The 255,436-nt window shown below is 43.2% G+C and overlaps 1 protein-coding gene across 2 annotated transcripts; it reads left to right on the top strand.

Annotated features, from left to right (window-relative positions):
* The first annotated feature begins 41,959 nt into the window (after window positions 1–41,959).
* On the top strand, window positions 41,960–179,797 carry LOC135504678 (metabotropic glutamate receptor 7-like). Of its 2 annotated transcripts, none has more exons than XM_064923454.1 (10): window positions 41,960–43,485; window positions 120,910–121,126; window positions 131,775–131,910; window positions 135,852–136,006; window positions 138,503–138,640; window positions 140,524–140,724; window positions 156,063–156,202; window positions 160,951–161,886; window positions 175,238–175,490; window positions 178,437–179,797. In XM_064923454.1, exons 1-10 carry the CDS (start codon window positions 42,976–42,978, stop codon window positions 178,484–178,486), a joined length of 2,736 nt encoding a protein of 911 aa, XP_064779526.1. In that variant the 5' UTR covers window positions 41,960–42,975; the 3' UTR covers window positions 178,487–179,797. The 2 variants fall into 2 exon arrangements, with proteins under 2 accessions (XP_064779526.1, XP_064779527.1); XM_064923455.1 differs by having other exon boundaries at window positions 175,250–175,490.
* Window positions 179,798–255,436: the final 75,639 nt, after the last annotated feature.

Genomic DNA, 255,436 nt, shown 5'->3' on the forward strand with positions numbered 1-255,436 from the left:
ATAAGACAGCTTTCACTGTTCATCTCACACTCTCCCCGCCCCTCCTCTGTCGGACAGGGAATAGATCTGAACAGGTCCTGGAGAAAACCGGGATCACCAGCTGAAAATAACACTGCTTGCGTAAATAAACAAAAACCAATGGAATGGATTGCTACTGTGGATGCCGGTGCTGCGTATGCATAATTGGCTCCGGGCTCCAATGTTTTCATCTGTGAAATTCAAATAGTCACGACTTCCTACAAGTTTTTTGCATCATGTATAGAGGAGAAATACAGTATACGTTGGCTAGCATGGCCTTCCCTCTTAGCAGGTATCACACTTTCACTACGAATATGGGATTTATGTCACGTGCTGTAAAATCACAGGTTTTGTAAAGGGAATATGGTATTTCTATTGAAAATATTCCAACTGTTATAGGAATACAAAACCTGCAGTGGGTCTTGATGTGCAAGAGGATACGTTGTGAAATAACATTGCACATTGCACATGCCCGAGAGATGGAATTGCTGCTGACTTCATGTTAGATGAGCTATATAAAAAGCTTTGAAAAATAGCTGCAAAACATTCTACATCAACAACATGAATGGTGAAAAATCTGTGACCCTGAACGAAGCTTTAATATTTGCCTTTTGTCTCAAAACAGTGTGTAATTATGGAAACATATCCCTGCAGTAATGTCATGATTGCTGTCTTAATTGGCCAATATTTTCTTTTAGTGCTCTTTTTAAGTTACTTTTATCACCTTCTGAACTTCAGCTGCAATAGAAAGCACAACACATACTTCTAAAAGCATTCAGAAAACGACTTGGTTAGATTGGCCTGATCTCTCTGTTGTTTGTGTCCTGCTATATTTTAAAGTATCTATCAATCATGTCTACAGGGCTGTCTGCCAGCTTATTTCCACCCTGAGTGGAATAGTGTCTAATGTAGCCATTCATACTGCTCCTCCACCCTGATGGAGGTCTGCAGTCTGAGGATGGCCTCTATGTTTAATCCTTTCCTGGACTTAAGTCTTCAGCGTGAATGTAAACGGGCTCAACTGGCCACACTATTCATTTTATTGTTTCATCTCGTTTCCTGCTTGTTGCATTAGTTTGTCCTCTGAGACTTCTTTTGGCACATTTGAAGAGATTTGGGTTAATAATTGATGGTGCGATTTATGGACTGTAGTGCCTGAGGTTCATCGGCTTAAAAGGAAAGCATTATTTTCACCCACTGTGTTTTTCCATATAGAGACACTGCCTTGATTTATAGCTTCACTTTGATGGCCTTCAAACTATCATTAAAGATTCTTCAAGAGGAAAGTGAAGAACAGAAATGTAATACTCTCAATACCATTTCTGAAACAATTCCCATCTTTAAAGATATTATCTATGCTGAATGTATTCAGCATTAAAAATGGAAAGTAATGCAAGATATTGATCAATAGGCTATTATATGGGCAGTACGCCTACACTGTGTGTAAGGACCAATGAGCACCAAGTCCATAAAAGCATATTCAAATTGGGTGTCGATTTAAAGCGTTTATATTTAAAGAGTTTATATTTTGGGGAAACTAAGGCACAGATTTGAAGAAAAAAAATGCTGTCTCAAAAATGACACATAGGAAAGGATAATCAAGGATGATATTTCTTTATCACCTTTGTCTCCTTGACAAAACTGAGAAAAAGAGAGGCAGAGTATTTTCTCAAATATCTAAAATGTTGCTCCTGAGAAATAACCATGTATTGCTCTCACATTGATCAATGTATGAGTTCTCTAAATTATCCTAAATGTGTCTTATTTCAACTACCTTCATTCATGCAAAAAATAAAATAATAACAAGAGCTCAGTGAAATTTATATCTGATTCAAAATAATTAGAATCCATCTCAAACGTGCTTCACTTGTCACAGACAATTATCACCATACATAATCTAGGATCTATCTCAGTATGATCGAAATATAAGCTCTCTAAATTGCTTTAGAGCAAGTAGCCTGGCGACTAGGAGCATTGGGCCAGTATCTGAAAGGTTGCTAGATCGAACCCAGAATGTTGTTCTCTCCTCGAGCAAGGCAGTTAACCCCCAACAACAACTGCTCCCTGGGCGCAGATTATGTCCATTAAGGAAGCCACCAGCACCTCTCTGATTCAGAGGTTGGGTAAAATGTGAAAGACACATTTCTGTTGAAATTATTAGTATGAATCTCAATTGTTTATCCTATTGTGCTGATTTAGCTCTTGAAGATATAGTAATAAGATCTCCTTTAATTCTCTATGCATCTCAAATACACATTAAATTTACATTCTAAATATAAGAACATATGCCTCAAACAATAGCTTCTCTTTTAAATATTTGCATTACTCCTAAGTGGCCTTTAGACAAAAGAAGTCAGACATGAAGAGGCACTACATGATTAAAAATTGAGAAGATCCAATTTGTCACGTTGGCATGAAGGATTGGCAGACAGGCGCAGGAATGCGCAATAGTTTTTTATCATACCCCGAATTACGGTGTGCCGTGTAAGGTCATGGGGACAAAGACCAAACAAACATGTAACAAAAACACACAATTGAAACACAAACAAAAGAGCGAGGAGTTCCTAGAAAAAATTAACACTAGCGCACAATGAGTATCACACGAGACGAGACCCGCAATCATCTGCGCAATCCACAAGGTCACGAAAGCCCAAAACACACAGCACAGGTACTCACACGCATCAACGGACATAGTAACAATAATCGACAGCACCATGGTGAACAAAAGGCACATGCAATCAGTGTGAATAGGGGCCAGGTGTGCGCAATGAAAGTTCCAGAGGGATCCGTGACAGTACACCTCCTCTGACACACTGTATAAGCAGCGCAACGACACCAGCCTCGAGGACGAACACAGGAAGGCAGTGTGGGTCGATCAAGACCTGAAGCTGCCAAAGTTGTGTCGTCGTCGGACGGGCCAGTTGCCGCTGCCAAAGTTGCGGCGGCGTCAGACGGACCAATGGCGTCGGACGGACTGGTTGTGGCAGCGTCGGACGGGCCAGTTGTAGCTGCTGAAGTTGCGTCATCGGACAGACCCGCTGTGGCAACGTCAGATGACCCAGTTGCAGCTGCCGAAGTTGCGGCAGTGCCGGACGCACCAGTCTCAGCGTCGTCGGACTGGCCATTCCTGCTGTCTCCCTTAATGGTTGATTACGTTGGCATGAAGGATTGGGAGACAGGCCCAGGAATGCGTAATATTTTTTTTTATTATACCCCAAATTACGGCGTGATGTGTAAGGGCACGGGGACGAAGACCAAACAAATACATAACAAAAACACAGGGTTGAAACCCTAACAAAAGAGCGAGGAGTACCTCGAATAAATTACACAAGCTCACAATGATTATCCCACGGGACGAGACCCGTAATCATCATCTGCACAATCCACAAGGGCACGAAGGCCCAAAACACATCACAGGTACTCGCACGCACAAATGGACATTGTAACAATAATTGACAGCACCGTAGTAAACAAAGGGCACATACAGTGGGGAGAACAATTATTTGATACACTGGCGATTTTGCAGGTTTTCCTACTTAGAAAGCATGTAGAGGTCTATAATTTTTTATCATAGGTACACTTCAACTGTGAGAGACGGAATCTAAAACAAAAATGCAGAAAATCACATTGTATGATTTTTAAGTAATTCATTTCACTTCACTTACTGTTGTTCAATAACCAAAAGAGATTATTTCAAATTCAAGATGTCCTGTCATAGCTGATACCCCATTCTTTCTGCAGACATCTTTGAATCTTGATACGGAGCATATATTTAACAGGTTTTTGGAAAACGTGGTCACATAAACTGTAGAGGGTTGTTGTTTTTTTTTACCAAACTTTGCATCCGAACAGTTATTCCAGTAAATGAGTTTTGACATTTTCTGTGTAAATTGTTCAAGGTAGTCCTTGTGCTTAGAGCTGTGTGGTTTATTAAACTTTGAAATCAATGGTTTTTGTTGTTTGCATACATTTAAAGTGAAAATACTGAGTCTCATCATAATCCCGTTACAGTGGAATTCCCCCTCCCCTACCATTAGCATCTTGAAGAGAGAGAAGGTCTGTGGTTTGTCTAACATTTTGAACATCTGAACATTTTTCATTTATGCTTTTATGCTCATAGAATCACTCATTGTCTGTATGATCAAGACTCCTTGAATCAACCCCTTGATTTGATTATCTTAGATGCAAGCGGCAGGGTTCTTATTATAATCAAGTGCACTTAAGATTGTCTCGTTGATTAAGGGCTCTACTCAATCTGTAAAGCTGAAGCATTACAGAAATGTAAAGGTAATTTCTGAATATATAGCCATTTCTTTAATACGGCTTCCAGCTGAGCCTTTTGGTGCCTACTTTTGTAAATACTAGTTGAACGTTTTTTTTTTTGTAGCTTAAAATCCTGTATTGTTCATTGGTTTTCTTGACTTTTGGTATTCCTCAACATCTGTCAAAAATAAACTCAAGCCTCTAAATATTCCCTCGGTCTCAAGGAATTATAACTGAATGAAAGCCATTCTAAGCACTTCGCATTTCTGCCACTTCCCAGTGAAACTAATAAGAGATAATAGAATCCATTCCAAATAGAATATAAAGAGGGAATCAGCAGTAAGAAAGGCACTTGCCTGCAATCTTCTGAAAGGAACCTGCATTATGTCTCCTTGGTTATACATGCTATTTTAATTTCCTGTTTATTTCACCCTCTGAAGCTGTGGAAACTTGGAGCGGATTTAAATTTCCTTCAGTCCTCGTCTCTTTCTCCCATTGCCTTTGATTCATAGATTTTATTTTCAGCTTGAAAGCAAAAAAGGGTGAGATTCTAAAATGAGAAAAAACTGCCATAAGACACGGAGGAGCTTAAAGCGAGGTGAAAGGTGGAGAAGATAGGCAGGATATGAAACTCCCATTCGGGTCCACTGAATATGAAAATATGAAGGATTGTCTGAAACCATGTCACAAAATGTGATATTTAGCTAATGAACTGGGCTTTAATCAAACCCAGAGCAACCCTACAAGTCCCCGTCCATACTGTGCCCTGTGTATAGAAAGCAGTTTAATTCTCTTACACACAGTCAGACAGGCATAAAATTCTACAGTCTACAATCATTTGCCTTGCTCAGATTTCTCTGGCAACTTTGTAAACATAAATGACTGCATTTTCCAGCGTGTCCCTGCATCTCTATGCATCTTTCTGTGTTTCCTTGCCTGTGTTGTGGTATGAGTCAATGAGACATGATAATATAAGGCTGTGTGAGTATTCATGAGAAATCACCAGGGAATCACAAACCCTGACCTTACCATGACCTCTCTCATCTCTCTGATATCACCTCTAAAGGGAAATGTGCATATTTTAATCCGCAGGGAGTTGGATAATGAACACGTAGTGCCACCCTCTGCCTCATATTTCTCTCATGAGGGACGATCATCTGGAATGGCTCAGATACCCATTGTGTGTGCAGGCAGTGGAACTGGAATGTCGCTGGGGAATATTATGCCTGTGCACTCATGGGACATACTGAGCAAAGGGAGAGGGGAGACAAGGGGATAAGGGGAGATGGGGAACACTGAAGCGTTGCGCTTATTGAACAGACAGACCCTCGGAATAATTCAGCCTCAGACCAGACCTGTCCCCTGCTGGCCTGAACAGCTCCGCTCTGTTGAAGCGTGGAACAACTTGGGTCTCTGTAATGGTGTGATGCATCAATGCAGATTCTTATTGGTCACTCACAGGAGTGCATGTTTTTGTTCTCGCTCAGCACTAACACACTCAATTCATAATAATTAACCAATCCTCAACCCCTTGATTATTTCCAACCTTGATTAGTTACATCAGGTGGGATAGAAGAAAAACGTGAAACCTTGTGGATCTACTCGCCAGGTGTAGGAGTAGAAAATCCTGCACTAAGGTATCAGCTGTGACGTATAGTATATACAGTTGAAGTCGGAAATGTACATACACTTAGGTTGGAATCATTAAAACTAGTTTTTCAACCACTCCACAAATATCTTGTTAACAAACTATAGTTTGGTTAGGACATCTGCTTTGTGCATGGCATGACACAAGTAACTTTTCCAACAATTGTTTACAGACAGATTATTTCCCTTATAACTCACTGTACCACAATTACAGTGGGTCAGAAGTTTACATACACTAAGTTGACTGTGCCTTTAAACAGCTTGGAAAATTCCAGAAAAGTATGTCATAGATTTAGAAGCTTCTGATAGGCTAATTGACATAATTTGACATAATTTGAGTCAATTGGAGGTGTACCTGTGGATGTATGTCAAGGCCTACCTTCAAACTCAGTGCTTCTTTGTGTAACAGATGTTAATCGAACTCTCCTTGCGTTGTGTTTTGTCCAAATAAATCACCCCTGCCAGTGGTCTCAGTTGAGCATTATTTATTATCTGTTGTTAAATAGGAAACAGCACATTGGTTGTGCAGGGCTTAATGATGTTGATGGCTGTCAATGGTAAAATCTGTAGCATGAAAACAACTGTGTTAGCAGTGAGCTTATTACATCGGTGCTTGCTCGCTAACACACTTATATACAGCAATCATATACCAAAGCACATCCCAGAAAGCCCCTCAATCCCTAACAGGTACCATATACCCACACATGTATAAATCAGCAATGTACAGCAAAGTTGTACACACTAAAATAGAAAAATAGAAAATAGTATTCAGAACGTGACCTACCCTTTGCATCACATTTTCATACGGAGACCTGATGTTCGCGATCTCCCCCTTTCTGCAAGCTGGGCCAATAACAACACACCTTATTGTCATCAGAATTGAACCAACAAATAAGAATGCTAGATCATTAAATACACCTTTCTTTAGAGGCAAGTGGAAACATAACCAACCCGGTTACATTTGCTTGACATCATGGGAAAATTGTAGACCTTGTAGACCTCCACAAGTCTGGCTCATGATTGGGAGCAATTTCCAAATGCCTGAAGGTACCACATTCATCTGTACAAACAATAGTACGCAAGTATAAACACCATGGGACCATGCAGCCATCATACCGCTCAGGAAGGAGACGCGCTCTGTCTCCTAGAGATAAACGTACTTTGGTGTGAAAAGTGCAAATCAATCCCAGAACAACAGCAAAGCAACTTGTGAAAATGCTGGAGGAAACAGGTACAAAAGTATCTATATCCACAGTAAAATGAGTCCTGTGTCGACATAACCTGAAAGGCCACTCAGCAAGGGAGAAGCCACTGCTCCAAAACCACCATAAAAAAGCCTACAGTTTGCAACTGCACATGGGGACAAAGATCGTAGTCAGGAAGTTAAAGCTTGGTGGCAAATGGGTCTTCCAAGTGGACAATGATGCCAAGCATACTTCCAAAGAAAAAATGGCTTAAGGACAACAAAGTCAAGGTATTTGAGTGGCCATCACAAATCCCAGACCTCATTCCTATAGAAAATGTGTGGGCAGAACTGAAACATCTTGTGCGAGCAATGAGGCCTACTAACCTGATTCAGTTACACCAGATCTGTCAGGTGGAATAGGCCAAAATTCCTCCAACTTATTGTGGGAATCTTGTGGAAGGCTACCCGAAACGTTTGACCCAAGTTAAACAATTTAAAGGCAATGCTACCAAATACTAATTGAGTGTATGTAAACTTCTGACCCACTGGGAATGTGATGAAATAAATAAAAGCTGAAATAAACAATTCTCTCTACTGTTATTCTGACATTTCATATTTAAAAAAAAAAGTGGTGATCTAGGATTAAATGTCAGGAATTGTGGAAAAACTGGTTTTTAATGTATTTGGCTAAGGTGTATCTAAACTTCCGACCTCAACTGTAAGGCAGTCGCCATAATTGCAGATTTTAGTGGACGGTACTCATCCATACATTATTACTATTTATGTTTTGTAGTTTAATATTTATTTTACTAGGCAAGCCACTTAAGAACATATTCTTGTTTACAATGACAGCCTATGCAAATTTTCCTTTAGATGTGGGACTTCCAATCATGGCCAGATGTGATGCAGCCTGGATTTGAACCGGGGATTGTAGTGTCACCTCATGCACTAAATTGCAGTGCCTTAGATTGCTGCGCCACTCGGGAGCACAAATATGGTGATTTATTTTCCAACCTTATGCAATATCTCAGTGAGATAATTTGTAGTTCATTTCCTTCTCATGAGTATGACCGATTAGTTCATGTGCATGATTAATGGTTCATCAGCAAGATGCCAACCAAAGCAAAGTGATGTCTGTGGGGAAAGACTACACCAGAGGCTCTTTGCTGGAATAAGTAGGTCTGCCCTCAACCATGGTCTTCACTTCCACCCTCTGTATGTTAATGAGCAGTTTGAGAAAGATATGCTATTTAACACACACAAAACTACCTACATTTAAAAAAAAAACAATACTGCCTGGTTTAGCAATGATCAACAGCCAATTTGACAGAGGTTGAATTATTTAAAAGAAATAATGAGCAAATGTTGCACAATCCAGGTGTGGAGGGCACTTAGACATAGCCATAAAGACTCAAAGCTGTAATCACTGTCAAAGGTGTTTCTACAATGTATTGATTCAGGGGTGTGAAAACTTATGCAAATGAGGTATTTCTGTATTTCAATTTCAATTAATTTGCTAACATTTCTAAAAACATGTTTTCACTTTGTTATTATGGTATATTCTGTGTATATGTGATGCATGAGAAAAATATATATATTTAATCCATTTTGAAATCAGGCTGTATCACAACAAAATGTGAAATAAGTCAAGGCGTATTAATAATTTCTGAAGGCACTGTATCTTTGGATTCAGTGATTTTCAAGGCGGTAACATCAATTACATAAAACTGAGGCACACATTATCCCTAAAAATTGATATTTTAATAGCGTTATTTTTGTTTTTATTGATCAATACAATATATTAAATCATTTTGTTCACTGTCTAGCATTCAAAATAATAGATAGATCTCTACGTCCCCCCAAAATGTTACTAAACCTCAACACATTACCAGTGGGACAATCCCATTTGCCAACACCCAGTAGTTTCTACAACACTTACAAATATATATTTTGCAGAATAAAGGACTTACATATGTTTTCTTATGAAATAACATTTATGTAAAATGGAAAATGTATTATTTGTCATCTTTTTGTAATTTAAAAATATTTTACATGGTGCCAAAATCATGGGACAGCATTTGCCACCGCAATTCAATAATTAATCATTGCATTAGAATAATATATATATATATTGAATGCAGATATATTCACAGGCTGAAAATGTGACTATTCTGCACACTCACTCTTTCTCATACAAATGTGTTTTAAGCAATGTAAAATGTTGAGTAATGCAGATTCACAAGTCAATGTGAAAATGTGCATATTCTGCACAGTCATTTATACTCACACACACACATTCTAGCTTGTAGCAAAACATGAGTTGTGTAAGAGAGGATGATTTCACATAAAAAATAAGAGGATATAGAACAGACCATTTTATTGGAAACCTGCCTTTGTTAAATGCATAGAGCTGCTTCAAACCTATCCATTGTGGAATGACAATAACAATTATCTCAGAGAAGAAAAGACAAGGAAAATATTTTCAATTACAGACACTAAAGTGAACGATGAATGTCCTTGTCTGTACCGTTTTTATTATCTTTAGATACATAGCTCACTCTCACTAATACACTAATAATACTTATGCTTATACTTCAAAACAACATTACAATAGCACCATTAGAGTTAAGGCGTCCGCATACATACTGTAGGTTCTATTTTCACCGAGCAGAACTCGGCTAAGCGAAGCGAGCAGCTGTACTGGTATACTCTCTAAAGAACTTTGTTTGAAAAATGAGAAAATAGTACCATTTTTTTTGTTTGACCTTCTTGAGCCACTTTAGCATCAACATAGACTACTTAAGGAAGATTTTTGGCTATTTATAAACATTTCTACATTAATGTGGATGCTATCATGATTACGGATAATCCTGAATGAATTGTGAATCATGATGAATGAGAAATTTACAGACCCAACTCAATATAAGGAAAGTGTTCCTAATGTTTGGTATACTCAGTGTATAAGTCAATTTATCCCAATACTTTTGGTCCCTAAAATGGGGGTACTATCTACAAAAAGTGCTGTAATTCCTAAATGGTTCTCTCAATATAGATAAAAAATACCCTCAAATTAAAGCTGACAGTCTGCACTTAAACCCCACAGTCATTGCATCATTTCATATCCAAAGTGCTGGAGTACAGAGTCAAAACAACGACAAGAAATGTCCCAATACTTTGAGCTCACTGTATATGCGCAAACTCTTTAGACTGAAGCATGCGTCAGTCTTAACACGGTCATATTATTAGACAGAATAATTGAATAAGTGGATCTTAAAATATGTTCTCCTTTATATAGGTAACAACAGTTGTGCCACAACCTCTACTAACACACCCCCCCCCACACACACACAGACACACACACACAGACACACAACATTATACGAAATAAAGGGATGATTATGAATTATTCAATATTATCCTCAATTATAATATTCTATAAACAGGTCCTTATAAAATAACTCACTCAGGACCACAGCTACTTAGAAGGGCAAGTAATTAACCAGGGGCGTTCGCTATCGTAATAAAATGTGTGGCTACGTCCCTCTCACTAAAAAACATGGCAGACACAGCTTACCATTGAGCCCGCTGTGCTGGGTCACGTAGGTTAGTCATAGTAACAAAGGCCCAGTCACTCACTAATAGAACCCCCGGAAGATTACAGAACTGAATCGGCTGAAAGGTCAGAACCTCCAGGTTGTTCTACTGTCAATCATTATACGTTGCTGGTTGTTAACACAACAATACACTCTCCCTTTCCCTATTCAGGACAGACTGGAAATGCCATGGCAATAATGAAAGGAAACAGCTGAGATTTTGTTTCTATGTATTTTCAGTGGCATGCTGTACTGTGCATATAATGTACCAATCACCAGCCATTTTTACATTGGTTTCTATAGCTTCATACACCTCAGTCCATCTAAACACATAGGCTATTAGGTATACAATTAGCTGCTATACAACTCAGCATCGGATTAAAATCTATAATTTAATACATACTGTGTGATCTGTAGGCAGAAAACTTATTTTATTAACAACTGGTAAACAAGTAAGTTTGCTTACAGAACCATCGTTTTTTTGTTGTTGCAGTTTTACAGCATATTTTGTGCAGTACTACATATTTTGACATAGGGTGGGGAGAGATTTTTGCCGTTTCAAAGCTACAGTAATTTCCTGCAATTCTATACATTTTTGCCATGACTTATGCCAGGTTATTATGATCTCTGAGTGAGAGGGACTAACAAAATCAATGAGGCCCCCCTGTATGTCAGGGGCACTTTTCCTGCGGGTCCGGCCAGTAATTTGCCATGATTAAAACAAGTTTAGTTTTGAACCAAATCTTGTGGGGAATTAATTTATTGTAGCCAGTACATGGAGAGTGATATAGCTTAAAAAGTAATTTCCTAACGAAGCAAACCAATTTGAAGAAGACAATGCTCTTATAATAGGCTGATAGCTTCCAACCCATAGGAATCCCCACCTAGTTGACTTCTTTAAAATGGTGGAAGCCCTCAATGACAATGTCCATGAAAAAAAAACAGGTTTTTCACGAGTAATGATCTCTATACATTTCTATCGTTGAATCCAACATTTGAATGTCACGTTGTGAGGCTATAGCTGGGCACACACCAGCAGACTACAGAGACATCATTGGAGAGGAGCAGGTATGACAGATGGATTACTAGGATTATTGAGAGTGTAGAACATCTCGATTATCATTCCTGCAGAGCATCTGCTATGCTCCAGGTATAAACAATGTGAAAAGCTAGGAGTCTGGTCTTCACAGCCAAACCTTACTCTGACAGAAATGCAATAGTTAAAAAATAGGTTTCAAACACAGTTGTGAGGATTATGATTTTCATTTTTACAGCACTTTCCTCAAACTCAAAGTTATTTACATTGTGTGGGGGTGACTCATAGTCCGGAAGCAGATCTGTCGTAACTACTGTCATACAGGAGGGGCGGCAGTGTAGCCTAGTGGTTAGAGTGTTGGACTTGTAACCAAAAGGTTGCAAGATTGAATCCCTGAGCTGAGAAGGTACAAATCTGTCGTTCTGCCACTGAACAAGGCAGTTAACCCACTATTCCTAGGCAGTCATTGAAAATAAGAATTTGTTCTTAACTGACTTGCTTAGTTAAATCAGGGTAAAATAAATAAAACAAACAAGGCATAATCAATTGCACCACTGACATTTTTTCGGGGGGTGGGCAATAACAATACTTTTCGGAAACACGGGTTTGATTGAATACCAGCTGAATTCCTTGCATGTTACAGGCAAAGACAATATGGGATATATTGTTTGAAAGGGTAGAAAATGACCTATAACTGGTCTTACTGCAGGTATTCCCTCTCTGACCTGCACTGTGCTACTATCATCCATACTAAACGATGTCTTGCAGTAGGCTAGACACAGTCCCCTATGGTTCCTGTGATGATAATGTGGAGTGGTCATTTATAACACCTCCACTGCCACTGCCTGGGTGGGGGCACCCCACCAGTTAGGTACAAGGTCGTCAAGGTTCTCATTAGCAGCTTTAAGAATTTTCTTGTATTGTATGCTCTCCCTTTAGGGGGCTTTGTATTTGCAGGACCAACCCTGTCAAGCAGGCTCAGAATCTTGAGGGGGCAGTGCTGCTCTAGGTCTCTGACCACATTTTCGCTGCATACAGACTGCTTACTGCAGGCCAATAAAAGAGTTAGGGACTTCTTCTTAGTATCTGGGTCATTCAGGTGGGTGTCTAAGGTATAGGGTTATGGACCTTTCCATCAATATAGGATCATAAATAAATAAATTAGATGTATAATTTATTTTAAAACACTGTTCCACCATGACAGGACAATAAATAAATAAAATAAAGGCGTATAATTCATTATAAAAAGTATATCCATCATCTGAACAATAATGAAAGCTCTGTCACACCCCCGCTCACAGCAATACATTGGTTCTGGGATATGCAACCATTTCCTCTCTCACTCAACGCCACACTTTACCAAGCATAAAAAAACACACACACACCACCCCATCCATACATACTGTGCCTTCTGTTTATTGAGTTTTCATCGTCACCATGTTGATTTAGTGCTTTTGTATTCCAATTAGTTATATTTGAAAATATATAGAAAATCTATATTTTTTATTGTATTATTACAATCCATAACCGGGCTACAATTGTGTTTCATTATTTGCCTCGTCTATAAGAACTTTAACATTTTTAAAATAGCCATGGAGTAGTCTTTGTGTCTCTGAACAACTGGTTATCAATATATAGTTTATCGACAACGAGAGCTACTCGTTTCCCTTTTAATCTATTTTCCTTAAATTGGATACAGAACATTACGACGTTCTACAATTTCCTTTGGGAACTGGTCATTCATGACAATTTTGGTCCCAGCAAGTCTTTTAATCATTATTTTATCTTTAGATGAAAATTTGGCAGCGATTGGGCGTTCATACCTCTGCCCTCTCTGTCCGATTGAGGTGTACACGTTCGAGTTGGATTTTGTTGATAGCTTCGCGTGGAAACCGAAGTTCTGTAAGGAGGAACTCTTTTACCACGGATTCAGGAACTTCTCCTTCTTTCTCTTGGATACCTGTAAGTACCTGTAAGTATCAGATTCTCTCTCATGGATCTAGTCTGTATGTCAAGTAAGGCTTCTCTCAGAACAATGTTCTCCTTTTTAAGTTCATTCACTTCGGTTTCAGTTCTTTGACTGTCACTTTTAGCTTGTTTGTTTCCTTTCCCAACGTCGCAGCTTTTTCCATCACACATCGAGGCTTGCCGTCAACTCTTTTATATTCTTATTTAGTTTGTCATTTATTGATTGTCACAGAACATACGTTTTTATCATGAGGTGCTCGACATAACTACGTTCAGTCCGCCATTACCTATCTCAGTCCCGCCCCTACCGGCCTCAGTCCCGCCCCTACCGGCCTCAGTCCCGCCCCTACCGGCCTCAGTCCCGCCCTCCTCCTGAAGGTCTACCTTCAAACTCAGTGCCGGCTTGACATCATGGGAAAATCAAAAGAAATCAGCCAAGACCTCAGAAAAAAATTGTAGAACTCCACAAGTCTGGCTCATCCTTGGTAGCAATTTCCAAACACCTGAAGGTACCACGTTCATCTTAACAAACAGTATAAACACCATGGGACCATGCAGCCATCAACCCCTCAGGAAGGAGACGCATTCTGTCTCCTAGAGATGAAAGTACTTTGGTGTGAAAAGTGCAACTCAATCCCAGAAAAACAGCAAAAGACCTGTGAAGATGCTGGAGGAAACAGGTACAAAAGTATCTACATCCACAGTAAAGCGAGTCCTATATCGACATAACCTGAAAGGCCGCTCAGCACGGAAGAAGACACTGCTCAAAAACAACCATAAAAAAGCCAGACTACGGTTTGCAACTGCAAAACATTGTACTTTTTGGAGACATGTCCTCTGGTCTGATGAAACAAAAATAGAACTGTTTGGCCACCCCTGTGCAGCATCATGTTGTGGGGGTGCTTTGCTGCAGGAGGGACTGGTGCACTTCACAAAATAGATGGCATCATGAGTTAGGAAAATTATATGGATATATTGAAGCAACATCTCAAGACATCAGTCAGGAAGTTAAAGCTTGATCGCAAATAGGTCTTCCAAATGGACAATAACCCCAAGCACACTACACAAAGTTGTGGCAAAAAGGCTTAAGGACAACAAAGTCAAGATATTGGAGTGGCCATCACAAAGGCCTGACATCAATCATATTTAAAATTTGTGGCTAGAACTGAAAAAGCGTGTGCAAGCAAGGAGGCCTACAAACCTAACTCAGTTACACCATCTCTGTTAGGAGGAATGGGCCAAAATGCACCCAACTTATTGTGGGAAGCTTGTGGAAGGCTTAACGAAACGTTTGACCCAAGTTAAACAATTTAAAGGCAATGCTACTAAATACTAATTGAGTGAATGTAAACTTCTCGAGGATATAGGGAGAAGGGGGAGAGGGATGAAGTGAAGGAGAGAGACTTATTGTGTGTTTGTGTGGTCTCACCTGGTGTCCACACTAAGTGACGGCAGAGTACTTTGTGCTGAAAAACAGACACACAAGGACAAACAATAGAATATAATTTCATTATTAGACATAAATACCACTTTAAGCTTGATGACTTGATCATTTAAATCAGCTGTGTAGTGCTAAGGCAAGAACAAAAATGTGCACAGGTGTTTGGAGCATTCCGATATATCACAGCTGATGAGGTTTCAGGTTTTCCTCTGTACTTTAAAGTGTGATTATTCCAACCCTCTGTGAAATGCTGCAGATCTGCCGCAGACGAGGTAGGAACACATATCCCACACAGAAGAGGTGGATAGAAGTTTAGAGGTTAAGGCATCCTTCTTCCTCCAAACTGTGCATGGGGAGACAGGTTCCATGTACAACAAGACAGGCAGCGAGGAAGAGAGAAAAACAACACAGAACAGTTTAATTACTTCTGGTTATGGACACTTTAGTCAGCAATAAAGCTTCCACGGCCTGTTCTTCGGACAGTGAATATCTGGCAATATCTACATTGTTGACCGCTTGATCAGCTCACACTCTGAAAGTAAAGAAAATAGCTTATTTCTTGTAGATATGAAAACAATAACTGAGATTTGACCGTTCAATCTAAAGCAGCAGATTACGTCATTACAGCACAGAAGGCTTAATACCAGACTGGTATTGTGGTTGCTCATTAGGAATTGGGAAATACGCAATACATATACAAAATAATATACTTACCTTCCTTGAAAATCCATCTCTAACTTCAAAGATGATAATGCTGTATCTTGAAAAAAGCATTGGAATTAAAAGTGAAATGTTTAACCTATTAAGCTGCTTCATTATTTATTATATTTAATCACATGAATCAATTATCTGGCTTGCATGCAACTAGGTCACACCTGTGACACTCACCCACTTAAGGAGTACATCCTCATACTTGATAGCGCATAAACACACATGCCATAATAGATTTCACAGTTAGAAAAAGTAAATGTGTCACAACCAGCATATACTCAAATATACAAACAGGTGCCCTTGCAAATACAGTGCTCCAATACCTTTTTACAGCGCTCCCACATAGTGTCCTGGAGCGGCCAAGGCCATTTTGGCTTTTGGCACCCCCTGCCTCTTCACCTGGTTCAGGTTTGTGGTAGCCCCAGACTGCCACTGCCCGGTATACTGACTGTCAGGTAACGATGGGTGTGACATCCAGCACCTGCCCATCCAGGTCACCTCAGCCCCTTCGCTCACCCACTTTGAGTGGACTACTCTGTTCAGGTGTTGGCAGCCCCCACATCAGTGTTGACCTGTCCACCTGGCTGACGCATCCCTCAACCTCACCAGGCTACACCTTCAGCCACGTCCTTAGAGCTGCTCAGCCTTCACCCAAAGGGCACCTTAACACACCCCAGGCCAGTTAGGTCAGTCTCATGACTGCAGGGGATGGCTTCCTCTTCTGCCCTGGCTACCACCAGAACCACCCACAGGAGACACTGCAGAACAAATAAACAAGACAGTCAAAGGAAAACTGGTCCCTGCTCCACAACTGCACACTCAATGTCCCAGATCTTGGCTGAGAGGGGCTGTACGAAACACAGTTCGGTACCATAGTGCCAACTACACAACCCTAGGTTTAGAGGGAGCTCTGAATAGCACTATCATTGCATACACATTTTCTTCCAGTTGCAGGTTGAGTGGAAGAACATGAATTGAGGATCAGAGGCATGTCACAATTCACAGTTTTGTAAGTTCAGTTTCCATACCCACTTTAGCACAAACAACAGGTTTCAGTGCAGGGACATTATCTTTAACTTAAACATTTTTAATCAAGGCAGTACATCACTCCTTCTCACTTGCACCTTCCAGTGGGCAGCCACAACTCAAAAAATAGTTATAAACAGAGCCAATCACATTGCTCCATGAATCAATGAATTAGGAACACTCAGTTAGAGCTAAAGCATACACAATAGTTAAAGGCATTTGTCACACCTGTTACAAGTGTGTGTGTGTGCTTTTATGTCAGTGCTTGTCTGTCTATGTGGTTGTGTGATCAAGTATACATTATACATACCCTCTTCCCCTGGCAGATACATTACCTCATCACTTGGCACCTTGTACTTCACCCCCTGTTCCTGGTGAAATTGAAATGAAGCATGAGTGTATGTGGGTCTGTGTGTGTCGGTGAGAGAGAGGGAGGGAAGGAGAGAGGATCCAAACTGAAGTGTAATCCCAGTCTAAATCACAGCGCGTCCCCATGGGAAGGGGCTCCTCTTCCTGGGGTTAGTCAGTGAATTAAATCACAGTGTGGGACCCATTTTTCAAAAGTAACCTTTCCGTTGACAGCGTAAGTGTGAGTCAGGCTCCTTCCACATGGTCTGAGCAGTGGAATTAGTGTTGTGCGTAGATGGCAGGTTCCCAGTGTGTCATTTGTACAGGCTGTTGCTGCTTTTCTCACAGTCCTGCCTTTCGCAGTGTGTTCATAGTGGAAGAGACCATCTGCCTTTCTTCTCTCTTCCCTCTAGCCTCCTCCCTCTATTCCTTCCTCTCCTCTCCCCAGCAATGTGTCCTTAGCAGCTCTTACACTCTGGTCTCTGGGCTAAATGGTGATGCTTTCGACTTCAGTAGTTCTCACAGTTTCATGTCAGAATTAGACATTCATTCATGTTTCTCAAATGTAATTTCGAAGTTGTTGCAAACTTTACATTTTGAAGTGTTTAAGGTGAAGTTTAGGTATTAGCTCCGAAATCTTAAGGTTAAGCATGAACTCTGAATGGTTCAGGTTTGGGATAGGCTTGACACAAAAATATAAAAAAGGGGCAGATGTTTACGTCCAGCTGCCATCCCCGTCTACAACGCCCTAGCAAGGCTTTACACCCTCTGCTATAATGTGAATAAAGAGTTACTTGTCTAACAGAACACAGAGAGTGTTGTTTAATGGAAGCCTCTCAAAGATAATCCAGGTAGAATCAGGAATTCCACAGGGTAGCTGTTTAGGCCCCTTGCTTTTTTCAATCTTTACTAATGACATGCCACTGACTTTGAGTAAAGCCAGGGTGCCTATGTATGCGGATGACTCAACACTATACACATCAGCTACTACTGCGATTGAATTGACTGCAACACTTAACAAAGAGCTGCAGTTAGTTTCAGAGTGGGTGGCAAGGACAAAGTTAGCGCTAAATATTACCAAAACTAAAACATTGTATATGAGACAGATCATTCACTAAACCCTGAATCTAAACATAATCTTGTAATAAATCATGTGGCAATTGAGCAAGTTGACTTGACAAAACATATTGATACAACAGTAACTAAGATGGGGAGAAGTACGTCCATAATAAAGTGCTGCTTTGCCTTCTTAACAACACTATCAACAAGGCAGGTCCTACAGGCCCTAGTTTTGTCACACCTTGACTGCTGTTCAGTCAAGTGGTCAGGTGCCACAAAGAAGGACATAGGAAAATTGCAATTGGCTCAGAACATGGCAGCACAGCTGGCCCTTGGATGTACACAGAGCTAATATGAATAATATGCAGGTCAATTTCAAAGTGGCTCAAAGTGGAGTAGAAACTTGACTTCTTAACTACTTGTATTTATGTGAGGTATTGACATTTTGAATGGATATGGATGGATATTGTCACGTCCGTCGAAGGAAATAGACCAAAGCGTAGCGTGGTGAAAGTACATTTTCCTCTTTATTTTGGAATGACACCAACAAAACAAGAAACAAAATGAACAACCATGAAGCTTACAGGGCTTTAATGCCACAATAAAAGTTAACTACCCACAAAGACAGGTGGGAAAGGGCTGCTTAAGTACATAGAATGCTCACCCCACATCACACCCTGACCTAACCAAATAGAGAAATAAAACAGCTCTCTAAGGTCAGGGCGTGACAGTACCGCCCCCCCCCCCCGGCCGCAAAACCTGAACCTATAGGGGAGGGCCCGGGTGGGCATCTATCCACGGTTGCATCTCTGGTGCGGGGACCCTCGTTGCGGGCCCCGGACTGGGGACCCTTGCTGCGGGCCCCGGACTGGGCATCGTCGCTGGAGGCTCCGGAGACGGCACCCTCGTCGCTGGAGGCTCCGGACTGGAGGACGTCACTGGAGGCTTTGTGCCATGGATCACCACTGGAGGCTTTGTGCCATGGATCACCACTGGAGGCTTCGTGCCATGGATCACCACTGGAGGCTTTGTGCCATGGATCACCACTGGAGGCTTCGTGCCATGGATCACCACTGGAGGCTTTGTGCCATGGATCACCACTGGAGGCTTTGTGCCATGGATCACCACTGGAGGCTTCGTGCCATGGATCACCACTGGAGGCTTCGTGCCATGGATCACCACTGGAGGCCTCATGCCATGGATCATCACTGGAGGCCTCGTGCCATGGATCTGTAGTAAAACGCCAAATGGATCTACCTCCTGGTCCTCTTCCCCTGTCTTACCCACCAAGGGTAGTGACAGATGACCTCGCCTACTGAAATACCGGATTGGGCAAAGCCACCAGAAGACGACTCAAGCCAACCAACTATTGAACCTGACTGGTGTCAGGTAGAATCACCCTCTGCCTCAAGTGACACCTCTGAATGGGAACAGCTGATAGACTCATTGCTGATAGAGTAAGGACACTGTCATAAACAGAGGCCCATATGCGCACTGTAAGAAAAGTGTTTCCTCATTGTTGCTAGAATAATAGGCTCTGTCATAACCAGAGGCCCATATATGCACTGTAAGAAAAGTATTTCCTGTTGTAAGATATGTCACCACCCTCTCTGCTCTGGGGGAATAGGAGGAGCAGCTGATCGGGTGCAGAGAATCAAAAGGTATATAAAGAGACATTTGCCATTACTTTGGCGCTGACTTCTTGAATTCTGAATTCATAGAGACAACCATTTGAACCAGGTATTGGTGCCTGGCTCATCTCTAGAGTCTAACTCTATTGAATTTGGACTAGATTCTTGTGCTGAGACTCCTCGTGTTCCTATCTATTCCAAACCATTACTACTGGCAGTGTGTGGTTCTTGAGGCTTTGTCCACTATATGACAGTCCCTGCTTTGTGATCTCCTGACCAAGGTCTAATCACCGGCATTACTGGAAATAGTTTGGCATCCCGAGACAGGACTTAAACACTGAACCCAGGGGGTTTTCGTTGGAGGATAGTGAAACATCAGTAGACGATCAGTTGACCAAGAACGACTCTAGTTTCCTCATTCAATATAACTTGAATCCAATTTAGTTAAAATAACGACTCCAATTCAACCTCTCGGCAGTTAGAGGGGAGTTGCTACACTAAACTAAATTTCTCAAATTCTGACCGATTGAAACACCGCTCCTGATCTCGTGGGTCTCCCTGTCATCTTTTAAAGGTAACTAAGTTGAAGCATTATATTTTATTAGAAATAAGTGTTATCATTGTACCAGGCATTTAGAGCATTAAGGCATTTGCATGTTTTTGATTAACGCTGTGTGTAACCGAGTAACAAATTGTGTATTTTGAAGTGTGTTTGATTGTAAAAGACAAAAAACAGAGTGTTTTCAAAAATAAACGGTAGTCTTATTTTGTCTCGAGTAGAACGCCCTCCCAAGACAGTTAACGGCAATGGAGATAACAACTCTGACACTCCCCGCTACCGGGACACTGGAAATGGAGATCAATACTCTATGACAAAATGAGTTGCCATTAAAAGACAAAGAGGAAGGTGTGTCGAGTAGTGATTCATTAATTGTCTTATCGATCTATCTAAGTTTTATTTTCCAAGCGATACATAGCCGACGGGCAGAGTAGTGAGACTAAGTTGACTAAAGGTCTTCACACTTTAAACTAGATACATCACAGAAGGGAAATACTCAACCACAGGGAAATCATATAGAGACTGGTAGGACTAGTGCTTAATAACAACTCAATGATCAATTAGTGGTGAAACAAAGAGTCTAGAGGATAAACGTGGGGTTCACACATCCCAGCTAGAGCTAGACCGTTGAGAGTGACAAGGCAAAAGACCTCTCTACGCGGACAACGTATCGACATAGAAGGAGAGGCAGGGCTACGCGAGCGGTCCTGGTTATACCGAGATAACCTGAAGTATCTATAGTGCCCTGTCCAATCCAGGGAACGGGACGCTAACTACATCTAGCACCCCGCTGCCGGCCAAGGGGCAGGGCTGAAGGTTTCGTATCACGACATCATCACTGGAGGCCTCGTGCCATGGATCATCACTGGAGGCCTCGTGCCATGGATCATCACTGGAGGCCTCGTGCCATGGATCATCACTGGAGGCTTCGTGCCATGGATCATCACTGGAGGCTTCGTGCCATGGATCATCACTGGAGGCTTCGTGCCATGGATCATCACTGGAGGCTTCTTGCCATGGATCATCACTGGAGGCTTCGTGCCATCATCACTGGAGTGGAGAGACACACAGGAGGCCTGGCTCTAGGAGCAGGCACAGGACTCACCAGGCTGGGGAGACATACAGGATGCTTTATCCTTGGCAGAGGCACCGGAAACACTGGGCCGTGGAGGCGCACTGGAGGTCTCGATTTTAGAGCCTGCACAACCCGTCCTGGCTGGGTGCTTATCTTCGCCCTGCAAATGCGGGCGCTGGCACAGGATGCACTGGGCTGTGCAGACGTACCGGAGATACAGTGCGCAGAACCGGTGCAGGATATCCTGGGTCGAAGAGACGCAGTGGAGACCAAGTGCGCTGAGCCGGCACCAACTGTCCTGGCTGGATGCTCACCCTAGCCAGGCAGATGGGCTGTGAACGCGCACTGGAGACACCGTGCGCTCCACCGCATAACACGGTGCCTGACCAGTACGACGCTCGCCACAGTAAGCACGGAGAGTTGGCTCAGGTCTCCAACCTGACTCAGCTAAACAATGTTTTGGGGAGGGGCTGCCTCTCTGGCTTCCTTGCTAGCCGTGTTCCCTCATAACGCTGGGCCCATTTACCAGCTTTTTTCGCCTTCCTCTCTGCTTCTACCTGCTACTACGGCAGACAATCCTTTCCGGCCAGGATCTCCCACGTCCAGGATCCCTTGCTGTCCAAGATGTCATCCCATGTCCAGTCCTCCTTCTTAACATGCTGCTTGGTCCTTTGGTTGTGGGTAGTTCTGTCACGACCATCGAAGGAAGTAGACAAAAGGGCAGCGTGGTGAGCGTACATATTCCCCTTCATTTTGGAATGACGCCAACAAAACAAGAAACAAAATGAACAATCGTGAAGCTTACAGGGCTTTAGTGCCATAAACAAAGTAAACTACCCACAAAGACAGGTGGGAAAAAGGCATGCCTAAGTATGATTCCTAATCAGAGATAACGATAGACAGCTGTCCCTGATTGAGAACCATACCCGGCCAAAACAAAGAAATACAAAACATAGAAAATAGAACATAGAATTCCCACCCCACATCACACCCTGACCTAACCAAATAGAGAAATAAAACTTCTCTCTAAGGTCAGGGTGTGACAGTTATACATTTTAAAATAAATTATACATCTATTTTATTTATTTGTTGTCCTATCATGATGAAACGCTCCCCAACCCTATACCCTAGACACCCACCTGAGCGACCCATACACTAAAGAGAAGTCCTTATCTGTTTTATGGGCCTGCTGTAATATGGATCATCATTATTTGGATCATCATTATTTGGTCCATAAAGGTGAATGAGCCATATCTGTTTATTGTTCAATAACATATTTAAAATCATCCATTTAACTTGCAGATCTGTTTGGACAATTTGCACATTCGGATCAAAATTACTGTTAATTAATATACACACCCCTTTTGAGTTTCTTTGGAGGGCCCCCCAGTCCTTTTTCCACACAACTTCATCTGAAACTGTTGAATGAGTTTCCTGTAAACAATAGATATTATATTCTCTCTCTTTGAGCCAGGAAAAATATTGATATTATTTTCTTATTATCAGCTAAGCCATTAAAATTATAGCTGGCTTTTACTTATTTCATCATTTACTATAATGAGATAAAAGTTTCAAATCAATGTTTGGAATGTACCATTGATATAGCTGTATAGCTGTTCCATGATAGCTGAACAGTATAGCTGTTCCATGATATTTGAATTGCTACTAAGTAACCCTCCAATTGTTCTCCATTATTACATCTGCTAAAGCCCCTCCCCATCCCTAGTTTGGTTGTCATCCAAGTAGCCAGCAGACCACCCCCATCCCCCCAGATCCCTAGGCCCCCGAGAGGCCAGGACTCATTCTCCGAAAAGAGCACACAGTGCCACCCACGGAACAGAAGAAGATCAATCGCTAAAAGTATTTCCAATGTTCTCAACCCATTTTGCTTTATATATAGCTATTAAAAATATATATACAGTACCAGTCAAAAGTTTGGAAAAACCTACTCATTCAAGGGTTTTTATTTATTTTTGTTGTAGAATATTAGTGAATACATCACAACTATTAAATAACACATATGGAATCATGTAGTAACAAAAAAAAGTGTTCAATCAAAATATATATTTTATATTTGAGATTGTTTAAAGTAGCCACCCTTTGCCGTGATGACAGCTTTGCACACTTTTGGCATTCTTTCAACCTGTCACAACCTGATCTGTTTCACCTGTCTTTGTGCTTGTCTCCACCCCCCTCCAGGTGTTGCCCATCTTCCCCATTGTCCCCTGTGTATTTCTACCTGTGTTCTCTGTTTATCTGCCAGTTCATTTTGTTCATAGAACCTACCAGCATTTTTGTTTCCTTACTCCTGTTTTCTAGTTTCCCGGTTCTGACCGTTCTGCCTGCCTGTCGTCCTGTACCTTTGCCCCAATACTCTGGATTACCGACCTCTGCCTGACCTGACCCTGAGCCCGCCTGCTGTTCTTGTGACTTACACCCTCGCTGGATTATTGACCCCTGACCCTGAGCCCGCCTGCTGTTCTTGTGCCTTACACTCTCTCTGGATTATTGACCCCTGACCCTGAGCCCGCCTGCCGCCTGCTGGCTTACACCCTCTCTGCCTGCCTTGACTTGTCATTTGCCTGCCCATTTAATTAAAGAATAAACTTGAGTATTTTCTACACTGTCTGCACCTGGGTCATAACTTAAAATGTGATACAACCAGATTCATGAGGTAGTCACCTGGAATGCATTTCAATTAACGGGTGTGCCTTGTTGAAAGTTCATTTGTGAAATGTCTTTCCATCTTAATGCATTTAAGCTAATCAGATGTGTTGTGACAAGGTAGGGGTGGTATACACCAAGTACATATTATGGTAAGAACAGCTCAAAAAAGCAAAAAGAAATGACAGTCCATCATTACTTTAAGACATGAAGGTCAGCCAATCCAGAACATTTCAAGAACTTTGAATGTTTATTCAAGTGCAGTCGCAAAAACCATCAAGCGCTATGATGAAGCTAGATCTTATGAGGACCACCACAGGGAAGAAAGACCCAGAGTTACCTCTGCTGCAGAGGACAAGTTCAGAGTTAACTGCACCTCAGATTGCAGCCCAAATAAATGCTTCATAGAGTTCAGGTACAACAGAGATCTCAACAATAACTGTTCAGAGGAGACTGCATGAATCAGGCCTTCATGGTCGAATTTCTGCAAAGAAACCACTACTAAAGGTGACCAATAATAAGAAGAGACTTGCTTGGGCCAAGAAACATGAGCAATGGACATTAGACTGGTGTAGATCAGTCCTTTGGAGTCCAAATGTGAGATTTTTGGTGCCAACACTTGTCTCTTTGTGAGACGCAGAGTAGGTAAATGGATAATCTGTTATTTAAATAAAAACAATCTCTATTTCAAGATAATTCATTAGAAATGTGTCTGTTCATGCCTGTAATGTCAATAGGCCATGTTTCAATTACAGCGACATGATGCGGCCATCTAACCTCTTAATTGACCAGAAGTGATTTGTGGTCAACATGGACACACAATGTTACTCTGAATCTAACCATTACATTCAACAACCCCGAGAACTGTAATGCATTCATAGCTGAAAGGTTAAATGTTTTTCAGTAGGTACAGTTGAGGTCGGAAGTTTACATACACCTTACCCAACTACAATTGAACTCAGTTTTCACAATTCCTGACATTTCATCAGGCTTCTTCCTTGCTGAGCGGCCTTTCAGGTTATGACAATATAGGACTCATTTTACTGTGAATATAGATACTTTTGTACCTGTTTCCTCCAGCATCATCACAGGGTCCTTTGATGTTGTTCTAAGATTGATTTGCACTTTTCGCACCAAAGTACATTCATCTCTAGGAGACAGAAGGCATTTCCTTCCTGAGCGGTATGATGGCTCCGTGGTCCCATGGTGTTTATACTTGCGTACTATTGTTTGTACAAATGAATGTAGTACGGATGAAGGATGAACAAGACTTGTGGAGGTCTCCAATTATTTTTATGAGGTCTTGGCTGATTTATTTTGATTTTCCCATGATGTCAAGCAAAGAGGCACTGAGTTTGAAGGTAGGCCTTGAAATACATCCACAGGTACACCTACAATTGACTCAAATTATGTCAATTAGCCTATCAGAAGCTTCTAAAGCTATGACATCATTTTCTGGAATTTTCCAAGCTGTTTAAAGGCACAGTAAAGTTAGTGTATGTAAACTTCTGACCAACTGGAATTGTGATACAGTGAATTATAAGTGAAACAATCTGTCTGTAAACAATTGTTGGAAAAATGACTTCTGTCATGCTCAAAGTAGATGTCCTAACCGACTTGCCAAAATTATAGTTTGTTAACAAGACATTTGTGGAGTGGTTGAAAAACGAGTTTTAATGACTCCAACCTAAGTGTATGTAAACTTCCGAATAAGCTGTAGATGTTCCTTTTGTCCAGGTGGGAAAAGCAGTGTGGAGTGCAATAGAGATTGCATCATCTGTGGATCTTTTGGGCCGATATACAATTTGGAGTGGGTCTAGGGTTTCTGGGATAATGGTGTTGATGTGAGCCATGACCAGCCTTTAAAAGCACTTCACGGCTACAGACGTGAGTGCTACAAGTTGGTTTTCATTTAGGCAGGTTCCCTTAATGTTCTTGGGCACAGAATGAATGTGGTCTGCTTGAAACATTTTGGTATTACAGACTCATACAGGGATTGGTTGAAAATGTCAGTGAAGACACTTGCCAGTTGGTCAGTGTATGCTCGGAATCCTGGTAATCAATCTGGCCCTGCAGCCTTGTGACTGTTGACCTGTTTAAAGGTCTTACTCACATCAGCTGTGGAGAGTGTGATCACACAGTCTCCAGATTAGCTGATGCTCTCATGCATGTTTCGGTGATACTTGCCTCGAAGCGAGCATAGAAGTAATTTAGCTCATCTGGTAAGCTTGTGTCACTGGGCAGGTCTCGGCTGTAGTCTGTAATAGTTTGCAAGCCCTGCCAAATCCGACGCGTGTCAGAGCCAGTGTAGTACTATTCAATCTTGGTCCTGTATTGATGCTTTGCCGGATTTCTTATAAGCTTCCGGGTTAGAGTCCCACTCTTTGAAAGTGGCAGCTCTACCCTTTAGCTCAGTATGTATGTTGCCTGTAATCCATAGCTTCTGGTTGGGTTATGTACGTACAGTCACTGTGGGGATGACGTCATCGATGCACTTATTGATGAAGCCAGTGACAGATGTGGTTTACTCCTCAATGCCATGGGAGGAATCCCGGAACATGTTCCAGTCTGTTCTGCAAAACAGTCCTGTAGCTTAGCATTTGCTTCATCTGACCACTTTTTTATTCAACGAGTTACTGGTGCTTCCTGCTTTAATTTTTGCTTGTCGGCAGGAGTCAGGGGGATAAATTATGGTCAGATTTGCAAAATGGAGGGCGAGGGAAAGCTTTGTACGAGTCTATGTTTGTGAAGTAAAGGTGGTCTAGAGTTTTTTTCCCCCCGCAGGTTGTACATTTAAAAACTCTTAGGGATCCCTTAATGCTCAAATCCCGTTACCGGGATAGATTTGACAACATCCAGTAAATTGCAGAGCGCGAAAGATAAACTTCTTGTTAATCCAGCCGCTTTGTCAGATTTCAAAAAGGCTTTATGGCGAAAGCATACAATACGATTATCTGAGGACAGCGCCCCGCATACAAAAGCATGAAATCCATTTTCCAACCAAACAGATGCATAACGAAAGTCAGAAATAGCAATAAAATAAATTGCTTACCTTTGATGTCACACAATGAATGGTCGTTTTGTTTGATAAGTTCTGTAACAATCCGGGTGTCGTGTGTGTGGAGTCAAAGGCAGGAGACAGAGAGTACAATGCTGTGCTCTTTAATGGCACTAACGCACCACAGGGTGCTAACAATGATCACGGCGCCAAAACAAAGGGAATGACAAAATGACGAATTGAAAAATGCACGACTAGGAACTAACACGTTCCTCTGATACAGAGCCGAAGGTGACAAAGAATCATCCCGCACAACAACCAGGCGGGCCGGCTGTCTAATAAAGACAAACTAATCATACACACAGGTGCTACCAATAAACATACAAGGAGGGGGAGGAAAGACAATCAGTGGCAGCTAATAGGCCGGTGACGACGACCGCCGAGCGCCACCCGACCGGGAAGGGAAACCACCCTCAGTCGGACTCGTGACAAGTTCCTTCTTTATATCCCCAAAATGTCAATTTATTTGGCGCCTTTGATTCAGAAATACACTGGTTCCAACTCGCCCAACATGACTACAAAGTATCTAATAAGTTACCTGTAAACTTGGTCCAAACATTTCAAATAATATTTCTAATATAACCTCAGGTACACTAAAATGTTTCTAATACCGGAGAAAAACAGTCGTTCACGTGCACCAAAAGACTAGAGTCCACCTGAGTGACACTTACAAAGAATATGATTACTTCTTCATCTAAAAAAACATCAAACAACTTCTAAAAACTGTTGACCTCTAGTGGAAGCCATAGGAACTGCAATATGGGCCCTAATAAATCAGGTTTCCCATAGAAAAGCATTGGAAAATACAATGACCTCAAAAAAAAAATTCCCTGGATGGTTTGTCCTCGGGGTTTCGCCTGCCAAATCAGTTCTGTTTTACTCACAGACATTAATTTAACAGTTTTAGAAACGATTGAGTGTTTTCTATCCAAATCTACCAATTATATGCATATCCTAGCTTCTGGGCCTGAGTAACAGGTAGTTTATTTTGGGCAAGCTTTTCATCCGGATGTCAAAATACTGCCCCCTAGCCTTATAACCTGCTTCATTATTTATGTGTTACCAGTTGATGAGAAACAACGCCAATTTCATAAATCACTGAAAATCTGTCCACGAATAGTAAGAATAAAAAAGTTTAAATAACTTCTTAGATTTGATGGAGACATTATATATCTTAGTACCTTATTAATTTATGATTTGTATCATTGTGGATGGGAGACTGAGCAGGAACAGAATATTTTTGCCGAGCAAAGCAACAAAGCTGGATCATTCTGGCAATGATACCTGCCCAATCTACACGTTGCAATGACTCCCTTAAACTCTTTGCTGCAAAGACTCCCTAACTCTTCGTACACTATGGCCCATTGTTAGGAGACTTCCTTTGACCATTCTAAAGACTGCATGGGGCATCCTTGCCTTAACGCACTCTGAAAGTAAAGAAAATAGCTTATATATTTTTTTATATTAAGACAATAACTGAGATATGACCGTTCAATCTAAAGCAGCCAGATGTCATTTTCAGGATATGTCAATACAGTACATAAAGCTTAACACTAGACTGGTATTGTAGTTGTTCATTAGGTGATGGGAAATATGTAATATATATACAAAATAATATACTTACCTGTAGTATCTTGAAAAAAGCATTGGAATTAAAAGTGAAATCCTATTATCCTATTAAAAGTTATCCTATTAATTTGCTTCATTATTTATGCATTACCAGTTGATGAAGAACAACTCCGATTTCATATGTCATTGAACATTTGTCTTGGAATAAGTAAGAATACAAAAGTTAAAATAACTACTTAGATTTGATAGAGACATTATACATCTTAGTACCTTATCAATTTATGATTTTTATCAATGTGGACGAGAGACAGGGGTGCAGGAACGTTTTTGCAGAGCAATGCAACGAAGCTGGGTCATTCTAGCAATGATAATTGCACCAACTACACGCTGCAAAGACTCTTCGCCATTGTACTTGATGACCCATTGCTCTGAGACTTCCTTTGACCATTCTCAAGCCGGCATGAGGGCATCCTCGCCTTAATGGCCCTGACTTTCTGGACTAACTCATCTGACTTATCAGAATAGCATTCACTGACAGACATATTGTGTTCTTTCATTCTTCTGTAAAAAAAGCTAACCGTTACACTGTCACGATTATATATCGATTATGAAACAAATAGGACATGGCCTGCTTATGAGTTGCCATGACAGAAAGTTAGATTCATTCAACTGAAAATGGTGAGCACAGGCGTTCGTAGCTAAATGCTTTTGATTAACTTGAGAATAATAATTGCATGATTTATCATTCTATACTATGTACAGTGAGGCAAAAAAGTATTTAGTCAGCCACCAATTGTGCAAGTTCTCCCACTTAAAAAGACGAGAGAGGTCTGTAATTTTCATCATAGGTACACTTCAACTATGACAGACAAAATGGAAAATAAAATCCAGAAAATCACATTGTAGGATTTTTAATGAATTTATTTGCAAATTATGGTGGAAAATAAGTATTTGGTCACCTACAAACAAGCAAGATTTCTGGCTCTCACAGACCTGTAACTTCTTCTTTAAGAGGCTCCTCTGTCCTCCACTCGTTAACTGTATTAATGGCACCTGTTTGAACTTGTTATCAGTATAAAAGACACCTGTCCACAACCTCAAACAGTCACACTCCAACCTCCACTATGGCCAAGACCAAATAGATGTCAAAGGAAACCAGAAACAACATTGTAGACCTGCACCAGGCTGGGAAGACTGAATCTGCAATAGGTAAGCAGCTTGGTTTGAAGAAATCAACTGTGGGAGCAATTTTTAGGAAATGGAAGACATACAAGACCACTGATAATCTCCCTCGATCTGGGGCTCCACGCAAGATCTGGGGTCAAAATGATCACAAGAACGGTGAGCAAAAATCCCAGAACCACAAGGGGGGACCTAGTGAATGACCTGCAGAGAGCTGGGACCAAAGTAACAAAGCCTACCATCAGTAACACACTACGCCGCCAGGGACTCAAATACTGCAGTGCCAGACATGTCTCCCTGCTTAAGCCAGTACATGTCCAGGCCCGTCTGAAGTTTGCTAGAGAGCATTTGGATGATCCAGAAGAAGATGGGGAGAATGTCATATGGTCAGATGAAACCAAAATATAACTTTTTGGTAAAAACTCAACTCGTCGTGTTTGGAGGACAAAGAATGCTGAGTTGCATCCAAAGAACACCATACCTACTGTGAAGCATGGGGGTGGAAACATCATGCTTTGGGGCTGTTTTTCTGCAAAGGGACCAGGACGACTGATCAGTGTAAAGGAAAGAATGAATGGGGCCATGTATCGTGAGATTTTGAGTGAAAACCTCCTTCCATCAGCAAGGGCATTGAAGATGAAACATGGCTGGGTCTTTCAGCATGACAATGATCCCAAACACACCGCCCGGGCAATGAAGGCGTGGCTCCGTAAGAAGCATTTCAAGGTCCTGGAGTGGCCGAGCCAGTCTCCAGATCTCAACCCCATAGAAAATCTTAGGAGGGAGTTGAAAGTCCGTGTTGCCCAGCAACAGCCCCAAAACATCACTGCTCTAGAGGAGATCTGCATGGAGGAATGGGCCAAAATATCATCAACAGTGTGTGAAAACCTTGTGAAGACTTACAGGAAACGTTTGACCTCTGTCATTGCCAAGAAAGGGTATATAACAAAGTATTGAGATAAACTTCTGTTATTGACCAAATACTTATTTTCCACCAAAATTTGCAAATAAATTCATTAAAAAATCCAACAATGTGATTTTCTGGATTTTTTTTCTCATTTTGTCTGTCATAGTTGAAGTGTACCTATGATGACAATTACAGGCCTCTCTCATCATTTTAAGTGGGAGAACTTGCACAATTGGTGGCTGACTAAATACTTTTTTGCCCCACTGTATGTATGAATGTATGTATGTAATATAGTACAATGTTATGAACCGACACTGAATCGTAGGCGCTAACTACTAGCTATGTAAAAGTTGGACGAAAGAATGCCCAGTGCTGCTTACCTGAGGTGCCTTCATCACACAATCCTTCTTCATAGATGTCCGCTATGACTTCCTTTGTGTCGGAAAGAAAGGCTGATCTGTATTGGTTGTAGCCAAATTGACAATCAAAGAATAGCCAAAATGGAGGGTGGTTTATAGCGAAATTAAATTGGAGTTTTGATTTCAAATACATTTTTGTTCTCTAAATATTTTTATGGAATAAAATGCATAAAGTTTTGCGCTCTATTACAAAGTATTTGATTGCAAAATTTGTTTTAACTTTGAAGCCTCGTTTTTGCTTTCAGAACAATTATATTTGATTAAAAATCTAAAAGTTTGCCCTTGACAAAAAGACATCCATTTGTTGCAAGTTGGGGAGGGGGGCTAATAACTGAACAATAGACTATTCAACCTTTACTAAAAAATAGTCTAATAGCCGAGCTCGTTGTGAAAAAAAAGTCCTATCACAGACCAGATTTCCCCTAACTACAAATGGGGAGTCAGAGCACTGATTATGCTTTTGGGTCACAATGCGCTAGTGTGTCTCTAACTGACAATGAATGGGCAATATAAACCAAATAATAAACGGATAACGTGCATGACTTCAAATGAAACAAGCATGCAGCAGGTTTCAAACCCTCAACCTTCTTCCCTGAAGTCCTGTGTGCTATCGACTGTGTACCAAAAGCATGCGCAAGCCGCAGAGTTGATAGAGCGCGTTCTCGCAGTAGCTTGCTACTCATTGGAATAAAGTACTGACTTTTCAAATAAGTTACCTTACACATTATGTTGGCTGACAATTTGTTAGCTACCCTGTCCTTACAAACCACATAGCGTATCATTAAAGCAGTATGTGCCAGTATGTTAGCCGTCTCCCTGACGTTAGTAGTTATACATCAAACTTGACAGTATATTAACTATAGGCTAACTACCCAACATTTATTGACTTGATTATTTCCGTCATTCTTAGCTTAGCTAAATGGTATAGTCGTTGTTCGTTCTAAAATGGACATTTTGGTGCTTTCGTAAATTCACTCTGGCTATCTACTCCGATTTCAGAGCACTCTCGTCTGAGTACAAGAGCAAAGAATAATGAATTTACGAGCGCTCAACACCCATTTAATATGGCCGGTGTCAGTAAATGTTAGCGGAATACAATTGTTTCCAGCAGCAGTTACAGTCACCAACACTCTGGTTAACACAAAAACAGCATGACCAGCTCTGCTAGGGCGAGTAAAAAGGTCAGAGTGGTCTCATTTGTGTCTGGAAGTAGCTAGCAAACTAGCCAATGTTTGCTTGGATGTTTGACTGCCGTTGTAAGGCCAGACGCTCAAATCAACCCAACAACGTGAGAGCGAAACGGTCTGAATTTACAAACTGACAATTTGACAACACTCTGAATTTATGAGGGTCACCTTGTACAGTGCTATATTTTCCATTCCATCCTAACAGAAACCCAGAGGGTTTTTTCGTTTTTCATGGAATAGAAACACCATAATATTAATCTAATTAATTAATCAAGTTCCAGTCAAACGTTTGGACACACCTACTAATTCCAGGATTTTTCTTTATTTTTACTATTTTCTACAATGTAGAATAATAGTGAATACATCACAAATATGAAATAACACATTTGGAATCAGTTAAGGACAAATTCTTATTTACAACTACAGCCTACTCATTCCTCTCCGTTGGGGACTTGAACCCCGGTCTACCGTGCGCCCTACCTGGCTGGTAATGCCAATATGGAAGACTATCAAATGCTTCTCAAAGATGCCCTCTGATGGTAAACTAGCAATAACTTGCAGTAACAGAAAAAATGGCTGACAATCAAATGACATGCCACAGAATGCGTGTGCTCAATCTCCTCTCCCTGTTCCCAGATGCCATAAGACCTGGCGTCATGCTGCTAGCACTCAGCCTGTCCTCTGAGAGGGAGCCTTCCAACACGCAAGATGTGCCACAGTATGACACAACTTTTAAAGGAGGAACCACTGTACAAACAACTGCTTTTAAATAGTGATATTGTCACGCCCTGACCATAGAGAGCCTTTTTATTCTCTATTTTGGTTTGGTCGGGATGTGACTAGGGTGGGTAATCTAGGTTGTTTTATTTCTATGTTGGCCTGGTATGCTTCCCAATCAGAGGCAGCTGTTTAGCGTTGTCTCTGATTGGGGATCATATTTAGGCAGCCATTTCCCCCACTGTTTTTTTGTGGGATCTTGTTTATGTGTAGTTGCCCCAAGCACTCCATAGCTTCACGTAACGTTTGCTTTTTTTATTGTTTTGTGCGTTTGACGTCAATAAATATGTGGAACCGATATCACGCTCTGCTTTGGTCCGAATGTTCTTACGACGATCGTGACAGAAGATCCCACCACACCAAGACCAAGCAGCGTGCCCAGGAGGAGAAGGTACCCTGGGCTTGGGAAGAGATCAAGGAGAAGATATTCTGGACTTGGGAGGAAATAATGGCAGGACACGAAAGCCTTCCTTGGAAGCAAATGCAAGGAGAGAACGGAAGACAGCAACCATTTTTGGGGGTGGCACACGGGGTTGTCGGCAGAGCCGAGGAGTGAACCAGAGCAAATCTGGGAGAAGAGGGAGAAATTGGAGGAGAGTGAACGGAGAGAGTCAGAGACCGTCGATGAGTTGATGGAGAAATTGGAGGAGAGAGAAATGAGAGAGTTGTTATGTTGGTGTATGATGCATGACATTCGCCCTAAGGAGCGTGTCATCAGTTTGATGCCACCTGAGTCAGCTCTCCGTACTCGTCCTGAGGAGCGTGCTAGCAGTCTGGTAGAAACTGTGCCGGCTCCACACACCAGGTCTCCAGTATGCCTCCACAGCCCAGTACGTCCTGTGCCAGCTCTCCACACTTGCCTTGAGGAGTGTGTCATCTGTCCGGTACCATGTGTGCCGGCTCTACACACCAAGTCCCCAGTACGTCTTCCCAGCCCAGTACATCCTGTGCCAGCTCCCCGCACCACTCGCCGTGCAGAGTATGTCATCTGTCCGGGACAATTTGTGCCGGCTCAACACACCATACCTCCAGTATGCATCCACAGCCCAGTATGTCCTGTGCCAGCTCCATGCACTAGGCCCCCAGTGCGCCTTCCCAGTCCGGTACGTCCTGTGTCTCCTCCTCGCACTTGCCCTGAAGTGTGTGTCACTTGTCCTGTACCACCTGTGCCGGCTCCAAGCACTAGGCCTCCAGTGCGCCTCCCCAGTCCGGGATGTCCTGTGCCTGCTCCTCGCACTCGCCCTGAACTGCATGTCACCAATCTGGTGCCACCTGTGCCGGCTCCACACAATAAGCTTACAGTGCGCCTTCCCAGTCCTGTGCGTCCTGTGTCTGCTCCTCGTGCTCGCCCTGAGGTGTGTGTCACCAGTCCGGTGCCACCTGTGCTGGCACCATGCAACAGGCTTCCTGCGACTGTCCCCAGTCCAGAGCTTCCGGCGACGGTCCCCAGTCCAGAGCTTCCGGCGATGGTCCCCACTCCAGAGCTTCTGGCGACAGTCCCCAGTCCAGAGCTTCTGGCGACGGTCCCCAGTCCAGAGCTTCTGGTGCCGGTTCACAGTCCAGAGCTTCCGGCGATGGCTCACAGTCCGGAACTTCCTTCGACGGTCCACAGTCAGGAGCCTCCTGCGACGGTCCACAGTCTGGAACCTCCTGCCACGGTCAACATTCCGGAACCTCCAGCGAGGGTCAACGGTCCGGAACCTCCTGCGACAGTCCACAGTCAGGAAGCTCCTGCGACGGCCCACAGTCAGGAACCTTCTGCGACGGCCCACAGTCCGGAACCTCCTGCGACGGCCCACAGTCCGGAACCTCCTGCGACGGTCCACAGTCCGGAACCTCCTGCGAGGGTCCACGGTCCGGAACCTCCCGCGACGGACAACGTTCCAGAACCTCCAGTGAGGGTCAACGGTCAGGAGCTTCCAGGCAGGCATCCAGTCCAGCTCTAGGTCATGAGCCTTCCTCTGCAATGGGGCCCATTCCAAGCACGGCGTCCAGTCCTGCTCCATGGCCAGAGCCTTCCTCTGCGCCGGTGCCCAGTCCAGGCACGGCGTCCAGTCCAGCTCCAGGACAGAAGCCTTCTCCTACGCCGGTGTCAAGTCCAGGCACGATGTCCAGTCCCGCTAAATGGCAGGAGCCTTCCTCTGCGTCGATGTCCAGTCCAGGCATGGCGTTCAGTCCTGCTCCATGGCCGGAACCTTCTTCTGCGCCGGGGCCCAGTCCAGACACGGCGTCTAGTCCCGCTCCTTGGCAGGAGCCTCCCTCTGTGCCGGGGCCCAGTCCAGGCATGGCGTCCAGTCCCGCTCCAGAGCAGGAGCCTCCCTCTGTGCCGGAGCCCGGTCCAGGTCAGGTCCGGTGTCCAGTCCCGCTCCATGGCAGGAGCCTTCCTCTGCGCCGATGTCCAGTCCAGGCAAGGCGTCCAGTCCTGCTCCATGGCCGGAGCCTTCTTCCGTGCCGATGTCCAGTCCAAGCATGACGTCCAGTCTCACTCCATGGCAGGAGCCTTCCTCTGCGCCGAAGTCCAGTCCAGGCATGGCATTCAGTCCTGCTCCATGGCCGGAGCCTTCTTCTGCGCCGGGGCCCAGTCCAGGCACAGCGTCTAGTCCCGCTCCTTGGCAGGAGCCTCCCTCTGTGCCGGGGCCCAGTCCAGGCACGGTGTCCAGTCCCGCTCCATGGCGGGAGCCTTCCCCAGCTCCATGGCCGGAGCCTACTTCTGCGCCGGGGCCCAGTCCAGGCACAGCGTCTAGTCCCGCTCCTTGGCAGGAGCCTCCCTCTGTGCCGGGGCCCAGTCCAGGCAAGGCGTCCAGTCCTGCTCCATGGCCGGAGCCTTTTTCCATGCCGATGTCCAGTCCAGACATGACGTCAAGTCTCACTCCATGGCTGGAGCCTTCCTCTGCGCCGAGGCCCAGTCCAGGCATGGCGTTCTACCTGACTCCATGGTCGGACCCGTGGTCTGGGCGGGGGCAAAGTTCCGCACCAGAGCTGCCACCGATGCTGGATCCACAGGATGAGCGAGTTCGTCGTCCCGCACCAGAGCCGCCACCGATGCTGGTCAATCTGCGAGCGGAGTGGGCACTTCCCTATAGAGTCAGGTTTTGCGGCCAGAGTCCGCACCTTTGGGGGGAGGGGGGGGGGGTACTGTCACACCCTGACTATAGAGAGCCTTTTTATTCTCTATTTTGGTTAGGTCGGGGTGTGACTAGGGTGGATAATCTAGGTTGTTTTATTTCTATGTTGGCCTGGTATGGTTCCCAATCAGAGGCAGCTGTTTGTCGTTGTCTCTGATTGGGGATCATATTTAGGAAGCCATTTCCCCACTGTGAGTTGTGGGATCTTGTTTATGTGTAGTTGCCTGTGAGCACTCCATAGCTTCACGTATCAGTTGCTTTTTATTGCTTTTTTACGTTCCACGTCAATAAATATGTGGAACTCATATCACGCTGCGCTTTGGTCCGAATGTTCTTACAACGATCGAGACAGGTATGCAGATGCTATTATTACTATCTGACAGATAACTAGATGCTAGAGCTGACCTGGCTGTGGTAGCTATTCACTAGCGTAGCTTATTCATTCACCTCAGTCTAGAGGGGATGAAACATTAGCTAATGTTACATGTCATTTACATTACTAGCTCAGCACTGCAAATTAACACTTGTTTAGTTTTTTTCTTTGAAATTCAACAGCAGTTACCTTGCCAGCTACACCAGTCAACTGAAGACTGTCCCGTTTCTGTTCCTTGATGACTTGATGAAAGACGTCTACACTGAACTATGCTCAACTCTCACTTGCTGGTCTAGCCATTCTTCCAGAAGCTTTGATTTCACACAGCCTGTCAGCCCACTCAGTGGTGTCCACATGGTCTTAAAATCAGTCACTCCAAACAGCCTACCCGACCCCTCGGAGACGCCCCTGGTAGAATTTGTGTACAGTACCAGTCAAACGTTTGGACAAACCTACTCATTCGAGAGTTTTCTTTATTTTTACTATTTACTACATTGTAGAAAAATAGTGAAGAAATCAAAACTATTAAATAACACATTTGGAATCATTTAGTAACCTAAAAAGTGTTAAACAAATGAAAATATAATATATTAGAGTTTCTTCAAAGTAGTCACCCTTTACCTTGATGACAACTTTGCACACTCCTGATTTTTTTCACCTTTATTTAACTAGACAAGACAATTAAGAAAAAATATTATTTTACCCCAGCCAAACCCTAACCCAGACAATGCTGGGTCAATTGTGCACCGCCCTATGGACTCCCAATCATGGCCAGTTGTTATACAGCCTGGAATTGAACCAGGGTCTGTAGTGACGGCCCTAACACTGAGATCCAGTGCCTTAGTCCGCTGCGACACTCAGGAGCCCAAATTCTTGGCAATCTCTCAACCATCTTCACGAGGACGTCACCTGGAATGCATTTCAATAAACAGATGTGTCTTGTTAAAAGTTCATTTTTGGAATTTCTTCCCTTAATGCATTTCAGCCAATCAGTTGTGTTGTGACAAGTCTAGTGGTGGTAAACAGAAGATGGCCCTATTTGGTAAATGACCAAGTCCATATTATGGCAATAACAGCTCAAATAAGCAAAGAGAAACGACGGTCCATCATTACTTTAAGACACGATGGTCAGTCAATCCAGAAAATGTCAAGAATTTGAACGTTTCTTCAAGTGCATTCGCAAAAACCATCCAGTGCTATGATGAAACTGGCTCTCATGAGGATCGCTACGGGAGAGGAAGACCCAAAGTTACCTCTGCTGCAGAGGATAGGTTCATTAAAGATAACTGCACCTCAGATTGCAGCCAAATAAATGCATTCTGCAGAAATTCGCCATCCCATCTTGTTTGTGCTTAGTGGAATTATAATTTGTTTTTCAACAGGATAATGACCCAAAACACACCTGCAGGCTGCGTAAGGGTTATTTGACCAAGAATCCCAGAGTTGCCTCTTCACTGTTTACTTTGAGACTTGTGTTTTGTGGGTATTATTTAATGAAGCTGCCGGTTGAGGACCTGATGAGGTATCTGTTACTCAAACTAGACACTCTAATGTACTTGTCCTCTTGCTCAGTTGTGCACCGGGGCCTCCCACTCCTTTTTCTATTCTTGATAGAGCCAGTTTGTGCTGTTCTGTGAACGGAGTAGTACACAGGGTTGTTTGAGATCTTCAGTTTCTTGGCAATTTCTCACATGGTAAACTTGGATTAGCTAACACAATGTGTCATTGGAACACAGGAGTGATGGTTGCTGATAATTGGCCTCTGTATGCCTATGTAGGTATTCCATAAAAAAAATCTGCCATTTCCACCTACAAGTCATTTTTACAACATTAACAATGTCTACACTGTACTTCCTAATCAATTTGATGTTATTTTAATGGACAAAAAATGTGGTCTTTCAAAAACAAGGACATTTCTAAGTGACCCCAAACTTTTTAATGGTAGTGTACATGTAAGTGTACATGTAAGGTAGAGTTATTAAAGTGACTATTCAAAAATGAGGGAGGGGGGGCCATGCAAACAGTCTGAGTTGCCATTTGATTAGATGTTCAGAAGTCTTATGGGGTAGTAATAAGTGATTGTATACAAATGTAAGCAAGGTTTGAAATGATATGTTTGGGATTATTGCGGTAAAATTGTCTACAAATAATTTTTAATTACACTGAACAGAAATATAAATGCAACATGCAAGAATTTCTACGGTTTTACTGAGTTACAGTTCATATAAGAAAATCAGTAATTTGAAATAAATTCCTTATGCCCTAATCTATGGAGTTGACATGACTGGGAAATCAAATATGCAACTGTTGCTCACATATACCTTCAAGAGAAAGGTAGGGGCATGGATCAGAAAACCAGTCTGTATCTGTTGTAACCACCATTTGCCTTATGCAGCGAGACACATTTCCTTCACATAGCGTTGATCAGGCTGTTGATTGTAGCCTGTGGAATGTTGTCCCACTCCTCTTCAATGGCTGTGCAAAGCTGCTGAGTATTGTCGGGAACTGGAACACCCTGTTGTTCTCGTCGATCCACAGCATCCCAAACGTGCTCAATGGGTGACATGTCTGGTGAGTATGCAGGCCATGGGAGATCTGAGACATTTTCAGCTTCCAGGAATTGTGTACAGATCCTTGCGGTATGGGGCCATGCACTATCAGGCTGAAACATGAGGTGATGGCGGCGGATGATTGGTAGGACAATGGCCCTAAGGATCTCGTCATGGTATCTCTGTGCATTCAAATTGCTATCGATAAAATGTGATTGTGTTTGTTGTCCGTAGCTTATGCCTGCCCATACCACAACCCCATCGACACTATGGGGCACTCTGTTCACAACGTCGACATCAGCAAACTGTTCGCCCACACAACGCGCTGTACAGGCTGTCTGCCATCTGCCTAGTACAGATGAAATCGGGATTCATCCGTGAAGAGCACTTGTGAGCATTTGCACACTGAAGTCTGTTACGACGCCGAACTGCAGTCAGGTCAAGACCTTGTGGAGAACGACAAGCTAGCAGATTTGCTTACCTGAGACGGTTTGTGACAGTTGCTACAGAAATTCTTCGGTTGTGCAAAAACCACAGTTTCATCAGCTGTCCGGATGGCTGGTCTCAGAATATTCTGCAGGTGAAAAAGGCGGATGTGGATGTCCTGGGCTGGTAAGGTTACAAGTGACATGCAGTTCTGAGGCCGGTTGGACGTATTTCCAAAATCTCTAAAACAACGTTGGATGCGGCTTATGGTAGAGAAATAACCTTAAATTCTCTGGCAAAAGCTGTGGTGGACATTCCCTCGGTCAGCATACAAATTACACGCTCCCTCCAAACTTGAGAAATTTCTTGCATTGTGTTGTGTGACACATTTTTGTGTGACCTTTTATTGTCCCCAGCACAAAGTGCACCTGTGTGGTGATCATGCTGTTTAATCACCTTCTTGATATGCCACACCTGTCAGGTGGATGGATTGTCTTGGCAAAGGAGAAATGCTCACTAACAGGGATGTAAACAAATTTGTGCAAAAACTTGAGAGAAATAAGCTTTTTGTGTGTATAGAACATTTCTGAGATTTTTTATTTTAGCTCATGAAACATGGGACCAACACTTTACATGTTGTGTTTTATATTTTTGTTCAGTGTATGTTACACGCCGCCGACCATCTGCTCAAGAAAGAATCGGCCCGTGGCTGAATCAAGTTGATTTTAACTGGAGTATGGGGTCGTATGCGCGAGCAGTTTGCTGATGTCAACATTGTGAGCAGAGTTCCCCATGGTGGTGGTGGAGTTATGCTATGAGCAGGCACAAGCTACCAACAACAAACACAATTGCATTTTATCAACAGATATACCGTGACGAGATCCTGAGGCCCATTGTCATGCCATTCATCCGCCATCACCCCATGTTTCAGCATGATAGTGCACACCCCCATGTCGCAATTACTGGAAGCTAAAAATGTCCCAGTTCTCCCATGGCCAGCATACTCACCAGACATGTCACCCATTGAGCATGTTTGGGATACTCTGGATCAACGCGTACACAGCGTGTTCCAGTTCCCACCACTATCCAGCAACTTCGCACAGCCATTGAAGAGGAGTAGGACAACATTCCACAGGCCACAATCAACAGCCGGATTAACTCCATGTGAAGGAGATGTGTTGCACCAGATACTGACTGGTTTTCTGGTTGACACCCCTACCTTTTTTTAAGGTATCTGTGTCCAACATAATTCCCAGTAATCCATAGATTAGGGCCTAAGTGTCACGCCCTGATCTTAGTTATCTATGTTTTCTTCATTATTTTGGTTAGGTCAGTTTGTGACAAGGGTGGGTATGTGTTTACTTGTCTATGGGTTTTTCTATATCTATGGGGTTTTCTATATCTATGGGGTTTATGTATGTCTAGGTATTTATAGGTCTATGGTGGCCTGAATTGGTTCCCAATCAGAGACAGCTGTTTGTCGTTGTCTCTGATTTGGGGATCCTATTTAGGTTGCCATTTTGGTTTCGTGGGTTATTGTCTGTGTAGTTGCCTGACAGCACGCTCGTTTTGTTAGTCTGTTTAGCGTTTTTCCTTCATTAAAGAATGTATGCTTATCACGCTGCGCCTTGGTCTCATTAATATGACGAACGTGACACTAAGGAATAATTAATTTGTTTCAGTTGATGGATTTCCTTATATGAACTGTAACTCAGTAAAGTTATTGACATTTTTGCATGTTGCTTTTATATTTTTATTCAGTGTATAGAAGAACTAAAGGTTCTGAGCAGGCACAAAATACATTATTTTTACCAATTAACTTCAGAGAAATTGGGCCTATAATACTGTGTACTATTTTATGAAAGTGATATACAATCCACAACTAAGGATCATTGTAAAATATTCTTATCTCTCTTGGAGTTGAAGAAGTAGGCAGTATTCTCAACACAGGTGGACTGTATTGTACTCGTGAAACGTCTACATAATCAGCACTGTCAAATTATATTTTTTTTTATCCCACATGAGCTGACTATTATGGTAGCCATTTCTGATATTTGTTTCCACAAATGTATAATTAGGTGGGTGAGTGCGAGAGAGAGATTTGGGATTTCAACGGACCCCCAGACGACTGCGTGAGGCAAAAGGCTCAGTGCGCGCCGACGTCGATAATGTGAAGGCAGGAATGGATTAAACTTGTGGTCTACAATGTTTTGCCTTGACTGAGTAATGTAGCCTAAAGACGACGCACTGACAGAGGATTTAAACACTTGCCCAAACCTCCTAAAGAGGACTTTCTACAGGTAGAATATTTGGAACCCATTTTGAAGTAGGTTAATTCACCTCGGGGTTTTTCAAGCAGATTGAATGACGCCTCTCAATGATAGCGGGTGAAAACTAATCGCGGGTGGTGAGTGTTCATTAATTTGTTTTAGGAATATACGTTTTTTTGCGGAGTAGAAGACGATAAAGAAAGAAGGATCGCGTGTTTGCGTTTTTGTTCACTTCTATATGTCGATCTAACGATCGTAGTTTTATTCGTGGAGATTTTTAGTGATGTTATAGACTCCTGGTCGACCGAGACGCAGCACGCAGATCATAGCGGAAACGCCAGATCCGTCACTGCGCTCATGTGAAGTTGGCCTCGGCAAAAAGAATGTCACCCAGTTCTGCTGGACCTAAGATCAAATAGCATTTTTTTAAAGGCTGTTCGATCTTGTCGATCTATTAGTTCTGTGAAATACATTTTACCGTATGCCTTTTCCTCAGATTGTTATGATCAGACCCCTTTTACTTTTAATGTGATAGGTGTTGCTTTGGTTAGCCTACGGTAATAAATAGTTTTGTGACAGTGGAACCCTTGAGTAAAGTCTATATTATTGATGTTTTCTCAGACATATGATGTCAATTGCCTCGTTAACCTGAGCAATTTTGAATCCTCGTCAAAGGGTGTTTTTCGATTCAACAAGCTACGCCAAGCGCTCCTGGCAGTCAAGTGATGGGCGCAGTTTGCCTTAGTTGGAACCGAAGGCGTCTCGATTTTTTTTCATCCAGTTTGTTTAATCTCCTCCTTGGTAATAGGAATTGGCTCGTATTAACTCACTTTACTGCCATTTAGGTAGTAATATAGGCGGATTGCAGCCTCCCCTTTCGCTAGAACTAACTCAACCGTCGGAGCATCATGGCTCGTTACGCTCTCGGAACAAAGCAACACCCTCGCTTTCTATGGCGAGTGTTTTGGTTGACGAGAACGTTGGTGGATTTTGCGCTGTCGCAAGAGGTTTACGCACCCCATTCTATCCGGATTGAGGGACATTTGACCCTCGGTGGCCTCTTCCCTGTGCACACCAGAGGGACCGAAAGCACGCCTTGTGGAGATATCAAAAAGGAGAACGGGATCCATCGGCTGGAGGCCATGCTGTATGCTCTGGATCAAATTAACCTCGACGATCAACTTTTACCCAACATCACCCTAGGCGCCCGGGTGCTAGACACTTGTTCGAGGGATACATATGCGCTTGAACAATCATTAAATTTCGTTCAGGCATTGATACAGAAGGACACTTCAGATGTGAGGTGCACCAATGGAGAACCGCCCGTGTTCGTCAAGCCCGAGAAAGTGGTTGGAGTCGTTGGAGCCTCGGCAAGTTCCGTATCGATTATGGTCGCCAACATTTTGCGCCTCTTTCAGGTGAGTTCACCTCTGGGCCTATCTGTGGATTAAATGTAGTTTTAAGTTTAGCTTAATGTGTTTGAAACAACATGTGCAAACTAGTCCTATTTTATTATGTTATTTGTCTAGCCTACTTTTATTTGACAATCTATAGCCTACTTGTTGCATTACGTTATATTTTGATCCCCTATTTTCTCTAAAAGAAAAGAACGAGAGAGTCCTGCCTCTACAAATCCAACCAAATCCTTGGTCTACATACTTCTCAAGTGCTCTCTTATTTACATTGAGGAGAATAAGAAAAGGCTGAGAGTTTGAGTGGTGGTGCTGAAAGAAAAGCCCCCGCTTCCCGGCTGCCTCCCTATCCCTCCCTCTCCCCCAGTCTGCCTTTCCATTTCTCCATGGTGGGTTAAATGCTATGTGAAGGGGATTCGACACACTCACACCCATGCACTAGTAAAAACAACACTATTGTAATTGAATGAAGGCTATACAGGTATCACCATCAGTTGTTAAGTTATTTTAGGCATTTTTGACAACTGTTGTGGTTCTAACATTGTTGCACAGGATAGCTATTTGATGTTAAAATGTATTCAATTTCTTGAGCGAAAATGAGGTCTCCCCAAGCTGTCTTTTTTTAAGTAGCTTAACGGTTATTTTGTGCCCCGTGATTATGTTGACTTGGCTAATTCCAGAATCTGTAATGTTTTAGTTTATAATGAGACACAGTGACCTCAGAATGTTTAAGTACTCCCTGTTTTCTTCACACAGGCCTACATACCTGTCCTTTAGCCTTGTTGAGAGTCAGAAGAGCACAGACATACAGTCTGCCCACGGTTAGTACTGAAGTGGAATGAGGCACCTAGCAGAGCTCCAATACAGCAAATTAATTATTAAAAACACACATTTAGAGCAAAATATGCAATTACTTGAAAGTGTGCATTAATTTGCCACTGTACAAGCTAACATCTAAGCAAGTTCTCTTGTCTGAAGATATAAGATGTGCTGTTCAGAAGGCCAAGAACTTGAGAGTTAGTGTTTGCGGTAGTGTCTTGTGGTAACAGATTGTGACTTACAGTCAACGCCATAATTGTGTTTTCCCAGATCAATTAAACCAAGCACAGCACAGGACTAAGTAGCTGTTTAAAAGAGGCTGAAGCCATCAAGGTACTTGACATCCTTTCAGGTGCTTTATGGAAGACACAGACACACACTATTACCCTCTCTCTCTTAATTCCAATCTTTACCAGACCAATCCAGTCATGCTGGTCTCAAGTGTCTTTCCTAAATGCAAGTGATTAGGTCTAAAATATGTTCCTTGAGTATAGCATTAGAACTTGTCCACATCATAGAAAAGTTATGGGGGTGTCAGGGGACTTGGAGATCATATAAGATTCCTTGGGGGGGAGGAGGAAGGATACTAAGCCTCTAATCCTGTCGTCTCCAGGTGCTCCAGTGTCTGTCTGTGTGTCAGGCTGCAGCAGTAGCGTAGGTGGGGTGTTTGCAGTGGCACCGAAGCGTCGGCGTAGTAATCAGGCTCGGGGAATCAGTGGGTTGACAGGCGCTGTCACAAAGCTCCTTCCTGCATTTGCTCAGGCAGTCACTCTGCATTTATGTTAATTTCCACCACTGCTCTCGCTGCTGTCGTATAGCTGTCACTGGCTATGTTGATCCACACAGTCAAACTCTACACAAATCCCGGGGAGGATACAGTAGATTTGATTAAAAGTCTCGATTTTCAACAGATTTCAATATTGAGACAATATGGTCTCCTTTAAGTTTTTTGCTCTTTCTCTCCCTCTCATGTTCTAGTCATGATGATCATATTGATAGTAAACATTGATCAAGAGGAATTGGCTATGAGTCCCAGTGGTAATCAATATAATCTGGGAATGACAGCTCCCTGCCCATTTACTCTCATCATTCTCACTGCAACTGATTCATGTGTGATCGCAATTAAAGTTTCACAGATTGTTTTCAACTCCAATCCATCAAGTTGAGAATACATTTTCTCGAAAAGCAGAATGAAACACCTGTTCAAGCCTGACTGAAAAAGCAAGTGCAATTTCTCCTTTTAAAATTGGGAGAAAAAGCCCTCTACTTCATAAATTACTTCTTGTTCTATCAGACAAGCTGTGCCTGATGTCATTTTCTGTACATTGTCAGTGATAAAGAATATGAAGTACTAGTTGTGCAATGTAAACTAAGTAAACAATACTTACCAACAAAGTCAAATACTCATATAAATATATTCATATAAAAGTACAATTATTTATTTAGATGAAGGTTAAAATATTTGGATGTGTCTGTCAACCATGATCGTTGTCATAATCTCTTCAAATCCAGTCAGTGCACAATCCCATAAATCATGGAATGTGGTGGAATATTCTCTTTGTCTGCAGTGAAACTGTATGGACAGAGTCCCAGGGGGGTTGATCATCTTCGTGGAGCAGTGGATCAGTGTTGTGATCCTTCAGTGAGGATTTCAGTGAAAGTCACCATATAACCCAGCCATTGTGTTAATCTCCCCCCCTGTGATAAATGGAACATCCGGGAAGTTAAATACAGATTAGTTTTTACTGCCAGACACTAAATATCGCTGTTGTCTATTTAAGGTGTGAGTGGCCGCTGAACTGTTAATGCTGGGAAATTGACGAGGGATAGATTTTTTCTGAGGACACAGGATAGTTGATCAATGCTGTTGCCATGGTGAGGCCGATTTGCTCTGAAGATGTTTTTATTTTCCTGTTCTTTCACAGAGCCCCGGAAATGAGAAACAACAATTCCACCAAAATACAAAAAATAAAAATAATTGAATAAAACTTTTGAATTATGACGCGATTTTCAAACAAAGGACTTGTTATTCTCAACCTTTGAGAGATGATCTTAATTGTTTTTCATCGCTCTCTGTTTTCAAGACATTCTCCCACGCTATGAGAAAAGCCTCTGCCTCAGGCCAAAATCCATAGTGTCAGTGTCCATTTGCAACTCTTGGCCCGTGGAATGCAGGTGAACTAGTTTTTTTTTCATCCGGCTGACATTTTATATCAGAGGGCAGCCTGCTATTTTCTTCCTCTCTTTCCCAAAGAGCGAGGCGTTACTTGTTTTGAATGCAGGTGAAATCTTTCTTGTCCTTCTGTCAGGGGACTGGGCCCCTGCGGACTAGCTGTCTAGGTGAAGCATTTGACGTCCTCTCATAGCCTGACAGGCTAGGTACTGTTTTTATCTCTCGCCCTTTCCCAAAGAATAATCAATACAATCGAGGCGAGGTAGATTGAAGCCTGACAGACTGATCTATTCAGCTGACAGCCGGAAGCTCTGACAGACATGTATGCGAGATGGGTTGCGTAACTGGCACACAAAGCTGTCACCAAATTCCTTAGGTTAAATGTGTCTGCTTGTTCAAACACAGCATGCCATTTGCACATTCAGGTTTGTGACAGCACAGGTCAATTAGTCCCATCTAGGGCACCTTTATTTATGCCTCCAGCGAGTACATGTCAACTGTCAAGCATATGGTCAGACAAACAACCCTATATATATATATATATATGTCACACACACACACAGTTAAAGTAGGACGTTTACATACACTTAGGTTGGAGTCATTAAAACTCATTTTTCAACCACTCCACAAATTTCTTGTTAACAAACTATAGTTTTGGCAAGTCGGCTAGGACATCTACTTTGTGCATGACACAAGTAATTCTTCCAACAATTATTTACAGACAGATTATTTCACTTACAATTCACTGTATCCCAATTCCAGTGGGTCAGAAGTTTACATACACTAAGTTGACTGTGCCTTTAAACAGCTTGGTAAATTCCAGAAAATTATGTTATGCATTTAGAAGCTTCTGAGAGGCTAATTGACATAGTTTGAGTCAATTGGAGGTGTACCTGTGGATGTATTTCAGAGCGGCATAGGCAAGATGCAGTAGATGGTATCGAATACAGTATATACATATGAGATGAGTATGTAAACAAAGTGGCATAGTTTAAAGTGGCTAGTGATATATTTTACATCAATTCCCATCAATTCCCATTATTAGAGTGGCTGGAGTTGAGTCAGTGTGTTGGCAGCAGCCACTCAATGTTAGCGGTGGCTGTTTAACAGTCTGATGGCCTTGAGATAGAAGCTGTTTTTCAGTCTCTCGGTCCCAGCTTTGATGCACCTGTACTGACCTCGCCTTCTGGATGATAGCGGGGTGAACAGGCAGTGGCTCGGTGGTTGTTGTCCTTGATGATCTTTATGGCCTTCCTGTGACATCGAGTGGTGTAGGTGTCCTGGAGGGCAGGTAGTTTGCCCCCGGTGATGCGTTGTGCAGACCTCACTACCCTCTGGAGAGCCTTACGGTTGTGGGCGGAGCAGTTGCCGTACCAGGCAGTGATACAGCCCGACAGGATGCTCTCGATTGTGCATCTGTAGAAGTTTGAGTGCTTTTGGTGACAAGCCGAATTTCTTCAGCCTCCTTAGGTTGAAGAGGCTCTGCTGCGCCTTCTTTACAATGCTGTCTGTGTGGGTGGACCAAATCAGTTTGTCTGTGATGTGTACGCCGAGGAACTTTAAAACTTACTACCCTCTCCACTACTGTTCCATTGATGTGGATAGGGGGGTGTTCCCTCTGCTGTTTCCTGAAGTCCACAATCATCTCCTTTATTTTGTTGAGTGTGAGATTATTTTCCTGACACCACACTCCGAGGGCCCTCACCTCCTCCCTGTAGGCCGTCTCGTCGTTGTTGGTAATCAAGCCTACCACTGTTGTGTCGTCCGCAAACTTGATGATTGAGTTGGAGGCGTGCGTGGCCACGCAGTCGTGGGTGAACAGGGAGTACAGGAGAGGGCTCAGAAAGCACCCTTGCGGGGCCCCAGTGTTGAGGATCAGCTGGGTGGAGATGTTGTTACCTACCCTCACCACCTGGGGGCGGCCCGTCAGGAAGTCCAGTACCCAGTTGCACAGGGCGGGGTCGAGACCCAGGGTCTCAAGCTTGATGACGAGTTTGGAGGGTACTATGGTGTTAAATGCTGAACTGTAGTCGATGAACAGCATTCTCGCATAGGTATTCCTCTTGTCCAGATGGGTTAGGGCAATGTGCAGTGTGGTTGAGATTGCATCGTCTGTGGACCTATTTGGGCGGTTTGCAAATTGGAGTGGGTCTAGGATGTCAGGTAGGGTGGAGGTGATATGGTCCTTGACTAGTCTCTCAAAGCACTTCATGGTGACGGAAGTGAGTGCTACGGGGCGGTAGTCGTTTAGCTCAGTTACCTTAGCTTTCTTGGGAACAGGAACAATGGTGGCCCTCTTGAAGCATGAGGGAACAGCAGACTGGGATAGGGATTGATTGAATATGTCCGTAAACACACCAGCCAGCTGGTCTGCGCATGCTCTGAGGGCGCGGCTGGGGATGCCGTCTGGACCTGCAGCCTTGCGAGGGTTAACACGTTTAAATGTTTTACTCACCTCGGCTGCAGTGAAGGAGAGTCCGCATGTTTTGGTTGCGGGCCGTGTCAGTGGCACTGTATTGTCATCAAAGCGGGCAAAAAGCTATTTAGTCTGCATGGGAGCAAGGCATCCTGGTCCGTGACTGGGCTGGTTTTCTTTTTGTAATACGTGATTGACTGTAGACCCTGCCACATACCTCTTGTGTCTGAGCCGTTGAATTGCGTTTCTACTTTGTGAAGAGGTGAATGTACCTTGGTGCGAAAAGTGCAACTCAATCCCAGAACAACAGCAAAGGACCTTGTGAAGATGCTGGAGGAAACAGGTACAAAAGTATCTATATCCACAGTAAAATGAGTCCTATATCAACATAACCTGAAAGGCCACACAGCTCGGAAAAAGCCACAGTTCTAAAACCACTATAAAACAGCCAGACTACGGTTTGCAACTGCACATGGGGACAAAGATCATACTTTTTGGAGAAATGTCCTCTCGTCTGATGAAACAAAAATAGAACGGTTTGGCCATAATGACCATCGTTATGTGAAGAGGAAAATGGGGGAGGCTTGCAAGTCGAAGAACCCCATCCCATCCACGAAGCACAGAGGTGGCAGCATCATGTTTTGGGGGTGCTTTGCAGCAGGAGGGACTAGTGCACTTCACAAAATAGATAGCATGATGAGGAGGAAAAATGTGTGGATATATTGAAGCAACATCTCAAGACATCAGTCAGGAAGTTCAAGCTTGGTCGCAAATGGGTCTTCCAAATGGACCATAACCCCAAGCGTACTTTCAAAGTTGTGGAAAAATAGCTTAAGGACAACAAAGTCAAGGTATTGGAGTGGCCATCACAAAGCCCTGACCTCATTCCTATAGAAAGTTTGTGGGCAGAACTGAAAAAGTGTGTGTGAGCAAAGAGGCCTATAAACCTGACTCAGTTACACCAGCTCTGTCAGGAGGAATGGGCCAAAATTCACCCAACTTATTGTGGGAAGCTTGTGGAAGGCTACCAGAAATGTTTGACCCAAGTTAAACAATTTAAAGGCAATGCTACCAAATGCTAATTGAGTGTATGTAAACCTCTGACCCACTGGACATGTGATGAAAGAAATAAAAGCTGAAATAAAGCATTCTCTCTATTATGACATTTTACTTTCTTAAAATAAAGTGGTGATCCTTTTACATGAATTAAATGTGAGGAATTGTGAAGAAATACGTTTAAATGTATTTGGCTAAGGTGGCGGTAAACATCCGACTTCAACTGTTTATATACACTGCTCCAAAAAATAAAGGGAACACTAAAATAACACATCCTAGATCTGAATGAATTAAATATTATTATGAAATACTTTTTTCTTTACATAGTTGAATGTGCTGGCAACAAAATCACACAAATTATCAACGGAAATCAAATTTATCAACCCATGAAGGTCTGGATTTGGAGTCACACTCATAAAGTGGAAAACCACACTACAGGCTGGTCCAACTTTGATGTAATGTCCTTAAAACAAGTCAAAATGAAGCTCAGTAGTGTGTGTGGCCTCCACGTGCCTGTATGACCTCTCTATAATGCCTGGGCATGCTCCTGATGAGGTGGCAGATGGTCTCCTGAGGGATCTCCTCCCAGACCTGGACTAAAGCATCCGCCAACTCCTGGACAGTCTGTGGTGCAACGTGGCGTTGGTAGATGGAGCGAGACATGATGTCCCAGATGTGCTCAATTGGATTCAGGTCTGGGGAACGGGTGGGCCAGTCCATATCATCAATGCTTTCCTTTTGCAGGAACTGCTGACACACTCCAGCCACATGAGGTCTAGTATTGTCTTGCATGAGGAGGAACCCAGGGCCAACCGCACCAGCCCATGGTCTCACAAGGGGTCTGAGGATCTCATCTCGGTACCTAATGGCAGTCAAGCTACCTCTGGCGAGCACATGGAGGGCTGTGCGGCCCCCCCAAAGAAATGCCACCCCACACCATGACTGACCCACCTCCAAACCGGTCATGCTGGAGGATGTTGCAGGCAGCAGAACATTCTCCACGGCGTCTCCAGACTCTGTCACGTGCTCAGTGTGAACCTACTTTCATCTGTGAAGAGCACAGGGCGCCAGTAGCGAATTTGCCAATCTTGGTGTTCTCTGGCAAATGCCAAACGTCCTGCACGGTGTTGGGCTGTAAGCACAACCCCCACCTGTGGATGTCGGGCCCTCATACCACCCTCATGGAGTCTGTTTCTGACCGTTTGAGCAGACACATGCACATTTGCGGCCTGCTGGAGGTCATTTTGCAGGGCTCTGGCAGTGCTTCTCCTGCTCCTCCTTGCACAAAGGCGGAGGTAACGGTCCTGCTGCTGGGTTGTTGCCCTCCTACGGCCTCCTCCACGTCTCCTGATGTACTGGCCTGACTCTTGGTAGCGCCTCCATGCTCTGGACACTACGCTGACAGACACAGCAAACCTTTTTGCCACAGCTCGCATTGATGTGCCATCCTGGATGAGCTGCACTACCTGAGCCACTTGTGTGGGTTGTAGACTCCGTCTCATGCTACCACTAGAGTGAAAGCACCGCCAGCATTCAAAAGTGACCAAAACATCAGCCAGGAAGCATAGGAACTGAGAAGTGGTCTGTGTCTTGATAATTGCCTATAATTTTCACCTGTTTTCTATTCCATTTGCACAACAGCACGTGACATTTATTGTCAATCAGTGTTGCTTCCTAAGTGGACAGTTTGATTTCACAGAAGTGTGATTGACTTGGAGTTACATTGACCTGGAGTTAAGTGTTCCCTTCATTTTTTTGAGCAGTGTATATACAGTTGAAGTCGGAAATTTACCTCCACCTTAGCCAAATACATTTAATCTCAGTTTTTCACAATTCCTGACATTTAATCCTAGTGTAAATTCACCATTTTAGGTCCGTTAGGATCACCACTTTATTTTAAGAATGTGAAATGCCAGAATAATGGTAGAGAGTGATTTATTTCAGCTTTATTTCTTTCATTTCACTCTGAGTGAGTTTCTTTCTCCCAGATGCAGGAAAACGCTGATTAGTATGATAATTTATTCAGACTCACAGGAGCAGTTATTATGCTGTAAATGGAGCCCTATTAGTGTACAAAAAGGTGAAGAGTGATTGGCATGATTAAGAAAAAAGGCCATTGAGGGGCCAAGCCTGTTCGAGCCCCAGCTTTGTAAACAAACCCTGTTTTATACTCATGCTCAGCCCATCGGACATTTATGCACCAGAGGAGGCTGCTGGGAGGAGATATAGGAGGACGGGCTCATTTTAATGGCTGGAATGTGATACATGGAATGGTACCAAACACATATAAACAAAGTGTTTCACTCTGTTCCATTGATTCGATTCAGTCATTACAATGAGCCCATCCTCCTATAGATCGTCACACCAGCCTCCTTGTGTATGCACATACAGTGCCTTGCAAAAGTATTCACCTTTTTGGCGTTTTTCCTATTTTATTGCATTACAAATTCATTTAAATAGATTTTTATTTGGATTTCATGTAATGGAAATACACAAATGACTCCATATTGGTGAAGTGAAATGAATAAAAATTTTAAAAAATGGGAAAAGTGGTGCGTGCTTATGTATGTATTCACTCCCTTTGCTATGAAGCCCCTAAATAAGATCTGGTGCAACCAATTACCTTAAATCACATAATTAGTTTGATTGCACAAAGGTGGACTTTATTTAAGTGTCACATGATCTGTTGTCACCAGATCTCAGTATATGTACACCTGTTCTGAAAGGCCCCAGAGTCTACAACACCACTAAACAAGGGGCACCACCAAGCAAGCGGCACTATGAAGACCAATGAGCTCTCCAAACAGGTCAGGGACAAAGTTGAGAAGTACAGATCAGCTCTGGGTTATGAAAAAATATCCAAAACGTTGAACATTCCACGGAGCACCATTTAAAAAAAATCAATTATCTAAAAAAACAAGAATAGGGCACCACAACAATCGTTCCAAGAGATGGCCGCCCACCAAAACTCATGGACCAGGCAAGGAGGGCATTAATCAGAGGCACCAAAGAGACCAAAGATAACCCTGAAGGAGCTGCAAAGCTCCACAGTGGAGATTGGAGTATCTATCCATAAGACCAATTTAAGCCATACACTCCACAGAGCTGGGCTTTACGGAAGAGTGTCCAGAAAAAAAGCCATTGCTTAAAGAAAATAGTAAGCAAACACTTTTGGTGTTTGCCAAAAGGCATGTGGGAGACTCCCAAACATATGGAAGAAGGTACTCTGGCTAGATGAGAATAAAATGTTGCTTTTTGGCCATCAAGGAAAAGCTATGTCTGGCGCAAACCCAACACCTCTCATCACCTCGAACACCATCCCCACAGTGAAGCATGCTGGTGGCAGCATCATGCTGCGGGGATGTTTTCTATCGGGAGGGACTAAGAAACTGGTCAGAATTGAAGGAATGATGGATGGCGCTAAATACAGGGAAATTCTTGATGGAAACCTGTTTGTCTTCCCAGAGACTGGGATGAAGGTTCACTTTCCAGCAGGTCAATGACCCTGAGCATACTGCTAAAGTGACACTCTAGTGGTTTAAGAGGAAACATTTAATTTCTTGGAATGGCCTAGTCAAAGCCCAGACCTCAATCCAATTCAGAATCTGTGGTATAACTTAAAGATTGCTGTACACCTGTCACGCCCTGACCATGGAGATCCTTTATTCTCTATTTTGGTTAGGTCGGGGTGTGACTAGGGTGGGCATTCTAGGTTCTTTATTTCTAGGTTGGCTTGGTATGGTTCCCAATCAGATGCAGCTGTCTATCGTTGTCTCTGATTGGGTATCATATTTAGGTAGCCTTTTCCCACCTGTTGTTTGTGGGATCTTGTTTATGTATTGTTGCTTGTGAGCCCTACTAGGCTGTACGTTAGTTTCATTCTTCTGTATTGTTTCGGTGAGTTTCATAAATTTAAACGTGGAACTCTACGCACGTTGCGCCTTTGTCCGTTTATTCTACAGATGACCGTGACAGCACCAGCAGAACCCATCCAACTTGAAGGAGTTGGAGCAGTTTTACCTTGAAGAATGGGCAAAAATCCCAGTGACTCGATGTGCCAGGCTTATAGAGACATACTCCAAGAGACTTGCAGCTGTAATTGCTGCAAAAGGTGGCTCTGCAAAGTATTGACTTTGGGGGGGGGGTCAATAGTTATGCACGCTCAAGTTTTCATTTTTTTGTGTCTTATTTCTTGTTTCAGAATAAAAATTATTCTGCATCTTCAAAGTGGTAGGCATGTTGTGTAAATCAAATGATACAACCCCCCCCCCCCAAAAAAAATTATATAAAACCAGCTGTCATGCTGGCTTACATGGGGGTTCCTGAGGTCAGAGATGTCATGTCAGGGAGAGATTGGAAATCTTTGTTTGCCCATTAGTTGGTCCTGGATATGGATGGGGGATGGGGGAAATTGACTCTTATTCACCTTACATCAGAATGTATGTGGAGTCATGTATGTTACATGTATAGTTCCACCCGAATACCGGTACACATCATGTACGTCCACACATAAAGACATCTCCAGCTGATCCTATAAACATTTTCATTGCATCCCTCAGGCATGGCTTAACTACATTTCCCCCATGTTTCTCTGTATAACACGACATCTCAGACTTCAACAACCTCAAATACCTCGTTCCTCGCCCAGCCCCTAGGAACCAATCCAAGGTAATAAGGAGAGAATGAAATGGTCTTTTCCAGGCTGCAGAGAGTGGAGGGCAGGCCAGTGTTGAATCTTCCAGCCAGCCAGCCAGGAATTACAACCCAGCCTCTCTCAACTCTGGAGAGAACAGGGGACCTACTTAACTGCTTAAATCCCCTCACTTTGGGGGGGAAAAAGTGCTTTGACCCCAAAATGTATTGTCAGGTTGACTGTAAAATGTGACTGAGGATGGAGTTCAAGTTCTGTACAGTTGATCTGGCCAGTAGAATGAGTTATAGTAGGGAACCCCATTACATCCAATCCATCCAATTTACGGGGATGAGTGGAGAGAGGGATGGGGTGGGCGCTGTTGTTTTGGGAGGAGAAGTGCTGTGTCTTGGGAGCACATTTGTTCCTTGAGTAAGGATGCCCCTGACACTTGTCATTTGGGTGCCGGCCTTCACTAAAAATATTAATATGGGGTTTATTTTTAGTTTTTAGGTAGATGATCTTCGATCGATGCAGAATGTAAGGGTTGAAACAGTTAACCTGACCTATAATATGACTACTGGGTTCTCAGTGAACAAAATAGTATATGAATAGTATATCATATTTGGCCTTGGGTATCCAGATTTACTAGAAAGTTTTTTTTGAACAGAAAAGTCCTAATCCAAATACTACAGTTATACAGCATGTCGTAGCCAAAACTTATATGTATTTATTCTATCTATTTTTCCTTCTCCTTCTGCTGTAGTTGAAATACCAAACACATGTACATGACCTTAAAGCTAATCTCTTATTCAATACATACAATATGAGGCAAATCACTTTCAAATCACCTCCAATGCTGATAGCATTACTGATGCCTCTTCCCTTCCTCCCCTCTTCCTACTCTTCCTTCATACATGGTGCTTCAGAAGTCCTATTCCACAAAGCCTAATCCTGTGGAACTGCTTGTCAGGGAAAATTCTCTCTCAACGCATGAAAGATGTTGCAATTTAAGAAATGCAGAGGAGCCCAAAGAAACTCCTCCCAACCCCAATCTCCACCGACACTCACCCCTTCGCCTCAACTAACCTCCTCCCACCCCCTATTTTACACACACACACACACACACACACACACACACACACACACACACACACACACACACACACACACACACACACACACACACACACACACACACACACACACACACACACACACACACACAGTCACATTCCACAAGATACTTTTTGTAGTCTGATGGCAGCCTAACTAAGTGGAAAGTGCACTGCTCACAAGGCCTGCCTAGTGTCCCCAGAGGTTGGGGGCACTGCACTGGGCCGGCCTTGTTATGTTGAGACTGCTGGATGTCTCTGTGAGGAGACTAATGCGGACAGGCATGCACACTGAAGACTGACTGACAGGAGATGTGAAGATAGCTAACGTACCACGACCTGAGCTCTGCATCACTGAAAGAAAAGCCTAGCAGACTGCTAAAAGCGTCTTGCGGACAAAGTGTGTGTGTGTATGTACTGCACACGTGTGTGTTAGGGAGATGGCAGGGACCCGTGGTGTGTACCCTCTCACATTATACACAATAAGCCTTCATTAGGATTCATTGGTTGTCCTTCAGTTATCTTATTACAGAAAGCCTTACGGCCATCTAAATATGGTTAGTCAATGGATAGTCATAAATCGACACCGCATCAAACAACAGAATGACGGTGTATATTTTAGGAGAGGAAATTATTATAATAGGACCAACTAAGACCACAGGTGCTTAAAGACCTGTTGATTTCATACCTTAAAAAATGTATAAGATTATCGCTTTAGAATTTAATAATCTGAAATTTGCTCTTGGCTATATTTCTCTGGGGATGGTGGTTAGTGAGTGTTCCGTTTTCTCTCCCTTTCTTTCTCTCAGCCTAAGCTTTGCAGTGGTGTGTGTGTGTGTGTGTGTGTGTGTGTGTGTGTGTGTGTGTGTGTGGTCCTCTGAGATTGGAAAGTATGCCAAGGTGCTGCAGCAAAAGCATATACAGTACATGAGCATTTCAATCTAAAAGGACCCATAAGCACCAACGTGAAGTTTCATAGCATGTCAAATTGGTTGTCAAAGCAAAAACTGATTTTTAGATTTTTGTGTGCAAATTTATTCAAAGTAAAAAACAGAAATACCTCATTTACATAGGTATTTAGACCCTTTGCTATGAGACCGAAATTGAGTTCAGGTTTCCATTGATCATCCTTGAGATGTTTCTACAACTTGATTGAACTCCACCTGTGGTAAATTCAATTGATTTGACATGATTTGGAAAGGCACACACATGTTTAAATAAGGTCCCACAGTTGACAGAGAATGTCAGAGCAAAAACCACAAAGTCAAAGGAATTGTCCGTAGAGCTCCAAGACAGGATTGCGTCGAGGCACAGATCTGGGGAAGGGTACCAAAACATTTCTGCAGCATTTAAGGTCCCCAAGAACACAGTGGCCTACATTATTCTTAAATGGAAGAAGATAGGAACCACCAAGACACTTCCTAGAGCTGGCCTCCCTGCCAAACTGAGCAATCGAGGGACAAGGGCCTTGGTCAGGGAGGTGACCAAGAACCCAATGGTCACTCTGACAGGGCTCTAGAGTTCCTCTGTGGAGATGGGAGAACCTTCCAGAAGGACAACTATCTCTGCAGCAATATACCAATCAGGCCTTCATGGTAGAGTGGCAAGACAGAATCCACTCCTCGGTAAAAGGCACATGACAGCCCGTTTGGAGTTTGCCAAGAGGCACCTAAAGGACAATCAGACCATGAGAAACAAGATTCTCTAGTCTGATGAAACTACAATTGAACACTTTTGCCTGAATGCCAAGCGTCACGTCTGGAGGAAGCATAGCACCATCCCTATAATGAAGCATGATGGTGCCCTCGACCAGCACAAAAACATCCTATGGCGGACTGCAATAGCATCGAATAGTCCCCGCTGCATCCTGTAGCTCTAACTCCAAAAAGTTCTGGAACACTGTAAAGTCCATGGAGAACAAGAGCACCTCCTCACAGCTGCCCTCTGCACTGCCGCTAGGTAACACGGTCACCACCGATAAATCCGTGATAATCGAAAACTTCAACAAGCATTTCTCAACGACTGGCCATGCCTTCCTCTTGGCTTCTCCAACCTCGGCCAACCCCCCATCCGCAGCTACTTGCCCACGCCTCCCCAGCTTCTCCTTTACCCAAATCCAGATAGCAGATGTTCTGAAAGAGCTGCAAAACCTGGACCTACACAAATCAGCTGGGCTTGACAATCTGGACCCTAAATGTCTGAATCTGTCCGCCGCCATTGTTGCAATCCCTAGTACCAGCCTTTTCAACCTCTCCTTCGTATCATCTGAGATCTGCAAGGATTGGAAAGCTGCCGCGGTCATCCCCCTCTTCAAACGGGGAGACACCCTGGACCCAAACTGTGACAGACCTATATCCATCATGCCCTGCCTATCTAAGGTCTTCGAAAGCCAAGTCAACAAACAGATCACTGACCATCTCGAATCCCACCGTACCTTCTCCGCTGTGCAATCCGGTTTCCGAGCCGGTCACGGGTGCACCTCAACCACGCTCAATGTGCTAAACGATATCATAACCGGCATCGATAAAAGATAGTACTGTGCAGCCGTCTTCATCGACCTGGCCAAGGCTTTCGACTCTGTCAATCACCATATTCTTATCGGCAGACTCAGTAGCATCGGTTTTTCTAATGACTGCCTTTCCTGGTTCACCAACTACTTTGCAGACAGAGTTCAGTGTGTCAAATCGGAGGGCATGTTGTCCGGTCCTCTGGCAGTCTCTCTGGGGGTACCACAGGGTTCAATTCTCAGGCCGACTCTTTTCTCTGTATATATCAATGATGTTGCTCTTGCTGCAGGCGATTCCCTGATCCAGCACTACGCAGACGACACCATTCTGTATACTTCTGGCCCTTCCTTGGACACTGCGCTATCTCATCTCCAAATGAGCTTCAATGCCATTCAATTCTCCTTCCGTGGCCTCCAACTGATCTTAAACGCTAGTAAAACCAAATGCATGCTTTTCAACCGTTCGCTGCCTGCACCCGCACGCCAGACTAACATCACCACCCTGGATGGTTCCGACCTAGAATATATTTGGACATCTATAAGTACCTAGGTGTCTGGCTGGACTGCAACTCTCCTTCCAGACTCCTATCAAACATCTCCAATCCAAAATCAAATCTAGAGTCGGCTTTCTATTTTGCAACACACGCCGCAAAACTTACCCTAGTAAAACTGACTATCCTACCGATCCTGGACTTCGGCGATATCATCTACAAAATAGATTCCAATACTCATCAAACTGGATGCAGTTTATCACAGTGCCATCTGTTTTGTTACTAAAGCACCTTATACCACCCACCACTGCGACCTGTTTGCTCTAGTCGGCCGGCCCTCGCCACATGTTCGTCGCCAGACCCACTGGCTCCAGGTCATCTACAAGTCTATGCTAGGTAAAGCTCCTCCTTATCTCAGTTCACTGGTCACGATGGCAACACACCTGCTGGAGCGTGTGCTACGGGTGGGTATCTCACTGATCATCCCTAAAGCTAAAACCTCATTTGGCGCCTTTCCTTCCAGTTCTCTGCTGCCGGCGACTGGAACGAATTGCAAAAATCTCTGAAGTTGGAGACTTATCTCCCTCACCAACTTTAACTTCTTGAAACTCCCCATCCCGGATCCGGGATTGTGACTAAAGCCTCAGGCTCATTAGCATAATGCAACGTTAACGATTTCTGAAAATCGCAAATAAAATGAAAATAATGCGTCTGCTCTCAAGCTTAGCCTTTTCTTAACAACACTGTCATCTCAGATTTTCAAAATATGCTTTTGAACCATAGAAATTGACTAATTTGTGTAAGAGTATGCAAAGCTAGCATAGCATTTTGAGTAGCATTTAGCACGCAACATTTTCACAAAAACCAGATAACCAAATAAATAAAATCATTTACCTTTGAAGAGCTTCTGATGTTTTCAATGAGGAGACTCTCAGTTACATACCAAATGCGCAGTTTTTCCTGAAAGCGTCTGTGTGTAGGAGAAATCGTTCCGTTTTCTACATTGCGTCTGGCTACCGAAACGAACCGAAAATTCAGTCACCTACAACGTAAAACTTTTTCCGGATTAACTACATAATATCGACCGAAACATGGCAAACGTTGTTTGGAATCAATCCTCAAGGTGTTTTTTCACATATCTCTTCATTGATATGCAGTTCGTGGAAGCTTGCTTTCCTCTCTGTATCGCATGGAAAAATACTGGCAGGTGACTTTTGCGCACCAATTTCGGCGCAGGACACCGGGCGGACACCTGGTAAATGTGGTCTCTTATGGTCAATCTTCCAATGATCTGCCCACAAATACGTCACAATGCTGCAGACACCTTGGGGAAACGACAGAAAGGGTTGACTCACTCCTCTCGCATTCACAGCCATATAAGGAGACATTGGAACACAGTGCATTCAAAATCTGGGGCATTTCCTGTATGAAATTTCATCTTGGTTTCGCCTGTAGCATTATTTCTGTGGCACTCAGACAATATCTTTGCAGTTTTGGAAACGTCAGTGTTTTCTTTCCAAAGCTGTCAATTATATGCATAGTTGAGCATCCTTTTTGTGACAAAATATCTTGTTTAAAACGGGAACGTTTTTCTATCCAAAAATTAAAAGAGCGCCCCCTATATGAAGAAGTTAAACAAAGGTGAAATAAAATCTGATCATAATTCTATCCTCTCTGATTCCTGCTTACAAGCCAAAGCAGGAAGCACCAGTGACAAAGCCAATAAAAAATTGGTCAGATGAAGCAGATGCTTTATTTTACTGTTTTGCTGCTCTGGAATATGCCCAGGTATTCCTCCGATGCCATTTCATCTGAATGTATCACTCCATCTGTCATTGGCTTCATCAGTTATTCAAACATGAAGGCCCCACAGTGACCGTACCTCCTCATGCCTTTGGCACACAATGAATAGATTTTTTTTTCTACTATGTTATTGACTTGATTATTGTTTACTCTATGTGTAACTCTGTGTTGTTGTCTAACCACACTGCTATGCTTTATAAGACATCCCACAGTGCAAATGAGAACCATCTCAACAGGCAAATCATCAATACAGGACTAAGATCCCGTATCTGGGAGCGTAATCATAGCTCAAGCTCATTAGCATAGGGCTTGCAAATCATTACAGATTCTAAAATCGTAAATGAAATGAAATAAATATATTGCTCAGTGACACAAGCCTACCATATGTTAACAAACTACTGTCATCTCAGATTTTCAAATAACACTTTTCAAACGTAGCTAGCACCAGCTTTGTGTAAGACTGTGTGATCAGCTAGCATAGCATTAAGTCTAGCATTCAACAGGTCAACATTTTCACAAAAACAAGAAAGAGCATTCAGGAATAAAATCATTTACATTAGAGGACTTCAGATGTTTTCAATGAGACTCTCAGTTAGATAGCAAATGTTCCCTTTTCCAAAAAGATGATTTGTGTAGGAGAAATCGCTCCGTTTTGTACTGCAAGCATTCATCACGTTTGGCTAAGAAAACCCCAAAAAGGTCATTACAACGCCAAACTTTTTTCCAAATTAACTCCATGTATCGACCAAACATGGCAAGTGCTTTAGGATCAATCCTCACATCAACACCATTATCCCATGATCAATCCTGAGACCCACTTCCAATTTGCATACCAAATGGAACAGTGCACGATGATGGAGATTGCGCTCCACACTTTTTCCACCTGGACAAAAGTGGACACCTGTATAATGCTATCTCATTGACTACAGCAATCTTCCAATGATATGCCTCAAATCATCACTAAGTTAAGACACCATGGGAAACTAAGACACCTGGCTCATTCCGCCCCCAGATTATAAGGGTGATGAAACACAGCGCATTCATCTGCCATTTCCTGATTCTTTCATCTTGGTTTCGCCCTGTAGCATTATTTCTGTCCACTCAGACAATATCTTTGCAGTTTTGGAAACGTCAGTGTTTTCTTTCCAAAGCTGTCAATTATATGCATAGTTTGCCGAGACCAAGTGGACAAACCTTGATTAAAACAAGACAGCATATCCAAAAATTAGAGACCTGGCCATGTGGTGCCAACACAGGTGAAATCAAATCTGATCATAAGACAATCCTCCTGATTCCTGGCTTACAAGCAAAAGCAGGAAGCACCAGTGACAAAGCCATAAAAATTGGTCAGATGACTACAGTGGAGCAGGTTGAGTTGCTTCAAAGACTGGAATATGTTCCAGGATTCACCAACCTATGCCATGGTACCACATCTGTCATTGGCTTCATCAATCGTGAAACATGACACGACAGTGACCGTACGTCCCACTACAGGAAACTGAAGCCAGTTATTACAGGCAACATCCACACTCTAAAGCCTAGAGCTGCCACTTTCAAGGAGCATGACTGAAACGGTTGCTTATAAGACATCCTTGGTATGCCCTTCACCAACCATCTAACAGGCAAGCCACCAATACAGGACTAAGATCGCATCGTACTTCACCGGCTCTGACGCCTCGGATGTGTCAAGGCTTGCAAATCATTACAGACTACAAAGGTGAAAACAGTCAAAGCTGCTCAGTGAGCACAAGCCTACCATATGAGCTAAACTGTTCATGTCGCTGAGACAAATAACACTGAAACGTGTATGGAGCACCAGTGTTCCGGAAACTTGTGATCATGCTCTCCCAGCTGATGTGAGTAAGGCCTTTTAACAGGTCAAATTCACCCGCAGGGCCAGACTTTACCAGGACGTTACTGCAAGCATGTGCTGACCGATGGCAAGTTTAGTCACGGTTTCAACCTCTACCCTGTCCATAGTCTCCTAATAGTAATCTGTGCCCCTGAACACTTGACTCCTGACTACCGGTAACCACTGTTCACATCTGTAGCCATGAAGTACTTTTAAAGGCTAGTCATGGCTCACATCAACACCATTACCCAGAAACCTGAGACCCACTGCAATTTGCATTTAAACAGATTCACAGATGATGCAATCTCTTTTTACACTGCCCTTTTACCTGGACAAAAGGAACATTCTATGTTTTAACTGCATTGTTGGTTACAGCTCTTATTCACCTGTTGTATTCAGTGCATGTGACTAATACATGTGTATTAATGCATAATACTAATGATTTTTTTGTCAGTGTGTAGAATAATACCAAATAGGCTAAAGAAGGATATTGCATATTTCTACCTTTGTTGACCTTTTTTGACCGCACCCATTTTTGATTTGAGCAAAGTTTTAGGCATATTTGCCACCAGCATTAAGTTTTTTTGCCGATGACACAAGTTTAGATAGACCTGATCAACGACAAGACAGCATATTGGAAATAAGAGGTGAGTTTGACGTCATTTTAAGTTGAAACTCTGGCCATGTGGTGCCAGGACGACAGCCTCTCCCTCCAACGTGATCAAGACAAAGGAGATGATTGTTGGCACAAAAAAGAGGATGCACTTCCCCATTCTCATTGACGGGACTACAGTGGAGCAGGTTGATAAAAACCTTGGTGTCCACATCACCAACAAACTATCATGGTCCAAGCAAAAAGACAGTCGTGAAAATGGCACTTTGGAAACGTATTCCCACTCAGGAAACTGCAAAGATATTTTCTGTCAAAAGGTTCTAAAGCTGAGCTTCAGGCAAAATCCAAGATGAGACATCATCCAGGTAATGAGCAGGATTTTTGAGGCTCTGTTTTCCATTGTCTCCTTATATGGCTGTGAATGCGAGAGGAGTACTTCTGCCAAAGCTTTCTGTCATTTCCCCAAGGTGTCTGCAGCATTGTGATGTATTTGTAGGCATATCATTGGAAGATTGACCATAAGAGACCACATTTACCAGGTGTCTGCCCACTGTGTCCTGCACGGCCAAAAGTCAGGTATTTTTCCGATTCAGGACGAACGCAAGGGTGCAAGTTTAGGTCCAAGAGGTTTCAAACAGCTTCACCCCCTGCCATAAGACTCCTGAATATCTAAAAATTCACCTTGAGACTTGATTCCAAACAACGTTGCCATGTTTCTGTTGATATTATGGAGTCACTATAAAAACTTTGACGTTGTAGGTGACTGAACTTTCCGGTGCCCCGGTGCCAAATGTGATGTACAAACCCCTGTGTATTCTCGCACATTTTACTGCTTTCAGGAAAAACTGTGCATTTTTATGTAACTGATTCTCCTTTGAAAACATCATTGCTCTTCAAAGGTAAATTATTTTATTTATTTGGTTATCTGGTTTTTGTAAAAATGTTTTTTTGTCAGTGTAAATGCTACTCAAAATGCTAAGCTAGTTTAGCATATTTCTACACAAATTAGTCAATTGCTACGGTTCAAAAGCATATTTTGAAAATCTGAGAAAGTTTTAACATAAAGGCCCATGCTTGAGAGCAGGATCAGAATTATTTTCATTTTACCTGAATGACACAATATTTAGAAATCAGAGGTGCTAAAAGTTGGCCCATTTTGCTAACCCACTCTACCTGAGGCTTTATGTCACGATCCTGGATCCGGGATAAACGGGAGATTCAAGAGGTTAATGGGATATCAACCAGATTCCTTTTTCTCTGGCTTCCCTAAGATGTCAACAATCTTTAGACATAGTTTCAGGCTTTTATTTTGAAAAATGAGCGTGAAAGATCACATTGCGTAGGTGGATAGGTGGGGGCTCTGAGTGAGTTTTTGCGCCACAGAGTAAAGCCGCCATTGTTCCTCCCGCTGTTATTGAAAAACCTACACACTCTGTTGATATATTATCGAATATAATATTTTAAAAACTACCTGAGGTAGTTGATTATAAAAAAACGTTTGACATGTTTCTGTGGACATTATGGAGACTATTTGGAATTTCCGTCTGCGTTGTTGTGACCGCTCTTTCCTGTTGATTTCTGAACATAATGCGATAAACAAACGGAGGTATTTTGGGTATAAAAATAATGGAACAAAAGGAACATTTGTTGTGTAACTGGGAGTCTCGTGAGTGAAAACATCCGAAGATCATCAGAGGTAAATGGTTAATTTGATTACTTTTCTGATTTTCGTGACCAAGCTTCCTGATGCCTTGTGTACATAATGCTATGCTAGGCTATCGATAAATTTACACAAATGCTTGGATTTCTTTCGCTATAAAGCATAATTTCAAAGTCTGAAATGACAGGTGGATTAATTAACAAAAGACTAAGCTGTGGTTTGTAATATTGCACTTGTGATTTCATGAATATGAATATTTTCTAGTAATATTATTTGACTGTTGCGCTATGCTATTCAGCGGTTGCTGACAAATGGGTAGCGTCAAGAAGTTAAAACCTCTTGGGGATAGTGAGACGCTATTGTTGGCACTCAATATGTCCCATAAACATCACAATTGTTCATTTTTTTCGATTAATTTCGTCCATGTATACCCAAAATGTCAATTTATAAAGCAGGTTTGATCCGGAAAAAAAACAGCTTTCCAAAACACAATGTCACTACAAAACATTTAAAAAGTTGCCTATAAACTTTGAAATATTTTGCCAAACTACTTTTGTAATACAACTTTAGGTATTTTTAAACGTTAATAATCGATCAAATTGTAGACGGGGGAATCTGTATTCGATAGAGCAAGTAAACAAAACATGCCCCTTTTCCCCTCTTGCGTAACTCTCAACAGTGTAACGTTGTTCCAGGATGTGCCTCTTTGTTTCACCAATGATTAACTTCAACCCAATTCCAAAGACTGGTGACATCCTGTGGAAGTCGTAGAAACTGTAAAATGGTCGCTATCTAATTTCCCTTGGCAAAGTGTCACGGCTTTCGTTGTGGGAAGGAGGAGCGGACCAAAATGCAGCGTAGTTTAGATTCATTTTTTTTAAATACGGAAACTATACACGATAAACTAACAAAATAACAAACCTACGAAAAACGAAAACATCCCTATCTGGTGCAAAACACAGAGACAGGAACAATCACCCACAAACACACAGTGAAGCCCAGGCTACCTACATATGGTTGCCAATCAGAGACAATGACTAACACCTGCCCCTGATTGAGAACCATATCAGGCCAAACACAGAAATAGACGAACAAGACATCCAACATAGAATGCCCACTCATATCACACCCTGACCAATCAGAACATAGAAACATACAAAGTAAACTATGGCCAGGGCATGACACAAAGACAACTGAGGGAATGGTCAGAGGGAAAAATAATTACATTCTGAACAGTTTTTCCTCTGGGTTTTGCCTGCTACATAAGTTATGTTATAGTCACAGACATGATTCTACCAGTTTTAGAAACTTCAGAGTGTTTTCTATCTACAACTACTAATCATATGCATATAATATATTCCTGGCATGAGTAGCAGGAAGTTGAAATTGTGCATGCTATTTATCCAAAAGTCGAAATGCTGCCCCCTATCCTTAAGGTTTTAAGAACAAATTGTTATTTACAATGACAGCCTACTGGGGAACAGTGGGTTGAAAACCTCTTTGGGGTAGGTGGGACGCAACCGTCCCCACTGGCCAACATCCATTGAAATTGCATAGTGCGAATTTCAAAATACAACATTTGTAATATTAAACATTCATTCATGAAAATACAAGTGTTTTACATCTTTTATAACTTCTTGTTAATCCAGCCGCTTTGTCAGATTTCAAAAAGGCTTTACGGCAAAAGCACACCATGCGATTATCAGAGGACAGCATCCCGTGTACAAAAGCATTACATACATTTCCAACCAAGCAGAGGCGTCATGAAAGTCAGAAATAGTGATAAAATAAATCACTTACCTTTGAAGATAGTCCTCTGTTTTGCAATCCAAAGGGTCCCAGCTACATCACAACTGGTCCTTTTGTTTGATAAAGTTATTTTTTATATCCCCAAAAAGTCAGTTTAATTGGCACGCTTGACTCAGTAATCCACCTGTTTCTCTCGTTCAAAATGCATTCAAATAAATCCCAAACGTTACAAATAAACTTCGTCCAAACAAGTCAAACATGTCAGGCCCGCCATTGGTTGAGACACAGCATACTCTTGAATACAGGGTTGGTGTCATTTCAATGATATAAATATAATTCCAAGAATGGACATATCCTTTCAGAGCACTAGTTGGTACACCATTGAAATGTACATTTAATAGACATTTTTACTTCCAATTACTACCACAAAGATGTCAAATGTCAACTTAAATAGGAATGGCTATTCTACTATCTATATTTCTATGATTTGAATAGGTTTCCTATGGCAGATTGACAGTATAGTTTAAAACAAATTATATTCCCAACCAAGTCAACAGTCTCTGTTGTGTGGACCTCCAATTTTCTTTGTGCTACCATTTGAAAGTTGACATTTAGATTTTATTCCCATTTTAGTACATTTATCAGCCAAAACACAACACCCACCCTGTGTATTCAAGAGGATGCTGTCTCAACCGATGGCAGGTACAAAACAAACATCTCAGATTATGTGAAATAGGGTCTAATCTGCAACATATGCGAAAACTATTGAGGTGACATTACTTTTTTTGTGAAGACTGTTATATGAAATCAATTGTCTGTGTAATTATTATTATGTGATTAAACTAATCATGTAACATATTAATTCGCTAAGTAGTTGGGTCACCACGGGAAAATGTTGTTTAAATAGTTAATATTTCCCGAATTGAAATCTCTTCAGATATTTTCATAACTTATTGATTACAGTCACTTGTTAATGTATTATTACCTCATCAGTCATTCTGAACGTCGTAATTTCTTGTAGTGTGCACAAACCCAACTTTATTGATGAATGCACAAATTGGCTCAATTATTTATGTACTAACTAATTAAACAATTACAGAATACACAAATACACATTAACATTAAGCAGTAAATTGTCTCTAGAAGACTAACAAAACAGGACAGTTTGGTTATAACACAGTGGCAATTTCAGAGAGAGCAGGGGGGAGGAAGGGAGACAATGTCACGCGGGACTAGGTGTGTGTGTGCAGGAATCAGACGCAGAGAGAGAGTAACGGAGTAAAGTGCTTTACTATTGCACACCAAACTGATAAACCCAATACAATTCAGGGCGCAGGACACTATACCAGACAACCCAAAACCACAGGGTGTCTAGTATAGAAAATAAAATACACTACGACCTAATATGTACACACGTAACAAAAGACAATCCCGCACAAAACAAGGTTGGGTCAAACTACTACATATAGGGAAGCTAACTAAACCAAAATACACACAGCTTAAACTAATATGACAAAACCAACAGACAAACGAAAAAGGGATCGGTAGCGGCTAGTAGGACGGTGATGACGATCTCCTGAGCACCGCCCGAACATGCAGGGGAGCCAACTTCGGCGGAAGTCGTGACAGACAAAGTGTAACGGCGTTCTTCGTTTGTCAAAAGAGAGTCAGACCGAAATGCAGCGTGTTGGTTACTCATGTTTTTAATGAAGAAAAAACGGAACTATACATGAAATAACTAATAAATACAAAAAAGCAAAACGGAACGTGAAACCTAATTACAGCCTATCTGGTGAAACTACACAGAGACAGGAACAATCACCCACGAAATACAAAGTGAAACCCAGGCTACCTAAATACGGTTCCCAATCAGAGACAACGAGAATCACCTGACTCTGATTGAGAACCGCCTCAGACAGCCAAACCTATGCAACACCCCTACTCAGCCGCAATCCCAATAACTAAAAAACCCCACTACGAAATACAACAACATAAACCCATGTCACACCCTGGCCTGACCAACTAATTAACGAAAACACAAAATACTAAGACCAAGGCGTGACACAAAGGAGTTACTCTATCGGACATTCGGAAGCTACGCTCACAGAAATACAAAATCTTAAGCACTCTAATAACAACTACATCGGAAGAATAGAATGCAATTTATGTATATACGATTGAGCTGTCCTTGATCGTCCAAATCCTTTGGTCACGGAGATGTTGGGTGTACGACTCTGGTTCGGCCACCAGAGATCACTATGTCCTTAGGTAGAGCTCCTGGTCGTGGTGGTGGAAAGGATGTATACTTCACCGTACCCTGTACACTAGTTCTCAGAGTTGATCTCGTTAGAATGCTTCAGAGATTGTCGGTGTTCTCGTTCTAGGCTACGTACGTTTCCAGCTGCAGACTGATAACGCAACGTCTAGGATTTGCGTCTTCTGTAGTGATCGATAGTTTCAGAGTTTATAACCATTTAACAACATCCAGCTCACGCCTTAGTCTGCTTGGTCTATAGAGTGGTAGATTTCTCAACCATTTCAACATATCGCTACAGCTCCATGCTTTCTGGTCTAATATGTTCATTTTTCAGCACATCCTTTTAAAATGGCGTTCCATTACGTTTTGCATAATCTCTGTGCTCACGTGGGCGTAGTTACTGACTTAGTGAACATTACATTAAAAAATATTTTGTCATTTAGAAGACTAAAAACACATTTCTATCTTTTCAAAAGTATTCTGATAATTAATCATTCATGTTTTACAACATTCAGATGCAAATCTCATAATTGAGAAGTGTAGACAAACAGAGATACAGTTATGTGGTTCTACTGTCTTTCATGATGTCACAACATCAAAACGAATTCAACATGAGGGTTCTTTTAGTCTCCACTGAATATTTCCACATTCTCAAAAATATATATATATGGTTTAATTCTCCAATTTTGGGGAGGTAGGAGTTTTGGCGGGAGAAGGTACTTTGTTCTACTAAGTTCTCTCCCTCCATACTGCTTGGCAAAGGGAAGGTATTTACGACCATCATAACGCTGGTCAACAGCTCCAGGAGAGGGGGTGGTCTTCAGTCCTTTGCCTAGCCAGCACCCCGATCTCCATCTCAGGACCGGCAAGTTATGACACTATCAACCCTGTTTGTAAGCTTTTAAATGTATATTTTCCAGTGATGAATATGTGGATGTCTCATTGTAGGGTGGGGTATGCAAAATGGGTCAAGTGTTTAGGCATTTAGGTCCAAAAAGTTACTTTCTGACCATGTCTATGATGGGCAACTATGTATAGAACGTTTTTTTTCAAAATCAAATGGAGCAGCCCGTTTAGAAAATAACCATATTCATTCCCTTGAAAATTGAGGTGCTTAAACATCAAGTGACCTCTGGATATTAGCCATTGATGAGAATTTAGGGGGTTTTAACACCCAAGCTGTAACGGCTCTCGTTGGTATTAGGAAGACAGCGTGGAAAGTGTTCATGATTCTTTTATATCAAAAACACCCAAACAAAATAACATACGCCAAAACGATAGTGCACAGTTCTGTCAGGCAGAAACAGTAAACAAGATCCCACAAAACCCAAAAGGAAAATGACAACTTACCCGTATATATGATCCCCAATCAGAGACGATGATAGACAGCTGCCTCTGATTGGGAACCACACTCAGCCAAAAACAAAGAAATAGAAAACAGACTTTCCCACCCGAGTCACACCCTGACCTCACCAAACATAGAGAATAATAAGGATCTCTAAGGTCAGGGCGTGACACAAGCTGGCAGAATGTACAATCCTCAGTCAATAGTGTCTGTTATTTATCAATGTGGGGCGGCAGGGTAGCCTAGTGGTTAGAGTGTTGGACTAGCATTTCGCTACACTCGCATTAACATCTGCTAACCATGTGTATGTGACAAATATTTTTTTTTGATTTGATTAGTAACCGGAAGGTTAATAGTCTGATATGGTGTCTGCTGCCATGGCTTCACCTCTGACTCCAGCTCTGGAATACATGTCAGTCTACAGCCCTCTGACAGCCATGGCAGGCCCTATACTGATAGTAGATGTAACGGTTTTCGTCCTCATCTGAGTAGGAAGGATCGGACCAATACGCAGCGTGGTAAGTGTTCGTCATATTTTTAATCAAAACTGAACACTACACAAACTGAAAATGAAACAGTTCTGTGTGGAAGACACAGAAAACAATCACCCACAACCAAAATGGGGAAAACAGGCTACCTAAGTATGATTGTCAATCAGAGACAACGATCGACAGCTGCCTCCGATTGAGGAACATACCAGGCCAAACACAGAAATACAACATAGAAAAAAGAACATAGACTACCCACCCCAACTCTCGCCCTGACCAAACTAAGACAAAGACATAATAAAGGAACTAAAGTCAGAACGTGACAACTCTGGCAACAGGGAAGTGCGGAAAGTGTGGTGTCGTGTCTTTGCTCTGCCGGATTAAGTGATATAACATGCTATTCTATAAAATCATTTCTACTGTAATTAATATTACCTGATCAAACTAATCATGTAAATGTAATTAACTAGAAACTCAGGGCACCACGAAATAATGTTTATAGAGCTGTTATCTTCCGAATAAACTCTTAAAGACTTGGTAATCTTTTACATCAATAGCAGTCAATTATTAATCGGCACCTTATTCAGTCTCTTCTGAACATCGTAAACTCTTGGTTATCTTCACGAACGCTGGCTAACAAGTTGAATCGGCAGTACAAAATTTGGTTTAATAATTTATTTACGAAATACCTAAACAATCACACAGAATTACATATACACAGGATGTGTCATACATTGATTACTAATTATATCATAAAAGAAAATGTTCCTAGCGGACCGAACAGATATGACGACTGGTTACACAAAGAAAGGGGGTTGGGTGAAATTAAAGCGCGTGAAGACTGAGAAACAAAAGGTTTGGATCTCTATCGGGCCCAATGCAGCTATGCTATTGTAAATACAGAATCTTATGCATTCTAAATAACTGCCCATTTGGAAAAGGAAAATGCAAGAAATATTTTCTCTGAGCTGCGCTTCAATAGGTTGGTCATAGATGGAAGGCCAGGTTAACCAGCAGGGATCTTTTGTCCTCTGAAGAATGTCTTGTGGTAAAATGGATACGTTGTAGTACCGTCATCGTGTGGTAGATCAGCTACTTTGTCCGTCCTTTCCTAGCCCTTGTTTACAGCTGCTGCTAACTCAACGGCTTGGAGGTATCACTTCTTTAGTGGATAAGAATTCAAAGTTCATACCAAGTTGCCATACTTTGAGCTCACGCTGAGGCTGGCTTAGTTCTATAGTTGATATTAGCCCTTTTAACGTCTGGACAGCCGTCCTCACAAATGTTACATTTTCGTAAAGGGCTTATGTAGTAGGGGAGAGAATGGCGTGTTTCATGTTTAATAACCAATGTCCGTTCACTTGGGCGGGGCCACTGAGTGAACAGAGATTACCTTATGGAAACAATTCTCTCATTTAGAAGCTAGAATCTGATAACTAGAATGTGTGAACTTTCCAAGACACAGTTTATGTCATCCTATCATCAGTAATAATGTCTCAGATGACAACTGATCTGATCTGATCATATTCTTTAAGTACCAATGCATATGTTCAACTGGTTGGATTACTGAAATATGGTTCTGGTCCCCACCCTTTTGATGTTACCATACTCTCTCTATGTTAACAAAGGGCTTTCCAAGAGTCACTCTGTGGACTAGAGAGAGAGGAAAGGGAGAAAGGTATTTATGGGGGTCATAAACCTCACCAACAGGTCAACCTCATGACAGTGGTTTGGCAAAAACAAGAGGCAAACAATTTGAGGGATGTGTGCATTAGTCTATGGTCGCTGTACACAACTCTGGTTGTCAAGAGTTAGTCTGGCTGATTTGCATCCTTGCCTTTTTAACTAGATAATGTTTTTTATTGGTAAACCAGTTGTATGCATAGCCAATCAGTGTGCTTCTTTTGACCAAACTGGAATCATGAAAGGTAGAGTATATCTGATGAGGCATAGTCCACTACTATAAATCTTTAGGGAAAACCTAAACCCCACCAATCCTATACATATTCTCAAAAGATACTTCCACATGTAGTGTCCAGTAATTATCAGGTCTGTGACGGATGTTAGGGCAGACCCATCAGTCCCTACCACCAGACAGGAGCAAGGGGGCCAGAGCAGGCCACGGCTAAAGACAGGATCATTCTCATCCCTGCCAGAACGGGAGAGAGACAGAGCTGCCCTCACAAGAGGGACCACAGAACAGACTTTTGCAAGCTTTTTATTGGAGTAATAGCTGGCTAGTAAAATGTATTAAAAACTAGCCACCCGAGTTGTGCGGCGCTCTAAGGCACTGCATCGCAGTGCTAGAGGCATCACTACAGACCCGGGTTTGATCCCAGGCTGTGTCGCAGCCGGCCACGACACAATTTGGCCCAGCGTCGTCCGGGTTAGGGGATGGATGGTTTGGCCGGCCGGAATGTCCTTGTCCCGTTGCTCTCTAACGACTCCTTGTGGCGAGCCGGGCGCATGCACGCTGACTTCGGTCGCCAGCTGTACAGTGTTTCCTTCGACACATTGTTGGGCTGGCTTCCGGGTTAAGTGAGCAGTGTGTCAAGAAGCAATGCGGCTTGGTGGGGTCGTGTTTCGGACCTTCGCCTCTCCCGAGTACGTACAGGAGTTTTAGCGATGGGACAAAACTGTAACTACCGATTAGGGAGAAAAAAGTACAAAAATTTTACAATGCCTCTTGCCACTGATGTTGAATACTAAACATTAGTATTTCCAATCCAAAATGTAAACACTGCATCCAAACAAACAGTGTGCAGGGAAACATCTTATCTTGCATCTTTCCACATCTACAACCCAGCATATACAGTAGATCCGTCAGGTGTCGCACAAATGGTATTGGAGTAAAGAATAGTGAATAATTCCCAGGTAATGGTCCAGATCAGGCTGATGAGAGGAGATGGAGTAATCATCTCTCTGACTGCGGGCCAGGTTGAAGGCGTAACTGCAGGCACACCCTCCAGAGCTGATAAGTGCCTATTCAACTCTTTTGTTCTGATCGTTACATTCATTTGGAGTAGTGCGGGGTACCTACCCAGGCCCAGGGAGAGAGATAGAGAGAGGGAATACAGAGAGAATATACAGAAATATAGGGAATAGGACACAGAGACAGAGAGAGAATACTGAGAGAGGTTGATGAAGTACAGAGAGATAAACGAGAGAGGGAATACAGAGGGGGGGACACAGAAAATAGTAGGCATACTGTATCTGCTGTATTTTGTGATGCTGCTGCGATCACTATGTAATTACAGGCCCTTAGATGAGAATGCTCTGTGAGCAGCAGACAGAGAGGCAGAGATAAGATCGCAGAGGCTCGCCCGCTTTGTCTGTACTATTAGGGGAGAAATGAGGCCGGTGATGGTGCTCTGTCTGCTCTGAGGAGAGAGAGAGATTGAGCAAGAGAGGTAGTCAGGTGATGGTGATCTGTTTGGCATCCCCTTTCTTTACGAAAATATGCCTCTTAAATAGGAAAGAACTCGACTCTAAAGTCAAGAAATAATGTTAATGTTGGCAAATGCATGTTCAAATCAAATGTATTTGTCACATGCGCCGAATACAACAGGTAGACCTTACCATGAAATTCTTACTTATAAGCCCTCAACCAACAATGCAGTTTTAAGAAAATAAAGAGTTATATTTACTAAATAAACTAAAGTAAAAAACAATAACACAAAAATATAACAATAACAAGGCTATAAACAGGGAGTACTGGTACCGAGTCAATGTGCAGGGGTACAGGCTAGTGCTAATAGTCCGGGTAGCCATTTGATTAATTGTTCAGCAGTCGAATGGCTTAGGTGTAGAAGCTGTTAAGGAGCCTTTTGGACCTAGACTTGGTGCTCCGGTACTGCTTGCAGTGGGGTAGCAGAGAGAACATTCTATGACTTGGGTGGCTGGAGTCTTTGACCATTTCTTGGGCCTTCCTCTGACACCGCCTGGTATAGAGGTCCCCAGTGATGTACTGGGCTGTACGCACTACACTCTGTAGTGCTTTGCAGTCAGATACCAAGCAGTTGCCATACTAGGATGTGATGCAACTGGTCAGGATGCTCTTGATGGTGCAGCTGTAGAACATTTTGAGGATCTGGGGACCCATGCCAAATCTTTTGTCCTGAGGGGGAATAGGTGTTGTCGTGCCTTCTTCACAACTGTCTTGGTGTGTTTGGACCAAGATAGTTTTTTGGTGATGTGGACACCAAGGAACTTTAAGCTCTCGACCCGCTCCACTACAGCCCTGTCGATATGAATGGGGGCGTGTTTTGCCCTCCTTTTCCTGTAGTCCAAGAACAGCTCCTTTGTCTTGCTCATGTTGAGGGAGAGGCTGTTGTCCTGTCACAACACTGCAAGGTCTCTGACCTCCCTATATGATGTCTCATCGTTGTCGGTGATCAGGCCTACGACCATTGTGTCGTCAGAACTTAATTCCCACATAGTTGTTCCTTTTGTCCAGATGGGAAAGGGCAGTGTGGAGTGCAATTGAGATTGCGTCATCTGTCGATCTGTTGGGGCAGTATGTGAATTGTAGTGGGTCTAGGGTTTCCGGGAGGATGGTATTGTTAAGGCAAGTACAAGATAGAGAAACAGAGACAAACAAACATAGCGAAAGAACGCGACCATGGGCCAAGAAGCTAACTTCTCGAGTTTAGAGACACTACTAACAGAAATTCACACTGGCAATGAGAAACTGTCTAAGCAAACAATGAAAATATCAGATGTAAAAAATAATTCAAACTAATATGACTGAACTGAGCAAAGGCATGGAGGAGGCTGAAACCCGTTTAGCCTTGGAGAAAGCTCCATAATCCGTGGATGAACAAAAATACATTTTTACGGGGCTTACTGAAAAATGAGATGGAGGACTTCAGACTTCAAATGTTTATTTAGTACATATCCCCAAAACTGTGGAACAACCCGGAATGGAAGAATTCCTGGAAAAGGTAATACTACTGGGCCAGGAGAACTTCACACGGGCTCCCACAATTGAACAAGGACATCAAACAGGCTAGTGATGCGTGGGTTGACTCATAACCCACAGTCCCCTCAGTTATATCCCCTCGGCTAGATATTGTGTGGCTGTAGGGGATGGTGTTTGGCGGGTGGGCGGGTTGAGTAAAGAAAAAACGATACCTTAAATAATCCATAAATGTATCATTGTTGTGCAATTTACAGTGGGCAAAAAAGTATTTAGTCAGCCACCAATTGCGCAAGTTCTCACACTTAGAAAGATGGGAGAGGCCTGTAATTTTCATCATAGGTACACTTTTTTCAATTAATTTTTAATTTAATTATTTGCAAATTATGGTGGAAAATAAGTATTTGGTCAATAACAAAAGTTTCTCAATACTTTGTTATATACCCTTTGTTGGCAATGACAGAGGTCAAATGTTTTCTGTAAGTCTGCACAAGGTTTTCACACACTGTTGCTGGTATTTTGGTCCATTCCTACATGCCTCCAAAGATTTTCTATGGGGTTGAGATCTGGAGAATGGCTAGGCCACTCCAGGACCTTTGTTGCCTGGGCAGTGTGCTTGGGATCATTGTCATGCTGAAAGACCCAGCCATGTTTCATCTTCAACCTCCTTCCATCAGCAAGGGCATTTTCACTCAAAATCTCACGATACATGGCCCCATTCATTATTTCCTTTACACAGATCAGTCGTCCTGGTCCCTTTGCAGAAAAACAGCCCCAAAGCATGATGTTTCCACCCCCATGCTTCACAGTAGGTATGGTGTACTTTGGATGAAACTCCAAAAATGGCGAGTTGAGTTTTTACCAAAAAGTTCTATTTTGGTTTCATCTGACCATATGACATTCTCCCAATCTTCTTCTGGATCATCCAAATGCTCTCTAGCAAACTTCAGACGGGCCTGGACATGTGCTGGCTTAAGCAGGGGACACGTCTGGCACTGCAGGATTTGAGTCCCTGGCGGCGTAGTGTGTTACTGATGGTATGCTTTGCTACTTTGGTCCCAGTACTCTGCAGGTCATTCACTAGGTTCCCCCGTGTGGTTCTGGGATTTTTGCTCACCGTTCTTGTGATCATTTTGACCCCACGGGGTGAGATCTTGCATGGAGCCCCAGATCTAGGGAGATTATCAGTGGTCTTGTATGTCTTCCATTTCCTAATAATTGCAATAATTTGCAAATAAATTCATAAAAATTCATAAAAATACAATGTGATTTTCTGGATTTTTTTTCTAATTTTGTCTGTCATAGTTGAAGTGTACCTATGGTGAAAATAACAGGCCTCTCATTTTTTTAAGTGGGAGAACTTTCACAATTGGTGGCTGACGAAATACTTTTTTGCCCCACTGTATATCTATAGGCTACATTGAGCTTTTCCTTTTCATTATTTTAGGCTATCTGGAATTACTGCATAGGCCTAAGTTAAGATTCAATGCCTAACTGTACAGTACATGCTCCAAACAGCCTACATGCCAATTGCCAAATGATTTTGGGAACGGGCAGAAAAAATTGAATGTAGATCCACGGAGGTAAAATGGTCAATGTCAGAGTTTTAATTCAATTATAGAAACGCTGTGAAACGGAGTGTAATGTTTGTGAAAGATTTGGTTAAATGGTAAAGGATGTCAGCTATGTCATCATCCTCGGCGCGGCTATGTCATATTTGATGATTGTGAGGCGCTATACAAATTCAACAGTCACAAGACAGGGACATCAAATATGCTTATGGCACGTCAAAGTAAATGGGGCTACATTGAGTGCACAAAACATTAGGAACATCGGCTCTTTCAATGACATAGACTAACCAGGTGAATCCAGGTGAAAGTTATGATCCCTTAATGATGTCACTTGTTAAGTCCACTTCAATCAGTGTAGATGGGGATGAGACAAGCCCTTTTTTTCAATTTTCGCCTAAAATGACATACCCAAATCGAACTGCCTGTAGCTCAGTACCTGAAGTAAGGATATGCATATTCTTGATACCATTTGAAAGGAAACACTTTGAAGTATGTGGAAATCAGAAATCAATGTAGGATAATATAACATAATAGCTCTGGTAAAAGGGAAAACAAACAAAAAAACATGCGTTTTCTTTTTTCCCCATTTTTGTTCAGAAGACAGCAGTGGGATAAAACTGCAAAACCCAGTTCCTACATTTGAATATAAAAATAGATTTTATCGAACAAAACTATGCTACAATTTATCTCTGCGACCCTCAGGATGACAAATCAGAGCAAGATTACTGAATATAAGTACATTATTTACCTTCAGAGGTGAATGTATCAAACCAGTTTCTGTGATAAAAGTAGCATGGCATATTTTTTTTCTCTAATAGCTACTGTAAATTGGACACTGCAGTTAGATTAACAATAATGTAAGCTTTCTGCCCATATAAGACATGTCTACAGTGGTTCCTGTACCACATAAGGGGGAGTTAGAGCACTCATTATGCAATTGGGTCCCATTGCTTTTATATGACCAATCATATCGAGTGGTTCCAATGATGAATTTGAAGCGAGCCATCTGTCCTTGGTGACTTTCTTCAGCAAAGATGGCTGACAAAACATTATGCGGGAAGCAAATGTAAGTAATTATAACGTCATAACACGTCAAGCAAAAAAAATGTACAATTGAGAGGAATATGTTAGTTAAGGTAGAGACAAACGATTGTGCATATTTTTCTTTTTCAAAATCGCTATTCAGCAAGTTAGCTGACTAGCTAACATTAGCCAGCAAGCTAGCGAGTGTTATGACGTATGTATGACATTGTAATTTGTGTTGTTTAATGTTTTAGGGACTCTTGAGAAAATCAGGATGTCGTCTTGTGAAACAGTGGATTTAAAGAATCTAGCTAGCTAAAGCATTTACTGCAAATTGAATGTACAATTGTCTAAGCTTGCCTTGCTTATATTTGCCATGCAATGCAGCTGAAGTAACATAGCTAGCTAACTATTTATTTGCTTATTGTGTAGTGGAGGATATAAATAACTCTATGCCTATGGATGTGTAGCTAGCTACAGTATGTAGCTGATCTGTGTATGGACCCTAAAACGTTTGGTAGAAATATTAGTTCAGAGCCTATGAAGATCAGCTATCATAGTTGTTGTATCGACTGGCCTTACAAATGGCATTAATGAACCCTATGGATTGAGTAGAATATAATAACTTTATTGTGCCAAGGATGCAAGTCCTATATCCATGTACGGATTCCAAGATGGCGTAGCAGTCAGACGTCGTGTCGTGTCCCTTGTATATATAGTTTTTTTTACATATTTCTCTTTGCATATCTTTTAAAACATTTTGCTAAACCTCAAATTCTAAATACTCTCCTGCAACCCGCCTCAACCAATGTAGCGTGGATCTGCTTTTTTTCTGAAGTATTTATATTTACTTCAGATCCGGAACCCCTCAACTGAAGCTAGCCAGCTAACTACCAGCTATCAGTCAGCAAACCATTGCTAGCGGTCTTCATCTAACCGGTCATTAGCTCGGAAAGCTCTCGCCAGTTCGAACAACGCGACTCTAACCAGAGCATAACGGACCTATTATTTTTATCCCCGAATTCCCACCGCAAACGGAACATTCTCATCTGGATCTTCACAACTAGCTAACTAGCTAACCGCAACCCCGGATGATTACTCCTGGCTAGCGTTTCCATCCACTTAGCTTGAAGCTAGCCCGGCCAGAGCTCCTGTGCTACCACCGAAGCATACTCCTGGGCTACAATATCAGGACCCACGACCGGTCTATCGATGTCACCGCATGAGAGGCATAAACAGACTTAAACCCTTGCTATCTGCTTGCTTGCTAATTCGGCCTGCTAACTGCTAGCTTGCTCAGCCCCTGTCTGCTAACTGCTAGCTTGTTTAGCCCCGGCCTACTAACTGTTAGCACAGGCCTGCTAACTGTCTGAATCGCCGCGTCCCCAGCCAGCCCAACCACTCACTGGACCCATATTTACTTTCAATCTCTTTTCGATTTTTAAATTCGATTATTCCTCCCGGTAACCTGTCTCACCCAATGTGATACGAAATTGCTATTATTTTTAATTTGTAGAACACATTCAAGAACCTCCAGAAGCTAACCAGCTAAAAAGCTACAAGCTATTTAGTCATTGTTAGCCACTGCTAGTGGCTTTTACCTTCTGCACAGCCAGCCAGTTTTTTTTACCTGGATAATACCCGCCAGGCTAGCTTCCCTGCCCCATCCACCGCTGCCCCCTGGACACTGATCACTTGGCTACATAGCTGATGCATGCTGGACTGTCCATTAATCACGGTACTCCATTCTGCTTGTTTATGTTTTCCAGCCGCACTCAGCCTCTGTGTGTAGTTAATCCGACCCTCCCTGCCAAGTCAACGCCATTTTACCTGCTGTTGTTGTACTAGCTGATTAGCTGTTGTTGTCTCACCTACTGTTTTAGCTAGCTCTCCCAATTCAACACCTGTGATTACTGTATGCCTCGCTGTATGTCTCTCTCAAATGTCAATATGCCTTGTATACTGTTGTTCAGGTTAGTTATCATTGTTTTAGTTTACAATGGAGCCCCTAGTTCCACTCTTCATACCCCTGATACCCCCTTTGTCCCACCTCCCACACATGCAGTGACCTCACTCATTACAACCAGCATGTCCAGAGATACAACCTCTCTCATCATCACCCAGTGCCTGGGCTTACCTCCGCTGTACCCGCACCCCACCATACCCCTATCTGCGAAATTATGCCCTGAATATATTCTACCATGCCCAGAAATCTGCTCCTTTTATTCTTTGTCCCCAATGCTCTAGGCGACCAGTTTTGATAGCCTTTAGCCACACCCTCATACTACTCCTCCTCTGTTCCACGGGTGATGTGGAGGTAAACCCAGGCCCTGCATGTCCCCAGGCACCCTCATTTGTTGACTTCTGTGATCGAAAAAGCCTTGGTTTCATGCATGTCAACATCAGAAGCCTCCTCCCTAAGTTTGTTTTACTCACTGCTTTAGCACACTCTGCTAACCCTGATGTCCTTGCCGTGTCTGAATCCTGGCTCAGGAAGGCCACCAAAAATTCTGAGATTTCCATACCCAACTATAACATTTTCCGTCAAGATAGAACTGCCAAAGGGGGAGGAGTTGCAGTCTACTGCAAAGTAATGTCATACTTTCCAGGTCCATACCCAAACAGTTCGAACTACTAATCTTAAAAATTACTCTCTCCAGAAATAAGTCTCTCACTGTTGCCGCCTGCTACCGACCCCTCTCAGCTCCCAGCTGTGCCCTGGACACCATTTGTGAATTGATCGCCCCCCATCTAGCTTCAGACTTTGTTCTGTTAGGTGACCTAAACTGGGATATGCTTAACACAGTCCTACAATCTAAGCTAGATGCCCTCAATCTCACACAAATCATCAAGGAACCCACCAGATACAACCCTAAATCTGTAAACAAGGACACCCTCATAGACATTATCCTGACCAACTGGCCCTCCAAATACACCTCCGCCATCTTCAACCAGGATCTCAGCGATCACTGCCTCATTGCCTGTATCCGCTACGGAGCCGCAGTCAAACGACCACCACTCATCACTGTCAAACGCTCCCTAAAACACTTCTGTGAGCAGGCCTTTCTAATCGACCTGGCCCGGGTATCCTGGAAGGACATTGACCTCATCCCGTCAGTTGAGGATGCCTGGTCATTCTTTAAAAGTAACTTCCTCACCATTTTAGATAAGCATGCTCCGTTCAAAAAATGCAGAACTAAGAACAGATATAGCCTTGGTTCACTCCAGACCTGACTGCCCTCGACCAGCACAAAAACATCCTGTGGCGGACTGCAATAGCATCGAATAGTCCCCGCGATATGCAACTGTTCAGGGAAGTCAGGAACCAATACACGCAGTCAGTCAGGAAAGCTAAGGCCAGCTTCTTCAGGCAGAAATTTGCATCCTGTAGCTCCAACTCCAAAAAATTCTGGGACACTGTGAAGTCCATGGAGAACAAGAGCACCTCCTCCCAGCTGCCCACTGCACTGAGGCTAGGTAACACGGTCACCACCGATAAATCCATGATTATCGAAAACTTCAACAAGCATTTCTCAACGGCTGGCCATGCCTTCCGCCTGGCCATGCCTTCCGCCTGGCCATGCCTTCCGCCTGGCCATGCCTTCCGCCTGGCTACTCCAACCTCGGCCAACAGCTCCGCCCCCCCGCAGCTACTCGCCCAAGCCTCTCCAGGTTCTCCTTTACCCAAATCCAGATTGCAGATGTTTTGAAAGAGCTGCAAAACCTGGATCCATACAAATCAGCTGGGCTTGACAATCTGGACCCTCTATTTCTGAAACTATCCGCCGCTATTGTCGCAACCCCTATTACCAGCCTGTTCAACCTCTCTTTCATATCGTCTGAGATCCCCAAGGATTGGAAAGCTGCTGCAGTCATCCCCCTCTTCAAAGGGGGAGACACCCTGGACCCAAACTGTTACAGACCTATATCCATCCTGCCTTGGCTTTCGAAGACCTTAGATAGGCAAGTCAACAAACAGGTCACTGACCATCTCGAATCACACCGTACCTTCTCCGCTGTGCAATCTGGTTTCCGGGCCGGTCACGGGTGCACCTCAGCCACGCTCAAGGTACTAAACGATATCATAACGGCCAACGATAAAAGACAGTACTGTGCAGCCGTCTTCATCGACCTTGCCAAGGCTTTCGACTCTGTCAATCACCATATTCTTATCGGCAGACTCAGTAGCCTTGGTTTTTCTGATGACTGCCTTGCCTGGTTCACCAACTACTTTGCAGACAGAGTGCAGTGTGTCAAATCGGAGGGCATGCTGTCCGGTCCTCTGGCAGTTTCTATGGGGGTGCCACAGGTTTCAATTCTCGGGCCGACTCTTTTCTCTGTATATATCAATGATGTTGCTCTTGCTGCAGGCGATTCCCTGATCCACCTCTACGCAGACGACACCATTCTATATACTTCCGGCCCGTCCTTGGACACTGTGCTATCTAACCTCCAAACAAGCTTCAATGCCATACAACACTCCTTCCGTGGCCTCCAACTGCTCTTAAACATTACTAAAACCAAATGCATGCTTTTCAACCGTTCGCTGCCTGCACCCGCACGCCTGACTAGTATCACCACCCTGGATGGTTCCGACCTTGAATATGTCGACATCTATAAATACCTAGGTGTCTGGTTAGACTGTAAACTCTCCTTCCATATCAAACATCTCCAATCGAAAATCAAATCTAGAGTCGGCTTTCTATTCCGCAACAAAGCCTCCTTCACTCACACCGCCAAACTTACCCTAGTAAAACAGACTATCCTACCGATCCTCGACTTTGGCGACGTCAGCTACAAAATAGCCTCCAACACTCTACTCAGCAAACTGGATGCAGTTTATCACAGTGCCATCCGTTTTGTCACTAAAGCACCTTATACCACCCACCACTGCGACTTGTATGCTCTAGTCGGCTGGCCCTCGCTACATATTCATCGCCAGACCCACTGGTTCCAGGTCATCTACAAGTCCATGCTAGGTAAAGCTCCGCCTTATCTCAGTTCACTGGTCACGATGGCAACACCCACCCGTAGCACGCGCTCCAGCAGGTGTATCTCACTGATCATCCCTAAAGCCAATACCTCATTTGGCCGCCTTTCGTTCCAGTTCTCTGCTGCCTGTGACTGGAACGAATTGCAAAAATCGCTGAAGTTGGAGACTTTTATCTCCCTCAACTACTTCAAACATCTGCTATCTGAGCAGCTAACCGATCGCTACAGCTGTACATAGTGTTATCGGTAATTAGCCCACCCAATTTTACCTACCTCATCCCCATACTGTTTTTATTTATTTATTTTTCTGCTCTTTTGCACACCAATATCTCTACCTGTACATGACCATCTGATCATTTATCACTCCAGTGTTAATCTGCATAATTGTAATTATTTGCCTACCTCCTCATGCCTTTTGCACACAATGTATATAGACTCTTTTTTTTCTACTGTGTTATTGACTTGTTTATTGTTTACTCCATGTGTAACTCTGTTGTCTGTTCACACTGCTATGCTTTGTCTTGGCCAGGTCGCAGTTGCAAATGAGAACTTGTTCTCAACTAGCCTACCTGGTTAAATAAAGGTGAAAAAAACTGTAGTTATTACCACACATGAGATCCCCACATTGTAGCCTGTACATTGAATATATTCACTGATCATGTACTCTTCCTTGGCAAATAAAGGTGTGGTTCAGGTATGAATCTCTGAGATACACCTGGTATTTGATACGATGGAAAAAGTATCAAACTTTATTATTTGAATGATGCTGTGTCTGCATGAATGTATTACAATTTTCACTTCAACAGAGTTTACCACTCCGGGGACATCAATGATTACACATTGTAACTATGCAATAGACTAAAAGCATGATTTAAGTAAAGGCTGATTTGTAATTCATGTATACAGAAAAAAACAGTACACTACACTTCCTATGCATATCTAACTCCCTTCATCTGCCTTAATCTGAGGACACAGGATAGGTGTAGTATTTCAATAGATACTTAATTTCAACCAGTGGAGAATGTGAAAAGCATAATTCAAAGTTCATTATCCAGGTGTTATAAATACATAATACATGCATTATAAATAAAAAGGCACCTAAAGACTCTCCGACCATGAGAAACAAGATTGGCCTGAATGCCAAGCGTCACATCTGGAGGAAACTTGGCACCGCCCCTATGGTGAAGCATGGTGGTGGCAGCATCATGCTGTGGGGATGTTTTTCAGCGGCAGGGACTGGGAGACTAGTCAGGATTAAGGCAATGATGAACAGAGCAAATTACAGAGAGATCCTTCATGAAAACCTGCTCGAGAGCGCTCTGGAGCTCAGACTGGGGTGAAGGTCCACCTTCAAACAGGACACTGACCCTAAGCACACAGACAAGGCAACGCAGGAGTGGCTTTGGGACAAGTCTCTGAATGTCCTTGAGTGGCCCAGTCAAGAGCCCGGACTTGAATCCGTCAAACTTCTCTGGAGAGACCTGAAAATAGCTGTACAGCAACGTTACTCGTCCAACCTGACAGAGTTTGAGAGGAACTGCAGAGAAGAATGGGAGAAACTCCCAAAATACAGATGTGCCAAGCTTGTAGCATCATACCCAAGAAGACTCAAGGCTTTCGTCTTTGCCAAAGGTGCTTCAGAAAATCAAAAGTGTCTGAATACTTATGTAAATGTGATATTTCATTTATTTTTTTAAATATACATCAGCAAAAATTTGTAAATATCTGCTTTTTATTTGTCATTATGGGGTATTGTGTTGGGGTATTGATGAGGGGGAAAATTATTTAATTAATTTCAGAATAAGGTTGTAAAGTAACAAAATGTGGAAAAAGACGAGGGATCTGTATACTTACTGTATACAGTCAAAAGTTTGGACACACCTACTCATTCAAGGGTTGTTCTTTTCTTTTTACTATTTTCTACATTATAGAATAACAGTGAAGACCACAACACTGAAATAACACATGGATTCATTTAGAAACCAAAAAAAGTGTTTAACAAATCAAAATATAATTTTTATTTCAGATTCTTTAAAGTAGCCACCCTTTGCCTTGATGGCAGCTTTACACACTCTTGGCATTCTCTCAACCAGCTTCATGAGGTAGTCACCTGGAATGCCTTTCAATTAATAGGTGTGCCTTGTTAAAAGGGATTTTGTGGAATTTAATTAATTCTTAATGCGTTTGAGCATTTGTGTTGTGACAAGGTAGGGGTGGTATACAGAAGATAGCAGTAGTGGCAAAAACCATGAAGAGCTATCATGAAACTGGCTCTCTTGAGGACCGCCACAAGAATGGAAGACACAGAGTTACCTCTGTTGCAGAGGATAAGTTCATTAGCATTCTGCAGCAATATGCCATCCCATCTGGTTTGCGCTTAGTCGGAATTACATTTTTCAACAGGACAATGACCCAACACACCTCCAGGTTGTGTAAGGGCTATTTGACCAAGAATGTCAAAGTGATGTGATGGAGTGCTGCATCAGATGACATGGCCTCCACAGTCACCAGACCTTAAACCAATTGATATAGTTTGGAATAAGTTGGACCTCAGAGTGAAGGAAAAGCAGCCAACAAGTGCTCAGCATATGTGGGAACTCCTTCAAGACTGTTGGAAATGCATTCCAGGTGAAGCCGGTTGAGAGAATGCCAGGAGTGTGCAAAGCTGTCATCAAGCAAAGGGTGGCTACTTTATAAAATATATTTTGCATTTATTTAACACTTTCTTGGTTACTAAATTATTCCATATGCATTATTTCATAGTTTTGATGTCTTCACTGTTATTCTACAATGTAAAAATAAAGAAAAACCCTTGAATGACTAGGTGTGTCCAAACGTTTGACTAGTATTTTATTGTAATGCTCGTCGAAATGGGTAGACCAAGGCGTAGCGTGATTTGGGTTCATCATAATTTATTACAATGAGAACCAGCAACAAAACATATAAAGAGAAACAAACAAAAGAACGTACAGCCTAGTAGGGCTCAAAAGCAACAATACAAAAACAATATCCCACAAACAACAAGTGGGAAAAGGCTACCTAAATATGATCCCCAATCAGAGACAACGATAGACAGCTGCCTATGATTGGGAACCATACCAAGCCAACATAGAAATACAAAAACTAGACTACACATAGAAATAATAAACTAGAACACCCCCCGAGTCACGCCCTGACCTACTCCACCATAGAAAATGAAGGCTTTCTATGGTCAGGACATCACATTTTATATATGTATTTTTCTTTTTGTGTGCCTGTTTTGCTTGTTATTTTGGTATCAATACTTGTCACATATCAGTTTGCAAACAAAGTAAAAAAGTTGTAATTGAGTTAATTAAGCCACATACAAACATGGTGTCTTTTTTGCTTTCTTGATTAAGGCAGCTCTAAAATGTAGATGTTTCAGCCATGCTCAGTGCATTTTGTGGTGGTGGGGCAGCCAGCGGGAAAATACAGAGCGTAGGGATTGGTAATGTTCTCTAGTTTCGCCATGATTGGCTCAGTGTTCTGTCACTCATGCGGACACTCCATCACTGCATAATTTATGTGGAGAGCTCGAAATTCAAACCACTTGCTGCCATAGATTTACATTTGAAGTGACCATCTCTGAAGGCCCATGGTTATTGGCTACAGATAAAATTACTTTAAATTACGTTATAGCTACCGTAGCTTTCGTTGGACTGATCATGTCAACATCATACTTTCAAAATCTTAGCTAGCAAGCTAGACAAGCAGTCATCGTCATGAATTGCATTTTATTTTTATTTACCCTTCATTTTACTAGGCTTTTCAGTTAAAGATCAAATTCGAATTTTCAATCCTTGTCATATGAAGAGAAATTATAGATAAAACATATCGGCCATTGGACATAAACAATACACAACAAGTTGGAAATTCCAAATTCAACAATGAGTAGTTTGGAAGGAATCAGTGGCTAACTGCAAGCGTTCCAAAGCAATTACTAGCCTGCTATTCAGTGGAGTGGGTGTGTGGTCCAAGTCTGGGTTTAATAAGGGTCTCTTTTCCAAGCTTTAAAGGATAAACATTCACACGCAACATCATGTGCCAGAAAAGGTTGAATACATAGGACATGCTGTCAATCCAGCATGACTTCTGTCATGTTCAAAACAACTGGAAACTCAGAACTGGGAAATCTCAGACTTCAGTGAGTTCAAGACAACTGGGATTTCTGAAAGAAACAAGCTCTGATTGGGAAAATATGTGTTGAGCGGTCATCCAACTCGAAATTCCAAGTCGGGAACTCTGGCCTCTTTCTAGAGATCCGACCTGAAGATCACTGACGTCATGATTCAACCCTGTTTTTTTCAGAGTTCCCAGTTGTCTTGAAAACACCATATATCCAGAGAATGCCAGACTTTGATGACAAAGTTTGATGACAAAGTTTGCCCACGAGAAGGACTGCCACACTCCCTTCCTGTTGAAATGATCACAGAACAACAAGATGAGTTCAAATGTCTTGTATGCTGCTGCATAATAATGTAATATGCCAGGGAGATATGTACACTGCAGCTAATACAGTAATACTAAGTGTATGTTGTGTAGTAAGCTGTTAATAGCCCATGTTCCTCACCCTAATAATTTGGTCCCTTTCCCCCTATTAACTTACCTACTGTTCTGACTTGGTGGTTGTCAGGTATCCTATAGCCTGTTGCAGAGAAAAGTAATCATCCAATATTGTAAGAGCTTTCATTGTCTGCTCATATGCCTCCTTTGTTTATCCTACGGTTCTGACTTGTTGTACAGGGAGAATACTGTAAGAACGGCCCATGTTATGAATTCTGTCACTGCACATGTAAAATATGCTGATCAAATAGTTGCATTCACTACGTCCATCCAAGCTCACTCATTAATGTTTTAATGAAATTACAGATGGCCTCTTATCCGCTCGTCATTCCCTTATGCCATAGTTTGTACATCTCAGTTGTCAGTAGAAAGCAAGTCAGCCATATCAGCTATGTTTTTTAAAGGGCAGTAAATTAATTAACTATTTTGCTGCCAGACAAGGCTCCGCTGATAGCCAGGTGTAGTGGTGGTAAGGATTCACTCCATTGTGCTGAAAAGAAAGCTCTAATGTTGAGAGATCTTTTATGTAGGCTCTAACTGTTTTTGGGCACCGTTTGTCACCATTATACTGTATTGTTTAGTGTTGTGTTGTGGCTTTGCTGGCATTCATCTTAAGAATATGTGGGGAAATCTTCACTGCCCTACATCACAGCCACTGACAAAGCACACACCTGCAATCGTTACATCGTAGCGCAGCAGGAGAGAGTGGTTTCATGTTGGTAGCACATTCAGAGATCGATGTATAGCCACTAATCTAAAATAGAGTTGAAACAAGAACACTTTCTGTTCGTCATAGACGGACACGATTAATATGAAATGAAAGCAAGTTCCTAACGAGTTCAGGAAGCCAAGCTAGAACTCTGTGAGACGTTCACAGTGAAGGGGGCAGATGTTTTGATCAAGCGACCTTCACAAAATATGCACATTTTCTGTTTCACTAAACATACAAATATGTATCTTAAGGAAGGTGAAATCTTATAGTTACTCATTTATGATTTGATTATACTATAGTTAGAAAGCATATAAGTAAGTTATAACCTTATTCATAATGTTTGTTGAATAGGAAATACATCACATAAAATATTCCATAGTTGTACTGTGTACTTGAGCTTGTGTCCTTAAAAGTGACTACACCTACACCTCAATTTCAAACTATTTTAGCAGAAAGGTGAGATTTGAACCTTTCTTTGAGTATGCAGCATCACTAGTTTATTGTTTTTTGCCCTCATGATAAATAATTATTTCTGGGGATTATGTAGGTTATTTATTTTTTATTTTTTATTTCACCTTTATTTAACCAGGTAGGCTAGTTGAGAACAAGTTCTCATTTGCAACTGCGACCTGGCCAAGATAAAGCATAGCAGTGTAAACAGACAACACAGAGTTACACATGGAGTAAACAATTAACAAGTCAATAACACAGTAGAAAAAAAGGGAGTCTATATACATTGTGTGCAAAAGGCATGAGGAGGTAGGCGAATAATTGCAATTTTGCAGGTTAACACTGGAGTGATAAATGATCAGATGGTCATGTTCAGGTAGAGATATTGGTGTGCAAAAGAGCAGAAAAGTAAATAAATAAAAACAGTATGGGGATGAGGTAGGTAAAATTGGGTGGGCTATTTACCGATAGACTATGTACAGCTGCAGTGAACGGTTAGCTGCTCAGATAGCAGATGTTTGAAGTTGGTGAGGGAGATAAAAGTCTCCAACTTCAGCGATTTTTGCAATTCGTTCCAGTCACAGGCAGCAGAGAACTGGAAGGAAAGGCGGCCAAATGAGGTGTTGGCTTTAGGGATGATCAGTGAGATGCACCTGCTGGAGCGCGTGCTACGGGTGGATGTTGCCATCGTGACCAATGAACTGAGATAAGGCGGCGCTTTACCTAGCATGGACTTGTAGATGACCTGGAGCCAGTGGGTCTGCCGACGAATATGTAGCGAGGGCCAGCCGACTAGAGCACACAGGTCGCAGTGGTGGGTGGTATAAGGTGCTTTAGTGACAAAACGGATGGCACTGTGATAAACTGCATCCAGTTTGCTGAGTAGAGTGTTGGAAGCAATTTTGTAGCTGACATCGCCGAAGTCGAGGATCGGTAGGATAGTCAGTTTTACTAGGGTAAGTTTGGCGGCGTGAGTGAAGGAGGCTTTGTTGCAGAATAGAAAGCCGACTCTAGATTTGATTTTCGATTGGAGATGTTTGATATGAGTCTGGAAGGAGAGTTTACAGTCTAGCCAGACACCTAGGTACTTATAGATGTCCACATATTCAAGGTCGGAACCATCCAGGGTGGTGATGCTAGTCAGGCGTGCGGGTGCACGCAGCGAATGGTTGAAAAGCATGCATTTGGTGCATTTGGTTTTACTAGCGTCTACCCCGTAATTGTTCAGCAGACTGTTCATTAGATTAGATGTATATATAGTGGTGAGATTATGTTGTTCTTTTTCTTCTCATCTTCGGTCAAGTTTACTAGACTAAAGTATTTAAACACCTGCAGACTGAATGTTCCTGTGTAGAGAGTTTCAGAGTTTCAAACCATTCCATACCATACTTTTCAGCTCATGCTGTCGGTCACACTGGTCTAATAGAGCTAGAACCATTTAACACGCCCGTAGCAACCCGGCAATGTACTGTTCTCTAGAGATTTAAATTCCTACCATTTGGTCTCATAGAGTCTAACCATTCGTGAAGTCTGGTTCAAAACTGTCTGCCTGCTTGGTCTTTAGTCATGTCATATTCTTAACCATTTGTAATTTATTCAGCTGACGCTGCATGTAACTGATCTATAGAGAGTTCTTCGTCCTTTTCAACACTTGGGCAAAAAGGGCATTCCATTACGTTTGGCATAATGTCTGTGCTCACGTGGGCGTGGTTACTGACTGGATAAACTTTACATGAAAAAACATTTTCTCATTTAGAAGGCCAAGATCACATTTCTTCTTCTCACAAATAGTATCGTATTTAATCATATAAGTTCCACACGATGTAAACCTGACAACTGAGAAATATCCACATTCAGAGATACAGTTATGTTGTTTATACCATCCTTAATGAGATCCTAAAACAACAACTGATCTGACATAATTGTTATTTTAAGTACCAACGGACCATTCCAATTGTTTGGATTACAGAAATATTGTTTAATTATTTAACCTTTTTATGTTGTAGATTTGGCGGGAGCAATCTCCTTGTAACAAAAGGTTTCTTTCCCCTCCATACTCCAGTGCCCAAAGGCAGAGTTTCTACAGGGTATTTACGATGTCATAAAACAGCCAACTTCACCCTTTCCCCCTCTCCGGGAGAGAGAGAGAGTGCTGTAGAGCAGACTCACTGTAACCTGATCCTTTGTATCCTCACAGGAGAGTCATGACACATGTCTACTCCAAGCGGGCTGTCATGTGCCTTTTGCTGAGAAGTGGCTTCCATCTGGCCACTCTACCATAAAGGCCTGATTGGTGGAGTGCTGCAGAGATGGTTGTCCTTCTGTAAGGTTCTCCCATCTCCACAGAGGATCTCTGGAGCTCTGTCAGAGTGACCATCTCGTTCTAGGTCACCTCCCTGACCAAGGCCCTTCTTCCCCGATTGCTCAGTTTAGCCGGGCGGACCGCTCTAGGAAGTGTCTTGGTGATTCCAAACTTCTTCCATTTTAGAATGATGGAGGCCACTGTGTTCTTGGGGACCTTCAATGCTGCAGACATTTTTGGTACCCTCCTATCTCGGAGCTCTACGGACAACTCCTTTGACCTCATGGCTTGGTATTCGCTGTGATGTGCACTGTCAACTGTGCGACCTTTTATAGATGGGATTGGTATCCCTACACCAGGACAGTTGTTTCTCAATATGCGATAATGTGACTAGAATGAAGTTGTAAACAACAGACACATACAGATAGAGATCTAGTAGTCCCAGAGTTAATGATCCAAGGTCAGTTTTGCATTTCATCTCCTGATGATTATGAGGACTGTTAGAATAAAGAACATAGCTTAATCATGCTCTCTCTATCCATCTGTCTCTTGTCTGCAACTATGTTTTGATGTGAGAGAGGAAGCCAGTCCCGTCATCGCCACCTCACCCACTCTTAAGATAACCTTCAGGCCGACTGGGGGCCCAAGCTGGTTAGAAGACACCGCTAGAGACACTATGTAATTGTGATGAACTGAGAGAATATTAGGGTAGCACTGTGATTCATTAATCATATGCTGTCTTCCCTGCTCCTCTGTTTTACCTCTTTCCTTTTGTCTTCTACATCTCTCTCCCCACCTCCTCTCTCTTCCTCTTTCTTAATAATGCATACCATATGTGCATTGAAGTAGTGATTGAACTTGTATTTATAATATAATATTATAAGAAAATATAAGAAAAAGAAGACCCATAAACAATTCAAAATACTAGAACAGAAAATCCACGATTTGAATATAACGCAATAAACACCCGATCTGCAGAGATGCCATGAAATCCAAGCAACAATATGTTTAGCAAGCTGAAAGTGCTTGCTTTTCAAATTAAGAACTAAGAACGGCAATAGCAGAATAGCATCCATAGCAGTCAAACCCCAGATGGTAGCATAACAATTGATCCTTCTGAAATTAACTCAGTCTTTAAAACTTTGTATCGCAAACTGTATTAGTCTGAAAACAAAAGTTATAGACAATAGACAATTTCCTTATTAAGGCCATTAACCAGAGTTAACCAAAGAAAATGTATATGGATAGAAATATTAATATATATATTATCCCAGGTGACCTGTTGGAGGCCATCAATAATCTACAAATCTCCTAGTAAGGATGGATTCCTAGTGGAATTTATAGACATTTTCATCCCAAATGACTTATGCTCACAGTAGCTCTAGAGAAAAATCAACTGCCTCAGTCACTATGTTTGGCTACAATCACCCTTCTTAAAAAGAAAGATAAGGATTCATTGTAGTATGGATTCTTCCGCCCTGTATCACTTTTGAATGTGGATTACAAAATCATTGCTAAGGTATTGGCTTTTCACATTGAAACACTCATACAAAAGTTGATTCAATCAGATCAAACAGAGTTTATACGGAACAGGATGTCTTCACACAATCTCCAGTTTTATTTTCTCATTATAATCCATCATACCAAGAACTTGAATGCTCCAAAAGTGTCAGGATCAATATATGCAACAACAAAAAAACATTTGATAGGGTGGAATGGGCATAATGGGTGGTTGTCTTAAAACCTCTTGGTGTTAGGGGACAGTATTTTCATTTTTGGAAAAAAAACGTTCCCGTTTTAAATGGGATATTTTGTCAGGTAAAGATGCTAGAATATGCATATAATTGAAAGCTTTAGATAGAAAACACTCTAATGTTTCCAAAACTGTAAAGATACGGTCTGTGAGTATAACAGAACTGATGTTGCAGGCGAAAGCCTGAGAGAAATCCAATCCGGAAGTGCCCCAGGTTTTGAAAGCGCTGCGTTCCAATGACTCCCTATTCAGCTGTGAATGTACCATCAACGAGTTTACGCTCGTTGATGGTACATATATTCCCCAAGGTGTCTACAGCATTGTGACGTAGTTTTACGCATTTCTGTTGAAGAATAGCCATAGGCGGCCACATTGCGTAAGTGGTCACATGGAGGCTCGGAGAGAGATTCTTGCGTAAAATGCAGAGGTAGGTGATAAAGTTACCCAAATGCTTGTCTAGCGTTGGCTGTAAAGCATATATTGAAAATCTGAGATGATAGGGCGATTAACAAAAGGCTAAACTGTGTTCCAATATATTTCACTTGTGATTTTCATGAATAGGAAGATTTTCTAGGAAGATTTATGTCCGTTGCGTTATGCTAATTAGTGTCAGATGATGACAACGGTCCCGTTCACGGGATGGGGTGTCACTACAGGTTAAAAACATTTGGTTTTGGTCCACTTTTTATTTATTGTATTTCTTGTACTTATTTCTTGTATTGTACAACATTTCCTAAATCATCTATATGAACAAATGGACAGATCTTTGAATCATTGAAATGATCCAAAGAGAGAGGGATACCCTTTGTCTAGGTATTTATTTTCTCTAGACACAGAGCCCCTAGCATCGGTAATTAGGACTCATGTCTCAATCCAGGACGTAGAGATTGCTGGAGATCAACATGTGATATAATTGCAGAATACATTTGAAATTTTACCTGTTGGACACCTGGTGCTGTATCATGATTCAAAGTGAATAAGAAAACTGATAATCCATGCAATCTGGAAATGGACAAAGCCATGCATATAAAATCTGGAGGAGCAAAAAGCAACGACTGACTCTCCTTTAATAGATAAGATTGACTCTGATTTTTAGAGATGGAGATGTAATCCTATTTCTGTGTTAGGTTGGGTCAAGATAATCAAAATGTAAATTTGACCAAGGTTGATGTATTTATTCCAGGCCTTGCCAGTTTCAATTCCATCCAACTTTTTAAATAAAATAAATGGCCTGCTCTCCAACTTTATTGGAATAGAAAGACCTTGAGTAAAATGGACTGTTTTACACTTCCCCTATGAAGCTGGAGGTCTTGGACTACCCCATATGAAGATGTATTACTGGGCTGCACAACTGTGTTCATTTAAACAATGGACAGCAGACTTTCATTGTGCATGGAGCCAGAAATATAATACCGTATGATTTATTATATCTTTACTATACTGAACAAAATATAAACACAACATGTTAAGTGTTGATCTTATGTTTCATGTACTGAAATAAAAGATCACAGAAGTTTTCCATACGCACAAAAATGTTATTTATCTCAAAGGTTTTGCACACATTTGTTTACATCCCTGTTAGTGAGTATTACTCCTTTGCCAAGATAATTCATCCACCTGACAGGTGTGGCATATCAAGAAGCTGATTTAAACAGAATGATCATTACACAGGTTCACCTTGTGTTGGGGATAATAAAAGGCCACTCTAAAAAAGTTTTGTCACACAACACAATGCCACAGATGTCACAATCCCACAAGTTTTGAGGGAGTGTGCAATTGGCACGCTGACTGCAGGAATGTCCAACAGACTTGTTGCCAGAAAATGTAATGTTAATTTCTCTACCACAAGCAGCCTACAATGTTGTTTTAGAGAATTTGTCAGTATGTCCAACCGACCTCACAACCGCAGACCACGTGTAACTACGCCAGCGCAGGACCGCCACATCCGACTTCTTCACCTGCGGGATCGTCTGAAGAGGGCGGGGGTGGTGCTGAGGAGGATTTCTGTCTGTAATAAAGCATTTTTGTCAGATAGAAACAAATTCTGATTGACTGGGCCTGGCTCCACAGTGGGTGGGACTGGCTCCCAAGTTGCTGTGCCACTGCCCAGTCGTGAAATCCCTAAATTAGGGCCTAATGAATTTCTTTCAATTGACTGATTTCCTTCAATGTACTGTACGTCTTTGAAATTGTTGCATTCATTGAATAAAAAAACTGACAATCCAATGATTCTCAATTCCATTCATATTTGGGATGATGTACAAAAATTCATGAGGTAGAAATAACCAATAATTGGAGTAACCCCACTTTACATCCAGTGTTTAATGACAACACCTTTAATTAAGTCCTTTGTTCCAAAGTGGCATCATGCATTTTGAACTTGTGTACTATGATGGATCTCTACTGTCATTCAATCAATTACAAGAAAGATAGATTTATTTAAATAGTTACAACAACAAAAATCGTATTCAATCGCTTCAACAGAATCTGTATGAACCAAGGAATCTAGCATAGAAGAAATACTGAAAGAAACTGTTAAAGTTTCCAAGTTATATCAAGGGTTGATTGAAAATCTAGCTGATGGTTCAGAACCTTTAAGGAGAAAATGGGAAACAGATCTAAAGGAAGAAATTGATTGGAAGCATCAGTCACAGATACAGTATGTGAAAATGTTCATACCTGCTCATACAACCTAAGCCATAAACTACTGCAATTTAAGATCATTCATAGGACTTACTACACTCCTGGCAGAATATATGTAAAGCACCCAGAAATGTCACATCTCTGTTGGAGATGCAGAAAGCACAAATGAACCCTATTACATATGCTGTGGTCCTGTGACAAACTGACACCATTTTGGGTTGAAGCATGTTTTATCATTTCATTTTGTCAAGGACTTTATATCCATCCATCACCACAATTATGTTTGTTGGGAAATGTAATTGTTGGTGATCAATATCAGAGAACGTTTTGTAATCGAGATCTAATTGCTGCAAAACAAAATCAGACGTGACAGAATTTGGAAATCATATTTTGACTACCTTAGAGAATGTTTTCTACAGTAGATGTTTTGTTTTTGTGATTTTGTGTTGTATGTAAAAATGTAATAAAGTACAAGAAAATAAGAGAGAGGGTGCGGGAGGGGGGAAGAGAAAGAGGGAAAGAAGGAGAGAGTAGGAGTCGTTGGGATGCAAGACAGGTTGTTGCAGGCACAACACTGGAGACAGACAATAAATGTGTCAAGACTATCCATGCTTCAGGTGTAGCTACAAAAAAAACAAGCACCTATTCCTGCTCCCTCGTAAATAACCTGTCAAAGACAGACAAAGACCAATGGGAAAAATGTCAGAGGCAGAGCGGGCTTTACACCATGTCACCCTCCTTTGGCTCTGATGTAGGATCTCTCAAACACACACGCATCCACGCAAGCGCACACACACACATACACAGAAAAACAATTATGTAGTCAAATATGATGTTTTTTATTTATTTTCTCTCATTTGAAAACTGTTGTGTTCTTGTGTCTAAAGGGCGGTAGCCTGTTGAGCTGTTAAATGTTTTTATGCATATTTATGCATACTATATTTAATGTTGTTTTGGAGATAAAGTAAAGTTATCAAAACAAGGCTGTAAAGAACAGTGCAAAATATTAATGTAAGGTATAGTGCACTTTTCAGCTGTTGGATGGAGGAAATCAATAAGGCTACGTGTAATGTGATAGAAGGTGGATAGAGAGAAATACATTTACTAACACTTAGTCATAAAGCTTTAGGCTATGGTTTATTCTCACTGTCAGTTCAGGTTCTACAGCACCTGGCAAGACCATCAAATATAGTGCTACTACCAACACAATTGTAGACTGTTTTACCCTTCTCCTTATAGCATTTTTTTGTTATTTTTTAAGTTAAATCTAGCCTTTATTTGAGTCATTTGTCAGACTGAATCACTTAAAGTACTATAAGGATTGTGTACACATTTAAGTTGATTGCTTAAAACAAGCATCAAATCAAATTGTAATTGTCACATGCTTTGTTAACAACAACTGTAGATTAACATGCTGACCAGACTGGATGTGTAGCTTGCGTGAGTGTTGGAAAAAACATTTACACACACGTTGTTCAATCATTGCACCCACACTGCTTGCGCTCGTCAGCGAGCGTCTGCATAGCCAGGTGCTAAAATAGAACTTTGTTCTATTTGTGACGCTCGATGTGCTGCAAGTCCTGCCTCTTCCACCTCCTCATTGTTTTTTAGGAGCAAATACCCACGTGGGTGATTGAAAGATGAACTGATGTCCACACTCCAGTCGGTTGTGGTAATGCACCTTAAAGTTGGTTGCCAACCGCCATATAAAGTCCAAAGAAGAAGAAGAAGAAGCCTGAAGGAAGGAGGAGAGATTACTAAAACTGAACTTGGTTTATCGATTTATCTGTTGATTAATTGCCGGAGTAGAGGATCTTGTGCATTTCAGGTAAAATAACAATCCAACATTGTAGGACAAAGGACAAGGACAAATTAACTAGCAACAGCAAGCTAGCAAGCTAGCTAAATTTACATAACTGTTTAATGCTTTTTGACCTGTCCCCAAATTAATCTAGTTTGTTCAGAGTTTAATTTGATATTTCAAATTGTGTGTCCTGATCACATCAACATCCGCATGCGCGCGATGGCGCACGCACACGATGGAGCACGCACACGCACGCTCGTGTGTGGTCTGGTCAGCATGTAACGTAACAGTGAAATGCTTACTTAACGAGCCTTTCCCAACAGGCTGACCCAAAACCATGTTGCTTCAGAAGAGGTAAACAGAGTGGTCAAATTTCGAAGGCGTGCACACCACCCACCACTTTCGAATATATTACTCGCCAATGTCCAGTCTCTAGACAACAAGGTAGACGAAATTGGGGCAAGGATAGCCTTCCCGAGAGAGATCACAGATTGTAGCATTCTCTGTTTTACGGAAACATGGCCCTCTTGTGATATGTTGTCGGAGTTGGTACAGCCACCGGATTTCTTCATGCGTTTCTCTAACATAAATAAACATCTCTCCGTGAAGAAGCAGGGTGGGTGTGTATGCTTCATGATTAACGACTTGTGGTGTAATCATAACAACATACAGGACCTCAAGTCCTTTTGTTCACCTGACCTAGAATTCCTTGCAATCAAATGCATACCATAGTATCTCCCAAGAGAATTCTCGTCAGGTTATTGTCACAGCTGTCTATTTCCCCCCTCAGGCAGATACCACAATGGCCCTCAAGGAACTTGACTGGACTCTATGTAAACTGGAAACCATATATCCTGAGTCTGCATTTATTGTAGCTGGGGATTTTAACAAAGAAAATTTGAGAACAAGGCTACATAAATTCTATCAGCATATTGATTGTAGCACTCACGCGGGCAATACATTGGATCACTACTACTCTATACAAGGCCCTCCCGCGTCCTCCCTTTGGCAAATCTGACCACGACTCCATTTAGCTCCTACCGTCCTATAGGCAGAAAATCAAAACAGGATGTACCCGTGACAAGAACCATTCAACCCTGGTCTGACCAATCGTAATCCACGCTACAAGGTTGTTTTAATCACGCGGACTGGGAAATGTTCCAGGCAGCCTCAGAGAATAACATTGATTTTTACACTGATTAGGTGAGTGAGTTTATAAGGAAGTGCATTGGAGATGGTGTACACTCTGTGACTATTAAAACATACCCTAACCAGAAACCGTGGATAGATGGCGGCATTCGCGCAAAACTGAAAGCGCGAACCGCCGCATTTAACCATGGAAAGATGTGTCATGCCTTGGTCTTAGTGTTTTGTCTTTTAGTTAATTAGTTGGTCAGGCCAGGGTGTGACATGGGTTTATGTTATTGTGTTGTCGTATTGGGGTTTTTGTAGGCATTGGGATTGTGGTTGATTAGGGGTGTGTTTAGTTTAGGTTTGGCTGCCTGAGGCAGTTCTCAATCAGAGTCAGGTGATTCTTGTTGTCTCTGATGGGGAACCGCATTTAGGTAGCCTGGGTTTCACTGTGTATTTCGTGGGTGATTGTTCCTGTCTCTGTGTAGTTTCACCAGATAGGCTGTACTTAGGTTTCACGTTCCGTTTTGTTGTTTTGTATTTGTCTCAGTATTTTCATGTAATCTTCATTTGTTTCATTAAAAAACATGAGTAACCAACACGCTGCATTTCGGTCCGACTCTCTTTCGACAAACGAAGAACGCCGTTACAAGATGACTGGGAATATGGCCGAATATAAACAGTGTAGTTATTCCTCTGCAAGGCAATCAAACAAGCAACATGTCAGTATAGGAACAATTTGAAGTCTCAATTCAACGGCTCAGACACGAGACATATGTGATAGTGTCTACAGGAAATCACAAACTACAAAATGAAAACCAGCCACGTCACGGACACCGACGTCATGCTTCAGACAAACTAAACACCTTTTTTTGCATGCTTTGGGGATAATATAGTGCCACTGACGTGGCTCGCTACCAAGGACTGTCGGCCCCCACTCTCCTTCTCCATGGCCGATGTGAGTAAGACATTTAAACGTGTTAACCCTCGCAAGGCTGCTGGCCCAGACGGCATCCTTAGCCGCATCCTTAGAGAAGCGCAAACCAGCTGGCTGGTGTGTTTACGGACATATTTAATCACTCTCTATCCCAGTCTACTGTCCCACATGCTTCAAGATGGCCACCATTGTTCCTGTACCCAAGAAGGCAAAGATAACTGAACAAAATGACTACCGACCCATAGCACTCACTTCTGTCATCATGGAGTGCTCTGAAAGATTAGTCAAGGATCATATCACCTCCGCCTTACTTGCCTCCCTACATCCACTTCAGTTTGCATACCGCACCAACAGGTCTACAGACGATGCAATTGCCATCACACTGCACACTGCCCTATCCCATCTGGACAAGAGGAATATGTATGTAAGAAAGCTGTTCATTGACTACAGCTCAGCATTCAACACCATAGTACCCTTCAAGCTCATCATTAACCTTGAGGCCCTGGGTCTCAACCCTGCCCTGTGCAATTGGGTCATGGACTTCCTGATAGGCTTCCCCCATGTGGTGAAGGTAGGTAACAAAATCTTCACTTCACTATTCCTCAACACGAGGGCCCCACAATGGTGCGTGCTCAGCCCCATCCTGTACTCCCAGGTCACCCATGCACACCTCCAACTCAATCATCAAGTTTGCAGATGACACAAGAGTAGTGGGCAACTAACAACGACAAGACAGCCTACAGGGAGGAGGTGAGGGCACTCGGAGTGTGGTGTCAGGAAAACAACCTCTCAATGTCATCATAACAAAGGAGATGATCGTGGATTTCAGGAAACAGCAGAGGGAGCTTGTTCTCTATCCACTTCAACGGGACAGTAATGGAGAAGGTGGAAAGTTTTAAGCCTCGGCATACACATCACGGACAAACTGAAATGGTCCACCCACTCAGAAAGTGTGGTGAAGAAGGAGCAACATCAGGAGTCTGAATAAATTTGGCTTGTCATCTAAAACGCTCACAAACCTTTACAGATGCACAATTGAGAGCATCCTGTCGGGCTGTATCACTGCCTGGTACGGCAACTGCACCGCCCTCAACCACAAGGCTCTCTAGAGGGTGGTGCGATCTGCACAATGCATCGCCGTGGGCTAACTACCTGGCCTACAGAACACCTACAGCACCCGATGTCACAGGAAGGCCAAAAAGATCATCAAGGACAACAGCCACCCGAGCCACTGCCTGTTCACCATCCAGAAGGCAAGGTCAGTACAGGTGCATCAAAGCTGGCACCGAGAGACTGAAAAACAGCTTCTTTCTCAAGGCCATCAGACTGTAAAACAGCCATCACTAACACATAGAGACTGCTGCCTACATACAGACTCAAATCATTGGCCACTTTAATAAATGGATCACTGGTCACTTTAAATAATGCCACTTTAGTAATGTTTACATATCTTACATTACTCATCTCATAGGTATATATTGTATTTTATACTATTGCATCCTGCCTACACCGCTTGGTCATCGCTCATCCATATTTGTGACTCACCACCTGGTTTCTTATGTAGCAAAATGTGTTTGTTTTTTTACATTGGATATAAGTAGAGACTCAGAGCTAAAAAATGGTATATCATACACTGCATTTGAGGAACACTGGGAAAGTAATTCTGCTTTGAAAGCTGATCGACTTGTAAACTCACTTTTGAGAAAATGGCCTTTGAATGTTTTGGTATCTAGTGAAGAGCTCCTCTTTGTCTACACCCATTCAGCATCGTTCACACCCTCTTAAGCTTTAGCCCCACCCATCTCGTTTTGCTGATGATTTGTTTACCTCTGGATAACATGAAAACAGCCTAACCAGCTCTGCTGGCAACAATTTCATTACGCTTTTTTGCAGATGTTTACAATGTCTGTACATATAAGTGTATCGGCTGAAAGCTTAAATTCTTGTTAATATAACTGCACTGTCCAATTTACAGTAGCTATTACTGCGAAAAAAGGCCATGCTATTGTTTGAGGAGAGCTCCGAACAAAACACTTTTTTTCACCACGATAGGTTTGATAAATTCTCTACTGAAGGTGATATGTGTACTTACGTTCTGAAATCTCTAATTTATCATCCAACGGGTCCCAGAGATAACATGAAGTGTCGTTTTCATATCCTAAAAAGGTCCATATAGCATGCACGATCGATTTTGTATTTCCAATCATTCAATTTGCAAAGAAAGGAATCTGTGAAAATCTCACCCTAAATGTTATTTCAATGAGTCAAATCACGTTCATATGTATTCCTCAGGGATCCTAGAACTTAACAAGTCTTCACTATATCATTAGGGGTGTAGTATATCCTATAAGACACCATATTTGGTCAGAGAGCGACACCTTCATGGCACGCCGATGATGTGGGCGGTCATCACTTTAACGACTGTATCTTCATCAAATAAGCACCAATCGGGGTCAAACAAAGCTAGCTAGATAGCCAATGAGCTGGGATTTACAGGAGTATCATGTATATGTCATAAAATGTAGCTACTAACCTTGTACGACAGCATGCCTTTTAATTTTGGACAAAAATTATAAGAATATTCAGTGTTATGAAGTTATAAAAACTGGTTGTTTTGCAAATGTTTAACTAATAATATAACTATTAAAGCTAAATCAAAGTCCAGGTATAAATATTTGACAATATTCTTGCAGAAAAATGTCATTATAATGTAAATGCAAATGTCTCATGATTTGCCCAAATGTACCTGGGACTTCAGACTAAAAGTCTTGTAGTTCACCCATTCTTCAAGTTATACGTATACACTTTCGGAATTACAACCAGAGCGATGGCTAGAACTGGGACCTTTCTCTTGCACTCATTATCTCAGGCAATCATGGCTAGTGGGAAGGTTGCACACTTTTTCTGTGGCTTAACCAACAAGGCTTAACAAGGCTTAACCAACAAGGCTCGTACAGATGGCATACAAGTTTGTTATTAAGGCACATGAAAGTTCACACGTTCGAGAAGGCATTTCTGCCCAAAAACGCATTTTGATAAAAAAATCAAATGGCTCTTCTGTGAAGTCGTGACTTGTGACATGCGCCTAGTTTCCTGAATCGGGTCACATATTTATACGTACATATTCTTATTCCATCCCTCTAGATTTGTGTGTATTAGGCACTTGTTGTGAAATTGTTAGATTACTTGTTATATCACTGCACTGTCGGAACTAGAAACACAAGCATTTTGCTACGCTCACATTAATATCTGCTAACCATGTGTATGTGACCGATTCAGTTTGATTTGATGTGTTGAGTCAAAAAGGGTCAATGCAGATAGTCCGGGTAGCTATTGATGAACTATTTAACTAACTATTCATCGGTTTTATCGCTTGGGCTGTTCAGGATGCTGTTGTTTCCAGACTTGGTGCATCAGTACTGCTTGCCGTGTGGTAGCAGAGAAAACAGTCTATGACTTGGGTGGCTGGAGCCTTTGACAATTTTTAGGGCCTTCCTCTGACACCACCTGGTATAGAGGTCCCCATTGATATCCTGGGCTGTACGCATTACCCTCTGTAGTGGTTTGCGGTTGGATGCCAAACAGTTGCCATACCAAGCGGGAGAAGATGCGTTCTTCATGACTGTGTTGGTGTGTGTGGACCATGATAATTCTAGTGATGTGGACATAGAGGAACTTGAAGCTCTCGACGTGCTCCTCTACAGCCCCGTCAATGTGTATGGGGCCGTGCTCGGGCCTCCATTTCCTGTAGTCCACAATCAACTCCTTTGTCTTGCTGATGTTGAGGGAGAAGTTGTTGTCCTGGTACCACACTGCCAGGTCACTGACCACCTCCCTATAGGCTGTCTCATCGTTGTCGGTGATCAGGCCAACCACCGTTGTGTCATTAGCAAACTTAATGATGGTGTTGGAGTCGTGAGCGGCAACACAGTCGTGGGTGAATCGAGAGTACAGGAGGGGACAAGGCACGCACTCCTGAGGGGCCCCCATGTTGAGAGTCAGTGTGGCGGATGTGTTGTTGCTTAGCCTCACCATCTGGGGGCGGCCCATCTGGAAGTCCAGGATCCAGTTGCAGAAGAGGTGTTTTGTGATGTGCTTGGAGGGCACTATGGTGTTGAACACTGAGTTATAGTCAATGAACAGCATTCTCATGTAGATGTTCCTCTTGTCCAGGTGGGAGAGTGCCGTGTGGAATGCAACAGAGATTCCATCATCAGTGGATCTGTTTGTGCGGTATGCAAATTGAAGTGGGTCCAGGGTGTCTGGGATGATGGTGTTGATGTGAGCCATGACCAGATTTTAAAAGCACTTCATGGCTACAAATATGAGTGCAACGGGGCAATAGTCATTTAGACAGGTTACCTTGGCGTTCTTGGACTGAGGGATGAAGGTCTGCTTGAAAGTTGCAGGTATTACGGACTGGGTCAGGGAGAGGTCACAATAAAATCAAGCATAATGTGTATAAACATATCCCTCCAGACAAGCAATTATTATCAGCGCAAGCTTTTACAATACATGAACAACACAATAGAATGTGATTTTCTCTCGCCCCTCAGGCAATTTTAATAAAGGACTCTGTGTCTATCTGAGAGCTCGAGCTTCAGTTAAGAAACAGATTCTTTGCTCCTAACAGTCTGAACAGTAATATGGTGGAAATAGCAGGTTGTTTACCAGATGGGAAGATGGGGGTCGCTTAGGTTCCCTTTGGTGAGTGATCCATAATCTCCTCCCACACGCAGTGACTAGCTGCTATACACTTCTGTGTACTGCTCTCCTCTCCTCTTCTGGTCAAATATCTGATTTGTGAGTCATACCTGGCCCCTGTCCCTGTGGAGAGAGACATGCTGGGCATCTTAAAATACATTCTGGCAGGGCAAGCATGGCTGACCTGAGGCTCAGCAGCCAGCCCAGCACACATACACCACACCCAGAGGGACTGGAGGGGGAGACAGGGGAGGGGTGGGGTATGGGGGAGGTAGAGACTTGAGGGGTAAAATACACTCTGGCAGGGCAAGCATGGCAAATCTGAGGCCCAGCACACACCAGGGGACTGGTATGGAGGGTATTGAGATTGGTATGGAGGAGAGACACGGACGAAGGATGGGGAGAGCATGGGAAAGGAATAGAAGTAGAGAATGGAAACGTAGGGGGTTTACTAGGAGAGGAAGATAGTGATTGGTGGAGACAGGAGGAGGGTAGAGTGTTTAGAAGAACTGATGGGGAGTCTCACTGGAGGAGATAATGGAGATAAATAAACAAACTAGCTCACTAGCTGAGCAACTAGCTGGGGGGATGGGGAGAGAGATTGATGCATGTGAGAATGGCTAAGGGTGAATGGTGGAGGCAAACTAGAGTAAGGGAGAGAAAGGGATATGTTTGAGTGACAGACGGGAGAATGGGGGAGGGAGATAATGGAGAAAAGACTAACTAGCTTCCTAGTTGGCTGTATGTATTGGCTGGGAACTGGTTGCCAGGGGGAGCTGGGACCAGGGAAACTGACTAATGTCAGAATGGCTGAGGGGAGAATGGGAGAGGGATGGGGGAGACCAGGGAAAGAGTGATTATTTGCCTTGGTAAGAGAATGGGGGAGGGAGAACAACCGAAAAAGAGAGACTGGTTTGTGAGAATGGGGAGTACAAAGGAAAAAGACCAGGGATGAATAGAGAAAGGGAGCCTGGTTCGATTGAGAGTGGCTGAAGGGAGAATGTGTGAGGGAGAGAGCAGGGAGAGACAAGACTGGCTGGCTTTGGTCTGAATGGCTAGTGGCTTTGCTCAGGAAAACTGGCGGCCCCAGGACCTCCCTGGGCAGGAAGTGTTTGCTAATCATCTGTGTGGGAGTGTCTGCATGCAGAGAGAGAGAGGGTGGAGGGGAAGGGATGGGAGGGAGGGAGGGATGGATGGAAGAGAGAGAAAGAGTAGAGTGACAGACCGACAGACAGACAGACAGACAGACAGATTGCAAGAGAGAGAGAACAAGGGATTCAACAGTCGGAACGAGAGCTCCGCTCCGCCCTCTTTTGTTTGGCAGTAGCAGGTCCTGGTGTGGAGAGATTACCCAAGCCCAGCCCGGGGTTCCGTGTACGGCCACAGTCATTACCTTTGCCCTGCTGATAAATGGCAATGTTACCAGAATACACATCTCCTGCTGCCTAATCCCTCTTTGCTAGTAGCCTTTTGTTTTCAGCTGTCCCTTTGATCTATCAGGAAGTACTTTAAAATAAATATGATAACAGCTACATATCTTTGTAAGTGCATTTTATATTTTACACTGCAGACATAATGTTCTATACTGTACAGTTTTTTTACTCTGTAGAGGTCTTATGTCATTTGCATTTTACATTGATTAACTTTGCAGTTCTTCAGCTGCCATGACTTCATATCACTGTCAACATCAAAACAATATGTTCTAATTAAAAATACTAATTAATTGATTGTCTTGTTTTGCTAATTATATGATGAATGTGGTCCCAGATGCTTTCTTGTCCATATCCTATACCCAGTGCCCAGTGTGCCGCTGCAGTGTGGTGAAGTGTGTGCCCTGGCATTTGGCCCCAAACAGCATGCCAGATTTCGCTCTGTCAGAGAACCCTCTGTCAGTTCTGCTATCGCCACAGAGACTGTTACCCTAACAGCGCAGCCAGGCTGACGGAAGATATCTAAACATGCAATAAATAGAAACTGTCATCTCTCTAGTTAAATGTATAGCGAGCAATAGTAATGGCGTATTTTGGTAGGCACTAACTCTGCCATGGTTCGTTGGACAAAGCCTATGGGGAAATAAATGCCATAAATATGGTTTGTGGTAAACACAGGCTTAGGAGATCTTATACGTTTTGTTCCATGAAATAATCTTCATCAGCTGACGCTGAACCCGGCGGAAAGATAAAGTGACTAAGGGGGAAATTGAAATCACTGAGGGGGCACATTTTTGGGGGGTTATTGCATTGGTATTATATTGAATTCTGCATATATAACACTATATCACAATTAACATAGATGCCCCGGTCAACTGTAAGTGCTGTTATTATGAAGTGGAAACATCTAGGAGCAACAATGGCTCAGCCGCAAAGTGTTAGGCCACAGAGGGACTGCCGAGCACTGAAGCGTGTAGAGCATAAAAATGTTCTGTCCTCGGTTGCACCACTCACTACAGAGTTACAAACTGCCTCTGGAAGCAATGTCAGCACAAAAACTGTTTGTTGGGAGCTTCATGAAATGGGCTTCCATGGCCGAACAGCCGCACGCACACAAGCCTAAGAGCACCATGCACAATACCAAACAGCAGTGGAGCAGTGGAAACACATTCTCTGGAGTAATGAATCACGCTTCACCATCTGGGAGTCCGAATGGACAAATCTATGTTTGGCAGATGCCATGAGAACGCTACCTGCCCCAATGCATAGTGCCAACTGTAAAGTTTGATGGAGGAGGAATAATGGTCTGTGACTGTTTTTCATGATGAGGGCTAGGCTCCAGTGAAGGGAAAACAGCATACAATGACATTCTAGATGATTCTGGGCTTCCAACTTTGTGGCAACAGTTTGGGGAGGCCCTTTCCTGTTGCAGCATGACAATGCCCCCATGCACAAAGTGAGGTGCATACAGAAGTGGATTGTCGAGATTGGTGTGGAAGAACTTGACTGGCCTGCACAGAGCCTTGACCTTAACCCCATCGAACACCTTTGGGATGAATTGGAATGCCGACTGCGAGCCAGGCCTAATCGCTCAATCTCCCTAATGCTCTTGTCGCTGAATGGAAGCAAGTCCCTGTAGCAATGTTCCAACATCTAGTGGAAAGCCTTCCCAGAAGAGTGGAGGCTGTTACAGCAGCAAAGGGTGGACCAACTCAATATTAATGCCCATGATTTTGGAATGAGATGTTTGACGAGCAGGTGTCCACATACATTTAGTCATGTAGTGTATATTTATGCACACTAAAGAGCGCGTGTTCACATAACATAAAACATGATGGAGAAACTGAACATGCTCTCCAAACAAAGACAACAAATAAATTGACAGTGAATTTGAAAATGTAAATAAATAAACCAAATGTTCTTTATCACAAGTGTTTGCTCACTGGCTCTCTAAACAATGTTTCCATTTGGAGAATGAGAATGGTTTGAATGTATATTATATTTTTTGAATTATCAAAATGTACGCAATCAATTATTCTAAATAAATGGGGTAATATGTTGGGAGTAATAATAACTTCACAGGCATCGAGGCATTAATTTACTGTTCGATTGAACGAGTGACCGAAGCGATTTTGAGCATGGTATAATCGTCGGTGCAAGGAGTGCTGGATCCACTATCTCAGAAACGGCCTCCCTCCTGAGCTTTTCACGCATGGCAGTGCCTAGGGTTTACTGAGAATGATGTGACAAACAAAAAATATCCAGTCAGCTGCAGTCCCGTGGGCAAAAAAAGCTTGTTGATGAGAGGGGTCGAATGAGAATCGCAAGAATCGTACAAGCAAACAGGCGGGCAACAAATAGGCAACTAATGGCGCAGTGCAACAGTGGTGTGCAGAACAGCGTCTCAGAACTCACAACTCGTCGATGCTTGTCATGGATGGTCTATTGCAGCAGATGACCACCAGTGTTCCACTCTTATCAGCTAAAAACAAAAAGAAGCGGCTCCAATGGGCACTCGATCACCAACAATGGACAATTGAGTTGTGGAAAAGTATTGCCTAGAATATGGCAGTGAGTTAAGTTTACTTGAGTGACCTGCACAGTCCCCAGACCTCAACCCAATAGAGCATATTTTGGATGAGATGGAATGGGCTGTTAGCAGCATGACTTTCCCGCCGTCCTCTCTGCAGCAACGACATGATGCCTTTGCGTCAGCATTGACTAACATCCCTGTGGAACGTTTCCGACAAATTGTAGAATACATAATGTTTGTATCTAATAAACTGGCAAGTGAGTGTATATTTCACAGAGCATTGATAAACATTGAAGAATCAATTGAGACAATGAAACAAATAGTGTGCACTTATTGGCTGGAGCCAGTGCGCAATAATGGAGAGAGATGTGCCTATAGCACGTCTTCCCCACCCACCCCTCCCCTTATTCTGGTCTTTACATTTTAAATCACACATTTTAAAGTATATATATTTTACCTTCATTTAACCAGGTAGGCTAGTTCAGAACAAGTTCTCATTTGCAACTGCGACCTGGCCAAGATAAAGCTTTCAGGAATTGGAAAAAATGTCAGTCTCTCAATGTGCAAAACTGATAGAGACATACCCCAAGCGACTTACAGCTGTAATCGCAGCAAAAGGTGGCGCTACAAAGTATTAACTTAAGGAGGCTGAATAATTTTGCACGCCCAATTTTTCAGTTTTTGATTTGTTAAAAAAGTTTGAAATATCCAATAAATGTCGTTCCACTTCATGATTGTGTCCCACTTGTTGTTGATTCTTCACAAAAAAATACAGTTTTATATCTTTATGTTTGAAGCCTGAAATGTGGCAAAAGGTTGCAAAGTTCAAGGGGCCGAATACTTTCGCAAGGCACTGTAAGTCTGGAAGGAGAGTTTACAGTCTAACCAGACACTTAGGTATTTGTAGTCCACGTATAAGTCAGAACCGTCCAGAGTAGTGATGCTGGATGGACGGGCAGGTGCGGGCAGCGATCGGTTGAAGAGCATGCATTTAGTTTTACTTGCATTTAAGAGCAGTTGGAGGCCACGGAAGGAGCGTTGTATGGCATTGAAGCTTGTCTGGAGGTTAGTTAACACAGTGTCCAAAGAAGGGCCAGAGGTATACAGAATGGTGTCGTCTGCGTAGAGGTGGATCAAAGAATCACCAGCAGCAAGAGTGTCACGTTCTGACCTTAGTTCTTTGTTTTAGTATGGTTAGGGTAGGGTCAGGGCGTGAGTTGGGTGCTTTGTTGGATGCTTTGTCTATGTGTGTTTTTCTATGATTTGCTATTTCTGTGTTTGGCCTGGTATGGTTCTCAATCAGAGGCAGCTGTCAATAGTTGTCCCTGATTGAGAACCATATTTAGGGAGCCTGTTTTCTATTTTGTTTCGTGGGTGATTGTTTTCTGTTTTGTGTCTACACCAGACAAGACTGTTTCGTTTTGTTCATTCTCCTTTGTTATTTTTTTTAGTGTTCTCGTGATAATAAATTATCACTATGGACACTTACTACGCTGCACATTGGTCCGATCTCTCCTACTCCTCCTCAGAGGAGGAAGAAGAAACTTGTTACAAAGAGCGACATCATTGATGTATACAGAGAAGAGAGTCGGCCCAAGAATTGAACCCTGTGGCATCCCCATAGAGACTGCCAGAGGTCTGGACAACAGGCCCTCTGATTTTACACACTGAACTCTATCAGAGAAGTAGTTGGTGAACCAGGCGAGGCTATCATTTGAGAAACCAAGGCTGTTGAGTCTGCCAATAAGATTGTTGTGATTGACAGAGTTGAACGCCTTAGCCAGGTCAATGAATATGGCTGCACAGTAATGTCTCTTATCGATGGCAGTTATGATATCGTTTAGGACCTTGAGCGTGGCTGAGGTGCACCCATGACCAGCTCTGAAATCAGATTGCATAGTGGAGAAGGTAAACTGTTTGTTAACTTGGCTTTCGAAGACCTTAGAAAGGCAGGGTAGAATAGATATAGGTCTATAACAGTTTGGGTCTAGAGTGTCCCCCCCTTTGAATAGGGGGATTACCGCGGCAGCTTTCTAATCTATGGGAATCTCAGACGATACGAAAGAGAGGTGGAACAGGCTAGTAATAGGGGTTGCAACAATTTCGGCAGATCATTTTAGAAAGGGAGGGTCCTGATTGTCTAGCCCGGCTGATTTGTAGGGGTCCAGATTTTGCATCTCTTTCAGAACATCAGCTATCTGGATTTGTGTGAAGGGGAAGTGGGGGAGGTTTGGGCGAGTTGCTGTGGGGGGTGATCGGACCCTTTTTTTTAAATTTTTGCCTGAAATGACATACTCAAATCTAACTGCCTGTAGCTCATGACCTTAAGCAAGGATATGCATATTCTTATTACCATTTGAAAGAAAGCACTTTGAAGTTTGTGGAAGTGTGAAATTAATGTAGGAGAATATAACATATTAGATCTGGTTAAAGATAATACAATCATCTTTGAAAGAGAAAGAGAAAGGCCAATAATTACTTAGGAGTAGTGTCACACATTTTGGGGTATATTCAGAGGTGGAAAATTTCCATGGGAATTAACGGGAATATATTGGAATTAACAGGAATATATGGGAATTTATGGAATTATATGCAAATTAATAGTAATACCATTTAAATGTATATGTGTTTTGCATTGGATTACCATATCATATGGAGACAGAAACATAAACATTTTACCTTATCGTAAGTAGACATAATTGCAAATGATTAACTCCTTCCAATAGAAATAATAAAAAACTATTTAGTTATGAATTTAACTTGAATTAAATGAGTTGACTCTTCACATGGGATAATTTCACTGAACAACAAAAGAAAGGGAATATTGAATGATCCCCAACGATCCATCGCATCTCCCCAAAAAGTTTTCAACATACATCTGTAAAATGAGAGTCTATAAAGCTTTGGTTGCCAGCATCTCAGGCTTCCATGTCTTCTCCCTGGACCTCCTCAATGACCACCTCTTGAACATCAGACTCTGAGGCCTCATCTTCACAGTTACTTTCCAACCTTGTTGAGGATGGCTCCTTGTCAGGCTCAAAAAGACTCAAATTTGCCCGGATGGCCACCAATGTTTCAACCCTTGTATTGGTCAGCCTGTTGCGTGCTTTGGTGTGTGTGTTCCCAAACAAGCACCAGTTGCACTCTGATGTGGCTGATGTTGGTGGGATTTGAAGATGATGGAGGCAACAGGGGAAAAAGCCTCAGATTCACAAAGTCCCTTCCACCAGGTGGCTGAATATGTTGGCATGTCTGCCATATTGCATCTCCATCCCAAAGCCCTTGCTTGGAAGTGTACTTCACAAGACTGCCAAGAACTTTGCCCTCATCCAGGCCAAGGTGGCGAGACACAGTAGTGATGACACCATAGGCCTTGTTGATCTCTTACCAGCATACTTGGGGTCCAACATGTATTCTGCGGCGTGTATGGGCTTCAGGCAGAAGTCTTCATGCTTTTTGATGTATTTCAGAACTGCAGTTTCCTCTGCTTGGAGCAACAGTGATGTGGGCAGGGCATAATGTCTTCTCTTACATCTGAAAGCAGAGTTTAAACATCAGACAGGATGGCATTGTCTTCTTCAATCCATGCAATGCGTAAAGCTATAGGTTTCAGGAGTTTCAGGCTGTTTTACCACTCTCTCCCATAATACATCATCCAAGAGGATCCTCTTGATGGGGCTGTCCATATCAACAGACTGTGATATAGTCATTTCTTGGAGAGACTCCTTCCCCTCCAGGAGACTGTCAAACATGATGACAGCACCACCCTAATGGGTGTTGCTGGGCAGCTTCAATGTGGTGCTCTTATTCTTCTCACTTTGCTTGGTGAGGTAGATTGATGCTATAACTTGATGACCCTTAACATACCTAACAATTTCCTTGGCTCTCTTGCAGAGTGTATCCATTGTTTTCAGTGCCATGATGTCCTTGAGGAGCCGATTCAATGCATGAGCAGCGCAGCCAGTGGGTGTGATGTGAGGGTAGGACTCCTCCACTTTAGACCAAGCAGCCTTCATGTTGGCAGCATTGTCTGTCACCAGTGCAGATACCTTCTGTGGACCAAGGTCAATGATGACTGCCTTCAGCTCATCTGCAATGTAGAGACCGGTGTGTCTGTTGTCCCTTGTGTCTGTGATCTTGTAGAATACTGGTTGAGGGGTGTAGATGATGTAGTTAATTATTCCTTGCCCACGGATATTGGATTTGCTTGACCACTTGAACTCTGTTGAACTCTGCATCCAGCAAATGAGTAGATAAAGCATGTCTGGTTGGAGGGGTGTATTCTGGGCGAAGAACATTCAGAAATAGCAAGCGAAAACCCACATGGTACCTAAAACTAACTAGCAGAAATTGTTACGTTATACATTATTCAAACACACTTCCCTGTAGGCTACTATTTAGTAGTTAACAAAAAATCATGTATGTCATATGAAATATATTCACCCCACCCAGTAATGTAATCAAAACTTACCAGAAAGCATGTAGTCCTTGGCTCATACAGGGTAGTAGTGTGGTCTCAATAGCATCTCAATAGCAAAAAATACTATGCAATAAATAATGCAAATTCTGAGCTATATCTTATGCGTACAAAAATTGGAAAATTATAGAATTTTATATTAATACAATTGCTCAGAGAAAGAGATTTTTGTTTTAATAAAAGTAATGTTGTTTTTTCTCTCAAAAAGATAGGTGTCAAAAGATTCTTAAAAATAAAATTACATCTGCATGAGCGTTCTACTTTTTAAAATGAACCTCAGCTTAAGGAACTGTACTGTGGCCTTACATGACTTCCTATAAAATCCCTTTGTCATCCATCACCATGGGAAAAGGCAAAGAACTCACAAACAAAGAGACAAATCTTCAAATCTAGTTTATTTTCATAAATCAGGCAATGAATATTTCTTTTTTTTTTAAACCCGGAATACCACTATCAGGGCAGCAATTAAGGAGTAGAAGAAAAATCCAACTGCCCAAGTAGGAGAAATACCGAACTTTGTTTAATCTTATTTAACCTTTAATTTAACGAGCAAGTCAGTTAAGAACAAATTCTTATTTACAATGACGGCCTAACCCGGATGACGCTGGGCCAATTGTGCGCCGCCCTATGGGTCACCAAGTCTCCAAATGAATAAATAAACTCAACCACCATTCCAATAAGCTCTTTAGAAGGGTTGACAGAAAAACAATCTTTATTGCGAGCAACCAGCAAATGTAAACGCAAATGAGTTTGCAAAATGGCATTGGCACTTTGATTAGAACCGGTGCTATGATCAAATTAAATGAAAATAGAGCTCTTTAGCCACGCACCCACCAGTGGTGGGTTTGGCGTCGAAAGAAGGATGCCTATGCAGAAAATAACGTACTGTAAAATATGGTGGTGGATCTTTGATGTACAGTGGCTTGCGAAAGTATTCACCCCCGTGGTATTTTTTCCAATTTTGTTGCTTACAACCTGGAATTAGGAATTGGGGGGGGGTTGTATCATTTGATTTACACAACATGCCTACCACTTTGAAGATGCAAAATATTTTTTTATTGTGAAACAAACAAGAAATATGAAAAAAACTGGAAACTTCAGCATGCATAACTATTCACCCCTCCAAAGTCAATACTTTGTAGAGCCACCTTTTGCAGCAATTACAGCTGCAAGTCTCTTGGGGTATGTCTCTTTAAGCTTGACACATCTAGCCAGTGGGATTTTTGCCCATTCTTTAAGGCAAAACTGCTTCAGCTCCCTCAAGGTTGATGGGTTCTGCTGGTGTACAGCAATCTTTAAGTCATACCACAGATTCTCAATTGGATTGAGGTCTGGGCTTTGACTAGGCCATTCCAAGACATTTAAATGTTTCCCCTTAAACCACCTGAGTGTTGCTTTAGCAGTATGCTTAAGGTCGTTGTCCTGCTGGAAGGTGAACCTCCTATCATGACACAAGGCGAGACCCAGATGCAGACACAGGAGGCAGATGGTTGGAGTCTTACAATATTTATTAATCCAGTAGGGTAAGGCAAATGAATGGTCATGGACAGGCAAAAAGGTCAGAACCAGTTCAGAGTACAGAAGGGCAGGCAGAATCAAGGTCAGGGCAGACAGGATGATCAAGCAGGCAGGAAAGTATTCCAGAGTCAGTCAGGGGTGAAAACCAGGAAGACTATCAAAAAGAGAATAGCAAAAGGAGTATGGGAAAAACACGCTGGTTGACTTGACTAACATGCAAGACAAACTGGCACAGAGAGACAGGAAACACAGGGATAAATACACTGGGGAAAATAAGCGACAACTAGAGGGGATGGAGACAATCACAGCAACAGGTGAAACACATCAGAGCGTGACACCTTCATCCCAGTCTCAAATCTCTGGAAGACCTAAACAGGTTTCCCTCAAGAATTTCCCTGTGTAAATGCTCAATTTTAGTCTCATCTTACCAGAGTACCTTCTTCCATATGTTTGGGGAGTCTCCCACATGCCTTTTGGCGAACACCAAACGTGTTTACTTATTTTTTTCTTTAAACAATGGCTTTTTTCTGTCACTCTTCCATAAAGCCCAGCTCTGTGGAGTGTACGGCTTAAAGTGGTCCTATGCACAGATACTCCAATCTCCACTGTAGAGCTTTGCAGCTCCTTCAGGGTTTCTTTGGTCTCTTTGTTGCCTCTCTGATTAATGCCCTCCTTGCCTGGTTCTTGAGTTTAGGTGGGCAGCCCTCTCTTGGCAGATTTGTTGTGGTGCCATATTTGGAATATTTTGTGTATGTCCATTACATGAAATCCAAATAAAAATCAATTTAAATTACAGGTTGTAATGCAACAAAATAGGAAAAACACCAAGGGGGATGAATACTTTTGCAAGGCACTCTAATAGGGATGTTTTGCTTCCACTGGTTCTGGAGCCTTTGTTATGGTAAACAACATCATGAACTTTACCATGTCCCAGGACATTTTAGCGAAAAAACTGGTTGCCTCTGCCAGGAGACTGAAACTTGGCCGCAAGTGGACCTTCAAGCAAGATAATAACCTCAAGCCCACATTAAAATCCACAAAGAAATTGCTAATTGCCCCCCAAAAAATCTACATTTTGCAATGGTCATCTCAGCCTCCAGACTTGAACCCCGTTGATGGTTTTAATTGAAGTGGGCAGTCCATAAGAGCAGACTGAAAGATTCTGTATGAAGGACTGTTCTAAGATCCCTCCCACTGTGTTCTTCAATTTAATAAAACATATTAGAAAAAGGCTGTGCTGTTTTCCTTGCAAGTGGCAATAGTTTTAACACATTTACATTACATTACATTTAAGTCATTTAGCAGACGCTCTTATCCAGAGCGACTTACAAATTGGTGAATTCACCTTCTGACATCCAGTGGAACAGCCAACCAAAATAATATCTTTCTCTGTGCAAATTGCATGAATGTAAAATAATATAATTCACCAATTTTAGGAGCATATGATATAGTTCATAATTTGTATGATTTATTTTATACAGTTTTCTTTGCTCATCTTTATCTTTATCTGGCTTGTGTGAACCAGAACAGCTCATTGGAGCATGTTTCTGTAGCAGCTGTACAGTATTCTGTACAGTATCTTTATCAAGGATGCCAATAATTCTGGATGTGACTCTATATTCAGTCAATACAAATGTTTTCCCAACGTAACGGCTAAAGTCTTTAGAAATGTCCACCTCGTTGCTTTGTTGCCAGCAGTATGTGAAATAACAGTGGAAAGGGCAAGCCGCACTAATTTACTTCACACCACATTCCTTCTGAAGTAAACGGGTCTAACCTTTACACAGTAACCCCACTTAGTCACCTTTCCTTATAAACGCACCGGTTGAAAAATCTCATTTAATGTCCGTAATCCAATTGGACCTCTCTCTTCCTTTATTTCCATCTCTTCTGTACCTGTCGCACCGTTCTCAGCTCTCCTTCTCTCTTTTGCTCTTTATCTCGTTGCTTCGTTTTCACTCCCAGCTCTCTCCCACTTTATCTCTCTTTCAGCTCACTCTCTCTCAGCTACCCCCTCTCTCCTCACCCTTCCTTTTCTCTTTTTAGATTCTTATTCAGAGAGGTAGGCAGCACTTTGCGTTGGTAAATCAATAAAAGTGTTCCCTATAACAGACTTCTGTGTTTTCCTTTCATTGATCCTGTCAGCCAAGATACATTTAAGAGCAAGCCAAGCGATTACCCATAGCAATCCTAACTCTGATCCATAGTGCAGATGACATCAGCTCGGGGTAATTGTGATGCTGAAAAGGGGGCATTGTTAATCTTCTTTTTTTCCTCGCTTCTGGGCCTGAGTTCAAATTCTCATGTTCAATTCATTTAGATGTTAATTGTGCCTGGGTTATGGTCTAGACCAGGGGTAGGCAACCCTAGACGTAGAGTGTCGCAGGCACTTCATGTTTTTGTTCTAACCAACCTGGAAGACCAGGTGAGTTGAATGTAGGCAATCACTGAATTGATCAATTAGCTCAGTTGGCCCTGTGTGGTGCTGAGTTGGAACAAAATCCTGCAGTGCCTGCGTGACTCCAGGAACAGAGTTGCCCACCCCTGGTCTAAACTACCTGCATGGGAGGCAATCTCTACACTACCTTATCTCTGGTGGGACTGAGAGAATGGAGAAATGTGATTATGCATTGTTATGTGCAACAGGGTCAACTGTACTGTAGAGACCCTATGAGTCATCTTATCACAGTCAGACATCAGCAAGGGCAGGAGGTGGATTGAGTATTTTAGAGTATGCTGTTTATTTTCTATTGGTTAGTGCAGGTAATTCATGGGAAATTGGAGACGGATGCAATATTGAGAATGCAAAATCTATTGAAAACACCTCTAATAGAAAGAGCGCTCAGAACAGTCTGATCAATGGGAGAGTTACAAAGCTTATTGTTAAAGAAAATCTGCTTGACTTGATGAAGCAGAATAGTGACAAGCATAATACAAGTTTATCTTTTGCTCCCATGATACACGGAGGAGGAAGTACTAATGCTCCAAATGATTGTAATTGAATCCCTCTATTTCATACAGTAGATGTACATTTAGCAACGCGCATTCCCCGCCTATATGAAGATCTGTCTCTTTTTCAGCCATCTTGTCACTTAGATCTTGCTGAATTGATTGCTTTATTTTTACTTTTGCAACTCTTTTATACTCTTGCTTGTGCCTGTCATTTTTTTCGTTGTTATGACCTTAGAAATACTGTAATGACCTGTCAAACACATTTCAGTAATGGCCAAAATGGACTCAATAGAATACATTGTCTTTCTGTTGCATTTGTAAAAACGCTAAAGCTTCCGTCGGTGATTTAACGCATCATCTCAATACTACCATCACACGAAAGAGAAGAAAGATAGCTTTAATCTGATGGGTGGTCGTTTTTTTGTGAAATTTAAAAAATGTATCATTTAATACAGTTGAAATGTATAAAGATGCGCTGAAATGAAAGCAACTTCGGCAAATTAACACTCAGATTATAGTGATATTATGTCTGATCAACGCAGACAATGTAAAGTATATATACTGTAGATGTGTTGTGTGTAATCTAGAGCCAAGCATGTTGATTTTTGATCTTAGGGTATCCTGCTATTGGCACACTTGTTGAATTATGCAACAGAACATGACAACAACAGTAATTAATGAAGCAGCCTAGACAGTGCAGGTGAGTGCTGGTACTGTGGGCCAAGAAAGATCATGTGTTCCACCCCTTTTTGTTTAATGTCTTTATATGTAAATCCAGCCAGTGTATTGTTGCAAATGAGGGACACATTATTTTCTTCATTTAAACACAAAACATTCAAAGAACACCTGATACCATTAGAACATGTATATATGAGTGCATTCTAAGAACACATTTGAAATGTTACAGTAAATATAATACCTGAATTCCGACACAAAATCCCTGAAATCCATTATTTATCCATGGCATTAAAATGTTTATTTTTTATTTTTTATGCTTTAATAATAATTCAGTCAATATTTGATGGATTTACAAATTCAAAATGTCTGAAGTCTACATCCATTGTCCAACTGTTGCGTGTATAAGAATTGTTTTTAAAACCATTAACAGTTGTTTTTTATTACAAGCATGCATCTCGCTTAATTTGTAGTCCATTAGCTGGCGCAGAGAGAGGTGCAAAGGTGTGAAATCCTAATCACAGACCGTTTATACCCACTGCGTCTCATAGAAGTAGTAATGTGGGAAGCTCTTTGTCTCACTTTCATGAATTTACTGATTCAAGGTTTAGCCCTTTTATTCAGAGGGAGGTCAAAGTGCTAATTAAAAAGCATGCTCTGGAAAAGTAAATTATTGTGATGGAATGATTAACACATTCCTAGACCCAGAATAAGTGGTGTGGAATAATTATATCAACAGGCCAAGAGACATGGAGGAAATCAAGGTTGTGCTCCCGAAATAACACACAACCCTCTTTCTGATTCTTAAATCGTTCCCTGCAGCAAAAAGCTCAGGAGAGAACACATTTTTTTTTTCAAGCCCTGTTCCTGAAAGATGGGATCTGACTCAACAATCTATCAGACCTATATAAGACCTTTGGGGAGCCAGAGTGCATCACATTATAACAACAACAACATTGATGAGATACAGATCCTATCAAACACTGAAAATAGATACTTTTAGAGAGAGAGAGAGAGAGAGAGAGAGAGAGAGAGAGAGAGAGAGAGAGAGAGGAATAAGGTGAGAGAGAGATGATGTGTGTGAGCCCACGTGTGTTTTAAATGCAAATATTTTTAGTTTGCTTTTCCCATTACTTTGCCTTCTCATCCTTTTGACCCAGAACACTCAATTCTGGCGAGTGCTGAAGTGGTTCAGCTACTAACATCTGACAGTATTCCTTCCTATGAATTTGTGTAATTGACTTAAAACTACAACTGATTTTGTACTTCCGTGTACGTTTGGCCATTCAACACTTACTAAGTTATCTTGAACATGACCTCCCGTTCCCCTATTTGTCTGCTTCATGTAGTTGACCCCCTTTGAGTTGTGGATCCAACTATATCTCACACTCAGTGCTGTGTGAGGCAGGGCTGTGGAATCCGAATCAGTGGGCTGCTGTGTCCTCATTCTCCTGTTTTCCCAGTGTCCAGCTGCTTCTGGTCAGCCTAATGAGAATGGATGGCATTTATACAGTGGCTTAGGTTAGATGGTGTGATGGGGTAACACAACCACATCAATGTGTTGCTCTCAGCCCACCTGAGTGATGCAAGGTAGCTGCTGAACACTCATTATTATCATGATTCCACTGTGGACCGGTGAGGAGGGGTGAGTATAGATAAGGAGATAACAGTGTCCATTTCCCGAATACTCATACTGGAGTATACATACTTAAAGTGCATACTATGTACTCATCGTCGCATACTATTTAGCACGTACTGTTTTGTAAAAAAGTATGCAGTACGCAACGCAATAGCGGCTCCTGACTGCCTGAGTAGGTGGGGCGGGGCCGAGTGCGGGTGGGTTTTTCCAAAATCAACAGACATGTACCACAATAACCAGCTTGATAATAGCTCATTTACAATTCAATGAATTTCTCTAAACTCTGAGAAGGAATGGAGTTATAGGCCTATAGGCTAGTTATAGTCAGACTATCACATTCAACCAATACTGTAGCCAATTTACAACAGACTGAAGACAGAAACAGGTAATTTGGTTACATTTCAAAATATTTATTAGTGGAACCAAAGTGCTGTAACATGTATAATTTACATCAAATAGTCAGTGCACTCACCAAAACGTTTAAATGTTCAAATCAAAAGGCTATTGCACAGAAACACATGGACAAGTGGATCGCAAATTCAGAACCGCTGGATAGCTACTGTACATAATAAACTAAAGCACTGATCTTTGGTAACGAGACCAGAATGACTGCTTAGGTTTGATCCATACATTAAATAATTAAATAGGTATCCTGTACTACAAAACTTTAACAATCCATATCCACAAATAAAAGTGTAGTATTTTGTTTCAAATCTCTGACGAAGGCCAGGAGAATAAAAACACTTTTCAATGAGAAAACAGAAATCCACTTTGAAAAAAAAAATGACTTCTGTTTTCAAAGATTTACAGTAGCCTACGATGCAATACTCATGATCATTTTAAGGAGAACAATAACTATTTAGTCTACATTTGAACACCACCGCAGAAGCTCGTAGCCTACTTGTGGTTTGGCTACTTGAAAAGAGCTAGGGCCTATCACTGGAAGCCCACCACTTCCAATGCATTATGCAAATGTGTGCATCAAATTCTAATAGAAGAAGAGCCTAAATGAGTATAACATCCTGGCATTTAAACCATACTAGATATTTGAAAATTCACATACTACATTTTCACATACTGAGAATGTGTCATGCGCGATTGCGTAGTTTTCTGTTATTCGTTGATTTCGGTAGTGCATCCCCATATTTAATAGATCAGCTGTTGTCAAAGCCGAAAAGAGTATGACATCCGGGCATATAAAGTATACTTGATTTTCTAAATGTTGCATACTATTAAACTGATTTTTTCCACATACTTAAACGTGAGTATTTATGACGCAAGTATGGGTATTCGGACACGGCAAGTGTCTGGGTTATATCCTTTCTTTTCACATGATATTTCAATTAGCTACACGTCACCTGTAAAGTCAACCGGAGGTATGATGAGCCAAGCTGTCTGTGATAATTGTAGGGAACCGGGAACATCTCAAATGATGATAAATAGCTTAATAGTAATAATGATGATAATGAATTGCTTTTATACAGTGCTTTTTACTAGGTCTCAAAGTGGTTTTCACTGTCTGTCTGTTTGGAACTCACGTCATCTACCACCAATAATAAGTGTATTTAGTCAGGCGTATTTAGTGAGGTAAAATATTCAGAACGTTGCAGACAGAAATATAATGAATAGGGTTGAATAATGTATACTGTTGCTGCACCCTCTTAAACAATAGAGGAGTAAACATCGCTTCCGCTCTGTCCTCCAATCAGATCCCTCAGATCAGCTACGCCTCCACGGCCCCGGAGCTGAGTGATGACAGGCACTATGACTTCTTCTCTCGGGTGGTTCCTCCAGACTCATTCCAAGTCCAAGCCATGGTGGACATCATCAGAGCCCTGGGCTGGACCTACGTGTCCACTGTGGCCTCTGAGGGCAGCTACGGAGAGAAGGGTGTGGAAACCTTCCAACAGATCTCCAAGGAGGCTGGTGAGTTATGGAAGTAGTAGTGGAAATGTTACTGTAAATGATAAGATACTATGGCACGATTTAGTTTGGGATTTATTTCTCAAAGTGCTGTAGCCGTCAATTACAGTTAGAGCAGTGTTGTTCCTCTTTAAGCCTTTTTTACCCAGGGTCCAATACCGACAGGTGAGTGTTTTGAGATGAGCAGTACACTGAAAGGCTGGAGAGGAGAGGGGGCGGGGGGTGAGGGGGAGGCTGTTTTGTCCATCTAGGATCACTATGGACCTACAATTTGCTGTAAATGCCATGCTGACAATTATATTTTGTAATAAATTAAGAAATATTAATTAGCTTGACAACAATTAACATAGTGACTTCAAGCTCTGTGAGTGACATTCAGTTCTGTGAGTGTCCTAGGGTAAAATATGTTCTAACAATATAAGAGTTTGTTCTGTGGGTGCTGGCAATATTTGTTGTGTGGGTTAACTCAATTCCATTTCCATCCAAGTGACAGGTGCTGCTTTAAGAAAGGATTACATATTTCATAATCTGGCCTAAGAAATTACACTCCATAATCCACAGTTCAGCATTCATACAACTCCTCCCCTGGCAATAGTGCTGTACCAAGGGAACTTCCTGATTCTCATCTTGATCTCTATAGATCCCAATCCATTTCCTGTAATTTGCACCTACTTGCTGGATCCCTGTCGACCAATCTCCGAACTTTGGTACCGAGGAGTGATGCTAGTGTATGCCAACCTATGAAAGGGAGAGAGCTAATGATATCCCATGGGCGATGATCAGAAGTCCAGCGGACATGAATATTTAATCTGTGCACGTTCATGTGTAGTCTGATCACTCATTAAAACTTTAAGAGGCTGCTGGGGCACTGGAGAGAACAGCTGCAGGAGGAGCCTCTGTAGAACACTGAGATGGAATTGGGAAGAAAAGTCTGGATGATTTAGTGGGTTATTTTGGCTGGGTTTATATTTCAGCTTGTTACATCCTCCAATGCACACGGTGGGTCTGCAGCTACCAGATTGTTTTCTCTCCGTTGTATTTCCTTCACTGGTGTTTGTGTCTCAGCATAGAGTCGGCAAAATTATGTTATTGATGTTATTGTCTTGAATTAAAAAATATCACAGACTGTCACGGCTTTCGTCTGTAGAAGGAGGAGCGGACCAAAATGCAGCGTGGTTGTGATTCATTTTATTTCAATAGAGAGACTATACACGAAATAAAATAACAAACGTGTGAAAACCTAAACAGCCCTATCTGGTGCAAAACACAGAGACAGGAACAATCACCCACAAACACACAGTGAAACCCAGGCTACCTAAATATGGTTCCCAATCAGAGACAATGACTAACACCTGCCCCTGATTGAGAACCATATCAGGCCAGACACAGAAATAGACAAACAAGACATCCCACATAGAATGCCCACTCAGATCACATCCTGACCAACCAAAACATAGAAACATACAAAGTAAACTATGGCCAGGGCGTGACACAGACAAAGGGGTTAGAAATGATAGAATATTGCTGTTATTGTTGACTCATACATTACAATTGAGCTACAGTCAGGGAATGTTCTGTATTCCCATACAAATCAAATAGGAATCATTTACCTCAATGGAAGCCCTTGCAAACTCTAGGCATTGTGATTTGAATACAATAATTGATTAAGATTATGACATAACTCTGTATATTTATAACATCAAGCAACATACTGTATCTGCACTGAAGCAGCAGTGGTGCTTCAACAACAACATTCAGACCTAAATACACGACAGTATATTGTTTGAGTTGATCTGTAGGGCCATGAGATGTTTTGTGGGCTCCTTATTCTTTTGGTGAGAGTAAAATGTCAGATGCATTAGTAGCATTCTCACTTCACCACTTCAAGCATCCACCGGACTAATGCAATATGGCCGCCCATTACCCTGAGTAGAGACTAGATTGATGGTCAGCTCGTATTGATCTCTTCTGTTTTCCACTCTCCTTTTTCCCCCTTGTTTGGGTAGTCTTCCACCCTCTCAGTTCCATGCGAATGCACTCTCCTCGTAACCGATGTACAGTTTTTTCATTCTAACTTCCGTTTCCCCTGAAAAATGGACGCGGGGACTCATCTCAGATGTCTTTCTACGGCTGCTACGCTAAGTTATGTGAATGAGTTGTCTTTTCTTTAGAAGTGTAGCAAGGGAAGATTCATCTAGTTTTCCTCAGCTTGGGTCTGGAGCAATGGAGTTTGTTTTTCCTCTTTGATAAACAGACTCATGCAAGGGTGTTTGAGGAGTAGATACTCCCACAGACATCACTCTTAAATGAATTGCAGTATGCTGCCACAGACGTGTTTTCATGTCACTTATTTGAACTGAGAAAAACCTGTCAATTTACACTCTGAATATATTGCAGTGAGACGTGACTTCACTGGCTTGCCCTCAGTATTTGACCTAAAGCTTGATGTGTTCTCGTAAGATGAGCCTTTTAAACTGGAACAGTGTGCTCCTGCAGCCATCCCATCTCTCTTCTAGGGTGAACATGACAGTGGAATGGAATATGGTATCAGGAAGGAATGAAGGAAGGGGCTCACATGTACAGAGTAGGAATGGCATTCCATTCCTGCAGGGCTCCCACTTGAGCTGCATTGGGAGGAGCTTCATTGGGGATAAAGTGGTAGTGGAGGGAGCCTGTAGTAGTTCTGCCTCTGCTCTGGGGGTGATAAATAGAATTGGAGAATTATGGATCCCCCCTCGGGGGTGGGGTCAGAGCAAAATGGGTAGGGAGGGTGTTGAGTCCTTTAGGAACCTCCCGGATTTCAGGGGAGTTTCCTGAAAAGCCAAGGTATAATCCCCCCCCCTCCATTTTGGGATATGGGGATGAATACTTGAAGCTGTTAATGCAGCACACAACCTGTGGCACGTAGCCCAGACCTAGCAGAAGCCTGTTGAATTAAATCATATCTGTGATATATTAACGCAACGTTAAGGAGAAAATGGAAAACAGCATCTGCCTTCTCAGATTTTCAAAATATTTTTGAACCATAGAAATTTTTGAGTAGCAAAGTGGGAAATGTGGAGCATCAGGTTGGAATGGGGGGAGGGTGTTTAATGTAGATACCAACCAGTAGGTCCATCCTAATATAAATTAAGTATTGTGCACATTGAAATGTCATAGGATTCTAATTTCACAAAAAAACAAATAATTAGAATGTCCTATATGTAAGATTTGAATTTGCCACATAAAGCAGTGTGATGAGTAAAACACTCCACTCTATGATATCCCCTGCATTTATCTCTGAGTTATAATTTCCTTCTCCAAAAGAGACATTGCACTGCTCTTTATTCCAGTGTCTGCTGTGTGAATGGAGAGCTCTCTCTCTTTCATGTCCAGAGATAAGACACTCTGCCAGTGGCAGGTGAAGGCACTCAGACCCACAGCACAGAGTTCTGGCAGTAGACTTCTGGCTCTGATGGCTCTGCCTGGATTTCCCATCTTGGCCGACTGACGAGGAATTCTGCAAGTCATTCAATAATTTAGCCTTGGCTGCACAGCACACAGCCAGTCTACAGCCTTCGGGGCAGTCTAGTCCTCACAGCATGTTCAAGCCTGGTGCTCAGAAAGGAAAACCACTCAAAAAGCTGCTTATCTTCATCAGTGGCTGTCTGCCATGACCCATGTCTCTGTCCGCTTCCAGCTTCAAGTGTGGCCTCTGCTTCCCATACACGCTGTGACAGTGACAAGCATATTCTTAATGCCCCTAAAATCTAGATCTACATGTTATGGTGAATTAATCTTTATTACATGTAATACCCAGCGACAGATAGACAGGCACATAGACAGTTTCCCAAAAAGTAAACCTCGTTTGTAGCAGTGGCATAAGCACCCCTAGAGCCCTGAAGAATCATGTTGAATATCGGTGCTGAAATGGAGCTGTACCCTTCGGCTGCTGCTACTGCTGCCTCTGTCTCTGCTGCTACAGCTCCACAGATGCACCACAATAGCAGACTGCCCTTTTCATTTTAACAGGAGAGCCCAATCCCCAAGCATTTAACAAGCTACAAAAGGAGCTCTGCATTTTTGTTCTGTCCACTTATGGGGATTACAGGAGCCATCCTAACTGTCTTTGTAGAGATATATTGTCTGGGAATCAGCAATATTTTCTAATTCTGTCTATGGCTGCTGCTGTGGGGATAGTAAGAGGGGGATGGAGGAGAGAGGGAGAGCTGGGAAGTAGTCCTTTAGATGGAGCTCTTTTTAGATGTAGCCCAGTAAACAGATGGAGGTGTGGTTTCTCTTCTGCAAGCTCAAAGCTGTTTATATCAAAGTAATGAGCCTGAGCAGATGACCAATTAGGAGATTCCTCCCATTTCTCTGTCTACTCAGGGAAACCAACCCAATGTTGGAAAGGTTAGCTGATATTAGGAGTGCTTGAGTCAGATAAATTTTAATTGGTTTGGATAGAGAAGCCTGGGTGTTAACTCGGGACCAAACCAGACTGCCGCTCATCATCTAGTTCTAACTATGGTGTGTCTTCAGGTGCACAATAATGTCCATTTACTCTATATGAGTACAGTAACCTCTGGAAAAGGTTGGCCCATGCTCTCACATCTGCTCCAGCGCACGGAATGCAATTAAGGTATAATAGGTTATAGGTTTAATAAGATATGATTTGATTTTTATATTTACATAATTAGCTGTTGAATGTGTGCCGAGGATGACAAAAAATCTGTCAAACTTATTGTTTGTTTTTCTTCTCACAAAATGGTGGCTGCCGTCTCTCCTCCAGCACCAGTGTTTTCCTCAGCACAACAGAGCTACGGGACGACATTTAAAGATGACCTTTAACTCTTGACAGGAGTAAATTAGGTCATATTACAGGCCCTTCATTTAAGATTCAGACAGCCATGGATTACGCTAAATGATTGCCCTTGTTAATATTCCCTCAAGGACAATTGCCAACTAAGTTTTGGCCATATCTTTGAGGTGACTGTCACGGTCGGCTCGCCAAATATCTAATACCTATTTAGTGACGCACGGAAGCAATCAGTACCTTTCATCCTGTACAAACTCATTAGCACTGACCTGTCTGAACATGATTCATTGTCAATATCAATATCCTCCTTGTTTGTGTAGCCTGTCTCCAGATCTGATTGGTTGACTGTCCATTGTGGTGTGTCTAATAATGACGTTAAATGAAAAGTCAATGGGGAAGGGACAACTTTTTCATCTGTGGTCACAAAGTGTGAAAAGTGTATTTATGTGTTCCTTCTACCCTGTTGACACAGTTTCATATTGGTTTGGTCTTCTGTTTTCCTGTAATTATTCACCCACAGCCTGTCATGCATAGGTGTAATAGGTGGCAGGGAAGTCAGGCGCAGGAGAGTAAAATGGAGTGTAAAATGGAGTCTTTTAATAAAGTTCACGGCGTATGCTCCAACACTAAATGTACATAAACAAACAAACATGGGTACGAGGACCCGACGCGCACCTATACAACAATCACACTACACTGACAATAAAACAATCTCTGACAAAGACATGAGGGGAAACAGAGGGTTAAATACACAACAGGTAATGAATGGGATTGACAACAGGTGTGTGGGAAGACAAGACAAAACCAATGGAAAATGAAAAAAGGATCAATGATGGCTAGAAGACCGGTGACGTCGCGGCTCCAGCTGCGCGTCGACAACGGGCTCGGGGACGACCCGGAGAGCGAGGTGCAGGGCGATCCGGATGGAGACGGTGGAATTCTGATAACATTGAAGGATCTAACACGTCCTCCATCGGAACCCAGCATCTCTCCTCCGGCCCGTACCCCTCCCAGTCCACGAGGTACTGAAGGCCCCTCGCCCGACGTCTCGAATCCAAAATGGATCGAACAGAGTACGCCGGAACCCCCTCGATGTCTAGAGGAGGCGGAGGAACATCACGCACTTCAGCCTCCTGGAGCGGGCCAGCCACCATCGGCCTGAGGAGAGACACATGGAACGAGGGGTTAATACGGTAATGAGTGGGTAGTTGTAACCTATAACATACCTCGTTCACTCTCCTCAGCACTTTAAACGGCCCCACAAACCGCGGACCCAGCTTCCGGCAGAGCAGGCGAAGGCGCAGGTTTCGGGTCGAGAGCCAGACCCTGTCCCCTGGTGCGAACATTGGGCCTCACTGCGGCGACGGTCTGCGCCAATTTTCTGCCGCCTTATGGCACGCTGAAGGTGGACGTGGGCTGCCTCCCAGGTTTCCTCAGCGTGCCGAAACCAATTGTCCACCGCAGGGGCCTCGGTCTGGCTCTGATGCCAAGGAGCCAGAACCGGCTGATACCCTAATACACATTGAAAGGGAGTAAGGTTAGTGGAGGAGTGACGTAGTGAGTTCTGAGCCATCTCTACCCAGGGCACGAGCTTCGCCCACTCCCCCGGCCGATCCTGGCAATAAGACCGCAGAAACCTACCCACATCCTGGTTAACTCTCTCCACCTGCCCATTACTCTCGGGGTGAAAACCTGAGGTAAGACTAACCGAGATCCCCAGACACTCCATGAACGCCTTCCAGACCCTTGATGTGAACTGGGGACCCCGATCAGACACTATATCCTCAGGCACCCCATAGTGCCGGAAAACGTGTGTAAACAGGGCCTCTGCAGTTTGTAAGGCCGTAGGGAGACCGGGAAAGGGAGGAGACGACAGGACTTTGAAAACCAATCCACAACGACCAGGATCGTGGTGTAACCCTGTGAAGGTGGAAGATCAGTCAAAAAATCCACCGACAGGTGCGACCATGGCCGTTGAGGAACGGGTAGAGGTTGTAGCTTACCTCTGGGCAGGTGTCTAGGAGCCTTGCACTGGGCGCACACCGAGCAGGAAGAAACATAAATCCTCACATCCTTAGCTAAAGTGGGCCACCAGTACCTCCCTTCAAGACAGCGCATCGTCCGACCAATCCCAGGATGACCAGAGGAGGGTGACATGTGAGCCCAATATATCAATTGGTCGCGGACAGCAGACGGAACGTACAGACGACCAGCTGGACACTCAGGGGGAGAAGGCTCTGCACGTGACGCCCGCTCAATGTCCGCGTCCAGCTCCCACACTCCCGGCACCACCAGACACGAAGCTGGGAGTATGGGAGTGTGATCCATGGACCGCTCCTCTGTGTCATACAGCCGAGACAATGCGTCTGCCTTAACGTTTTGGGAGCCTGGTCTGTAAGAAAGAGTAAACACAAAACGAGTGAAAAACATGGCCCACCTTGCCTGGTGAGGATTCATCTCTTCGCCTGCCGGATGTACTCCAGATTGCGGTGGTCAGTCCAGAAGCTTCAGTGGCGTACCCGAACGCTGAGAGAGCACTGCTCCTATCCCAGCTTCGGATGCGTCCACCTCCACTATGAATGGCAATGAGGGCTCCGGATGAGCCAGCACAGGCACCGAGGTAAACAGAGTCTTCAGGTGCTCAAAAGCCCTGTTCGCCTCAGCCGACCACTGCAAGCGCACCGGGCCCCCCTTTAGCAGTGAGGTAATGGGAGCTGCCACCTGACCAAAACCCCGGATAAACCTCCGGTAGTAATTGGAAAACCCTAAAAAACGCTGCAACTCCTTTACCGTGGTTGGAGTCGGCCAATTACGCACGGCTGTAATTCGGTCGCTCTCCATCTCCACTCCTGAAGTGGAAATCCGATGCCCTAGGAAGGAGATGGATTGTTGGAAAAACAAGCATTTCTCAGCCTTGACATATAGATCATGCTCCAACAGGCGACCAAGCACCCTGCGCACCAGGGACACATGCTCGGCGCGTGTAGCAGAATATATCAGAATATCATCGATATACACCACTACACCCTGCCCGTGCAGGTCCCTGAAGATCTCATCTACAAATGATTGGAAAACTGATGGAGCATTCATCAACCCATATTGCATGACCAGGTACTCATAATGACCTGAGGTGGTGCTAAATGCCGTCTTCCACTCATCACCCTTCTTAATACGCACCAGATTGTACGCACTCCTGAGATCCAATTTTGTGAGAAAAAAAAACGTGCCCCGTGCATTAACTCAATAACCGTATTGATCAGAGGTAGCGGGTAACTTTCACTGTGATTTTATTAAGACCTCGATAATCAATGCACGGGCGTAAACCGCCATCCTTTTTTTTTCACAAAAAAGAAACTCGAAGAGACGGGTGAAATGGATGGCTGAATGAACCCCTGATGCAGGGATTCAGAGACATATGTCTCCATAGCCTCCGTCTCCGCTTGAAAATAAGAATGTGTTCAGGGGATACATGTGAATCTTGGGATATGCAGCGTCTACCAGGAGATCTATCGCACAATCCCCCTGTCGATGGGGTGGTAATTGAGTCGCCTTCTTTTTACAGAAGGCGAGAGCCAAATCGGCATAGTCGGGGGGAATGCGCACGGTGGAGACCTGGTCTGGACTTTCCACCGTAGTAGCACAAACGGAAACTCCTAAACACCTACCTGAGCATTCTCGCGACCACCCCATGAGAGCCCTCTGTGGCCAAGAAACAGTCGGGTTATGACAAACTAACCAGGGTAGGCCTAGCACCACAGAATACGCAGGAGAATCAATAAGGAAAAGACTAATCTTCTCCTTGTGACCCTCCTGCGTTATCATACACAAAGGTGCGGTTACCTCCCTGATAAACCCTGACCCTAATGGTCAACTATCTAAGGCATGAATAGGGAAAGGCATATCCACAGGAACAATAGGGATCCCTAAACTATGAGCTAGACTTATTAATGAAATTCCCAGCCGCACCTGAATCTACTAGCGCCTTATACTGGGAATGCAGTGAAAAATCAGGAAAAGAGACAGAGACAAACATTAGTACAGCAGAAGGCTCTGGATGAGAAGGGTGCCTACTCACCTGGGGTGACGCCAGAATGCCCTGCCTGTCCTCTCTATTCCCAGAGGAACCAACCCGGCACTGACCAGCAGTGTGCCCTCTGCAACCTTGAATGGTGCTCGAGCGGGAACCCCCTCCGGTCTCCCTCCCAATTCCATAGGTTCGGGAGAGAGGGTGCGGGAGGATGGAACAACCAGACCCCGATCTAGACGTCCACGAGTAGCCAGCATGTTGTCCAGCTTGATGGACATGTCCACCAGCTGGTCGAAGGTGAGGGTGGTGTCTCTACTGGCCAGCTCCCGACGGACGTCCTCGCGTAGACTACAACGGTAATGGTCGATCAGGGCCCTGTCGCTCCATCCAGCGCCGGCAGCCAAGGTCCTAAACTCCAAAGCAAAATCCTGTGCACTTCTCGTCTCCTGCCTCAGATGATAGAGAAGCTCACCCGCTGCTTTGCCTTCAGGTGGGTGATCGAATACTATCCGGAATTGGCGGGTGAACTCCTCAAAATGGTCCAACGCCGCATGCTCCCTACTACACACAGCACTGGCCCATTCCAGGGCTTTCCCGGTGAGGCACGAGACGAGGGCGTAACTCTTCTCACGGTCAGATGGTACTGGGGAGGCCGTGGCTAGATATAAGTTCAGCTTAAGGAGGAAACCCTGGCAGCCGGCAGTATCTCCGTTGTATCCCGTAGGTAGGGACAAATGGATCTTCGATTCCGGAGAGGAAAAAACGTTCACGGGAGATTCCGGTTGTGGTGGTGGTGGCGCTGGAGAAACTCCCTGTCTCTCCCAGCGATCCATTTTCTGGACAATGTGATCCATGACGGAGCTGAGAACGTCAAGCTCCCTCGCTTGTTCCTGAACGCGTTCCTCCAGCTCCATGGGCATAGTGTCCTCTCCTGCTGACTTCATATATTTGGTCAGAGATTCTGTCATGCATAGGTGTAATAGGTGGCAGGGAAGTCAGGCGCAGGAGAGTAAAATGGAGTGTAAAATGGAGTCTTTTAATAAAGTTCACGGCGTATGCTCCATAACACTAAATGTACACAAACAAACAAACAAACAAACAAACAAACAAACAAACAAACAAACAAACAAACAAACAAACAAACATGGGTACGAGGACCCGACGTGCACCTATACAACAATCACACACACTACACTGACAATAAAACAATCTCTGACAAAGACATGAGGGGAAACAGAGGGTTAAATACACAACAGGTAATGAATGGGATTGACAACAGGTGTGTGGGAAGACAAGACAAAACCAATGGAAAATGAAAAAAGGATCAATGATGGCTAGAAGACCGGTGACGTCGAACGCCGAGCACCGCCCGAACAAGGAGAGGCAACGACTTCGGTAGAAGTCGTGACACAGCCCTCTGTTAAGAAATGGATCCCACTATTAATTTGTGAGGGGTTTTCTTTCAGTTGTTTATTTTCATGCTGTTGTTCATCCCCAGTGATGTACCACTTACTGTAAACCACTCAGCTCACAGCATTTATGACTCAAATGTAAATGGGATGTATAGTACATGTATATTTTTTCACTCAACTATCTTGGAAAGACAGAGATCCTATTGCGAGAATGAATAAACAATAACAATATTTCCATTAGAAAGGATTAACACAATCTTGACTTGAGGGTTTCAAGTGTGTGCATGTCCGTGTGTACGTGTTCTCATATGTGTGTATGTTTCTGTGTTTGCCTCTGTGTGTGTCACTGTGGGTAAAAATCCCAGAAGTCTCATCAGCTCTCCTTCTTTCTCTCTCTCTCTCTCTGAATTAAAGGTGGGATCTGCATCGCACAGTCTTTAAAAATTCCCCACAACCCCAAGCTAGAGGATTATGACAAAGCCGTCCAACAACTGCTGGATATGCACCACTCCCGGGCAGTCATCATCTTTGCCAGTGAAGAAGACATACGGTGTGTAGTACAGTACACAGCATCCGAATGCATCTATGTTGTTGAGGGGCTTTGATGACATGTCAAGTCAAGTTCTTTAATCTCATAGCAGAAACTTTGAAGACAGGTTGGAGGCGCAGACAGATCCTTTGTGTGTGTGCACACACTGGGTGTCTGTAACACAAATATGCCTCCAATAACACAAACAGAAACGTGCCTAGGAGGAGAACTGAGAATATGGAATATCACAACAAAGCAGCAGATATTATTTCATTTGCAATACCTTTGAGCAGTGGCGGTTCTAGCTTGTATGTCTAACTGTATTTTCCATTCAGACATTTGGAACAACACAAATAAATAATCATCATCATAATCATAATAATCATTGAAAAATATAGAAAAATATATAGAAAAATAAGACTCAAGTAACAAAGAAATAACAAAGACAAATATAAACAAATTGTAGTATATAAAAATAAATAAAAGAGTGAATCGAACTATTACACTATTACAATATTGATAACAAAAAACACACAAATAAAACTAAATTGCACAAATCCTATATCACACAAATACACAAATAAAATAACACATTTATGAAGAAGAGAACCTGATTATTACAGTATTGCATTTCAAACAAGAAACACACAAACTAAATTGCACAACTAATTGCATTAGTACTGTACAAAGTTATAAGTGTGCTATTTGATAGATTCCCTTGCTCCCCCTACTTCGGGCTTCCAGTGGGGATACCTGAGGTCAACCTAACCCTGCCCCCCTCCCCATCTCGTACTTCTGAGTGGGAGACCTTCCCTGGCACTAGCCTGCCTAGCTCACCAACTAGAATCAGGGCGCCCACTCCGGCAAGGTTAATTAACCCACAGGCCCACACGGTGGCATGATATTTTTGACATGATGTGCAAATCAGCGATAGAAAACCGATCGAGCAAATGTCACCACTTGGAATATATGTATATTTTTTAAATATATATATATATATATAAAAAAAATTTGTATGGGGTGCTCCATGCCGCCCCCAGCAAGATGCTGCCTTGGGTGGCTGCCCATATCGCCTATGCCTAAATCCGCCACTGCCTCTGAGTCTTACAATGTCTCTTGAGAGGATATTCAACACTACAAGAAATAGACGGATAGAGAAAGAAAGAGGGAGAGGCCTCGGTAATGTGTGGAAGACAAAGAGGGAGAGAGATTGAGAGAGCTTATGTTTTATGTAAATTGAATGTTTTTTTTTGTTTTGTTGGTGAAATCACTTGGTTTTGAGAAACTTACCCCACCAGCAATAAACGTCCTCATTGCTTGTTCTGCAGTATGGGGGCCATGGATAAACATGAACAAAGGACCTAAATTTGTCCTTTTAGAAACGGCAAAGCTCTCAATATAGTGATGCAGGTCTTTAGATGTTGTACACATGAGAGTGTATAATTCTGAACTTTATCTGCAATGTGGTATTCCATTTTGTTGGACTCAATCGATGCTTTTCTATGTGCGAGCATGCTTTGCCGTTTCTCCTGTGAACAATGGGAACTAGAAAGCATGTGCTGGCTTACACACCTATTGAAAGTTTGAAAGTATTGAACTTTTCCTTTAAAATGCTTTCACATCTCTTTCACATCTTTCACATCTAGAAATGGATTTAAAACACAGAGAACATAAATACATACTATGGTGTAAATATTACTAGGTCTTAAACGCTAGTAAAACCAAATGCATGCTTTTCAACCGATCACTGCCTGCACCCGCATGCCCGACTAGCATCACCACACTGGATGGTTCCGACCTTGAATATGTGGACACCTATAAGTACCTAGGTGTCTGGCTAGACTGCAAACTCTCCTTCCAGACCCATATCAAACATCTCCAATCGAAAATCAAATCAAGACTCGGCTTTCTATTCCGTAACAAAGCCTCCTTCACTCACGCTGCCAAGCTTACCCTAGTAAAACTGACTATCCTACCGATCCTCGACTTCGGCGATGTCATCTACAAAATTGCTTCCAACACTCTTCTCAGCAAACTGGATGCAGTTTATCACAGTGCCATCCGTTTTGTCACTAAAGCACCTTATACTACCCACCACTGCGACTTGTATGCTCTAGTCGGCTGGCCCTCGCTACATATTCGTCGCAAGACCCACTGGCTCCAGGTCGTCTACAAGGCCATGCTAGGTAAAGCTCCGCCTTATCTCAGTTCACTGGTCACGATGGCAACACCCATCCGTAGCACACGCTCCAGCAGGTGTATCTCACTGATCATCCCTAAAGCCAACACCTCATTCGGCCGCCTTTCGTTCCAGTACTCTGCTGCCTGTGACTGGAACGAATTGCAAAAATCTCTGAAGTTGGAGACCTTTATCTCCCTCACCAACTTCAAACATCAGCTATCGGAGCAGCTAACCGATCGCTGCAGCTGTACATAATCTATTGGTAAATAGCTCACCCATTTTCACCTAGCTCATCCCCACAGTTTTTATTTATTTACTTTTCTGCTCTTTTGCACACCAATATCTCTACCTGTACATGATCATTTATCAATCCAGTGTTAATCTGCAATATTGTAATTATTCGCCTACCTCCTCATGCCTTTTGCACACATTGTATATAGACTCCCCTTTTTTTCTACGGTGTTATTGACTTATTAATTGTTTACTCCATGTGTAACTCTGTGTTGTCTGTTCACACTGCTATGCTTTATCTTGGCCAGGTCGCAGTTGTAAATGAGAACTTGTTCTCAACTAGCCTACCTGGTTAAATAAAGGTGAAATAAATAAAAAAATAAAAAATAAAAAATGACACCCAACTTCTTTAATGTACTGATATATATAGTGGGGCAAAAAAAGTATTTAGTCAGCCACCAATCGTGCAAGTTCTCCCACTTAAAAAGATGAGAGGCCTGTAATTTTCATCATAGGTACACTTCAACTATAACAGACAAAATGAGAAAAATAATTCCAGAAAATCACATTGTAGGATTTTTTATTAATTTATTTGCAAATTATGGTGGAAAATAAGTATTTGGTCAATAACAAAAGTTTATCTCAAACGTTTTCTGTAAGTATTCACAAGCTTTTCACACACTGTTGCTGGTATTTTGGCCTATTCTTCCATACAGATCTCCTCTAGAGCAGTGATGTTTTGGGGCTGTTGCTGGGCAACACGGACTTTCAACTCCCTCCAAAGATTTTCTATGGAGTTGAGATCTGGAGACTGGCTAGGCCACTCCAGGACCTTGAAATGCTTCTTACGAAGCCACTCCTTCGTTGCCCGGGCGGTGTGTTTGGGATCATTGTCATGCTGAAAGACCCAGCCACGTTTCAACTTCAATGACCTTGCTGATGGAAGTAGGTTTTCACTCAAAATCTCACGATACATGGCCCCATTCATTCTTTCCTTTACACGGATCAGTCGTCCTGGTCCCTTTGCAGAAAACAGCCCCAAAGCATGATATTTCTGTGGAAAGAACTGAAAACTGCTGTTCACAAATGCTCTCCATCCAACCTCACTGAGCTCGAGCTGTTTTTCAAGGAGGAATGGGAAAAAATTTCAGTCTCTCGATGTGCAAAACTGATAGAGACATACCCCAAGCAACTTACAGCTGTAATCGCAGCAAAAGGTGGCGCTACAAAGTATTAACTTAAGGGGGCTGAATAATTTTGCACGCCCAATTTTTCAGTTTTTGATTTGTTAAAAAAGTTTAAATATCCAATAAATGTCATTCCACTTCATGATTGTGTCCCACTTGTTGTTGATTCTTCACAAAAAAATACAGTTTTATATCTTTATGTTTGAAGCCTGAAATGTGGCAAAAGGTCGCAAAGTTCAAGGGGGCCGAATACTTTCGCAAGGCACTGTATATATATATCTTTGTAGGTTGCTGTGGACCCACTAATGGATTGCATGTGTCCCTTCTGCTTTCTCCTAATTCGCACATGGCTGCCCTTGCAGGGGAGTTCTCAATGCCACCAGGAGAGCCAATCAGGTGGGCCATTTCCTGTGGATTGGATCGGACAGTTGGGGGTCGAAGAGCAGCCCAATACACCAGTTAGAGGACGTGGCTGTGGGAGCAGTCACTATACTGCCCAAACGCTCATCTATTAAAGGTACACACACACACTATATGGACCATACACACTATAATGACCACAGGCCTATGTACAGTAGTAGGAGACAGTAGAACGCACATTGTTGTACTGTGGTCTTGTGCGTAGCTCAAAAACTCCACTGTTTTACCAGCCTTTCTGCTCGATGTCACTTACAATAATAGCCATTTATTATTACAATCTGGGGACTAGGTGGCAAGTGAAGTGTGGGTTTTCAATAAGATTTTTTTAATTAGACAGGTCTAGACTGGACAAGACTTGGTCTGGGAAGAGCCAGAAGGCAAGAGGACTATATTAAACCCGCATGCATCATTGATATCCCTTTGAAAAGAAAATCAGCCGAGTCATTCAGTCATGATTAGTCATCTTTCTGATTTAGCTGATAAAACCGACTATGTGAGAAAGAAGACACCTGTGTAGACATTACTGTAGAACTATGGGTATGTCACAGCTGGAAATGATACATCGAGCCAGTCTTTGTGCTTGGTATCAATTAATATTACTGCTGATCTCTTGATTTCATTGTTTATTACAGTAATTAATTTTCACACGGTAGAATGCGTTTTTGAAAAGAGTGCAACATAAAATACATTACACAGGTGAGGTCAGAAACCCTGAGTGTGCATATATAGAACCCCCACCGTACAATTTATCATGAATAAATACAAATGCCCAAAGCATAAAGCGTATTACACAAAAGTTAATGGATAAAATCTATGTACCTAAATCAAATAAAATGTTATTTGTCACATACACATGGTTAGCAGATGTTAATGTGAGTGTAGCGAAATGCTTGTGCTTCTAGTTCCGACAATTTTTATTTTTTATTTTATTTATTTCACCTTTATTTAACCAGGTAGGCTAGTTGAGAACAAGTTCTCATTTGCAACTGCGACCTGGCCAAGATAAAGCATAGCAGTGTGAACAGACAGCACAGAGTTACACATGGAGTAAACAATTAACAAGTCAATAACACAGTAGAAAAAAAGGGGAGTCTATATACATTGTGTGCAAAAGGCATGAGGAGGTAGGCGAATAATTACAATTTTGCAGATTAGCACTGGAGTGATAAATGATCAGATGGTCATGTACAGGTAGAGATAGTGTGGGGATGAGGTAGGTGAAAATGGGTGGGCTATTTACCAATAGACTATGTACAGCTGCAGCGATCGGTTAGCTGCTCAGATAGCACATGTTTGAAGTTGGTGAGGGAGATAAAAGTCTCCAACTTCAGGGATTTTTGCAATTCGTTCCAGTCACAGGCAGCAGAGTACTGGAACAAAAGGCGGCCAAATGAGGTGTTGGCTTTAGGGATGATCAGTGAGATACACCTGCTGGAGCGCGTGCTACGGATGGGTGTTGCCATCGTGACCAGTGAACTGAGATAAGGCGGAGCTTTACCTAGCATGGACTTGTAGATGACCTGGAGCCAGTGGGTCTGGCGACGAATATATCGAGGGCCAGCCGACTAGAGCATACAAGTCGCAGTGGTGGGTGGTATAAGGTGCTTTAGTGACAAAACGGATGGCACTGTGATAAACTGCATCCAGTTTGCTGAGTAGAGTGTTGGAGGCAATTTTGTAGATGACATCGCCGAAGTCGAGGATCGGTAGGATAGTCAGTTTTACTAGGGTAAGTTTGGCAGTGTGAGTGAAGGAGTCTTTGTTGCGGAATAGAAAGCCGACTCTTGATTTGATTTTCGATTGGAGATGTTTGATATGAGTCTGGAAGGAGAGTTTACAGTCTAGCCAGACACCTAGGTACTTATAGGTGTCCACATATTCAAGGTCGGAACCATCCAGGGTGGTGATGCTCGTCGGGCATGCGGGTGCAGGCAGCGATCGGTTGAAAAGCATGCATTTGGTTTTACTAGCGTTTAAGAGCAGTTGGAGGCCACGGAAGGAGTGTTGTATGTAGTTCCGACAATGCAGTAATAACCAACGAGTAATCTAACCTAACAATTCCAAAACTACTACCTTATACACAAAAATGTAAAGGGATAAAGAATATGTACATAAAGATATATGAATGAGTGAGTGATGGTACAGAACGGCATAGGCAAGATGCAGTAGATGGTATCGAGTACAGTATATACATATGAGATGAGTAATGTAGGGTATGTAAACAAAGTGGCATAGTTTAAAGTGGCTAGTGATACATGTACAGTAGATGATATACACATTCCCAGGAAACTATATATGCAGACACCTACAAGGTCCTGCCCTTCTATCAAAATACTGTGCATATAGACTTCATATACTAACCCTGTTATTATTTATTATGCATCCTGTCATATTCATGTGATTTCCAAGATTAAAGATCCATGTCGTACACAGGAACTGCAGTGGTCAAAATAGAATGAAAAGTGGTTTAGTTGTACTGTAGCTATGAGACTAATACAACTCCTAACAGCCAGTACAGCACAGCGCTCCAGTAACACTTCCCAAGTCTTGCTTCATTTCTTTCAGAATTCTCTTTTCTTTTTCGATTCTCCAGGGTTTGATGAATACTTCACCTCGCTCACCCTGGAGAATAATCGCAGAAATGTGTGGTTCGCCGAATTCTGGGAGGAAAATTTTGACTGCAGGCTCCTCAGCTCCTCCAAACGAGAGGACACTAGCAGGAAATGCACAGGTAGGTAGCCAGACATTTGTTTGCTTGGGTATTTGTATTTTAATGTGTTTGTTTGTGGGAGGGGGCATTGCCATTGCCAATGTAATGCATTTGCACTTTAATGCATGTCATGCTCCTATACAAGGCTACAGGTATAGGAAGAGACTTGAATTGTAGTTCATATCTTAATGCAGACTTGAAGGTGTAGGCCCACTGGATAATGCAAATAGCTTAAATAGCTGGTCTTACTTGAGAGAGTAAAGTTGTGTCCAGTTGGGTAAAGGCACCATGTCAGCAGTGTTCAGCTGTGTCATGTATGCTAAGTAGATGGTAGAGAAACAGAGAAACTACACAGAAATGATGCAAGTAAATCAAGCTCTGCAGATACAGTAACTCACTATTGATGCTCCCAAAGAGCTTTGTTACCGACACTGTTTTAATCTAGCTGCAAGCATTACTTGTAATGAGGTGTGTTGGGACTTGGGAGCATTGGTAGTGTGGAAGTAGCATTGGTAGTGTGGAAGTGTTGCTCACTGTGATATCTATCCATCCTACAGGTATGCCAGCAAAGCTACAAAATATACAATAACACTATGTCAGTGCTAGTGACAGGGATTTATATATTTGATATGGCTTGAAGTACTGAAGGGTACTGAAGCCTTTCATAATTTCTTTATGTGCCACATGCTACAGACCATTGCACTGTCCATAAACCACATACACATTTAATTTAGAATATCAGCAAAGCTTATAAGCATTGTACAAAGACACTAAAATGCCTCTTATTTACATCCACATACTTCAGCCATACTGAGGAAGATATTCTCTTTTAACTGAGTATAGCTGAGTATAGCTGCTTCCATTTCTGTCTTTTTCACATCTAACCAAGCCGATCTATATTTATGAATGTGAGGTACTGAGCGAAGGTATTTTTTTGTATTCAAAGTTGTTTCTATCAACGCTCTACTCACTGCTCTGGAAAACAACAAAGGTTATCTGTGGGCTGAAATGTATGTTGAAAAGAGAGAAACTGGAGAAAATGTCAACATTTATTGCATTTGAACTTTTTCAGCTTTTGCCAGTCTCCCACATTGTATTCATATTCGGCCTGGTGGCACAGCCAGTCTTTTTTCCTTCTTCTCATGATCAAGTTCGCAACGTGAACTGGGAGTCTTTATTCTGTATTTACATGTGAAAATCACACAGTGATCTCTGGCAGCTTTTCCCCACAGTGCTGTATAGCACACCACAGTTCATCTGTTATTTTGTGCTGTGGATTTACGAGCTGCTTTCCAGTTAATGCATCCTTGTTAATTACTGCTTGCGTCTTTCAAATGAATATATTCAGCGTCCATATGCCACGCTTAATGACATAACCTGTTCACATTAGCACATAAAAAATGTGCAATATACATCAGGCAAAGGATCCCCACCCACAAAAAGCAAGAGATAAGAAATCCCCCACCAACCTGAAGAAATTCATTACACATTCATTCGCGGTATCACCAGTGAAATGAAAAGGCCTAGTCCATAGTGAAAGGGCAGAGGAGCACTGAAGAGAGACTGTAATAGAGCATGGTGCTGCTGACAATGCTTGGAGATTCTTGTAGAATGCCTCTCGTCATGGCCTTGAACGCTCCTGAAATGAGACAAAAGATACACATCTCAACTACAGGTACAGTATAGGACCTATAGTGGGCTGACTTCACTATGAAATATGCATATGTACATATGGTATCCAGTTCCACCTGCTCATCTCCTTCTTGGGTAGCATTTGGTTTTGCGGTACTGCAACAGAACTCTGCAGGAATGTGACCCATGCCGTGCTACGCACACAACAGGGTGGCTGATTCACAGTGTGTGGATGTCCTTTTCTTGACCTCTCCTCTCTCCTCTCTCCTCAGGCCAGGAGAGGATCGGGATAGACTCCAAGTATGAGCAGGAGGGGAAGGTTCAGTTTGTAATAGATGCTGTGTATGCCATGGCTTATGCCCTCCACAACATACAGAGAGACCTGTGTCCAGAGCACTCTGGCATTTGCCCTGGGATGGAGGCAGCCGAGGGGAAGACCCTGCTCAAGTATATACGCAACGTCAGCTTCAACGGTCAGTCCATGTGTTATCCCTGGACCCTGTTCATGTGTGTATCCTCATAAAAATATGGGCAAGGTGAAATAGCACGTTTCTCAAATAAGCACATACTGTATTTTTTTTTTAAACGACCGATACATTGTATTTATGTACAGATAAAAATAAGGAAAGGTGGGAGGTAAGATAGAAGCATGAATGTGCAGAGTCAGAGGCACTGGACTCTCAAACACATCGTATTTATTGATGTCATTTACACTAATTGCAAAATATCATACTGCATGAATGATTTATTCTAAATAGGTTAGATTTTTACATCTTTTCACATGCATAAATAAGTTGTTGACCAATATCAATTATTTCCTAGGACACTGCCATTGGCAGGCCGCGCACTGACAGGTCTGTGGCTTTGTTGTGTGAATTGATTCATTCATTTCTCTGTGCCTGTTTTTTATGTTTGCAATCCATCAGTGCAGCAATGTATCAATTTAACCTACGTGATCCCGTCACACCAGAGCTACACGTTGCTCTCGCCATTCTAACTTCCCTGCCAGTTCATTGCCAATGCTGTAGCCTCTTTTACAGGCATTCAGCAAGCAAGAGAATCGATCGATGCTTCTCTCCTCGAATAAGCCTAGGCCTATTAGTGTAAAAATAATTGCTCAAAATAAGTTTCAAACTATATTACTGTTCGTTGTCTATATATACACACTCAGAAAAAAGGGTTTCAAAAGGGTTCTTCAGCTGTCCCCATAGAAGAACCCTTTTTGTTCTAGATACCTCTGTGGAAAGGCTTCTACATATAACCCAAAAGAGTTCTACCTGGAGCCAAAAAGGGTTCTAAGAAGGGTACTCCTATGGTGACAGCCGAAGAACACTTTTAGGTAGCACCTTTTTTTAAGAGTGTAGGCTACTCGTTAAGTGCTCGACAGAGAGGGGAAGAAATAGGCCAGTGAAGTTGCCAGCGAAGATGAGTGAATTGGGCCAGAAGGGAACAGTGAAGAAGGCAGAGAGATGTGTAAGTTAGAAATGAATTAATATATTAATGCATCATTTGTATAAACTATATATTAGTCTATATATTATAGGCCTGCTATAGTGCATCTAGGTGACCACGTGCTATAGGCAACTCTAAAAGACTGTCACGATCGTTTGTAAAATGAACGGACCAAGGCAAAGCGTGCGTAGAGTTCCACATGTTTATTCAGATGAAACTCGTGCAGCAAATGGCGTGCTCACAGGCAACTAACCAAAAACAAGATCCCACAAAAAAAACAGTGGGGAAATGCCTAAATATGATCCCCAATCAGAGACAACGATAAACAGCTGCCTCTGATTGGGAACCATACCAGGCCAACATAGACATACAACAACCTAGATAACCGACCCTAGTCACACCCCGATCTAACCAACATAGAAAATAAAAGGTTCTCTATGGTCAGGGTGTAACAAAGACAGAGACAAAAAAATATCCGCCGGAGTTTACCCTTATCAATAAGTGGTTGCACAGATTTAGAAAAAGCACTCAAATAACCACCCCTTGCTTCACAAAAATGTATGAACGGCTGATCATTAGGCCGCTACGGACAGATTGTGTGCATGTGTTTCTATTTTCTAATGGTTGTAAATTTCATCTTCATATAACCTATATCACAGCTGTCTCGATCTCCCCCTTCAAACTTTGCGTGTCAATTTGTAAAAGAGAAATGTTATTTGCTTAGGGACTGTGCGTTATTTATAATGAGGGATACCTGGAGAAAATGTGACCTCTGAAATGAAAATGGATGGCCTTCCCCTCAGTAAAATATATTTTTTACCTGATCCTCCCCTATATCCATTTGACGTTTTAATTATTACTTTGGGTAACAGAGAACATGCCTTAGCCATGCAGTTTTAGAAACGGTTCTTTGTTTTGTAAGCATTACATGGTGAAGTAGCCTGGATGCTGTGGATTTGCCGACCACCGCAGAAAATATTTCCATTAATAAAGAACTGCATGAATTTATCATCTTATTTGCAGTCTGAGAAAAAAAGCCTTTTATAAATGCATTTCCTGCAATTCTAAATCGTTTCACATCATAATAGCACAACACCACAACAGAGCATGACAAGGAATGATCACATGCTGCAGCACCAGAGATGTTTTGATTTGTTAAAAAATAACATAGACAACTTCATCACTGTTCCAAACTTAGTGTGTAAATATGTGTAAATATTGAGCGCAACAGAACCAGTTACACTTGGAGTATCTGATCACCAGTGAAAAAGTCCTTTGTTTTTTAGTACAGCTGCTCCATATCAACAATGACAAGCCACCGGGGTCTGACAATCTGGATGGAAAATTACTGAGGATAATTGCAGACCATATTGCCACTCCTGTTTGCCACATCTTCAATTTAAGCCTACCAGAAAGTGTGTGCCCTCAGGCTTGGAGGGAAGCTAAAGTCATTCCACCCATGAATAGCAAACCAATCAGCCTGTTACCAACCCTTAGTAAACTCCTGGAAAAATTGTGTTTGACCAGATACAATGCTATTTCACAGGAAACAAATTGACAACAGACTTTCAGCACGCTTATAGGGAAGGACACTCAACAAGCACAGCACTTACACAAATGACTGATGATTGGCTGAGAACAATTCATGATAAAATGACTGAGGGGGCTGTATTGTTAGACTTCAGTGCAGCTTTTGACATTATTGATCATAATCTGCTGCTGGAAAAACGTATGTGTTATGGCTTTACACCCCCTGCTATAATGTGGATAAAGATTTACTTGTCGAACAGAACAGAAGGTGTTCTTTATTGGAATCCTCTCAAACATAATCCATGTAGAATCAGGAATTCCCCAGGGTAGCTGTTAAGGCCCCTTGCTTTTTTCAATCTTTACTAACGGCATGCCACTGGCTTTGAGTAAGGCCACTGGCTTTGAGTAATGTATGCGGATGACTCAAAACTATACACATCAGCCACTAAAGTGACTGAAATGACTGCAACACCTAACAAAGAGCTGCAGTTAGTTTCAGAAAGGGTAGCAAGGTCTAAGTTTGTCCAAAATATTTCCAAAACTAAAAGCATTGTATTTGGGACAAAGGAGAGCTTTGCAGGAGTGCAGAGAGTTGTGAACAGGCACACACTTTATTTAGGCAGGAGAAAGCAACAGACGGATGCCACTGCGTCAAAACCTCCAGCCAGTTAGCAAAAGTGCAAAAACACGCAAACAGTCACAAACATTATGTTTACCAAATAAACATACCTTGTGAACAACACGGAATATAAGAACACCAGTCTGGCGCGTCACAAATAACATGTAACACAAACAATATCACACAAAGACATGAGAGGGGACAGACAAATAAATACATGCAGTGTGATTAGGGAATGTAAACGTCGACCGCCGAACACCGCAAGAACAAGGAGAGGAGCCGACTTCGGCGGAAGTCGTGACAGCCCTGTAATAAAAACAAATACACACTACACCCTCATCCTAACTGAAATTGAAAAAGCATGACCCTCTCCCATTTTCCTCCAGGTAACAATTGTGTAAATTCTGTTCGCTCCCTTATGTGCCTAAGGGAGATGTGCTGCAGGCGGCTTTGATTGATGGGTCCTTTTACGAGGGTGGGTGTGCTTGTATGAGTTCGCTAATTATCTATCTCCATTCAGAGTTTCCTAAAATAGGTCTAGCCTGTCTGGACTCAGATAGAAGGAAAACTGGAGGCAGCAAGTGTCATGATAGTCAGCATATGTGTGAGAAATCGTGACAGGTGCTAGTTTTGCATGTCCTCTCTTATTAAATGGGGTGCAACTGAATGAAATGTAGCCAAGCTCCTTTAATGATTCATCCTATTGGATGAGCAGCCTATCCTAATATTTTCAGTAGCTTATAATTTTTCCCTTAGTATATGATCTTTCTCTCATTACTGCGTGCTCTCCATTCACTTTGAACAACATATTTCCACTGAGAATAACCGCAGCAGTTATGTTATGCAATTTTTGGGGAAAGGTAGAGGGAAAAAACGCATCAGACTTGGTGTGTTCACGGTTTAGTTGTTTTATACAAACAACATGCATATATCTCAGCTAACATTACACAATGTAACTATATGTTTCTCTTACACCAGTCGTTGAAAATTCAACTGAAAGTGGCGGAAATTTAATTTTACAATTGACCCCAAAGGCAGGGTTAAATGTAACACTGTAAAAATGTGAATTAAAAATACAGCTTCACCTGGAATGCTTTTCCAGCAGTCTTGAAGGAGTTCCCATATATACTGAGCACTTGTTGGCTGCTTTTCCTTCACTCTGTGGTCCAACTCATCCCAAACCATCTCAATTTGGTTGAGGTCGGGAGATTATGGAGGCCAAGTCATCTGATGCAGCACTCCATCACTCTCCTTCTTGGTAAAATAGCCCTTACTAAGCCTGGAGGTGTGTTGAGTCATTTTCCTGTTGAAAAACAAATGATAGTACCACTAAGCCCAAACCAGATGGGATGGCGTATCGCTGCAGAATTCTGTGGTAGCCATGCTGGTTAAGTGTGCCTTGAATTCTAAATAAATCACAGACAGTGTCACCAGCAAAGCACCCCATCGCCATAACACCCCCATGCTTTACGATGGGAACCACACATGCAGAGATCATCCGTTCACCCACACTGCGTCTAACAAAGACTTGCTGGTTGGAACCAAAAATCACCAATTTCCACTGTTCTAATGTCCATTGATCGTGTTTCTCTGCCCAAGGAAGTCTCTTCTTATGATTGGTGTCTTATAGTAGTGGTTTCTTTGCAGCAATTCAACCATGAAGGCCTGATTCACGCGATCTCCTCTCAACACTTAGAGTTGAGATGTGTCTGTTACTTGAACTCTGTGAAGCATTTATTTGGGCTGCAATTTCTGAGGCTGGTAAATCTAATGAACTTATCCTCTGCAGCAGAGGTAAATCTGGGTTATCCATTCCTGTGGCAGTCCTCATGAAAGCCAGTTTCATCATAGCACTTGATGGTTTTTGCCACTGCACTTGAAGAAACTTTCAAAGTTCTTAAAATGTTTCGTATTGACTGACCTTCATGTCTTAAAATAATGATAGACTTTTGTTTTTATTTACTTATTTGAGCTGTTTTTTTTTGCCATAATATAGACTTGGTCTTTTACCAAATCTTCTGTATACCCCCCTACCCTGTCACAATACAACTGATTGGTTCAAACGCATTAAGAAGAAAATAAATTCCACAAATTAACTTTTAAGGTACACCTGTTAATTGAAATGCATTCCAGGTGACTACCTCATGAAGCTGGTTGAGAGAATGCCAAGAGTGTGCAAAGCTGTCAAGGCAAAGGGTGGCGATTTGAAGAATCTTAAATCTAAAATATATTTTGATTTGTTTAACACTTGTTTTTGTTACTCCATGATTCCATGTGTATTTCATAGTTTTGATGTCTTCTACATACAAAAGAAATACAACTTTTGGCCAGTGGTGTATTTATAATTTGAAACTGAATATTTGAATGAAAATACACTAAATTGACAACAACAAAACATTTATTTGATATTTTACGCATGTCATATTGACCAAGAATGGAGTAGCCAAAATGTAAACATTTAATATAATATACTTTTAGCATTCAAAGTATAAATTTGCCTTTTTTCATTTTTCTAACTATACCAATAAAAATACCCTTTCTTACTGATACACATGATATATGATTAGATATATGGGGAATGTTCCACAGGTCAATAATAAAAACAGAGACGCAGCAAGAATATTTATAATTCTGCCTGAAACAATTTTTTGTCAATAAAATAAATGTATCAATGGATTTAAGCACATATTCATAGGTATGTAGATACACTAACCAAGCATTAACACACTGAATAACATTTTGTTGTTGCTACTGATGCTGTGTTACTTTGTTCCCCAGTCTTCCTTATGAGTTACCTTGCTATTTGTCAATGGGTCCGCACAATTCATTCACTCTTAGAAAAAAGGGTTCCAAAAAAGTTATTTGGCTGTCCCCAAGGAGAACTCATTTTGGTTCCAGGTAAAACCCTTTTTTGTTCCAGGTAGAACTATTTTGGGTTCCATGTAGAACCCTCAGTGGAAAGGGTTCTACATGGAACCCAAAAGGGTCCTACCTGGAACCAAAAGAATTCTACCTAGCACCAAAAAGGGTTCTTCAACTGGTTTCCTATGGGGACAGCCAACGAACCCTTTTCGGTTTATGATAGCACCTTTTTTTTCTGTGTACAAAAGTACAATATTTAGCCCGAAGTGCTTCTCACAGCATTCAGCATTCAGAAAAAAGCAGACAAGCTGTTTCTGTCATTTGTTGCTGAACATATACATTACTTGTAATACACTTGCAATAAGACTGTCACAGAGGAATGCTCAGCTCACAAAATGTGCCTTTACTCTGTTTACCCCCACTGATGCAGTAAAGTACTCCTGTATCTTTGACAGCCAAATCTCCAGTGGTGGAAAAAGTACCCAATATTCATACTCAAGTAAAAGTGAAAGTCACCCTTTAAAATACTTCTTGAGTAAAAGTATATACTTAAGTATCAAAAGTAAATGTAGTTGCTCAGATATACTTAAGTATCAAAAGTAAAATTAGAAATGATTTCACATTCCTTGTATTATGCAAACCAGACGGCACGATTTTTTTGTTTTTTTTTAAGTTTACGGAATGCCAGTGGCACACTCCAACACTCAGACATAGTATAAAAACAAAGCATTTGTGCATTTAGTGAATCTGCCAGATCAGAGGCAGTACGGATTTTTTTTTTCACCTTTATTTAACCAGGTAGCCTAGTTGAGAAAAAGTTCTCATTTGCAACTGCGACCTGGCCAAGATAAAGCATAGCAGTGTGAACAGACAACACAGAGTTACACATGGAGTAAACAATAAACAAGTCAATAACAGTAGAAAAATAAGAGAGTCTATATACATTGTGTGCAAAAGGCATGAGGAGGTAGGTGAATAATTACAATTTTGCAGATTAACACTGGAGTGATAAATGATCAGATGGTCATGTACAGGTAGAGATATTGGTGTGCAAAAGAGCAGAAAAGTAAATAAATAAAAACAGTATGGGGATGAGGTAGGTAAAATTGGGTGGGCTATTTACCAATAGACTATGTACAGCTGCAGCGATCGGTTAGCTGCTCAGATAGCAGATGTTTGAAGTTGGTGAGGGAGATAAAAGTCTCCAACTTCAGCGATTTATGCAATTCGTTCCAGTCACAGGCAGCAGAGAACTGGAACGAAAGGCGGCCAAATGAGGTGTTGGCTTTAGGGATGATCAGTGAGATACACCTGCTGGAGCGCGTGCTACGGGTGGGTGTTGCCATTGTGACCAGTGACCTGAGATAAGGCAGGGGATGTTCAGGGATGTCCAGGGATTTTCTTTTGATATGTGTGTGAATTGGACCATTTTCATGTCCTAGGCATTCAAAATCTAACGAGTACTTTTTGGTGACAGGGAAAATAAATGTTTTTATATTACATTACATTATTTTCTTTACTTTTGTATCATGGCACCGGAGATGATGGCTGACGTGTTCCTATCCAAATGTGTTTTTTGTTCTTTTTATTGCGTTGTTTGTCATTTATTTTTTTAAACTTATTTTGTACATAATGTTACTGCTACCGTCAGAACAGTGATTACTCACCATGAACTGGCAGAAGATTTTTTTTCCATTAACCAGTCCGACGAGCCCGACGTGAAGGACATACTTTCCTGGGAAAAGGCCCAAATCACTGTCATTTGCATGAAGAGGAGACAGAGAAAAAGAGGGCGGAGGTTGGGCTACCTTCTGAGAATTCATAGGCGATTGAATAAACTTCCACTGCCTTCCGTTCTACTAGCTAACGTTCAACCATTGGAAAATAAAATTGACGACCTACGAGGAAGATTAAACTACCAACGGGACGTTAAAAACTGTAATATCTTATGCATCAAGGAGTCGTGGCAGAACGACGACATTATCTACATACAGCTGGCTGGTTATACACTTTATCAGCAGGACAAAACAGCGGCGTCTGGTAAGACAATGGGTGGCGAATTATGTATATTTGAAAACAACAGTTGGTGCACAATATCTGGCATCACAATACCAGAGGGAAAAAAACTCTAAACCACCTTTACTCCACACACAGAGACGTGTACAAAGCTCTCCCTCGTCCCCCATTTGGCAAATCTGACCATACAGTGGCTTGCGAAATTATTCACCCCCTGTGGCACTTACAACCTGGAATTAAAATAGATTTTTTTGGGGGGGGGGTTGTATCATTTGATTTACACAACATGCCTACCACTTTGAAGATGCAAAATATTTTTTATTGTGAAACAACCAAGAATAAATACAAAAAACTGAAAACTTGAGCGTGCATAACTATTCACCCCCCCCCCCCCCAAAGTCAATACTTTGTAGAGCCACCTTTTGCAGCAATTGCAACTGAAAGTCTCTTGGGGTATGTCTCTATAAGCTTGGCACATCTAGCCACTGGGATTTTTGCCCATTTGTTCAAGGCAAAACTGCTCCAGCTCCTTCAAGTTGGATGGGTTCTGCTGGTGTACAGCAATCTTTACGATTCTCAATTTGATTGAGGTCTGGGATTTTACCATGCCATTCCAAGACATTTAAATGTTTCCCCTTAAACCACCCGAGTGTTGCTTTAGCAGTATGCTTAGGGTCATTGTCCTGCTGGAAGGTGAACCTCCATACCAGTCTCAAATTTCTGGAAGACTGAAACAGGTTTCCATCAAGAATTTCCCTGTAATTAGTGCCATCCATCATTCCTTAAATTCTGACCAGTTTCCCAGTCCCTGCCATCTTGGGGTGATGAGAGGTGTTAGGTTTGCGCCAAACATAGCGTTTTCCTTGATGGCCAAAAAGCAACATTTTAGTCTCATCTGACCAGAGTACATTCTTCCATATGTTTGGGAGTCTCCCACATGCCTTTTGGCGAACACCAAACATGTTTGCTTATTTTTTTATTGAAGCAATTATTTTTTTCTGGCCACTCTTCCGTAAAGCCCAGCTCTGTGGAGTGTACGGCTTAAAGTGGTCCTATGCAAAGATACTCCAATCTCCTCTGCAGAGCTTTGCAGCTCCTTCAGGGTTACCTTTGGTCTCTTTGTTGCCTCTCTGATTAATGCCCTCCTTGCCTGGTCTGTGAGTTTTGGTGGGCAGCCCTCTCTTGGCAGGTTTGTTGTGGTGCCATATTCTATCCATTTTTTAATAATGGATGTAATGGTACTCCGTGGGATGTTCAAAGTTTCTGATATTTTTTAATAACCAAACCCTGATCTGTACTTCTCCACAACTTTGTCCCTGACCTGTTTGGAGAGCTCCTTGGTCTTCATGGTGCCGCTTGCTTGGTGGTGCCCCATGCTTAGTGGTGTTGCAGACTCTGGGGCCTTTCAGAACAGGTGGACTGAGATCATATGACAGATCATGTGACATTTAGATTGCACACAGGTGGACTTTATTTAGCTAATTATGTGACTTCTTAAGGTAATTGGTTGCACCAGATCTTATTTTGGGACTTCATAGGAAAGGAGGTGAATACATTTGCACGCAACACTTTTCCGTTTTGAATTTTTTTCACTTCACCAATGTAGACTATTTTGAGTATATCCATTACATGAAATCCAAATAAAAATCCATTGAAATTACAGGTTGTAATGCAACAAAATAGGAAAAACACCAAGCGGGATGAATACTTTTGCAAGGCACTGGAATTCTATCCTCCTTATTCCTGATTACAAGCAAAAATTAAAGCAGGAAGCACCAGTGACTTGGTCAGTAAAAAAAGTGGTCAGATGAAGCAGATGCTAAGCTACAGGACTGTTTTGCTAGCACAGACTGAAATATGTTCCGGGATTCTTCCGATGGCTTTGAGGAGTTTACCACATCAGTCATTGGCTTCATCAATAAGTGCATTGATCACGTCGTCCCCACAGTAACCGTATGTACACCAACCAGAATCCATGGATTCCAGGCAGCATCTGCACTGAGCTAAAGGCTAGAGCTGCCACTTTCAAGGAGCGGGACTCTGATGCTGATGCTTATAAGAAATCCCACTATGCTCTCTGACGAACCATCAAACGGGCAAAGCATCAATACAGGACTAAGATCAAATCATACTACGGCTCCGACGCTCGTTGGATGTGGCAGGGCTTGCAAACTATTACAGACTACAAAGTGAAGCACAGCCGAGAGATGCCCGGTGAAACGAGCCTACCAGATGAGCTAATCTAATTCTACGCTCGCTCCGAGGCAAATAACACTGAAACATGCATGAGAGCACCAGCTGTTCAGGACGATTGTGTGATCACACTCTCCGCAGCCGATGTGTGTAAGATCTTTAACAGGTCGCAGGGCCAGACGGATTACCAGGACGTGTACTGCGAGCATGCGCAGACCAACTGGTTGGCATGTCTTCACTGACATTTTCAACCTCTCCCTGTCCGAGTTTGTATTACCAATATATTTCAAGCAGACCACAATAGTCCCTGTGCCCAAGAACACTAAGGTAACCTGCCTAAATGACTACGGACCCGTAGCACTCTCGTCTGTAGCCATGAAGTGCTTTGAAAGGCTGGTCATGGCTTATATCAACACCATTGTCCCAGAAATCCAAGACCCACCCCAATTTGCATTCCACCCTAACAGATCCACAGATGATGCAATCTCTATTGTGCTCTACACTGCCCTTTCCCACCTGGACAAAAGGAACACCTATGTGAGAATGATATTCATTGACAACAGCTCAGCGTTCCAACACCATAGTGCCCTCAAAGCTCATCACTAAGCTAAGGAACCTGGGACTAAACACCTCCCTCTGCGACTGGATCCTGGACTTCCTGATGGGCCGCCCCCAGGTGGTAAGGGTAGGTAACACTACATCCGCCACGCTGACCCTCAACACAGGGGCCCCTCAGGGGTGCGTGCTCGGTCCCCTCTTGTACTCCCTGTTCACTCATGACTTCACAGCCAGTCACGACTCCAACACCATCATTAAGTTTGCCGACGACACAACAGTGGCCTGATCACCGACAACGATTAGACAGCCTACAGGGGGAGGTCAGAGACCTGGCCCTGTGGTGCCAGGGCAACAACCTCTCCCTCAACGTGATCAAGACAAAGGAGATTATTGTGGACTACAGGAAAAGGAGGACCGAGCACGCCCCCATTCTCATCGACGGGGCTTTACACCACTGGAAATCTCTGTGCTCTTTACTGTATCCTGGCTGGGCTGTGTGTGCACGTACGCGTGCACGCGGGCATGTTCACATGTGTATATGTTAGAGTATGTGAATATACATGTTTGTGTTGCCATGTGTGTGTGCCTGTGTGAGTTGTCTTTGTTGTTCTCCCTGCTGCGCTGGAGACAGAGCTCAAGAGAGTGAAGGAAAAAGAACCCCCAGTCCACCCACACTACTCGACACAGTACAGCAGCAATGCACTTTTGTCATGTCTTAGTTCAGAGCCCCATACGAATGTATGAATCTTTCATCTCTAACAAAGCTGTCTGCACAGATCATTTTGTTCCCTTGGAAATAACAGGAAACGTAAAATAGAATGGAATTTGTAATGGCTTCCTATCTGCAAGGAGAGCCACACTGCTTAATAATTTGCTTACTGACCGTGTGTGTGTGGGGGGTGGGGGGGATTCTTTGTACTGCAATGTGCGTGGAACAAGACAGTCTTGTAGTCCTGTCTTACCAACTGCTTCCAGTGTACTATGTCAACATCTTGTCAACTAATAGATACAGTATGTCAACTCTATACCCTGGCTGTTGGAAGCAGAAGTGACAGATTGTTGACGACTACCCCGTGTGTGTTTTTTGTTGTTTCAATTTCATTCTAAAGCGGATTCTGTCGTACTGCAACCACTGTATACTGTACAGTACCAGTCAAAAGTTTGAACACACCTACATTCAAGGGTTTTTTGTTATTTTTACTATTTCTATATTGTAGAATAATAGTAAAGACATCAAAACTATGAAATAACACACATGGAATCATGTAGTAATCCAAAAATGTTTAAGCATATCAAAATATATGTATATTTATATATTCTTCAAAGTAGCCACCCTTTGGCTTTATTTCATTTTTGCACACTCTTGGAATCTCTCAACCAGCTTCATAAGGAATGCTTTTCAAACCTTTTTCTTGAAGGAGTTCCCACATATGCTGAGCACTGCTTTTCCTTCACTATGCGGTCCACTCATCCCAAACCATCTCAATTGGGTTAAAGTCAGGGGAATGTTGAGGCCAGGTTATCTGATGAAGCACTCCATCACTCTCCTTCTTGGTCAAAAAGCCCTTACACAGCCTGGAGGTGTTGGGTCATTGTCATGTTGAAAAACAAATGATAGTCCCACTAAGTGCAAACCAGATGGGATGGTGTATCGCTGCAGAATGCTGTGGTAGCCATGCTGTTTAAGTGTGCCTTGAATTCCAAATAAATCACAGACAGTGTAACCGGTAAAGCACCCCAACACCATCACACCTCCTCCTCCATGCTTCACGGTGGGAACCACACATGCGAAGATCCTCCGTTCAGCTATTCTGTGTCTCACAAAGAGATGGCGGTTGGAACCAAAAATCTCAAATTTGGACTTATCAGACCAAAGGACAGATTTCAAATGTCTAATGTCCATTGCTCATGTTTCTTGGCCCAAGCAAGTCTCTTCTTCTCATTGGTGTCCTTTAGTAGTGGTTTCTTTGCAGCCAATCGACCATGAAGGCTTGATTCATGCAGTCTCCTCTGAACAGTTGACGTTGAGATGTTTCTGTTACTCGAACTCTGTGAAGCATTTATTTAGGCTGCACTAAAAGAAACTTTCAAAGTTATTGACATTTCCGGATTGACTGACCTTCATGCCTTAAAGCAGAGACAGACTGCCATTTATCTTTGCTTATTTGAGCTGTTCTTGCCATAATATGGACTTGGTCTTTTAGCAAATAGGACTATCTTCTGTATACCACCAATACCTTGTCACAACACAACTGATTGGCTCAAATGCTTTGAGCAGGAAAGAAATTCCACAAATTAACTTTTAACAAGGCACACATGTTAATTGAAATGCATTCCAGGTTACTATTTCATTAAACTGGTTGAGTGAATGCCAATGAGTAGGTATTTCCAAACTTTTGACGGGTACTGTATGTTTAGTGTAACTATCGGTAGCGTAACACTTTACATGAGCCCTTTGTCTTATTAAGGGCTACATAATTATGACATAATACTGACACAATTGATGTCCTAAGCATTTATGACAGCTGATGTTAGCTTATGACAACTGACAATACATTTCCTTGACACAAACCATTGCCTATTGTTTCGGTGAATTAGCTCAATTGAGCTCTTCTAATACATCTTACACTACTCAGTATCTTCAACAGCTTTGAAAATGGCCACATTAATATTCTGTATGACTAATGTGCAGGAAACATAAGGAGAAAACGAAAGCAACTCATTGACTTTGATGGTCATACAAACTTTGATGGAGTGGCAGATTCGGTTCTCCCATGAGATTTCTGTATACTTTAGGTCTCTTCCTGTATGTATGGTGCATATAAATGAGGTTTTACTCCCTATAATCTCGTTTCTTGCTGCTAGAGGAGAGATTTTGGCTTTCCTCTTTTGTAGAATGTTCAATGACAAATGTCCTTGAAAAAAAACTGGTGTGTAGGCTACTGAAATTCCCTATTGACAAAACCTAAAAGTGAAGGTATTCAGAATTGGGGTACAGCCTCTACCTAACAAAGCCAAAGGCCTACACAAAACACAAAGGCAACATGTCCCCACAACCATTTTGGACAAGTGTTATTGGTCATTCCCCTTTTAGACTTTTTATAGTCAGGACTATTACTCCAGTCATTTCCCATGCCACATCTGATTCGAGTCCCGTCCCCGTCCCTGTCCGATTTTAGAAATGGTGTCTACTATGCCTTTGAGTTATTGTATGCACTGCCAAGGTTAACTCACTGTTGAACTGAAGGAGTAATAGTCCTTCTTACAATGGCAGGATGAGAGGCATCGACCTCACTGTGTGTTGTATAAATCAATTCAAATCAAATGTTGTATGTCACATGCGCCGAATAAAACAGCTGTAGACCTTACAGTGAAATGCTCACTTACAAGCCCTTAACCAACAATGCAGTTTTAAGAAAAATATGTGTTAAGTAAAAAATAGATGAGTAAAAAAATCTAAAATAAAAGTAACAAATAATTAAAGAGCAGCAGTAAAATAACAGTAGCGAGGCTATATACAGGGGGTACCGGTACAGAGTCAATGTGCAGGTGCACTGTTTAGTCGAGGTAATTGAGGTAATATGTACATGCAGGTAGAGTTAAAGTGACTATGCATAGGGGTCTATGTCACATCAAAAAATCAGCGCCACACATTTCTTCTTAGTTGGTTTTACGGAAAGTTCTCAAGGACATCTTCATTATGGCGTGTTCATACACACATACACATGCACATAGATAGCCTACACAACTATACACTCAAACTCTCACAAACACATGCACACACACACACACACACACACACACACACACACACACACACACACACACACACACACAAATCAGGCCACAGACTTCATTTCTCGAATACCGTGTTGCAGGTGTCCAGAACCTTCAGTAAGTTAATTAGCCTGCGGTCCTCTGCTTGCTACAAACTGCGACCAGATGGGGACCGTATGATGCTTTGGCTGACCTATTTATCTTCTTTTGCTTCATCTCCTGTCCAGCATGTGTGATTGAGATGGTTTTACTTTTGAACTGAGGAAATGTGCATCTGTCTCGAAGAACGGGCACCTTGTTCTATTCCTAATGCACAGATGTGATAACCTAAAGCTGAACACTGCTTCATTGATGCTGCGCATAGACCTGGTGATGTATCACACAGCTCTGATGTGAAATGTAGGGCTGCGGTGTGGTGCTGGATAGCCTTAGTACACACTCTTTCACAGCAGAGCAATCATCTCAGTCAGTCGGGAGTTAGCTGACTTGCTCGCCTTCCAATGGGGACAGGATATGAGTCATGGTCATTATGAATAGGCCATTAGCACATGAGCACACCCTGTGGCCCTCGATGTCCACACAGCCGTTTATAGCTTGTAAACGACAGAACAAGGGACACTAGGTTAAATGTCAATGTTTCTCTCACAGGGGTTTATGTACTGTTGGCCCAACCAACCACAGGCCTTTAATGGTTGAATCTTAAAATAAAAAGGGCATGTGTAATTCATTTATTTGCAAATATGTACTCAATATAAAAACTAACACATTAATTTTCAATTTCTCCTTCCTTCTGTCTTCCTGCAGGTAGTGCAGGCACGTCGGTTATGTTTAATAAAAATGGTGACGCCCCGGGACGCTACGACCTGTTCCAGTTCCAGATGACCAACTCCAGTGTTCCTGAGTACAGGCCCATCGGACAGTGGGTGGAGACACTCCAACTCAGGGTAAGTTTAAGGCCTGTAATCTTGTCTGGGACCAAGGACACGTGGTCCAAGAATCCTTAGCATACTTATAATGGCCTTATTTGATTATATTTATGATCAATAGAGATACATTTAATTCATTTTGGAAAATGTAAGTGGATAATAGGCCGAATCTACCACACAACCAAAGCTGATTTTTGAAGGTTCTGGAGGCAGAATGCAAAACAGGAAAAAATCGATGCACACTTCCAGTCAAATGCACATTTCTTTAAATAGTATCAAAGCTTTCAGTCAGTCGACTTTCATCAGAGCATGCTTTGATGAATGCTCTGATGAAGGTCGACTGGCTGAAAGCTCAGCTACTATTTAAAGCAATTTGCATCAGACTGAAAGTGTGCAGAGACTTTTTCCTTTTTATCAGAGAAATGTAAGTTCAAACGAGGCACTTGAGAAAATGGTGATTGGCCACTAATTAGTACACAACTTGTTTAGGAAGAGCAATGTCAAATCAAATTGAGGAATTAGCCTGTAGTCCTGAGAATGTTGCTGTTGCTTTTTGGCAAGACAACGATAAGTTGTCCATGACGGAATAAGACTGACACCTGTCTAATGAAATATGTTTGTCAAGAAATATTGAGGAGACAGATTGATTATGTCATCTCTGATGAAGAGCTGCATCAAAATGTGTCTAAAAGTGGCTTAAATCCTCCCTGACAACAACAAACCCAACAAACCAACCCTCCTCCCCAAAAAATTAATTATCCGTATCAGTCCAAGGTGACAAATCTTGCTTTGTGGTCTCCATAGCAACAGTGGTGTTGGTCTCATTACTGTTTCCAGCCGGAGAGTCAGTGTTTAATCAGGAACTGTTCCAGGGAGTAACATTGTCCACGTAACAAATCACAGCCCCTGCACAGATAACTGATAGCAGATCACAATCCACTGAGACAGCGTTGAAACAACACATTTGTCATGCAGGTACATGTGAGCTGCAGGACATGAGAGAGCAGCATGTACAGGAATACTCACACACTGTAGTCGTTGTAGGTTCTGGCTTGCACTAAGGTATTTTTTGGTTGTGTAATATCTTAAAGCCTCAGGACAGACTTTAATGTGATTATTATCAGAGAAATTTACATAATCATTGGTTTTTGGGAGCCAGAGACATGGGGAAAATTATACAAGTTGTGATGTGGGATGACAAAGAGTTCTTCAAGATGACTTCAAATCAAAAAGTATTTGTCACATGCGCCGAATACAACAGGTGTAGACCTTACAGTCAAATGATTACTTACAAGCCCTTAACCAACAATGCATTTTTTTTAGAAATACCCCCCAAAAAGTAAGAGATGAGGGTACCAAATAATTATAGAGCAGCAGTAAATAACAATATCGGGGCTATATACAGGGAGTACCAGTACAGAGTCAATGTGAGGTGGCAACGGTGTCGAGGTAATTGAGGTAATATGTACATGTTAGTAGAGTTATTAAAGTGACTATGTATAGATAATAACATAGAGTAGCAGCATCGTAGAAGGGGGGAGGGGGCAATGCAAATAGTCTGGGTAGCAATTTCATTAGATGTTCAGGAGTCTTATGGCTTGTGGGTAGAAGCTGTTTAGAAGCCTCTTGGACCTAGACTGGCGCTCCGGTGCTGCTTGCCGTGCGGTAGCAGAGAGAACAGTCTATGACTAGGGTGGCTGGAGTCTTTGAGGTCCTTCCTCTGACATCGCCTGGTATAGAGGTCCTGGTCGGCAGGAAGCTTGGCCCCAGTGATGTACTGGGCCATTCGCACTACCCTCTGTAGTGCCTTGCGTTCGGAGGCCGAACAGTTGCCATACCAAGCAGTGATGCAGCCCGTTAGGATGCTCTCGATGGTGCAGCTGTAAAATCTTTTGGTTCTGAGGAATCATGCCAAATCTTTTCAGTCTTTTTTCAGTCTTTTCAGTCTTCACGACTGTCTTGGTGTGCTTGGACCATATTAGTTTATTGGTGATGTGGACGCCAAGGAACTTGAAGCTCTCCACCTGCTCCACTACATCCCTGGTTGAAGACAATGGGGGTGTGCTCGGGTCCTCCATTGAATCCCGGGAACATATTCCAGTCTGTGCTATCAAAACAGTCCTGTAGTTTAGCATCCGCTTCATCTGACCACATTTTTATTGACCGAGTCACTGGTGCTTCCTTCTTTAATTTTTGCTTGAAATCAGGAATTTGCCAAATGAAAGGGCGAGGGAGAGCTTTGTACGCGTCTCTGTGTGTGGAGTAAAGGTGGTCTAGAGTTTTTTCCACTCTGGTTGCACATTTGACGTGCTGATATAAAATAGGTCAAACTGATTTAAGCTTCCCTGCGTTAAAGTCCCCGGCCGCTAGGAACGCCGCCTCTGGATTATAGTGTTTTCCTGTTTTCTTTTGGTGGTATACAGCTCATTGAGTGCAGTTTTAGTACCAGCATCGGTCTGTGGTTGTATGTAGACAGCTACGAAAAATACAGATGAAAACACTCTAGGTAGATAGTGTGGTCTACCGCGTATCATGAGATACTCTACCTTAGGCGAGAAAAACCTTGAGACTTCCTTAGATATCGTGCACAAGCTGTTGTTTACAAATATGCATAGGCTCTCGCCCCGTTACCAGAGGCTGCTGTTCTATCCTGCCAAAAGAGTGTATAACCCGCCAGCTGTATGTCATTAATATCGTTCGTCAGCCACGACTCGTTAAAACATAAGATATTACAGTTTTTAATGTCCCGTTGGTAAGATATACGTGCTTTCAGTTCGTCCCATTTATTTTCCAGGGATTGAACGTTAGGTAACAGTACTGATTGCAAAGGCAGGTTAGCCACTCGTCATCTGATCCTCACAAGGCACCCCGATCTCTTTCATCGAAATCTCAGTTTCTTTCTCCAGCAAATGACGGGGATGGGGTCCTGTTCGGTGTTTGGAGTATATCCTTCCCGTCTGACTCATTAAAGAAAAATTCTTCATCCAGTTCGAGGTGAGTAATCGCTGGTCTGATGTCCAGAATCTCTTTTCGTCATAAGAGACGGTAGCAGCAACATTATGTACAAAATAAGTTACAAGTGATGCGAAAAAACAAACAAATTAGTACAGTTGGTTAATACAACCGCTGTGTCAGATTTCAAAAAAACTTTACGGAAAAAGCATAATCTGAGAACTGCGCTCAGAGCCCAATCCAGCCAGAGAAATATCCGCCATGTTGGAGTCAACAGAAGTTAGAAATAACACTATAAATATTCACTTACCTTTGATGATCTTCATCAGAAGGCACTCCCAGGAATCCCAGTTCGACAATAAATGACTGATTTGTTCCATAAAGTCCATCATTTATGTCCAAATAGCCACTTGTTGTTAGCGTGTTCAGCCCAGTAATCCATCTTCATGAGACGCGAGCACTTCGTCCAGACAAAAACTCGAAAAGTTCCGTTACAGGTCGCAGAAACAAGTCAAACGATGTATGGAATCAATCTTTAGGATCTTTTTAACATAAATCGTCAATAACGTTCCAACCGGAGAATTCCTATGTCTGAAGAAAAGCCCTGGAACGAGAGCGAACTCTCTCGTGACCACGCATAATGAGACCAAGGCACTCTGCCAGACCACTGACTCAAACAGGTCTCATGAGCCCCTCCTTTATAGTAGAATCCTCAAACAAGTTTCTAAAGACGGTTGACGTCTAGTGGAAGCCGCAGGACGTGCAACTTGACTCCATAGACACTGTGTATTTGGTAGGCCAAGCTTTGAAAAACTACAACCTCAGATTTCCCACTTCCTGGGTGGATTTTTCTCAGGTTTTCACCTGCCATATGAGTTCTGTTATACTCACAGACATCATTCAAACAGTTTTAGAAACTTCAGAGTGTTTTCTATGCAATACTAATAATAATATGCATATATTAGCATCTGGGACAGAGTAGGAGGCAGTTTACTCTGGGCACGCTATTCATCCAAAAGTGAAAATGATGTCCAAAAAAGGTTTTAAGAGCCAATAAAACAGCAGCCATCCCCTCCGGCGTCATCATGATAGATGACTTGTACTGACTTTAAGGTTTAACCTCAAGTCTGACTTTAAGATTAAACTAACATTGTCGTCAAAGAAATCCACAAGAGTGTTGAGGCTCAGTATCTTTTATGTAATTCAGTAACCTTCTATATATTCTCTCTGTAGTCGACTCCACATCTTTGTGACAATATATCAATTTTGAAGAGAAATTCCCCCTTTAAAATTGAAATTTTTAAGGTGGTAAATCTGATTCTCCTAAACTAATCCCATTTTTCATACCTCTCTGGCTTCTGCACTCTTTATTTCATTGTTTCTCTCTTTTAATTTTATTTAATAAAAATGCAAGTGCTGTCTCCATGGTGATATCAATTACTTTTGAATACGGAATAGGACACTTGAAAGCATATTGGCTTATTTTTGTTATTCTTAGCAGTCTTATGATTGGAAATATGAAAAAGAATTGATATATTTATTTTATTCTCCACTGCAACAACTCAGTGGAGGTTATATTAAGTGTAATTTAGAGTATTGTGCTTGCTGCAGTAGTAGCGAGTTAGCCAGTAAGACATGGTGTGACACAAGACATGTACCTCATCCTGTATGCACACACCAAGTCCAGGCCCATTTGCCTGTCAGGTAGATGTAAACCGCTTCATCCCTATCGACTAGCCCTCTTATCTGAAGTGCTACCTCCACTGCTTATCTCCCTCTCACCCCATGGCCTGTGTCCTCTCTCTTTCTCTCAGCTCGAGGAGATGCAGTGGCCAGTAGGGGAGCCGGGTGTCCCTATCTCTGTGTGCAGTCTGCCCTGTAAGACAGGTGAGAGGAAGAAGAGGGTAAAGGGCATGCCATGCTGCTGGCACTGTGAGCTGTGTGATGGCTACCAGTACCAATACGATGAGACCTTGTGCCGCCTGTGCTCCTACGACATGAGGCCTGACCCAAACCGGACGACCTGCCAACCTATCCCCATCGTCAAGCTGGAGTGGCACTCCCCCTGGGCAGTCATTCCCGTCTTCCTTGCCATCCTGGGCATCATCGCCACCATCTTCGTCATGGCAACGTTCGTACGCTACAACGACACACCTATTGTGCGGGCATCGGGCCGCGAGCTGAGCTATGTGCTGCTGACGGGCATATTCCTGTGCTACATCATCACCTTCCTGATGATCGCCAAGCCCGATGTGGGCGTGTGCTCCTTCCGGAGAATCTTCTTGGGCCTGGGGATGAGCATCAGCTACGCCGCACTGCTCACCAAGACCAACCGCATCTACCGGATCTTTGAGCAGGGCAAGCAGACGGTGACCGCCCCACGTTTCATCAGCCCCACCTCCCAGATCGCTATCACCTCCTCCCTCATCTGCCTGCAGCTGCTGGGCGTGCTCATCTGGTTCGCCGTGGACCCGCCCAACACAGTCATCGACTACGACGAGCAAAAGACCATGAACCCTAACCTGGCGCGTGGCGTGCTGAAGTGTGACATCACGGACCTGCAGATGATCTGTTCGCTGGGCTACAGCATCCTTCTGATGGTCACATGTACCATCTATGCCATCAAAACCCGGGACGTGCCAGAGGACTTCAACGAGGCCAAGCCCATCGGCTTCACCATGTACACCACATGTATTGTGTGGCTGGCCTTCATCCCCATCTTCTTTGGCACGGCCCAATCTGCAGAGAAGGTGAGTCATCCCTCTCCCTCCCTCCGCCTGCGCTGCTTCCGCTCCTTCCAGCCTGTGTTTTATCTCATACAAACACACACACTGACACTGACACACACATAGAGATGCAAAAACAGACACACACATACGAAAACACACACACACACAGTGGCTGTGTGTGTTCAAGACTCATTTTCTTTTGATTTCAAATTCACATGGCTTAGATGTGCATAAAAAACCCACACAGGGACCGCAGGAGACGTAAATAGGCATTGTAACGGGGAGGGGGGCATTCTAAGAAGATGAATGCTGTGAGATGCCTGAGGAGAGCATGGAAAAGAGAGGGGTCGTAATTATCTTAGCTCTCACGCCTGGGGCTCAACACTATTATGCCTTATGCATCCTGTGGAGGAAGAGGAGATGGAGGAGGAGAAGAAAAAGGGGATAAGTCGTCTGACTCAAGACATTCCATTCCTTGACAAGGTGCACTTTAGAAATGCACTTGACATCAGCAGTTACTCCTGACCCCCTATGCTAGTCATTGCTTATCTGAACAGTATTGGTCAGAATACAGACACATTTATCTGTTCTATTCATGAGTTTCGTGTGATGCTTGGCAGGCCTTGTGTACATGATGTAGCTGAGTGGATGTTTTCCACTGACAGAATATCGATGTCGACAGGAAAGTGTTACTCCTAACCTTTTAAAAGAGCCACACTGTTCAATATCCTTCCTGCTAGGCTACGGAAAGAGAGAGATCACAATATTATTTTCCTTATCAATTTGCCTCTGATTTCATAGATAAATTACACTCTCAGAAGCGATTAGGAGTTCATTATGTTACGCCCAGTGACTAGAGAGCCTGTAACGTGTTTATCTATCTTCATGCAGTTAACTCTTACAGAACACTGGCTATCGTCTTACATACTCCTAAGCCACAAAGAAAGTGCTAGCCTCTTGATGCAAGGTTATTTGTAGGCCCACTCCTGTGGCCTTCAGCAGATAGGGAGGAGTGGTGTTTACAGGGACCCCTCCATTACCCCTTAAGTGTTTGTGTTGTGTGTGTGTGTGTGTGTGTGTGTGTGTGTGTGTGTGTGTGTGTGTGTGTGTGTGTGTGTGTGTGTGTGTGTGTGTGTGTGTGTGTGTGTGTGTGTGTGTGTGTGTGTGTGTGTACATGTACATATCTTTGTGTGTTTGCTTTGCGGACAGGGATTGTTTGCTGTATTTGACCAGGGTCCTTATCTCAAAATGACCTTGCACTTGTTGCTTACGACTGAAAAGGCCCCGTTTGATTTAGATTTATCTTAAACATTCAGGGACTCCGATTATCTAAAGATGTGTCGCAACATGGTGGCAATACGATACCAGGCAACTCCTAATATTGAGCCTAAGATTGTGATATCCAGTTGACCTTATGTTATTGTATCTTGCTTTCATCGCACAGCTAAAGTTCTATTGCGTATTGACTGAATTCTCTACAGCTCCGTGCCAAGCCCATGTTGTGTGAAGCCATGTACACACGGCAACAAAATATCACACAGCGGTCTTTGCCCCCCTCTACACCTGCATTCGCTCAGTCAGCCACTCATCAGTCAGCATACAGGCTAATGACTGAGAATCACCAGCTTCCAAATCCAACTTGTTTCATGTTCCGCTGCCTTCCACTCACTAGGAATGGGGAATAATCCAATAGTACATAACTTTTGGAGTAGAACTAGAGTGCATTCGGAAAGTATTCAGGACCCTTGACTTTTTCCACAGTTTGTTAGGTTACAACCTTATTCTAAAATAGATTAAATTGTTTGTTTTTCTTCATCAATCTGCATGCAATACCCCATAATGACTAAGCATAAACAGGCTTTAAGAAATGTTTTCAAATTTATACAAATTTAAAACAGATATATGACATTTACATAAGTATTCAGACCGTTTACTCAGTACTTTGTTGAAGCACCTTTGGCAGCGATTACAGCTGAGAGTCTTCTTGGGTATGAAGCTACAAGCTTGGCACACCTGTATTTGGGGATTTTCTCCCATTCTTCTCTGTAGATCCTCTAAAACTCTGTCAGGTTGGATGGGGAGCGTCGCTGCACAGCTATTTTCAGGCCTCTCCAGAGATTTTGGATCGGGCTTTGGATGGGCTACTCAAGGACATTCAGAGACTTGTACAGAAGCCACTCCTGCATTGCTTTGGTTGTGTGCTTAGGGTCATTATTCTGTTGGAAGGTGAACCTTCGCCCCTAAGGTCCTGAGCACTCTGGAGCAGGAGTACAGAGAGGATCCCTCTGTACTTTGCTCCACTCATCTTTCCCACGATCCTGACGAGTCTCCCAGTCCCTGACACTGAAAATCATCCCCACAGCATGATGCTGCCACCACCATGCTTCACTGTAGGGATGGTGCCAGGTGTTCTCGGGCTATCATGTGACTTTTACTGAGGAGAGGCTCCCGCCTGGCGCCTCTCCCATAAAGGCGTGATGCAGAGATTGTTGTCCTTCAGGCCTTTCTCTCCCGATTGCTCAGTTTGGCCGGGCGGCCAGCTCTATGAAGAACCTTCGTGGTTCCAAACCTTTTCAATTTATGAATGAGGCAACTGTGTTCTTGCGGACCTACAATGCTGCATAAATGTTTGGTACCCATCCCCAGGTCTGTGCCTCGACACAATCCTGTCTCGGAGCTCTTTGGACAATTCCTTTGACCTCTAGCTTGGTTATGATCTGACATTCAATGTTAACTCTGGGCTCTTATATTGACAGGTGTGTGCCTTTCAAAATCATGTCTAATCAATTGAATTTACCACAGGTGGACTCCAAACAGGTTGTAGAAACATCTCAAGGATGATCAATGGAAACAGGATGCACCTGAGCTTCATGTTGAGTCTCATATCAAAGGGTCTGAATACTTATGTAAATAAGGTATTTCTGTTTTAATATTTAATACATTTGCAAAAAAATGTATAAAAACCTGTATTCTCTTTGTCATTATAGGGTATTGTGTGTAGATTGAAAAGTAAAAAAATGTAGAATAGGTCTGTAATGTAACAAAATGTGGAAAAAGTCAAGGGGTCTGAATACTTTCCGAATGCACTGTACATGTAAGGGATTGTGAATAATTCTGTAATAAACATGTGTACCTGTGTTTAATTAATGCAAAGACGCAAATAACATTGGAAGATGTGGGTATTACTGCCATTGTCAGCTGTTTTTTAACAACAATGTAAAACATTCTGGAGTGATCAGGTTCCAGGTTTACCTATTTTATTTGAATGTTTCAAGAATCTCTAAGTGATCTCTGTGTATCATTCATTACATTTGTAAGTGAAAACCACCTTTGTGAAGAACTCTGTTTTGACTCCTGACATCAAACATCACACAACCAAACTTTTCCCTGAAAGTATAGAAACTTCCATAAGAGTTAACCACACCCGGAAAGGGAAACTCCTGTTAAACCAAACTTTTATACCTCAACACATGTCTTACAAACACTTAGTCTTGTAAGATGGCACTTGTGCTTATCTGAACTTCTTAAAGTCGAGCTGCCAAGTTAGATTTCCTGGGGTTAAATATGTCTGGCAAGAAGTATTTCCTCCTTTAACTTTTAAGGGGGCGGAAAAATAACATCTTCTGCAGTTGCATCTCCCAATCCGCTTGTATTTCAGCAAATAACTTTATTTGATAAGAGTTCGACTTGACATTTTTTTTGTCAAGGCGCTCTGCCTTCCTGAATTGATACTCTGAATGCCTACTGACTGTGTCTGCCTGGGATTCCACATCTGGAACCTCAAACAACATGCAATGCTCACCAAAGCTTTACAATCAACAGAAGGAGAACTGCGGGAACCAGGGGCATTAAGTTAAGCCTCATCCTTATTTTAGTGGTTAGAGATTGAGAACGTCTTCTGAAAGGGGGGATATCTTTTTAACAAGAAAGCACCAGGCCAAGAGGGTAACCTTAAAGGATATAATAAACTGAGTACATCTACACCAGCCCAGCCCAGGCATGGACATTTGCAGCAGGTGAGTGACATCCAATTAGATAGTTTATGAGAAGCCCATTCATAAGCAGTTCGGGAGAAGCGGGTCCCCAGAGCAGCACGCAGACACACTTCTTCCTGAACTGGCTAAGCTGAGCCAGGCTGGGAAAGTAGGCCACCCAAAACAACAAGAGACTTGCAGGTAGATGAGAGGAGAATGCAAATCCCCTAGATCCATTATTGAAGGCTTTCTCCACCAGGGCAGGAGAGCGTCCTAATTGTCACTTTTCTGAAAGGTGTCTTTATCGCTGTGTGCATTTATAATCCACATTTTATAGTAGACAAAATTGCCTGTTCTGTAAGTACATCCCTAGTGGATATAATTATCTAAAAACCTTTCATCAGTTTTTTGTCTGGGTAGATAGAAGACGGTTGGTGGTTTGGTTTCCTGTTATCTGGATGTTGGCATTTGGCAATGCTCGTGATTGAGATGGTAAAACTCAGGCTCAATCATTTGATTCCTGAATCTTAATAAATCACTACTGCAGCTATAAATAGAGAGTTGCCAAGCAGTTGTGAAATTTAATTCATGTGTTTATTTATGTTAAAGCAACAGGAATTCATTATAAATGCTCTGTGACAAGCTAAACATTCATGTGGTGGCTGAGAGGGAATGCGAATTTGGGTCAAGCTCCCACTGACGCACTCTGAAAAACCCTGTCTGTGCAGCTAGGACAGCTAATGACCAAAATTGTGTTAACGTGTGTGCGTGACTGTGTGCGTGCGTGCATGTATGTGCGTGTGTGCTCGTTTGTGCATGTGCATGCATGCGTCTGTATGTGTATGACTCTTACACTTCTTGCGGGCTACAGTACAGTATAAAAATCTAGTCTCTTACATAGTCAATAAATCTATTTTGGTATGGTCAGCATTGCAGTAGATAATCTCATTACAATATTATTTTAGCAGTGTTTTAGTAGCTTTGACCAAACTATGTGGTGGTGATGGTGGTGGTCTTGCTATGGATGCCAAACATGGAAGCATAGCGAGGGGTGGAGATCCTCTGGTGATGAGATATTATAAAAACAATCACAAGCGCTGTAAATTGACAGCAATCCAGAATTCCATTCTCTCCTGTTTACACTGGTGCGGAAAGGCACACGCTGAGAAGAGCTTGATATGAGCATCATGGTATTCATATGGTTATTAATGCATGGTGAGCCAGATCTCTCGCTCTGATGTTTCTCCGTAGAGAGATGGAGAGAACGAGGGTGGAGAGAGAGAAAGGGGAAAGATCGAGAGGGAGAGCGTGTGCAAAGGAGAGAGGAGAGAGAGATAAACAGTGTGAACGAGGGAGAGAGAGCAAGAGGAGAGGCAATACTAGAAGCTATTGGCATGTCGATGATATTGGTATTTGAATGAGTTGCGGAGATCAGATGGCATGACTGGCATGTAAATGTCTCTCTGTAGATTGTGTGCAAGGCATTATTATGGCACTATGCAAATGGTGACATTTTCTCTCCAACCGATTCAGAGTTGTTCTACCATGCAGACCTTTACAACTGTACAAGAGTGGCATTTCACTCTTTCAAGTGTCATAGCTCAGTTTTGAGTAGCTTTTGGTGGACTTCAAACACAGAGATACGCCCTCTAATGTGTTTCAGCCTAATCTAAGACTCTTGAAGGACCTCTTGTGGGTCTGTGAACTACATGGCTGATTGAAAGATGATTGCCTTTTAAGAATATTGTTACATAATTCAGAACAAACCCAAGATATAGCCCAGAGTGTTTAAAAATGTAAGTATAAATGGTGTTACGTAAGTAAAAAAAAAAAAAGATAAAAGCACCTAGTGGTCTTTCTACAATTCTGATAAACATGAGCAATGTGATGATTTTGCGAAATAATACTAAACCGCCCACTACAGTACATGTCTTTGGTCTTTGACTGTTGCTTGAAAACAGCAAGCCTAATATGTGTTTATGTAGCTTAATCTTCTTAAAGGGGCTGTGCAGTCAAAATCATGTTTTTTCTGTGTTTTATATATCAACTCAGCAAAAAAAGAAACGTCCCTTTTTCAGTACCATGTCGTTCAAAGATCATTCGTAAAAATCCAAATAACTTCACAGATCTTCATTGTAAAGGCTTTAAACACTGTTTCCCATGCTTGTTCAATGAACCATAAACAATTAATGAACATGCACCTGTGGAACAGTCGTTAAGACACTAACAGCTTACAGACGGTAGGCAATTAAGGTCACAGTTATGAAAACTTAGGACACTGAAGAGGCTTTTCTACTGACTCTGAAAAACACCAAAAGAAAGATGCCCAGGGTCCCTGCGCATCTGTGTGAACATGCCTTAGGCATGCTGCAAGGAGGCATGAGGACTGCAGATGTGGCCAGGGCAATAAATTGCAATGTCCGTACTGTGAGATGCCTAAGACAGCGCTATAGGGAGACAGGATGGACAGCCGATCATCCTCGCAGTGGCAGAAATTGTGTAACATCACCTGCACAGGATCGGTACATCTGAACATCACACCTGCGTGACAGGTACAGGATGGCAACAACAATTGCCCGAGTTACACCGGGAACACACAATCCCTCCATCAGTGCTCAGACTGTCCGCAATAGGCTGAGAGAGGCTGGACTGAGGGCTTGTAGGCCTGTTGTAAGGCAGGTCCTCACCAGACATCACCGGCAGCAACGTCGCCTATGGGCAAAAACCTACCATCGCTGGACCAGACAGGACTGGCAAAAAGTGCTCTTTACTGACGAGTTGCAGGTTTTTTCTCACTAGGGGTGATGGTCAGATTCACGTTTATCGTCGAAGGAATGAGCGTTACACCTAGGCCTGTACTCTGGAGCGGGATCGATTTGGAGGTGGAGCGTCCGTCATTGTCTGGGGCGGTGTGTCACAGCATCATCGGACTGAGCTTGTTGTCATTGCAGGAAATGTCAACGCTCTGCGTTTACAGTGAAGACATCCTCCTCCCTCATGTGGTACCCTTCCTGCAGGCTCATCCTGACATGACCTTCCAGCATGACTAATCCACCAGCCATACTGCTCGTTATGTGCGTGATTTCCTGTAAGACAGGAATGTCAGTGTTCTGCCATGGCCAGCAAAGAGCCTTGATCTCAATCCCATTGAGCACGCCTGGGACCGGTTGGATCAAAGCGTGAGGGCGAGGGCCATTCTCCCCCAGAAATGTCCTGGAACTTGCAGGTGCCTTGGTGGAAGAGTGGGGTAACATCTCACAGCAAGAACTGGCAGGTGTGGTGCAGTCGATGAGGAGGAGATGCACTGCAGCACTTAATGCAGCTGGTGGCCACACCAGATACTGACTGTTAGTTTTGATTTTGACCCCCCTTTGTTCAGGGACACATTATTCCATTTATGTTAGTCACATGTCTGTGGAACCTGTTCAGTTTATGTCTCAGTTGTCAAATCTCTTTAATATATTTACACATGTTAAGTTAGCTGAAAATAAACGCAGTTGACAGTGAGAGGACGTTTCTTTTTTGAGGAGCTTATTTCCACACTGAGGTTGGAATAATACTGTGAAATTTTGAAAATTATGAAAAGACCACCTGCAATATCAGGTTGTTTTCCATGGGTGGGGTTTTGGACTGCCTGACGACATAACCAGGCAGTATAAGTTAATAGACCAGTAACAAATAGTGTTTAAAATCAAATCAAATCCAATTTTATTTGTCACATACACATGGTTAGCAGATGTTAATGCGAGTGTAGCGAAATGCTTGTGCTTCTAGTTCCGAAAATGCAGTAATAACCAACAAGTAATCTAACTAAACAATTCCAAAACTAATGTCTTATACACACAAGTGTAAGGGGATAAAGAATATGTACATAAAGATATATGAATGAGTGATGGTACAGAGCAGCATAGGCAAGATACAGTAGATGGTATCGAGTACAGTATATACATATGAGATGAGTATGTAAACAAAGTGGCATAGTTAAAGTGGCTAGTGATACATGTATTACATAAAGATGCAGTAGATGATATAGAGTACAGTATATACGTATACATATGAGATGAATAATGTAGGGTATGTAAACAATATATTAGGTAGCATTGTTTAAAGTGGCTAGTGATATACAGTGCCTTGCGAAAGTATTTGGCCCCCTTGAACTTTGCGACCTTTTGCCACATTTCAGGCTTCAAACATAAAGATATAAAACGGTATTTAAGAATCAACAACAAGTGGGACACAATCATGAAGTGGAACGACATTTATTGGATATTTCAAACTTTTTTAACAAATTAAAAACTGAAAAATTGGGCTTGCAAAATTATTCAGCCCCTTTACTTTCAGTGCAGCAAACTCTCTCCAGAAGTTCAGTGAGGATCTCTGAATGATCCAATGTTGACCTAAATGACTAATGATGATAAATACAATCCACCTGTGTGTAATCAAGTCTCCGTATAAATGCACCTGCGCTGTGATAGTCTCAGAGGTCCGTTAAAAGCGCAGAGAGCATCATGAAGAACAAGGAACACACCAGGCAGGTCCGAGATACTGTTGTGAAGAAGTTTAAAGCCGGATTTGGATACAAAAATATTTCCCAAGCTTTAAACATCCCAAGGAGCACTGTGCAAGCGATAATATTGACATGGATGGAGTATCAGACCACTGCAAATCTACCAAGACCTGGCCGTCCCTCTAAACTTTCAGCTCATACAAGGAGAAGACTGATCAGAGATGCAGCGAAGAGGCCCATGATCACTCTGGATGAACTGCAGAGATCTACAGCTGAGGTGGGAGACTCTGTCCATAGGACAACAATCAGTAGTATATTGCACAAATCTGGCCTTTATGGAAGAGTGGCAAGAAGAAAGCCATTTCTTAAAGATATCCATAAAAAGTGTTGTTTAAAGTTTGCCACAAGCCACCTGGGAGACACACCAAACATGTGGAAGAAGGTGCTCTGGTCAGATGAAACCAAAATTGAACTTTTTGGCAACAATGCAAAACGTTATTTTTGGCGTAAAAGCAACACAGCCCATAACCCTGAACACACCATACCCACTGTCAAACATGGTGGTGGCAGCATCATGGTTTGGGCCTGCTTTTCTTCAGCAGGGACAGGGAAGATGGTTAAAATTGATGGGAAGATGGATGGAGTCAAATACAGGACCATTCTGGAAGAAAACCTGATGGAGTCTGCAAAAGACCTGAGACTGGGACGGAGATTTGTCTTCCAACAAGACAATGATCCAAAACATAAAGCAAAATCTACAATGGAATGGTTCAAAAATGAACATATACAGGTGTTAGAATGGCCAAGTCAAAGTCCAGACCTGAATCCAATCGAGAATCTGTGGAAAGAACTGAAAACTGCTGTTCACAAATGCTCTCCATCCAACCTCACTGAGCTTGAGCTGTTTTTCAAGGAGGAATTGGAAAAAAATTCAGTCTCTCGATGTGCAAAACTGATAGAGACATACCCCAAGCAACTTACAGCTGTAATCGCAGCAAAAGATGGCGCTACAAAGTATTAACTTAAGGGGGCTGAATAATTTTGCACATTGTGTCCCACTTGTTGTTGATTCTTCACAAAAAATACAGTTTTATATCTTTATGTTTGAAGCCTGAAATGTGGCAAAAGGTCGCAAAGTTCAAGGGGGCCGAATACTTTCGCAAGACACTGTATTTTACATCATTTCCCATCAATTCCCATTATTAAAGTGGCTGGAGTTGAGTCAGTGTGTTGGCAGCAGCCACTCAATGTTAGTGGTTGCTGTTTAACAGTCTGATGGCCTTGAGATAGAAGCTGTTTTTCAGTCTCTCGGTCCCAACTTTGATGCACCTGTACTGACCTCACTTTCTGGATGAAAGCGGGGTGAACAGGCAGTGGCTCGGGTGGTTGTTGTCCTTGATGATCTTTATGGCCTTCCTGTAACATCGGGTGGTGTAGATGTCCTGGAGGGCAGGTAGTTTGCCCCCGGTGATGTGTTGTGCAGACCTCACTACCCTCTGGAGAGCCTTACGGTTGTGGGCAGAGCAGTTGCCGTACCAGTCGGTGATACAGCCCGCCAGGATGCTCATGATTGTGCATCTGTAGAAGTTTGTGGGTGCTTTTGGTGACAAGCCGCATTTCTTCAGCCTCCTGAGGTTGAAGAGGCGCTGCTGCGCCTTCTTCACGATGCTGTCTGTGTGAGTGGACCAATTCACTTTGTCTGTGATGTGTATGCCGAGGAACTTAAAACTTACTACCCTCTCCACTACTGTTCCATCGATGTGGATAGGGGGGTGTTCCCTCTGCTGTTTCCTGAAGTCCACAATCATCTCCTTAGTTTTGTTGACGTTGAGTGTCACTCCGAGGGCCCTCACCTCCTCCCTGTAGGCCGTCTCGTCATTGTTGGTAATCAAGCCTACCACTGTTGTGTCGTCCGCAAACTTGATGATTGAGTTGGAGGCGTGCGTGGCCACGCAGTCGTGGGTGAACAGAGAGTGCAGGAGAGGGCTCAGAACGCACCCTTGTGGGGCCCCAGTGTTGAGGATTAGCGGGGTGGAGATGTTGTTGCCTACCCTCACCACCTGGGGGCGGCCCGTCAGGAAGTCCAGTACCCAGTTGCACAGGGCGGGGTCGAGACCCAGGGTCTCGAGCTTGATGACGAGCTTGGAGGGTACTATGGTGTTAAATGCCGAGCTGTATTCGATGAACAGCATTCTCACATAGGTATTCCTCTTGTCCAGATGGGTTAGGGCAGTGTGCAGTGTGGTTGAGATTGCATCATCTGTGGACCTATTTGGGCGGTAAGCAAATTGGAGTGGGTCTAGGATGTCAGGTAGGGTGGAGGTGATATGGTCCTTGACTAGTCTCTCAAAGCACTTCATGATGACGGAAGTGAGTGCTATGGGGCGGTTGTCGTTTAGCTCAGTTACCTTAGCTTTCTTGGGAACAGAAACAATGGTGGCCCTCTTGAAGCATGTGGGAACAGCAGACTGGTATAGGGATTGATTGAATATGTCCGTAAACACACCAGCCAGCTGGTCTGCGCATGCTCTGAGGGCGCGGCTGGGGATGCCGTCTGGGCCTGCAGCCTTGCGAGGGTTAACAAGTTTAAATGTTTTACTCACCTCGGCTGCAGTGAAGGAGAGTGTGCATGTTTTCGTTGCAGGCCGTGTCAGTGGCACTGAATTGTCCTCAAAGCGGGCAAAAAAGTTATTTAGTCTGCCTGGGAGCAAGACATCCTGGTCCGTGACTGGGCTGGTTTTCTTCTTGTAGTCCGTGATTGACTGTAGACCCTGCCACATACCTCTTGTGTCTGAGCCTTTGAATTGAGATTCTACTTTGTCTCTATACTGACGCTTAGCTTGTTTGATAGCCTTGCGGAGGGAATAGCTGCACTGTTTGTATTTGGTCATGTTACCAGTCACCTTGCCCTGATTAAAAGCAGTGGTTCGCGCTTTCAGTTTCACGCGAATGCTGCCATCAATCCACTGTTTCTGGTTAGGGAATGTTTTTTAATCGTTGCTATGGGAACGACATCTTCAACACACATTCTAATGAACTCGCACACCAAATTAGCGTATTCGTCAATGTTGTTGTCTGACGCAATACGAAACATATCCCAGTCCACGTGATGGAAGCAGTCTTGGAGTGTGGAATCAGCTTGGTTGGACCAGCGTTGGACAGACCTCAGCGTGGGAGCTTCTTGTTTTAGTTTCTGTCTGTAGGCAGGGATCAGCAAAATGGAGTCGTGGTCAGCTTTTCCGAAAGGAGGGCGGGGCAGGGCCTTATATGCATTGTGGAAGTTAGAATAACAATGATCCAAGATTTTGCCAGCCCTGGTTGCGCAATCGATATGCTGATACAATTTAGGGAGTCTTGTTTTCAGATTAGCCTTGTTAAAATCCCCAGCTACAATGACTGCAGCCTCAGGATGTATGGATTCCAGTTTGCAAAGAGTCAAATAAAGTTTGTTCAGGGCCATCGATGTGTCTGCTTGGGGGGGAAAATATACTGCTGTGATTATAATCGAAGAGAATTCCCTTGGTAGATAATGCGGTCGACATTTGATTGTGAGGAATTCTAAATCAGGTGAACAGAAGGATTTGAGTTCCTGTATGTTTTTGTGACCACACCACGTCTCGTTAGCCATAAGGCATACGCCCCCGCCCCTCTTCTTACCAGAAAGATGTTTGTTTCTGTCGGCGCGATGCGTGGAGAAACCAGCTGGCTGCACCGACTCCGATAGCGTCTCTCCAGTGAGCCATGTTTCCGTGAAGCAAAGAACGTTACAGTCTCTGATGTCCCTCTGGAATGCTCCCAGACAGTCCTAGCAAAATTATTGTATGAGAAATAGCTTTTTGCTAAGAAGCTATTTTTGTTTCTTTGTGATAATTTTTATTGAAAACAATCACATTAAATCACATTACTTAATTGTTACCTAGAAGGTATTGGATTATGAGATAGAAATGGCTGCATTGGACCTTTAAATGTACAGTTAAATACATCAGTCAGACCTGGGCAAGTCCAAGTCACTAATCTGAAGGTGCTAGATGGAGTTAAATTAGTTATTTCTGGTCAATCGTCTCCAAAGAGTAAGGTGAAGGAAGGAAGTCGTATAAGAGCATATAGCACCCACCATTTTGAGCCAAAAAGCTCAATATACATCAGCTATCGCAGTGTATTTGTATTTGTATTTATTATGGATCCCCATTAGCTGCTGCCAAAGCAGTAGCTACTCTTCCTGGGATCCAGCAAAATTAAGGCAGTTTACAAAATTTTAAAAACATTACAATACATTCACAGATTTCACAACACACTCCACCACTACCACATTCCTACTAAAAATCCATGTGTATGTATAGTGCGTATGTTATCGTGTGTGTGTGTGTGTGTGTGTGCTGCAGTGGAGAGGCAATGAGTGAATCATGCCAATTAAGGCACAGACAACTGCTCAGTTACTGCTGCTATATACACTATGGATAGTAAGTGCCTCATAAATACGACAGGAGTACGAATGGTTGGAGTACAAGTGGTATCTTTTCCCCCACAGCATCAGAACGCAAACATAGAACCACCAATGGAGAAATGAACAATAAGTAAATGTGTGGTGCTTTTTGCTTTACTCGAGATAAGGCCAATTTTTCGGCAGTGGTATGACTATGGTTTCGCTCTTGCCTCTCTCCCTCATCCCTCTCTCCCTCATCCATACATCAAGACCAACCTGTATATAAGGCTGGGTGAGTGCTTGATAAGGTTTATGGGGAGTTTTACTGCGTGAGAATATATTCTAACTAGTGTGGCTTCTCTCTCTCTCACCCCCTTTTCCCTCCTTTCTCTCTCTCTCTCTCTCTCTCTCTCTCTCTCTCTCTCTCTCACCCCCCTCACCCCACTTTCCCCCTCCCCTCCTCCACAGCTGTACATCCAGACGACTACCCTCACCATCTCTATGAACCTCAGTGCCTCTGTAGCTCTCGGGATGCTCTACATGCCCAAGGTATACATCATCATCTTCCACCCAGAGCTTAACGTGCAGAAGAGGAAGAGGAGCTTCAAGGCTGTGGTCACTGCCGCCACCATGTTCTCCCGTCTCTCTGTGAAGCCCAGCAAGAGGCCCAACGGAGAGGCCAAATCTGAGCTGTGTGAAAACCCACCCACCGACCCCATGAGTGAGTCATGCAAATGGCAATGAACTTATTCTTTAACAACAACATTTGGCTGCATAGTATCTCCAGTAGTTTAAGTAGCAGCACAATTGAATGATTTATATTCCTAGTTGCTGTTTACATGTAACTTCATGGTTTGTGACATCCCATGACACATACCAAGAGGAGTAAGATCCCTGCTCACTATGAGTCAGTCACATAGCAGAGCCCACTGTGCCGAGAATTAGGTAATATGCTATCAGACAGAGATAAATTCATCCAAAAGTTCAGGAAGTGCACACGGGAGCATGCTATTCCATTCGTATTTCACTGCTTAACCAATATGAGGGCCTTTCCTGTAGATTGACATTAATAGGCCCTTTGCTTTAGTGTAGCTGGTAGCTAAGAGCACAGGAGGTCTGTGTTAAAGACTAGTAATGAGGAACGATTATCTATAACACCGGTTGAATGTCGTTGACACCACTGTTTGTGTGGTGAAGTGAGCTTGATGATGTGAATTATGATAATATCATAATGTTAAAATGCAGAGACCAACATGACTGGTGGGGATTAAGACATTGATATTACACCTGTGATGGGCAGGATTAATGAATCTCTAATTTACACTGAGTATAAAATAATATTGATTTGCACTTCCGTTTGCCCTCAGAACAGCCTACATTCGTCAAGTTGGCTGGATGTCCTTTGGGTGGTGGACCAATCTTCATACACACTTCATACACACTGTTGAGCGTGAAAAACCCAGCAGCGTTGAAGTTATTGACACACTCAAACCAGTGCTCCTGGCACCTATACCTCGTTCAAAGGGATTTAAAACTTTTGTCTTTCCCATTCACTCGCTGAATGGCACACATACACAATCCATGGCTCAATTGTCTCAAGGCTTAAAAATCCTTATTTAACTGGTCTACACAGATTTAAGTGTGACATCAATAAGGGATCATAGCTTTTACCTGGTCAGTCTATGTCATGGAAAGACCAGGTGTTCCTGGTAACCAGGTGTACACTCACTGTATATTGCCCCTATATGTGCTACATGCTTGTCTTATTTTTCTAGACTAAATCAAGAAATTATTGACAGGCCATGGTAATAACACAGTTCCCGTTGGCCCTATATCTCTACCAATCACATGGCACACACCAATGCTTATTCCCTCCTGATTCCAGGAATCCTTCAATCCTTTCAGGAATTTTGCAACCTTACACACCACACATGGTATCCACAGGTGTGCCTCTCTCTCAATTACAGCTCTGATATGACAGCTTTACATGGAAATTTCTCCAAATGCCCTGTGATGTTCATTGTCATATGTGTAATGAGCTGGAGTGTGTGTGTATGTGTGTAATTGTGTGAGTGAGAGAGAGAGAGAGAGAGAGAGAGAGAGAGAGAGAGCCTGCGTCAGGAGGGTAACATCGTCTCCTTGCCAGTGACACATGTGGCTCGTGGAGCAAACACACTGTGTAGGGGGCCGACAGCTGTCATTGCAGCGCATCCCAAGCAGGATGTTGGCGGAGCACGGATGGAGCTCATCTCCGAGAGGCACTCCCAAATGTACACTGTGTCATCTGCTCTGTGCATCTCTCACCTTCTTTCTCCCCTACACACACTTCTTATTGCCTCCCCTCTCCTCGCCCCATCTCTCTCCTCCCATCGCCCTTTTATTTTAGCAGCAGTGAAAATTACATTTATTAATGGCAAATGTATGCGCATGACCGCCCCAAAACTTGAACTGCAGCTCCCTGGCCCCTGGAGACTGTCCGTCAGCCCCTGTAACCGTCACAGCGCCAAATAGTGCCTTTCAGGAGGGATCACCTCTGACTGATCTGACTCATAATGATTTAGAGTTATTAAGTAAGAGCATTAGTAGCTTTGATTATTCTACAGTACATCACTATTGATATGAGTCTTAATATCTCTATGATTATCCCTTGCAGAGAAGTGAGTATTTGCCCTGTAATTTTGAGATATTGGACATGTATCTTCACTGTCCCCGTAGTGATTATTGGCAGTGTGGATAAATTTAAGATTTTTACGTCAATTTTGGTATGATGACCAATCAATACCATGAAAAGGGAATTATCACCCAACCGAGACCGAGAAGAGAGAGGCTGAGAAACATGGAGAAATAGTCAGGAGTTTCCAGTGAGCTGAATACACTGCACTATGTTTTGGAAGGTCAAAGAGATATGTAGATATCTACATACAGCATATCACACACATATGTATGCATGCGTGCCACACACACACACGCAATTTTTTATACCAACCGCACACACATACAGCTAAGCCTGCTTATGGGCTAACTGCAAAAATATATTGTACACATGTTTTATTCATCATAGTCAATGACCAGGACTACAAAATAATACTGTCAGGAGGTGGTAAGACTCTAATTGCACATCCCATAGGAGTTCACCATGGCAACATTTACAGCATTAAAAAGAGGAGTTTACAAAGCTACAGTATGTCTCTGCTTTAAGAAGCGCAATGTGCATCGACCTTCTCCGCTAGGCATGAGCGATAACACTGCATGTGTGGAGTCAAGCACAGTACACAACAGTACCTACCTTGATTCTCGGCAACAGTCTGGCCCGTTTCCATGGCAATATAGAGACTGGGATCACATCACTTTTGTAGCGTTTGTTAGGTGACCACTTGTGTGGTGTTTGTGTGTGTGTTTTTATTTTGCTGGTTAGTATCTGAAAATAGAAACCAGAGTTTGACTCAGTCGTGCTGCTGAAGTGACAATGCACTAAAACAGGCAGCTATTGTGCAATGATTGTGAACACTGTATGTTCACTTGCATGAATGTATGATAGAGTTGGAGGGTATTTATATATTATGCATGTGAATATCTTATTTTATGTATGTTTGTGCATTGCTTATTGTACTGTAATTTGTTGCGCTGTTGGATGCCATTATAATCTTTGACCTACCTCGCTTCTCAGGTCAAGCTACGAAGAAAACATATGTGAGTTACAACAACCTCAGGATCTGATGGGTTCCCGGGGAATTCTCCATGTCCGGATCACAGGAAGAGAATACCGGGACAGGGACACTACCTACCTATGCACTCCAGGACTGTGGTTGGTGTCAACTTTCATCATTTGTGTCTTCTGAAGAGGAGGATGGCAGGGGGAAAGGGAAAACGGAGGGATGGAGATATTTGACATCAGGAGTGAATGAATGATGAAGATACAAACACAGCTGTAAGATGGTAACTGGGCCCTGGTCCGTTCTGTTCTAGAACCAGACCCTGGAACCTCTCTGTAGGGTTTTCCGTTAACAGTGAGTGAACGACCTCTGTGATACAGGTGTCGCTGAAAAAAATGTCTGAACAGTTTATTTCAACAGTTTTAAAATTAAAATTATTTTGCAATATCCATTAAAGTCATATTCTCTTGCAGTGCTCATGGTTTGTTTTTAAGTTAAGTGAGGTTTCTTCTTAGTTCCGTGTGCCTGATCTTTCATTTTTTCTGACATAACATTATGTTGAATTTTGATTGAATAACTTTAATTAGCAAGCTCTGTCACATGCATTTTGTTTTATGAAATCAACTCAAATCAGCTATTTTTAACACAAATAACTATGTCAGAGTGACGGGCAATGTATCTATATTTTTTTGTAAATATCTGAGAGTATTTTCGTGTTTGGATGACAACAAAAAAATATATCCAGTCTATGTTTGATTGGCTTTGGATGGTAAGGAAAAAGCAGCACAAAGTGTTCACTTTGCATGTGCCAATGTTTGTCTTTTCTATTTGATGTAAAACAAAAAAAGATCAATTCATTCTTAAAATGGCTATGATGTTAACCATCATTCTGCCGTTTATTCATTTCTTTTAAATAAATTACCTGATTCACAAGAGAATATGGCTTTAATCTGTTATTAAAATGGACCCCTCTGCATCTGCAAGCATGTTTGATTTATATAGTTTTGTACAGAGTACATTGTGTTTAATTATCAATGGTGTGGGGCAAAAAACATTAATATTGAAACATTCATGCAAGTATGCTGTGATGTTGTCTGTCCAATTATCAACATGTAATAAAATAATTTTGTTATCTTTTATACAATCAAACAATGATTATTCAATCATTATTTGTGTGTGTGCATGTGTGAGTATGTGTGTGTTTGTGTTCGTCAATATTTGCTTGGTTCTGTTTAGATGTGGACCCATACTGATTGGGACCATCCTCGTTGGGCAGAACGTGTTGCACCTGTCACCTCGATTGTCAGACGTTAGTTTTACGCGTGCTGGTACAGGTGATATTTAAGCGCTCTTATTTAGTTTTCATTGTAAGAATATTTTGAAGATAAATACACAACGCAGAGGAGTAAAGGTCAAGAGAGGACTAAAGGTCAAGAGAGGACTAAAGGTTAAGAGAGTACTAACAGTCAACAGGGAATTATCAATGGAAATAGTTGTTTTCATTTCAACATCTGTTTAGAACCTGTGTAGGAATGTCAGTCCTGGACTCATAGCTACGTGTGCCACGTTTTCACTGGTCTGAATCGTCTGTACTTAGATCCTGAGGCAGGATATATCTATTTGGCCATTTGCCCAATTTTACATCAAGGACTTTTAATTGGTCAACCACAGGCTATGGTGGGGGGTTATAAATTACACCTTGTTGCTTTGTTCTGTGGAGAAAACTGAGGACAAGGAATAATGAATGTCTACTTTTCAGTATAACATCTATGATATGTCCTTTCTGAATTAACTTTTTATGGCTGCAGGGGCAGTATGGAGTAGCTTGGATGAAAAGGTGTCCATTGTAAACGGCCCGCTCTTCAGTCTCAGTTGCTAATATATGCATATTATTATTAGTATTGGATAGGAAACACTCTGAAGTTTCTAAAACTGTTTGAAATATGTCTGTGAGTATAAAAGAACTCATATTGCAGGCAGAAACCTGAGAAATTCTACTTTCTGTTTGTATTTTTTCTGGGGGTGGCAGAGTTTTCACTTCCTACGCCTTCCACTAGATTTCAGCAGTCAATAGAACTTTGTCTGATGACTCTAATGTGAAGGGGAGTCAAATGACACAGGAAATAGTCACCAGTGCCACGAGTTGAACATTCTTTCACCGTGCGCGTTCACAGGGGAGGGACATGCGTTCCACCGGTCATCTGAAGTAATTTTAATTCTCCGGTTGGAACGTTATTCAAGATATATGTAAACAACATTCTAAAGACTGATTCAGTGTCAGGATTTGGCCAGGGTTGTTCTGGGTTTTGGTCACTAGATGCCCCCATTGTGCTTTTTGACCTTATGTTTTTTCCCTTGTTCCCCATTTTTATTTGCACCTGTGCCTCGTTTCCCCTGATTGTATTTAAACCCTTAGTTTCCCTCAGTTCTGTGCTCTGTGTATGTATGTTAGCACCCAGCCCTAGTGTTCTGTGTATTCTTGTCGATTCCGGTGGATGCTCTTGTGGAATTCTGTTTTTGTTTTTGAGTATCTCTTGAGGCTTTTTTGTGCTATTCCTACCACCTTTTGGATTTGCCATTTTTGTATTTAAGGACTTCTCCTTTTTACTTTATTAAATACACCGTCTTAAGTACTGCTGTGTCTGCCTCATCTTCTGGGTTCTGCTGACTATTCGTGGCTCAGTTGGTTAGGTGACTGTTTCTCACTCCGGAGACCCAGGTTCGTAACCGGGTCCTGACAGAAACACAGAGCCAAAAATGAACCAGTTCCCAGGACCTTTTTGCCATGCTGTCCCACCACCAGGAGACTGTCCAACGCCACGAAGCCGCCCTGGTTCAGCAAGAGGCCTTAATGGCTAGACATTGTCATCTTCTGTCGGAGATGCTGACTTCCATTAAGCAACTATCTGATCGTCTTACCCCGGCAACAGTTCCCGTCCCAGTACCTCAGATTCACGTACCAATGGCAGTTAACCCCCTGGCTGAACCTCGTCTTCCACCTCCCCAACGGTTCTCAGGTGATCCAAGTGCTTGTAAAGGGTTTCTCACCCAATGTTCTCTCTCCTTTGAGCTACAACCCTCGTCGTTTCCCACCGACCGGTCTAAGATCGCTTATATCATCACCCTGCTGTCGGAAAAAGCCCTGGCCTGGGCTACTGCTGTGTGGGATGCCCTTAGTTCCTGCTGTGCCAGCTACTCTGCCTTTGCTGAGGAATTCAAACGAGTGTTTCAAGGCCCAAGCAGTGGTTCTGACTCAGCCAAACAGCTCCTGACTCTCCACCAAGGTTGGCGCAGCGTGACGGACTATGCCATCCAGTTCCGCACGGTGGCAGCAGCAAGTGGCTGGAACAACGAGGCGCTCACGGTGTGCTTTCTGAAAGGCCTTTCCGACACTATCCAAGATGAACTGGCCACTCGGGAACCACCGGACAATCTCGAGTCCCTGATCAAGTTGGCCTCACGCATTGACCAGCGTCTGAGAGAGAACTCAACCGTAGACCTCTAGCCCCTATCAGTCCCAGCTCCGAGTCCCCACCTTTATCCTCGCTGGCTCCATCGGAACCCATGCAGATTGGACGCATCTCCCAGGCTGAGAGAGACCGCCGGATGAGGGAGCGACGCTGTCTATATTGCGGCAAACCGGGCCATTTCCGTTCCACGTGTCCCGGGCTCCAGGGAAACGCTCTGTCCCGTACAGACCGGGGGAACTGTAACGGGAAACATAACCTCCTCCCATCCGTCCAACTCCCGTCTGCTCATTCCAGTCACCCTCTCCTGGGACAACCACAAGCTTCACCTTCAAGCCTTGGTAGACTCTGGAGCCGCAGGTAACTTCATGGATGGTGTCTGGGCGAAGGAGAATGGCGTTCCCTCTGAACCTCTAAGTGAACCCATGAGGGTCACTACATTGGATGGAAGCCCTTTGGGATCTGGATTTGTCACTCATGTCACTACCTCCTTGCGACTTTCAGTTTCACAACACCAGGAATTGATGAACTTTCATTTGATCTCCTGTTCCGAGTTCCCTCTCGTCCTTGGATACCCCTGGCTTCACAGCCATAACCCTCACATCGACTGGTCTGTGGGCACTATCAAGCAGTGGGGTCCTACGTGCCAAGCTACTTGTATTTTCCAGAATTCCCGAGTTCTACTCCCGAGTCTTTAGAATCCATCGACCTGACCCGAGTTCCCGAGTGTTACCATGACCTCAAACTGGTGTTTAGCAAACAGAGGGCCACCATGCTACCACCCCATAGACCTTACGATTGCCCCATCGACCTGTTTCCGGGCACTTGCCCCCCAGGGGTCGGATCTTTTCCCTATCTCCACCCGAACGAGCTGCTATGGATACCTACATCAAGGACGCTCTGGAAGCAGGCCTCATGCGTCCATCCACCTCCCCGGCGGGAGCAGGGTTTTTCTTTGTGGCCAAGAAAGACGGTGGATTACGTCCTTGCATCGACTACCGGGGACTCAATGCCATAACCGTACGTAACCGTTACCCGCTACCCCTTATGGCCACAGCCTTCGAGCTGCTCCAGGAAGCAGTTGTTTTCACTAAGCTTGACCTGCGGAACGCATACCATCTTGTGCGGATCAGATCTGGTGACGAGTGGAAGACCGCTTTCAACACGCCTACTGGTCACTATGAATACTTGGTGATGCCCTTCGGCCTGACCAATGCCCCAGCGGTGTTCCAAGCGCTCATAAACGATGTGCTTAGGGATATGCTTAACATATTTGTGTTTGTTTACTTGGATGACATCCTCATCTTTTCGAGCTCCCTTCAAGAACACACTAAGCATGTCAGACAAGTACTCAAACGCCTCCTGGACAGCCATCTGTACGTTAAGCCGGAAAAATGTGAATTCCATTCATCCCGAGTACAATTCCTGGGATTTGTAGTGGAACCCGGTCGAGTCCAAATGGACCCCAGGAAGGTAGGGGCGGTAGCGGATTGGCCCACCCCCAAATCCGTTAAGGAAGTTCAGCGTTTCCTGGGCTTCAAAACTTCTACCGCAAGTTCATCAAGAACTTCAGCTTGGTGGCAGCCCCTCTCTCAGCTTTAACCAAGGGTGGCAATGCAAAGTTTTTGTGGGGAAGAGAAGCTGAGACGGCCTTCCAAGGACTCAAGCAGCGCGTTCTCTCTGCTCCCATCCTGATCCTACCGACTACGGATGAACCATTTGTGGTGGAGGTAGACGCATCAGAGGTTGGTGTTGGAGCTGTCCTGTCTCAGAGGGGTGAAGACAAGAAGCTTCATCCGTGCGCTTTCTTCTCACACCGGCTTACCCCGACTGAGAGGAACTACGATGTGGGTGATCGTGAACTCCTAGCGGTTAAGATGGCATTGAAGGAATGGAGACACTGGCTCGAGGGGGCTTCTCACCCGTTTCAAGTGCTTACGGACCCGAAAGGAGGTCCTGCCAATCGGTTGTTTGTCCCCAAGGCAGTGAGGACTCAGGTCCTTCTGTGGGGGCACTCCTCTCGCCTCACCTGTCATCCGGGCGTAGGTCGCACCTTGGAGTTCATCCAGCGTAAGTTCTGGTGGCCTACCATAAGAGAAGACGTTGCCACTTTCGTCAATGCCTGTCCCGTGTGCTGCCAGGGCAAATCTTCTCACCTCCGCCCTCAAGGACTCCTTCACCCTTTACCTGTTCCCCACAGACCCTGGTCCCATATCTCATTGGACTTTATTACTGGACTTCCTCCATCCCATGGCAATACTACTATCCTAGTCATAATCGACAGGTTTTCAAAGGCGGCCAGGTTCGTCCCTCTGACTAAGTTACCTTCTGCCAAGGAAACGGCTGAGTTGGTAATTAATCATGTGTTCCGAGTCTTCGGCATTCCTCAAGATATGGTTTCTGACAGAGGTCCCCAGTTCGCCTCAAGGTTTTGGAAGGCCTTCTGCCAACTCATGGGGGCTTCTGCCAGTCTATCTTCAGGGTACCATCCGGAGTCCAACGGCCAAACAGAGAGGATGAATCAAGAGCTGGAAACCACCCTCCGATGTATGACTCGTGACAACCCGTCCACATGGTCATCCTTTATTGTTTGGGCTGAATACGCGCACAACACCTTGCGCTCCTCCTCCACTGGTATGTCCCCGCACGAGTGTCAGTTTGGCTATGCTCCTCCATTGTTCCCGGACCAGGAGGCAGAAGTCAGAGTGCCTTCAGCCTTGAAGTTCGTCAGACGCTGTCGGCTTATGTGGAGGAAGACCCGTCTTAATCTTATGCGTTCCTCACAGAGGTACCAACAACAAGCCAACAGACGTCGCCGTCCCGGGCCTACCCTGCGCCCCGGCCAGAGAGTCTGGCTCTCCACAAGAGACTTACCTCTACGGGTGGAGTCTCGCAAGCTGTCCCAAAAATACATCGGTCCCTTCAAGGTTGCCAGGAGAGTTAACCCAGTTTCTTATCGCCTACACTTACCCAGATCCCTTAAGATTAATCCCACATTTCACATTTCATTGTTAAAACCTGTTGTTTTTTCCCCTTGTCCCGGCAGACAGACCTCCGCCTCGTGTCATTGGAGGCCAGCCGGCTTATACCGTCCATCGGATACTGGATTCCCGCCGGGTGCAGCGGTCCTGGCAGTATCTGGTGGACTGGGAAGGCTACGGTCCCGAGGAGCGCTCCTGGGTTCCTGCCAAAGACATCCTGGACCCTGACCTCATTCGTCAGTTCAGGGCCCTCCACCCTGAGAGAGCTGGTAGGAACGTCAGGAGCCGTTCCTAGGGGGGATTCTGTCAGGATTTGGCCAGGGTTGTTCCGGGTTTTGGTCACTAGATGCCCCCATTGTGCTTTTTGACCTTATGTTTTTTCCCTTGTTCCCCATTATTATTTGCACCTGTGCCTCGTTTTCCCCTGATTGTATTTAAACCCTTAGTTTCCCTCAGTTCTGTGCTCTGTGTTTGTATGTTAGCACCCAGCCCTGTATTCTTGTCGATTCCGTGGATGCTCTTGTGGAATTCTGTTTTTGTTTTTGAGTATCTCTTGAGGCTTTTTTGTGCTATTCCTACCACCTTTTGGATTTGCCATTTTTGTATTTAAGGACTTCTCCTTTTTACTTTATTAAATACACCGTCTTAAGTACTGCTGTGTCTGCCTCATCTTCTGGGTTCTGCTGACTATTCGTGGCTCAGTTGGTTAATTGACTGTTTCTCACTCCGAAGACCCAGGTTCGTAACCGGGTCCTGACATTCAGTACATCGTTTGACATGTTTCTGCTGACTGTTAAGGAACTTTTGGACATTTCGTCACGTTATAGTGTATGCGCTTTGTGACTTTGGAATTGTTTACCAAGCTTGTTAACCAATTAGCTAATTGGACATAAATAACAGACATTTTCGAACAAATCAAGCATTTATTGTGGACCTGGGATTCCTAGGACTGCATTCTGATGAAGTTCATCAAAGGTAAGGAAACATTTATTGTGTATTTTCTGGTTTCTGTTGACTCCAACATGGTGGCTAAGTTGGCTACTGTTCTGAGTGATATTTATATATTTAAAAAAAAAACTTTTACATAAGTATTCAGACACTTTACCCAGTACTTTGTTGAAGCAGCTTTGGTAACGATTACACCCTCAAGTCATCTTGGGTATGACGCTGCAAGTATGGCACACTTTTATTTGGGGAGTTTCTCCCATTCTTCTCTGCAGATCCTCTCAAGCTGTGTCAGGTTGGATGTGTAGCGTCGCTGCATAGCTATTATCAGGTCTCTCCAGAGATGTTTGATCGGGTTCAAGTCTGGGCTCTGGCTGCGCAGCTTGTCCCAAAGCCACTACAACAGGTCGTTGTCCTGTTGAAAGGTGAACCTTCGCCCCAGTCCCAGGTCCTGAGAACTGTGGAGCAGTTTTTCATCAAGAAACTCTCTGTACTTTGCTCCATTCTTCTTTCCCTCGATCCTGACTAGTCTCCCAGTCCCTGCAACTGAAAAGCATCCCCACAACATGATGATGACACCACCATGCTTGACTGTAAGGATGGTGCTAGTTTCCCTCCAGTCGTGATGCTCGACTCTATCGTACGTCTCCATTCTACACCCGTATTGGGTCGTTGGCCAGCCTGACATCCAGATTCCATCCCCAAACTAACAGTCAGTTGGAGTGAGCCAACCAAGATCTGGAGACCACCTTAATGTGCCTGGTCTCAACCAACCCCACTACTTGGAGCTGTCAACTGGTCTGGGTGGAGTATGCCCGGAACACTCTTCCTAGTTCTGCCACAGGACTCTCCCCTTTCGAGTGCTCCATGGGTATCAGCCTCCACTCTTCCCTGAACAAGAGCAGGTGGTCAGTGCATCCTCGGCCCAGATGTTTGTCCACCACTGTCGAAGTACCTGGAGAAGAGCCAGGGAGGCTATTCTCAAGACCAACTCCAGGTATCATCGACAAGCGGACCATCGCCCAACCCCAGCTCCCCACTACCGCATTGGGCAGAGGGTATGGCTTTCCACTCAGGATCTGCTCCTTCAGGTAGAGTCCCGCAAGCTGTCTCCCCAGTTCATTGGTCCGTTTCCCATCTCCAGAGTCCTGAGTTCCACTGCTGTTCATCTTGTGTTACCACATACCCTCCGTATTCACCCTACTTTCCATGTGTCTAGGATTAAGCCTGTCTCACTGACCTCTGTCTCCAGGCCCATCCCTCCCCCCCGGGTTATCGTGGACAGCCAGGGTCGGTGAGACGCCTCCTGAAGGTTCGACCATGGGGCAGGGGTTTCTAGTATCTGGTTGACTGGAAGGGTTATGGCCCGGAGGAGAGGTGCTGGGTTCCTGCTAAAGACAACTTGGACCCAGCCCTCATCTCAGATTTTCACCGCCGACACCCCTGTCAGCCAGGTATGCGCTCAGGTAGGACGCCAGGTGGAGTCTCTTGGGGATACTGTCACGCCCTGATCTGTTTCACCTGTCCTTGTGACTGTCTCCACCCCCTCCAAGTGTTGCTTATTTTCCACAGTGTATTTATCCCTGTGTTTCCTGTCTCTCTGTGCCAGTTTGTCTTTTTTCCTGTTCTCCTGCTTTTTGCATTCACCTTTTTCTAGTCCTACCATTTTTGACCCTTGCCTGTTTCTGGACTTTGTACCTGCCTGCCTGACCATTCTGCCTGCCTTGACCACGAGCCTGTCTGCCACTCTGTACCTCCTGGACTCTGAACTGGTTTTGATCTTTTTGCCTGTCCACGACCATTCTCCTGCCTACCCCTTTGGACATTATAAGACTCCAACCATCTGTCTCCTGTGTCTGCATTTGGGGCTCGCCTTGTGCCTTGATACAAGTAGCCTTTCAGGCACCAACGATGTGAATTCCAGGACAAGGGGGAGTCATGAAATCTTTACTCTTTGTATTAAAGGACAGTGGCGTCAATAGCTCAAAGACATTTAACCTCTTGAAACTCTGGGGGCGCTATTTCATTTTTGGATGAAAAACGTTCCCGTTTTAAACAAGATATTTTGTCACAAAAAGATGCTCGACTATGTATATAATTGATAGCTTTGGAAAGAAAACACTCTGACGTTTCCAGAACTGCAAAGATATTCTCTGTGCGGGCCCTAGAACGTGAGCTACAGGCAAAACCAAGATGAAACGGCATCCAGGAAATCAGCAGGATTTTTGAGGCTCCGTTTTCCATTGTCTCCTTATATGGCTGTGAATGCGAGAGGAATGAGCCTGCCCTTTCTGTCGTTTCCCCAAGGTGTCTGCAGCATTGTGACGTATTTGTAGGCATATCATTGGAAGATTGACCATAAGAGACCACATTTACCAGGTGTCCGCCCTGTGTCCTGCGCCGAAATTGGTGCGCAAACCTCAGCTGCAAGTAGTTTTCCATGGAATTCAGAGAAGAAAGCAGGCTTCCACGAACGATATATCAATGAAGAGATATGTGAAAAAACACCTTGAGGATTGATTCCAAACAACGTTTGCCATGTTTCGGTCGATATTATGGAGTTAATTCGGAAAAAGTTTGACGTTGTTGGTGACTGAATTTTCGGTTCGTTTCGGTAGCCAAATGTGATGTACAAAACGGAGCGATTTCTCCTACACAAAGATTATTTCAGGAAAAACTGAACATTTGCTATGTAACTGAGAGTCTCCTCATTGAAAACATCCGAAGCTCTTCAAAGGTAAATGATTTTATTTATTTGGTTATCTGGTTTTTGTGAAAATGTTGTGTGCTAATTGCTACTCAAAATGCTAAGCTAGCTTTGCATACTCTTACACAAATTAGTGAATTGCTATGGTTCAAAAGCATATTTTGAAAATCTGAGATGACAGTGTTAAGAAAAGGCTAAGCTTGAGAGCAGGCGCATTATTTTCATTTTATTTGCGATTTTCAGAAATCGTTAACGTTGCGTTATGCTAATGAGCCTGAGGCGTTATTCACGATCCCGGATCCGGGATGGGGAGTATCAAGAGGTTTAAACACATTTTCTGAACAATGTATAAACCTGAAGGATTCATGACATATTGATATCGCTTGAAGCATACTGTGATTGTCACGCCTGGTCGAAATATATTATGTTTATTCTTCATTTATTCGGTCAGGCCAAGGTGTGACATGGGTTATTGTGGTGTGTTTTTGTCTTGGGGTTTTGTGGGATGTCTAGCGTTAGTCTATGGCTGCCTGAGGCGGTTCTCAATCAGAGTCAGGTGATTATCGTTGTCTCTGATTGGGAACCATATTTAGGCAGCCATATTCTTTGTGTGTTTCGTGGGTGAGTGTCCTTAGTGTCCTTGTTCCTGTCTCTGTGTTAGTTTACACTAGTATAGGCTGTTTTGGTTTTCGTTACGTTCTTTGTTTTTGTAGTATTTGTATTGATTCGTGTTTACGTTAGTTCATTAAACATCGATCGCAATCTACACGCTGCATTTTGGTCCGACTCTCCTTCACCGCATGAAAACCGTAACAGTGATACATTAAAAGTATAATATGTATTTGCTCTAACATAAAATTTGTATATTTCACCGAAGGTATTTTTGAAACTGACAGACTATGTATTTCTTTCTAGAGGCGTTTAACCTGGGGATGAGTAGCAAGCATTCATTTCATCCGGACGTGAAAATACTGCCCCCTGTCACCAAGAAGTTAAGCTCACTAGGGTAGGGGGCACTATTTTCACCTCCGGATGAAAAACGTGCCCAAGGTAACTGCCTGCTACTCAGGCGCGGAAGCTAGGATATACATATCATTACTAGATTTGGATAGAAAACACTCTGAAGTTTCTAAAACTGTTAAAATAATGTCTGTGAGTAATACAGAACTGAAATGGCAGGCGAAAACCTGAGAAAAATCCATCCAGGAAGTGGGACTTTATTATGTTTTTTAGTTTTCCATTGACTGCCTATACAAATTCCATTGACTTAGGACTCAAATGGCACTTCCTATGGCTTCCACTAGATGTCAACAGACTTTAGAAATTGTTTCAGGCTTGTATTCTGAAAAATGAGGAAGGAAGACCACTCCGAATTAGGTTTTTCATGTGCCTGACCTAGAGCATGCCTTGTTTTGCTTTTATATTGACAAAGCTTATGTCCAGTTGAAATATTATTGATTAATAAAAAACAACATGAGGATTGATTATTAACCTGTTATGGCTGCAATCCCGATACCAGAATCGATATGACAACTACCAGTGAAAATAGAGTGCGCCAAAATTCAAACGTCAGAAATCTCATAATTACAATTCCTAAAACATACATGTGTCTTATATGATTTTGAATGTGTATGATTTCAAATAGGCTTTTCAGTGAAAGCACTACAAACGATTATGTTAGGTCTCCACCAAACCACAATAAGCACAGCCATTTTCCAGGAAAATATAGCATTCACAAAAACCATAAACAAAGTTAAAATTAATCACTAACCTTGAATTATCTTCATCAGATGACACTCATAGGACTTCATGTTACACAATACATGCATGTTTTGTTTGATAAAGTTCATATTTATATTTTAAAAAATCTGAGTTTACATTGGCGCGTTAGATTCACCAATTCCAAAAACATCAGGTGATTTTGCATAGCCACATCATTCAACAGAAACTTATCATATATCATAAATGTAGATGATAATATAGTTATACACATGGAATTATAGATATACCTCTCCTTAATGCAACCGCTGTGTCAGATTTTTTCAAACGTTACGAAAAAAGAAATGCATGTAATCTGAGACGGAGCTCAATTTAAAAACACCACAGCCGCAAAGATGGCGTCAACATAAACAAGAAATTTCATTATAAATATTCCCTTACCTTTGATGATCTACATCAGAAAGCACTCCAGGATTCCCAGGTCCACAATAAATGTTTGTTTTGTTCGAACATGTCTGTCCAAATACCTTCTTTTGTTAGAGCGTTTGTTATACATATCCAAACGCTAATTCTGGTGAGCGTTATATCGGACAAAATATTGATATTACCGGTCGAAGAAACATTTAAAACTAAGTACAGAATCAATCATTAGGATGTTTTTAACATATAGCTTCAATAAAGTTCCAACCGGAGTATTCCTTCTAGTCTTCGTGAGCCATGGAACGCAAGTGGGTACCATGAGGAAAAAGCGCAATCACAAAATGGCTGCTTGATGGACAGCTGATATATTCTGCTCTCATTCACTCCCACAACAACATAGAAGCCTCATTATAATTTCTATTGATGGTTGATGTCTAGTGGAACCCCCAGGCAGTGCAACATCATTCATATTGTAACGACGTTCTTCTGTTGAAGGAGGAACGGAACTAAATGCAGCGTGGTGGTTACTCATATTTATTGTTGAAAAATGACTAGACATGAAAATACTGAAATGTACAAAAAAACAACAGACGGAAACGTGAAAAAACTATACAGCCTATCTAGTGAAACTAAACACAGAGACAGGAACCGTCTCAAGTACTGCTGTGTCTGCCTCATCTTCTGGGTTCTGCCGACGATTCGTGGCTCTGTTGGTTAAGTGACTGTTTCTCACTCCGGAGACCCGGGTTCGTAACCGGGTCCTGACAGAAACACAGAGCCAAAAATGAACCCAGAGGCAGCCAGTTCACAGGACCTTGTTGCCATGCTGTCCCACCACCAGGAGACTGTCCAACGCCACGAAGCCGCCCTGGTTCAGCAAGAGACCTTAATGGCTATACATTCTCATCTTCTGTCGGAGATGCTGACTTCCATAAAGCAGATATCTGATCAACTTACCCTGGCAACAGTTCCCGTCCCAGTACCTCAGATTCACGTACCCATGGCAGTTAACCCCCTGGCTGAACCTCGTCTTCCACCTCCCCAACGGTTCTCAGGTGATCCAAGTGCTTGTAAAGGATTTTTCACCCAATGTTCTCTCTCCTTCGAGCTGCAACCCTCGTCGTTTCCCACCGACCGGTCTAAGATCGCATATATCATCACCCTGCTGTCGGAAAAAGCCCTGGCCTGGGCTACTGCTGTGTGGGATGCCCATAGTTCCTGCTGTGCCAGCTACTCTGCCTTTGCTGAGGAATTCAAACGAGTGTTTCAAGGCCCAAGCAGTGGTCCTGACTCAACCAAACAGCTCCTGACTCTCCACCAAGGTCGGCGCAGCGTGACGAACTATGCCATCCAGTTCCGCACGGTGGCAGCAGCGAGTGGCTGGAACAACGAGGCGCTCACAGTGTGCTTTCTGAAAGGACTTTCCGACACTTTCCAAGATGAACTGGCCACTCGGGAACCACCGGACAATCTCGAGGGTCTGATCAAGTTGGCCTCACGCATTGACCAGCGTCTGAGAGAGAGAGAACTCAACCGTAGACCTCTAGCCCCTAGCCCCTATCAGTCCCAGCTCCGAGTCCCCACCTTTATCCTCGCTGGCTCCACCGGAACCCATGCAGATTGGACGCATCTCCCAGGCTGAGAGAGACCGCCGGATGATGGAGCGACGCTGTCTATATTGCGGCAAACCGGGCCATTTCCGTTCCACGTGTCCCGGGCTCCAGGGAAACGCTCTGTCCCGTACAGACCGGGGGGAACTGTAACGGGAAACATAACCTCCTCCCATCCGTCCAACTCCCGTCTGCTCATTCCAGTCACCCTTTGCTGGGACAACCACAAGCTTCACCTTCAAGCCTTGGTAGACTCTGGAGCCGCAGGTAACTTCATGGATGGTGTCTGGGCGAAGGAGAATGGCGTTCCCTCTGAACCTCTAAGTGACCCCATGAGGGTTACTACATTGGATGGAAGCCCTTTGGGATCTGGACTTGTCACTCATGTCACTACCTCCTTGCGACTTTCAGTTTCACAACACCAGGAATTGATGAACTTTCATTTGATCTCCTGTTCCGAGTTCCCTCTCGTCCTTGGATACCCCTGGCTTCACAGCCATAACCCTCACATCGACTGGTCTGTGGGCACTATCAAGCAGTGGGGTCCTACGTGCCAAGCTACTTGTATTTTCCAGAATTCCCAGAGTTCTACTCCCGAGTCTTTAGAATCCATCGACCTGACCCGAGTTCCCGAGTGTTACCATGACCTCAAACTGGTGTTTAGCAAACAGAGGGCCACCATGCTACCACCCCATAGACCTTACGATTGCCCCATCGACCTGTTTCCGGGCACTTGCCCCCCCAGGGGTCGGATCTTTTCCCTATCTCCACCCGAACGAGCTGCTATGGATACCTACATCAAGGATACTCTGGAAGCAGGCCTCATGCGTCCATCCACCTCCCCGGCGGGAGCCGGGTTTTTCTTTGTGGCCAAGAAAGACGGTGGATTACGTCCTTGCATCGACTACCGGGGACTCAATGCCATAACCGTCTGTAACCGTTACCCGCTACCCCTTATGGCCACAGCCTTGAGCTGCTCCAGGAAGCAGTTGTTTTCACTAAGCTTGACCTGCGGAACGCATACCATCTTGTGCGGATCAGACCTGGTGACGAGTGGAAGACCGCTTTCAACACGCCTACTGGTCACTATGAATACTTGGTGATGCCCTTCGGCCTGACCAACGCCCCAGCGGTGTTCCAAGCGCTCATAAACAATGTGCTTAGGGATATGCTTAACATATTTGTTTTAGTTTACTTGGATGACATCCTCATCTTTTCGAGCTCCCTTCAAGAACACACAAAGCATGTCAGACAAGTACTCAAACGCCTCCTAGACAGCCATCTGTACGTTAAGCCGGAAAAATGTGAATTCCATTCATCCCGAGTACTATTCCTGGGATTTGTAGTGGAACCCGGTCGAGTCCAAATGGACCCCAGGAAGGTAGGGGCGGTAGCGGATTGGCCCACTCCCAAATCCGTTAAGGAAGTTCAGCGTTTCCTGGGCTTCACAAACTTTTACCGCAAGTTCATCAAGAACTTCAGCTTGGTGGCAGCCCCTCTCTCAGCTTTAACCAAGGGTGGCAATGCAAGGTTTTTGTGGGGACGAGAAGCTGAGACGGCCTTCCAAGGACTCAAGCAGCGTGTCCTCTCTGCTCCCATCCTGATACTACCGACTACGGATGAACCGTTTGTGGTGGAGGTAGACGCATCAGAGGTTGGGGTTGGAGCTGTCCTGTCTCAGAGGGGTGAAGACAAGAAGCTTCATCCGTGCGCTTTCTTCTCACACCGGCTTACCCCAGCTGAGAGGAACTACGATGTGGGGGATCGTGAACTCCTAGCGGTTAAGATGGCATTGAAGGAATGGAGACACTGGCTCGAGGGGGCTTCTCACCCGTTTCAAGTGCTTACGGACCACAAAAATCTGGAGTATATCCAGCAGGCGAAGCGGTTGAACTCTAGACAAGCTAGATGGTCTCTTTTCTTCAATCGATTCCAGTATATCCTCACCTATCGGCCCGGGTCGAAGAATCTCAAACCGGATGCCCTGTCCCGAGTCTACGCTCCTGCCAATCGAGATGACACGGACATGCCTGTCCTTCCTGCTGCTAAGATCGTGGCTCCGATCTCGTGGCAAGTTGAGGATACCGTGAGACGAGCTCAAGCTATCGAACCGGACCCGAAAGGAGGTCCTGCCAATCGGTTGTTTGTCCCCAAGGCAGTAAGGACTCAGGTCTTTCTGTGGGGGCACTCCTCTCGCCTTACCTGTCACCCGGGCGTAGGTCGCACCTTGGAGTTCATCCAGCGTAAGTTCTGGTGGCCTACCATAAGAGAAGACGTTGCCACTTTCGTCAATGCCTGCCCCGTGTGCTGCCAGGGCAAATCTTCTCACCTCCGCCCTCAAGGACTCCTTCACCCTTTACCTGTTCCCCACAGACCCTGGTCCCATATCTCATTGGACTTTATTACTGGCCTTCCTCCATCCCATGGCAATACTACTATCCTAGTCATAATCGACAGGTTTTCAAAGGCGGCCAGGTTCGTCCCTCTGACTAAGTTACCTTCTGCCAAGGAAACGGCTGAGTTGGTAATTAATCATGTGTTTCGAGTCTTTGGCATTCCTCAAGATATGGTTTCTGACAGAGGTCCCCAGTTCGCCTCAAGGTTTTGGAAGGCCTTCTGGCAACTCATGGGGGCTTCTGCCAGTCTATCTTCAGGGTACCATCCGGAGTCCAACGGCCAAACAGAGAGGATGAATCAAGAGCTGGAAACCACCCTCCGATGTATGACTCGTAACAACCCGTCCACATGGTCGTCCTTTATTGTTTGGGCCGAATACGCGCACAACACCTTGCGCTCCTCCTCCACTGGTATGTCCCCGCACGAGTGTCAGTTTGGCTATGCCCCTCCATTGTTCCCGGACCAGGAGGCAGAAGTCAGAGTGCCTTCAGCCTTGAAGTTCGTCAGACGCTGTCGGCTTATGTGGAGGAAGACCCGTCTTAATCTTATGCGTTCCTCACAGAGGTACCAACAACAAGCCAACAGACGTCGCCGTCCCGGGCCTACCCTGCGCCCCGGCCAGAGAGTCTGGCTCTCCACAAGAGACTTACCACTACGGGTGGAGTCTCGCAAGCTGTCCCAAAGATACATCGGTCCCTTTAAGGTTGCCAGGAGAGTTAACCCAGTTTCTTATCGCCTACACTTACCCAGATCCCTTAAGATTAATCCCACGTTTCACATTTCCTTATTAAAAACCTGTTGTTTTTCTCCCCTTGTCCCGGCAGACAGACCTCCCCCTCCGCCTCGTGTCATTGGAGGCCAGCCGGCTTATACCGTCCATCGGATACTGGATTCCCGCCGGGTGCAGCGGTCCTGGCAGTATCTGGTGGACTGGGAAGGCTACGGTCCCGAGGAGCGCTCCTGGGTTCCTGCCAAAGACATACTGGACCCTGACCTCATTCGTCAGTTCAGGGCCCTCCACCCCGAGAGAGCTGGTAGGAACGTCAGGAGCCGTTCCTAGGGGGGGATTCTGTCAGGATTTGGCCAGGTTGTTCCGGTTTTTGGTCACTAGATGCCCCCATTGTGCTTTTTGACCTTTTGCTTTCCCTTGATCCCCATTATTATTTGCACCTGTGCCTCGTTTGCCCCTGATTGTATTTAAACCCTTAGTTTCCCTCAGTTCTTTGCTCTGTGTTTGTATGTTAGCACCCAGCCCTAGTATTCTGTGAACTCTTGTTTATCCCAGTGGACGCTCTTGTGGAATTCTGTTTTTTGTTCTTGTTTATTTATTTTTGAGTATCTTTTGAGGTTTTTTATGCTATACCTACCTCCTTGTGGATTTACCTTTTTGTCTTGGAGGATTACCTTGTGGATTACCTTGTTCTTGTGGAATTCCTTTTGAGGTTGTGGAGTTACATGTTTTCCTGAAGAACTTCACTTTTTACTTTATTAAATACACCGTCTCAAGTACTGCTGTGTCTGCCTCATCTTCTGGGTTCTGCCGACTATTCGTGGCTCAGTTGGTTAAGTGACTGTTTCTCACTCCGGAGACCCGGGTTTGTAACCGGGTCCTGACAGGCTCTGGTTCTGGTCTCCTCCTTGGCTCCTCACAATAAACAGAGAGAGTTGGCTCAGGTCTGACTCCTGACTCTGCCACACTCTCCCTGAGCCCCCCCCCCAAGACATTTTTGGGGCTGACTCTCGGGCTTCCTAGCCAACCGTGTTCCCTCGTATCGCCGGCTCCTCTCTCCGGCTGCCTCTGCTCTCCTAAGTGCCTCCACCTGTTCCCATGGGAGGCGATCTCTTCCAGCCAGTATCTCCTCCCAAGTGTAACAACCCTTGCCTTCCAAAACGTCTTCCCATGTCCATTCCTCCTTTCGCTGTTCCTGCAGCCGCTGCTTGTCACCACGCCGCTTGGTCCTGTAGTGGTGGGTGATTCAGTAACGACGTTCTTCTGTTGAAGGAGGAGCGGACCAAAATGCAGCGTGGTGGTTACTCATATTTATTGTTGAAAAATGACTAGACATGTAAATACTGAAATGTACAAAAAAACAACAGGCTGTATAGTTTTTTCACGTTTCCGTCTATCTAGTGAAACTAAACACAGAGACAGGGACAATCACCCACGAAACACTCAAAGAATATGGCTACCTAAATATGGTTCCCAATCAGAGACAACGATAATCACCTGACTCTGATTGAGAACCGCCTCAGGCAGCCATAGACTACGCTAGACACCCCACAAAACCCCAAGACAAAAACACACCACAATAACCCATGTCACACCCTGGCCTGACCCAATAAATGAAGATAAACATAATATATTTTGACCAGGGCGTGACACATATCTCAAGGGGATATCATTGGGGACTCTGGTGAATACATACAAAGCCCAGATATCTCACTTCCTGTTTTGATTTATCCTCAGGATTTTGCTTGTCATATGAGTTCTGTTATTCAGAAACTTTAGACTGTTTTCTATCCAACACTAATAATAATATACATTATTATCTAAAGACTGATTTAAACATTATTGAAGATTTATGATAAAAAATCCTAAAGATTGATTCTATACATCGTTTGACATGTTTCTACGAACTGTAACATAACTTTTTAAACTTTTTTGTCGGAACTAAGCGATTGCGCATTGAGCATTTGGATTACTGGGCTAACCGCGCAAACTTTATCGAACAAAACAAACATTTATTGTGGAACTGGGATTCCTGGAAGTGCATTACGATCAAGATCATCAAAGGTAAGTGAACATTTATAACGCTATTTCTGACTTTTGTGACACCTCTCCTTCTTTGGAAAATGGCTGTATGTTTTTCTGTGGCTAGGTGCTGACCCAACATAATCGCACGGTGTGCTTTCACCGTAAAGCCATTTTGAAATCTGACCCAGCGGTTACGTTAAGGAGCAGTGTATCTATAATTCCATGCATAACACTTGTATCTTTTATAAATGTTTACTTTGAGTATTTCTGTAATTTGATGTGAAAACCGGATGTTTGTTTGAGACAATGCATTTCTGAACATAACACACCAATTTCAAATGAGGTTTTCGGACATAAAGACTTTATCGAACAAAACACACATTTATTGTGTAACATGACGTCCTGTGAGTGCCATCTGTTGAAAATCAAAGGTTAGTGATTAATTTAATCGCTATTTCTGACTTTTGTGAGCCCTCTCCTTGGCTGGAAAGTGGCTGTATGGATTTCTGTGCCTGACCTACATCGTTTGGTGTGCTTTCACCCTAAAGCCTATTTGAAATCGGACACTGTGACTGGATTTACAAGAAGTGTACCTTTAAAATGGTGTATAATACTTGTATGTTTGAGGAATTTTAATTATGGGATTTCTGTTGTTTTGAATTTGGCACCCTGCAATTTCACTGGCTGTTGGCGAGGTGGGACGCTATCGTCCCACATTTTTTTTACATTTCGCCTTTATTTAACCAGGTAAGCTAGTTGAGAACAAGTTCTCATTTGCAACTGCGACCTGGCCAAGATAAGGCATAGCAGTTTGACACATACAAAAACACAGAGTTACACATGGAATGAACAAAACATACAGTCAATAATACAGTAGAAAACATTTTAACAAAGTCTATATACAGTGAGTGCAAATTAGGTCAAATAAGTTAAGGCAATAAGTAGGCCGTGGTTGCGAATTACAATATGGCAATTAAACACTGGAATGGTAGATGTGCAAAAGATGGATGTGCACGTAGAGATACTGTGGTGCAAAAGGAGCAAAATAAATAAATACAGTATGGGGATGAGGTAGATAGATGGGCTATGAACAGGTGCAGTGATCTGTGAGCTGCTCTGACAGCTTGTTCTTAAAGCTAATGAGAGAGATGGGAATCTCCAGCTTCAGTGATTTTTACAGTTCATTCCAGTTAGTGGCAGCAGAGAACTGGAATGAAATGAGAAATTGACTTTGGGGGTGACCAGTGAGATATACCTGCTGGAGCATGTGCTACGAGTGGGTGCTGCTATGGTGACCAGCAAGCTGAGATAGGGCAGGGATTTACCTAGCAGAGACTTGTAGATAACCTGTAAGTCAACCTGTAGCCAGTGGGTTTGGCGACGAGTATGAAGCGAGGGCCAGCCAACGAGAGCGTACAGGTCGCAGTGGTGGGTAGTATATGGGGCTTCGGTGACAAAACGGATGGCACTGTGATAGACTACATCCAGTTTTCTGAGTAGAGTGTTGGAGGCTATTTTATAGATGGCATCGCCGAAGTCCAGGATTGGTAGGATCACCAGTTCTATGAGGGTATGTTTGGCAGCATGAATGAAGGAAGCTTTGTTGCGAAATAGGAAGCCAATTCTAGATTTAATTTTTGATTGGAGATGCTTAATGTGAGTCTGGAAGGGGTGTTTACAGTCTAGCCAGACACCTAGGTATTTGTAGATATCCACGTATTCTAAGTCAGAGCCGTCCAGAGTAGTGATGCTGGATGGACGGGCAGGTGCGGGCAATGATCGGTTGAATAGCATGCATTTAGTTTTATTTGCGTTTAAGAGCAGTTGGAGGCCACGAAAGGAGAGTTGTATGGCATTGAAGTTTGTCTGGAGGTTAATTAACACAGTGTCCAAAGAAGGGTCTGCGTAGAGGTGGATTAGAGAATCACCAGCAGAGTGACATCATTGATGTATACAGAGAAGAGAGTCGGCCCGAGAATTGAACCCTGTGGCACCCCCATGCCAGAGGTCCGGACAACAGGCCTTCCGATTTGACACACTGAGCTCTATCAGAGAAGTAGTTGGTGAACCAGGCGAGGCAATCATTTGAGAAACCAAGGCTGTTGAGTCTGCCAATAAGAATGTGGTGATTGACAGTCGAAAGCCTTGGCCAGGTCGATGAATACAGCTGCACAGTAATGTCTCTTATCGATGGCGGTTATGATATCGTTAAGGACCTTGAGCGTGGCTGAGGTGCACCCATGACCAGCTCGGAAACCAGATTGCATAGCGGAACGATGTGGTACGATGTGATTCAAAATGGTCAGTAATCTGTTTCTTAACTTGGCTTTCGAAATACCTTAGAGATGCAGGGTAGGATAGATATAGGTCTGTAGCAGTTTGGGTCTAGAGTGTAACCCCCTTTTGAAAAGGGGGATGACCGCTGACAACTTTCCAATCTTTGGGAATCTCAGACGATACGAAAGGAGGTTAAACAGGCTAGTAATAGGGGTTGCAGCAATTTCGGCAGATAATTTTAGAAAGAGATTGTCTAGCCCGGCTGATTTGTAAGGGTAAGGGTCCAGATTTTGCAGCTCTTTCAGAACATCAGCTATCTGGATATGGGTGAAGGAGAAATGGTGGGGGCTTGGGCGGGTTGCTGTGGAGGGTGTCGGGCAGTTGCGCGGGGTAAGTAGCCAGGTGGAAACTATGGCTAGCCGTGAGAGAAATGCTTATTGAAATTGTCAATTATAGTGGATTTGTCGGTTGTAACAGTGTTTCCTAGCCTCAGAGCAGTGGGTAGCTGGGATGGGGTTCTCTTATTCTCCATGGACCTTACAGTGTCCCAGAACTTTTTGAGTTTGTACTGCTGGATGCAAATTTCTGTTTAAAAAGCTAGCGTTAGCTTTCCTATCTTCCTGAAAAGTTGCATATCAAGGGGCTATTCGATGCTAATGCAGAGCCACAGGATGTTTTTGTGCTGGTCAAGGGCAGACAGGTCTGGGAGTGAACCAAGGGCTGGCTATATCTATTCCTGGTTCTACATTTTTGAATGGGGCATGCCTATTTAAGATGGTGAGGAAGGCACTTTTAAAGAATAACCAGGCATCCTCTACTGTCGGGATGAGGTCAATGTCATTCCAGGATACCCCGGCCAGGTCGATTGCTTGCAGAAGTGATTTAGGGAGCGTTTGACAGTGATGAGGGTGGTTGTTTGCTCGCAGACCCATTACTGATGCAGGCAATGAGGAGGTGATCGCTGAGATCTTGGTTGAAAACAGCAGTGTATTTGGAGGGTGAGTTAGTTAGGATGATATCTATGAGGTGCCCGTGTTTACGGATTTGGGGTTATATCTGGTAGGTTCATTGATAAATTGTGTGAGATTGAGGGCATCAAGCTTAGATTGTAAGCGTGTCCCAGTTTAGGTCACCTAGCTGCATGAGCTCAGAAGATAGATGGGGGGCAATCAAATCACATATGTTGTCGAGGGCACAGCTGGGGGCAGAGGGTGGTCTATAGCAAGCGGCAACGGTGAGAGACTTGTTTCTGGAAAGGTTCATTTTAGAAGTAGAAGCTCAAATTGTTTGGGTACAGAGCTGGATAGTAAGACAGAACTCTGCAGGTTATCTTTGCAGTAAATTGCAACATTTGGCAATTCCTTTGGCAGTTCTATCTTTTGGAAAATGTTATAACTTGGATTGGAAATTGCAAGGTTTTTGGTGGTCTTCCTAAGCCAGGATTCAGACACGGCTAGGACATCCGGATTGGTGGAGTGTGCTAGGGCAGTAAATAAAACAAACTTAGGGAGGGGATTCTAATGTTAATAAATCCTGCTAGAGATCGGGCTACTTTTTCAACATTCTGTTAAAAATCGCGCAACATTTCAACGTCCTGCTACTCATGCCAGGAATATAGTATATGCATATGATTAGTATGTGTGCATAGACAACACTCTGACGTTTCTAAAACTGGTTCAATGATGTCTGTGGCTATAACAGAACGTGTTTCATGGTCAAAATCGCAAGGAAACCTGATCACAAAATCGACGAAGAAAAATCAATCCGCCAGTCTCTGTATTGTCTATTGCAAGGCATAATAGATAGGGATGGGCTTACAGTTCCCTACAGCTTCCACACGACGTCGCCAGTGTTGTGAAATCTATGTAAATCCTTGGTCATCTGAGTAATTGGCACTTCCTTTCGTCGGGTACACAGCAGGAAAAATGGAAGTGGACTACGTTTTCCAAACTTGTTGCTATTGAATACAGATCGCTCCGTGATCAATTTGATTGTTCATTAACGTTTACTAATACCTAAAGTTGGATTACAGAAGTAGTTTGAAGTGTTTGTCCAAAGTTTACAGGCAACTTTTTTAATTAAAAAAAATAACGTTGCGTTTAAAAATTGTGTTTTCCTGGATCTGACGGTCCTCATAAATGGACATTTTGGTTATACAAGGACCGATTTAATCGTAAAAGACCCAATGTGATGTTTATGTGACATATAGGAGTGCAACAAAGAAGCTCGTCAAAGGTAATGAATGTTTTATATTTTATTTCTGCGTTTTGTGTGTGCCCGGCTACGCTAATTCTTTTGTTTATCCCTTCTGGTAGTTGTGTTGCATGCTATCAGATAATAGCTTCTCATGCTTTTGCCGAAAAGCATTTTAAAAAATCTGACTTGTTGGCTAGATTCTCAACGAGTGTAGCTTCAATTGAGTACCCTGTATGTGAGTTTTAATGAACGTTTGAGTTTTAACGAGTGCTATTAGCATTTGGCATAAGCGCATTTGCATTTATTGTTGGCAAGTTTGGACGCTTGCGTGTCGGGTTGCCCAGAGAGGTTAACGTGCATGAAACCAAGGCTTTTACGGTTGCAGAAGTCAACAAATGAGAGAGCCTGGGGGATGGGAGTGGAGGTAGACACTGCAGGGCCTGGATTAACCTCTACATCACCAGAATAACAGAGGAGGAGTAGTATAAGGGTACGGCTAAAGGCTAACAAAACTGGATGCCTAGTATGTTCAGAACAGAGAGTAAAAGGAGCAGATTTCTGGGCATGGTAGAATATATTCAATGCATAATGTACAGACAAAGGTATAGTAAGATGTGAATACAGTGGGGGTAAACCTGTGCATATAGTGATAATGAAAGAGCTATTGTCTCCTGAAATAGCATTTAAATGATGTCACTGCGTGTGTGGGAGGTGGAACTAAATTGTTAATTGAGCAGTGCTAAAGGCTCTACAGTGAAATTAAACAAAAGTTACAAACCAGAACAGCAATCGACATGGCATGGTGACTTAGGGAAAGGCATGCGTAGCCGGGTGATCATACAAGTCCAGTGCGTCGCTTCAGGCAGCTAGCGGCACGTGGCTAGGAGGCTAACAGAAAGGCCTTAGAGGGATGACGCGACGGAGGGAAGTCTGTTGTGGCCCCCTCGTGCAGTTACATCAGGGGACGGATCAGCAGGGCTCCATGTGGTAAACCAGGCCAATTGGCAAAATATGTATAGTGGCCGAAGAAATATATCAAAGGGCCTCTTAAGCCAGCAGCCCAATGTGCTTTAGATAGCTAGCAGGCCGCAGATTAGCGGCTGTGCGTTCAGGGTCGTTAGCTGCAATAATTCCAGGTGGAAAAAATACTAAAAAAATAATAATAATAAAAATGTTTAAAAAATTAACCTCTTAAAACTCTAGGGGCGCTATATCATTTTTGGATAAAAGACGTTTTTAAGCGCAATATTTTGTCACAAAAGATGCTCGACTATGCATATAATTGGTAGCTTTGGAAAGAAAACACTCTACGTTTCCAGAACTGCAAAGATATTCTCAGTGGGTGCCCTAGAATGGGAGCTACAGGCAAAACCAAGATGAAACGGCATCCAGGAAACCAGCAGGATTTTTGAGGCTCCGTTTTCCATTGTCTCCTTATATGGCTGTGAATGCGAGAGGAATGAGCCTGCCCTTTCTGTCGTTTCCCCAAGGTGTCTGCAGCATTGTGACGTATTTGTAGGCATATCATTGGAAGATTGACCATAAGAGACTACTTTTTCCAGGTGTCCGCCCGGTGTCCTCCGTCGAAATTGGTGCGTCTTTTTCAGCTGCTGGTATTTTTCCATGCGATTCTGAGGGGAAAGCAGGCTTCCATGAACTGCATATCAATGAAGAGATATGTGAAAAAACACCTTGAGGATTGATTCCAAACAACGTTTGCCATGTTTCGGTCGATATTATGGAGTTAATTCGGAAAAAGTTTGACGTTTAGGTGACTGAATTTTCGGTTCGTTTCGGTAGCCAAATGTGATGTACAAAACGGAGCGATTTCTCCTACACAAAGATTCTTTCAGGAAAAACTGAACATTTGCTATGTAACAGAGTCTCCTCATTGAAAACATCCGAAGCTCTTCAAAGGTAAATTATTTTATTTATTTGGTTATCTGTTTTTTGTGAAAATGTTGCGTGCTAAATGCTACTCAAAATGCTAAGCTAGCTTAGCATACTCTTACACAAATTAGTGATTTGCTATGGTTCAAAAGCATATTTTGAAAATCTGAGATGACAGTGTTGTTAAGAAAAGGCTAAGCTTGAGAGCAGGTGCATTATTTTCATTTTATTTGCGATTTTCAGAAATTGTTAACGTTGCGTTATGCTAATGAGCCTGAGGCTTTATTCACGATCCCGGATCCGGGGCGGGGAGTATCAAGAGGTTATTAACAGGTCATATAATAAGTTGCACGGACTCAATAATAGTGTTTATCATGGTTTTGGAATGACTATCTCATCTCTATAGCCCACACATTCAATTATCTGTAAGGTCCCTCAGTCGAGCAGTGAATTTCAAACATAGATTCAGCCTCAGAGACGAAATCAAATCAAATTGTATTGGTCACATACACATAGTTAGCAGAAGTTATTGCGAGTGTAGTGAAATGCTTGTGCTTCTAGTTCCGACCGATCTAACATGTAATCTAACTATTCCACAACAACTTCCTAATACACACAAATCTAAGTAAGGATCGGAATAAGAATGTATACACTACCGTTCAAAAGTTTGGGGTCGCTTAGAAATGTCCTTGTTTTTGAAAATAAAAAACTCATTTTTTGTCCATTATAACATCAAATTGATCAGAAATACAGTGTAGACATTGTTTAATGTTGTAAATGATTATTGTAGCTGGAAATGGCTGATTTCTTTATGGAATATCTACATAGGTGTACAGAGGACAATTATCAGCAACCATCACTCCTGTGATCCAATGGCACATTGTGTTAGCTTATCCAAGTTTATCATTTTAAAAGGCTAGTTGATCATTAGAAAACCCTTTTGAAATTCTGTTAGCACAGCTTGGAACTGCTGTACTGATTATAGAAGCAATACAACTGGCCTTCTTTGACTAGTTGAGTATATGGAGCGTCAGCATTTGTGAGTTCGATTACAGGCTTAAAATGTCCAGAAACAAAGGACTTTCTATTCTTGTTCTGAGAAATGAAGGGTACTCCATGTGAGAAATTGCCAAGAAACTGAAAATCTCTGTGTACTACTCCCATCACAGAAAAGCGCAAACTGGCACTAACCAGAATAGAATGATGCGTGATACAAAAAAATGTGATTTTCTTTCAAAAACAAGGACATTTCTAAGTGATCCCAAACTTTTGAACGGTAGTGTACATATAAATAAATATATGGATGAGCAGTGACAGAACGGCATAGGCAAGATGCAGTAGATGGCATAAACTACGGTATATGCAGTACATATGAGATGAGTAATGCAAGATATGTAAACATTATTATAGTGGCATTATTAAAGTGGCCAATGATTTCAAGTCTGTATGGAGGCAGCAGCCTCTCTGTTAGTGATGGCTGTTTAAAACCTCTTGATACTCCCCATCCCGGATCCGGGATCGTGAATAAAGCCTCAGGCTCATTAGCATAACGCAACGTTAACGATTTCTGAAAATCGCAAATAAAATGAAAATAATGCGCCTGCTCTCAAGCTTAGCCTTTTCTTAACAACACTGTCATCTCAGATTTTCAAAATATGCTTTTGAACCATAGCATATCACTAATTTGTGTAAGAGTATGCTAAGCTAGCTTAGCATTTTGAGTAGCATTTAGCACGCAACATTTTCACAAAAAACAGATAACCAAATAAATAAAATCATTTACCTTTGAAGTGCTTCGGATGTTTTCAATGAGGAGACTCTCAGTTACATAGCAAATGTTCAGTTTTTCCTGAAAGAATCTTTGTGTAGGAGAAATCGCTCCGTTTTGTACATCACATTTGGCTACCGAAATGAACCGAAAATTCAGTCACCAACAACTTCAAACTTTTTCCGAATTAACTCCATAATATCGACCGAAACATGGCAAACGTTGTTTAGAATCAATCCTCAAGGTGTTTTTTCACATATCTCTTCATTGATATGCAGTTCGTGGAAGCCTGCTTTCCCCTCAGAATCGCATGGAAAAATACCAGCAGCTGAAAAAGACGCACCAATTTCGACGGAGGACACCGGGAGGACACCTGGAAAATGTAGTCTCTTATGGTCAATCTTCCAATGATATTGTCAGGATTTGGCCAGGGTTGTTCTGGGTTTTGGTCACTAGATGCCCCCATTGTGCTTTTTGACCTTATGTTTTTTCCCTTGATTCCCATTATTATTTTCACCTGTGCCTCTTTTTTCCCTGATTGTATTTAAACCCTTAGTTTCCCTCAGTTCTGTGCTCTGTGTTTGTATGTTAGCACCCAGCGCTAGTGTTCTGTGTATTCTTGTCGATTCCGGTGGACGCTCTTGTGGAATTCTGTTTTTGTTTTTTGAGTATCTCTTGAGGCTTTTTTGTGCTATACCTACCACCTTTTGGATTTGCCATTTTGTATTGAAGGACTTCTCCTTTTTACTTTATTAAATACACCGTCTTAAGTACTGCTGTGTCTGCCTCATATTCTGGGTTCTGCTGACTATTCGTGGTTCAGTTGGTTAAGTGACTGTTTCTCACTCCGGAGACCCAGGTTTGTAACCGGGTCCTGACAGAAACACAGAGCCAAAAATGAACCCAGAGGCAGCCAGTTCCCAGGACCTTTTTGCCATGCTGTCCCACCACCAGGAGACTGTCCAATGCCACGAAGCCGCCCTGGTTCAGCAAGAGGCCTTAATGGCTAGACATTTTCATCTTCTGTCGGAGATGCTGACTTCCATTAAGCAAATATCTGATCGTCTTACCCCGGCAACAGTTCCCGTCCCAGTACCTCAGATTCACGTACCCATGGTAACCCCCTGGCTGAACCTCGTCTTCCACCTCCCCAACGGTTCTCAGGTGATCCAAGTGCTTGTAAAGGGTTTCTCACCCAATGTTCTCTCTCCTTTGAGCTACAACCCTCGTCGTTTCCCACCGACCGGTCTAAGATCGCTTATATCATCACCCTGCTGTCGGAAAAAGCCCTGGCCTGGGCTACGGCTGTGTGGGATGCCCATAGTTCCTGCTGTGCCAGCAACTCTGCCTTTGCTGAGGAATTCAAACGAGTGTTTCAGGCCCAAGCAGTGGTTCTGACTCAGCCAAACAGCTCCTGACTCTCCACCAAGGTTGGCGCAGCGTGACGGACTATGCCATCCAGTTCCGCACGGTGGCAGCAGCAAGTGGCTGGAACAACGAGGCGCTCACGGTGTGCTTTCTGAAAGGCCTTTCCGACACTATCCAAGATGAACTGGCCACTCGGGAACCACCGGACAATCTCGAGTCCCTGATCAAGTTGGCCTCACGCATTGACCAGCGTCTGAGACAGAGAGAACTCAACCGTAGACCTCTAGCCCCTATCAGTCCCAGCTCCGAGTCCCCACCTTTATCCTCGCTGGCTCCACCGGAACCCATGCAGATTGGACGCATCTCCCAGGCTGAGAGAGACCGCCGGATGAGTGAGCGACGCTGTCTATATTGCGGCAAACCGGGCCATTTCCGTTCCACGTGTCCCGGGCTCCAGGGAAACGCTTTGTCCCGTACAGACCGGGGGGAACTGTAACGGGAAACATAACCTCCTCCCATCCGTCCAACTCCCGTCTGCTCATTCCAGTCACCCTCTCCTGGGACAACCACAAGCTTCACCTTCAAGCCTTGGTAGACTCTGGAGCCGCAGGTAACTTCATGGATGGTGTCTGGGCGAAGGAGAATGGCGTTCCCTCTGAACCTCTAAGTGAACCCATGAGGGTCACTACATTGGATGGAAGCCCTTTGGGTTCTGGACTTGTCACTCATGTCACTACCTCCTTGCGACTTTCAGTTTCACAACACCAGGAATTGATGAACTTTCATTTGATCTCCTGTTCCGAGTTCCCTCTCGTCCTTGGATACCCCTGGCTTCACAGCCATAACCCTCACATCGACTGGTCTGTGGGCACTATCAAGCAGTGGGGTCCTACGTGCCAAGCTACTTGTATTTTCCAGAATTCCCCGAGTTCTACTCCCGAGTCTTTAGAATCCATCGACCTGACCCGAGTTCCCGAGTGTTACCATGACCTCAAACTGGTGTTTAGCAAACAGAGGGCCACCATGCTACCACCCCATAGACCTTACGATTGCCCCATCGACCTGTTTCCGGGCACTTGCCCCCCCAGGGGTCGGATCTTTTCCCTATCTCCACCCGAACGAGCTGCTATGGATACCTACATCAAGGATACTCTGGAAGCAGGCCTCATGCGTCCATCCACCTCCCCGGCGGGAGCAGGGTTTTTCTTTGTGGCCAAGAAAGATGGTGGATTACGTCCTTGCATTGACTACCGGGGACTCAAGCCATAACCGTCCGTAACCGTTACCCGCTACCCCTTATGGCCACAGCCTTCGAGCTGCTCCAGGAAGCAGTTGTTTTCACTAAGCTTGACCTGCGGAACGCATACCATCTTGTGCGGATCAGACCTGGTGACGAGTGGAAGACCGCTTTCAACACGCCTACTGGTCACTATGAATACTTGGTGATGCCCTTCGGCCTGACCAACGCCCCAGCGGTGTTCCAAGCGCTCATAAACGATGTGCTTAGGGATATGCTTAACATATTTGTGTTCGTTTACTTGGATGACATCCTCATCTTTTTTCGAGCTCCCTTCAAGAACACACTAAGCATGTCAGACAAGTACTCAAACGCCTCCTGGACAGCCATCTGTACGTTAAGCCGGAAAAATGTGAATTCCATTCATCCCGAGTACAATTCCTGGGATTTGTAGTGGAACCCGGTCGAGTCCAAATGGACCCCAGGAAGGTAGGGGCGGTAGCGGATTGGCCCACCCCCAAATCCGTTAAGGAAGTTCAGCGTTTCCTGGGCTTCACAAACTTCTACCGCAAGTTCATCAAGAACTTCAGCTTGGTGGCAGCCCCTCTCTCAGCTTTAACCAAGGGTGGCAATGCAAGGTTTTTGTGGGGAAGAGAAGCTGAGATGGCCTTCCAAGGACTCAAGCAGCGCGTTCTCTCTGATCCCATCCTGATACTACCGACTACGGATGAACCATTTGTGGTGGAGGTAGACGCATCAGAGGTTGGTGTTGGAGCTGTCCTGTCTCAGAGGGGTGAAGACAAGAAGCTTCATCCGTGCGCTTTCTTCTCACACCGGCTTACCCCGACTGAGAGGAACTACGATGTGGGGGATCGTGAACTCCTAGCGGTTAAGATGGCATTGAAGGAATGGAGACACTGGCTCGAGGGGCTTCTCACCCGTTTCAAGTGCTTACGGACCACAAAAATCTGGAGTATATCCAGCAGGCGAAGCGGTTGAACTCTAGACAAGCTAGATGGTCTCTTTTCTTCAATCGATTCCAGTTTATCCTCACCTATCGGCCCGGGTCGAAGAATCTCAAACCGGATGCCCTGTCCCGAGTCTACGCTCCTGCCATTCGAGATGACACGGACATGCCTGTCCTTCCTGCTGCTAAGATTGTGGCTCCGATCTCGTGGCAAGTTGAGGATACCGTGAGACGTGCTCAAGCTAGCGAACCGGACCCGAAAGGAGGTCCTGCCAATCGGTTGTTTGTCCCCAAGGCAGTGAGGACTCAGGTCCTTCTGCGGGGCACTCCTCTCGCCTCACCTGTCATCCGGGCGTAGGTCGCACCTTGGAGTTCATCCAGCGTAAGTTCTGGTGGCCTACCATAAGAGAAGACGTTGCCACTTTCGTCAATGCCTGCCCCGTGTGCTGCCAGGGCAAATCTTCTCACCTCCGCCCTCAAGGACTCCTTCACCCGTTACCTGTTCCCCACAGACCCTGGTCCCATATCTCATTGGACTTTATTACTGGACTTCCTCCATCCCATGGCAATACTACTATCCTAGTCATAATCGACAGGTTTCAAAGGCGGCCAGGTTCGTCCCTCTGACTAAGTTACCTTCTGCCAAGGAAACGGCTGAGTTGGTTATTAATCATGTGTTCCGAGTCTTCGGCATTCCTCAAGATATGGTTTCTGACAGAGGTCCCCAGTTCGCCTCAAGGTTTTGGAAGGCCTTCTGCCAACTCATGGGGGCTTCTGGCAGTCTATCTTCAGGGTACCATCCGGAGTCCAACGGCCAAACAGAGAGGATGAATCAAGAGCTGGAAACCACCCTCCGATGTATGACTCGTGACAACCCGTCCACATGGTCATCCTTTATTGTTTGGGCCGAATACGCGCACAACACCTTGCGCTCCTCCTCCACTGGTATGTCCCCGCACGAGTGTCAGTTTGGCTATGCTCCTCAATTGTTCCCGGACCAGGAGGCAGAAGTCAGAGTGCCTTCAGCCTTGAAGTTCGTCAGACGCTGTCGGCTTATGTGGAGGAAGACCCGTCTTAATCTTATGCGTTCCTCACAGAGGTACCAACAACAAGCCAACAGACGTCGCCGTCCCGGGCCTACCCTGCGCCCCGGCCAGAGAGTCTGGCTCTCCACAAGAGACTTACCACTACGGGTGGAGTCTCGCAAGCTGTCCCAGAAATACATCGGTCCCTTCAAGGTTGCCAGGAGAGTTAACCCAGTTTCTTATCGCCTACACTTACCCAGATCCCTTAAGATTAATCCCACATTTCACATTTCATTGTTAAAACCTGTTGTTTTTTCTCCACTTGTCCCGGCAGACAGACCTCACCCTCCGCCTTGTGTCATTGGAGGCCAGCCGGCTTATACCGTCCATCGGATACTGGATTCCCGCCGGGTGCAGCGGTCCTGGCAGTATCTGGTGGACTGGGAAGGCTACGGTCCCAAGGAGCGCTCCTGGGTTCCTGCCAAAGACATCCTGGACCCTGACCTCATTCGTCAGTTCAGGGCCCTCCACCCTGAGAGAGCTGGTAGGAACGTCAGGAGCCGTTCCTAGGGGGGGGATTCTGTCAGGATTTGGCCAGGGTTGTTCCGGGTTTTGGTCACTAGATGCCCCCATTGTGCTTTTTGACCTTATGTTTTTTCCGTTGATTCCCATTATTATTTGCACCTGTGCCTCGTTTGCCCCTGATTGTATTTAAACCCTTAGTTTCCCTCAGTTCTGTGCTCTGTGTTTGTATGTTAGCACCCAGCCCTAGTGTTCTGTGTATTCTTGTCGATTCCGGTGGACGCTCTTGTGGAATTCTGTTTTTGTTTTTTGAGTATCTCTTGAGGCTTTTTTGTGCTATACCTACCACCTTTTGGATTTGCCATTTTGTATTGAAGGACTTCTCCTTTTTACTTTATTAAATACACCGTCTTAAGTACTGCTGTGTCTGCCTCATCTTCAGGGTTCTGCTGACTATTCGTGGCTCAGTTGGTTAACTGTTGGTTGACTGTTTCTCACTCCGGAGACCCAGGTTCGTAACCGGGTCCTGACAGATAAGCCTACAAATACGTCACAATGCTGCAGACACCTTGGGGAAACGACAGAAAGGGCAGGCTCATTCCTCTCGCATTCACAGCCATATAAGGAGACAATGGAAAACGGAGCCTCAAAAATCCTGCTTGTTTCCTGGATGCCGTTTCATCTTGGTTTTGCCTGTAGCTCCCGTTCTAGGGCACCCACAGACAATATCTTTGCAGTTCTGGAAAATTCAGAGTGTTTTCTTTCCAAAGCTATCAATTATATGCATAGTCGAGCATCTTTTTGTGACAAAATATCTTGTTTAAAACGGGAACGTTTTTCATCCAAAAATGAAATTGCGCCCCCAGAGTTTCAAGAGGTTAAATAGTCTGATGGCCTTGAAATTGAAAAACAGATTCTGTCTCTCGGTTTCAGCGTTGATGCACCTGTACTGACCTCACCTTCTGGATGGTAGCAGGGTGAACAGGCAGTGGCTTGGGTTGTTGTTGTCCTGGAGGGCAGGTAGTTTGCCCACGGTGATGCATTGTGCAGACCGCACCACCCTCTGGAGAGCCTTGCGGTTGAGGGTGGTGCAGTTGCCATACCAGACGGTGATACAGCCCGACAGGATGCTCTCAATTGTGCATCTGGAAAGGTTTGTGAGGGTTTTAGATGAATGACGAGACAAATTTCTTCAGTCCTTTGAGGTTGAAGAGGAGATGTTGTGCCTTTTTCACCACACTGTCTGTGTGGGTGGACCATTTCAGTTTGTCCGTGATGTGTACCAAGGAACTTAAAACTTTCCACCTTCTCCACTGCTGTCCCTTCAATGTGGATAGGGGGGTGCTCCCTCTGCTGTTTCCTGAAGTCCACTATCATCTCCTTTGTTTTGCTGACGCTGAGTGAGAGTTTTTTTTTGCTGACACCACACTCCGAATTCCCTCACCTCCTCCCTATAGGCTGTCTCGTCATTGTTAGTAAACAAGCCTACTACTGTTGTGTCGTCTGCTAACTTGATGATGGACCCGTGCATGGCCACGCAGTCATGGGTGACCAGGGAGTACAGGAGGGAGCTGAGCACACACTCTTGTGGGCCCCAGTGTTGAGGATCAGCGAAGCGGAGATGTTGTTACCTACCTTCACGACCTGGGGGCGGCCCATCAGGAAATCCAGGAGCCAACTGCACAGGGTGGGGTTGAGACCCAGGGCCTCAAGCTTAATGATGAGCTTGCAGGGTACTATGGTGCTGAATGCTGAATGCTGAGCTATAGTCAATTAACAGAATTCTTACATATGTATTCCTCTTGTCCAGGTGGGATAGGTCAGTGTGCAGTGTTATGGCGATTGTATCTTATTTGGACCTATTGGGGCGGTAAGCAAATTGGAGTGGGTGCAAATTGGAGTGGGTGACAGGTAAGGTGGAGGTGATATGATCCTTAACTAGTCTCTCAAAGCACTTCATGATGACAAAAGTGAGGGCTACGGGGCGATAGTCATTTAGTTCAGTTACATTTGCCTTCTTGAGTACAGGAACAATGGTGGCAATCTTGAAGCATGTGGGGACAGCAGACTGGGATAGGGAGAGATTAAATATGTCCGTAAACACACCAGCCAGCTGTTCTTCGCATACTCTGAGGACATGGCTAGGGATGCCTTCTGGACCGGCAGCCTTGCAAGGGTTAACACGTTTAAATGTCTTACTCACAACGGCCACGGAGAAGGAGATTCCACAGTCCTTGGTAGCGGTCCGCAATGGTGGCACTGTATTATCCTCAAAGCTGGCAAAGAAGGTTTTTAGATTTTCTGGAAGCAAGACAGCAGTGTCCATGATGTGGCTGGTTTTTCCTTTGTAGTCTGTGATTGTCTGTAGACCCTGCCACATATGTTTTGTGTCTAAGCCGTTGAATTGCGACTCCACTTTGTCTTTATACTGACATTTCGCTTGTTTAATTGCCTTGCGGAGGGAATAACGACACTGTTTGTATTCGGCCATAATCCCAGTCACCTTTCCATGGTTAAATGCAATTGCTCGCACTTTCAGTTTTGCGCGAATCCCACCATCTTATCCACAGTTTATGGTTAGGGTAGGTTTTAATAGTCACAGTGGGTACAACATCTCCTAGGCACTTCCTTATAAACTCACTCACCGAATCAGTGTATACGTTGAGGCTACCCGGAACATGTCTCAATCCGCGTGATCAAAACAATCTTGAAGCGTGGATTCCGATTGGCCAGACCAGTGTTGAATAGTTCTCAATACTGGTACATCCTGTTGAGTTTCTGCCTAGATTTCCTGATAGGAGAGTGGGGGAGGGCCTTGTATGCATCACGGAAGTTAGAGTAGCAGTGATCCAATGTATTGACAGTGTGAGTGCTACAGTCAATATGATGATAGAATTTAGGTGGCCTTGTTCTCAAATTCGCTTTGATAAAATCACCAGCTACAATAAATGCAGCCTCAGGATATATGGTTTCCAGTTTGCATAAAGTCCAGTGAAGTTCCTTGAGGGCCATCGTGGTATCGGCTTGAGGGTGGAATATACACGGCTGTGACAATGACCGAGTTGTTAAAATTATGCCATGAGTTGTTAATCATGAAACAAACACCCCCACCCTTAATTCTTCCAGGAGAGATGTTTATTCCTGTCGGCATGACGTACAAAGAATCCAGGTGGCAGTACCGGCTCCGACAGCATATCCCGAGAGAGCATCAGAGACCCATGGTTCATTAACCAATTCAATTAAAATCACTCTGTCTGTTTGTAAGGATTTGTAAGATCCTTATTTGCATAAAATAGACAGAGAACAGTCTATCAATATTAGCCAACAGCATTTATTCTCGAGAGCGCTGGTCATAGAACCATGTACAACAGTTTATATATCACATAAGACGTCATAGATTTTAAAATGTCTCTCCTCCTCTTGACCAGGACAAAAGAGGTTCAAAAGTTAATTCCAACTCACTAGCGCACATACCTGACACACTATATCTGGATTAACTCCTGAAGTCTCACCATAGTTTCTTACCACTTAGCAGACAGGTCCAGTTACGGAAAACCTGGGTGGCTCTCGCTGTCTTATTTTATCGCCACAGAGTTATAGCTGAGTCGGTTCAAATAGGTTAATGAACCTCTTTGCTTACTTTAGACACACACACACATACATTCCTTCATCCACAATGGTTATCATTTCCAATTACCCCTTGTCCATGCTATATAACCTCTTTCTTAGGAACTAACATTAATCAGATATTGTAAAACAGGGTAGAGTTTAATTAGTTATAGTTCTATTTAAATGTACACATTGTTTTGTCATTATTCATAAAATTCCTAACAATCCACCCTTAATGACTAAATAATTCATACTGACATATCAAACACTATATGGAAACATTAATGTTATTCAAAAATATACCAAAACAATACACATATTTACATTCAATTCCTCATCAATGACTGTTCTAGGCCTTCATCAGAATCATAACTCTTCTTATCAGGATTTTCATTACAATCTTCGTCAAAGAAACAGTCTAAACATTAAAACAAGAAACCATCTAAATTCCCTAAACATCAAAAATAGTCTCATCAAACATATGTTCCTCGTATGTGAAGAATCAGGATTCATCTACTAGGTCTGGAGCTATGTATTCATCATTCCACTGGTCAGAGCTTGGAATTAGTCCGTACCTAACCATCTGTTGTGTCATCGATTCCTCCAGAGTTCTAGAAATGAGAACCTTTCTCACAACATCCACACAAAACTAACACAGTCACACAGGTGAAGGTTGTCCAAAACACAGTGATCATGTCGTTTATTCATATCCCAGACACACTATCAAACCAATTTGTTAGAGCATTATCTACCCCAGAGCACTCTGCCATGCCTTGGTCACTGATCCGTCTGGAGCTGTGTCATCGGGGATGAAATTACAATATTCTGCTCCGAACCTCATACACCCCCTCACACTTTTCAGCCAGTAACATATCCAAGGCAATTCTATTCTGCCAAGCCATCAGGCTGGTCGCTTCAGTCTGCTCCACCAATCCTTTTATTGCATCTCTGGTATCATTGATGAAATGCTGTGGATTACAATAAACATAATTGATCCAGTTCATATTCTTATTTTTTTGTTTTTTATTACCTTTATTTAACCAGGCAAGTCAGTTAAGAACAAATTCTTATTTTCAATGACGGCCTAGGAACAGTAGGTTAACTGCCTGTTCAGGGGCAGAGAGTGGACCACCAGAAAATACTTGACTCTTATCCTGCTAGAATCTGATTTCTTGCTTTGAACTCGTCTGGCACCCCCGTGGAACAGCAATGCTATCAATGTAAACTCTATTATCAAAAGATCCTGAATGAGCACTCCTTCTCTCTCTTCTCCCTGGCGCTGGGTAAGGGTAAAGAGCATGCCTAGCTGCACTAGTGCACAACTACCGGTCCAATTGGTAGGCAGGTTAGGTCACAGTCTCACACCTCCACAAATCACCAGACATCCACTCCAGGCCTTTTCATCTGCCAGTTGAGTCCCTCATTGTCTTGTCGGTTGTAACATTCTCTGCCCTATTGCGTGTTCTCACTTCCCCTACATCCCATCCGTGTGTGGTGTAGCGAGCCATACAATAATAATGTCCTCCTGTAACTGTGAAAGGGGATATCAGAATGTAATGGACACATAGGGATAAAGATAATGCAGATCAATGCAACTGTCATTGTCTGGTTTCCCTGCCTTCATTAACAGCTTTACCATACAGGCCATTCCCCTGGGTGAATAAATTCCATCAAATGGAAAAGGAATGGTTGGAGGTTTTGCTGTGGCGCAGGCCTAACATTCTTCTTTCGCTACTGATCTGGCTTTATACTGAATCCATTCTAACCATGGGTTAGAATCCCCAAAACCAGTTTCCACCTTAATCATTTCCTTAAAACTTCTTAAGGTACAGGGGGCAGCATTTTCACATTTGGATAAATAGCGTGACCAATTTCAACTTCCTGCTACTCATGCCAGGAATATAAGATATGCATATGCATATTATTAGTAGATTTGGATAGAAAACACTCTGAAGATTCTAAAACTGTTTGAATCATGTCTGTGAGTATAACAGAACTTATGTAGCAGGTAAAACCCTGAGGACTAACCATTCAGAATTATTTTTTTTAGGTCTTTGTCTGTTTGGTGAGTTCTCATTGGGAAACGATATTTCTTAGGCACTTGTTTTCAGTTCCTACCGCTTCCACTGGATGTCACCAGTCTTTGGAATTTGGTTGAGGTTATTCCTTTGTGCAATGAAGAAGTACGGCCATCTAGGAACTGGGTAACACTGCGCAAGACTTGACAAGTAGCATTGGTTTGTTGTCTTCCTGTATTGAACACAGATAGACCTGTCTTCAATTTGATTGATTATTAACGTTTAAAAATACCTAAAGTTGTATTAAAAAAGTCGTTTGAAATGTTTTGTCAAAGTTTACAGACAACTTTTGAGATATTTTGTAATGACGTTGAGCAAATTGGAAGCTGTTTTCTTTCTGGATCAAACGCGCCAAGTAAATGGCCATTTTGGATATATATGGATGGAATTAATCGAACAAAAGGACCAACTCTGATGTTAATGGGACATATCGGAGTGCCAACAAAAGAAGCTTGTCAAAGGTAAGGCATGTCTTATATTTTATTTCTGTGTTTTGTGTAGCACCTGCAGGGTTGAAATATGCTACTCTCTTTGTTTACTGTTGTGCTATCATCAGATAATAGCTTCTTATGCTTTCGCCGAAAATGATTTTTAAGCGTGGCGCAGTGGTTAAGGTTGCTGTACTGCAGCGCCAGTTGTGCCACCAGAGACTCTGGGTTCGCTCACAGGCTCTGTTGTAACCAGCTGCGACCGGGAGGTCCGTGGGGCGATGCGTTGTCTGGGTTAGGGAGGGCTTGGCCGGTAGGGATATCCTTGTCTCATTGCGCACCAGCAACTCCTGTGGTGGACTGGGCTCAGTGCACACTAACCAAGGTTGCCAGGTGCACGGTGTTTCCTCTTACACATTGGTGTGGCTGGCTTCCAGGTTGGATGCGTGCTGTGTTAAGAAGCAGTGCGGCTTGGTTGGGTTGTGTATCGGAAGACGCATGACTTTCAACCTTCGTCTCTCCCGAGCCCGTATGGGAGTTGTAGCGATGAGACAAGATAGAAGTTACTAACAATTAGATACCACGAAAAAGGGGTAAAAAATGCCTTTTTAAAATCTGACATGTTGGCTGGATTCACAATGAGTGTAGCTTTAATTTAGTATCTTACATGTGTGATTTATTGAAAGTTTGATTTTTATATCATTTTATTTGTATTTGACACACTGAATGTTCCCTGGCTTTTGGCCAAGTGGGACGCAAGCGTCCCCTATCCTAGAGAGGTACCTCTTGAAATTCTGGGGGCGCTATATCATTTTTGGATAAAAAGACGTGCCCGTTTTAAGCGCAATATTTTGTCACAAAAAGATGCTCGACTATGCATATAATTGATAGCTTTGGAAAGAAAACACTCTGACGTTTCCAGAACTGCAAAGATATTCTCTGTGCGTGCCCTAGAACGTGAGCTACAGGCAAAACCAAGATGAAACGGCATCCAGGAAATCAGCAGGATTTTTGAGGCTCCGTTTTCCATTGTCTCCTTATATGGCTGTGAATGCGAGAGGAATGAGCCTGCCCTTTCTGTCGTTTCCCCAAGGTGTCTGCAGCATTGTGGCATATCATTGGAAGATTGACCATAAGAGACCACATTTACTAGGTGTCCGCCCGGTGTCCTGCGCCGAAATTGGTGCGCAAACCTCAGCTGCAAGTATTTTTCCATGGAATTCAGAGAAGAAAGCAGGCTTCCACGAACGATATATCAATGAAGAGATATGTGAAAAAACACCTTGAGGAGTGATTCCAAACAACGTTTGCCATGTTTCGGTTGATATTATGGAGTTAATTCGGAAAAAGTTTGAAGTTGTTGGTGACTGAATTTTCGGTTCATTTCGGTAGCCAAATGTGATGTACAAAACGGAGCGATTTCTCCTACACAAAGATTCTTTCAGGAAAAACTGAACATTTGCTATGTAACTGAGAGTCTCCTCATTGAAAACATCCGAAGCTCTTCAAAGGTAAATGATTTTATTTATTTGGTTATCTGGTTGTGTAAATGTTGCGTGCTAAATGCTACTCAAAATGCTAAGCTAGCTTAGCATACTCTTACACAAATTAGTGAATTGCTATGGTTCAAAAGCATATTTTGAAAATCTGAGATGACAGTGTTGTTAAGAAAATGCTAAGCTTGAGAGCAGGAGCATTATTTTCATTTTATTTGCGATTTTCAGAAATCGTTAACGTTGCGTTATGCTAATGAGCCTGAGGCTTTATTCACGATCCCGGATCCGGGATGGGGAGTATCAAGAGGTTTTAATGTGTGAAGGTTAAATATTTCTAAAGAATATTTTTGCATTCCCTGCGCCACCTTTTCAGCTGAACGGGGGGGTGGAGTTCCCGTAGGGGAACCCCTCGCTTCATTAACTTAGATTTGTGGTTAAAATGTAGACATGAATCCCAAAAAATTCAGTTATTAACTTAAATTTGACATACACCAAAGCTTGAAACCCTACACCTATTATGTGTTGTCCATTTTTAGTTGAACCCTGGGTTGAATTGAAGCAATATCTGCTGATGACTTCGCAAATTATACAGTATATAGCCCTAAATACAGTAGTATCATTGATGTATGATTTATAGGGCCAGTTTCCCTGAAACAGATTTAGCCTAGTCCTGGAATAGAAAGCAAACTCTATGGATCTCTGTTGAAATAGTTTTTAGTCCAGGACTAGGCTTGTAACTTATTTTGTGCGTAATGTTTCTGCCACCATCTCTTATGACCAAAAAGAGCTTCTGTACATCAGGACAGCGATAACTCACCTCGTCCTGGACAAAGATTTTTTCTTTAATTAGTCGGACACGAAGGATTTACTTCAGACACCCGACAAAGCACAAATCCCCATCATTCGCATGAAGAAGAGCTGGAGATATCGGGGATGTAGATCGAGGTGCCTTGTAAGGATCGGACAGGGAGTGAGTAATCCACCTTCACCATCATTCCTATTAGCCAACGTGCAATCATTGGATAATAAAAAGGATGAAGACTAATCTACCAACGGGATATTAAAAACTGTAATATATTGTATTTCACCTAGTCGTGACTGAACAACGACATGAATAACATACAGCTGGTGGGGTTTTCAGTCCATCGACAAGATAGAACAGTCATCTCCGTAAACACAAGGGGTGGCGTTCTGTGTGTATTTGTAAATAACATGTGGTGCACAAAATCTAACATTAAGGAAGTCTCAAGGTTTTGCTTGCCCGAGGTAGAGTATCTTATGATAAGCTGTAGACCACATTATTTAGTTTTCATCTATATTTTACATAGCTGTCTATTTACTACCACAAACCGAGGCTGGCACTAAGACTGCATCAAATAGCTGCATCAGGCCATAAGCAAATAAGAAACTGCTATTCCAGAGGCAGTGGTCCTAGTGACCGGGGACTTTAATGCTGGTAAACTTAAATCTGTTTTACCTCATTTCTACCAGACTCTCTTTACTCCACACACAGAGATGCCTACAAAGCTCTCCCTCACCCTCCATTTGGCAAATCTGACCATAACTGTTCCCTCCTGATTCCAGCTTACAAGCAAAAACAGGAAGTACCAGTGACTCACTCAATAAGGAAGTGGTCAGATGACGCAGATGCTAAATTACAAGACTGCTTTGATAGCACAGACCGGAATATGCAATCTCAACCACACTGCACACTGCCCTAACCCATCTGCACAAGAGGAATACCTATGTGAGAATGCTGTTCATCGACTACAGCTCGGCATTCAACACCATAGTACCCTCCAAACTCGTCATCAAGTTTGAGACCCGGGGTTTCGACCCCGCCCTGTGCAACTGGGTACTGGACTTCCTGACGGGCCGCCCCAGGTGGTGAGGGTAGGAAACAACATCTCCACCCCGCTGATCCTCAACACTGGGGCCCCACAAGGGTGCGTTCTGAGCCCTCTCCTGTACTCCCTGTTCATCCACGACTGCATGGCCACGCACGCCTCCAACTCAATCATCAAGTTTGCGGACTACACAACAGTGGTAGGCTTGATTACCAACAACGACGAGGTACGGCAACTGCTCCACCCACAACCGTAAGTCTCTCCAGAGGGTAGTGAGGTCTGCACAACGTATCACCGGGGGTAAACTACCTGCCCTGGGATCAGCCTGGAGAATATCGTCGCCCCAAAGAAGAACTGGAAGCGGCGAGAGCTGAGAGGCGCTGGTATGAGGAGAAGCAACAGCGGCAGCAGGAGCAACAATATCGGGACTACACTACTTGGGAGGAAATAGACAGGTGGGCGGTCGACCCAGGGAGAGTGCCAGAGCCCGCCTGGGATTCGCTGGAGCAGTGCGAAGAGGGTTATAGAAGAATGGAGTTGGAGAAGCAAGCATGGCGGTGCGGAAGGAAGCCGAGAGTCAGCCCCAAAACTTTATTGGGGTGAGGCTCACAGGGAGTATGGCTACGCCAGGTAGGAGACCTGCGCAAACTTCCTGTGTATACCGGGGGGCTAAAGAGACCGGGCAGGCACCGTGTTATGCTGTGGAGCGCACGGTGTCTCCAGTGCGGGTGCATAGCCCGGCGCGGTACATACCAGCTCTTCGTATTGGCCGGGCTAGAGTGGGCATCGAGCCAGGTAAGGTTGGGCAGGCTTGGTGCTCAAGAGCTCCAGTGCGCCTGCACGGTCCGGTCTATCCTGTACCACCTCCACACACCAGTCCTCCGGTGGCAGCTCCCCGCACCAGGCTTCCTGTGCGTGTCCTCGGCCCAGTACCACCAGTGCCAGCACCACGCAACAGGCCTACAGTGCTCCTCGCCTCTCCAGCGCTGCCAGAGCCTTTCTCCTCTCCTGCGCTGCTGGAGCCTCCCGCCTGTTCAGCGCTGCCCAAGCCTTTCTCCTCTCCTGCGCTGCCGGAGTTCCCCGCCTGTTCAGCGCAGCCGGAGCCTTCCTCCTCTACAGCGCTGCTGGAGTCTCCCGCCTGTGCAGCGCAGCCAGAGCCATCCACTCTAAAGCGCTGCCGGAGTCTCCCGCCTGTTCAGCGCCGCCAGAGCCTTCCTCCTCTACAGCGCTGCTGGAGTCTCCTGCCTGTTCAGCGCAGCCAGAGATGCCAGCCTGCATGGAGCAGCCAGAGCTGTCAGCCTGCATGCATGGAGCAGCCAGAGCTGTCAGCCTGCATGGAGCAGCCAGAGTTGTCAGCCTGCATGGAGCAGCCAGAGCTGTCAGCCTGCATGGAGCAACCAGAGCTGTCACTCTGCATGGAGCAGCCAGAGCTGTCAGTCTTCATGGAACAGCCAGAGCTGCCAATCTGCATGGAGCAGCCAGAGTCGCCAGTCAGCATGGAGCAGTCAGAGCTGCCAGTCAGCATGGAGCAGTCAGAGCTGCCAGTCAGCATGAAGCAGCCAGAGCTGCCAGTCAGCATGGAGCAGCCAGAGCCGTCAGTCTGCCGGGATCTGCCAGTCAGCCAGACTCTTCCAGATCTGCCAGTCAACCAGACTCTTCCAGATCCACCAGTCAGCCAGGATCTGCCAGAACTGCCAGCCAGCCAGGATCTGCCGGATCCAACTACCTGGCTGAGCTCTCTCTCAGTGCTGGGCTACCTCTCAGTCCCGAGCTTCCCCTCAGTCCCGAGCTGCCCCTCAGTCCCGAGCTGCCCCTCAGTCCCGAGCTGCCCCTCAGTCCCGAGCTGCCCCTCAGTCCCGAGCTGCCACTCAGTCGCGAGCTGCCACTCAGTCGCGAGCTACCCCCTCAGTCCCGAGCTGCCCCTCAGTCCCGAGCTGCCCCTCAGTCCCGAGCTGCCCCTCAGTCCCGAGCTGCCCCTCAGTTCCGAGCTGCCCCTCAGTCCAGTGGGGTTCTGGGTGAGGACTACTAGGCCATGGTCGGCGGCGAGGGTGGACTATCCTAGGACGCGAGGTGGGGGACTAAGACATTTATAGAGTGTGGTCCACGTCCCGCGCCGGAGCCGGAGCCGCCACCATGGACAGATGCCCATCCGGACCCTCCCTATTGTTTTGATGTGCGTCCGGGAGTCCGCACCTTAGGGGGGAGGTTCTGTCACGCCCTGGTCGAAATATATTATGTTTATCTTCATTTATTTGGTCAGGCCAGGGTGTGACATGGGTTATTGTGGTGTGTTTTTGTCTTGGGGTTTTGTGGGGTGTCTAGCGTAGTCTATGGCTGCCTGAGGTGGTTCTCAATCAGAGTCAGTTGATTATCGTTGTCTCTGATTGGGAACCATATTTAGGCAGCCATATTCTTTGAGTGTTTCGTGGGTGATTGTTCCTGTCTCTGTGTTTAATTTCACCAGATAGGCTGTATAGTTTTTTCACGTTTCCGTCTGTTGTTTTGTACATTTCAGTTATTTCATGTCTAGTCTATTTTCATCAATAAACATGAGTAAAACCACGCTGCATTTTGGTCCGCTCCTCCTTCAACAGAAGAACGCCGTTACACATCTCTCTTCTCTTTCCAGCCTCACCACCACACATTCAACATTGATGTTTGGAGAAAGTATGTTGAAAATGACATAAGCCAGAACAATTTGTCCATGTACAAAATTAAAGCCTACAAAAGCTAAACACTGTTCACATCTTGTTTGTGCCTGAAAATGTACATGATTATTTATTGATTACATTGCATCATAGCTACATGCCCTGAGAAACACATGTATGAAGGAAACCTGTTTAATTACCATGTAAGACCCTCTGGAGTCGATTACATAGACACATGACATGACAAATGATTGGGCATGATGCTGCTGCTGATTCTTCTGCATGTGTGTGAGAGAGTGGGAGAATCCCAGCACAGAGTTTCTGTTGTTTCTTGTCAGCTGCGTCTGGCAACTCCCAGGTTCCTTTGGGACCAGATGGTCTTTACTTCTCAAACGCATAGTCTGTTATTCCTCTCGCGTGCAGCCAAAACAAATCCCACTTATGCCCAATTAAGACAAGCCTCTTCTCCACCAAATGTGTTGAGGCAATCAGTAGGGGACAGACCCAACTGAGGAAGAAAACAAACAAAAGCAAATCAAGCAAACTCAGAGAGAAAAAAATATATATATACAAATTTCACCTTTATTTAACCAGGTAGGCCAGTTGAAAACAAATTCTCATTTACAACTGCGTCCTGGCCAAGATAAAGCAAACAGTGCGACAAAAACAAATAGAGAAGTATCTGCTGTATCTGCTTAAGAGCTCATTTTGTAGAGAGTCGCGAGGGAGATTCAAGTGGGCTGAGATTAACTAAAATGATAGCACTTTACATTAAGTTGCCCCTATTAGTATGCAACTAACACAGTAATAACTGTGTTAACAGCAATGTAGTTGGGTACAATATATTTCTAATTATCATGTACCTACCCAGGAGCAAACATCTTAATGTAAAGTGAAACCCTGTAGGGTATAACCTTTATAATTACTATACACTTACAATGTAACAACCTTTGCAGACATTAGCTTCATGGGGAGAGATTAGGAGAGAGGAAAACAAATTGTACTTACGTAACAATCTTTAACCCCCAACTCTGTAATTACAATGTTACAAGGGTTAGATATGTATTCACAATGCACTTATCCAGGAGCAAGCAACTTACTGTAAAGTGAAGTGACATTTTAATTATGTTGCAGTTACAATATAACAACCTTTGCAGACAATAGAGTAACCAGGAGAAATAAGGAGATTCAAATTCGATTCCCAATTTCAGACTCAAAGTAAAAACTATTTTAGCTAGTAAAAACACAGGGTGGTAAAGCCAGCTTGCTAGCAATTCTCCATCATATATCATTCACTAATGTAGCTAGCCTAATGTCAACAAATTTTCCAACTCGGTTAATAAACGGTACAACATGAACTTGAAAATCACAACACATTTGAGACAGAAATAGCAAAGACAATACATTATGAAGATGTATACAACAGATGACAAAAAACGGTAACTGTAATACGTTACGTTACCAACAGAAATATTGTTATCGGATTACAGATAGTTTTGAAAATCTAGATGATTACTTTTAGGATAACTTTTAAATTCAGAAAGGATGTTTGCAAAACAATATGCTTTACTCCTTTTGGTTTTCTCAATTACATTCATTGGATTTCAAAAAAGGCACAAGTTTACATTTCTTCCGACTGAGAGTCTGACAGTTGAATTCGGAAGTTTACATACACTTAGGTTGGAGTCATTAAAACTCGTTTTTCAACCACTCCACAAATTTCTTGTTAACAAACTATAGTTTTTGTAAGGGGTGCGTACTGGCGGCAGAGAAGTCCGGTGCAGGAGAGCAAAAACTGTGTTACAACGGCGCAGTTTAATAACAAAAATCACCGTAAAACAGAACAATCAAAACCATGGGTAAAAAACCTGGCGCACAGCAGAATAACGTGCACAAGCACTTACAATAAACAATTCTGGACAACGACATGGGGAACAGAGGGTTAAATACACAACATGTAATGATGGAATTGTGTGGGAAGACAAGACAAAACAAATGGAAAATTAAAAGTGGATTAATGATGGCTAGAAGACCGGCGACGCCGTCTGTCAATCGCCGGCCGACTAGGAGATGAACCAACTTCGGCGGAAGTCGAGACAGTTTTGGCAAGTCGGTTAGGCCATCTACTTTGTGCATGACACAAGTAATTTTTCCAATTTTGTTTACAGACAGATTATTTCACCTATGACTCACTGTATCACAATTCCAGTGGGTCAGAAGTTTACATACACTAAGTTGACTGTGCCTTTAAACAGCTTGGAAAATTCCAGAAAATGTAGGAACTTCTGATAGGCTAATTGACATCATTTGAGTCAATTGGAGGTGTATCTGTGGATGTAGAAGGCCTACTTTGAAACTCAGTGCCTCTTTGCTTGACATCATGGGAAAATCAAAATAAATCAGCCAAGATCACAGAAAAAAAAGTGAAGGCCTACTTGAAGGCCTACTTTGAAACTCAGTGCCTCTTTGCTTGACATCATGGGAAAATCAAAATAAATCAGCCAAGATCACAGAAAAAAATGTAGACCTCCACAAGTCTGGTTAATCCTAGGGAGCAATTTCCAAAAGCCTGAAGGTGCCATGTTCATCTGTACAAACAATAGTACATGAGTATAAACACCATGGGACCACCAGCCGTCATACCACTCAGGAAGGTGATGCTTTCTGTCTCCTAGAGATGAACGTACTTTGGTGCAAAAAGTGCAAATAAATCCCAGAACAAAAACAAAGGACCATGTGAAGATGCTGGAGGAAACAGGTACAAAAGTATCTATATCCACAGTAAAATGAGTCCTATATCGACATAACCCGAAATGCCGCTCAGCAAGGAAGAAGCGACTGCTCAAAACCGCCAGACTAAGGTTTGCAACTGCACATGGGGACAAATATTGTACTTTTTGGAGAAATGTTCTCTGGTCTGATTAAACAAAAACAGAACTGTTTGGCCATAATGACCATCGTTATGTTTGGAGGAAAAAGGGGGAGGCTTGCAAGCCAATGAACACCATCCCAACCGTGAAGCACAGGGGTGGAAGTATCATGCTGTATTTGATTTATTTATTCTTTATTTTACCAGGTAAATTGACTGAGAACACATTCTCATTTGCAGCAACGACCTGGGGAATAGTTACAGGGGAGAGGAGGGGGATTAATGAGCCAATTGTAAACTGGGGATTATTAGGTGACCGTGATGGTTTGAGGGCCAGATTTGGGAATTTAGCCAGGACACCAGGGTTAACACCCCTACTCTTACAATAAGTGCCATGGGATCTTTAATGACCTCAGAAAGTCAGGACACCCGTTTAACGTCCCATCCGAAAGACAGCACTGGGATTGGCATTGGGATATTTTTTTAGACCAGAGGAAAGAGTGCGTCCTACTGGCCTCCAACAACACTTCCAGCAGCATCTGGTCTCCCATCCAGGAACTGACCAGGACCAACCTTGCTTAGCAACAGAAGCAAGCCAGCAGTGGTATGCAGGGTGGTATGCTGTTGAAGGGGTGCTCTGCTGAAGTAAGGACGGGTGCACTTCACAAAATAGATGGCATCATGAGAAAGGAAAATTATGTGGATATATTGAAGCAACATCTCAATACATCAGTCAGGAAGTTCAAGCTTGGTTGCAAATGGGTCTTCCAAATGGACAATGACACCAAGCACACTTTCAAAGTTGTGGCAAAATGGCTTAAGGACAAGAAAGTCAAGGTATTGGAGTGACAATTACAAAGTCCAGGCCTCAATCCTATAGAATATTTGTGGGCAGAACTGAAAAAGCTTGTGCGAGCAAGGAGGCCTACAAACCTGACTCAGTTACACCAGCATTGTGAGGAGGAATGGGCCAAAATTCACCCAACTTATAGTGAGAAGGTTGTGGAAGGCTACCCAAATGTTTGACGCAAGTTAAACCATTTAAAAGCAATGTTACCAAATACTAATTGAGTGTATGTAAACTTCTAACCCACTGGGAATGGGATGAAAGAAATAAAAGCTGAAATAAATCATTCTCTCTACTATTATTCTGACATTTCACATTCTGAAAATAAACCTAATACAGCGAATTTTTACTAGGATTAAATGTCAGGAATTGTGAAAAACTGAGTTTAAATGTATTTGGGTACGGTGTATGTAAACTTCCAACTTCAACTGTATATATTGTATATAAACCCTGGATTGCTCTGTATTGGACATTGAGAGACTTTGAAGCCTCCGTTCGACCATATTGGCTCACCCCAGTAGAAGCAGTCCTCCATAGGAGTTAATGGAATTCTACAGAATTTCAATTTAAATGTTTGAAGGACAAAATTACATGTATTTTTATTAATGTTGTTGTATTGTGGACAGTACCATTATTAATCTCGAAAAATGAACCCTAAAAGTCAGCGTTTCATTTATCTGACTTGCATTTAGCTGCATCTCCAGCTCTTATATTTAGCCTCACAATGAATTGTTTCAGCATTTTCTTTTCAGGACAACTGGGGCTACAAGTAGAACACTAAACAATTTCACATTAACAGTTCCATTCATATGAGTTTTATTGACAAATGTCAATAAAATCAATTGTCAGTCAAGGCAAAAAAACTGATAAAAACGTATTTATTTGAATGCTGTAAGTAAAGAAATTGTTTGCTCACTGGGAAATTAATATCCAGCTAGTCAGTGACAACTGTGTGGAGTTTGGTGTTTGTAACAGCTTATTACAGTATTGCATACGTGTGTTCGTGAGAGTCTCATCTTTTCATGGGTAGCTTTAATAGTTTGTAGCTCAAACAATTCAGACACTACAGACATTTCTGTAAAAAGTCTTGACTCCAAGCCCCTTCAGGATCCACCCTTGTCTCACAAAAACCACTCTAGCTCAGCCGCCGTTAAACACAAAGACTAATGGACGAATCCAATGGTACAACCCAGAAGTCTTAAGCTAAAACACATGTTTAATTCTTAAAAGTCTAAGCTGTTGGGGGACGGGTTCCCAGCTGACATATGGAATTATTTTAAGATGGTCATACTATGGATCATTTAGATATTTGATTGAGAATCCCTTCAGAATCCCTTCAGGTATTAATAAAATAGTGTTCATCCTATAACTAGGAGATATAAGAAAGTTCAGGAAATAAATATTTTGGATAGGAACAAAACAACCTTCATAATTCCATTTAAAAAAAGATGTTACCGTTTACCATCAGAAGAGTCCTGTGACTGTAACGGTCTTCTTCCTCCTCTGACAAGGAGTAGTAGGAAGGATCAGAGGACCAATGCGCAGCGTGGTAAGTGTTCATGATACGTTTAATAGAACACAGAAAAATACAAAATAACAACGTGAAATAACAAAAACCGAAACAGTTCCGTGTGGAACACACAGACAGAAAATAACACCACCCACAATACACAATAAAAAAATAAGGCTACCTAAATATGGCTCCCAATCAGAGACAACGACTGACACCTGCCTCTGATTGAGAACCATACTATGCCAAACACATAGAAATATAACAACAGAACAAAACATAGAAAAACAACATAGAATGCCCACCTCAACTCTCGCCCTGACCAACTAAAATAAACACATAAAAAAGGAACTAAGGTCAGAACGTGACAGTGACACATTAGTTTGTAGCCCAAATGGTTCAGATGCTACGAACAGGAGTTGGCACATCAATGGTACCGTCTTGAGATGAGTCCCGTGACACTTCACGTCAAACCGTTCAGACTCTGGAGATGTTTTTGTGAGAAGACCGAATTTCGGGATGTCTGACAAAACACCGCTCTAGTTCTCCCGCCTTTCACCGCAGATGCAGAAGTGGTTTTTTGTATTATGTTACTTAGATTGATGCACTGGTGTGTCAATCGGCTCTACATTTAAAAAGAGTGGTTAGAAGTCCATAAAGAGCCCAAATTACGGTGAAGTTTTTTATATATTTTTTTTATATTATTATTATTTTTATTTTTTACATAATATAATTTCAAAGTACCCAGTAATGGTTAATTGAAGATGTTTAAGTTGCCTATCAATCAACCAGAGGTGTAGCCTCTACAGAAACCGTTAACCATTTAAGAACCAAATGGAAGCAAACAGAGCAAAACACACATTTGATAGACTTAAACAGTTTAAATACTGGAGTTTAAGCACTTGATCGATGTATATATCATAGATGAGTGTAATTGTTTTTAGGCCAGCTCTTTTTAGTCAAGACTTTCGTGTTTTTAACGTGAAATGTTTTTGTTGTACTGTATTTGTGTTTATTGTTTTGTTTAATGTTGTGTTAGTGTATGTAAGTTGTTTTGTCTGAAACAATGTTCCCCCTGCTGCTATTGGACCAGGTGTCTCTTGGAAAAGAGATGTTATCTGAATGAGAAAAACCTGTATAAATAAAGGTTTAAAAAAATCAGCTACAGAAATTGAAACAATAGGCCTATAACAAATGCACCAAATACATTTGTCACATGCAAATAGCACTTTTCCGGTAGAGCTCAAAGCATGCCATTCCGAGACCAGCAATTATTTTTCAACTCGAAGCAATGAGCCCAATTATTCCCAATCAGTCCTCCATGACAACAACATCATAATCATAAATCAAAAACAACAGAATAGGTTAATTAGTTCATTTCTGAGTTATTCTCAGGTAAAACAATTAGGCTAATCTATATTTCCATATTTCCAAGTCCTATTTTTGAAGATCAATGGGTATTAAATTAATTGGAATGACTGAAAATCTGAAAGACTCTTTTGTTTGTTTTATGTGAAGATATAACCTAATCATATTATTATCTGTAGTAGAAAGCAATGGATTTGAAGAAGCCTGCATTACCAACCCTTCAAGTAAAACATAACATCCATTTATGGCCAGCTATGCAAACTCTAACATTGACTTATCCTGCAATAGATGTTCAATTAGTTATATACATGTTGTCTTCCTTCTAATGCCTCCTAAGCAGGTTGATGTTTGTTGAGATGAGTCTTGTCCTTGAGGCAAAACTGAGTGATTTCCCCTAGATGGGCAGGCTGCAATCTCCAAATTTGCTATTTTGAAAAAATAATTTCAATCATTTGATGCCTAGGATGTACTAAGGGGCTTATTTAAAAATAAAACAAATATTTAACCTTTATTTAACCAATTGTGCGCTGCCCCATGGGACTCCCAATCACGGCCAGTTGTGATACAGCCTTGATTCAAACCAGTGGGCAGTGCAGTGCCTTAGACTGCTGCGCCACTCGGAGCCTCTTATTCAAGATCAATGTAAAATAAATCCACTGGGGCTGACTCACTTGATCCTTTTTGCTGCAGCTTTCTGCCCAAACTATTGCAGAATCAATAACCTATCCATTTTATTGTTTCTGGGGTTATTCCTAAAATCTTGAAAATGGCATAAATCCTCCCCCTACACAAATGTGGAGATCCTTCAGACTTGGATAACTGCCATCCAATTTCAAAGCTATCTTGTCGAGCCAAAGATTTTGCCTCTGGCCAATTCTCAGCGTAGAACTTTTTTACTTCTCATTCTATTCTTAATGAGCACCAATCTGGGTTTAGACCTGGACAAAGCACTGTTTCAGTGGCTACACTTGTCTTAGATGATGTGCTATATTGTTTAGACCATAAACATCATCAGCTGTCGAAGGCGTTTGATACTGTTGACTATTACTAATAAAAAATGTAATAAAAATATGTTTTAATTGAATATCCGAAACATACAATATACTTGCAGTGAAGTCGCTCAACAACTACACCATACCAGTCATCCAACAGACTCCCCTTCAGAGCTACACACAGAAGCCTCCAGGATGAATGCCCTGCTCAAGGGCACATTAACAGTGAAAAACGTTAACCCAAACCCTCCAAGATCCCCCCACAGTTCCCCAATAGCTGTCCCTCAACCGTTTGAGACACCTCCCACAGTCCCCCCAAGAAGAAAAATAAAAATAGAATTCATTCCATTCCCCACCCCCAATAACCTCCAGTGCACCAACAACCAAGAGAATGAATCAAAGAGAAGAAAGAGAAAGACAGAAGAAAACAGCAAACAACAATGCAAAAAAAACTGCAAAAAGAAAAGAAAAAGAAAGGACATCAAGGGCAACTAAAATCACAACAGCAATGCCAACTGTATATGTTTGTGTGCATGTCTGGCACTATTACATGTATGTGTGTGTTCTTGTATCCATTTATTTGAATGAGAATGTGTGTACAGTGGGGAGAGCAAGTATTTGATACACTGCCGATATTGCAGGTTTCCTACTTACAAAGCATGTAGAGGTCTGCAATGTTTATCATCGGTACACTTCAACTGTGAGAGACGGAATCTAAAACAAAAATCCAGAAAATCACATTGTATGATTTTGAAGTAATTTATTTAGAATTTTATTGCATGACATAAGTATTTGATCACCTACCAACCAGTAAGAATTCCGGCTCTCACAGACCTGTTGGTTTTTCTTTAAGAAGCCCTCCTGTTCTCCACTCATTACGTGTATTAACTGCACCTGTTTGAACTCGTTACCTGTATAAAAGACACCCGTCCACACACTCAATCAAACAGACTCCAACCTCTCCACAATGGCAAAGACCAGAGAGCTGTGGAAGGACACAATTGTAGACCTGCACAAGGCTGGGATGGGCAACAGGACAATAGGCAAGCAGCTTGGTGAGAAGGCAACAACTGTTGGCGCAATTATTAGAAAATGGGAGAAGTTCAAGATGACGGTCAATCACCCTCGGTCTGGGGCTCCATGCAAGATCTCACCTCATGGGGCATCAATGATCATGAGGAAAGGATCAGGCCAGAACTACATGGTGGGACCTGGTCAATGACCTGAAGAGAGCTGGGACCACAGTCTCAAAGAAAACCATTAGTAACACACTACGCCGTCATGGATTCAAATCCTGCAGTGCAGGCAAGGTCCAGGCCCCTTATGAAGTTAGCCAATGACCATCTGGATGATCCAGAGGAGGAATGGGAGAAGGTCATGTGGTCTGATGAGACAAAAATAGAGCTTTTTGGTCTAAACTCCACTCGCCATGTTTGGAGGAAGAAGAAGGATGAGCACAACCCCAAGAAGGTGGAAACATCATTCTTTGGGGATGCTTTTCTGCAAAGGGGACAGGACAACTGCACCGAATTGAGGGGAGGATGGGTGGGGCCATGTATCGCGAGATCTCTGCCAAGAACCTCCTTCCCTCAGTAAGAGCATTGAAGATGGGTCGTGGCTGGGTCTTCCAGCATGACAATGACCCGAAACACACAACCAGGGCAACTAAGGAGTGGCTCCGTAAGAAGCATCTCAAGGTCCTGGAGTGGCCTAGCCAGTCTCCAGACCTGAACCCAAAAGATAATCTTTGGAGGGAGCTGAAAGTCCGTATTGCCCAGCGACAGCTCCGAAACCTGAAGGATCTGGAGAAGGTCTGTATGGAGTAGTGGGTCAAAATCCCTGCTGCAGTGTGTGCAAACCTGGTCAAGAACTACAGGAAACGTATGATCTCTGTAATTGCAAACAAAGGTTACTGTACCAAATATTAAGGTCTGCTTTTCTGATGTATCAAATACTTATGTCATGCAATAAAATGCAAATTAATTACTTAAAAATCATACAATGTGATTTTCTGGATTTTTGTCTTAGATTCCGTCTCTCACAGTTGAAGTGTACCTATGATAAAAATTACAGACCTCTACATGCTTTGTAAGTAGGAAAACTTGCAAAATCGTCAGTGACTCAAATACAATTACTATCCCCACTGTATATGCATGTGTACAAACACCTTAAATTTTTTATCTTTGACCATCATTCTATCTCTCGCACAGCAACTCTACTCCCACTTGTCTCCAATTTCACATCCCAACCCTCAGCTTCCCTCAGCTGTACAGATGGACATGGTACCTTCAGGCGTTTGGAAATTGCTCCCAAAAATTAACCAGACTTGTGGTCTACAACTTTTTTCTGAGGTCTTGGCTAATTTCTTTGGATTTTCCCATAATGTCATTTAACTTCTTGCTTCGAGCAATCCCGGATCCGGGATTCTATTTATAGCCTCAAGCTCATTAGCATAATGCAACGTTAACTATTCATGAAAATCGCAAATGAAATGAAATAAATATATTTGCTCTCAAGCTTAGACTTTTGTTAACAACACTGTCATCTCAGATTTTCAAAATATGCTTTTCAACCATAGCTAAACAAGCATTTGTGTAAGAGTATTGATAGCTAGCATAGCTATAAGCCTAGAATTCAGCCAGCAACATTTTCACAAAAACAAGAAAATCATTCAAATAAAATCATTTACCTTTGAAGAACTTCAGATGTTTTCAATGAGGAGACTCTCAGTTAGATAGCAAATGTTCAGTTTTTCAAAAAAATATTATTTATGTAGGACAAATCGCTACGTTTTGTTCACGTTTGGCTATGAAAAAAAACTGTATCCAGTTATAGCCTCAAGCTCATTAGCATAACGTAACGTTAACTATTTATGAAAATCGCAAATGAAATGAAATGAATGTGCTAGCTCTCAAGCTTAGCCTTTTCTTAACAACACTGTCATCTCAGATTTTCAAAATATGCTTTTGAACCATAGCAAAACAAGCATTTGTGTAAGAGTATTGATAGCTAGCGTAGCATTTAGCGTAGCATTTAGCGGGCAACATTTGCACAATAAACAGAAAAGGATTCAAATAAAATAATTTACCTTTGAAGAACTTCAGATGTTTTCGATGAGGAGACTCAGTTACATCGCAAATGTTCAGTTTTTCCTGAAAGATTCTTTGTGTAGGAGAAATCGCTCCGTTTTGTACATCACGTTTGGGTACCAAAAAAAAACGAAAATTCAGTCATCAAAACGGAGAACTGTTTTCCAAATTAACTCCATAATATCGACTGAAACACGGCAAACGCTGTTTAGAATCAATCCTCAATGTGTTTTTCACATATCTCTTCATTGATATATCGTTCGTGGTGGTCTCCTTTCTCCGGTGAATCGCTTGGAAAAAGACGTGCAGTTGAAGATGACGCACCAATTTCGACGGAGGACACTGGGCGGACACCTGGCAAATGTAGTCTCTTATGGTCAATCTTCCAATGATATGCCTACAAATACATCACAATGTTGCAGACACATTGGGGAAACGATAGATCGGGCAGGCTCATTCCTTGCGCATTCACAGCCATATAAGGAGACAATGAAAAACAGAGCCTCAAAAATCCTGCTCATTTCCTGGTTGAAGTTTCATCTTGGTTTTGCTTGTAGCATTTGTTCTGGGGCACTCACAGACAATATCTTTGCAGTTCTCGAAACGTCAGTGTGTTTTCTTTCCAAAGCTATCAATTATATGCATAGTCGAGCATCTTTTTGTGACAAAATACTGCGCTTAAAACGGGCACATCTTTTTATCCAAAAATGAAATAGCGCCCCCATAGATGTAACAGGTTAAAGAGGCACTGAGTTTGAAGGAAGGCCTTGAAATACATCCAGAGGTACACCTCGAATTGACTCAAATTATATCAGAAGCTTCTAAAGGCATAACATAATTTTCTGGAATCGTCCAAGCTGTTTAAAGGCATAGTGAACCTAGTGTATGTAAACTTATTATTATTTTTTTTTTTTAATTGTACCCCTTTTGCTGCTATCCAATTGTTCATAGTTATTATCTTGTCTCATTGCTACAACTCCCTAACGGCTCGTGAGAGATTAAGGTCCAAAGCCATGCGTCCTCCGAAACACAACCCAACCAAGCCGCACTGCTTCTTAACACAGCTCACATCCAACCTGGAAGCCAGCCGCACCAATGTGTCGGAGGAAACACCGTACACCTGGTGACCTGCTTAGCGTGCACCGCACCCAGCCCACGATGAGACAAGGATATCCCTACCAGCCAAACCCTCCATAACCTGGACGACGCTAGGCCAATTGTGTGTAGCCCCATGGACCTTCCGGTCACGGCCGGCTGCGACAGAGCCTGGGCTCGAACCCAGACCACTGTGCCTCCCGGGAGGCCCGTGTATGTAAACTTCTGACCCACTTGAATTGGGATACAGTGAATTATATGTGAAATAATCTCTAGGTAAACAATTGTTGGAAAAATTACTTGTGTCAGGCACAAAGTAGATGTCCTAACCGACTTTCCAAAACTATAGTTTGTTCACAAGAAATTTGCAGAGTGGTTGAAAAATGAGTTTTAATGGCTCCCAACCAAAGTGTATGTAAACTTCCGACTTCAACTGTATATGTTCTATCTTTTCCTGGAAATGAAATTGAAATTGCTTGTTTCAAAATAAAAGATTCTTTGAAAAAAAGTATAATTTTCAATTAATTGAAAATGAAACATGGCAATCTGTATAAAGGCAAAGGGGACATTTTTAAACAATGGATGCGCTTTTCTTAGTAATCTACTTGAGAACCCCTTAGGATTCAAGTGAAGCTTTTAGAGAGAGGTTTAGTGCTTTTATATTTTATAATCTCAACCCACCCAATTCATATTCATTATATACATAGGCACGCATTATTTTGTCTGGTTCAGCATCCCAGATAAAGTATATTTTGCTCATATGATTTGAAAAACGAATCATCAGGAGTAGGCAGCACCATAAGTAAGTGAGTAAACTAAGATATCACCTAAGAGTTAATCAGGGCAATTTTTCCATAAATAGACAGGTTTTTACCTGCAGGATCTTGTCTATTTTCAGAGGTTTTCTTTAGAATTCATTGTGGAGAGCTTATTTATATATTTTGTGATATGAATACCAAGTATGTCTACTTCACCATCAGCAAATCTTATAGGTAAACTGCAGGGCAATGTAAAAGTTGCATTTTCTAAAGACCCAATATGTAATATTGTACACTTATCATAATTAGGTTTTAGTCCAGAGAGCACAGAAAAGTTATCTAGATCTTCAATAAGACATTGCAGGGATCTAGCTTGTGGTCTTAATATAAAACTTGAGCCATCGGCATACATGGACACCTTTGTTTTTAAGCCTTGGATTTCTAATCCTCTAACGTTGTTAGCTGGCATTTCGATGGCCATAAGGAATAGATATGGTAACAGCGGACACCCTTGTTTAACTCCAACTCCAACTCCAACTCTTCTTCAGCCTTGCTACCACCTCACAGAACTTTTCCAGTGTTGCAAGGATTCCAGCCAGAACACTAGCCTCTACTTCTGTAACGGCTTTCGTCTGGTGGAAGAGAAGCGGAACAAAATGCAACGTGGTATTTTTGATACATGTTTAATGACGACGAAAAAACGAACAATACAAAAACAACAAACGGAACGTGAAAACCTATACAGCCTATCTGGTGAACACAGAGACAGGAACAATCACCCACAAAATACTCAAAGAATATGGCTGCCTAAATATGGTTCCCAATCAGAGACAACGATAATCACCTGACTCTGATTGGGGACTGCCTCAGGCAGCCATAGACTACGCTATACACCCCCAAGACAAAACACACCACAAAAAAACCATGTCACACCCTGACCTAACCAAATAAATGAAGACAAACACAATATAATACGACCAGGGCGTGACAGAACCCCCCCTAAGGTGCGGACTCCCGGACGCACATCAAAACAATAGGGAGGGTCCGGGTGGGCGTCTGTCCATGGTGGCGGCTCCGGCGCGGGACGTGGACCCCACTCGATCATTGTCTTAGTCCTTCCTCCTCGCGTCCTAGGATAGTCCACCCTCGCCGCCGACCATGGCCTAGTAGTCCTCACCCAGAAACCCACTGGACTGAGGGGCAGCTCGGGACTGAGGGGCAGCTCGGGACTGAGGGGAAGCTCAGCACTGAGAGGAAGCCCAGCACTGAGAGGAGGCTCAGCACTGAGAGGAAGCTCAGGCAGGTAGTTGGATCCGGCAGATCCTGGCTGGCAGGAGAGGAGAAAGGCTCCTGCAGCGCTGAACAGGCGGGAGACTCCGGCAGCGCAGGAGAGGAGAAAGGCTCTGGCAGCGCTGAACAGGCGGGAGACTCCGGCAGCGCAGGAGAGAAGAAAGGCTCCGGCAGCGCTGGAGAGGCGAGGCACACTGTTGGCCTGATGCGCGGTGCTGGCACTGGTGGTACTGGGCCGAGGACACGCACAGGAAGCCTGGTGCTGGGAGCTGCCACCGGAGGGCTGATGTGTGAAGGTGGCACAGGATGGTCTAGACCGTGAAGGCGTACTGGAGATCTTGAGAGCAGTACTGGCACAGGACGTGTAAGGCTAGAAAGGTGCACAGGAGGCCTGGTGCGTGAGGCTGGCACCATCTTAACCAGCCGACTAACACGCACCTCAGGACGAGTATGGAGCGCTGACCCAGGTGCCATCAAATCCTCGACACGCTCCGTCGGGCGAATATCATGCATAAAACACCAACACAGCATCTCCCTCATTACTCTCTCCTCCAATTTCCCCATTAACTCCTTCACAGTCTCTGCTTCGCTCACCTCCAACACCGGCTCTGGTTCTGGTCTCCTCCTTGGCTCCTGACGATAAACAGGGAGAGTTGGCTCAGGTCTGACTCCTGACTCTGCCACACTCTCCCTGAGCCCCCCCCCCCCCAATAATTTTTTGGGGCTGACTCTCGGGCTTCCTTCCGAGTCGCCGTCCTGCTGCCTCCTCATACCGGCGCCTCTCCGCTTTTGTCGCCTCCAGTTCTTCTTTGGGGCGGCGTTATTCTCCAGGCTGAGCCCAGGGTCCTTCTCCGTTTAGGATTTCCTCCCAAGTCCAGAAATCCTTATTATGTTTCTCCTGCTGTTGCTGTTGCCTGTTACCACGCCGCTTGGTCCCGTTGTGGTGGGTGATTCTGTAACGGCTTTCGTCTGGTGGAAGAGAAGCGGAACAAAATGCAGCGTGGTATTTTTGATACATGTTTAATGACGACGAAAAAACGAACAATACAAAAACAACAAACGGAACGTGAAAACCTATACAGCCTATCTGGTGAACACAGAGACAGGAACAATCACCCACGAAATACTCAAAGAATATGGCTGCCTAAATATGGTTCCCAATCAGAGACAACGAGAATCACCTGACTCTGATTGAGAACCGCCTCAGGCAGCCATATACTATGCTATACACCCCCAAGACAAAACACACCACAAAAAACACATGTCACACCCTGGCCTGACCAAATAAATGAAGACAAACACAATATAATACGACCAGGGCGTGACAACTTCAACGGTAATTAAATTGTCTGTGTCTGTAGATCAATCTGTTTTTCTTATTTTTGTCACGTTAAAGTTATTTGTGAGGTAGTCGGATCTTTGCATGATGGAGTGTGTTGTTCCTCCATAGCCTAAAGCTGTTGGTACTCGTCAATTTCCCTCAGGATCTCCTTAGTATCCAGATTGGTTCTTTACTGCAACCAGTTGTTTTACGAAAAGATAACAATGAGTCATTCCCATGATGACGACAGGTGACTGCGGAATCCACGCAAAAATGTTGACCATTACTCACTTGTTCAAAGGTTGTCTAAAATAGGCCTAGATCAGGAATCTTGCAATTTGTTCAATAACTATCTATTGGACAGTACACAATGTGTGCTTACTGTTGGTATCAAATGTAGTTTCCTCAATATTACTAAAGGTGTTCTGCAGGGGTCGATTTTGGGCCCAGTTCTCTTCACTATTTCTATAAATAATACTGGTTTATCTGTTAAAACCTGGAACATTCATCTCTACACAGATGACACAGTTATTTACTCTTGTGCCCCCCTCAGAACAGTAGGCTATTCATGACCTTGAACATGCTCTGACTCAAATCGAAAATCACTTACTGATCTTAAACTTGTTCTGAATGCTAATGCATAATATTGACCCTAAGGGCCTGCGTATTTTCATATTAAAGGAGCCAACATTTAAAAAAAAAACACATTGAAAAACTGACAAAAAAGCTGAGAATAATGATTGGTTTCTTTGATATTAATAAATCCTGCCTCACTTTGGAAAGTAGAAGGAAGAGTATTCAAGCACCGCTTCTCCCAGTACTTGATTAAAGTGATATAATTTACATGCATGTGGCAGCCTCTGTTAAAAAACTTTTAGACTCAATCTATCATTCAACACTGCTTTTTAACACTGGGACAATTTTCATACGCATCACTCCATTCTGTATAGATCTGATGGCTGGGAGTGTCTGCCTACCAGAAGAGCCGAGCATTGGCTACTTTTTGTATATAAAGCAATTCTTCAGAGACTGTATTAATTTGAGATCTAGCAATTTTCAGACCCTCTCTCTGGACGGGCTGGTTCTGGAGGTCCCACGGGTCTCCACTGAACTGATGCTTTTTATTTATATGCCCCCAGCTCATGGAGCCTTCAGGCCACCTTGAAGCTGGACTCGCTGGTCTCCATTGGACAGTTTAGATCCATTTTGAAGAAGATAATATGTGATAGTTGTGTTTGTTTTGATTATTCTTGTTGTATTTATTGTATTGTGTTGATGTTGTTATTTTTAAGTTCACAGGACGCCCTTGAGATTGACACCCTGGTCTCAGTGGTGACCCCCTGTCCAAATAAAAGTTTGAACAAATAAATAATAATAAATAAATAAATACGCAGGTAATAGTGGAATGATAGTGTTTCACAGTATTACTTACCTGCCAGTGTTGTGATTGGCTGAGCTATTCACAATTAATTTCTCTCGCCGGAGAAGCATCTGTTGTCAAAATGGGAAAGCTGTTTTGACTTTGTGGCTGTGTTATCTATAGTAAATCTGGTCAAGGGCCCAATGTAGAAATCACAGTAATTTCCTTGTTGCTACAATTCTACAATGTTCACTCAATTTCAGAATAATGTAGAGAATAATTGTACCATTTAAATCGCTTTGAAATATATTTTAAACAAGAAAAAATATTGTTTTTACAGCTGATTGAGGCTAGTTGTCACACCCTGACCATAGTTTATTTGTATGTTTCTATGTTTTGGTTGGTCAGGGTGTGATCTGAGTGGGCATTCTATGTTGGATGTCTTGTTTGTCTATTTCTATGTCTGGCCTGATATGGTTCTCAATCAGAGGCAGGTGTTAGTCATTGTCTGGGTTTCACTGTGTGTTTGTGGGTGATTGTTCCTGTCTCTGTGTTTGTTGCAGCAGTCAGGGCTGTTTCGGTTTTCAACGTTTGTTGTTTTGTATTTTTCGTGTTTTCTTCATCATTAAAGATGTAGCTAACGAACCACGCTGCATTTTGGTCCGATCCTTGTTCCACCTCTTCGTCAGAGGAGGAGTTGGAAGAAACCCGTTACAGAATCACCCACCACAAATGGACCAAGCAGCGTGTCAACAGGCAGGAGCCACAGGAGCAGCGATCACAGGACTTCTGGACTTGGGAGGAGATATTGGACGGAAAAGGACACTGGGCACAGCCTGGAGAATATCGTCGTCCCAAGGAAGAACTGGAGGCGGTGAAAGCGGAGAGGCGCTGGTTTGAAGAGGCAGCACGGCGGCGCGGTTGGAAGCCCGAGAGTCAGCCCCAAAAATGTATTGGGGGGAGGGCTAACAGGGAGTATGGCTACGCCAGGTAGGAGACCTGCGCAAACTCCCTGTGCTTACCGGGCAGCTAGAGAGACCGGGCAGGCACCGTGTTATGCTGTGGTGCGCACGGTGTCTCCAGTGCGGGTGCATAGCCCGGTGCGTTCTATTCCAGCTCCGCGTATCGGCCGGGCTAGATTGAGCGTCGAGCCAAATGCCATGAAACCGGCTCTACGCATCTGGTCCCCAGTGCGTCTCCTTGGGCCAGCTTACATGGCACCAGCCTTACGCTCGGTGTCCCCGGTTCGCCTGCATAGCACAGTGCGGGCTATTCCACCTTGCCGCACTGGCAGAGCGACCGGGAGTATTCAAACAGGTAAGGTTGGGCAGGCTCGATGCTCAAGAGCTCCAGTGCGCCTGTACGGTCCGGTCTACCCAGTACCACCTCCACACCCCAGCCCTCCAGTGGCAGCTCCCCGCACCAGGCTTGCTGTGCGTGTCCTCGGCCCAGTACCACCAGTGCCAGCACCACGCATCAGGCCTACAGTGCGCCTCGCCTCTCCAGCGCTGCCGGAGCCTTCCTCCTCTCCTGCGCTGCCTGAGTCTCCCGCCTGTTTAGCGCTGCCAGAGCCTTCCGCCTCTACAGCGTTGCCGGAGTCTCCTGCCCGTTTAGCGCAGCCAGAGCTGCCAGTCTGCATGGAGCAGCCAGAGCTGTCAGTCTGCATGGAGCAGCCAGTGCTGTCAGTCTGCATGGAGCAGCCGGAGGTGCCAGTCTGCATGGAGCTGCCAGTCTGCATGGAGCTGCCAGTCTGCATGGAGCTGCCAGTCTGCATGGAGCTGCCAGTCTGCAAGGAGCTGCCAGTCTGCAAGGAGCTGCCAGTCTGCAAGGAGCTGCCAGAGCTGTCAGTCTGCATGGAGCAGCCAGAGCTGCCAGTCTGCAAGAAGCCGCCAGAGCTGTCAGTCAGCATGGAGCAGCCAGAGCCGCCAGTCAGCATGAGGCAGCCAGAGCTGTCAGTCAGCATGGAGCAGCCAGAGCCGTCAGTCTGCCAGGATCCACCAGTCAGCCAGACTCTTCCAGATCTGCCAGTCAGCCAGACTCTTCCAGATCTGCCAGTCAACCAGACTCTTCCAGATCTGCTAGTCAACCAGACTCTTCCAGATCTGCCAGTCAACCAGACTCTTCCAGATCTGCCAGTCAACCAGACTCTTCCAGATCTGCCAGTCAACCACTCTTCCAGATCTGCCAGTCAGCCAGACTCTTCCAGATCTGCCAGACTCTTCCAGATCCGTCAGTCAGCCAGGATCTGCCAGAACTGCCAGCCAGCCAGGATCTGCTGGATTCAACTACCTGGCTGAGCTTCCTCTCAGTACCGGGCTTCCTCTCAGTACCGGGCTTCCTCTCAGTACTGGGCTTCCTCTCAGTGCTGAGCTTCCCCTCAGTGCTGAGCTGCCCCTCAGTGCTGAGCTGCCCCTGTCCCGAGCTGCCCCTCAGTCCCGAGCTGCCCCTCTGTCCCGAGCTGCCCCTCTGTCCCGAGCTGCCCCTCTGTCCCGAGCTGCCCCTCTGTCCCGAGCTGCCCCTCTGTCCCGTGTTATTTAGTAGGGTTGCCGTGGCTAGGAGGTCACGGAAGCGGACAAGGTGGGGGAGGACTACGGTGAAGTGGGGGCCACGTCCAGCACCGGAGCCGCCACCGCGGACAGATGCCCACCCAGACCGTCCCCGATAGGTTCAGGTTTTGCGGCCGGAGTCCGCACCTTGGGGGGGGGGGGTACTGTCACACCCTGACCATAGTATATTTGTATGTTTCTATGTTTTGGTTGGTCAGGGTGTAATCTGAGTGGGCATTCTATGTTGGATGTCTTGTTTGTCTATTTCTATGTCTGGCCTGATATGGTTCTCAATCAGAGGCAGGTGTTAGTCATTGTCTCTGATTGGGAACCATATTTAGGTAGCCTGGGTTTCACTGTGCGTTTGTGGGTGATTGTTCCTGTCTCTGTGTTTGTTGCACCAGTCAGGGCTGTTTCGGTTTTCGACGTTTGTTGTTTTGTATTGTTCGTGTTTTCTTCATCATTAAAGATGTATCTAACGAACCACGCTGCATTTTGGTCCGATCCTTGTTCCACCTCTTCGTCAGAGGAGGAGTTGGAAGAAACCCGTTACACTAGTCTACTAAAACCAAAAGGCTCAAGAGCGAGTCTTGCTGTTGCAATTCACCTAGCTTCCACGTAGGGGAGACATTCTGAGAAATATAAGTGTAGCACCTTTAAGGTCAAGGTTAGGATTAGGTTTAAAATCTGATTTTATAACTTTGTGGCTGTGCCAGCTACTAACCTGTGCCTCTTAAGGGCAAAGTAATCTAATTACATTACTGATTTTGAGTAAAGTTACATTAATGATAAAAAAAATTGACAGGTGACTAGTAATAAAGAAAAGTATCTTAACTACAATGATTCTATACAAGAACAAACAACTTAATGAAAGTTAAACACATCATGAATTACTCAGTGAATTACAGTTACAACGATGGCAAACACCCAGTTCAGTACTTTTAGCTGTGATCAATAGCAATCCATGTCAATCTAGAAAGAATGTTGTTACAGCACTTTTAAGTGTAATTACTATGTCATTTCAATATTATTAAACATTTGGCAGGTATATCACGATTTCAGTTATTATAATGTTGTTATAAAGAAAAGTATTGTAATTACAATAATTATACACAGGAACAAGCAACTTAATGTAAAGTGAAACACAATGTAAATGACTCAAAAGTTTAGTTATTACAATGTCATTATAAAGTCAAATATTGTAAATAAAATTATTCTACGCAGGAACAAGCAACTTAATGGAGGCTGAAGAAATTCGGCTTGTCACAAAAGCACTCACAAACTTCTACAGATGCACAATCGAGAGCATCCTGTCAGGCTGTATCACCGTCTGGTACGGCAACTGCTCCGCCCACAACCGTAAGGCTCTCCAGAGGGTAGTGAGGTCTGCACAACGCATCACCGGGGGCAAACTACCTGCCCTCCAGGACACCTACACCACCCGATGTTACAGGAAGGCCATAAAGATCATCAAGGACAACAACCACCCGAGCCACTGCCTGTTCACCCCGCTATCATTCCGAAGGCGAGGTCAGTACAGGTGCATCAAAGCTGGGACCGAGAGACTGAAAAACAGTTTCTATCTCAAGGCCATCAGACTGTTAAACAGCCACCACTAACATTGAGTGGCTGCTGACTCAACTCCAGCCACTTTAATAATGGGAATTGATGGGAAATGATGTAAAATATATCACTAGCCACTTTAAACAATGCTACCTAACATAATGTTTACATACCCTACATTATTCATCTCATATGTATACGTATATACTGTACTCTATATCATCTACTGCATCTTTATGTAATACATGTATCACTAGCCACTTTAACTATGCCACTTTGTTTACATACTCATCTCATATGTATATACTGTACTCGATACCATCTACTGTATCTTGCCTATGCCGCTCTGTACCATCACTCATTCATATATCTTTATGTACATATTGTTTATCCCCCTACACTTGTGTGTATAAGACAATAGTTTTGGAATTGTTAGTTAGATTACTTGTTGGTTATTACTGCATTGTCGGAACTAGAAGCACAAGCATTTCGATAAACCATGTAACCATGTGTATTGTGACAAATAACATAAAATTTGATTTGATAATGTAAACTTAACTGTGGAACGTGTACAGACCGCTCTCTCCACTGCACATATGGAGCAAGCGTCAACCACTCACAATATTTTATTATTTTTGTTTAGAATTTACAACCAGAACAGGCAAAATCACGTTTATAGGGGTGGTTATGTAGCAGTTCCATGCGCCTCATTTCAGAAAACAGACAAACACATTTTTTCGGAAAATGAATTATTTACAGCAGGAACACGCTTTATCTTACTCTTACTTTCTCTCACATTATCTCTACCTAGTGTGTGTGTGTGTGTGTGCGTGTGTGTGTGTGTGTGTGTGTGTGTGTGTGTGTGTGTGTGTGTGTGTGTGTGTGTGTGTGTGTGTGTGTGTGTGTGTGTGTGTGTGTGTGTGTGTGTGTAAATGAGTGTGCATAGTCAGTGTTTACTTGAACTTATAAGTGATAGGGAGCAGTTCATAATGACTCTTCTCTTTATAGCATCGCTCACCTCTGCTGTCGCATATTAGTTGAGCGTCTCTTCTATGTTTTGGCTGTCAACATATAAAACATAAAGCAATTTATTAATGTGCTTGCTGAAATCTGAACACAATAGCATTTATTCTAAACATACACATATATATATTTCCTTCTGCCATAACTCAAATAAAGCTTATGCCCGTAACCATAAGGCGGAGAACTGCACAATGAGGAAATCCTGCAATCCCTGTAAGGAAATCCATCTCACCGTGTTGCATGATGTAATTCCCCAAGCACAGAAAGAGCAGAGTTTGCTCATGGTAGGAGCTGCAAAGGAGCTGTACCTCGACCAACAGAACTGGTCTCCAAGGGTCATGTTGAAGGTGGTCAAGTTCACACTGCAAAGTGAAGGTAGAAGCATTGATACATTCGCCGTTCTAGATGATGGGTCAGAAAGAACACTCATTCTCACAGCAGCCACCTGTCAGCTTAACCTGGAAGGGAACCCCAAGACCCTTAATCTCAGAACGGTGCGACATGATGTTATCCAAATGAAAGGCTCTGCTGTGACCTTCAGCATTTCACCTTCAGGAAACCGGAACGTGGCCTATAAGATCACCAATGCCTTCACGGCAGATGGCTTGAATCTCGCAGAGCACTCCTGCCCGGTAAGTGTTCTACAGAAACAATATCCTCATCTACGAGGATTGCCTCTTCCTAACCTGGCCAGAGTAGCACCACTTATCCTGATTGGGTCAGACCACCCACATCTCGTCAACCCGACTGAGCCTATACGAGCTGGACCGGAAGGAGGGCCCATTGCTGTCCATACATCCTTGGGTTGGGCTGTGCAAGGTCCAGCCCATCTACTTCTCTCCACCCAAGCTGTACAGTCACAGGAAGTCCTCTTCACCAGAAGCAATCCAGATCCATCCCCCTGTGCAGCCACTGACCTCCTTCGGAATGTTGAGATGCTCTGGAAGATGGACACCTTCTCCAACCAGAAGCTACAGGAGGTCACTTGCTCGAAACATGACTCCTATGCATTAGACCTCCTGGAGAAGAGCACCACCACCACTGAAATGGATGGCGTTCACAGGTATGCGACCCCACTGCTACGGGTCCAAACCATCCTCCTCTGGCAACCATGACACAGGCTGTACTCCCACTACTGCGTGGAACGGAGCGACGCCTGGTGAAGAATCCTGAGCTTGCAAAAGTTCATAACCAAGAGATTCATAACCTTGTGAAGGCAAGCTATGTCACTAAAGTGAAGAGGGAAATGCACTCCGTGAATCCTGGTATCTCCCTCACCATGTTATCCAGCAACACGGTGGGAAGTACAGACTTGTCTTCAACTGTTCACTCCAAGCTGCTGGTCAAAGCCTGAATGACTGTCTACTCTCCGGACCAACCTTAGGTCCTTCCTTGCTCGGTGTCCTTCTCCGGTTCCGGCAGCAATCTGCAAAAAAGACACAAAAATTCAAACAAAGAGCATTCATCATAATGTTATAAGATATTATACAGAACAACTTTTTAAAGATTTTATTAAACAATGAAAACACAATGACCAACAGATGAGGCAGGACTTGGTTGTCCTCTAGAGGGAGTCTGACCCCTAAGTCGAAAATCCAAAGTAAAATATAGAATCGGCTTCATATTTCGCAAAACTAAGACTCCTTCACTTATGCTGCTAAATATACCTGACTATAAAACTGAATATCCAATAAAACTGACTATCCTGTAGTCTATCACAGTGCCATATATTTTGTCACCAAAGCCCCATGTACTACCCACCAGTGCGACTTGTATGCTCTCATTGGCTGGCCCTCACTTTATATTGGTCGCCAAACCCACTGACTCCAGGTCATCTATAAGTCTTTGCTAGTTTGGGAGATAGACATATATGGAGGAGCATAAATATAGTAACACAAGAAAGAGATACACTTATTGAGTGCATTTGCCATTCTGGTAAAATACATTGTCTATTGTATAGGAGAAGAGACCAGAGGAGGCCATAGATGTATAGAATAGTTGAACTCTAAACAGACCACATGAAGAGAAGGAGACATGTAGGCGCCAAGACGGCTGGACACACCAAAAACTAGAGGAAACACACAGTCTGCTGATCCGAGATAAAGACACACATACAAAAGAACACATGGAGATAATTACAGGGTCAAAGCATAGGTCATAGGTTAGAGGGACGTATATTAGTTTTAGGTCAAAGCAAGGGTCTTGCCATTATTATAATCTAACGGAAAGCAGATGTGGGTGTTAGTGGGCGGAAGCAAGTAGGAAGCCTGAACTAAAAAGATAATGTTGAACAAAGAATCAGGGAAATATGTATATCTGCATATGGGGTGGACCGATATGAGATAGGTGGATAAATACTGGAGCCGGGGCTCTGGAAAGTGGAGTGTGTTCCGCGGACCATCCCGGCTTGCTATACTCTTGTATTAAAAAGCCAAATTGACTTCACAAGTTCTGTAATGCGTTGTATTTGATCCGATTTTCTACGACACTAGCTAAAGCCCCGTCTTATCTCAGCTCACTGGTCACCAAAGCAACACCCACCCGTAGCATACGCTCCAGCAGGTATATTTCACTGGTCATCCCCAAAGCCAACTTCTCCTTTGGCCACCTTTCCTTCCAGTTCTCTGCTGCCAATGACTGGAACAAATTGCAGAAAATCACTGAAGAAGGAGACATATCTCCCTCGCTAACTTTAAGCATCAGCTGTCAGAGCAGCTTACCGATGATTGCACCTGTAAACAGCCCATCTGTAAATAGCCCATCTGTAAATAGCCCATCCAACTACCTCATCCCCATTTTGTTATATATTTTTTGCTCCTTTGCACCCCAGTATCTCCACTTGCACATCATCTTCTGCACATCTATCACTCCGCTGTTAATGCTAATGTCACACCCTGATCTATTTTACCTGTCCTGGTTATTGCCTCCACCCCCTTCACGTGTCGCTTGTTTTCGCCAGTGTATTTATCCCTGTGTTTCCTGTCGCTCTGTGCCAGTTCGTCTTGTATGTCCAAGTTAAGCAGTGTTTTTCCCATTCTCCTGCATTTTGCATTCTCCTTTTTCTAGTCCTCCCAGTTTTGACCCTTGCCTGTTTCTGGACTTTGTTCCCGCCTGCCTGACCATTCTACCTGCCTTGACCATGAGCCTGTCTGCCACTCTGTACCTCCTGGACTCTGATCTGGTTTTGACCTTTTTGCCTGTCGACGACCATTCTCTTGCCTACCCCTTTGGATTAATAAACATTGTAAGACTCCAACCATCTGCCTTCTGTGTCTGCATCTGGGTCTCGCCTTGTGCCTTGATAGCTAAATTGTAAATATTTCACCACTATGACCTATTTATTGCCTTACCTCACTATTCTTACTACCTTTGCACACACTGTATATTGCTGTTTCTATTGTGTTATTGACTGTACGTTTGTTAATACCATGTGAAACTCTGTGTTTGTGTCTCACTACCTTGCTTTATCTTGTAAATGACAACTTGTTCTCAACTGGCCTACCTGGTTAAGTAAAACATTTTAATAAAAATGTCCTAAAGGGAGAAACAAAGAGAACATTCAGGCTAATGTCAGCCAACAGATGATTGGTTACAGCAGGGATTGACCTGCCCTTTTTAGAATGTATAGCCTGGTTGATGCACAGATCTGTGGTACACACAAACAGGTTGGATAACCATTCTTTCCTCCGCAATATTCAAAACACAAACAATCAAGATGGATTTAGGGCCTACCTACTGTAATAACACGTTTAAAACATGGTTGAGCCGTTGGTCTGTATGGGTCGATCTGTGTTTACTGATCCATAGTCAGTAATGTCCAACCTCAACAGCACTACTTGTGTGCTGAATAGGTATTTTCCATGAATGACCCTGCATGCTTATTACCTGTGTTGTAGGTTAAGTATGAATGCGTCTGACACGGGTTAAACTCACTTCAAATATACAGGGTAAAACCTTCTTGATGTGAAATGGGTATAAGTATTTGCACAGGGCAAGGCTCCCACCACCATCTCTAATCAATTCATTATTGCTGCACTTCTGAACTGAGCAAATTTATTAAAACATTTAAAATAGAAATACCTTATTTACATTTGTATTCAGACCCTTTGCTATGAGTTTCAAAACATTTCTGCAGCTTTGAAGGTCCCCAAGAACACAGTGGCCTCCATCTTTCTTCCGCCCCGCCAAACTGAGCATTCAGGGGAGCAGGACTTCGGTCAGGGAGAGGTGATCAAGAAACCGATGGTCACACTGACAGTGCTCTAGAGTTCCTCGCTGGAGATGGGAGAACCTTCCAGAAGGGCAACCATCTCTGCAGCACTCCACCAATCAGGCCTTTATGGTAGAGTGGCCAGATGGAAGCAACTCCTCAGTAAAAGCACATGACAGCCCACTTGAGTTTGCCAAAAGGCACCTAAAGACTCTCAGACCATGAGAAACAAGATTTTCTCGTCTGATATTCAATCAATCCCTATCCCAGTCTACTGTTACCACATGCTTCAAGAGGGCAAACATTGTTTCTGTTCCCAAGAAAGCTAAGGTAACTGAGCTAAACGACTGTCGCCCCGTAGCACTGACTTCCGTCATCATGAAGTGCTTTGAGAGACTAGTCAAGGATCCTATCACCTCCACCCTACCTGACACCCTAGACCCACTCCAATTTGCTTACCACCCCAATAGGTCCACAGACGATGCAATCGCAACCACACTGTACACTGCCCTAACCCATCTGGACAAGAGGAAAATATATACAGTGCCTTGCGAAAGTATTCGTCCCCCTTGAACTTTGCGACCTTTTGCCACATTTCAGGCTTCAAACATAAAGATATAAAACTGTATTTTTTTGTGAAGAATCAACAACAAGTTGGACACAATCATGAAGTGGAACGACATTTATTGGATATTTCAAACTTTTTTAACAAATCAAAAACTGAAAAATTGGGCGTGCAAAATTATTCAGCCCCTTTACTTTCAGTGCAGCAAACTCTCTCCAGAAGTTCAGTGAGGATCTCTGAATGATCCAATGTTGACCTAAATGACTAATGATGATAAATACAATCCACCTGTGTGTAATCAAGTCTCCGTATAAATGCACCTGCACTGTGATAGTCTCAGAGGTCCGTTAAAAGCGCAGAGAGCATCATGAAGAACAAGAAACACACCAGGCAGGTCCGAGATACTGGCAGGTCCGAGATACTCCAAAGGGTTGTGCATCACCGGGGGGAAACTACCTGCCCTCCATGACACCTACAACACCCGATGTCACAGGAAGGCCAAAAAGATCATCAAGGACAACAACCATCCGAGCCACTGCCTCTTCACCCCGCTATCATTAAGACAGCGAGGTCAGTACAGGTGATTCAAAGCTGGGACCGAGAGATTGAGAAACAGCTTCTAACTCAAGGCTATCAGACTGCTAAACAGCTATCACTAACTCAGAGAGGCTGCTGCCCACATTGATACCCGATCACTGGACACTTTAATAAATGGATCACTAGTCACTTTAAACAATGCCACTCTAAATAATTCCACTTTAATAATGTTTACATATCTTACATTACTCATATCACATGTACAGTTGAGTTTACACACTTAGATTGGAGTTATTAAAACCTGTTTTTCAACCACTCCACACATTTTTTGTTAACAAACTGTAGTATTGACAAGTTGGTTAGGATATCTACTTTGTGCATGACACAAGTAATTTTTCCAACAATTGTTTACAGACAGATTATTTCACTTACAATTCACTGTATCACAATTCCAGTGGGTCAGATGTTTACATACACTAAGTTGACTGTGCCTTTAAACAGCTTGGAAAATTCCAGAAAATTATGTCATGGATTTAGAAACTTCTGATAGGCTAATTGACATCATTTGAAAATATCAAAGGACCTTGTGAAGATGCTGAAGGAAGCAGGTACAAAAGTATCCATATCCACAAAAAAACATGTCCTATATCGACATAACCTGAAAGGCCACTCAGCAAGGAAGAAGCCACTGCTCCAAAACCTCCATAAAAAAGCCAGATTACGGTTTGCAACTGCACATAGGGAAAATATTGTACTTTTTGGAGAAATGTCCTCTGGTCTGATGAACCAAAAACAGAACTGTTTGGCCATAATGACCATTGTTATGTTTGGAGGAAAAAGGGGGAGGCTTGCAAGCCGAAGAACACCATCCCAACCGTGAAGCACGGGGGTGGCAGCATCATGTGGTGGGGGTGCTTTGCTGCAGGAGGGACTGGTGCACTTCACAAAATAGATGGCATCATGAGGTAGGAATATTATGTGGATATATTGAAGCAACATCTCAAGACATCAGTCAGGAAGTTAAAACTTGGTCACAAATGAGTCTTCCAAATGGACAATGACCTCAAGCATACTTCCAAAGTTGTGACAAAATGGCTTAAGGACAACAAAGTCCAGGTATTGGAGTGGCCATCACCAAGCCCTGACCTCAATCCTATAGATCATTTGTGGGCAGAACTGAAAAAGCGTGTGCAAGCAAGGAGGCCTACAAACCTGACTCAGTTACACCATCTCTGTCAGGAGGAATGGGCCAAAATTCACCCAACTTATTGTGGGAAGATTGTGGAAGGCTCCCCAAAACATTTGACACAAGTTAAACAATTTAAAGGCAATGCTACCAAATACTAATTGAGTGTATGTAAACTTCTGACCCACTGGGAATGTGATGAAAAAAATAAAAGCTGAAATAAATAATTCTCTCTACTATTATTCTGACATTTCACATTATTAAAATAAAGTGGTAGTCTTAACTGACCTAAAACAGGGAATCTTACTAGGATTAAATGTCAGGAATTATGAAAAACTGAGTTTAAATGTATTTGGCTAAAATGTATGTAAACTTCCGACTTCAACTGTATGTAGTTAAATAGCGAATGGAGGATGCTTTCCAGTGATTTATTTTTATGTCTGCCAGGTAGGCTATATTCCTGTTGTAAATAGAAGCAATGTCCTTAATACTAGGAAAGTTGAGAAATAAATATAGTAGGCCTAGCATATAGAAAGCTGTTGGGATCATCTTATTTTTAATTGAGGGCATCTGTTTTCTCACTCAATTGCATAGCTATAGAAATGTTGCACAACATGAGTTCATGGGTTGTCATGAAGTGTTTGATTAGATTTTTGATTCCATTTGTATTAAATTCAGAGTGATTAGAGGGACTGAGTGCTGAGGACCAGGCAGTTAGCAAGTTTGGTAGGTTACTAATGACCATCAGCATCAGAGCTTGGAGAAGCCCAACTACCATGACTAAACGGTCACGTGGAATTTGACTGTCATGACTCGTTACCGCCGGTGTTGCGGTAATATGGTCACCGTAACAGCCTTAATCCACACACACCCAAACGGTTGTGAAGAGGGCACGACAGTGCGTCTTGTCCATCAGGAGGCTATAAGAATTGACATGGACCCTCAGATACTCAAAAGGTTATACAGTTGCACCATTGAGAGCATCTTGACTGGATGCATCACCGCTTGGTATGGCAACTGAAAGGTATCTGACCAGAAGGCGCTACAGACTGTTGTTAGTACGGCCCAGAACATCACTGTGGCAGAGCTCCCTGGCATACAGGACCTCTATACCAGGCAGTGTTAGAGGAAGGCACAAAATGTTTTCTAAGAATCCAGCCACCCAACAAATAGACTTTTCTCTCTGCTACCACACAGCAAGCGGTATCAGTGCATCCAAGTCTAGAACCAACATGACCCTGAAAAGCTTCTACCCCCAAGCCATAAGACAGCTAAACAAGACTGCTGAATAGCTAACAAAATGGCCACCCGGACAACCTGCATTGACACTTTTTTTTAACTGACTGTCTTGCACGGCCTTGCACACACGTCTGTTCTCACACCTTTTTCAACAACACCAGTCATCTCAGATTTTCAAAATATGCTTTTGAACTGGATTCTACCCACACACTTATACATAATTACACCGACACCCCAACACACACAAACTCACACACTACATATGCCCACACACACATAACATGAGCTCACATGCATTCTGACACCACACACACACACACTACATATGCCCACACACACATAACATGAGCTCACATGCATTCTGACACCACACACACACGCACACACACACACACACACACACACACACACACACACACACACACACACACACACACACACACACACACACACACACTGCTGCTACAGCTCAGTCCATTATCTATCCTGTTGCCTAGTCACTTTACCCCTACCTATATGTACATAGCTACATCAATTACCTCGTACCCCTGCACATCGACTCAGTACTGGTACTCCCTTTATACAGCCATGCCATTTTTTTCTTTGTATTGTTATTGTCACGCCCTGGTCGAAATATATTATGTTTATTCTTCATTTATTCGGTCAGGCCAGGGTGTGACATGGGTTATTGTGGTGTGTTTTTGTCTTGGGGTTTTGTGGGATGTCTAGCGTTAGTCTATGGCTGCCTGAGGCGGTTCTCAATCAGAGTCAGGTGATTATCGTTGTCTCTGATTGGGAACCAAATTTAGGCAGCCATATTCTTTGTGTGTTTTGTGGGTGATTGTCCTTAGTGTCCTTGTTCCTGTATCTGTGTTAGTTTACACTAGTATAGGCTGTTTCGGTTTTCGTTACGTTCTTTGTTTTGTAGTGTTTGTATCTAGATTCGTGTTACGTTTTGTTCATTAAACGTGGATCGCAATCTACACGCTGCATTTTGGTCCGACTCTCTTTCACCGCATGAAAACCGTTACAGTTATTTGTTATTCACTGTGTACTTATTCCTTGTGTCACTATTTTAATATATTTTTTCAATCTTTATATTTAACTCTGCATTGTTAGAAAAGGAACCGTAAGTAAGCACTTCACTGTTAGTCTACATCTACGTTTCATGACGCATGTGACAAATAAAATCGGATTTGAAATGACTGCTGCATGTTGACATAACGGTTTCTGTGAAAATGCTGCAAAATATGTTCACATGGCCAGAGCTTGCACATGTAATGCAAAAATAATGTATTTTAAAAGCGAATCATAACACCGGTCCATGGCGAGGGAACAGCCAACAGTGTTTAGGTGAAGGCAGACACATCTGTGGTCTAAACAAGAGGTGACAGAGATAAGTACGCGCTGGCTGTGAAATATGATTAGAGCTAAGCCCTTGATTTCAAGGAGCATGGCACAAACAATGCATTTCCCCAACCCACACAGGTCACTGCTTTTTGAGTGGAAAGGAATGAAAGGTTAGATAGAACTAGAAAGTGAGTTTTGTGGAGAAATGAGAGGAATGTGACATTGACAAAGGAAGTGGTGTATCTTAACAATCAGACAATAAAGCACCTTTTAAATATAAACAATTATGTCCAGTGAAAACCATCAGTCCAGTGTTTTGTTTTTATTTTCAAATACATTGGACACTGAGGCCTTGCATGATTTATTGAGTTACGTGCTCCTATAATTACCAGTCAGGATTTGGCCATGAAATGTAATGTACTGTCAAATTGAAATACAGCAGTTCCAAATTCAAATAATTATCTTCTATTGTGCACTCAAATGTAATTGATAACAGTGTGACTCATTTCGCAGTTGTCTCTGAAGGACAGATCACTCTATATTTGAATAAACTCTTCCCAGAGGCTACAGTAATTATGTATAATCACAATTGAGGTAATGGACTACAGTATTATGTAGTTGAAGATGATTTGACAAAAGATTCCTCACGCCATGATTTCGAAATCTTTGAGAGAAAATAGAAGAAACTTACTAGTAAGAGCAATGTGCGGGTTCCTTATTTTTTCTCTTGTGTTATTAAACTGTTATCATGCACCTGCAACAACGATTGCTCAGATGTGCGAGTGCCTTTTACATTTTAAATATCAAATCTTCCACATCATCTGTGAAAAGCGAGAGTGAGTGCAGTTTTCATTCATATTCTCTATTCTGTATATGCTAACCATACTCTGTCTTTAGTTCTTTCACTGATCATCTACGTACAGCATTTCTAATTTCATATCCTTATGTAATGATATTTATGTGTGCTTGTGTGTGTGTATCGTTCTCTGTGATCCATCCATCCTCTGATGCAGTTTCTAAAGTACTGTTCCCCAGGGTTGCGGTCCCCTGAGTGGCCCCACACAGAGAACAGAAGGGGCCCGGCGAAGCCCCATCTCCACACTCACTGACCCACACATACCCATCTGGTCATCAGTGCACCGGGAAACAGAGAGGACACACATGAAAGCACTGTGCAAACATGGCACAGGAGGGTGGACCTTTACACAGTACAATACTGTAGGTGAAAATGGGCAATATTTTTGTGTTGAGTAACTAATGCTGAGATAAACTAATGCCAGATTAAACTCAATACAATAAAATTGCTAGAGGAAAATTTGCAGGATTTTGTTTTGAGATGCACAGGACAACCTTACTAAAATATGTCAATGTTAGGGGGATAAATGTGGTTTAATTTATCTAAAAAGTAAATAGACAGTAAACACGTTGCAATAGTGATGATTTGTTGGACATCATTTCTAAAGGTTAAAGATGGTTTAACAGGTCTCGTTTTTATTGGTGTTCTCCTCCCCCTGTTATTCTCTCAAGCAAATATCCCCAATAACTTTCACATGAAAGTTTGCACTGTTGCTTCAAACTCGTGCCGTGGCCTCCAATAAGGTATTGTATCATTCGGAATGCGGCTCATACTTTATAAATCAGGGGGAGAAGTCAGTACAACCAAGACTACATGCATGTCTCTTCCCATTGCTTATCGTATCCAAGCCCCCTTCCAAGAATATTCCACAGACAATTCAAACCTTTCATATGAATGGGAGCTTTTACTGTTCATATATGAGTGACAAAAAAAAATTTCTCTCCGGTCTCTGGAATGGATCCAATTTAGGAGATAATAAGGGAAAATGCAATTAGCCTAAACTTTCTAAATCAGTAACAGAATTACAGAGGGATTCTCACAGTTGTTCCAATTTATCACATTTGTCTAATTATTACTGTCATC

This window comes from Oncorhynchus masou, chromosome 18, assembly GCF_036934945.1.
Source record: "Oncorhynchus masou masou isolate Uvic2021 chromosome 18, UVic_Omas_1.1, whole genome shotgun sequence".
Lineage (NCBI taxonomy): Eukaryota > Metazoa > Chordata > Actinopteri > Salmoniformes > Salmonidae > Oncorhynchus > Oncorhynchus masou.

Coding starts and splice junctions, on each gene's coding strand:
- LOC135504678 (XM_064923454.1), top strand. CDS start 42,976: ATGGCTCGTTACGCTCTCGGAACAAAGCAACACCCTCGCTTTCTATGG. Junction 43,486..120,909: donor ACATTTTGCGCCTCTTTCAG/GTGAGTTCACCT, acceptor TCCTCCAATCAG/ATCCCTCAGATCAGCTACGC. Junction 140,725..156,062: donor ACGCAACGTCAGCTTCAACG/GTCAGTCCATGT, acceptor GTCTTCCTGCAG/GTAGTGCAGGCACGTCGGTT.